At 40.3% G+C, this 288,358-nt stretch overlaps 7 protein-coding genes across 22 annotated transcripts; 2 read left to right on the plus strand and 5 right to left on the minus strand.

The window, feature by feature from the left end:
• Positions 1-7,169: 7,169 nt before the first annotated feature.
• LOC136570444 (gap junction beta-2 protein-like) lies at positions 7,170-8,430 on the minus strand. The gene has a single exon (XM_066570918.1). The coding sequence runs from the start codon at positions 8,428-8,430 to the stop codon at positions 7,753-7,755; it is 678 nt and encodes a 225-aa protein (XP_066427015.1). The 3' UTR covers positions 7,170-7,752.
• A 23,633-nt stretch (positions 8,431-32,063) lies between these two features.
• Positions 32,064-43,856, minus strand: LOC136553346 (gap junction beta-6 protein). Of its 8 annotated transcripts, none has more exons than XM_066544801.1 (3): positions 43,727-43,856; positions 42,854-42,930; positions 32,064-33,876 (listed from the first exon to the last, which is right to left on the minus strand). In XM_066544801.1, exon 3 carries the CDS (start codon positions 33,852-33,854, stop codon positions 33,063-33,065), a length of 792 nt encoding a protein of 263 aa, XP_066400898.1. In that variant the 5' UTR covers positions 33,855-33,876; positions 42,854-42,930; positions 43,727-43,856; the 3' UTR covers positions 32,064-33,062. The 8 variants fall into 8 exon arrangements, with proteins under 8 accessions (XP_066400898.1, XP_066400895.1, XP_066400896.1 ...); XM_066544798.1 differs by having other exon boundaries at positions 42,854-42,933; XM_066544799.1 differs by lacking the exon at positions 43,727-43,856 and adding an exon at positions 43,424-43,508.
• IFT88 (intraflagellar transport 88) lies at positions 43,338-170,924 on the plus strand. 5 transcript variants are annotated; one of them, XM_066544791.1, is made up of 29 exons: positions 43,338-43,578; positions 47,543-47,599; positions 51,026-51,109; positions 72,914-73,030; positions 128,011-128,104; positions 129,076-129,138; positions 129,263-129,319; positions 130,162-130,215; positions 130,566-130,629; positions 130,706-130,775; positions 131,608-131,698; positions 132,789-132,893; positions 133,934-134,036; positions 134,721-134,835; positions 134,934-135,165; positions 137,199-137,269; positions 137,949-138,035; positions 140,568-140,667; positions 145,138-145,224; positions 145,828-146,014; positions 146,641-146,749; positions 148,201-148,351; positions 149,513-149,628; positions 152,461-152,513; positions 153,027-153,092; positions 154,829-154,935; positions 160,592-160,646; positions 169,139-169,213; positions 169,927-170,924. In XM_066544791.1, the coding sequence occupies exons 5-29, from the start codon at positions 128,015-128,017 to the stop codon at positions 170,046-170,048; spliced, it is 2,430 nt and encodes an 809-aa protein (XP_066400888.1). In that variant the 5' UTR covers positions 43,338-43,578; positions 47,543-47,599; positions 51,026-51,109; positions 72,914-73,030; positions 128,011-128,014; the 3' UTR covers positions 170,049-170,924. The 5 variants fall into 5 exon arrangements, with proteins under 5 accessions (XP_066400888.1, XP_066400887.1, XP_066400890.1 ...); XM_066544790.1 differs by lacking the exons at positions 43,338-43,578; positions 47,543-47,599; positions 51,026-51,109; positions 72,914-73,030 and adding an exon at positions 127,190-127,391 and having other exon boundaries at positions 169,139-169,234; XM_066544793.1 differs by lacking the exons at positions 43,338-43,578; positions 47,543-47,599; positions 51,026-51,109; positions 72,914-73,030; positions 130,566-130,629 and having other exon boundaries at positions 129,263-129,323; positions 169,139-169,234.
• On the minus strand, positions 71,587-121,571 carry CRYL1 (crystallin lambda 1). Its single transcript, XM_066544795.1, has 8 exons — positions 121,448-121,571; positions 118,875-118,982; positions 111,833-111,959; positions 100,150-100,311; positions 95,972-96,166; positions 87,558-87,663; positions 75,330-75,436; positions 71,587-73,828 (listed from the first exon to the last, which is right to left on the minus strand). The coding sequence occupies exons 1-8, from the start codon at positions 121,477-121,479 to the stop codon at positions 73,715-73,717; spliced, it is 951 nt and encodes a 316-aa protein (XP_066400892.1). The 5' UTR covers positions 121,480-121,571; the 3' UTR covers positions 71,587-73,714.
• A 2,678-nt stretch (positions 170,925-173,602) lies between the features above and the next one.
• Positions 173,603-188,145, plus strand: IL17D (interleukin 17D). 2 transcript variants are annotated; one of them, XM_066544809.1, is made up of 5 exons: positions 173,603-173,628; positions 174,820-175,147; positions 177,350-177,512; positions 178,205-178,515; positions 186,168-188,145. In XM_066544809.1, exons 3-5 carry the CDS (start codon positions 177,477-177,479, stop codon positions 186,481-186,483), a joined length of 663 nt encoding a protein of 220 aa, XP_066400906.1. In that variant the 5' UTR covers positions 173,603-173,628; positions 174,820-175,147; positions 177,350-177,476; the 3' UTR covers positions 186,484-188,145. The 2 variants fall into 2 exon arrangements, with proteins under 2 accessions (XP_066400906.1, XP_066400907.1); XM_066544810.1 differs by lacking the exons at positions 173,603-173,628; positions 174,820-175,147 and having other exon boundaries at positions 177,320-177,512.
• On the minus strand, positions 185,686-200,104 carry EEF1AKMT1 (EEF1A lysine methyltransferase 1). Of its 4 annotated transcripts, none has more exons than XM_066544808.1 (5): positions 200,042-200,104; positions 195,947-196,096; positions 194,974-195,056; positions 194,003-194,283; positions 185,686-192,796 (listed from the first exon to the last, which is right to left on the minus strand). In XM_066544808.1, exons 2-5 carry the CDS (start codon positions 196,091-196,093, stop codon positions 192,669-192,671), a joined length of 639 nt encoding a protein of 212 aa, XP_066400905.1. In that variant the 5' UTR covers positions 196,094-196,096; positions 200,042-200,104; the 3' UTR covers positions 185,686-192,668. The 4 variants fall into 4 exon arrangements, with proteins under 4 accessions (XP_066400905.1, XP_066400903.1, XP_066400904.1 ...); XM_066544806.1 differs by lacking the exon at positions 200,042-200,104 and adding an exon at positions 199,803-199,938; XM_066544807.1 differs by lacking the exon at positions 200,042-200,104 and adding an exon at positions 196,650-198,009 and having other exon boundaries at positions 194,003-194,109.
• An 11,469-nt stretch (positions 200,105-211,573) lies between these two features.
• XPO4 (exportin 4) lies at positions 211,574-263,666 on the minus strand. The gene is made up of 23 exons (XM_066571768.1): positions 263,661-263,666; positions 262,968-263,073; positions 259,380-259,521; positions 258,991-259,129; positions 247,360-247,476; positions 246,428-246,581; positions 237,122-237,234; positions 234,536-234,693; positions 234,102-234,276; positions 230,458-230,634; positions 228,467-228,609; positions 228,206-228,351; positions 226,722-226,899; positions 225,192-225,351; positions 223,421-223,590; positions 222,315-222,489; positions 220,953-221,246; positions 219,862-220,042; positions 218,300-218,418; positions 217,258-217,388; positions 216,369-216,486; positions 215,039-215,131; positions 211,574-212,084 (listed from the first exon to the last, which is right to left on the minus strand). The coding sequence occupies exons 1-23, from the start codon at positions 263,664-263,666 to the stop codon at positions 211,887-211,889; spliced, it is 3,393 nt and encodes a 1,130-aa protein (XP_066427865.1). The 3' UTR covers positions 211,574-211,886.
• Between the last annotated feature and the right edge of the window lie 24,692 nt (positions 263,667-288,358).

Consider the following 288,358-nt stretch of genomic DNA (forward strand, 5'->3'; position numbering starts at 1 on the left):
GGAAAGAAAAATATGAACCTATTTCTTTTATTTCAGAAAGAAAATAGACTCATATTTAGTTAATGATGTTCAAAAGTGTCTCTTCATGTGGACTTTCTGACAGAAGGATTTCCTTGGAAGAGCCAACCTGCTGGTTTCCTCATTTATCTTTAAAGAAGCACAGCATTGCTAGTTCACATTATTTTTAAAGGTTTCCATCCATTGGCATTAACACTAGACAGCAACACATAACTTAAGATGTTAAGGTGACATTTAAATTTTTACATTAAAATGCACACTTACAAAATTTTCAGCCTTCCTTTAATTAACACAGAATGGTTCAGGTTGGAAGGGACCTCTGGAGGTCATCCAGTCCAACATCCTTGTCAAGACAGAGTCACCCACAGCAGGTTACACAGGAACATATCCAGCTGGGTTTTGAATGTCTCCAGAGAGGGACTAATTATCTTCTTTAGTACCATCTTTTGTCTTCCATCCAAGCCTCTACACAGGTGACAACCCCCATTCCCCATTCCAGGCAGACTTTTAGCAGTACATGATGCGGCTGGCACAGAAACAAGGTGAATTCAGGAAGTGGGGAAACAGAGCAGTCAGGCAGGTATTTTTAAGATTAGATGAGTCAGGTTTTCATGACAAGGTGCACAGAAAGAAAAGAAAAATAGACACAAAGCTTTATGAAATGATAAAAAGATCTCATAAGTTAAGGAGGTATTTCTTGATTGGTCTTAGTCTGAACCTGAGGTGCTTCTCAACAAGACAAATAGACATTTTCAGATCAGTACTGATCTAAAACAATGTTTCACCCTTTGCTATTTCTAAAGGAAGCATCTATTTTGAAGTACAGAAAAGGATCACTCTTATGTAACTGTGCATCCAAGCACGGTCTGGTGGAAAGACCCCTGATCTGTGGTACATGTCTTCAGTCAAAAGCCATGCCAAAGTGACACGTGGCTCAGCAGTGCTGACAGCAGTTTTATCGACACAGTCAGCCGAAAAAAAGAGCTACAAATGCCTTCAGTTCAGCTCATTGTGTTAGTAAAGAGAACTGCACTTGACATGCCACTGCCCTACAGAAGATGGCACTAAAGATATTTAAATTCTGGGAGAGGATACTGCTACCTTCGGGAACACAGCTTGAAGCAAGGAAGATTAAAATCTCTAGTTGTTTTCTACATAGATGAATCGAAGGACTTTAGAATTAATTAAATAAAATGGCAATAAAAAGATGGAAATTGTAGTTTGATCTCATATTATAAACTAATTTTTATTATTGTACCAGTTAGTGATTAGTGTTCTGTTCAACACTACTGCTAAGAACATCAGAGAAGGCAGTGCAAGAATTGGTGTCAGGAAGTATTAGAATGTCTAATTTTGTAGGATGACACTGTAAGTTCTAATGGGTAGGAATGGAGGCACAGGAAGACTAAATACCTTGTCCTAGGTTATATGGTTCTGAGAATAGCAGAGAGACTCTGGGCTGGTGTTTCACCCACCAGAACCAGCATCCTCTGGTCCTTTCTGGTTCTTTCCTTTGGAAACGTGGGAAGTCTCCTAACACTACAACAAGAACAGCAACAACATAAATCTGAGTGTTCTGGGATATGGAACAACAAGATGTTTTCCATTCATCTTCATGGAGTCTAAAGCTCCACGTAAGATGTAGCAGAGGAAGAACTAGAACTGTACAAGCCAGGTGACTGTTAGGAGGAAGAATCAAAAAGAGAGACACAGGACATGCAGACTCCTAAGAGGAATTAGGCTTGCTATCATTCTGTCATGGTGTGATGCTATTTTTTTTTTCTGACACTAGGCAGAAATAGGAAATAAAAATATTGATGTTTGAAACACATCGATTCCTGCCACAACAGGAAATATAGCTGAAATATGAGCCGAAAAACAAATTTAGAATGCAGAGTTCAAATAGTTCACTGCTGAGTTAGTGAGTTAAATCAACTCATACAGAAGTTGAGGAAAGATTGTGTTGGAGCAAGGAAGATGGCCAGTAGCTGAGCAGCAGGGCCAGCAGAGACGAACAGGGAGCACAGAAGGGTACAGCAGCAAAGGGAGAATAGGCAGTTAAGGTTTTTGCCTTTCTAGTAGCAGTCACTCAGGAAAACACAGCCAGAGGCTGTGGTTTGAAATTGCAGCATGTGTAGCCGCAAATGAACTTCATGTTGCCATTCCCTCCACCCCTTCCAATCACTCCCTGAAGCTCTTCTTGCCCAACACCATGACCTACTGCCCCGCAGTCTTGTCAGTGTGGAAGTTCATATGGCCTCCCTGTAATGAAGCTCAAGGAATTAATCCATCTGAAAAACAATCCAGCAAAGCAAAACATTTGTTTCTTCATCAGCTAAAACAGTGAGCCAGTCCAGTACTGAGCACAGCTGTGCAAACAACTGTGCTGGCTCAGTGCAGGTCCTGGAGTTGGAGGCACCGTGTTGAATGGGGTGGGAGAGACAGACAGACAGGATAAGAGTGAGCAGGAAGGAATGACATCAGTATGAGTGCCCTAAACTAGTATTGCCAGTGGGCAGGTCATTGTGCCAAACCACAACCAAGGCTTCTAAACAAGGATGTTCTTTCTCATTGTGTTCAGGGTAAGAGCAAACACAGTGTGTTTTACCAGGAATATACCTGAATGTCATCCATGATGAACTTGTAAAGCCTCAAATAATTACTGCCTTCCACAGCAAGAAACAGCAATAGGCATCTTGCTTTAAAATAGGAAAAACACTATTATGTAAGAGAAAATTCCTCTACAAAATTCAAACTGCTGCATGATGTGCAGGTCTGCCTTTGGAATTAAAGAAATCAGTAGCACAAAATGGCATGCCACTGGTGGGAAATAATCTCCTAGCTGCAGATCAGGCTTCAGTGAACTCCACCAATGTTTGCACATATAGTAAAATGGGCAGCAAAACAGAACAGTGATCTGGGTTTCTGTCTTTCTCCTGTTGGGACAAATGCCTGTTTTGTGAGACACACAACCAAGGCATAAGGAGCTTTTTACTAACTGTGATGAGAAGAAAAAAAAAATAATCCATCACCAATTTCACTTATATTAATTGGAATTTTATTTAGTTACAATACCACCTCATATACCTAGTTAAGTGGAACATACTATAGCACACCAATATCTTATTACAGTTACTAAAAGCACAAAGGAACCAGGTTGACAGAGATGGTCCGGGACAAACGCTGCACTGGCAAACAGACTTTTGGGTGCTAACAAGACTGAAAACTTAATTTCAAACATTCTGGTTTTGACAAATCTTGAATGCATACCAATATGATGTTTTTTTTTCAATGTCAATTACGTTATTGTGTAATGTTCCACGGATGATCTTCCACAAACTCTAGCTCTTCTTTACAAAACTGGTTTTTGCTTCAGAACAGGTCTCCCATCCGAAAGTTTTGCAAGTGCTTCATGTTTCACAGTAGAAGCGCTTACACCTTCCTACCTTCTAAAACTACTATTGTTAAACCATTTATCCCGGTGATAAAGATCTTGTTGAATCCTAAGTATCTTCCCTTGCACCTGCAGCTCCTCCCAGCTGCATGCAGTTTATCCCATTTGGTGGATCCTGATGCTCTGACAATGAGTCATTAATAACTATTTTACTGCAATACACAAAAGCTTCTATCTGTGGCATAGACAGAAATTATGCCTGACAAATCCATGTTGTAATGTCTCATTCAGTCTTCTATCAGATAACAGTGAGGGAATGATGTAGTCAGTTTGCTGCTCTGAGTCTTTGTGCACGTGTGTGTAGAGGAATAACTGGGTTTTTTTATCTGTGCTGGACACATTATGGAAGCTGTTTAAACTGTATATTAAATACTCAGTCCTTGGAAAGGATGCAATACCTAGGGCAGGGACATGACAAACTGTAAGCAGACATTACACTAACGATGCAACATAATAGGTTTGAAATCTTTACCACACAATAATTATATTTTTTCTGGCACCTGTTGCAATCATCTTAACAAACAGTATTTGATTAAACTGTTCTGATCCCTGTGAACATGACGCAGTTGTCACCTTTATCTTTCAATTGGGAAACCTCAGGAACAATGAGAGTCAGGGTTGACTCTGTATACCAGGACTGCCATTACACTTTCAAATCAAGTGAAAGAAGTCTTGTGATGAAGAAAATGTTGATAGTTGGATACTAAACAGATAGCAAGTTTTCCAATCATCACAACAGAAGTGCAGCATTCCTCCTGCTAATGTGTGGATTGCTGAGAGGTGTGGGAGGAGTTTTTATATGGTGTCATAAAGATTGAACCTCCATAGCAAAGTATCTGCAGAACAGTTTTAAACCCTATTTCATTATCTCAACTTACACAGTTTTAAGCCTGCTACTGTCTTTCCCAGATGATGTGTCTAAATTACCACAATTGCCAAGACAACAGAAAATATACATCTTGCATAAGCAAGTAGACCTGCCCAGCACAGCTTGTCCATTGAAAAGTGCCTTGTGCTTCAGACCAGTGTGTGTGCACCACACACTAAAGTATTCCTTTTCCTTGGGACTGTGCCAGGCTATGACTGGAATGCTGGCTCTTAGCAGCACACAGAATATATGCTGCTGTTCAAAACATCCATCTACAACCTGCAGTCATTCATGGCTCAACTCTACAAATTCTGAGTTCACTGGAAACATACTTCCCTAAACTGTACATCATTCTGATACCGTATCACTCCTTTGCCACAGAGACTTATGCAAGCATCTGTCAACCTGGTGGTATTCTTGGAGAAGATGTTTTTAGTAGATGGCTAATTCAAATACAATGGATTTGGCTATTCAAATACATAGATGTGAAATAATCTCTGAGTTAGTGGCAATGATTAAACTCTCAGAAAAGGAAGAAGGTAAGTGCAATGATGTGACCCATTCTCACATTTAAATCTACAGTAGGATGGGAGACCAACCAGAGCAAGAGCAAGGAGTGTTCTCAGAGATGGAAACTCTGAGATGTGACTTGTTTCCTCATCTGGGCCTTCCAAATTAAAGATCAATGCATTTCCAAGCCTAGGTTATAAAGACTTTCATTTGGTGGCTAGGAAACTTTGTATAGAAAATAGCCAAGTCAAAGCTGACCCAGTTTTATAGAAGAGAAATATAATCCATAAGAGAAAATGACAGTGACAAGCTAGGTTGGTCAGATGGGGACAAAAGTGTAGGTACCTTCTGAACTATCTTGAAAGTCATTACCATTAGTCTTAGCTCATTAAGCTTCAAATAGTTACCATTGCTCTTGCCACTGTCTGCAAACGAGTTCAAATGACTGTGTAGATAGTAAGATGGTGAAAAATCAAATGACCCTGTAATACTCTGGGCAATGAGTGTCCTGAATATCAGAATTGGCGAACCAAAATACAGTGCAATTCTTTGAGTCTGATTTTCAGGGTAAACCCCCTCAGCCTAATTTTGAGGTGAGGAAATTAAAATTAGAGAAAAAAAAACAGAATAATTTTCATCAGGTTTAGTTTCTAGCAAAGTGCTCTTAGCTGTTCTTATTCTACAGTACACTTTTTGCAAAATAAAGCAGCTTGTAACAGAGCTTGTACAGGAGTGCATTTCTCTGTATGGACCATATGTCTTTTGTATTTGTCCTATCAGATATAAAATAGCTTAGCACACTGGCTTATAATATCTGTAAACAACCATAGGATATTTTTATTTTTGTCTATGAAAACCTTTATTAAAGGTACTTCTATATCCAGAAGTCATAAATACAGAAGATCTATATTCTGGTTTCCTTTTAAATCATTCTTTCTCCCAAGGTAGTTAGGATTTCTTTTCTGTCTGGGTCCATGAGTAACCAATGAAGTTTTCTTTCCCCCATCTCCTTACTCTGACCAACATGTTTGTAGTTTTGGTTTCAAGGTTTTGGATCAAAGTTTAACCTGATTGAGTCAATGGTGATTTTTTCCTGGTATATGCCAAAGTGTGTTCTTTGAAGTTGAATTAAGGATGCTTTAACAATTCAAGTTTCCAGTCCAGCTCATTATGAATGACCTTTTATCTTTTTTTATGGTCTGAGGATGGTGTTTTTATGGTTGTCTTGCTTTCCTCTTAGATGACAGATTTCCGTCTGCAGTCAAGTTGTAACACTGGATGTAGCTCACAAGCAAGGTAAGCCTATTTGTGCTCCACTTTTAGTGCACAGTGAAGGGTCACAGGTCTTAATTCATACAGCTTTGTTTACTGCAAAAGTGACAAATTTAAATGTACAGTAAAAGATGAATGCAAATAGAGAAGCTGAGCTAGTGCTCATTATTTTGGAGAAAAGCCAGTTATTAAAGCAAAGGAGGAGAAAAAGACAGCTTTCTAGAAGTGGGCTCAATGGGCACTTGGGAGATCAACTGTGTTGCCCTAAGTGCCACATGCTGCCCATTACAGGCATAAAAACACCTTTTGAGACAAGACAAGACCAGGCTGACTCATATAGCAGTTCAAATTACAAATACACAATTTACAGCACAGCAGTGTGAACTTTAAGAAAAATATCAAGTTCCTCCTCATTTGTGATTGGGTCCCTTTGCTATTTTAGCTCTCCAAACTGTCTGTAGTTCCTGCTAGGCCAACTTTAAAAAAAAGGAATGGTGATTTAATCTCACTATGTGGAATGTCAGAGAGACTGGGAGTGGTTTGCTCAACTCATTTGAAGGGCACCTCACATAGGGAGAAGGTTTTATGAAGAAGAGCTGCAGGCTAGATAAAAAACCAGGAGCAATCAAAGAAGCACTGGATATCATGCTATAAATTGAAGGAGTTTTTTTTGGATAACCAGCAGAACAAAAAACCACACTTTTTCTTGGTTTTTATTGAAAAAAAAAAGGTTTAAGAGTATACAGCTGAGTGAGGCACATTCAGGTGGTAAAACATGTCTTTATCAGATGAAGCCTACTGTACTAAGATTCTTCACAACGTATTCTGAGAGAAAAAGAGAAGTTGTTGCACTGCCTCCATCCTTCCAGAGGTGACAACCCCTTTTTTTATCTGATCAAGAGAATGAAAAATGAACTTCATTCCTCCCACTGCTGTAGTCTTTGTGACTGTGGGGAGGCAGCATTGACCTAATGGCATTCACAGGCAGTTGGTACTGGCCACCCCCAACCCTTTAGGAAATGCTTCTCAGTGCAGGCAAGATGAGAAGAAAAAAATATGCTGGTACCAAGCAAAGCTGATAGCATGCACTGCCAGAGTATCTGTCTTCCTACACCATTTTCTTGCCCTCCAGACTACTTAGAGAAAACACCTAGTATAAACACAATCACCTCCCTGTCTTCTTCCTTCTCAAAAGTTGTGATGTGCACCAAAAAAATCCTTTACCCCACTTATCACCAAAAACCTTTGATACTGTTTTGCCTCTAAGCCAACACAGTGTTTGTGATTCCTGGATCTCCTCTGGGCACTAGAGCCTTCTCTGGTTCTTTCCACTCCCAGTGTTTGAAGAGTTAGCTGTCCCAACAAGAGGATCCCAGCAGTAGGCATACTTAGAAAAGCTGGTGCCAGAAGGCCACTCTCTCTAATTGTGGATGCAGGAATACTGAATTAGCTTATGATCTTTAAAACTTGTCTTTGCACCAGCTTCCTAGGGAGGCTATCAGTTCTAAAACACAAAAGAACATTCATTTTTTTATCCTTTTCCTTGAGTATGTAAATATTGTTTATTGTTCTCTTACACCTAAGAAAGTTGAAGGCAAATGGGGAGCCAGTAAATCCTGAAACCAGGAACTTATTTCAAAACTACTGCTTTCCTGGATTCTTTTGTGCAAACTTTTATCACTAGGTAGCACAACTCAGCCAGATTCAACATCATGCAAATCCCAGATACAGCAAGCATGAATATAGTAAATGTGGTTTTCTCAGTGGGCCGAGACACAAAACAATCCACAGTGTTGGGGCAGGGCCAAGCATCGCACTTCACCAGGCGGGGCATCTGGTACCCATCGTACATGTAATAGAACACGTACATGAAGACAGCCTCAAAGACGATCCTGAAGAAGATGCTGCTGGTGTATGTCCACCACAAGGGGCCCCGAATGTGAATCCTTTGATTTTTTATCTCTTCAATATCAATTTTCTCACCGTTTCTTAACCGCCTTTTCTTCTCATGCCTGGTGTAAGCCACATGCATGGCCACCAGCAGCGCAGGTGTGGAGACAAAGATCAGCTGCAGGGCCCAGAGTCTGATGTGAGAGATGGGGAAAAAGTGATCATAGCAAACATTTCTGCAGCCAGGCTGAAGTGTGTTGCAGACAAAATCTTGTTGTTCATCTCCCCAGACTCTCTCTGCAGCCACAACCAGGATCATGATACGGAAGATGAAGAGGACTGTGAGCCATATCTTCCCGATACTGGTGGAGTGCTTATTTACACCTCCCAAAACACCCTGCAGAGTTCCCCAGTCCATCTTCTCTTCTGTGTCCTTTTACCTGCAGGATGACACAATACACAGAATGGTCACTTTTCAAACTGTGAAAAATCAATTCTAAACCTGTAAAAAAGAGAACTTCCTAACAGTCTCTCCAGAGCCACAGGCAAGTGTAAGTCACTTTCATTTATGTCACCGATGTTTATGGATTCAAACAACTTATTAAACTCTTTCTTTCCATCAGTTTATCATGGGACAAGCATACCTCACTGTATTACTTTGGCTTTGGGCAGGAAATAAGGACATCTTAATACAGTTCCTCTGTACATCCTCTATGTTCTCCTGGCCTTTCTGTAGTGGACTCTGGTCAGCATTTTGCCTTTCAGTGTACTTCCCAAAGCAACAGAAATTACTATCACTGCATGAGTTAAGCCACGTCTAGACAAACTAGAGTCTTCTCTAGCATTTTTTACAGGATTTCTTTACCAACACCATAGCCCTAGAAGGCTGAGGTGCTTTCTTTGAGCCAGAGGTAAGTACTACTTGACGTTTTTCAGCAGAAGTCCTTACTCCACGCAGGCACCTGCAGCAGGCCTCCAAGGCTTTCTGTTGCAGCTCAGACAAGGTTCTTAAAAGTACAACGTTTGAATTTGCCAACTGTTATAAACAAAAAATCTGCCATTTTTTTTTTTTTGTGAGAAAAAGGTTACAAAAACTAGACAGACCACTGTTGCTGCTAAAGCACTACCTGTTTGTTATGATAATTACAAGTCGTTGTCGTTAATGGTTCTTTTTTGTATTTTTTGTATCAGTAAAGGCCCTGGCTAGGGCTAAGTTAATGGCTCTTCTCCGAGACAGTGAAGGGAGGGGACATCCCCAGCCAGTGAGGAGAAAAGACAAGACTTGGGAGGGGGGGCATGCAAGATAACCTCAGGGCCAGCATGCCATGAGAACCTACTACTCCAAACTTACTGAAAAGACCCCCAAAACAACGAGCCAATAGAGTTGGTTAATTGGAGTGATGTCTGGACGTGAGGAGCGGAGTGCTGGGCCTGCAGAGATGCTGGGGGCCTTCATTACCCCTCACCCTGAGCACGAAAATCCTCTCGGACCGGGAGCCGGAGAGAGAGAGAGAGAGGGAGCAGCTGCAGACATCAACACCTGGGTAATGCCCAAGGCTCGCACAAGGACGGCACCTCCAGCTCTACTCCTAGTGGACAAAGCTGCGCATATCCTTCTCCTGTGAGTCGCCCTGGGAGAAACGGTGGACACTGCAGACCCGTCAGGCTTCCCAATCTTGAACTGATCACTTTTAACAACAGCATTGAAAGGAGAAAAAGTCTTCTGCCCTGTTTGTGTCACCAACGCTAGTGAGAAGCCTCAAGCCACCTCTGTCAGGGCTGCATGCTTATACAGCACAAACCAGCAGGCAAAGGCAGATAGAGCAGAGCCTGCCCTTCCACATTTATTGCTATGTCATCCAAAAAAGAAGGCAAGCAGAGTCACAGAGTTGAGAAGAAAAAGCCCTCGTCTGAAGAGTTTATGTTGATTTTCTAGATGCTATCACACTCCAGCAGAATACAAAAAGTCAAACATCTGAGAAGTTCCATTTCAGCTTTCCTCATTCTCTTAAAAAACTAAAATCCACTCTGCCATTTTTGAAAGTAAGTTTTGCTGAAGTTCAGACCTCAGTCTCAGGGCTCAACTTTCACTGATTGCAGCCATAAAGAAACTATCACTGAAGTGGACAAAACACTTTGAAACCCGACCTGGGAACCTGCATAGCTGGTCCATCACGTCTCAAGGCTAGACTGGGAGAGCCACAGGGGCCATGGATAAGAGCTCCATCTCCTCTTGCTGCTGGCTTGTGCGCTGTGGGGAGATCACGGTACCTTGCAACGCAACACAGGCCAAAGTTTACAAAAATCTCTCATTCTCACACAGCGGGGCGGGGGGGGAACTTTTTACCCTGGTGCAGTTACATCTCAACCAAAGGACAAAACGTGCCCCAACACATACCCTTGGTACGAGGGCCTAGCTTGTACGGACAAGCCTGGAGGCAAGAGGGAGAGGTCAGATTTACTGTGATGCGGAAAGGTAAAACTGGGTAAGGCAAAAAAGAAAACAACTTTGAGAAGATGACTGGGATTCCTGAGACTTCTCATGCTTTGTCTCTGCTGAAACTGGCACCATTTTATGCAGCATTTTACACTGAGCTAACCTACAGGCTCTGATGAGATAGCTGCATTATTCTGTTAAGAATTCCCTCATATCTGTTGCACAGTCAATAAAATGAAGTCAATTAAACCTTTACAAGAAGCTAATCAGAACTGAAGGAAAGTCTGGGAAGTGCATATCGCTGACCTGAACAGCCCGGGTTCCAAGCACCATTTCACACTGCAGTTCTAAACCAAGGCTTCAAGTTTTGGGGGGAGCAGAAAACTTTTCTCCCTCTCACCTGCCACTACCGAAACACTGCAGTAGGTTGTTAGGAAGCCAATCTACCCGGATCCCCAACTTGCCAACCAAGACATCGTTATTGAAAACTACTCCAAATCCCCACTCTGGGTTAGTAGCTGGATGCCAGCCCCTCCCTCCCACAAGCCGACCTTTATCCCGCCGAGTTCCCGCGCGGCTGCGAGCCTTCAGCGGAGGGAAGCGGCAGGATCGCCGTCCGCTCCTGTCAGCGGGCACTCGGCAAACACCGGCTCTGGCTCGGAGCTCCGACGGCTCCTGCCGGGACGGGCTGCGCGGTCCGAGCGTGCCGGCCAACCGCAGTCACCAGCCCCAGCCCCTACCTCTGCCCCGCCGGTCCCAGGGCTGACAGCCCCCGCCCAAGCACGGCTTGCCCGGGGTCGGGGCTGCGGCGTGGATGCCCCAGAGCCGCCGGGACGGCCCCGACCCGAGCCCCGCTCCAGCACACGGATCGCCACGCGCTCGGAGGGGCGCACAGCCTAATCCCAGCCCCGGTCCCGATCCCACCGCTGCGGCACGCGGGAGCCGCTCCGCACCCTCACCTGGCACGGCTGGCAGGACACAAGGAAACCGCTCCGCACCCTCACCTGGCACGGCTGGCAGGACACACGGGACGCGACAGGCGCGCCGCGCTGCTCCAAGGTCCGCTTGCGCCAGCGGAGCGGGCGGCCCCAGCCTCTTCGGCCCCGAGCTTTAAGGTCCCTCCCCGTTCACCTGCCGCCACTTTTAACCCGCCCGCGCCCGCCCCCGCCCGCGCCCCGCTCCTCCGGCCGCCCGCGGAGGCGGCGGTGGGAAGCCAGGGCGGAGCCGGGCCGGACCGGGCTGAGCCGGGGGCCTGAGCCACGGGGCGGGAGCTGCTGCGGGCGGAGCGGGACTGGGGACGGTGCCCCCCGCGGGAGCGCCCTCGGGTTCGCCCGGCACGTCCGTGAGCACAGGGCGCGCATCGGGCGGAGCGCACCCGGTACCCTGCAAATACGGCCCGGCGTCGGTATTGGTTCCCAAGTGTTGGCAGAAAACACGTCCCGGAGGGGATTCAGTCCCGCGGGACATTCCGAAACTGCCCCTGAACCGTGGCAGCCGGAGGAAATCGTCACCTTGAGAAAGTTGGTACAATGTTCATATAAAACGCAGCTCCCATAGATTTTCTCGGGGGTAAGGCAGGGCTACAGAGAGAAACCTCAGAGACCTCCTTAGAAGGCCTGAGTTTGGAAGACAAGGAGTGGGTAAACTAGCTAATGAATTGATAATTAAACATTCTCGGTAGCCAGATGTAGGGATAACAAGGGCATCAGACAGCTAAAGGCAGGATAGAAGTAAGATCTTGGTCTTTCTTTGAAAAAGAATTCCTCACTAGGGTGCACAGCCCTGATGTTACTGCTACTGCGCAGAGTGAGTGAGGATTAAAGTTGGTTTTGTGAGAGAAAGTAATCTAGAAGGAAGTATAAAGGGTGACTCAAATCAGAGTTGCCATGTGAACATCTGTCACTAGGTGTTATTTGTCTGGTGATTGACCTCTGTTCTTCACAATAAAAAAAAAAAAATTCTTCTTATTATAGTACTCTTTAAGCCTCATCTTTAAGGAAAGGTTTTGTGGACCAAGTCCAAGCCATCCAAGTATGAATTACTTGTATCAGCACTAGAAGCCCTTACCTTGGGCTTTGCTTGTAACATGTAAAGTATACTCAGTGTTGCTGTCCTGCTCAGGTTAGCCTCACACAGTCTGCACTTCACCCAAAGCATCCAACCAAGCATGACTTCTATTAAATGATGCTTCATTATGACTTAGTAAAGAGTGTTGGCTTTTCAAAACACTGATAAAAATTCCTACCAGAAATGAATGCTGTGTTAAAAAGGATGTGTAGGAAAAATAATAAAAATTTGTCTGAGTATAAAAATTGTTGCTGAAAATGCTGTGTTTGTTACTGTGTATTGAAGCAAATCTCTGTATATTACAGAGTAATAGTAATGAGCCTGGTTTTGTGACGTGTCTGGGAGTAGAAATGCTTTCATCAGTAGGGACTTAATATTTAATTTGATCTAGTAATTCATATAGAATTACTAGAAACTCAAATTTGTGTGTGTATCTGCAAAATTACAAATTAATTTGGCTTTGCTGTCAGAGGTGTAGAAAGTTAAGTTGGACTTCATAGGATATTCTGACTTGGAAGGGACCCACAATGATCATTGAGTCCAGCTCCTGGCCCTGCACAGGACACCCCAAGAGTCACACCATGTGCTGGAGAGCATTGTCCAAACACTTGTTGAACTGTATCAGGCTTGATGCTGTAACCACTTCTCTGGGGAACCTGTTCCAGTATCCAACCACCCTCTGGGTGAAAAACCTTTTACTAATATCCAGCCTAAACCTCCCTTGATACAACTTGAGGCCATTCCCTTGGGTCCTGTCACTGGTCATCAAAGGGGGGAGGTCAATGTCTGTCCCTCCTTCGCCCCTCACAAGGAAGCTGCAGACTGCAATGACGTCTCCCCTCAGTCTCCTCCAAGCTGAACACATCCAGTGGCCTCAGCCACTCCTCATATGGTTTCTCCTCAAAGCCTTTCTCCATCCTTGTTGCCCTCCTTTGGACCCTCTCCCATAGTTTAATGTCTTTTTTATGTTGTGGCACCCAGAACTGCCCCCAGCACTGGAGGTGAGGCTGCCCCAGAGCAGAGCAGAGCAGAGCAGAGCAGGACAATCTCCTCCCTTGCCCAGCTGGCCATGCTGTGCCTGATGTCCCCAGGACAGGGTTGGCCCTCCTGGCTGCCAGGGCACTGCTGGTTCACTGCTGGATCAACTTGCCACAGACCAGGAGCCCCAGGTCCCTTTGTGTGGCACTGCTCTCCAGCCTCTCATTCCCCAGTCTGCCCGTACATCCAGGGCTGCCCCATCCCAGGTGCAGAATCCAGAACTTTCCCTTTCTGATCTTCATCTGGTTGGTGATTGCCCAGCCCCCTCATTTGTCCAGGTCTCTCTGCACGGCCTTTCTGCCCTCAGGCAAGTCGATAACTCCTCCCAATTTAGTATCATCAGTGAACTTAGTATATCTTTGAGTCCTGCATCCAAGTCATTTATGAAGATGTTGAAGAGCACAGGGCCTGAGAGGGAGCCCTGTGAAACCCCAGTAGTGACAGGTCACCAGTCTGATGTGACCCCATTCACTGGAACCCTTTGTGCCCAACCCATGAGCCAGTTGCTCACCAGTTTGCATGACATGTTTATCCATCTGTGTGCTGGACATTTTGTTCAGAAAGGCACTGTGAGAGTATTGAAAGCTTCGCTGAAATCTGAGATGTTTAAATAATCTAAATAGAAAGATCTCAAACAGTTAACTATTTTTTTATGAAATGATACTCAGGTTTGATAGATAGTAATTGTAAATGCTTGGAAGAAATTCACAGCTTGTGTTGCTCAGTACTGCCACAGTGTTTGTCATTTACAATCAAACAAATTCTGTATTAAAGCTGAGTGCTCCTTTTAGTTTCCCTGATTTTTGTTTGCTTGTCCATGTATGCAATGCTTTATTTGGGAAGGAGAGGGAAATCCAAGCAAGGAATTCTGACAGAGCATAAATCCAGGGTTACAGGCTTGTTGCATACACTTTTCTTAACACCTGTCTCATTGGCAGGAGGTGCAAGAGACAAGTTTTAACAACTCTGGAATTTTTAAACGTTCATCTGTAAGCAAGGGGTAGCATTGAAGCTGGTGAATGCTATGAAGTGTTCATTTATATACAAAACGTTGTTTCTTGTGGGTCATAAAGTAATGCGGAAATAAAAGCTTCATAAAAATAGGAAAATAAATACTGTTGTCACTTCCTCAACTCAGAAACAGGTTTTAGATTATCTCAGGATGGCAGAAATCTTGGCATCATCTCCCAGTAATGCCCTAAGGCTTTCTAAAGACTGTGTCTTCATCTCTGCTTTCAACAGCCCCCAGGCACCTCCAGAGGCTCTGTCTTGATCTATAATTTTAATATTCTTAATAGCACTTGTTTCACTCTCTGCTTTGCCTAACTATGTTTTGATGTCACCTCTATATGGCTTATATAAATATTTAATATTTATACCATATATATATAAATCCACATGATCCTGGAGTATTTAACTCAGTAGCTTAATTATGTGTGGTGAAAGAGAAAAAGCTTTCATTTCCTAAAAACTTGCTCTTATATAATTTCACAGGACATTCCCAAGTCCTCATCATTGGGAGTAATAGCTAATTATCTTTTCCTGATCATCTCCTTTAAGAGTATAAACTTCTGAGAGCATAAACTTCTGTCATATCCCCTCTCCATCCTTTTTATTCTGTGCTGAAAGGCCTCATTTGTTGAAGCTCCATGCAGGAGCTGTTATATAACCTTATGATTCTCATCACAACTTGTGATGTGTGTCGTTTTTGCAAGAGCAGTCCAAGTACCTGCACAGTTTATAAATTCACAGAGCAATGCTTCCTGTGGCATTCGCCATCATTTTCTGGTAATCCCCGTTTACTCGTTTTCATTTTTCAGACACGTTATAGCAATAAGTTGATTTTTTCATAGATTCTTTCCCAAGCATTGTTAGAAATTAGAACAGTACCTCCTGGGGTACACATGCACCCATACACTTGAATAGGTGTATTTTGAACTAGTTTTCACACTGTGTATTAGTTTGCATCAGCAGATGCCCAGGTTCACTTGAAATTTTATTATCCTGTTACACTGGATAAGATCTGCTGCTCCTCATGGTCAGGTTTAGTTTTGACTACCACAAAGCCCCACTTTTACAATTCACAAAGATTTTGATTTTTGCTGATTCATAAGTGTAGCAACGTCCTTATTCATCCCGTTTGCTTCAAATGGGGCTCTTTCAACACTTAGCAGCTTACTCACTACTTGTCATGCACAACTGTCATTTTATCAACTGGAAATGCAGCTAGAGACTCAGACCACACTTTGGAAGTAGTTTTCATTTCTTTGAGGCTGGATTAAACATGTCAAACCTGGCATTTTTGCACTATCATCAGCAATAAAAGCACCTTCCCAGTTCAACTAAGCATGTGTAACCAGTTTGCTCTGCTGTTCAAACACTCATTTTAGTCATTATATGACCAAAAATACCGTACTTGCTTAGCCCTTGAGCAAATAATTTTGTATCCTTCAGTATCTTTACATGTATATTAGTGTCTGAAATACATACCCAGTCATTTTTATTACATGCACTTTAATTGCCCTCCCAGCCTTTTAAAAAATAAGCCTTTTATTTTATAGAAAAGTGCCTGAAGTGCTGTTGGCAAGGTCTGCCTAATACAACTACACGGTTGTAGGAGCTCAAATCCATAAAGCCATAGCTCCCATGTCTATTACATAACATTAAATTCTTAAAGCGAACAGAGCCACCATGTTGGGTACAACTCTGCCTCCTCTCTCCCCACACAGAAGTAATGGGCTCATGTGTCATTTTCAGGGAACATTTTATTTACAAAGAACAAACTTTCATTGTTTGACGTAAATACTTTGTCACTTTATCATCTTTCAGCTTTTTTAACAGTAAAATGTGATAAAAATACTGCTGTGGTTTATGCTCTAGGAGGAGGATCAGGGATTGAGAGGCTGCTCTGTGTGTGAAAACAGCACTCAGCGTGCTTTGAGAACTCAACTCGATGTAGGGGCTGCACAGATGCTGGTTTGTGTCAGTGTTGCCGCAGGTGACTCTCAGTTCTCTGGCCATGCCATCAACCCTATGATCATCACAGACTCCAAAGGCTTCTCTGCCACACAAAGCTTGAGAAGGCAGCACAAAAGACATCAACCTTCTTTTATGTTTGCTGCCTAGTTCAAATAATTCAGGAGACTTCTGGAGAGGGACACAGCATCTGGTTTGCTTCTCCGAGCAAGAGTTGTCTTCCAGAAGTTCCTCAAAATCATCTTCCAAATTTATTTCATAAAGCAGCGTGGGTTCTGCCTTTTCTCTTAGCTGGGCAGGTTAACAAGGAAGTTGAACAGGTTTCATCATTTAGTCCAGCTGTAAAAAAGACACTTTAACACAACACTTAAGTGACACATTTTAAAGTGTCAATAGCTGCCCGATCCTTTGTTTCAACCCCCTGTGGCAACCCGAATTTTCTTTGTAGTAGCTCTATACCTCCCTAATTAGAATAGATAAGTAAGCTTCCCTCAGCTTCTCAGGTCTTTTGTCCAAGCCCTGCAGCTCCAGAGACGCCCTCACAGGGCCACCGCCTGTCCCCTCAGGGGGGCACCAGGCTGGCCCAGCTCACCTTGCAGCGCTCAGGGTCTCCAGTGCCCTCAGCATCACAGGCTCTGGACACCGCTGCTTGTGCACAAAGGCTCAAACCCCCTCACAGATGAGACAGAGTCGGTGGGTAGGACCCCTATTTCCTACCTGTTGCAAAAAATAAAAAAAAATAGTTTGTGATAGGGTGGGGAGTTTCATGTGAGTGATACCTTTTCACAGAGACGGTCACAAAGATGCACTGTAAGGCCAGGAATGAGCAGAGCAGGGTCTATAAAGAAGCTTTGTGATTTTCTTTGCATTTGGGGAGGTGCTTTCCACTGTCTCTCCAAATTAATCTTCCCCCAAAGAAAAGGGTGTAGGGCACAGCCAGAGCTAGGGGCAGGCCTTACATTTGACCAATTCCCACCCTTTGCCATGCATATTCCATGTCTGTAAATGCACTATTGAAGTTCAGGCAGACTTCTCAGGCTTGCCGGGAACACTTTAATCTTTGATGCTTATCTGAGGAGGTTCTGTCCTTCTCCATCTCTTGGAGAACATGGAGAATAGAAGAAACCCCCATTCATTTATTCACAGATAAGGGTGGGAAGAAGACAGTGAGAGATACCAGTGGCAAATACTCAAGGCTGGGGAGAGAAATTGCTAAAAGCTGGGATGATGGAGCTTCTATGGACAGCCATAAAAGCTGCTAAATACAAAGGGTAGTGCCAGTGAAGACTGAGGAGAGACTGGATGCCAACAACGGGAAAAGATCTGATTCTGCACACCCCACAAAGAGAAGGGCAAGATGTGGGTGGGAAGTGTGATGATTTCTGGTGTGAATCGTTGGACTCAGTGACAGGAACTCAAAGGGGATGGTGGGGAAGCAGGCAGTATGTGAGAACGATGTATGATTCCTCCATGGAAATTGGGCTGGATTCACATCTTTTGCATTGCTTTAATTTAATCGGAATAAAGTACATTCTCTTGGGTTTTTTGTCAATATTCAAATCGTTGACTACGTGACTGATCCAGCAATTTGCCAAGGTCTGAAATTCCTGTCCTGAATCAGATTAAAAACAAGAATAGGATGATTCAGTGGTTGCACCTATGTATGCATCATATTAACCAAGTCATCTCTTGCACGCAAATATATAATGGGAAACATTTCCTCTTGCTAAACTATTTGGAGATAAAGGAGTTGCACTGGGAGTTGAAAGGAGCTGAGAAGGAAGAGTCGTGAGGAACTAAAGGGATACAGTTGAAATCTCATGCTGTTAACAAAACAAAATTAAGGAAAGCAGTGACTATTAAAAACAGCTTTCCAGGGAGAAACTCTGTCAAGCCCTGCACCAACATGTTCCTCCAACAGATCCATGCTGGGCTGTAGCTGTGCCCTGTGCCCATGTGTCTGTGTGGTGCTCTCAGTCAGTGACAATCCCAGGGCCCTTTGGGCGCTATCCCCATGCCCAGTGCTATTTCCTGGAGATGAGAACATGCTTGTGAAGCTGTCTGGGATGTATCCAGGCTGTGCTCCAGGACGTATGGACAAATCAAATTCTCAAATGCCTGCTCTCTGTTTTTCATTCCCTAGGTTTTCTTCATTCCCCACTCTAAAACTTTTTTCCTGGCAGTTCAGCGACTTGTGAAATACCTGCCACACATCCCATCAGATGGCTCCTTCACATGGCATAGCCAAGTGGCTCTTTCCTCGTTTGTGGATATCCAAGAATAAGGGCTCCACTGAGGGCTGAAAAAAATTTAGTACTGGCAAGGGTGTTATGCATATAATTTGGAGAATGCTCAAAATCTGCTGACTTTCAGCAGCCACCTATATTCAGTACAGGAGATTAAAAAAGAACACAGGGTGACAGGGTAAGATTGTTATGCTGATGGGGCAAAATCTGCAGCACCTGAAGAGCTCTTGGGCACTGAAGCACACAAAGCTGTGTGCAAAGCTGGCGCTGGGTGCCCCTGGGCAGAGACAACATTAGGAGAGCTTCTGTCCTAACAGGAACCAAGCAGGCAGCTGCATGCTCAAGCTTGACTGTTTGGTCAATGGGCAACAATTTGGAGCTGTAAAGTTAACAGAAATTATGCAAGACTGTGAGGCTTTGCTTTCTGAAGGAAATAATAAAGGAAGCTGAAGTAGGTTCCAGGAAGACTTGTTTGGCCAAGGGCCACTAAGTGTGTAACAAAAAAGGATATACATCCAGGTTATCCACCACCTTGTACCTAAGAGGGAAATGTTACCAGCAGAGTGGGGAGAGGTCAGCTTGCTGGAATGATTCTGCTGACCTGAAACAACCAGACACAAAACCCAAGAGCAAAGTACACAGAAATGCCGGTGAGCTGAGGGCAGTTGCCTTTGGCAGAGGAAGGCAGATCATGCTTCTCTGGGGTTTGGGGGATGTGGGGCTGGACTACAGCATGGCATTGATGCTTAGAAGGACTCTTCTAGACAAACTCCACACTAGCTCCACAAGTCTCAGACACTGTATTTGGTATGTAAAACCTCAAAAATAAATGCATGAGTTAAGCCAGGGAAAATGTTAGATGTCTTGCTAATGTTAAAAAACAAACAACCACCAAAAAAATCCCAACAACTTTTTTACTAAAATAATTATTCTGCAGCTGAATAAAATGTTCATGGGCCAGTGTGACCCTTTTCTTGCCCATGTGTTTCTGGTTTGTTATGTTCATTTCCTGAATTTTCTACCAGTGATAAACAAATGTTAGGTATAAATAGAAGAACTTTTGATTTTTAAGGGCTTAGTAATGGTCAATGCTTATAATTTATGACCCTTACTGATAAATTGGAATGACAGCTGAAGACAACAACTAGGGACTGAACCAGTATTTCATTAAATGAGTCAATAATTGATGACAGTATAAATTATTATGAATAGTTATGAGAAGGGTGAAGTTGTGGTTTTGTATTCATCCATTTCATAACTCTTGTCTGTAACAGGTTGGAAAGGAGTAAGGATGTTGGCTCTTCCCCTGCATTGTGCAAGAGGACCTTTGAACATGGCAGTATCCTTGGGGTACAAAGGCTGCTGTGAAGAAATCCCTGCAACTCTTGCCCCAGAAGCCTAAATAATCTGTCTGCTATTTTAGGCTCTCCCTGACATCCTTCCAAACTTTACATGCGTTCTTCCCAGTTCTGACTTTTCTAATATCCCTTTTCATTGCCCTTTTCAGCCCTGACACTCTCCCCAGTCTTTTTGCAGCAGCTGCCACAGGCTGGAAAAACTGAGAACTTGTCTCACTTCTGTGTTTTTGTCAGGTACCAAGAAATCTCTGGTGTGCAGAATAGTCCCAGAGAGAAGCAAGGCTTTTCCCTGGGTCTGACTAGGGGGTGGAAGATGACTTTCAAGCTCTTTGAGGAGACTTGTACTGGCAGATCTGAAAAGAAGGTAAGCTGCAAACTGCCAGGATGTTCCCTGAAATATCTCAAGGATTTCTCTGCAGCTGCATTTTAACTACACAGAACCAGGGAAAGGAGGTGGTTATTAAGTCTACACATAGACTGAATCAGCTGGACTTGGAACAAACCAAAGGGACCAGATCATTTAAGACTGGATCAGCAATTATTGCTGCATATGAGGAAGGAGTCCTTGATTTCTGTCTCCAAAGGGCAGTGGAGCCCCAGGGAAGATAATGTTCCAGGTACCAGTGTCTCTCCTCCTGGCTTGTCATCATGCTGCTAACCACAGGATTCCCAGCAGAGACCACTGCAGAAATCTGTGGAAAGGGATCTTGTAGACATGGAAGAAACAGAGATATTATGCCAAGAAATTGCAAAGAGCCACACAACATCTCCTCAGAAAGGTCACTGAGCTTATTCCTAAGAAATATAGGCATTCAGGATTACAAAAACTCCAGATAAATACAAGAAATATCCCTTTCGACCAGCACTCCAAAAGAAGGAAAATCAAATCCCTTTGGGTTAGGAATGTTTCTACCTCTGCTCTTCGTTTTATTCAAGTACACCATAAAGGGATTTGCTTCAGGCAGGGAAAGGTGGACATCCAATAAAACCACTGTCTTTTGCAATGCTTTTATTTTCCAGATACTCTCAGTACTTAAAATCTGGCACAAAGTCAAGGGCTTCAGCTGAACAGGTGCTTGGTGACTTGCTGGCATAATTTAATGGGTCAGTAGATAATTTCTTTTGCTAATAAATAAATTTTTTCCAGGTTGCCGCTCCTTATTTGAGATTCTTTCTCAGCACCATCACATGCCTGCTTCTGGGTAGTTCCTGTTTGAGCTGACATTTTTATGAGTAAATGGTGGGTGGCAGAATAAACTGACCATGGGGGGGAAAAATCTGTTCCTTTGTTATTTGACTACATAAAAGGATAGCATTTTGCAAAAGAGGTTGGAATTGCTTGAGGCATGCTCAAGGGGAAGTGCCCAAACCCGACACATGAAGGGCATGCTGAGTTGTGTTAGCTGGGAATTCCTTACTCTCGGGCCTTAGCTGCTCAGAGTGACCCCGAGATATGTCAGAAAATCTCTTTTCCCAGTCTGGTGGTCGAAGAAGGACTCAGAGCTCTTCATTTCTTGGTCTCAAAGTTGTTTATTGTTTCTTATCTATAAAATTCTTTCTCTTGGCCTGCCGAGGACCACTCAGCAGGTCAGACAGAGGCACTCTGCCTGCCCCCGGGGCGGTGTTATCTTTTCATACTAAAAACTATGTGTACATTATTTACCATAACTTTCCAATACCTATCACCTATGTTAGACAGTGAGCTTCTACTCTAAACCAATCTAAAAGTGCCAACATCACAGCAAAAGATGGAGGCCAAGAAGAAGAAGAAGAAAGGCTGGACATGCCCAGATCCCTCCATCTTGTCCCCTGAGCCCCCATTCCAATAACCCCAAAAATCTATTTTTCACCCTGTGATAAATTCACTATCATTCTACTTAAATTCTCTTGACTTGTAATTCTTCATATAAAGGTTGGTAACTTTTTCCATGGGTCAAGATCAAAGGCACAGGGGTCTTGGGCTCTGTGCCAAGGTCTCTGAGCCCCCTGGGCAGGGGCTTGAATCCTCCAGGGCAGCCAGAGCAATTTCCTGGGTTCCCACACCTTACCAGAGCCCCTTATCTGTGCTAGGATAGCCCTCCAAGAGACCCCCAGTTATAACTCTCTTCTCTCCAACCTGTGTGTGCAGTCCCTTCTCAGTCTGGCCAGTGAAGAAGGACTGGGATGTCTTTCCTGGTCAAGGCAGCACAGAGGAATTTGGTGTTGGGCTGACTTGGTACATAGTTACGAGTGCAATTACAAAAAAAGCAGGAAAAGATTGCTCCCCAAATATGTTGGGGTTTCAGCGAAAATGGAGAAGATGGGAAGAGAGGCAAATTTCAGGTCTTGCTGACCCACAGGCTGTGAGGTTCCAAACCAAAATGAGACCAGGAGGCATTCACAGTGGGGTCAGTGGTGGGAAGAAACAGGGTGCTTCTGCTGGCATTTGCCTGGTATGGGCTGGCTGAATTGTGCAGGGCATGTTGTCTGGACACCAGAAAAATAGAATTAAAACAATCTTATAGCAACTCTGTACATGTCTAGTTTGTGCAAAAAAGTGTAAAATAAATCAGGTCTAAAGCACACCAGGTGTTTTACTGCTAGATACTTTATCATTATGGGTAGAGCATCAGGGAAGGGTGCTCATAAACCACTTGCAGTAGTTTCTATTATTTCAAAAGAGATGGAATCTACTGGAATTTATTTGGATTGACAGCATTTATGTGAAGCCACAAGGAAATTCCATTCAAGATCAGAACATGCAGAGTTTTCAGTTCCTGCCAGGGATTGCAACTGCTGTTGAAACACTTTATTTCCAAACTGCAGCCCACAGCCCCAGGTGAAGTCATTCTTCCTTGTGTCAAGACATGTTGCATTGTTGTACAGACCATTGTATGTCCCAGGAACAGGTATTTTGCCTGTAAGTCAGCAAAATTCCATGCATGTCTATAACTTCAGAGACATGAAATAAAAAACATAAGGGCATAAAAAACAAGATTGTTCATGCCCTTTTAGCTACGCATAGCTCCAGTTGGCCTGGTTAATTGTATTTGCATTTCTTTTTCCTTTTCCGTGGTACTCAGTACACTTTCAGCACTACCCAGTAATGTGATAGCACTGCCTGCTGATGTGAAAGTCACAGCATGATCTCTAAAAATAGCTAAATTAATTATTATTTTTGTTTTTGCTTATTTGACACGTGCTATGACAGAGTGGCCACAGTACAGCTCCAGGAATAAAACAGCTTGTGCTCCCTTTGCAATTCCAGAGAGCAAAGGAAGAGATGGGGAAAGTTGTCTAAATACTCCCCAATTAGGCCCAGAAGTTACTGGCCAGATTTCTGAAATCCACCACATTCTGGAAAGGCTTACATTTCTATACCACAGCCCAGGACAGCTTGTGAGCTGTGCCAGTGGGGGAGGTACTGTCACCTCTTTCTCCTGAGGTCAGATGGACGTGTGGGTTTGAACCTTGCAGTCTAAAGGAATCACTTCAGCAACATGTTTCAGTCCTCAGTGGTCTCTTCTACCCTCTGAAAATTATAGTTAAATTATAGCCCAAAATAACAAAAATTTGGGCTTTTGCTGTCAGTATTGCTGGGCTTGGTAATGCTGAGAATTTACCCAACATTCAAATTGGTTTCGCAGCACTGACAGCTTACCAAAATAAGCTAAAATTATGTAACCAAGGTTAATTGAAATATATCTACCACGGGAATTTTCCAGGATTTTATCAAGATAAATATAAAATTAATTTAGTTAATCAAAGCAGCCTTTCTGATCCAGGAAATGCTCAAGCAAGATCAGGTAGCCCTTATTCTTCAAGCATTCTTCAAGTCAAATACAACTGAAGTATGATCCAGGTGAATTTGATGCTGCTTCAGATTTGCAGATTGTGACATCTTATTTCTAATATTCACCTTTTTTCATTGGTTAGTAAGTGTGTAAAAAAGTAACATTTCTTCCTATCTTTCTAACAGATCCATCAAGAAACAATGCATTTTCTGCTGGCTTTTAATCATGTTTAGTAGCTGGCTATTCTTCAGTGGTCGATTGGATAATACCTTCCAGCTCTTTGGTGAATGACACTGCAAAATACCAGAACTGTTTAAAAAGAAAAAAAAAAAAGGAAAAAAAAAAAAAAGAAGAAGAAGAAAAGTGAGAGCTAGCTCGCAGAGGAGTAAATTAAGCTGGTGAATTGTGTGTGAACCAGGTGATGTCACAAGACCATTCGGGCCAAGGACATACAGCTGCACAGGTCGGTCCTCCAGAGGCTGTGAAGTGTTCCCTTTGGTTGGTGATTAGCTGGTAGGATGTCTTTGACTGCCAGTCAGGGTTTCCTACACAGTGATGAAGGGGTTAGATAGGTTTTGGGATGAGATCCAAGAGACTATTTAGGTACTTATAGGATTTAAACAGATGTCAGACACCTACTCAGTTCAGAGCTGTAATAAAGGAAACCCCTATCCAGCTACCACCCAGCCCTCCAGGCACTTAAATTCACTGGATGGCTTCCACTATCCCCTGTGGATGTTGTTCATCCTCCCTCTGCTGTCGCTGGAGGGACCAGAGGGATGGACAAGGGGTTTCTCCGTGTAACCCCATATAACTTCCATATAAACCCCACTTCGGTGCTGGGAAGAACAGGAGAAATGCCAGAGGGACAAAGCGTGGGTGGCAGTTTGGCAAGTCAGGCTCTCCCTGCAGAGGAAGCTCCAGCACGACTTTAATCTTTACAATAAGCAGTGGATAAACACAAAAATAAGCTCGGAATCAAGGTTATCCCTCTTGGCTGTGAGGAGGTAAAACTGAGTTATGCAGCATTCCCCTTTCAGCTCTAATTCCTGTGAAATAATGCATCGTAAATGAAGTTCCACGTTATCAGTTTCATGCATCTGTGAACAAGTGAAGTTACTTCATTGATGCTGCTCTTTTTCCTTACAATTACCAAGATAAAGGAAGGCGTTTCTGGTCATCACTTCTCACCTCTGCTGGGTGTGGACACATTTTCCAGCTCTGTGCCAGAAATCACGTGTGTCTTTGAGAGCCCCCTTTAGGTTTCTGACCCCCAAGGACAGCTGAACCTGCCTCCCACCCACCAGCACAACTGGGTGATATAATTATCTAGACAGTTCTTGTTCCTGAAGGTGTTCAAGCCACTGGAAACCAGGGAGTTGGATGAGGAGTTAAAATCTTTCCTTGAAATTAATTTTATTTTTCACCTATCATAGTGCTACTGGGAAAAAGATCTTTCCTCAATGTACCTTAGTTCTTTTCTGATCCAAACTTCTCTTTCAGCACCTAATGATTTTATCTTCTGTCAGTCTCTTCTGCTGAAAATATCCCTTTAAACATAAGTAATTATAAGGGATGCCAAAACAAAACTTGAGTCCTTAACTGAGGTTTTAAAACATTTGCTGGGAATCCTACTTTTTGCTATACTTATTCTGTGTCAATACGAACTATTATTTTCATTGTTCCTCCCTTTGGAACTGTGGGATCAGAGCCGGGTTCAGCCCCATTTGGACAGCTGTGGTGTGGGAGACATGAATGTTCTTGCTCTCTGCACAAGCCTTATCTGCTCTGGGAAACTTTGCAGGGACTGGTGAACTAGTTAAATTTTTACCAGATAACCAACCAAAAGCTGAGTAAATAGCTGAGTGTGGCAATTTTTTCTGACAGCCTCTCTTGGATGCTTTCAAATGTTTATTACCCTCAACTGAACATACACTCTGTGCCTACCTGGGCAATATTTTAATTAAACCCAAGCCATCATTCCTAATAACAGGATTAAATTCTCCCTCCTGTGTCACTCACATCTGGCTAAAAGCTGCAAAAGCCATTCCAGGTTCACTGTTGTGAACTTTAGCCCCAGGGACATACTGGGAATTTTACCTGGACCACGGGGTTCACCAGTTGCTTTTCTTTCCAGGGTTTTCACATGTCCTAGGTGGCATCAAAGGACTCTTTCTCGAGGCCATTGTCATGATTTATATGGTGTCATCGTTGTTTAATACTTGCCAGATATTGTTTAATAAATTTCCCAGATGTCCCAAAGGCATCACTGAGATGGGTCACTGGCCTGAGAGGTGCATCATGTAAATTATAACAATGAGATGGTGGTGTAAAATATTGGGAGAAGTTAGATTAGCCAGGACTGCACTGTGGTTTTGCTAATACAGAAAGGCTGCAGCATGCTGCTCTGGATTGTTAGGAGCAGAACCAGCTTTGCCTCGGGGTCTGAAGGAAGTCAAATAGCCTGACTGCCATGGACTAAGTGTTCTGTTGGGTTGGGAGCCAGCAGGGTGTAAAACCTTCCTGCTTTACTGATCTTGCTGTCCCAAACTTCTCTGATTCAGGGGCTCATACACAAATAAATGGCTACCCAACATCCAACACAGCAGGAGAAAAAAAGACTCTTGGATTTGTTAAGCCAGAACATTCTAGGGAGCTCTCCCCCTCCTCCTCTAAGTAATGAAGTCTTTTCTGCAGCCACCAGCAGAAACTGGAAGTGGCTGAAGTGGCTGTGGGAGCATGACCACACATCAGTGTAGGCTCTGCAGCCTGCCCAGCACCAGGGCACCATCACTGCCGGCAGGAATTACGAATCCAACGTGGAGATCTGCCGCCAGCAGGTAATAGCTGCTGTGTGAAATGGGACTGGTGTTGCAAAAGGGGAGTGCAGAAAGCGTCTGGGTGGTATTGCAGTGTTTTTAAGGAGTTACGCCCTTCCTAAGGGCCCGGCCCAAGCCTGCTTGGAATCAACAGGGATTTGCTGAGTGACAGTGAGGAGCTTTGGATCTGAAATATCTGCAAGCTTTCAGAAAGGGCCAAGCTGATGTTCAGAGCGCTGGTGGGTGTGGGGAGGCTGAAATGCAAATTCTGACATTGATGGGTGTCCTAGCAGCTCAGGCAGGAGATGGCCATGGTGACAAGGTGCAGGGAGTGGCACTCCTGTCCATATGCCTCTTGCCAGGGATAAGACAGGGTGCTGACTGGGGCCCTTGCTGGGACTTGATGGCTCAGTCAGGGCTCTGCAAGAACCTCTCCCTGCCTTTTCCTCCCACGGACCCACCTGTCCATTGCTTTGTGTGCCAATCACAGTGTTGGGTGCTGCTTTCTGGAGAAGTTCGCACGAGCCACCTGGCTCTGCGTGCGTGCTGGAGAAGCAGTCATACTCCAGAACAGTGTCAGGGCTGCAGGGGTGAGCAGGTGAGAACCTGCAGAAATGTTATTTGCACCCCACCCCCATCTTTTTTTGTGAAGCTGATTTTCAGCTTCTGTGGAAGTTGAAGGGGAGGCCATTCACCTTTACATGCCTAAGCTGAGAAGTACAAGCCTGACAATGCAGGGCTCTTCAGGGAAAGGGGCATAGACACTGCCTCTGGCAGGGGAAAGGCTGCCACACCAGTCACGCTCTCACTGCAGCCCATGCAATGTCCCTGTGAAGAAGTTTGCTGTGGTGGAGATGGTCTCTGCCCATGGGCCCACCTGTGGGGACAGCAGTGCCCAGTGCGGGGTAGGATCTCATCCTGACAATCCCTCTGGCTTCAGAGGCCATGCTCTCTGAGAACACAGCTGTGCTAAGGCACATGGAGGACAGGGAGGTGATTTGAAACAGCCAGCACAGCTTCACCAAGGGCAAGTCCTGCATGACAGACCCAGAGGCCTTCTGTGATGGGGTGACTAGGGAAGAGCTACACGTGTCATTTACCTGCATTTCTGTAAGGCCTTTGGCACAGTCCACTCACAACATCCTTCTCTCTGAAATGGAGAAGTGGATTTAATGGGTATGCTGTTCAGTAGATGAGGAATAGGTTGGGATGGTCATATTCAAAAAGGAGTGGTCAGTGGTTGAATGTCCCAATAGAAATTGGTAACAAGTAGTGTCCCTCAGGGACCACCTCCATATCAGGACCAGACTGTTTAAAATCCCCTTTCCTCTGCCATGGCAGGTGGTTTGAAACCATATGACCTTTAATTTGAGCCACTGAGATTATCTCAGTAGGTTAGAGCATAGTGCTACAAACACCAAGGTGGTCTGTTTGAATATGGGCCGTTCACTTAAGAGTTGAACTTCATGGTCCTTGTGGGTTTCTTCGAACTCAGAATATTTTGTAATATCTCCATCAGTGATATCCAAAATACACAATGGGATTAAGTATACCCTAAAACAAGTTTTCAAATGACACACCTGAGGGACCTGGACAAGCTCAAGAAGTGGGCCCATAGGAACCTCACAAAGTTCAACAAAGCCAGCCTGGGTCAGGGCAACTCTAGTATCCATAGGATGAAGGGATTGAGAGCAGGCCTGCAGAGGACTTGGTGGTGCTGCTGGGTGAGAGACTGGACACAAGCTGTCAGTGTGCTCCCACAGCCTAGAAGCCCGTGGTGTCCTGGACTGCATCCAAAGCAGAGTGGGCAGCAGGGCCAGGGAGGGGATTCTGCCCCTCTGCTCTGCTCAGAGCCCACCTGCAGTGCTAGATCCAGCTCTGAAGTCTCCAGAGCAGCAAAGGTGTGGACCTGTTGGAGTGGGTCTAGGGGAGGGCCACAAAAATGATCAGAGGAATGGAAGGGTTTTCCTGTGAAGACAGGCTGAAAGAATTAAGACTGTTCAGCCTGGAGAAGGAAGGCTCCAAGGAGACTTTTTTGCAGCCTTTTAGTACTTAAAAGGAGCTTATGAGAAAGATGGTGATGAACTTTTTAGCAGGGCCTGTTACAGTAGGACAAGGGTAATGGTTTTAAACTAAAGGAGGGCAGATTCAGACTAGGAGAGATATAAGGATGACATTTTTTACAATGATGGTGAAACACTTGAACAGGTTGCTCAGAGAGATGGTAGATGCCCCATCACTAGAAAGATTCAGGGTCATGTTGGATGGGACTCTGAGCAACCTGATCTAGATGAAGATCCCTTGCTCATTGCAATGGGGTTGTACTAGATGACCTCTCAAGGTCTTTTCCAACCCAAACTATTCTATAATTCTATGAAAGATTTATTTCAGCAGGATTGTAATACAGCTTTGGCTTGGTAAGGGGAATACAGATAATAGTGGCAATAGAAAAACATAGCAGGCAGTTAGGAGCAGGGGTCTCCCTTATGTTGGCTGTGGCAGTGCTTCCCAGCACATTCTTGCAGGGTAAGGGTAGCTGAGGCACTGGGCTGACACAACACACACCACAAAAAGGGCTGGGGAGCCTAAGTGACTCTAATCTGGCAGCAAAGAGCTCATGGCTGCAGCACCTGGCATAGGGGAGGCAGCCTGAGTGTGCAAAAGGAGGAGAGTGAGTTCAGACCATCCCACAGCTGGTCTCGTTTGCTTTTAGGTCTTTGGCATGCAGGGTTGCTGGGATGGGCCTAGGTCAATGGAAAAACAGAGTCAAAGTTGCAATGGGGCTGGGCTGAGAGGGAGAGTGAAGGATGGAGCAGGGTGCTGGAGTCAAGGGCCACGATGCATAACAGGAATAGAGTCCAGCTGCCAGTGCTGCTGCACTTGCAGGCAGTCAGAGCTCCTGCCTATTGAAAGGACAGCAAGACAAGAAGGTGGGAAGGGATGCAGGGAATTTGCAAGAGAGCTTTTCCAGAGGCTCTGATTAATTGTTTGGCCTCAAAACCAATTTAAGCAATCTCTGCCCCAGGCATAACAAAGGAGAAATCACAGGGTGGGGAACAGCTGCAGGGATGGGCAGAGACAGTTGAGCCAGCTGCCATCAGAGAAAACTAGCTGAACTACTGGTGGTGCCAGTAGAGCATAACCCAGTCACCAGTAGGTGAGAGAGTTAGAGGGCTGGGGAGACCCTCTCCTGGAGGGATGGCTGCAGGGCAGGAGCAAGGGCAAGCACAGAGAATATGTGGGGGCAGGCGTGCTTGGCAGTTCAGAACAGCCCCAGACAGCCTCAGCCAATAGGGAAAGGCACAGGAATTGGAAACCAAGAAAAGCAGCTCGTCTTTTCCCTGCAGACAGGGTTAACTGTGACCCTATTAAACACAGCTGCCTCCTCTACTGAGGTCACAAAATGCAGCAGGCAGGGGAAAGGTGACTTGGAGAAACAAGTCACTAAAGCTGTCATTTCATCATGGTGCCATCTACTAGGAATTATTTAAAGAGAGCACTGAAACTGTCAGAGACTTTACCTTGGCAGTAACAGAAATTAGGGATATTTCAGAGGAGAGTGTTCATAATGAGGATGGTACATAGAACAAGAAGAAATATTTCAGCCAAACACATCAGTCACAACTGGTCTTGCCTGCTGAGATGATCAATAGCTTTCGTGCTAGCGAAGCCTTGGATCAGCTCTGGCTCTTTGATTTACAGCTGCCCTTGGTGCAGATTCGATGGGACTTGCACATTTGTTCCCAACCCATCTGGCTGCCAGGACACCACAGCAACAGGGCAGTGTTGCCAGACTGCACCTTACCAGGTCCTGCTGCCACGCAGGAAATGTCCAGCCAACCCAAATCCATTTACAGCATGGCCACACACAGACTTGTGCTGGCCTACAAAGGACTGCAGACAACCAATTTTTTCATTGAAACTTTGCCCACTTACTCAGGATGAAAAGAAAAACAGGAATGGAACTGACGTTCTAGAAAAAGCTAACTGCTGGAATAGAACTCACTGTTTGAAAACTTGTGAGCAGGAAAAGAAAAACCACAGAGAGAGCTATCATCATATCCCCATTTGGGCTTTTGCAGGCCTGCATTTTATCATAGACCAAGAAAAACGACCCCTCCTCCTTTTGAGGAAAACATATCTACCTCAAGGAGTTTCACAGGTTTATTGGCATGCAGCATAGGGCTAATTCAAATTGATCACTAAGGAGGTAAGACACAGTCAGGCATAATTATTAACTGATCTCCATTCATATTGACAATATGGTACGTGATCCACAGATGTCCCAGATGGAAGTCAAGTCTCAAGTTGTTCTATGAAACATGTTCCTGGAAGAGAAGTAGCTGTATCTTCACACCCTGGAACCATCACTCTGCTTGTGCACCTGGGCAGCCTGGGGAGTGATCCAGCAAGGTACAGCCTGAGCCCCCACCTTCCTGACCCTAAGGGATCAGCTTCCTTAAATCTCCAGAGAGAATAATAAACACTAGTATACTATAGTTGTGTATACTTTTTCCTCAAGCTTGTTGGTAGACACATTCAGAAGACTAGCAGCAATTTCTTTTCACAACAGTGATTAAAAAAGAAAATGTGCTGTGAAGGCAGGAAAGATCAGGAGTTTGCCAGTGGAAGAGAACAGATAAATGGCAGGGCTCAGCTCAGGCCCTCATGCAGGGACAGAGCTGACTCTAGGTATTTTCTCTCTCCTGTTGTTTGTGCCTGCTCCCTGTTAGGGTTTTACTAGTCACAAATAAAACAACCAACCCACTGAAGCTCTCTTACAGCATGGACACCTGGCCCTCCTTCAGAGCTGTGCTGGCACCTGTAAGAAGTGTGATACAACAGCATGAGGAAAAGGGCACTCTGCAATATCTGCTCCTAAGGATACCTGCTCTTTGTTCTCCACCTTGGAAGAGTAGCTCCATTATAGAAAAATAGTGAGGCCAATCCATTTGTAAAATGACAACAAACAAACCAAGTCCCAAAACTTAGCTCTACCAAGGTCAGTGTAGCCATGCTGATGAGAAGTGGCCCAAAACAGGAAGCACACAAGGCAATATAGCTGTTTTGCATTGCACCCACCTCTGACTCTCAGGTTCCCCTGCTTTCACAAGCACACCCCTCCCACAGTCATATACTGCCATGCACTCAGAGTTTCCTGTCTATCCCCATTAGAGTATGGACAATAGAATTAGGGCATCAGTGCCCTGGATGGGAATGAGAGGTGCCTAGGGGTTATGTGCACTTTGGATGTAGAGTCTCTACTTGAAAAAGTTTTTGTAAGTTCCTACTTAAAATATTGCCTAGCATTCACATATAGACTCTCACTTCACTAAGAAAGGTTAAAGTGTTTGCCTTTTATTCAGAAGACTCGCTTCATTTCCAGGAATACTTTTCCATGTCCTTGAAACCAGACAGACTCTAGTCTCATAACAGCACCATCAGTCTACTACAAAAAAGCAAACAAATCAAAACCAAAAAATTCCACGATGTGATACAGTATAAAGAAACAGCTAATACATTAGAGAAAAAACCATCTACATAAACTTATGTAAGTTGCTATAAAACTGACAGTATGCAATTAAGAAATTGGTACGATTACCAGGTCTGCTAGCTGTTTAAACAAGTCTACATAGGCTGTAACTATATTCTAGTGCTGTTTTTAGGCAGGAGTTTGCATTCAGAATCTAGGTACCTCAATTGTCCACACTGGTGGGCTTTCAAACAATTCCCCTACAGCCAGCAGTGTGTATACAAGCATCTCAAGCTACCTGCCCAGACTCAAGCAGCACTTGCAAAGCTGTGAAGGTGTATGTAGCCTATTGTTGTCTCCACCCTATGAATATGGTATTACAGCGTTCATCTGTGTATGCCTGGTTAAGAAATAAAACACAGTCAGTTGTGTACTGTAACACCTTAAGTAACATGGAATCTTAGATTTTAGAAAAATATTTTAATCATCAGTTCACAAGTAAAAACTATCACTATTACAAAACATCTTGTATTACTAGAATACCTAGCTTGGAAAGAGTTTTGTTCTTATTGCCGTTGCATTTAGTTTTCAGGAGCTGTGTCAGCATGAAGGTAGCAGTGGGCTTCCCACTTGTCATAGTCAGCTTGTAAGGGTACTCACAGGAAAGTGTATCTTCCTATTTAATCCTCACACAATTTTCACGTGTTTAGGCTGTCCTGACTTTTCCCAGACGTGTACCTACTCGACATCTGACACTATGCATCAAAACCTCACCCAACTTTGTCTCATACAACAAATTTCATTTGCAGCCTTTAAATAAAACATTCACTCCAAAAAGAGTGAACATCAGCACTGGCACCACCTTAGCTACTTGTAAACCCTATAACTGTGTTCTGGCAGCTATCAGATATTAACTCATTCATTTCATTTTGTTTGGTTTCTTCCTTATTCTCATGGTTGGGTTGCTGTTTCGAATTTCCAGCGTTTTTAGACCTTCTGAGGAAAAACTTTGCCAGTAAGTAACATAATTCAGCCACATTTAAAAGAATGCAAATGCTGGACACAGCAATCATGAAAATAGTGAACACGGTCTTTTCAGTAGGTCGGGAAACAAAGCAGTCTACAGTGTTGGGGCAGGGCCAGGCATTACACTTCATTAAGCGAGGCATTCGGAACCCATCGTACATGAAATAAAACGCGTACATGAAGACGGCTTCAAAGACCAGTCTGAAAAAGATGCTGCTGGTGTACGTCCACCACAAGGAGCCCTCAATACGAAACCTCTGTTTCCTAATTTCTTCGATGTCCTTGAATTCACATTTCTGGTCTCCTTTTCTGAACTGCCTTTTCTTCTCATGCCTCCTGTAAGCCACATGCATGGCCACCAGCAGCGCAGGTGTGGAGACAAAGATCAGCTGCAGGGCCCAGAGTCTGATGTGAGAGATGGGGAAAAAGTGATCATAGCAGACATTTCTGCAGCCAGGCTGAAGTGTGTTGCAGACAAAGTCATCTTGTTCATCTCCCCAGACTCTCTCTGCAGCCACAACCAGGATCATGATACGGAAGATGAAGAGGACTGTGAGCCATATCTTCCCGATACTGGTGGAGTGCTTATTTACACCTCCCAAAATGGTATGCAGAGCTCCCCAATCCATTGTCTTGTTTCAATCCTCTGACCTAAGACAAGACAAATAAATAAAACTAAGATTAATCAAGACAGGAAACAAATACCAGCAAGCATGTGGTTTAAAATAAAGGCAATATCATAACTGCAGCACATTCACCAGCTGTGGTAACGTTTTGTTGACGCAGTGGGCTTACCTACAACTAGTCATACACGATAACCTAATCACATATCAGCAGGTAGTATTTCACACTGGATTACACACATGGCACCACATTCATTTGACTCCTAGGTGTATTTGCCAATGCCACATTAAGTAAGAAAGACAGATGGGAAAATGATGAACGCAGCCTTAAATGAAAAGATACAACTTCTAGTAGCTTGAAAACAGTAACAAAATGATAGAAGATATCAGCCAAAAGTAAGTTAGATGTTATGTTAAAAAAAATAACGTTAGACAGACAGAATTCCTATACAAATCAAAGCCAATTAGTTTATCCTTATCTTTAGAGTGTAAATAATGATTTAAAGTACATTCCCGCAATAAAGACAGACCTTGAGCAACTACTGCTGATGCTCTGCATCTTCCATGAGAAGGTCTAGATAACCTGTATTTACCAGTTTAAAGAGTATGACAGCATTCTTAGCCAAAGCAAACCCCACACCAGCTTGAAGCAATGAAGGTAAAATCCTGGTCATTACCCATCTCGAGCTGGACATTTAAAATCAATGCTTAAGATTCATACCAAAATTGCTTTTCTTTGCACTAACCACAAAAAGGGCCTAGGGTAAGTGGATAAGGACTTCTCCATTGTGAATGCATATCAGGTTGGAGTTTTCTTCCTCTCATAACACAGACTTCACTAGTCCTAGATTAGGGGAGATATTTCAGAGGCAGGGAGTGTGCTATAGTCAACATTTGAAGAGCTCAGACAGGCCAGCAGTAGCTCAGAGACTTTTTCAACTTTTTCAATAGTTTCCAGCAAGTGAGTTTCAAAGTACTATGACTGTAATGAATTAAGGATTTCACCTTTTGGTCTCCTCAGGATCACCACAATTATCTGAGTTTTTGCAGCTTCCACAAACAGCTTTTCACAGAGAGCATTTAGAGGCATTCCAGCCCATCTTCCCACACTCCTCCACTTCAGATGGATTTACAGAAAATTAGTTTGCAAACTACTGTGTATTCAAGAAACTGGCACTTCTTTTGCCTATCAGCCAGGACCCTGTAAGAGTGCTTACAGATCTCTTGATTCTGAAATTGCTTATGAAGGTTTTTATTTCACAACTTTGTTAATTTGTTTCTATCTCAGAGCACATATTTCCTTGGCATTTACAAGGCACCAATAAGCAAAATCATCTTTTCAAAGTTGCTTTAAAGAGCAGCTATTGGCAAAAAGGTCATCATATCAATCACAAGATTTTCCTGACTCTGAGCTGGATCACACTGCATGAGGAAGAAAATGATGACACTATTTTGTAGTTGTCTTCCACGTCACACTCCCATTCTGAGTAATGTCAAAAACCTTCCTGGTTTACAGTGAGACACATATAATCAGTAAGCCACATGCATTGACTGAGTATCAATCAAAGTACACAACAGCTCAGAGAAAATGAGGACACTTAATTGTTACGCAACACAATGGTATCTTTTCCCTGAGTTACTGGGATTTAAATGTAATCTCCCTTCACTAGTTCCATAAACTCAGATCCTGCTGGTTGACTGTGTGGGGTTATACTCCAGGAGGTGAAAACCAAGGGGGAGATCAAAGATCTCCACCAGATTGGAGAGAGCTTTTCCTGAGCCTCCTTTAGGATGCACAGTCTTTATGTGCTATTTCCTCTTTATGTGACTGAAGCCACACAGAAACAGATTTACCTTGCTATGCTACTAGGTTATTTTTTCCAAGAAGATGCTTTTTTCATTAGCATACAGTTACAGAGAGTCTCTAGGGTTAACAACCCTATGAGGACACAGGAAAGACCCTTAATACTACAGATCCTTACTAAACATATCAGCTGGATTTTTAACTGTTTCTACTCCTTTTCTGTCATCTGATTGATGAAAATTCTTTCAGAATTTTCCTCTGTAATTATTGCATTGTTAAACAGAGGGACAATTACAACTTTTTAGTGTTCTCTGCTACTATTACAGATATATGGCAATTACAGTACTTATAAAATGACACTACAACTAAGTACTATGACTAGAAATACTTATGAACATTTGAAAATAAATCCTGTAGAAGACTGGCACCAGGCAAACAGTGTTATTACACACATTATCCACCTATCCTGTAACTCCATCACAGCCCTTACTCTCTTCTCAGTCATTCCATCTTCTTCTCCCTGCCTGTCAACCATCTTTAGAGTGAAAAGGCTGTGAAGTGAAACCTATGTATCTGCTCCTCATAAGCCCTGTTTCTTAGCTTCACATCTTGCTGCACACCAGCAGTGCTGCCATTTTGTTATAACTTCACACGGATTTGTTTCCTCCTCCCTGTGCAGAAGGAGATTCAAAATAAAAGTTCCCCAGTGTGTAGTTAGCTCAAGAAGCCCCCCTGGTTCTGTTTTCTGCTAAGGTCACACGACAGCTCATCTCCTGGGACTTTGTGGAGGTGCATTATAAAGCAGGCAACTTGTCCATAAGTTCTTTGCAGGACTAGTATGTTTTGGTTGGTTTGGTTTTTTTAAACCTAATCCATTTCATCAATCTGCTTAACAGTACAGACCCACAGATCATCTGAAAAGGACAGCTACATTAAAAAAAACACCCAACCAAAACAAACAAACAAACAAAAAGAAAAAAAACCCAAAAAACCAACAACAACAAAAACCCCAGGCTGCAAATTGCAAAGCATGGGTAAGAATGAGCAGTTAGTGGGAAAGAGGCACTGGCAACACTCCTCTTCATCTGACTCGCTCCATATTCTCTGAGATTATATTGTGCTTGTTAAGCCAAAAATCTGTGCTTCAATTCTAGCAAAGACATGTCTGTATCTGGATCAAGAAAGAAGAAAAAAAGGCACCAGACTTTGAAGAGGCAGTCTTTTGTCCAGAGTCCCCTGGTTACATCTCCTCTCCTTTCCAAAAAAGCCTCTGTCTTTCCTATCTGTCCAAACACTCCTCCCTTCACCCTTCCCACACACCTTACCAAATCTTCCAGCTATCTCTTCAGCTCCTCCTGCCACCATCCACTGGTTCTTCCCTCTGCTTGCTGAGCAAGTCACCAACCTTTGCCCCTTCTTGCTCACAGCCTCTCAGGCTTGTTTTGACATTGGTGGAGAGTCATATGACTTGTGGACTACTCCAGAGTGCTACAGGCACTGGTCAGACACCAGTGAAGTCTCACTATCTTCTCCCTGAAAGACTGTAGTGCCATATCCAGGCAGCCCGAATGCCATCCAAATACTTTGGCCACAGTTGTTTCCTACTAGCTGGCTTTAAACAGTTCCCCTCAATACAACTTCAGAGGATCCAGCAAAGGCAATTCAGACACTGCCAAAGTGTCCTCTCCTCTCCAACAAAGAGACACAGTGATCCAAGCAGAATTTAAGTTAGCTAAGTATGGCCCTTCACACTACTAAAACCACCTTTACTGATGTAATGGCTCATTTACTCTTTACTCACTCAAATGCTAGAACCTTGATCATAGGTTTGATTATCTTTCTTTCAAATACTTGCTTTCTTTTTCACTAGCAAGTAAAATATTAACTGTCTTGCAGACCAAAGGAGAAGAAAACAGGAAAATTACATCCCTTTAATGGGTTGGTAAGTCATATTTTAATAGGGCCAGTCCAGATACTATTTCTATGTGAGCAAATCCTGCCAAATACTTACAGAAATAATAGTATGTAGACAGCCAAGGACTTACCTAGTTTGCTGGTACATTAAAGACAAGAAAGCTTAGGTGAACTTTGGGGAAAAAATAAAGTAGGAATGAGGATAGGGATTGGTTATAAAGGAAGAAACTGGGAAGAACAGAAGACAGCTGAAATTAGCAAGGTTGAGTAACAAAGCATTTAGAATAATTTCTAACAGGGGAGCGTATTAAATGTTAAATTCTCCTTCACAAAAATTGCAACTGGGCATGAAAATAAGCTTTTCCAAGTCTCCACATAGATATCTGTTCTACTACCAGCAGTACCTTCTGTTTCATTCAACAATTAGAGGACCACAGCGGGATATGGTTGTTACAGTTAACAGTTAAAAACAATCCTAAAAGATCACCATGCTTGACAGAAAAGTTAAGTTACAAAGGAACCAGTTCTGTATGATCACACAACATAGCCACATAAGCAGGTGTTTCATTTGGGGTTTGGTTTTTTGGTTGTTGATTTGTGGGGGGTTTTTTCCCCCCACCCCCAGTAAGCTAAACAGCAGCAAGAGAAGAACTACAGCTTAATGCCTTCTGTAGTTCTACAGCTCATGGGCAGTATTTTGAGCTCTGTGCTGCCATGGCTATACTGCCTTCTACTTTAAAGCCAGCTCCTGTAAACCTACATTAAACTGCAATCACAGCACGGTGCACACACCCAGTGAAAATCCCTGCAATTCACAACACCAAGGACAATCATCACTGAGCTCCCCTGTTTATGAGTACAGCTGGCTTGTTAACAGACACCATTTTCCTTTGTTAAAGGCTGTTATACTGGAAATTCATTACTCAGTGGCTAAATCCACAGCTGGACTACAGTGAAGGTGTAAAAGCAACAGAAGATGTGTCTCTATCACATACATACATGTGTGCTTGTGCTATAGGATATTATAGAGCAAGAAAAAAAAAGTAGTCACAAGCAAGTATTACAGTATCTGCTTATGCTACAGGAGCATCTAGGAGTCCCATTCAAGAAGAGGTCCACAGACCCCTAATTTATGCACAAATTTAGACAATGATTATATCCTTCTCACCTTCAGTTTGGATACCAATTTATTTACTGTACTGGAATTACGCAGAAATTTAGAGGGTATTCACAATGACTCCACTTCCATCAGAATTTTAGTGTACAGTGTACCAGGAGTTACCAGTTTGGGGTGACTTTCCACCACTTTCAGCAGTGCCTCTGGATACTGATAAAAGATCAGCAGACTGCCAAGAAAAATGTCACTTTATCCCACGTGGGAATGTGTTAACCAAGATAATCTTTAAGCCAAAAAGCACTGGTCTCAAGTGTCCCTGCTTACCCCCCACCTGGGGACAAAGGCAACTCACATACCCAAGAGAAGCAGTTTAATGCAGAACTGTTGCCACAGAAAAGCTTCAAAACATCTAAACTAACAGATGTAAAATCATTACCAAAATTATTTTATGACCCAACTTTGCACAAGAAGTACTGCTGCATGTTGAGGTCCAACATGCATTCAAATGTGCTGCTGAGACAACTCTCCCTTCAGGTGTTGATCTCAACAGCTGCACAGGAGCAGGGGCTCATAGGGAGAGGTGATAACCAGCACCAAGGTGTCCTAGAGCTGCATAATGCTGTGTCATTACTCAGATTTGAAGCACGCACTAGTCTGGGTTTCAGCAGTTTTGCATCAGTATGCCTCCACCCTGCCAACCTGGTATCTAGTTTACAGCAAGCACTTAATTGCCAGTGTGTAAATTTTGTTATTCCTATTGCTGAGCTAGTTTTGGTGCTGTACTACAAGAACAGCAGCACTGTTAAGGCTGAAGCAAGAAAGCTTCTAATAAATAGAGATTAGCATCTTCCAAAAGACAGCATCCTTTCATTTCACCAAGAAAGGTGGGTAGACAGGCTACAGCAATCACTTGCTAACTTGCTCAGACTTCTTACCTAATTTCAGTCTGCCCCATGCCTCAGTTTCCCAGACATTAAACTAGAGATAACAAAAATCTCACCATCTCACAGGGCTGTTCTCCTGAAATGCTCCACTGCAATTACAAGCTTCACAGGCTCAAAGGACCAAGACAGATAAGTAACAGTTCAAAGCTGGAAGCACCAAACTTGAATTCAATCATCCAGGATATTTCTGACACCTGAAAAAGAATGGAGCTCCCTACATATATAGCTTTAATATTTGCTATAGCTTTAATACAGAGTTCAAAATGCAAGAAGACAAAGCTTTAAATTTAGACCTTGGCAACTAAAATCCTTTAATAGGTAGCCTTCCAGCTATTTTAATTTTACAGCAGTATATTAAAAACTTCAAGGAGTATGCAGCTGGAAGACTCTAGAATATCAACAACTCTTTCCTAAAAAGCTGAAAAAGATCAAAGGAGCAGCCTAACAATCACAAAAGCCTGTGCAATTCTCTAGTAGCGCTTAAACTTTGTTCTGAACACCTATCTCCAGATCAGAGTGGAAACTGGAGAGGAGAAGAGCCACAACAGAGGGATTACAGTATATCTGATTTGACACAAGAACAGGCAAAGACTAATCAGGAAGAGGAAACCTCTGACAGTTGCAGGTCTGAACACTGCAAGCATTGTTCTTTCCTTCTACTCAAGTTTAGGAAAACAGGAGGCATTCTTTGCTCTAATTAAACCCAGCAAGAAATTCAGAGAAACCAAACAGATTAGGACCCAATTCACATGCAGTTAAATGTTATTAAAAAATTATGCTACTTAAATATCAAGACCATTTAAGGGTTCAGTTTCTGTCCACAATGACACCCTTATGACTATCCCATATTCATGTCCTCACATAACTTTTAAGTCATTTTCCAAGGATGCTTGGAAACATTCATACCTATTTCACCAGCCTGCAAGTGGAACTGGAGATTGCTATCCTCCAGAACATCTCTGCAAAAAATTCATTCTACTCGTACAAAACAGGAAATCAGAGGTCATACTTGAAGGCATAACAAGACAACACAAGTCCTACTGGAGTTTAGCCTGTCTCAGCCATTTTCCCCTGTAAACCTTTCCTTCACAAAGTGTGCTTAAACCTTCTTACTTTGGAAGAAAGCTGAATTCCTGAGGACCAGGTCTCCACTGATACAAGTGTCCTATTTCCTATATATCTTAAAGAAAGCTTTAGAGATACTGCACCCCACTTCTGGTCATCAAAATAACTTTTTAATGTTACTTTTTCTTTTAAGCCTGTTACCTAATTCCTATTTCCATCCCCCAACACCTAGCCAGATGTCTACATTCCCTCTACAAGTCTCTCCTTTCCTCTAAAATCAACAAGCCTCTGTCTTCTTTCATACACAACTTAAACTTATAAACACTAACATTTTACAGTGCACTGTAGCTTTCCTTGAGCATGCATTTTGTTATTTCATTCATCAAGAGTGAAGTCCAAAGTAACTCTTTCCTTTTTAGGAAAAATGAAATGCCCAGTTATGCCCAAAACTCTAATACAGGAAGAAATGCAGGTGTATGATAAGGAATAGAATTAGTTTCAACATTCTTTTATCAACTAATAGAGGATGTACTTCTCTTTTTCTACATTACTGCTGTTTTGACAGCACATTATCTCACCCCATATATCATCACTTCAAGCTTTTCCTTACACAAACTGGTATTTAGCCAGGTAAGAGTAACAGTTTTCCTCCAGATACCTCATCAGTCATCATTTAGTAACAATTAAAATCAGCAAGGAACAGAACAAGGGAAAACATCAAAAGAAAAAAAACAGCTTCAACATGCTCCTATTTCACACAGTGTGTGGGACCACTGATTTAACTGGAAGTGTTCACAATAATCAACTTGTAAGAGCATCTGCTTTGCTCCCAAGTACCCATAGAGGTTATGCAGTGACCATGACAAACTTGCACATATAACTCAAAGTGCTGTTATTTTTCCAGCTACTAAGATAGCCTGCTAGACATTTTGCAATGTACAATTACTTTTTTTGCACAAAATACATGAGGCTGCCCAAATAATCTACTTGGATTGCACATTAAGAGATGCAAAACAGCAACACTGTCAGAGGCCTAGCTTCAGCACATTGAGAGAACTGGTCCTGTCAGGACAGAATCAATGTCTCCAGAGAAGTATGCTAACTCATGGGGTTTCACAGTCCCATTTTTAAGTTCTGAGATATGTAATCCTTCATATACATACATAATCCTACAATTATGGGACTGACAGTTCTGGGAATTGTCTGAAGTCTCCTACAAACACCAACACATGCAGGACAGATGTAACCTCATGACTCTGGAAATGAACTGAAAAGCCTGCCTGGAAATTTACATTGCAATGCCTAGTTGACACGGAGATACCACCTTCTTCCAGGCTGAGGCTCGTCCCAACATTGCCTTGCTCTCTAAGGCAGATCAAACCCAATCACACACACACCCTCCTGCCTACTGTCTTTTCTCTGGGGCTCCTCAAAGGATGCATCTGGCAAGCAGGGTTTCCAGGCTAAGCAGTGGAGGCCAAGAAATGTTAAAAATTACATAACTCCTTTAAAACAATTAAGGATGAAAATATATTTCATGCTGCTTTTGACTCAGTGTACACACATACACTGTGGTGATCCCAAACCCTCAGTATTTCATACAGGATGCAGCCATTGATCATGAAAGTTATAAAACCTGGATTTAAAAGAGCATTCTTAAAACAAAAGGCCACTTCCTTCCTGCAACCCTCTGTCTGTTGTCTCAAGAGTATTTTCAGGCCACATGGTGAAAACTAATGGGATACAAGACAAGGAAATAATTTCCTCTGTTGAGAACAGGGGAGAGATTCTTCAACATGAGAGACTGTGAAAGTAACACCCAATATAGGAAAGCCCGATGACGGAAAAGCCAGTCATGCCCAAAACATGCCCAGCTCCTAGCTAGTGCCAGGCACTAAGCAAGCACTCCTGCCCTTACTCCAGCACGTTCCTCGGGTTTTATTTAAAGCTGTAAGTACTCATTCTTTGTGCGATCTAATCCAGCCCCGATACTCAGAAATACATTTATTTCTGACTCACACCTCATTTCCTACTCCCCCTGTCATTCTAAGGAATGTTTCCAGCGTGTGATCAGACACTCACAGGACCTGTCAGTTTTACTGATGCAAGCTGTTTACCTTCCCGCAGCTCTCTTAACATCTGTAGGCGTGTCGCAAATTACCTGTAATTGCAGGAACCTTGATTTTGCTTGGTGTCGTAGCTGGTCGGATGTACTTCACATAACGCGCTCACAGAGTGCTGCTGGGAGGTGAATAAAGATTTCGCCCTAAGTTAAACGCGTAACCATCAGAGACAGGAGCATTCCCCACCAAAACTGCTCGCGGGCTTCGAGCACTCCCCGTCACGCTCAAGCCGGGGACGGGAAGCAGAGAGCACCCATGCCGAGCAGGGGAAATCCTGCCGGCGCAGGGTGGGCAGCGCACACGGCGGCTCCGCGCCCGGCCCCGCTCCCGCCCCGGCGGGCAGCGCCACCAGAGCTCCCGGCGGCGCCGCCGCGGCCCCGCAACAAGTGCGGCCTCAGCTGCCCGGTAGGAGCTGCCCCGCCGCGCCCCTTCCCTTCCCTTCTTCCTCTCACCTGCCTCAGCGGCCCCGCTGCTGAGGGACGCTCACCCCGCCGGGAGCTCCCAGCGTCGCGGCCGGGCTGCGCCTATTAACGTGGCTCTGCCAGGGGCTGCGGAGCGAGCGGCCCCGGCCTTGCCGCCCCGGAGCTTTAAGGTCCCTCCCCGCTCACCTGCCGCCGCTTTTAGCCCGCCCTTCGCCCGGCCCCGCCCGCGCCATCTCCTCCGGCTACCCGCGGAAGCGGCGGTGGGAAACCGGGGCGGGGCCCGGGGCCCATCCCCGCCGCCCTGCCCCGCTGAGGGGGCTGCGCCTAGCGGGGCTTCCAAGGTGAGGAGCAGAGCCAAAACAAGGGGTGGGAAGGGCTTGTGTCCGCCCCCGGGCCGCTTTCTGCCGCGGAAGGGCTGGTCTGGGGTGGTAGGGGGATCTTGATCATCCCTCCCCTGAGGGGAAGGGAGATCAAGGTAACAATAGATACCTGAGGGGTTTTCGGGGGAAATGCATATCTATTTAAGATAATAGGGTCGTGTTTCCATCTTGAGGAATCCAGGTAGTCAGAAGGGCCTTGGGACAGAAAAAAGCCGGGTCTTTTCTCCTGGAAATCATTAATAGAGCTACTGGCCAAACGCAGAGGGAAGAGCCAGTAGTTTCTGGCTTTTTGGGGTTTGTTTTCCAAGTGCGATTGAAATGCTAGAGCAGTGCCCTGCAGACTCGCAGGCTTTCACGGAGATGTGCGTGTTTGCCAGTGCAAAGAACTATTTTGGAGAGTTTTCTGTTTCCAAGGAATACAGTTGCTGAGGAAACAATTCACTTCAGGTTCAAAAATCCCTGCCCAAAACTGTGTACCCTGTCTTGCAGACAGGCACATCAAATTAAGTAAATCATTTGTAAACCTCTTAACTAAGTTTCCAAAGAAAATGTACACCACAACTGGACAAACAGGACATTTGCTCAGACTTCAGGTGAAAAACTCTTGTGTTTGTGTGTGTTTGGAGTATAAGGACCCTATGATAAATTACTTCCAACAAAGTTCTACTGCCTTGTCTTTCCACCTTCTAGAATACAAGTAATCCCTGGGGAAATCTTTAGCAAAAATCAGTTACTTAATTTTGATTTCACATTCAGGAAGAAGAGGTAGGAATTTCTATCACAGACAATCCAATACTTGAAAGATAAGAAATCATCATCAGCTGTGCTTTAAACATTAGCCTGTGTCTCTGTGCTGCTCATCTTTCCTCCCACCCTTTCTTACCCTTGCAGTTACATCCACAGAACCTGTACATTAAGACCATAGGAAAATTTGTGTTGGAAGAGATCTGAGGAGGCTTGTAATCCAACCTATTGATCAAAGCTGGATCAGCTCTGGGACCATTCATTAGTTATACCCCATCCAGGGGGAACCCGGGGAAACTGGGTCACTGTAGCAGCTGTAGGACCAGGCCCAAGGTATATGATGTGATGCTGAGCTAGACATGCAATAAATATCTGAGGGCTGAGTTTACCTGTGCTTGCTGACTTCTGTGGGAGTTGTGTGTTCAGATGACGTTCAAGGTCCATGTGTATGGCGTGTGTGAGGAAGGGAGGTGGCTCTGGGCCTGGTCATGAATCTGCACTTTGCAAAAGGGAAAGCCCATCTCCTAATGGAAGAAAAGCTTTAGAAGAGACATCTGGAACTCATGAGTTGTTCTCTCTCCAGTCACCTTCCAGCTTGATTCACTGACCTTGAAAAAGTGAAATGTGTCCTTTTAAGTGCGAAATACTTTAAACATTGGTTATGTTTAGCTCAGCAGAGGATTTTAAGTTTTGTGCTGTCCTTGCTAGGCTGTGTTTGCCACCAAAAAGAAGTTTGGTGATTTTTTTTTTTTTTTCAGTAAGAGAAATATTGTGGAAATAGAAATCAAAAATGAAAGTCTTATGAGGAGTAGCTTGAGGGAGGTGGGGGTGTTTAGCCTGGAGAACAGGAGGCTCCCAGGAGACTGTTTTGCTCTGTACAGCTGCCTGAAGAGAGGTTGTTGTGAGGTAGGGCGTCTTCTCCCAGCCAGCCAAGGACAGGAGAAGAGGACACAGCCTCAAGCTGCACCAGGAGATAGTGAGGTTGGGCATCAGGAAGAATTTATTCACTGAAAAGGTGGCCAGACATTGGAAGAGGCTGCCCAGGTTGGTGGTGGAGTCACCACCCCTCGAAGTGATCAAGAAATGACTGGACATGGCACTTAGTAATATGGTTCAGTTGACATGGTGTTGGCCAAAGGTTGAACTGGATGGTCTTGAAGGTCTTTTCCATGAAAAGCTAGTGGAAACAAGGCCCCATGGGTCTCACAGTTGCCTAAAGGCAGACAAGCAGCCATGGGCAGAGTGTGGAGCTCTTGGAGCTGCCTTCTATCAGGTCTTCACTGCATTGCCTTCAAGAGTGTCACAGTTGGAGGCCAACACCTGGTGTTGCTCCCAAGGCAGAAGCACCCAGTTTTGACAGCAAAGAAGAGTCTAAAATGATATTCTGCATTTCCAAAATTTGATAGTAACAAACTATCTATCTATTCCCTAGACAGTGGGGAGCACCAGGTGAATGAGTGACAGGGAGAAACAGACCAGGTTCTCCTCAGCTGGGTAACTCTTTCATCTCTCATTTGTTGAATGATATTTCTCTTACCCAGTAGCACCAGCATCCTCTTTGATTATGAATGATGACTCAAGGGACACTAGGAAAAAAAAAGGAATGGGACATGTGTAAGTGCTGGAAGTTTAAGAATTGGAAGTCCTACTCTTAATCACAGTGTTTCATCTTTATTTATGAGGGTAAAAGGGCATATATTCAGTAATATATGCCACTTAGTAAACAGAGTTAAATTGTACTTATTCCTTTACTGGTGAGGAATCTTTTATTTAGCTAGGATGTAAAAATATAGTGAATTATTTAGCTAGCATATAAAAACTACTGTTTGATAAAACTGTGAAATAAATACTTGGGAATTGATTACTTTGAACTATGACAGCCCCTTCTCCTGCAGTGCACTATAATATAGATTTTCTTTATTGACATGATTTTAAAGTAAAAAGTGAGAAGAGAATGGATAAACATAAAACCCATCCATTACTGACAAATAAACAAAGAGGAAAATAAAGTTACAGGGTTCAGAAATTTTGTGTCACTAGATGCCTCACAAGATAATGCAGTTTGAAAATAATTTTTTTTTTAAATAGAGTTGTCACAACATCCTGTTAACCAGAAGTAGCTTTAGGTATAAAGCCCAAATTTAGGATAAGGTCAGCCTCTTTGATAGTGCATGTTATTGTCTAGAAGGTCATCATCACAGTAAAGGTCATAATCACAATCATTGACTGCCCTGTAGAGCATTTAAATTATGCTTTTTTAAATATTGGCATGGGTCAAGTTTTTCTTCCGAGCACTAATAAACCAGATTCTGAAACTACTGGAACTGTTGACTGAAATTTTAAGCTGATTTTTATGTACTTCATTAGTGTGAAGATTTGTATAAGAACAAGTCCAACTGCTCAGTCTTAATATTATTCCGAATGGATAAAAGAGGAGGAAAAAACCCAGACCCCCAGGAAGTTTCTTTTCCATTTTTCCATGGCAGACGGCTGCTTAAACACTGTGGTGCAGACTGGAAGCAGGAGGTTTCTGTTTCCTTTCCAAACCTTCACATCTCTAATTAGACTCTTTTTGCCTTCTGACTATTTAGCAGTTCAGAGCAGGGAAAAGAAAATTATGTCCAGTCCTTCAGTGTGAAACTATTGTGCCACTGTGTTTCAAAGTTCACGCTGTCCTGTGGCACATTTATTAGGAGACAACAGGGATACGTATAGTACTGATACTATATACTAAGTCTTGGACCAAGCTCATCTTTGTTGTATGCTGCTCAGAAAGCTGTTCTTCTTCAGCTTTTATTTTCAGTTTAATTTGCTGGTCAGCATTCTACAGGGATTGTGTTAGCCCTTATTTACACACTCTGGGCAAATCCCAGGACCTCATCTAGCCAGGAAAAACACCTGAAGACTCATTTCCTTTTCAATATAATTACTTTAATGACAATGTGTGATATGATAAAGGTTGCCCATGCAATATCCCTGTTCATTAACTATTGCAGCACGTCAAGCATTTGTACTGCCTGGAAAAGTAGTAGGTTTTTTTTTTAACTGCAAAGGCCTTACAGGTACCTGAGAGAATTATTATGATTGCACTTCTCTTAAATAATGGGCAGAGGGCTGTCTCCCTCATCTTTTTGACCTCAGGTTGTCCTTATCAATGAGACCTTCCCTTTTTTGTTTTCAGTTTGCTGATATGCATGGAAAATCCCAAAAGAAACGCACCAGCTACTTTCCTGCTAAGGTAACTTGACTATCTTAGTGATGTCCCCTACTTGTGGAGATAGAAGAAGAAAAATCAAAGCCCCAAAAACCCCTTAATACCAAATTATATAGGGAACCGAAAAAAGGGGATGAAAATGGTTCTTAACATTGCCAGTACATGACCAGCCCAACTCACACCAATCCATATAATTTACACTTTTTAATGTCAAAATGGGCATGGGCAGCTGTTTTAGTACATAGCTGTGTTCTTCCAGGATGGCCTTGGAAAATGTACCTCTCCTGTGTGCCAGTTAGGATAGACTAACCCATTGTCAGGCACCCATCAAAGCCTCTCCATTTCTTAAGCTGACAGCTCTGGATATCCAGCATCAGCCTGATTTGAAAGGCAGAGCTTTCTTCATCCTGAGGCAGCCCAGTAATTTCTGCAACACTATTGCTAATTTGGAAGCTGACAGTTTCAATCTCCCCACCCCTTTGGTTTATTGCAAGCATTTCATCAGACTGGCTGCAGACTGCCGTGTCCTTCTGTGCTCTGGGCGAGGGGGACAAGCAAGGCTGTCAGCAGCAATGCTCAGTTGCTGTGGTGATGTTCCTCCTGGAGCAGGCAGCTGCAGCAAGTCCCCCACCCCAGTGGCACCTAGCCCAGGCTCTGGATGGACCTGTGGAGGCTTCCAGCTGATTTAATTGGTTCATTGTTCCCTGGTTTGATGTAATAAATTCATTGTTCCCCAGTTCAACTTAATTGAGTCATTGTTACCCGATTTAACTGACTGATTGCTGCCTGACTTGATTTAATTAATTACTGCCTGACTTGCTGAATAAGCAAGCTCCTGCTGCCAGCTGCCAGAACGGCTCATGGCTCCTAATCCGTGCTGTCTACCTCAGCCCCTTGTCCTATACCAACCTGCACTTCTCCTGGGAACTGCTCTTGTTCTACTCTAGCCACATCCTCTGTTACCTTCCCTTTTCTGTTCCCATAGCTTGTCCCCTACCCAAGGAGCTCCTGTAACTCACCCTCTAATTCTCCTTTCCATTTTCCTCTGATTTTTCCTGTCTTTAGCCCTGGGACTACCTCCATTTTTCCTCCTGGAGTTCTCACCACTGTGTCTCACAGCAGCCATCCCTGCTTTGATTCCTCTAAAGCTGCTCTTGAGTTCCCCTGAACTCAAGAGCATTTCACTTGTTTCAAGCATGACAGATTGCCCCTCCTATAGTGGGATTTTTTTATATCCTATTCTGCCTGGGAATCCTAGACAGGCATTAGCACTTGTCCAGTGCTCTCTTTCTTTCCTTCATTTCCACTACTTGCCTGTACCCATTTTTTTCTTCCTTTAAGGTACCATCCAGAATCCCTTCCCTCCTCTTGTTGCATGTTATCTGGCAGCCTTTAGGCTCTTGGCTCTTTTTAATCCGTCCCCTGCCCCAGATCTATTCACTTGCTTTGAGATTTCTGTGATCCCTGTAAGGGTATCTTCCCTGATTGCTCATTCTCTTTAGCCTGTTGTTTTCACTTAAGATGTTCTGATGGTGGTTCACGTTTCTTGCTGACTCTCCACTTTCTGGCCCTTACTTCATTCCCCAATCTCCCCAGATCTCTTTAATTTATCTTTCTGTGTTTCACTGTCTCCATTCAGCAGAAACATGAGATATAGCTAAATCTTGTCCTCTTTTCTCAGCTGTTCTGCTGCACATTCTATCTGATGTCAGTCTGGGAGCAGGCATGCACTTGTTCAAGCAGAGAATTACTGTTCTCCAAAGTAATTGTGTCAAGGTGTAAGTCTGAATTTATATTAATGATCAGCATGAGTCCAGACTTCTCTGTGACCACTTCAGTGCATAGAGGTGAGGTCAGCTTTGCCTGTGCTGTCAGTCCAGTATGCACAACATCTTGTGTGAGCAGATATCCCTCCTGGCTTTGCATTGTCCAGGCTTTGTTAGCCATTACATACTTCCTGTTCATCTGCACTGGCTTTATTTATCCATTTTTCATGTATTGGAAGAAGGTTCAGGAATAAGTGCTTGTCTCTCCAGTATAAGCACCATCATTCAGTTGCCTGCTGACATCTGGCTTCTGTATTCTGGGAACAGATACATGGTGTTTCCCCTCCTTCCTCTGGCTCTCTCTTTTTCACTGATTTGTCAATGTTTTCTTGAAGAAAGAATCTCATTGTCGACAAAGACACCTCTTTCCTCCTCAATTCTTTAAGGAACCTTCACTCTTAGGATCACAGAATCATTTAGGCTGGAAAAGACCTCCAAGGTCATTGAGTCCAACCTTTGACTAAGCACCACTTTGTCAACTAAACCATAGCACTATGTGCCATGTCTGGTTATTTCTTGAGTGCTTCCAGGGATGGTGACTCCACCACCTCCTTGGGCAGCCTGTTCCAGTGCCTGACCACCCTTTCAGTGCAGAAACCTACACTGCATGGCTGAGGGTCTTCCATGTCACTTGTAGTGAGTTAATCTCTCTCTGCTTTTTTTCATGTATGTAAAAGTCACTGTATTCCTAGGGCATTTTTTTCAAACCCTTCTAGGTTTCATATGGCAGATTACATTGATTTCAAATACCTAAAGACCTTGGAAGATGTTTTAGGGAAGCTCAGTCTTTGGGTTTTGGGGCTTCTTTTTTGTTGGTGTGTTATGGATTCTTTGGTGGGATTTTTTTTTAATTCAGTCACATTTTAGTTTATTTCTTTTTCTTATAGTCTCCTAAAACTGAATGCAGTTCTCTTAGGTTTCTCCCAGTATGTTCAGCAGAATAATCAGCTTTTTTGCACCCTAGTTAATGCAACTCAGCCATATTTCTGCTGCTCTAACATCTGTTCTCTCCCCTCTATAGGTAATTCCTTTTGAATTCATCTTTGCAGATCCTTTCCTGCTGTTAGCTTCTGCACATTTGTTAATTTACAGAGGCCATCAGACTTTGCAGATGATACAGATACTGGCAATCCCTCTCACATTACTGGGATATGAAGGTATGACACCCAGTCCTGTTCCCATGAAAGCTGGTGCCAAACCTCCCATAAAATGTGATGAGAACAGGACTGGGCTTCAGAATCTTCATTCCATTCTCCATGATGGCAATCAAAATAACATTAAAATTAGAAACAGAATTAGCAGGTGCCAGACTCTTCTTGTTATCTTCCATCTTCTGTGTTTGGTAAGATGTTTTCCTGATAGTGGTTGCATTCACTGAGTTCATATATACAAAATATTAATGCTTCAGGCTTTTCATAGTGTGAAGGACATGTTAAGAAAAATTGAGGACTCTCTTCAATGTACAGCCTGCCTTTCTATTTGTAATTGCAAAGCACTACCATGGCAAAACCAGTGCTGCATAGATGGCTAAACACTATTTGTGTCCTTTTACCTTTATTTGGTGTGAAGCATATCATCTTTTTCTGAAGTGTTAATGACTGACTGAAGTTATTCCCTTTTTCAGCCCCACCCTGCACTTAGATAATTCTGCCCTTTGGGAAAACACTGATATCAAGCACACTTCCTTCAGAAATGAAGTTGGATCTGTGTAAGTAATTTAATCAGAATTTTCAATTGGTATCATTACAGTGATATAATTATCATGTGTCACTGTGTGCTAATAAATACAAGAAATAAACCCCCAAAAGTTTTACAAGATTATTTATGCAAGTAGTTTTATCTCAAACTGAGAAGCAAACACAAAATCAGATGTGGAGTCATTTTGATGTGCTTGCATGCAGGGCAGAATTGTGCATTGTGAGATGCTCATCATGATGCAGTCATGAAAGGCAGAACTGTTTATGCACTGGGAGGTAGCTCAGGTCTCTTTTCTCCACATTTGGAAGTCTGAAGAATTTTCTGTCTTCCTCTGTCTTAATCCGGTAGGTTTCCTTCCTCTGCATTTCAAATTACAGAGCTGTGCTGAAGGACACAGGACAACTTCTAACATGCCAACATATAGTTAACATTAGTACAGGGAGCTGAAAAGTCGGTATCCTACACACATAACCTTAGAGATACGTGTTAACAAAAAGCCCTGTCCCTCCCATGCATGCTAAGAATACCATCAGCAAATGTCACTACAGTATGTTCAGGAGTTGAAAATTCTCCAGATAAATCATGATGGTAATTATGTTCTGTGTCTCTGGGCAGGGATGGTTGAATAGCCCTAATTTGGAAAGTATTTGTTAGACTCTTCTGAAAGAAGGTCAACTTCCAAGAAGCAAGAGGAGCCTCATGAGGGGCATCTTGTAGAGGCCACATTTCAAAGGCTAGGTCAGGGTGTTGTTGGTGTGTTTGGGTTCTATGCTTTCTTGGGTTCTATGTTATGGGTTCTGCACAGGTCATAGAAAATTAATGAATATAGATAACAGCAGAATTTGGACAAAGGAGTTTAACCATTTGTGTCTGCTTCTATTTTACAGCCAGTAAGAGACCTAAATTTGGGAAAGAATATATAAATACAAAGCTGTATAAATGCACAAGTTGTCCATTTGCCTTACTGGCTCAGTCAGGCAGAGTAAATATATATAACCCTCTAGTTCAGCTACTTCACTGTCACAGGATCCAGACTCTCACCACTAAAAAAATGGTCTTCCTCTAAGATTTGCTTTTTATTTTGTATTCCAACTTCTTTTTTCTGAAAAGCATTTACAATGTTTTATGCAGTTGTGCAAAGAACAGTGAAGCATGTTCTGCTGGACAGAGGCTCTGTAAATTAACCCTTAAATGTGAGCTGATAAGGTCTATAGGATTTAGCCTTAGAAACACAGTGAGTGTGGGAACTTAAGAAATGCAGCGCAAGAGTCAAAATTAATTAGTTGCTAAGTTCTCAAATGACTTATCTCCTTCAAATGTTTTGCTCTCTATGATTGTTTAGAACCTGCATAATTCCATAGAGTCACGGCTTTCATATATTCTTTATGCTTTTTTATACACTTCATCTGTGGAAGGCCATAGTTTCTATTGGCAAAAAGGATGATTGTGGTTAAAGTGTATTTATGGGCCTTTGACTGCCCCATCACTGCGTAACTGCAGCTGCATATTCACTTTCAGAGGTATAATTAGTCATGAGAAAATAACTTCAAGTATTATTGGTTACATTGACATTTTCACTTTGTAAATGATCATGTCTGAGAAATGCTGTCATATACCTTCCTATAGGAAGTGTCACAACTAATGTCAATCTTCAGAGCTCCAGGTGTACATTTTCCTTGATGCCTCTGGGGCGCTGAGGGTCTGACATGGATGTTTCCATAAATCCACAAAATCATTCACAGGGACCATTGAATAAGCGGGTTACCTACCTACATGTTTGCAGAAACAAGCCTTAATGAGTAAATGGCATCAATCTCAAGCCCATGTGATAGAAATGCACAAGTATCAATGCTGTCTTCATGTGCTAAATATTCCCTAATATTTGGCCAGAGTGGAAAAATGGCTTCATGCTGGTACAGAATGGAAACTTCAGCAGTTATTCACATTTTTCCTCATGAATTAAAGGAAATATTCTCCATTAATTTGCTGCCCACTCCCAGACTTCCAAGTTGAAAAAGGAGCTGGCTCTCCCAGAACTTCCCATGTCTCTCCTGACAACTGGGCCAAGGATCTTATGTTGTCTCTATCTTAAGGGATGCTGGGCTTCCAAAACATGGCAAGGGCTTTTCCTTTACTGGCTGTTTAAAAGAACTAATTCCCATTACCTTCCTCCTTATCTCCCTTGCACCATAGCAATGAAATGAGAGAGCAGGTAAGAGCTTGCCTTGAAAACATTATGTTTAACTGTGATGAGGTCCATGGAACTCCAGGGGGTCTCATGGTTCATATCCTCCCAAGTCCTCTTTCTCTGCTCCCACACATCCTGCTGCTTCTCACTTGGGGTGTGTCACTGCTCTTTGCACCTTCTAGGCCAAGAGCAAGATTTTTTCCCTGTTCTCACAAGCATTTTGATTATCTAAGCAGTTCAGCAAGCAATGGCAAAATAATAATGAGTTTCCATGAGTTACTCCAAATGGATTGTGACTTTGATTTAATGATTGGCAACAAAGGAATGCAAGATTTTGCTATGTCAGCTACTGGATTAGAGCAGGAGTCATTCCCAGCACATGCCCACAGGAGCATCTCCAATGCAAAATGCTTTAATCACTCCTCATGCAAGCTGAGTACAGGTGACTCTGCAACATGAGCAGAAAGCTAGCAGCATTTTCCTACTCAAGCACCATCTTCCCCAGGCCCAGCACTTGCCTAACTTTTGAAAGAATTAAGTTATGGAGATGGAGTGACTAAAGAAGGTCTTGACAAACCTCCCCTCTTCCTTTCAGGAGAGAATCACTAAGTTAGACTGCCAGTCCCTGCAGAAAGAGAAAGTAGGAAGGGATTTTTCCAGCTTTCATCCCTCCTTTGTTAACTCTCCATTCCCCTCAATTGAAGCCTCTGAGATAATCTTTCCTCTAGTGCTAGAATCCCCAGATGGGTAGGTCAAGGTTGTCAGGCCAGTTTTGTCAGAATAGTCCCAGTTCAATCGCAGGCTTTCTTTAATTTGGTCAGGTACAACTCATACCTCATGGCCTCATGAGATCCTACCTGAAGAAGTAAGAAATATATCCTTTGCCCCACAGGACATAATTACAGTAATCCCATGGGGTGTCCTCTATCCCCTGAAGCATGTGGGCTGCTGTGAGAGACATGGTGCTGAGATCACCCAGTCACTCTTAGCACCCTGCTGAGCCCATTAGTATTATCTAAGAGTTTTCATTCAGCCAACACTATTGACTTTCAGTGGCCAGTGAATGCCTCTCATCTAACTCCTGCTCAGCAGAATGGGATGGTCTCTACTTAGCCAGCATCTCCCATCAGACACTCCAGTTAGGATTACATCTGTGGATAGCCTATCCCATCAGAAACCACCCCAGGCCACAGCTGTTCCTAGCTAACCATGGGCTAACATGCCAACCTTCTCCCCCTGCCCAGATGCCCATCCAGCCCTCTCCTCTCTTCTTCACCAGAGTTGCCAGAGAGACGTCAGCTGAGTGGGCAGAGGTTGGGCAATGCAGGTCAGTCATACCCTCTGCTTTGCCTGGTTTGGCATGATGGCATTATTTTCTGGAGCAGCAGGAAGATCCAGGGAGCACCTGTGGTTCATGAAGGATGCAATCTCCAATTTTTTCTGCTGCTTTGGGTGCGTGTCTGTGTGGTAATCTGCAGTGTGGGGATTACCAAACTGACTCAGGTCATGGGGAAGCCTTGTCCCATGACACTTAAAGGTCCCCACTGAGTCTGTGCTAGACACGTTTAGGTTACAGGAGAACCTCTTTCTTCACCATCCAGCAAACCAGTTTTTCTCCTAAGGAAGGACTCTTCCCATTTATCCCAACCTTCTGCCAAGCGATGAATGGACTCCTGCTTACCTTGTCCTGACAGTCATCCCCTTTGTCATGTGCACTGGCTAACATCTCTGAAATTCTGTCACTCAGGAGTTTGGATGTTTTGGATTGGTTTTAGTGGATGAGATAACACAGCCTAACTATGATCTCCTATGGCTGCAAACCTCCAGCTTCATGGGTGTCCTCCCACTGTGGGAACTTCCTGCCTTGCTGTGTAGAGCGAAGAAGGGAGGTCACCTTTGGAAACTGCCTTCTGTTCTTCCTTCCCTCACTGCATGCAGCAAAATTGTTGTCCTTCCACCATGGTCAAGATGTGCTGTGGCTGCAGGGGAGGAAAGATTTGCCTCTTAGCCATGAAACCAGATTTGCTTTGGTTGTAGATTATTCTCCACCTAGTGAAAACAGTCAGGAAATTTGTTTTGGACTATGGAGTTTGGCTTCTCCGTACAAGATTTTCAGCCACTCATCTTGGCTGGTGTTGGAGAGATAGGAGAGAGGGCAGAGACCATCAACTGAATGGAATCACCAAAGTGCTCCTGACATAAAACATGGGACAAAATCCATATGAAAGCCAAGTGAAAGGCAGACACAAAGAAATGTTATGCAGTGCTTTGGTTATCTATGTGGTCTTCCGCCACAGGATAGGAAGACTAGAAAAAAGGAACGGGCAAGTATGAAATTGGATTGGCAACAATCAACAGCATAACCAAAATGGACATTTAATAATGTGTAGAACAGCTGACTCAGATTTTGATGCTGTCTTTTAATTTAGGATCAATGCCTGTGTAGATTACGTGGCACATTTGCCAGACAAGTTCTCATAGAATATAGATGTTAATAGAGTGGATAATTATTTGTATTTTGTGCCAAGCCAAAAGCCACTTTATGGAAAGGCTTTAAATGCAAGCTTAACAAAATTATTCAAATGCAGCAATGAGAACGGGAAGGTTGATCAGTGCGTAAAGGATGATTCACATCTAACTCAGACTGCTTCCTTTTTTATGTGAGTCGCTTTAAATTTAACAAAGAAAATCCTCTAACAGTAGTTTTCAACCTGGGCAGGCAAAGGCTTCAGCTATTGAAAAAACAGTGGTCTCCTGCACAGAAAGAATATGCAAATAGTCCCCAGTGGGAATTTTGGAGGGCAAGATCTGCTGACACTTAGCCACATCCCTGTTCTGGTGTTTCCTTGTATCCCTGCAGAAGATGGGGCTGCTGAAAGCAAGCTCTTTTCTGGGCTGTTTTCCTGTGCTGCAGGGCTGATGCATTGCTCTGAGGTGCTCAGGGTATGAGGGGGAAGCCGGGTGCCTATGAAGCCTTTTAACTCTTCACAAGCATAAACATTTCTGTTTAACTTCCAGAATCCCTCTTCCCTCAGGGGAAACTGCTACTTGTTTCTCTTTTTCCAGTGGATGTAAGAGCAGGCCTGTTATTACTGGCACTCTCTTCCCATGGATGCATTTTTCTTGGTTTAAGAGATTTTGAATTTTTAAAAGGGAAACATGAGACTTTTTTTTTAAACCTTCTGTATTTTATGTGAGCAGAGGAGTTTTCTGTGTACATTTTATATCATCAGGGCCTTGAACATGAGTGACTTCTTCTTTACCTGGTACTTCATATATAACTCTGTTCTTTCTTTAGCCATGAAATAACCACGCCAATGAGAAAACAAAAGTCATTGCCTACCTATAAAACAAATAGTAAATTTGCAAAACCAGAGTACAAAGCAGAACTAAATAGCTGCTCTTTCCCTCTTTTTATGAGAGATGAGTCTTGGACATAAAATCCACATCCCAACTGTAAGCAGGAAGGAGAGCTGCAATGCACAAACATCCGGAGGATTTGGGGTTGTCAGGTGCTTCTGTGATGTTTCCCAGCATGGACCATACCCTACCAGGACAATCCTTATCCAGCAGCCCAAGACCTGGCTGCTGCAAGCACTTTCAGGAGAGACTCTGCCTTCTTCTGGGGTGCACAGCCATGGCTGACACAGGCAGTTGCTGGGTCAGCAAAAGGACTGAAATTTGTGCCTCCAAAATCTGGGTCATGGACCATACCACAAGCTACACAGGAGTAGAAAATATTTTCTCATCTTGATGGTTTGCTACCTAGAGTCACGCTCTGTCAAATAGTGCCAAGACCTACCTACCTTTCCACTTTTGCTATTACCTCAAGGAGCCTATTTTATTTTCCCTTTCTCTCCTTAAAAAAAAAAAAAGTCCTGGAAACAGCCTTACTAAAGTGGATACAATCCAACTAAAGCCTAAGCTCTGAAACAGATTTTCCCCCATCTTTGAGGGCATTCGAGTCCTCCCTATGCTAAGCACTGGGGCTCTGAGTGCATCTCAACAGCATGTAGTGGAGCTCAGAGAGGGAATTGGACCAGCTTTTGTTTCATGTGCCTCTGTGGTGACACAGATCACCTCCTATGTATTGGCCCCATTAGGAATGCAGGAGTCTTCCAAACCCTTTTGGGAAATCACACATCCACTTGAGCTTCCCTGCTTAGTTTCCCAGCCTAACCCCAGACAACAAGTGTTCCCTGGGACTTTTCCTTGGGGGACCCTGTGGCATGAGGCAGGAAGGAGTTTTGGGAAAGCTTTACATGAGCTACTTATGTGTGACCTTGATCTGTCCTCTTTCCCCTTCCCAAAGTCAGGGTAATACTTTAACCTTGGCATTGGCTGGCTGGGGGCTGGTGGTGCCACTCAGCTTGTACCTAGAGGCTTCCAGACTGCTCTGGAGCACTCAAGTTCTCATCCATAGCTCTTGTCCTGCAAGGTAAAAGGTAAGGTTAAAACCTTGGCACAGAGCACCCTGATCCCTCTGGGCCTGGTGGAAAGTTTGCACTAATTGAAAGAATAATGGCACACATCAGACATACACATAGTGAGGAGGGACCAAAGGAACTTACTGAAGACAACAAATCTTAACAAGTACGGGATACTACTTTTAAGTAGTATTTCATATATTTCCTAGTGCTTAAGGGCAAAATTCATGCCTCCCAAGATACTTTCCTAAGCTTGCAATGCATGACATTTGCAACAGAGTAAATAGGTACATTTTAACACTTTTCATGTCCACAAAGATATCTCTGTAACCTATACCACATCAGACATTCACAAGGCAACAGCATGATATGGGAATACATTTTAGTGTTGTAAAGATTCCAGAGGAGACCCATTCCTGCTCTCCCTCCCAGAGGGGTCCAGGCTGCCATTACAACCACATTGAGCAAGAAGCAGGTGGAGATCTGCATTAACCCCTTAATTAAGTGCTGAGATGGCAGTCACAAGTCAGGGTGTGTCCAGAACAGCCAGATGAATAACTGCAAAGAGCAGGAATCCCATTTGAGCCCCACAGGGCTGTGGACAGTGCCTGTGGTAACAGCACTGAATTTAGATGCAACGTTCCATTTCTGGAACTTAAAGAAGCTGATGGTGATTAGCCAGCTAAATCTGCTATCAGGAGGCAGAAATTTCTGTTTTGGAGCATGGAGGAATCAACCTGAGAGCCCCAACATCAAGCAGCTGTCAGCACAGGACAAGGAGACAGACTTAAGGGCACCTTTGCCAGAAGACTGCTCTGGTGTTATCACATTTCCTTTTCTTTGTTTCCCAGTTACAAGAAAAATGTAACTATAAATTCTGTTGCTGTCTGTCCTGGAGGTGTGTGCTGCAGGAGACCACAGGAAATCAGGTGGGGTTTATCCCACCTGCCAATGCAGAGATGGCAATAGATGGTGATGGTTGACGAAGCTGTTGTTTTTAGCATCTTCTCCATAGCCTCCCCCCAGGACACCAGGGGGACAAATGATGTTGCCAGTTTGGTAGAAGAGTTTGGTTGAGGAACACAAGGTCAACTGAGCTGCTCTGCCCAGTCATGGCCACAGGAGTAGTCAAGGTTGTTCTCTCATACAAGGAATGAAGGGTCCCAAGGCAGGAGTGTTCCTTGGCCCAATGGGTTGCTTTGGCAGGTAAATGGTACTTGGGTTGCAGGTGCTGCAACACCTCAGCTCAGCAATCTGTACCCAGATCTCAGCCATTCCCTGTTGATCATAGCCAAGACAGCATCCCATAAGAAGAAACTCTGGGAAAAAATTAATGGATGTACAGAAGAACAGTAGAAATGTAGAAACATTATCTAGAACTGGACTTTCAATATCCCTGGCTCATCACAATCCAAGTTTTCTTGAGATCCTCATCAACCACCTCTCTCAACATTATCAGGAGCTAAATGTGTGGGAAAGAAAAAAGCAAAGTATCTCAAGAATCAAATTGCCATGCCAACTAGAAGGCAAATATATGTCACGAGATAAATCTCCTTGTATAGAGCAATGTGCAAAAGTGAAACCAATTCATTTTCTAACAAACATCAGTGCAAATTTCAAACAACACTGAGTTTTCATCTTTAGTTCTTTTCTCCTCCCTTTATTCTTTCTTCCCCGTTTTCCCATCTTAATTTCATTTTGGTAAATATTTCTCCCTGTTGCTCAGATAACCATATCTGATTGCTGAGACTTAAAGCGTAACCGATGATGAAAGACGACCTGAGGGATATCGGAGTGCACACACCACAGGGGTGTGGACATAAATCTCTGAAATATGCTAGCAGTATGACCAGAGTCGTTCTACCTGTAGGTTAAGTCAAGATAAGAACTTGCCTGATGGTTGCACACACAGGATTAGACAAAACCAATCCTTCATGCTTGTTAAAAATCCACCAGGACTGTGGGCTTGAGATGGAGCTGAGCCTGCAGGTTGGGGGAGAAGGGGAGCCTCATGTGTCTTTTGACACAAAATTTGATGATGACCCTCTATCCCAATGCTGCACTCCCAGATGAGAGAGTGGGAACAGAGGGTTAGCCTTACCAGCCAGGACCAGGGGTTTTGCCCCAGGTGGGCTTTTCAGTTCAGGGCTGGCACTGTTGCAGCAGGCCCTCCTGCACCGGGTTCACGAGCACCTCTGCCTCTTCATGGCAGGCTTCAGTGTCACCTGCAGCTCAAGGTCACTTCTGGGCACTGGTGGCAGTGGCGGAGGTGGCTGTCCCTGGCAGCAGCCAGCCCTCCAGGGGGTTACGTAAAGGCAGTGGAACACGTCTGCTCTGGGCACAGGCAGTGAGGCATGCGGTGAGTGGATGACTAATACCCCCACACTGGCCTACCTAGAGCCGGAGCGGCTTCGCTACCTGCTGCTCTGGTGGGTCCCCACAGCACCAATGGGCAGGAGAGAAAGATGACCTCTTCCTGTAGTGGATGGCAGGTGGAAAAGCCTCCCCTCACTCAAAGATGCTGAGCAGGGTTTGCCCGTTCATACGTGAGGAGAGCTTAAATTTCACAAGAAAGACATAATCAGAAAATACTGCTGCAGCATACAATCCTGCACTTCTTGCACTTCTGCCTCAACATCTTCATACAGAACCTTCTTAGAAATTATTTACAAATACCAAGCAAAGTTGAAGGCACAGCCATGCAATGCTGGTCATCGGTTTGCAGGATTTTATGAGTGCTGACTGATGATAGATACTCTTTTTGAAAAGTCAGGGCTACTTGTGTCACCTGGTGAGTGTGAAGATCTCTGCAAACAGCACAGGCAAGCAGAAAAGGTCAAATCAAAAAAAGTTCCCACAGTGCATTATTAATCCTGCAGATTGTGGAAATAAAGAGTCATCTTAAAGTAGCCAAATGATCTAATATAAAGAACTAATAAAAAAACCTTCCCAGACTATTTACAACAAATAGAAAGTGCTCTTGACAATGAAAGCTTTCATGGTTTTACCCCAGACCTCTGATTCTCAGATGCTGGCAGTACTGGAGCAGTGGTAGGTGTGTGTACCCGCTTTGCCATTGCATGGCTTCTCAAGCCTAGCCCAGGCAGGGTATGTCCTGCCCCACCACAGCTGGGTGTGGACAGGTCCTGATGGAGAGCATCTCTGCCTGGAAATCTGAATTTGAGAGACTCAGGTGTCAAAGTGACTCTCAGTGGAAAGCTATGGCCATAGACATGCTATTTTTAACAGTTGAAAGCTATTTAATGTTTAACCCCTCAGTTCACCTCTCCCTTCAGATCTGTACCTCTAGCATTAATGCAGTTATTGTTCAAGTGTTTAAACTTTCCTTATTATCAATCAGCACTGAAACCGAAAACACTCACATTGTGGATCCATAATTTCTCGCTCTCCATCAGGTGTTAAGATGTCATGGGACAGCTGCTGGGTTTTTGCAGACTTTTGGACCCATTTTTATGCTGAAATTCTTTATGCTGAGGCCACTGATTGGGCTGTGCAGCAGGACAGCAGCAGGTATCTGCTGCCAGCAGTGACACAGAGGAGTGCAGGGCTCATCCATCAGAGCAAAGGGAAGGAAGCACTGCTCTAAATGAGGATGTTTGTGCCACAGCAGTGGATATGCACAGAGAGGGAAGATTTTTTTCCTTACAAGCATGGGGCTAGGGCCTTGGCCATAGCTTGCAGTTGGCAGAGAACAAGCAGCACCTGGCTTAGGAGGAGAGCAGGGAATGGAGGATGACTCACAGCCCAGCCTTGTCCTCCCTTCCTGCCAGCCACAAGTGCTGGGCAGCAGATTTCAGAGAGGAAGAAAAGGACAAAGCCACTCACCATCCACTCCTGTTTCTCCACTGATTCACTCTTTGCTCATCTAGACAGGGCTGAAAATAACAGCATGCAAAAGGAAGGGCAAAAGGTGCAGGCAGCCCAGGTGGGAGGTCTGAGTGTGCCAGAGTTTGGCTGGGATCACCACTGAGCAGGGTGTGGTCTGCTCAGGCATGGCAGCAAATTAGTCTGAGGATGGGGAAAAGGCACATATTATCTTCACTCCTCTTCAAACAGAAGTGAGCATTGATATGATGTGATTTAATAGAGGCTAAAGATGTTTGCATTAATTAACTGGAGTGCAGGGTCCTGGTCTGGACATGGTACTTGCAGACCTGGACAAAGTGAGAAGTATTCAAGGAGCACAGGAATCAAGAGAATTATACACCAAGGGATTCAAAATGAAAAACATGGCTCATTTAGTCCAAGGAAAAAATATTTCCAGAACAGAGATGGAAACAATCCTCTAACACATACGGCCTTCTTGGGAAAATGATTGTTTTACATTATCTGTAGACAAAGACATGAAGAAATCAATTTTTCTTCTGCAACAAAGAGTCCTTTGACAACCCACTAGGGAACATTTCCAAGATGTACAAGGCATGGAGTGTGGGGAGAGGCTGGAGAATCCCTTTCCAGAGAGATTTTTCAGGAGTCCTTAGACATACCTGGGTGTGATGTTTTGCTGCACTGAGTGCCTGTGGTGGGGGTCCAGTAGGGCTCCCTGGCCTTGGGATGTCTCAGTGCTGAGAGGGAGCCCAGCAATCCTGCCAGGTTCCTCCTGGCTTACATTTCGTCGCCTCAAACCTGGCATTAAGTATTCTTGGCTAGAGTTGTGACTTGGCTTGAACAAGCATTTGATAAGATCCATAAAGCTAAACACAGATTACTGCTCTATAAGAAAGTGTTGAACAGCAAATATGCCCCACTTTCTATGATCTAAACCATGTTAATTCTCTAAGCACAATTCATAATAAGCACAATTCATAATACATCTGGAGCCAACTATTTCCATCTACTTATAGACAGTGTTAAGTGAACTACTGTTTTAATTTTGCTGAGCCAAATAGAGATAATACCCCCAGGAAACAATTTAAGTCTGTAAAAAGTAAAAATGACAGTGTAGGTTGCTAAGTGATTATGATTTGCAAAACACAAATACTTAGACAAAGGAAGTGATTAATTCAGGACATTCTTTATATATCACTACTATAATCTTTTCAGCTGCAGACCATTATGTACCCTTATCTCACAACATATTCACTTTGTTTTACAACCAATCCTTTTAATCTGCCTGTTTTTTTCAAATTCACATCTTTTATTTACCCAGCCTTTTGCCTGCTGTAGCCATCCTCACTCCATGGAATGACACCCATGGACCCATCACACACAGGATCAGAGACATTTGCACTTGAACACCAAAGAGAGGTTCAAACAATGGTTCCAGTACCAGTGTACTGTCCAACACAGGTGGCTGAGCAAATCTCCATTTGTCATCATCCATGGACGAGTTGGTGGTGCAGAGTCCATCTGCAAACATAGCACCTGTTATTTATTAATTCCTGCACAACAACATTCTGCCCTTTGCCTTAGGTGAAGACACTGGAGATGAGAGGCTGTAAATCTAAGGTGAAAGGACTGATGCTTGCAGGAAATGGAGAGTGTTGTCACTAATTTAAATATGTCTGCTGTTTATACTGTCTTACATACAGTGACCAAGGAACAGCATTCAGATCTTCCATGGGAATATTGCTCCCAGCCCCTAAATGCCAAATTGCTGCTCATAGAAATGAGAGATACAGGAGCTCCACAACTCCTTGGCCCCATTAGTACTTACCTCAGACAATGGCCTGAAGGTTTGCTAATTCTTGAAAAACTGCAATCTTATTGAAACCTTTGTTTTGTTTTATGACAGTCTTGTCATTTTAGTTTGCATGACATTGTTTACCCTGTAAAATGCTGCCTCCTGAAGCAGATGCCTTCTACAAGGAATGAGCATGACCAGCCCATGGCATCCCCAGCTTCCTCTCCAGCTCCCTGCCCAGATCACCAAGGCTGCTTCCAATACTCACCCCAATACTCCCATTATATCTCTAAGGAAGCATTGAGGTGATCTTCCATAAAATCAGGGAAGGGCAGTAAAACTGTTAGTCGGTATCTATTTACACTCTCCTAGTTTTGCAGATTTTTTCTGATGTTCCAGCAGCCTTTCCCCACTAGTTTCACATCCACATCCTATTTCTCTCTTCAATTCTCTCATCTGTCATAGCCTCAGTGTTGACACTGATTCGTCCTCCCTGGTTATTTCAACATGCCTCTGTCTTGACTTTATTTCCTATTTCCTTCACATCTTCCTCTTTGTAAAAGTTATGAGTATCTGCTCCTGTGATTTCTTCATTGGTTTGTGCAATGGGGATGTCCCAGCAGCCCTGGCTTGCTCATACCCTTCTGGAAATTATCATATTATGTATTGTTTGTAGAGCTTTACCATGTTTCCAAAATGCCTACCACCACTCTATCTTGGATTGCTTCCTTGAATATTTGTCTTGTTTACAGTAAGTTTGGATTTGGATTTTTTTGTGGTTTTGATTTGGTTTTTTTTTTTTTTGCTTTGTACAATGACATAAAATGCTCTCAAAATATCCCTTTGGAAATCACCTTCTCAGAGCTAGACTTTACTTATTGGGATCAAGTGTCACTCCACTTTTTTCTTCATCTTCCTCTTGGTCTCTTTAGATAAACTAATTTGTGGCTGCATGAGCATGGGGTGTATGCTTATATTAAGCATTAGGCCATGTTGTATATTTTAATTGTTTCTAATTTGCATGTTTATAGGGATCAAGGATCTCTGATTTGTACTAACGATATCTCCGTAATCTCCAAGAGGCGTGTATCAAGCCTTTCCTAAAAGAACTCAAAGACCTCTGCAACTGCTCTAAATAACTTCTTCAGTTGCTCAACTTACACTCAGGAAAACTTTTTAAAAAAATCTAAGCTGTGGATCAGACTTGTATTTGCAGCTTGATACTTGTATTTGCAGCTACAGCAAGCTTCCTACAACCTTGCAAAAGCTTGAAAAATATTATTTAATCTGTTTCATAAGCACTGAGTCCAAGAGTGTAGATAAGTATGTGAAGATGGTCTCCATGCCCACAAAGAGGAACAAAGCTCAAGACCGAGCAAACAGTTAAAATAACTGTCAGCCAAAATCATGGGCATCAGAAGGAGGAGATGTGAGAGGCTGAGCACCAGGTGATAAATCTGCTGGTCTTGGGCTGACAGGGGATCGATCCCAGTCAAGATTTTTTAATTTGCCATGCACAGGGCTGAGAACCATGGCTTAAGTAAGTGATATCTGCTAAGGTGCCACATTCAGATCAGGCTCCTGTGTAGCTCTTGCAACCATTCCCTCTGCCATCTCCAATCCTCTTCCCCTGGGAGGGTGCATGACCCAGAGCACTGCCAACTTCCACCAAGGGAAAAATGGGAATGCAAAGATGTAGTTGAGCATTAAGTAGGCAACTGGAAAATGAGGAAGACTGTAAGGGACAAACAGGCATGGATTAAAAAAATTAGAAATATGGGGTAGAAGGACAGGAACTGTATAAAGGTACAAATGCAAGCTAGGAGAAGGCACAAAGTAAAAAGAAACTGAGTGGGTCAGGACCATTGCCTGTCCTCCTGGGCAGTGAAGGGCAATGCTGACACAGATCTGAGGATCCCCCAGTGCAGCCTCCCTCAGTCTGGGCTATGCTCAGGGTGTTGTTCAGCCCTGTGCTATCTGTTGTGCTGTATATGAGATTATTGCCAAAGATGAAAATATACTGTCATAAAATTCTCCCCTAATAAATTTCCCTTCATTAAGTCAGCTTGCATTTTAATTGTGGAGACTATACTTTCTCCACCCAGTTACTGTGGTTTTCCCAGGTATGTAAACTGGGGATTTTAGCCAAGGGTGGAATTGTGTGAACCATAGCTGGTTCCATTCCAAACCTTCACAAAAGTAGAAGCATGTATTAGGCATTTCATAATTTCCTCACAAAAGAAATAAAAAAAGAGGAAGAACTGTTGCAGATTTGTCATAAGAGTTTTCTCCAGGTAAAATTGTTGGAAATACCACTAAAAAACATGTGAAAATAATAGTTCAAGTAACAAAAATAGAAAGGTCTCCTTGAGAAAACCATGACTGGAAGGACAGTATTTGCCAAACAGGCCTGGAAACAAGCAAAAATGTATCCCATTTCTGGGCGATAGAAAGAAAGAATATGAAGTGAGAGCTGGAGGGAACGAGGGCTCAGAAAAGCTACATCAGTGAGCACTGGTACATCCAACACACATCACCTGTGTGGGGTCTCTGCTTCTCAGGGAGGATGCAAGGAGCTGAAAAGGCAACAGGCAGAAGCCAGGGACTGGGAGAGCTGCCCTGTGAGGCTAAAAAAGAAATATAATGTCCCACATTACAGGGACTGTGCTGACCACAAAAATCCTGCTTCTACTGCCTGTGCCTTCCAGATCCAAACATAAAATCCCTGTGGGCTAAAAATTCTGCCAATAACTTTGCTTTAAGGCTCTCAGAGTAGTTGATCACAAATGATCACAGCAAGCACCAAATTAATAGATAAATACTGAGTCAGACATAGAATAGGGAGCAGCTTCACCTTGGAACCTACCATGAGATTAAATTGGAGAAGTCAAATCTTGCTGTCAACTGGGAGGATTAGGAAAAGGTTGCATTTGCACTCCTGCACCTGCAGCACACAGCACTGTCCTGGAAGGAATGTGAGTCAGAGGAGTTTCTGCCAATGGGCTGCTGGGCTGTGCCTGGGGAATGACCAAAACACACCCTTGGGACACCAGCCATGATGAAACAGGCTCCAGATGGCCAGATTCAGAGTTTAGATCCAATCTACTGAGTGGAAATAATCACTATTCATCACAAAGAGTTTGCTTGTAGAGGCTGGAGTGGGAGGTTGGTACAACATCTGGGTAGCAGTTAATCCCCCTGTGTAGTTTTGAAATTAAAGATGATCCTCTCAGCAGCTGAGAAACATCAGTAGTGAAGGGTCACCACAAGCAACTAATGTGGAAAGAGAGGTGGATGGTGAATGGACAATTCAAAGGAAAGCTTAAAAAAAGGAAAAAGAAGAAATACAACAAAGTATAGAATATACTCATATGGCTACATGAGCTTGGAAATCATGCAAAGGATCATAAATTTTTTTTAAATGGCTGCTAAATACAAGGTTTTGCTTCCCTTAGAGAAACTTCTTGAGGAAATGCACACTAAAAGGATGAGAAGCAACCAGAATAACACTGTTTCAGTGCCACTATTGAAAACAAGCTCACTGAGTGTTGCCAAAAGTAAGGGACAGCTGTGGTGTTAATACTAAACAAACCAGTCTTCCCATGGTAACTGGGTTTTATTCAGTTCTGGTCTTTGTGCTTTCCTGCTATAAACAAGGTGATTGCGTGTTGTTCTAGAAGTGTGTCAACATTGCTTTAATTAGGCAGCTTACAAATCATGTGGCTTTTAAATTACTCATAAATCATGAGCATGGTCATGTTAAAGCCCTCCTTGTAGGCTCTAACATCCAGTGGTGATCACCTCTACCTTTTAACAAAAATTTCAGAACCTTTGACACGACCACAAGAGGAAGGTCCTGCAACCACACACATCCTGGCAAAAGAGCCCCCATGCTGCTGACAAATTGATATTTACATCATGGAAAGTTCTCCAGCTTTCCTCAGACTGAAGTCATGCCATCAGGTAGATGGCAGCTGGCAGTAACCCACATCAGCAAAAATCAGAAAAGCTGCAGCAGGGATCACAGAAAAGAGCTTGGACCAGCACAGCACTAGGGCAGATGGATATCAGCTATCACAGGTAAACTATCTTGGAAGGAAAAAATTGATTTTATAGGTGAATAGTCCAAGTTTGTTAGCCTGGAAAATGGGTAAATGAGGATGAGCTGTTAACATCCATTGCCAGCTCTGCAACAGGCTGTGGCTGGCTTCCCAGGAGCTGGGCAGACTGGCCTATACAGGCAGTACAGCCAAAAGCCCTTTGCTACAGAAACAGGGCAGCAAGCCATGCTGGAGGCCAGCACAGACTGATCTGGCCTAAGAAACAGAACAAACCCCAGGGCTGTGGGCAAGGCTGCCCACATCGCCTGTTTACTGGCCTGCAGCAGCACGGCCAGCAGCAGCGTGCCAGAGCAAAGTCCTTCTGGCAACAGGCAAGAAACTCACCTGCAGCTCACAGCAGAGGTGGCAGCTGGAAGTTACACCTTGATTTGCTCTTCACAGGCATGGGGACAGGACTGCCAACAGGGTGGACATGGCAGTAACTACCCAAGGCTAGTCAGTGGCCACTGTCTGGCCAGTTGTTACAGCACATTTTATGGCAGCACACTCCAGAGGAGTCTGGACAGTAGTTTTTTAAGAAGAGACTTGAAACCAAAACCTATATTCAGATGCAGTAAGCACTGTATACATAGTGCAACATGCACCTACCTCCCTTTTGCTGATGATTAAATATGTTTGCATTAATCTCTACCTACTGGTTTTCCCTTATAATAAACTATTAGGACACTAAGATCAGATTAAATCTGATTTTATTTGTCATAATATAAATAATAACTGCATCTGCCTAAGAAAAATTGTATTCTCTATTTTTCTCTGCAGTCACATCCTTATTTTTAATGATTTTTGTTTTGTAAACAACACACTGGAGTAGTATGAGATGTCTCAGCAACTGAAGCTATATTCAGGCTTCTGTAATCACCCTTTACTATGCACTGATACAGATTCTGATAGAGGGGAGATGATGTTTGTAGTTAACTTTTCTTTCTAAAGAAGGAAAATCAAAAGCAAATGGAAAACATTTCTGGTTTGTAGAAGTACAAAATGTGACTTCATGCTATTCCTATTCCATAAAATTCAGTACCACATGGACAGCAGGCATGCTCATTTAATGAAATCACCTGGCTAAGCAATGTGCTGTCTGCAGTAGCCTGTGTGTTTGAAATGGCACAATTATATCTTTCCATTACTGCATGGCTTTGAGTAATATCAGAAAATCTGGTTTTGTGGTTGCAAGATGCTCTGGAATGTGGAAAACTACACACTTTGGTGACTGCTGTCTTTGTGCCTGGCAATTCCAGAAATATATTTTTAACTGCACAGAAATAATTTCTATACTACTACTAAGGACTTAATATGCAGATTTCACCCCATTAAGTAGGGTTTATTAAAAAAAACCAAACAACAAGCTCTACATCAACCATAGCTTGCAGTAAAGCTGACTCATAAACAACAACCTAATTTTTTCAGTAATATCAGAGTCACAGTGAGGATTTTCCAGCCTCATCACTTTCTCCTTGGGCTGCCAAAAAATGCCTCCATTGTATTTCTTAGGAGCATTACCTGTTTAAGCAGACCAAGAACAAGCAACCGTGGCTTGATTTGGAAAGCAGGTACTGTTTTGGTATTGGAAAAATTAGTGCAAGACCTGATGGTAAAGTTTAAACACATTGTGAATGGAAAGAAGGGTTTTCATAGTCCTTTAAATTACAGAGCCTTTTTAATGTTTTCTATTGGAAAACCTTTCCATCGGGATGACACAAAGGTGTTGGACCCTTGTAGAGGCCTTGAGCAGTCTGTTAAAACTGCAACAGTGTCATCATCTAGGCTTAAGCTAAACAGATCAAACATTCAATTTAGGGCAAATTTACAGCTCTTATTGTATAGAATCTTCTAAAAAAAGTAAGTTCAGCATAAAGCTTTCCTCTATCCACATGAAACTATGGACTCTTAATTAAGTTTTCCATGTTAGACTATATTCTACCCATAGATAAAAGGAAACAAGTTTCTGAATGATTCTGCATCTTAACATCTGTGCTTCTTGTGAAAACAGGTGTGAAATGCAAGTAGCTGGAAAGAGTGTACCAAGACACATGTTAAAATCTCCATTTCACACCCACATTCAAGAAGAAATCTCATACACACTGAGTGCTCTTTTATTCCAAGCACCTCTCCATTTAAATGTCTGGTGAAGAGCAATCCATCCTTGCAAGCCCATGGAGCATTTCTTTGAATATGTTAAGAAAATATGTTGTACTGCTCTGTAGAAAACTAGAACACTGCCAGTTTCTTACGATCTCCCATTGATAACAGAACCAAGAGGTTTGTTTAGCCTTTATAGAGAAGAAGGTTCTACCCAAAAAATTAACTATAACAGATACCAGTCCATAGTAACTTCCTCTAAGTGATGTGCTCTAAGCTGCACCCCTGCAGCTCTGAATAACATGCTGAAGGAAGGAACTCCTTTCTCTTTTTGAAATCACAGACAAGTACAGAAAGAAATCTTCGGCTGTTGGCTTGGTACATTCAAATCCTTACCAAACTGAATGTGAATTTTCCCCTGGGGTCAGTTTTTGTCTTTCTGCTCTACAATAGCACCCACATGTGCATGCACACACATACTCTCACTGAAGCTTGAGGGAACAGAGCAGATGAGCAGGCACATACAGCAAACATATTCATTTACACTTGTTTGCTCTAAGTAGATCCAAATTAATTTGTGGAAGACTCCCTTTGGGCCTAGTAGGCTGCTGAAAGCAGAAGACCATTTGGTTTTCCTCCTGATACTTCAAGTAATTGTAAGGTTCACATCTGCTGGGCTCTTCTTCTCAGGGAGAGCTCCTGTCCTCCGTATCTCCATCCCTGCAACGGCACCACAGTTACAGATTCTCAAACCCCTTTTTGTAATTCCATACTATGGCAATGCAATCCTGACATGGAACTATACAGACACTGGCAGCAGATCTCATCTTTCAAGAAACTGAGACTGACAATGACATCACTTTGTCTCAAAATGATTTTTTTCTGTTTTTATACAAGCACCACAAGCACTTCTCCTGCCTCCCTAATGAAACACAGTTCACTCTTTGCCTAAAAGATGGTATAGATAGGATAATACAGTTTAATACCATTCCAATTAGATAATAGTGCAATCAGAAAAATGCTTCCATTTTAACTTTCAAACTTATCATGACTTAACAGAAGAATAGGGAAACTACTTTAGAATAGGGAAAGTAAATTAATATAGCTGCTTTGCAAGCTGCAAGCTACTCCACTATGCTCAGAGATTTAGGAAACAGAGGTATTGGAGACTTCCCTTAGAGAAGCAATGGAGTATTTCTGTGCAACTGTCCTTTCTTCCTATCTCACACATCTTAGATGATTTCTTTTTAATTAAATCAAAGGCTTTGGTATAATATATTGGACACTGCTTCCAGTATGCAGCAGTAACTTACAGTAAAATACATGCAATATGGAAAACAATAAATATCAAATTGGTGAAACAGAGAAACACACAGTGTAACAAAGACTGCCTTTAAAAATTCTATAGGCGTAACCTGAATAAAAAAATACAGGATTTAAAATATGTAATTGTGTAAAAAAGAAACCACAAGGTAAATGATTCCAAAATATCTCATAGTTTACCATAAAATAGTTACTTGATCATTTAAGTACTGCTCATTCTGTTGACAATCAAACAAAATAAATATTTGACTGGAGCAACATTTCTGATGCAAAATTATCCAGAATCAAATAAAACCTGAAATCAGGAAATGCAAACCAGGAGGAAGCTTAGGAGGTCTCTACTGTAACCTCCTGCACACAGCAAGTCAGCTTTGAGGTCAGACCAGGCTGTTCAGGGCTTCATCCAGTCAGGACTTGAAAACCTCCAGGCTGGAGGACTGTACCACCTCTGTGGACACCCTGTGCCTCTGCTTGACTAATCCTCATGGGGCAAAAATATCTCCTGGAGGCTGGAACTCCTTTGCAAATAGCAGTTAAAATACACTTTCTGTCAAGCACCTTCCCCTTCCCCAGCTTATAGCTGTAAGCCTGTGTGGGAGCTGATGCTCCGAGGCGAGATCTGCTGTAACCCTGTGGAGCAGCTGCTCATTCTACAGAACTGCTCTGTCTCTCAAGCATCAAATCACACTGGAGCACACAAGTTAATACCTTCCTAATTAAAATATTTTATTAATAAGCAAATAATAAAGGCAGCAGCAAATATTTCATGGCATGATCAAGTTTTAAAAAAATCTCAGAGTAAACAGAAGCACTGCAAGCTAATTAGTTATGACAATGTCATATGCCCACAAGAAAAACAGGTCAAATCTTGAAAGTAATCAGAACCTTCTTCAGCCTTGTCTGAAATGCAAAACCATACACAAAATGAGGAAATCAACCTCATAATTAATTTACTATTGCCTAGTAAGGCCTCAGGAGTGAGGACTGACTTCTGAGATATCTAAATGCAGGTTGAGCCAGTCACTGTGGCGATAAAAAACAAGAGAAGAAACATGAACATTTTAAGTCTCTATTGGGATAAAGTAATAATTTGAGCTTACAAATTTTCTGTTCACTCCACTGATTATAAAGAAGCACAAGACAACCTCTGCACTATGCCTCCCGTCCTATGTTTTACATCCAGAGATGTGTTCTTGACCCACTTCTTGTGTCAAGCAATACAAATTGTGTTATGTCTCTTTTACTGTGTCATAAACACAAATAAGTGGGTTTGATATGTTCATGCAGATATTTCTGCTAAGCTCAAAACAATAACTAGTAAAGTTACAGCTTTAATAACAACAGCTTGTTTGTGTACTGCATCCTCTATAAAAAACACATGAGAATTAGCAGAATGACAGCTTAAAACTTCTGCATCTGTACTGTGAAGTTACATGACAAACTAGCACAAATTCAGAACTGCTTAACTTAAGCAGGGTGGGTGCAATGCAATGTTTCAAGTTATTCCTACTATCTGCATTAACAGTAATGCCCCAAGGTTCCAGCTAAGATTGAAGTCCAACTATATTATAGAGTACAGATGTTCATAATAACACTTTGCAGTGGACCAAAACATGCCACTACAGCACCTCAGGTTGATCCTACTTCTGGGTGTATCCTGTGTTTTTCTATGTGGAGATATTTTATCTCCTGAGGGAAGGACAGCAGTAAAGCATAAATGCTACATCTAAGCCACTGGATCTTTCCCTCTGTAGGGGACCAGAAGAGCAGATCATAGAATCATCAAATGTCTTGGGTTGGAAGGGACCTTAAAGATCATCTAGTTCCAACTCAGATATCTGGGTTCCTTCAGCTACAGCTGAATCTTAAAGAAGCAGATCTTGCTTCGACCAGTGTATAAAACAGATGTGGCAGCAGAGAGGTAAACTGGTTTCTGATCATTTAGAAGGTCATGGAGAAAGCCCAGACAGGTGCACTACACCACACTGTCTCCCAAACCAGCTACTAAATCCAGATCTCTTCTTTCTCACAGACAAGTCATAAAATCGGGCACGTACCTATGCAGCAGTGCCAACAGCCAGCATCAAACATCAGTGAGCAAAGCCATGGGCTCTCAAGTGCGTGGTCTTGAAGACCAAGTAGGTCTCTGGTAAGTCTTACAGAACCAGGGGGAGGGGATGAAGGGGGAATTCTGCTGTATTTACTCACATTTAGATCACCATACAGGTACAGAAGTGCCAAGGGGAGGGAAAGAAGGAGCAGTTCTTTCCCCTACATTGTGAAACAGTAACAGACATGAACTGAAGTGACCCTTAACTGCTGCTGAGGACTCAGCTCACCATTCAGTGAATCCACTTTGCTCAATACAACCTTCTCCTATCTGCAGTCACTGCTTTACAAATTAACCTCACTGTCACAGGGACTGGTGGGGGAGGGCTTATTTTCTCCAGTGACAAACAGCTGATGTTTGCCTGTTTCAGATCCCTGCGCTAGCAAATATTGTTCAAGTGCTGAATTCCTAAGCAAGGTGAAAAATGCATTATTTAAAATGTGATTGTGTTCCTGCATTGCACAATATTAATGTTACTAAAGCTACTTAATGCTTACACATCTAATGCATTTATATAGCAATTTGACACATTTTAACTAAACTTTTTAATAATTGTTTCTAGTCATTCATGAATTTGGCAAATTTGGACCAAATGTTTCATTGGTTTCCATGTGCATATATCATTGGTTGCCCATTCAGCCTCCTCTTCTGCATGACTAAAAATTTCAGCTTTTTATGAAGATCTGCTCTTCATTTGGTCTCTCCTGTTAGACAAGGTGCATCTCAGTCAGATTTCATTTGTGTTTTCAGTTTGGCAAGACCAGTGAGACATTCATCTCTCCATTTTCTCCTGGCATCCAGGACTTTTGGAACAACTGGAATTTTTTCAGACAGTGCCTGGAAGAGAAAATTTAAGATAACTAAATTTCACATTCTGAGTGAAAAGTTTTTCACCAGCATTTTCTCCTGCTTTCCCTGTGTCAGACCAAGTCACCATCCACATAAATTATCATTGAGGCTATCACAAGAAATAGGTCACTCTTTCCATGAGTGACTGGAAAGGAACCAACCTGTATGGGAATAAAAATGCTCCCACCTGAATAAGGTCATCCTGAATGTGGCAATGTAGAGGACTACAGAAATAAGAAAGCATCAGCCTCTTCCCTCATTTTGCTCCACACAGTCACTGTCTTGTCTCTTTGATAACAATCTTTTATTAAGTAGAAAGGAGACAACCTGACCATTTATGTTGCTGAAAATGTGTTCTGAACCAGATTCCTGTGTGTGGTTCCCCATAAATGCAGTGAGGGATATCATGTTTATAAAACATTTTGTCTTAAGAATACCAGTTATTATAAAAATGAGAGGGTGAGACAGGGAAAAAAGCATTTCTGAGTGCACAGTCAAAGTTGTCTTAGAAGTGACAAGGAAAAAAAGTTGTTTTGAGAGTGCAGATAGAGACCACAAGGTCATCTTTGCCAAAATAGGACCTGAGGTCTTAGGCTTAAAAGGCAAGTGTTGAGAAACTGGGTAAAACATGGACCTGCTACCAATGACTGGCAAGCTGCAGTCACTCCATAAAAAAATCAGGAAGGGGCATAGGAGTAAGGTAAGAAATGCTTAATGATTTACTCTAACAGAGGATCCCCTGCAAGCTCATCTTTGGCACCAAAGACTGAAGATAATAAAGACACAGAAACAGATTTTGAAGTGGAATCCAGCCTTCTATAAAGAAAGCCAAACTGTTTCATACCAATTATAAGCTTCTGATTGTGAATGATGCCAAAATTAGTATTGATTGTTATTATAAGCAGTTTATGTTATTTAAGCATAAAAGAATGTTTTTCCTCAAAATGTGTTCCTAACATAAATAGGAACACAACATGCTATCTTCCAGACAGGCTGCCTCCATATTTGGAATTAATCTCTGACAGCTGATCAGAAATTATTCAACCCCTACACATATTCTTTAGTGAATCATTAAAAAAGGCACCTTTTGAAAAGGCAGAGTTAGGAAATGACAATACTTCAGTTGATTCCTATGGTCATTCAAAATGACTATGTAGTGACTATAAACATATTGTGGGCTTAGAAATGTTAATACATAAACTAGATCCCAATCCAGAACAGCACTTAAACACATTTTATCTTTAAACATGCAAGTAACCTTACCAGACTGCTCACATGCTTCCCTTAAACATGTATTTGCACACATGACAAACTGGAACTCTGGTTTGTGAAGTATAAAAAGAACACCCAGAAGAAAAAAAACTCCAAGTTTATGCAGGAAGATGGAGTAGGAGAAGACACAGGATGAATATCCATGTAGGAAAGGAGGCTGAGAATAATACGATGAGAGGAAAGAAGTGATAAGGAATAGTGTGGAGGATTTATTTACCTGATTGACTTTCTGCACAGTTTCACCTGAAAATTCTGGAACTGGCCCAAAGGTGTTCAGAACAAGTTTCATTCCTTCAGCATATCTTTCACAATAACTTGAAACACCTGAAAATAAGAGCGAAAAGTTACATTTCAACAGAAATTCCCAGTTAAAGTCAGTAAGGCTGCCTGTGCTTAAGCAGGCAGAGACCCAAAAATCAGAGATCCAAAAAATGGTCTGCTCTTATGATTAAGACACCTAATTGTCATGAAGGAAAAATGGATTCTATCCACCCCATTTCCATTAAGGTTCACGGAAAAATTATTTAGGACACTGCTGCATTGCAAAACCAATGAATGTCACACACCAGCAGAAAATGCTGTGTGAGGGTGTAGCGCACGACCATGGATACATCTGTGCTTTGTTACTTGTGACCAGAAAGCTTCCCTGACCAGGGAGCATGAGGGGAGTGCTCTCACCTCTCCTCCCAGTCAGTGTGTGTCATATCTTGAAGCATTCCTGAAGTCATATCTTGAAGCATTACTTCCATTTATTAACCTGGAGTGTATCAAGGACAACATGGCTCAAGGGGAAAGCATCAAAGGCATGGAGACACAGGTAGCCTCCAGTGAAGGAAAAAGGCTAAAGGAGGAACAGATGGATATTGCAGATCTGTATCTTTCAACCTCTAAGTGGGGTTGGAGACAGGGATTTGGTTTTTTTAACCCTCTCTGATGGTTGAGGACTTCTAGGGGAAGACAGGGTTCACCTGACAAAGTGGAGAAAAGGCATCTTTGCCAAAACCCTGACCCATCTAGTGAGAAAAACTTTATATCAGGGGCAACTGAGGTGTGTGGGGATGCTCACACAACTGGAGAGATACACACTGCAGGAAAGGTAAGGAGGGGGTGTGCTACGTCTGTAATGGGGCAGCTCAGATCTGTGGAGCTATTCCATGGGAAGGGCTACTGGCTGAATGAGAGCCTGTGGACAGGCCAGTAAAGCACAGCATCCTCCAACAGCAGGAACAGTCCATCCTAATATTCAGGAAGACAAGTACATGTATAAAGAGATTTGCTTGCATGAGCTCCCGTGCAAAAAGGTGTCATACAGCAGGTGGAAGCAGGGACAGGCTGTAAAGAAGAAGAAAAACACCCCCTAGGCATCTAGGAATAGTGTCAGGAAAGCCAAAGATCAGCTCCAGCTGTAACTTGCAAGGATGTCAGGGGCAACAAGATGGACTTCTACTGCTAGTAATAGCCCTTATTGTTACTAGCATGCCCTTGCAAGTCTGCTTTCTACCATACTTTAAACATAAGTCAGTCAATGCACCAATGTCATCACGAGATCTTCATATGACTGAAGGCAAATATTGCACCCATCTTCAAAAAAGGCAGAAAAAAAATCACAGGCCAATAAATCTCTCTTCTGTCCCTAAGAAAATTAAGGAGCAAGTCCTCTTGAAAGAAATTCCTGGACACAAGAATGAGAGTGTGATTGTGACAATCAGCATGTAGTCTCCAATGGTGTATATCATGTCTGACTTCATTGCCTTCTGTGGTTAAATAACTGTGAAAAATAGGAAAGTAGTGGATATCATTTACCTCAACTTTAGAAAGGCATTTGACATGGTCTTTTATAATATTCTTGTATCAAAGTTAGGACATTAGGGTCTGTCTGTCTGTCTGGACAACTAGATGGACAAAAGTAGGTTGGACATGTAGGCTCAGAGGTAGTGGTTAATGGATTGTACTCCACCTGCAGGCCAGCACAAATGGAATATTGAAAGAAATTGTCCTGAGACCCATACTGCTTAAAAAAACATGCTCATAAGGTGTGAATAGCATCAAATTGGGTAGGAGTGGGAGCTAGAGAGGTATGGACCAGCTGATACATTGAAGGGCAAGACTGCCTTTAGAAAGGTTGGAGGAATGAGCCAATATAAAACTTTAACAGCACATATGCAAGATCCTGCATCTCAGAAGGAAGGGCTCCTTGCAACAACACAGGCTTGTGAACTCCAAGAACTCCTGGTAGTGGCAGGCAGCAAGCTGCACAGGAACCAATAGTGTGCCCTGGCAGCAAAGAGGGCCAGCAGCCTAGGCTGTGTTAACAGATTGAAGTTAATTAACAGCAGACTGAAGGAAGCAATTAACACCCTTTACTCAGCACTCATTAGACTGCATCTAGAATACTGCATTCAGTTTGGGACTCCCCAGTACAAAAAACACTGACAAAACAGAGCAACTTCAGCAGAAGCCACCAAAATGGTGGGGGCTTGGAGCACTTGTCCTGTGAGGAGAGGCTTGGGGATCTGCGTTTTTTCAGCCTGCAGGAGAGATGGCTGTGGGGGAACCTACCAGCAGCTTGCAGTGCTGCAGCAGAGCCTGTGGGGAAGTCAGTGAGCATACAGAGGCAGGCTCTTTACGTTTGTGGGACAGCAGAAAGACAAGGGACAACAGGCACAATTTGATATGAGGGGTTCAGACTAGACACTCAAGCACTGGCACAGGTTGCCCACAGAGGTTGTGCAGTCTCCACCTCTGGGGTTTTTCAAGACTGTATGAAACCCTGAGAGCTTGGTCTGACCTCAGGACCTTCACACAGGATCTGTGAAGCTCTTAAAACACATGGTCAGAGAACCTGGGAAGCAGCTAACTGGTAATGATGGGTAAAATGGCAGCCAAGTAGACCTTGGCTGAATTACGGAAAGACCCAGGTTCCATCAGCTCCAGTAGGAATCTCTAAACAATTACTGTTGAGGCACTAGAGAGTATGAAATCATACATGCATCAAAAAGAGAAATCAGTCACTTAGCCAGACATACATATCTAGTAGACTTTTAGTGCTATTAACTACCACATAATCAGGAAAGGATAAGGATAAGCCTTTCCCAATCAGGACGTCAGGAACTGCATCACAACAGTAAATGAGCATTGCTTGTCTGGCAGTAAAAAAGCTGACACTGATAACAAACACAGAATCAACTAAGTTGAAAGAGACTTTGAGATCATTGAGTCCAACCTGTCATACCTATGTGGATTATCCTGGTGATCACCCCAGATCTGAGAAGTTCTGGACATCCACTAAAGGCTTCTGAGAATCACAGAGACTGAAGAATTTGCACACTTAATTCTATTTTTATTAGTTAATTATGAAAGCAAAGAGAAGAAACATACAAAAGACAGAGGCAAGCAGTTACAGTTACCAACTCGTCCATGAACACTCAGGACATCGTACAGATTGAGAAGCATGAACAAAAACTGTTCATGGTCTTATCAAACCACAAAATGCAGGAAATATAAGTGAGTAGGCCTGACTATCACACAAAAGAATGCAAATCAGGTCAAGACTCATTAAGTGATCTCTTTCCTCAACAGTTCCCTGGAATGCACTACTGTATGATATCAATACCTTACAAGTCACACCTGTCTAACCCTAAAATGGCTGAGGTTGGAATGAATAATTGGAAACATCTGACTACTGCCAACTGTGTATCATAACCTACACTACAGACTGCTCAACACGCCTGAAATCACTGAGGTAGACGGTTTCTGAAAGGCCTCTGAGGTCAGTAGGAGGATGGAGAGCACTCTGATTTCTGGGCCAAAGAAGAACTTTCAAAGGATAAAGCCTCAAGGAAGTACTAAATGTCCTTCAGCACTCTGAAGTCATGATGACAATCAGCTAAACAACTGAAAGGACAGAACAGCAGAATATGTCCATTGCATAAGAGCAACGTAGAGAGATTTGTATTCCACTCCTTTAAAAATGGACTAGAAACATTCTCCAGTATCTGAAGGAAGGAGGAGGCTCTGAGAAAAGCTGCAGCCTTGTTAAATAGCTTGAATCTATATTTGGTGGCAAATGTGTGACAATCAGCATTCGGTTAGTCTGTTTCCTTGTGTTATCTACCCATGGAGCCAAGAGTGTGACAATCAGCATTCAGTTAGTCTGTTTCCTTGTGTTATCTAGCCATGGAGCATATGCATTCCTAGAATACAATCTGGCACTTTCCAGCTTTCCCCAACACAACAAGGAATGCCAGCTAGTCATACAGATATATTAGTTTTCTAATTAGAGAAAATTTGTATTTTGATCAATTTTCTTGATTGACACACAGCCAGAAACCTCCAGATTGCCTTGTGGGATTCAAAACATCCCTGGCAGGAAGTGAGGTTCAGGAAGCATTACTGTGGGATGTGGAACAGGCTGTGACATCATTCTATCTCTTCACTGGGGGAAGAAGCAGAGACCACCATCCACTTCCATAAGCACTCTGGAAAGGACCACTGGTTATCAGGGTTTTCTGACCATACCCTGCCATTAACATAAGTGTTTGCTTATTACATTTTAAGAGCTGGGTTCACAGACTTCAGCACCTGAAGCCAACCCAGACTGACCTACTAGGGTTTGCTATCCACATGAGCAATCCTGGGAACCCAAGACAATGCTTTACAGGACTCATGCACCAGCCACAAGACAAAAATAGTTACATGCAACTTCCTCATGTGAGCTTTGTCTTCTAACAGTGAGGAGTCTGAGCAAAAATGTTCCCACATGCAGAAGTAGAAATGACTGAGGCAGAAGAGTGCAGGTTTATTCTGCCAGCAGCTGTTGCCAGCTGGACAATGACAAAATAAACAAAGGCTACTCAGTCGAATAGAGCAATCCAAGCAATTCCCCATGACCAACTGGCAACAGAAGGAATGGTAAACTGAGTAGTGTCAGTTACCAGTTATTCTGGTGTTTATCCAGCTCACACAGGTCTATGACACTTAGACCTAATAGTTTAGATTTGGTACTTTTCCAAAAGTCAATGGGAACCTTTCAAACATCTGGTAAGCTTGTGCAATAATACCACAGATCTGAGTAGTTTTGATTGTGGTAGTAATGAGAAGGTAGCCTAGAAGAGTGTGCACGAGAAATCTTTTTCACAAGCCTCAAGTGCATTAGTATCTTGGGAAAGCTGAATGCTTGGACATGGCTGAACCATTTATCTGCTGAGTATGAACTCCTGAGCTGGACATGGCCTTTAAAGATCACTCAACCAGCTAGACCTGGAAATCAAGCTCCTACTGGCAGTTCGTTCACCTACTGCTTGAATGAATCAGAACAATTTCTGGGTGGGTGTAGCTCATCAATGCAGCAGAGACGTGCCAAAAGCAGGCTGGATAGCACAATTCACCCACTGCATGTAATGTAAGAATGAAAAGAAGCCTTATGCAATGTCAGCAAAAGATTTAAAAATGAGAAAAAACTTAGCGGTCTAGAGAAGAGCAGCAACATTAGCACAGCTGATATCAACATTGTGGCTGACATGCTAACGTGCAGGCACATATGCTGCATGCCAAGCAGGGCGTGGGCACCGCAAAATCTTTCAAGTCTCAAGTGAAGTCAGTAGACCAAAAGTTCGAATACACACACAATCTCACTCAAGGATCAAGAAAAATGAGTAGTTCAAATTAATAACTCAAGACAGTTCTTCCAGTGTGAAATGCAATTTTAATTTGATTCCAGAAATCGGTATCAACTTATTGAATTCCTTCTTGAAGCTGGCACTTGAGCAATGGGGAATATTGCTGAAAAAAATCACTTTGCTTTTCAACTGCAAACTCATAGCAAATATTTGACTCCAGGCCTTTAGACTTAGGAGTTCTTTGGTTCAAGGGTCAGGGCTATTGCAAAGGTGGATAAGAGCCCTTGGTTGGATCATAGGGACAAGAAGGCAAACAAATATGATAGAATCTCTTTAATCCTTGTTGATACTACCCAGGGAGCAGCTTAAGCGGGAAGAATCAGCTTTGGCAAACAGTGTGAAACAGGAGCACCTGGGAGGTGGAAAAATAGCAAGATGGTAAATGGGGTTGATAAAAACAACCATCTCTCTGTGCGGGCCACTGCTGTGCCCACGCTGTGCCATGCTATCTCCAACTGGAGAACAAGAATGACACAAGATGCACCTGGGACAGAGGAAAAGGATGATAGCTTCCTCTTGTCTGTGTAGTTTGCTGGCTCCCTGTCTAAACCTTCCCCGTCTTGCACACGCTCACCTAGCCAATGTTGGAGGAAAGAGGCCATGGGAGGAGGCACATGTTGCAGCAGGCAACTGAGAACTATGAATACAAAACAGAAACACTTCCAGGAAAGGTAGGAGTTTCCTGAATTTCCTTCCACCACTTAGTCACAACTATGGCAGGGGTGAAAGAAGAAGAATGAGTTACAAAAAGTTCTAAGGGGGCAGTACATGCAAGATTATAGAGATGAAAAGGGGAATACTCTATCTTCCTTGAAAATCCCAAACTCTCTCAGCATTTCTGACTTCTACAGTCTAGTTACAAGAAGGTGTAGACAAAGGCATTGATTGATTCAAGGCTCTTCAGCTTCCCATATGTATTTAGGACACACAAGGCTCCAATAATGGAATAAGCTGCTGCTTATGCAGTTTCAGTGAGAGTTCAGGCAGTTTCCAAAACAGCTAATGAACTGTCCCACAAGAATTTGTTCTAATAACCACACTTAAAGTTTGCAGCTCCTTACCTGAGAACTTGCACTGGTGTGGTGCAAACATGGTTACTGCTGCAATGCCTCTAGTTGCATCACCAAGATGAACACAGTATTGATGAAGGAAAAGGAACTCAGGACAGATATTTAGCTTAGAAACATGCATTAAGTGCTTCACTGCCCTGAGACAAGCCACAAGTTAAGTTCATAAGGAGGATAATGACTAGCAGTAGGAAAAGAGAAGTGAAAACACAACAGTATAAAATGTAGTATATTCATGCATTATAGTTTGTAAGCACTTTAAAGTATCAGCTTCTCATATGCTGTCTCATCCCTTTCTCTTCACAAGAAAGGCAACAGGCATGAGGGCTGAAGGATACAAGCAAGCAAACTCGGTAAACCAGTCTAGCAAGCACTGGGACAATTGTGACATGGAATGAGAGTCGGGAGCAAGTGTCATTGGCATGGACACGGAACATGCCAAAGAGAGGGTGCTCCACCATACTTGATGACTTTCAACCTGATGAGCAGCATATTAAGATACTGTAATGACTCAAAGAGAGGAGGCATGATGGTCAAGCCACTGATGCAATAGCATCAACAATTTGAAAAGACTGGGGTGGGGTTGACTTTAGCACATAAAATCTAAGAAGAGCCTGCAGTGAAAGATGGATGGTAACAGAAAAAAGGGCCTATTTTAACAGAAAAAAAGGAACATTGTGAAGGAATCTGACATGGTTATATTATGTTCAGAGAAACAAAAGTCCTGAACTTTTTTAATGATAGAGGGATTACATTTCTAGACATCACACCTCTGAGGGCAACTTTCTAAATGTAATCCTATCTTCATCAAGGGTGTGTCTGAACACAGATGCATGCTCTGAGCTAGGGTGTGAATTCACAGGACGTTTTGTACACTACATAAATTGCCATATGAGTTCACTTATGGCTCTAATCACACAAATACTTGGAACTACAATGAAAAACTGGTAGCACCAAAAAAGGTTTTATTCTCATTGTGCCAGTGTTACCATCTCAACAGCAATGCACAAGTATTTCTGCAGGCCTGCTGGATCAAGGAATAAAACCAAGTCATTATGAACTGCTTATTTTCTTAGATCAGTTTCAAACTTGGGATGAATTCCTCAGTCTGATCACTTGGTGATCATTTCACACTCTTTCATGAATGCATCAAGACACTTTCTTTGGTAACCATCTATAAGGACTTGAGGAATAAAGCTCCAAGAATTCCTGTGCAAAGTCATGTGTTCCTTTCAGAAAGCAGAGGGAACTACTTTACACCTATGAGCCCATAGAAGGAAACTGGTGCACAGCAGCCAGTATTCTGAAAAATTCACACCTTGACTTACTGCATATAAACTCTTTCATACAAAAAAGCCCTGCAGCTCCACAAAGGCAAACAGCAGTTCTAGAAGGGCTATAAACTGCTTTTTTTCAGCCTATTGGGAAGGGAACTGAATGCATGTAAACACATATTAAATATATGGTGGATTTATGAACATTAAAAGGGTTTGTATGATTATACACCACTGTGATACTCCATCTCAGTAGCATCCTTTTACAAGTATCCTGAATTGGGTTGAGATATTTTATTATTCTAAAACGTAACACATAGACTGGACAGAAAAGAAGGCAGTCTTCCTTTTCTTAGATGTTACTACCTTAGACATTCTCACAACTGCTGACCAGCTTGCAGTACAAAAGCTCCTGAACTGGGTTAAAGCTTGGTTTGCTCCCTGTACAGCAGCACTGAAGTAGTGGCCATAGAAATGGAAATAATCTCTGCTCTTGAACCAGCCAGCATATCTGTTTAGAATAATTCTTAGAAACCACACTTAGCTATGTCTTGCCCAACAAAAAAAGTAAAATTTCCTCCCTTTCAACTATGACTTAATGATTCTCCACTCTTTCCTCCCCATATTTTGTGCTTTTCACACAGCACAATCATTCTGCCCCTATCATCCAAAACCAATTCACCTGGCAGGTGCTTCTAAAATGAGCAAGTATTCCCATTTTCTGTAAGAGAAACATAATATTGATCATGAAGACTCATTTCCAGCTTACTGGATAGTTGCACTTTCTTTACGGGGACCATACATCAGCCCCAATTTCCGCATAACTCCTATAGACACCTCTATGAATACGTCAGTGAGTGACAAGTAGAATATAATCCTGGAATGGTATTGATATAAATGCAGGAGAGAAAACAGCAACAAAGATCCTTCAACCTCCTACCATCCAACTCTTTTGCTGATATTGGCAGTTTAGATCAAGTTCCATTTATAGCTCACTAAATAACCTACTAACAAAATATCTGATCTAAGCCAATTATGAAATACATATTAAGAACTTTTGCTGCAAACCTATAAAACACAGGATGTTATAGTCTAGCCTCTGCTTCTACAGATGATTGCTTGCAAGGGCTTAAAAAACAAAGAAGAAACCAGATTTTTCAAGAAACAAGAGATTAGGAGATACAATCTCACTGAGGCTGGACCATCTTCACTATATTCAGAGATTGCCCAGTACATGTACAGGTGGGATGTAGTGTCTGCTAACATAATCCTACAACAGTGAACATGCAAACTGACTGTAGTGAAGTCTACTGATCTTCCTTGTAAAAGACTTAACAGCATTTGTTGTGATGCTGGCATGTGAAATCATAAGAGGACAAACTCAAAATCTGAAACAGATATCAACATTAATTTTATTTGATGAAATCAACAATCAAATTTATATTATTATGCAGTTTGGGTAGGCTTTTTTCCTCCCCAAAGCAGTTTCTTTCCTGTCTGTTGCAATTCAGTCCTCAAACTGTTGTTGCTGTTTCTGCTCCTTTTAATGACTTGACGCTGTCATTTTATTCCATATTCAAGGCTGTTGGCTCACAGCCATATAGTCAGCATTCCTAATATTCATGCATTGATTAAATGGTAACCTGAAGTGGCCTAGATAATAGGTTTGATAGGATCCTTTATGAATAGGGAGGAAAGGATATAAGAACTAACAGAGGCAAAAAGTGACAGTAGCCCATAGGAAGTTCAGGGGAGGATCTTGATGTATGCATCCCACAGGGAAAGAAGAAACACTGATCTCAGAAAAAATAATTGGAATAAATTTATCCAAATCCAAACAACGTCACATCATCATAACAAAACAAAACAAAAGAAGAGGGACTCTCCCTCTACAAATAACACTATTTTCTCTCACATGCTTCCTTCATCCTTCCTCACTGATTAACAAATAGTTTAACACTGTGGGCAACTAATATCTTATACTGTAAAAAATGGCAGCTGCTGTGAAGCTGACAGGCTAATGAAAAGGGTAGAGACACTTTCTTGTATCTACCTCCACTTCCTTCTGCTAATAAAAAAAAGACAGTATTAGTACAAAGCATCAGAGAAGGCTTTCATAGAATCATAAAGTCGTTTACTTTGGAAAAGACTTCTAAGATCAAGTCCAACTGTTAACCCAGCATTGCCAAGTTCACCAGCAAACCACATCCCTGACTGCCACATCTACATGTCTCTTCAATACCTCCAGGGATGGCGACACAAGCACTTCCCTGGGCAGCCTGTTCCAATGCTTAACAACCCCTACCATGAAGAATTTTTCCCTGATATCCAATCTAAACCTCCCCTGGTGCAACTTTAAGCCATTTCCTCTTGTCCTATCACTTGTTACCTGGGAGAACAGACTGATCTCCACTTGGCTGCACCCTCCTGTCAGGCAGCTGCAGAGAGTGATGAGGTCCCCCTGAGCCTCCTTTTCTCCAGGCTGAACACCCCCAGCTCCCTCAGCTGCTCCTCACAGCACTTGTGCTCCAGACCCCTCCCCAGCTCCGTTGCCCTTCCCTGGACACGCTCCAGCCCCTCAATGTCTCTCTTGCACTGAGGGGCCCAGAACTGAGCACAGCATTGGAGCTGTGGCCTCAGCAGTGCTGGCTACAGGGGGACGGTCACTGCCCTGCTCCTGCTGGCCACACCTGGCTGATCCAGGCCAGGATGCCATCGGCCTTCTTGCCCACCTGGGCACACTCTGGATCGTGTTCAGCTGCTGTTGACCAGCACCCCCAGGTCCTTTTCCACCAGGCAGCTTCCCAGACACTGCCCCCAGCCCTCAGCACTGCCGGGGGTTGTTGTGACCTCAGTGCAGGACCTGGACTTGGCCTTGTTGAATATCATGCAATTGGTCTTGACATCCAGTATGACTAGATCACTCTGCAGGGCCTTCCTGCCCTCCAGCAAATCAACACTCCCACCCAACTTGGTGTCATCTGCAAATTTACTAAGGGCACACTTGATCTCTTCATCCAGATCATCAATGAAGATATTAAACAGGACTGGGCCCAGCACTGAACCCTCGGAACACCACTTTGTGACCAGCCCCCAGCTGAATGTAATTCCATTCCCCACCACTCTCTAGGCCCAGCCATCCAGACAGTCTTTTAAGCAGTGAGCAGCCAGTTTCTCCAGGAGAATGCTTTGGAAAATGGTGTCAAAGGCTTTCCTAAAATCCAGATAGACAATATCTTTTTCATCATCCACTAAGCAGATCATCTTGCTTTAGAAGGAGATCAGGTTAGTCAAGCAAATCCTTGGCAATGAAGAGGAGGTCCATATTATTCCACATTATGTGAAGCAATACTGGGCAACCAAAGAGAAGTTGGCACTGGCACAGAACTATGAACATAAGCCATCACATGTCCTGATATCAGCAATTTTGATTTAAACCGACTGATGAGAGCAAGAGGCTGAGTCAGTCTGTGAGCACATAAACAGGAGCAGCCCTAGACTCAGAGACAATGTATCTGCAAGCGCAGGAGTGAAGCAATCCTTCTCACAACCCAAGTTACTGAGCCAGCCAACAAGGTGCTGTTGTGGAAATGGTTCAGTGCACAAGTGTACTGCAGCATTGCCTAGAAGATCCAGCTGCAGAGCAGAGCCTACCATGTCAAGGACCATACAATAGCAAAATAAAGACACAGCCCATAATAAAAAATGCTAGTATTTAGGCGATCTTAACTTTTTGAAGTTTTTGTGTTTTGTTGAAGTCTGCTCAAACCTTTGTGACGCTGATCCATAATTTTTATTTCATTTTACACAATTCACTTTTTTGAATAGTATATGTGAATCCCAGGTAAATAAAAACATCTAAAAGTATTAATTATGCAAGACAGATGTCAAACTGTTACTTGACTGTTTTGTCAAGTCAGCTTTGTATGCACAGGATTTTGCTGACAAAAGTACTTTTATTTCATTCAGGATATAAGCTTAAAACATAGCAGCTCCAGGGATATTTACAAATTCAGCTTTGCTACAAATTCAGCAGTAGGGGGGTATTCATCTATGGAAAGTGATTTTCTGTTGACACTGGATTATCAGCTAAACTTTTTCAATAGTTTTTTTTACCTGACACTCAGATGGTTCAGAACTATGGCTACAGCAATGTTATCAAAGTATGATGGGATGAATCTCAGAAAAAATTTATTACACAGCTAGTGTTTTAATAGGTTGTTATCTTTCATTTGATCACTTGAAACAAGATAATCAATATCCATTTCCTTCCACTGACCTCACACTTTAAATAAGTTTTCCTTACCATTACATTTAAAAAAGAGACAAGTCATAGTTGCAGCAATCCTAACCTGGTTTATTGCATAACATTTCCAGTGTCTTGTGCAAAGCAAGCCCTCCCTTCATAACATTTTGCACTACCTACCTTCTGCATTAAGATGCATGGTTTCCAGAGGTCCAATAAATGCGTATCGCATTCCCAATCCATCAGACATCACAAGGTCTAGATCAGTAGGAGATATTACTCCTTCCTAAGCAGCAAAAGTACAACAGGAAGGAAGACTGGTGAATGTTTGCTTTTAACACAAAATTTCCCATTTTTTTGTATATAATTAAAAATTAGGGAAGTAATAAAAACTAAGTCTAGAAATAGCAGTTAGGATTTCAAAGAGAAAAACACAACTGCTTGCCAGAAATGTCCATCTACTATGCAAGCCTTCATACAGTTCAGCATAAGCATTCATTCATATCTCTAGGGCTGTACTTCCTAGTCCCAGAAACTGAGAATTGGACAAGAAAGCAAGCATGACACTCTTAATAGCACATGGCCTAAAGAGTTTATATCAAATCCAAGTGCTATACCAACCCTTTTAAATACAGGAATTTTGCTAAATGTTACACCTCCCTTCATATTCTCTCAGTTCTGGATTTTTGGGCAGAGTCCCAATTAGTAGAATGGTGGTGCACAAGAGGGTACTGCTCCTGAGGCCACCTGCAAAAAAGGCTGGGTCCAAGCATGCAGGCAATGCAGTTGCCACTCCCTTCCACAAAACTCACCCAACATTCAACCTACTCAGCCTCAACCTGCCCAGGGCTCTCGAGTGCACGGACAGCCTCATATCTCAAGAGCTGGCAGGATACAGAGCAAGCAAAATGAAGCCCTTCTCGTGTTAGAAGTTGAGCATTGCTATTCCACCCACATGCAGCACTTACAAAAAAGCCAATGCCTCCATCAGGTTGGGGCAAGCACAGGAAGGCTTGTAAAAAGTGATTTACAGTTCTTTGCCTGAACAGATTTACTTGAGAAGAATACTTTTTATTACATGAGGTTGTTTTCCACCTCTTAGAAAGATACGACTTAATGAAGACTTGTTCTAACCACTTTGATCAGGTTTTGAGAACTTGTCCTCTTTATTCCCAGAGACATGAAAACATTTCCTTCTGGGTAGGAAGGTGGAAGAGATGCTGAACTGCTTGTAATTTATCTTTTTACCCTACTCTGAGGTGCTCAGCCTACTCAGTGCCTCTTCCTTAACAAGCCCCTTTAAGCTTTGCAATACTCATACTCATTTACTCATCTGCTTGGATAAAACCACATCATTTTCTGTTAAGTTTCTCTCTTGCAAGGCCCTGAATGCCCCTTTGTATCATGCAGTGATGGGCTAGAGTTACGGGCACACAGGACAGCTCTTCTGATCTGTAGTAGACATTGACATCTAAGCTAGACATCTAGACTCTCTTTATAATCACCAGGGGAAAAAGGAAATCAGCATCCTAAAGCAGGCATCTATAGTAGGTAAGAGGAGTTGTGTCCTAAAAGGGCCTAATTCTCCTCACCAATTGAAAGATGAGTAAGAAGCTTAGATATCACAGTCTACATTTTCAAGATCCCATCTTAAATGAGCTGAATCTCATCCACAGTGTCTTCCTGTGTCCATGATTTACATAATCTACTGCTACTTTAAAAGAAACTTAAAAGCCACAAATGAACATAACTTCTACAGCTGGCCACAGACATCAAGTTTCATCATCTCAAGCTTATACTCAGACTTCTGTAAGACAGCCTCAAGACTCAACCTATTAGTAGGCCTTGTTCCTATCAACCAAGCCAGTCTGAATCCCTGTTGCAGAACTCTACTTTGAAAAGGAAACACTGGCATAATTATTAAGATCTATGTACCATATAGGAGACACAGTTCTCCTAACAATTAGCCATAAAATGGCAGGGATAAGAAAGCATAATTTTCTTCAAATTAAAGGTAAAGCACAGACATGGTAAGGTAACTCATCTAGAGGCAGACAGAAAGGTCTGCATAAAGACAGGACTAAACAAAAACCTCAGAGAGAATTCGGATTACAGACCAGCATCAGGATAACTAACACAGGCACCATACATTCTGTGAAAGCTTTTTCCCCTGACATGGCAACGCAACTTCTCTGAACAAGATCAGCAAAGTCAACAAAAGTGTTCTTCTGTAGGGAGTGCTTCATCCAAACAATGAGTTGTGCTGCTAAAGCTGTGCTTGATGAGTGGTTTCCCCCTGCCCCCCCTGGCTGACATGGATTTGTGGACAAAAGACTAACCACAAATTCCAGACAAACATTTGAACCACAGCAGCAGTTAAAAACTGTAAACATAGTGTTAAAAGAGTTAACAGGCTCTTGAAGCACTTCAGAATCATTGCAAAATAATTTCCAAATTAATAACTTACTTTCTTTGGATACCATAGTCCATAGTCCTCATATATTTGAAGACCAGGTGCCCTCAGAATCATGAGTGCTTTGCTCTTGGCCTTTTGACTATAATTGCAATTTGATGTTTGCAGCTGCTAAAAGGCAAAAATTGCTGCTACCAGAAGGAAACCATGACAGATCCCTTCAGTTGAGGGATACAGTGTTCTATACAAATGAGCTCAAGCTTCTTCTTGTCAAAAAGACCCTTCTAAAGAAAAATTTTTACTTCTCTTCATAAAGTAGAACATATAAATGATAAACAAGTTAGACCTTCCTACCCTAGGCAATAACCCACTCCCATTTATGGTAAGGAGATCATCAGTTGGTGGAATGATTCACCTGGCTGCAAGGTCAGCAAGGTGTCTTCCACAAAGATTGAGGTTTATGCTAAGAACTAAACAAGAGTTCCTATCTGGTTTCACTAAGTGTAGGTGTGAATTAATCTTCCCAAGGGGATTTTTCATCCTGGATTACCCTTCTGGTAAGCCTCTGCCTCCAGCATTTGTCAGAGGGAAGAGGAAGTATAGTAGGAGTTCACTAGAAGCTCTTATAGCTACACAATCAAGATTTAAAATAAATTCCACCAAAATCCTCAGTGATCCCAATGGCCAGTCAAATTTCAAAATCTAGACTATCTCAGAATCCTCCACACTTCTTATGACAACATTTATATAAGAATTTATATACCATAATCTCATTTTCCTAGAGATTCTAACCTCCAGTGATACTACAGGATTATCCTAATGAACCTTTGGTACTTTATTAGTGCTTCTCCCTATGCAGGGATCCTTTTCCCCTTTCCAAAAAGCTGTGGTGGTTCTGCAGTCTCCAGCATTAGGCTCTGACCCAACCTGCTCGGTTTTAATGAGCAGTCTTTCTTTTCATCTCTGAGTCACACCTACATCACAACTTCTGTCGTGGACTTGGTTTGTAATCGTACCAAACGTAATGGCCCAAAAACATCACAATCTTATTTTTTTCTGATTCTACCAATCCATTATCTACCTACTCACTCCAGTCTGTTGAAGAGTTATTTTGGACTTCACTGCCTCCCGGACCACATACTTTCTGTTTCCAAATCTACCACTTCATCCTCCCTCTTTCCCAAATTCAGTAATCTTTTTTTTTTCTCTGATTGCCACCAATACATGCATTCTGTCTCAGCAGTACTTGTTACACCCTCCTCTTCACTATCACTTCAATCAAGTCCCTTCCATCCACACCCTGATGAGATCTTTTTCCAGTCCTTTTGAGCAGGTGACTTTTCTCCTATATCCCTCTAGATCTTTCCATTTCATAACGTTTAAGAAACTTGTTGTCCTACATACTTCACACCTCCTTGCTTTGCTGGCCTTTATCTTCCTTCTTCCATGGCACCCTCACTCACCTCACCCTGTAAGAAACACTTAGTATCAACACTATTTGTTTTGCTGTCTCTTTAAACTTCCTTTTTATGATATTTCCCCTTTTATGAGGCACTGTAAATAATGTTTAATCCTATACCTTATCTTCAATCTTTTGGAAAAAGTGTCTGAATAATACTGTAGGATAATTAGTAGTAAGGAATTTGGACTTTAAAAGTCTTGCCAGCATTTAAAGTCTGCTAAGCTAGTCACTTGAGAAAAGAGAGGTACATAAATTATTGAAGGTATTGAGGTACATAAATGATTGAAACCAATGCACCTGATTGCGACAAAAACAAACTAAAATGGACACATAGCTAAACCATGACTTTATTTTCCAAAAGATTAACAAAAATTGAAGAGCTTTCCATTCTTTCATGTTTTACAATGACTATAACATAAAAGAAAATCCACTTTAAAGAAAAAAAAAACACATTAAGACAGTATTAAAATATTATGTAGAGATAAGTAGAGTATGTACACAATTCATCCTGTAACAGTTTTAACATGTTCCTAAAACTGAAACAGCTAAAACTCCTAAATTATATCAAGGTTAAAAACTGTCATGCTCCACCTGCTATCTCTGCTGCTTTATTTTATGATCTCCTTGCAAATTCCAGGTGATGCTTAGGGAAATATTTCACAAAGATAAGATTTCACTCAGTGATCCACAGTTAAATGACAATCACAGCTACTCAGAGTAAGGCTTGAGACTCCTGAAGTGTTTGGTTGTTATTTTCTGGATTATATTAACCAAAATTTTACCTTCAGAACAAGATAAAGTCAAGCTATTTAATTAATGCCCCTTGCAACATAATCCTAAACTACTCTAAAATGTACTGGTAAAAGTACAAAAGTAATGATGTCTACAGTGCACAGTGTGCTTCCCAGGCAAATAAAGGCAGTAAGCTTCTGCTCCAAGAGTTATGAACAAAATCAGACACACCAGTGACCACTGTCAATGGAGATGTGAGAAAGCAAATAAATGGCAACAGAGAATAACAGAGAAAGCAGTTTGAGGTATTTTTCCTGTTACTGGCTAAAGATTATTCTAATGGTTCCAAACAGGTAATATAAAAATTTAGGGTTGATAAGAGAGGAATAAGGATCTTCAACCTCAACATCTCACAGAACTTCTTTTACTCTCTTCTTTATCAGCTTTGCAACATTTCTACCAGAGCCCTAACAATTGAATACATAAATAAGAAGCCTACATGAATGCCAGTCTCAGATAGGCTATGAGGTCCTACAAAAAGTTCTCAGACACATGACCTTAAAGAGACAGAAGGGAGTGCTCTCACTTATCTGCTTTAGCATGGAATAAATGTGGAGCATGAGGAGACAGAGATAACTGATACAAAAATTTCCTGCCACAAAAACCTGCACTGCCCAAATGCTTGTGACTTGCAAGTCAAAGCAATCTTTGAAAAGACATCTTGTCACTAAAAGACTAACTCAGACCCAAAATATCTTTTTGTAGCACTCTTGCTTCAAAGAAAAGCACTTGCTTGAATTACATCTTTTAGACCTGTAAAAGAATCCATGGTCTTTGCTTCTAAGTTCTTGTAAAGTCAAACTTCTGCATTCTGTAATCTACATTCCTAATCATCCACATAAACAAAGTTCTCAGCATTCAACAGTACATCTCCAAATGAGTTTTCTTTCTCCTACTTTCCAACAAATTGGATCTCAACTTTCAAGGCTATTATTTTTTTACCACTTTACCACCACACTTCCCACTCCCGCATTCAGACCAGTCCTGCATTCAAAGCATTCATTTTGTGCCCAGCTGTAAAATCCCAGCCTCCCTGTGTGTGTAGCTGGGAACCCCAGCACCTTCAGCAAAGACAAACTGCATCCCAACAATCAGGTTTCTCATTGCTACTTTAATCTCTTTGCCCTGAGTTATGCTCTTCTCTGCGCTCCAGCATCCATGCCACATGCAACTTGAGCACCATGTGGAGTCTTGGGCCAGCACCCAGATTTCTGTGCTGGCAGAGCCTTACCTCAGATTTCTGGTTGTGTTTAAAGTGTGTCCTACTCTTCGACCCACAGGGCAGAAGTCAGTGAGCCCCACACAACATTCAGCAAGCAGATATCTTTACCACATTTCCTTCTACACAGCTGCATCTTTACTGTCATGCTCTGTATCAGAGCCTTTCTCCCATAACATGACTCCTCACCCATGTCTCATCCATCCCAATACAGCACTGCTAACAAAAAGAGAAAGACTGACAGGTTGTCAGGTTCCCAGACAAATTTGGGAACTAAAACATATTCTGCAAGCTAATCAACTTATTTATTACAACGTTTTCAAGATAAATGTTGTAAGTACAGCTGTACTGCATGTCTGTCCTACCACCAATGACTTTAACAGGACATCAGTAGTTCTACTGGAGAAACTTCCACTAGTTTCTTTAATGAAATAAGCTCAACTGACTGAAAAAAACCCAAAAAATACCCCAACCAATCAACCAACCAACAAAAAACCCCAACACAGCAACGCAACAATCCCCCAGTGCTTCTCAGAGTAATGAAAACATTTGTTCGAGATATAACCAACATGAGTGAAATTTGATTTTTAGGAGTCTCTCAAAGACAGAGTTGGGGAGATTGATGTTTTCAACAGTAAGAACAGGAAAGTGACTTCACAATCAGAAGCAAGAATTATGTTTCTCTATTTGGAAAGTGGAATACACCAAAAGAACATGACTTGCAATAAAAATTACTAAGTTGGCAGCACAACAGTAGAAACACACAAACTGGCCCAGGCCTGCAGTTCTCACCTATCTGCAGTGATTCTCCTCCCATGAAAGGCACTGTGCAGCCTGAAGTCACACAGCTGAAACTATACACCTTTGACAGCTGCTATTGTTCAGGCTTCTGGAATGGAAGTACAGCCACCAAAGTTGTTACTGTTTAAATGTGTGTTTGGCTGAAACGCTGTAAAATTATACAGGAACAGAACAACTCGGAAACTTTGATTTACAACAAAAGCAACTTTCTGTATCTGTTAGCCCTTCAAGCACTATTTTATTACTATTCACATAACTACCACTGCCACAAAAGCATCCATACAACAGGTTCATACTAAAGGTTTGCCTCAACTCAGTACTTCCTTTCCAACAGCAGCCCATGAAGTGTTCTTAAATGCCTTCCACAGCAAGACCAAACAAAGAATGATACTTTCAGGGATATGTACTGTACTGCCTCAGCTCCCAGCAGCCCAGTCTTTGAGACTTTGGAGTTTGCTTCTGCACAGTCCAATGTGAATGTGTCTAAATGATCTGTGGATCCATTCAAATTTTTAGCATCCTAGGTTACTATGGCAGTGGCTTCCACCATTGAGTTTATGCTCTCAGAGATGTGAAAGAATCCTGTTAGATTTTTGAGACATTACCCGAATGTCTGTGCTGACCATGGGTGACTGGTCCACAAGGGACAACAGGCACAAACTAAAAACTCAGAAAGTTGCATCTCAATAGGAAAAATCTTTTCTTTGAGGGTGACAGAGCACTGGAGCAGGCTACCCAATGAGAATGAATGTTTTCCTCTAAGTTATTCAAAACCCATCTAGATGTGATCCTGTGCACCCTGCTGTAGTAGGGGGGTGGGATTAGATCTCCAGAGGTCCCTTCCAACCCAAACTATTCTGTAATTTTACGTTCCTGTTTTTTCTATTCTATGTTTTCCAACATGACTACAGCTTTCTGAAGGTGTTTTTCTTATCATAAACTTGAGACTTTGTATTAAAAGTTTAACAACAGAAGCCATTTTTAAAGTTTAAATAAACATCTTCAGTAGTAGATCAGTTCCTTCCTCACAACACTATTTTACTTATTATTATTCACCATCTCCTTTATATTGTTGTATTATGTTACTAGTGAAAGCCAGCTACAGGAAAGCAAAATCAGTTCAGCAACTATGTTTAAACACTTCTTTGGAAAAAGAGTTGCTTTGTTTACAGAAATATTACCTTCGTTTTAAGATCTTTACCTGTATTTGTGTGCATGGTTGTTTTAAACAGCTTGAAAAATCAAAACACTCCACAAGAAGAAAGTAAGTCCTATTAAAGCTCAGTTGAAACTCTTCTCAAGAGAATAGCAACAGACTCTTAACTTAGCTCCTGCTGAAAGATGAGACTTCAGCACAGAGCACTAACTATGGGAAAAGCTGAAGGCACACAAACAAATGATTCTCAACTAGAAGTCTGAGTGGGCAGGAGGAGGAGAAATCTGTCTTTACCTACAAGTATCAAGTAACAGTTAAACCTATGAGTGCAGTTCCTGAAAGGCCAAAGAGAAAACCATTTAAAATATTTTCATGACCACTGTACAGTAAGCCAACAACACTAGAAAAAAACAACAAAATGATGAGAAGCCTACAAAAATAAAATTGGTATTTTGCTTCCTGTGCTTTTAAAATAATTCTTTTGATTGCCCTGAAAATAACAGTATTCTGAAAAAAGAAAGCAGGATAAAGAATAATTTTTACCATTGCATATCACCTCATTTTGGTCAGTCTTTGCTTTTTAGAACTGACATCACTTCTTACTGGGCTTACTTTACATTTAAATATACATTTTATGTTCATAAGGGACAGCTGAACAAAGATGACACAAATTTAAAGGGTTTTTAAATATAAAATCTCACTTATCACATCTACAGAACCGACCCAGTACTGAAAAAGAAGATATACATACACCCACAAGTCTCCAAGCTTCACTTATCACTGCATACTGTAGTCGATTCAGAACAAACCCCTCAATTTCTCTATTCAGTTTGACAGGAGACTGACCAATCTTCTTCATCAGGGCATATGTTCTCTCTGTCGTAGAAGGATCTGTTTCTGGATGAGGAACAATTTCAACCAATGGCACAAAGTAAGGTGGATTTACCTCAAGAAAAAAAACAAAAGAAGAACATCAGCCACCAACAGAACAAGTTAATATAAAGCATCTTTATAGATGGCACTAACTTGGATAATTTCCAGGGAACACAGCAAGCCTGATATTCAGACCTTGAAAGACCTCACTAATCCAATAAAAGCTGGTGCATTAACTCAAATTAAAAGAAATTAAAACTTGCAGTAAATCAAACTCTGTTTAACCCCAGCAAAATTCATGGAGCTACACCAGAGATGACAGCACTCAAACAGTACTGCAAGACTTTATTCTGACTTGAGGAACTGTTTGCTCAATATTCAGGCTATTTGTTGTTCTAAGACATATGGTCACCACCTGTCTTTCCAAACTAAGCAAGGTATTTCCTTTTAGACAGTCAGGAACTTTATAGCAAAAGTATTGCTAAACACCACCTGTAAGATGCAACACTTAACAGATAAGCAGCTACTGGCCCCAAGCCTGTAAATATATGCTAAATACAGTAACAGATATCACATAAAACATACTTTGAAAATGTTGCAGAACAGGTTACCTTCAAACACTGTACTTAGAAAAAAATAAATTACCTCTCCCTGACTCTTCCCAAATGTAATTTCTCATCAAGTCAAGACCTTTGTGTTATGTATTTTTGCAGTAAAAACAAAAAAATCCTAAAGAACATCCTGGAAAGAGCTGAAAGTTCTTCAGGTCATAGTGTTACAGACAGTTAAGCTGCATGCATTCTCTTTCCAAAGTAGCAGTCCTTCAGCTGTACTCTTAAAGGCGCTAAATTCAGCTCTCCATCTAGCTCCAGGCAATAAAAAGGGCTAACATATAATAAAGTTACTACCAGGAATAACACTGACATTTGAAGGATGGCAATTAACTACTGATTCTTTCATCATGCTCCCTTATAGTCAACTACTCTTAACTGTGCTCCTGTAAATGCAAGGACAGGATTTAGTCACAGGAATGTGCAAGTAGCCTTTCCTCCCTGCATGTTCTTTCTTTTCAGTATTTACATGGTTCCCTTTCCTGCAGGGTCTGACATGTGCTCTAACTACTGATGTAACACACTTCATTCCTTTTAGAGGGCCTTGTGTCCCAACACAGCCTCTCTCACATCAGTATTTTTGGCACTGCCAACAGCAATGCTGAGAACGGTGTGGTGGATGGACACCATCCAATGGTGCCAGGCAATTGAGCAAGACCAAAAGCACTGCAAGCATCAAGACATTCTCTAAGGCTTAAGTATATCACAGGTTCCCATCAGAAAGAGGACAGGTTAATTGTTGAGAGAGACTAAGGCTAAAATTAAAAATTTCTGGGAAGATTACTGTTGACAGTGATCTTATTGAAGTATTCCATTTCATGAACTTGGCACTGGGAGCATATGGGTGTGCTCATGAGCACACTGAGGAGACACAGGAAGGCAATTTTTCAGGAGTAAGATAAATAGATACTGGTAAAAACTGAAAGTAGTAGAACATAGATGAAGTAGGGAATGGGGGAAAGTTTCTAAAAATGAGAAGTATTTCAGGGAACAGAAGGTCACCTTAGCATAAGAAAGACACAGCTAAGAAAGGAGATAACAAAAAAAATGCTGAAAAGAATTAAGTTACAGAAAAGCTGTCAACAAACATAAATATTAATTTTAATGGGCCAGTAATAAGATCGGAACAAAAATTAGAAGACACAAACAATTTCTAACAGGAGTAGTGGAGTTAAAAAAATAATCTGAGAGAGTTTTATGAAGTTTTAAGGTTATTTGACTGCAGGGTTTCCTGTACAACAGGGGACTTCACTCAGTGGCACAGTCTCCTCTAGCCCCATATTTCTAGTTGTGTGGTCTAGCAGGCCTATACAGTACATGAGAAGAGAACCACCATGCAGCAGACCTCTATTGATCCATTGCCTGAAACTGCTTTCAGAGAACAGCTGAATCTGTTTTGTACTGTAACATAAGGACTGTGTGCTTTTCTATCATACAGCTGTGCTGTGAGATTTTTTTTTTCTAATTACTGAACCATGTTAAGCAAAGGGATGAACTGCTTCTGCCCTTTGGGCACTTCATTTCATTTTATCTCAACACCCTCACTCATGCCAGAGGCTCTACAACTTTAGCTTTTAATTCTTCTGCTATATCAAATTCCACACTTGTTTTCAGTGTCTTGCAGAGCTGCTTGCTTCCTGCAGCCACCAAATCCTACTATTGTGTTCAAGATCTTAGTAAAAAATAAAACAAAAAAACCCACCCAAAGCCAACAACTACTACAAAGCAAGCATGTTTCCTGATGCAGATGCATAAAGGCCCCTGGAAGAGTACACTGCTTTACAGCTTCTTTGGTACACTCAGTACAGTTGAGTGAAGCTGAGATTACTACAAAAACAGTCTCATTTGGACTGCAAAGCCATTTGGGAACAATTAGACATTTTATGGTGCTCCAGAGCGTTTGTTTTGACAAAATACATATCCTTACAACAGAAATGTAGAAAATGTTTATGCAGAGACCACTTTTCCAGATCTGATAAAACCTGGTTTCAGGAGTCGCTTCTACAAAGACTGCAGTTCAGACTAAACAAAGTCAACTGGTACAGACCAGCTTGGGAAAACAGTAAGAAAGAGTACAGTAAAATCAAAGACTGACAATCATGCAGCCAGGAACCGGTTAAAAAAAAGGAAATTGTATAGTTACTTAACATAGAAATGTTAAAGAGACATTATCTCTTGTCTTGCACTAGAGAAGACTACAACCCTGGAAGCAAGAGATAAGAAACTACTGAACTTTAGACTGGAGAAAGGCTAGATCTAGGCACAGATACATATTTTGAAATTTGACCGTTTTTATAATTAAAAGGGATTGAAAACTTGTTATACAGGAGAAAAACAAACCAAGCCTTTTGTTCCCCTGGCCACACAAGCACCCCAAGGCACAGTGGTGGTGAAGGTGTATCAGAAAGGCACTGACCAAATGCTTTGACACTACAGCAGGAGGCTACAGGTAGCTGTAGAGACACTACAGTAAAGCAGTGCTGTATTTTTGTACTCTTGTGCATGCCCAGGGAATTTACTTTACTTTACGTTTACTTTACACTCTGAGGGATGCCCTGGAGAGATATCATGTAGTTACCAAACTGCAGAGACCAGGGCAGCACCTCTCTTCATGACAACAGTCCTCTTTAACTGATCAGCTGACCACCCAACTAACACTGGGTTAACAAATTCATTACCTTCTTGAATAGTGGAAAACAAAAGCAGTAAGAATCCCAGTGATGATCAAGATAAAATGCTCTTCCATGTGGAGGAGAGATGCTGCCTGGCAGTTCCAAACAGACCTCTACAGAAGCCCACAAGTGCCTTTGACCATTTTGAGGTTCTGCTGCAACCTCCAGTCATTCCATTTTTGCATCACTGCCCTGTCCAGGTTGGTCATGAAGCATGCAAATTCAGCTTCAAGTCCAATTTGTTCCCTTTCACCATTCCTTAATTCCTCTTTTAGAAATTAAGGAATATTGCTTCTGCATCACAAGTCTGAAGAAACTGGAGTCTAGATTTCCCATCTTTTATCAATATAGCCTGACAAGCACATGAAGCTCAGTGTTTGGATTCTTACTGTTACCCAACAGAAGCTAAGAAAGGATACTAGAAAAGACTAACAATGACACAAGAATAAAGTAGCAATGTTATCAGCTTGTACACAAAACAGAGAATTCCTACATTTTGAAAGCCACTAGTTTGAGAAACAGGCAACGATATGAGCACAACTACTCACACAGAACATATCTTGATCCAACAGCTGCAACATGCTACATCCTCTCAATTTTGTACATTAGTGCTGCTGCTCGCAGAATAACCAAACTACAGCTTTTTTGAAAAATTGGCCCTGCACACTAACAATTGCACACAAGAGCCCCAAATAACCTTCTGAGTCTTTCAGACTGCAGGAAGGAGTTTGGGCTGCAGTTTACACAAAAAGGAAACATGCCATCGTACTTACAGGATGTGACACGATGCACTGCTTAACATGTTTGAGGCCAGTGAACAATTTGCTGGGTAAGAGACAAGAGGTCGAGCTGCTCAAGATAACACTGTCACCCACAATAAGATCCAACTGACCAAAAATCTTCTTTTTCAGTTCCAGATTCTCTGGAGTGCATTCCTGGAATAAAACCAAAAACAGTATTAGAAGTTATGTAGTTCAATAGTATCTATCTGTACATCTCAGACTTCACTGATCCCATCCTGGACTGACACTTAGGAATTCAGCACAAACCACCTGTTTTAATCAGCCTAGATATACCGGTGAGCCAGTAACACAAAAATATCTTCCCACAGTTAAAGAAATGGAAAGCCCAAGAGTTTATGTACAGCAGAAGATGGACCACCACACCCTACAGGAGATTTAATGCAAAAGAAAATATTCTGCTTTGTCTAAAATACAGACTTTAACTCACACAGGGAGATAACACAATATAGAGGAATAAGACCTGGTCTCCACTTTTTTTTTTAAGAGTATCTCACATGATAGAAGTCAGTATTCTCTCTAAAACAAGATGGAAATGAACAGGTGTATCTCAAAGGAAGAAAAACTTACAAACTCCAGAACTATGGTAGGAGATTCTGAGGTACATCTTTGCAACCTTTGCTTAAACAACTCCTAGAGTTGAAATTAATGAAGATACTTATGCATTTTATGTATGAGGGTCACTGAGAAAGACTTCTGAAGACCATCTGAAGTAGAATGAATGCTATCAAAACCCCTACCAAAGCTACTGAGCACATTCAGATCTACATACTGTGTGAAATTTTACATGTGAGCCAAGAGCCACAATCTACAATCACAGGATTCCCAAAGTTATCTCCAGGAGATGCCTGAGGGAGAGCATGCAAAGATCCACTAGTCTGGGAGAGAAGGACATGGGATAATAACTACAGTGGATCCCACAAGCAACAGAAAAGTCTTCACCCTATGAGAAGAAAATGGAGGAAGAAGGCCAGCCTGTTTTCAAGGGGTTTTGGAAGAGTTTAAAAAAATCCAAAGAGGATCCCAAAGTTGCAAAACCTCAGCCTTCCCTTTAAAACACACAGAAAATACCTGCTCTTTTCCAACTCTAACCTTCCCCGACCTGCCAGTACTTCATTCTGTCCTTTCTGTTATGTTGAACTACACACAGCAAGGTTAGGGGGAAAGGCTACACATTTGATGTAATCCAAAATTTACATTTAACATCTGCTGCTTCAGACAGACTCTGTGGCAAGAATGCCCAGGGCCAGAGTGTTTAAACCAAAAAATGGGTTAAAAGTAATTTGAAGTCTTAAAAAATAAGTTGCATGGAACAGTACTAAAGGTTCCATGATGCAAAAGAGATAAACAGGGTCATTTAAGAACTCCAGATAGAGCCCAAAGTGTTAGACAGCCTTATCAAAACAAAATGATAGTCTGCTCATAGTTCCAGAATCCCTGCTTGTTGGTTAAGTTTAAATAGTTTCTTTTAGCAAAGCCAAAGATGATGAGAACTCTGCAGATACTGTTCAAGCTAATAAAAGAGGTGCTTTGAATAGGTTTGTGAACTTGAAACTCTAAGCCTGCTCTCACATCAGATGATAATCAAACAGGCAAACTCAAATCTGCTGGTAACTCAAACCTGCCATGGTTACGTAAGGTTTCTGAATGGGCCATTTGCTTGGAATATTTTGTATAGTGTCACAATTGTATTCAGGTTGTTGGACCACTGCAATAAAGCTTCTGTTCTCAAGCATGCAATTATTTTCTAAGAGACATCAATTCCCTGAAGAACAGGGGGAAAATTAAGCTCTAAACAATCCATTAAACAGGAACCTCACTTGCAGTCAGTTTTAAAGCCTGGAGAGGTCTGAAGCTATTCTGTTTACCATGAGAAAGGGAATATCAGAAAGAGAGCAGGTAAGATATGGGTTTAAAGCTACCACAGTTTCTCTCAAAGAATCAGTGCAAAGAGGTTAGCATGCACCACTATGCATTTTAAGTGACACTGTATATTTCTGTGCCCTTTTCTTAGGGAAGATCATACTTCTCACTTGCAGAGAACAGTAAAGCTTTATTCCAAGGCCTGGTCACCTAAGGTTGCTACAAATCTGGCTTCTAATTTAAACTTTATTAGACATCTCTTAAGAGCCTGATCAGAACATGACAGTTGTTAATTTTTAAAACCCATCTCCTGGAAGTGTTGTATTGAATTAAAGGCCTAGATGTAATAGGAATTTCACTATTCAAATACATGTTCAGAGAACACACCACAGCTACTTGAACCAGTAAAGAACTACACAAAGATAAACACGTGCTAGACTTCCTCCCTAGCTAACTGATACACCACATGGTGATTGAGGTCTAGTTGTCCCTAAATAAGAAACTGCACTCAATGACACAACCCCTGTACATGGAAAGCCAGTGAGTTTCATCTGTTTAAATCCAGGGTCTCTGTGTTTTTCTATAGGCCTTTCTCACCATGGCACCCACTATCTGTGCTCCCACATTCATCCATGTGCATCCATAAATGCACAACTTCATTTTCCTATATTTAAATGCTGGCATCTCCCCAGGTTCTTCCCATCCATTCTCAAATAAGCCAAGATAGCAACTCCACTCTAACTTCTAGGAAAACACACCCCAAAACACTATCTTGCAAAATAACATTTCCTTTTACTATCAATGAGAATGGCTACTGAGCAATTTATTACTATTGGGAGGCAAAAGAAAGAAAATATGGCCTGAAGCAAAGCCCTGCAACACAGTGGTATGGTCTAAAATAAGTAGACATCCTACACAAGCAGTAAAAGATGAAAGCCAGACATTTAAACTATGCAAAAGGTCAAAGATTAGCAGCCACTCAGCAACAAGCAAGGCACTTGCTGTAAGATCATCTGGAGCTGCTGTCACAGGGAGCAGCACCAAGCCTTCCCAATAACAAGTATGGAGTGTGATGGTAGTCACCAGCATTAAGAACCACTGAATAAAGAAGTCTGAAAGCTACAGCTGCACAACAATGAATTCCTACCTCCTGACTAGATGCTGTCTGGTGCAAATTCAAAACAAACAAGAAAGTCTTTCTTCCCTGGCAATCTTAATATGAAGGTTTATGATAATATATACACTCCTGCAAGTGAAGACAGATCTGCCTTGAGCTCTCCTAGACTCACCTTCATTGCAGGAGTCTATCCCATACCACGGGACTCTTCCAAGTAGATTTTGGCCCAACAGGCCAAAGCTGTCCCTCCTGAAGTCTAGGGCTGTAATCCCAGTTTTTGTCTTGCTTCTCCTCTCAAGGATCCTCAACTTCACCATTCTCATGGTCACTATAGTCAAGACTTCCCCATGACCTTCACATCTCCAAACAGTTTTCATTGTTTGTGAGGTCCAGCACAACATGTTCTCCCTTCTATTCCTCAACCACCTGTTTTAAAGTTACCATGAATGCATTCCACAATCCTTTTGAATTCTTTGTGCTCTCCTGAGCTGTCTCTCCAGCAGATATTGATGTGGTTGAAGCCCCACCATGAAGACATGGGCCTGTGAATGTGAGGTTTCTGAAGAAGGCCTTTTCTTCCTGATCAAGTGGTCCATAGCAGACATCTACCACAAAGTCTCCCATATTGGTGGTCCTGCTAACATTGACCCACAAGATCTCAACTGGCTCCTCAATCAACCCAAGAGAGAGCAAGAAACACCTTATTCCCCTCCCACAGCTATTCACCTTTGTCTTATATCACCTAACCCCCAAGAGTTCCATTTCACTGCCATGCCACAGCTGCTATAGCAAGAGTACCCTGTGCCCTTGCCAGCTGAGGTAGAAAATTCTTTACTAGAGTTCTGCAACTTCCCCTTTCCCAGTAAATTCAGTAAGGTTTTAAGCAGCAGGTAAGTTGTTTAGGAGCCATGACCACTTTGACTGCAACAAGAATCCTCCTCATCTTCTGCAGTTAAGTGAGGATCTCCAAACATGCCACAAGCCCCTGCCCTGTTTACACACATGTAAAACTTACAGCATTTTAAGAAGCCTCAGCTTGTCAGTGCTGTGATTTAGCTGACATTTTTAAGGGACTCCTGTAGAACAGTTCCCAGAGTCAAGTGACAGCAATCCTTTCCTCTCACAGGGACCATAGCAGCAGCTTTCAAAGCACCAAACTATCCCACAAGCTGGACCCAGACTGTCAGCACTCCTGCAACAGGAACCACATTATATCCAGCTTTTTGTGGGAATATAAAGAACTTCACAGGATTAAGAGACAAAGAGTTCTGCATGTCAGAAAAGGAGCTTTTCTGAAAGCTTGGTGCCTAATACATTTCTACAAATACTTCCATTATCTTCTATAGTTATAATCCACTAGAAAAAGAACTTCACAGAAAAGACAGGCATAACTGTTTTACTTTCAATCTAACAAGTCACTTGAGAATGTTTTATTTCTAAAACAAAGCCTGATTAATACAAACCTACAAAAGGCTTTGGCCTGTGTTTTTTTTTACACATAACCTGAATGCTGTTTAAGACAGACGTTAAAAACACCTGAAAAGGAGACCTCCAAATTTAATGAAATTAAATAGAGATTTCAAATTACCATCTATAGCAACTCTACAGTCAAATACAATTATTCCCTATAATTTTACCGTATCTAAATAATATAATAAAGGATTCTTATAAAAACCTCTGAAAAAAGTATATATGCTAAAATAAGCTCTCTGCAAATTAAACCCTGCCATTTGACAACCAGTTCTGTATCCTCCAATATCACTGGCAAAGTCGAGGTTACTGAAGTTAGCAAAGCAAAATTCCATCTATTTGTTCCATCTTGCATATAGACTGCTGTGTTTCAGTCACCATTTTATTGAACCCACATCAAATTATATTTTAAGCAAAAGCATGTTTAAAACATTCACTACTATCATTAGTATTTCACTCCTAATTATTATAATTTCTGTTTAGGTTTTTGTGTTGATGTGCTGGTTTGTTCTGTTCCTGCAGGGTTTAGGTGTGTATCTCCATTCTGGAAGAGTGAAGATGCACCTTCTATTAAGGAAATTTGAGTGCTTTTTTTATTGTATTCCATGTCAGATACTAAAGTGCACGCCAGTCAGTAAACAAGAGTCACACACACGAACCTGGGGAACTACACCACCTGCAATTAAAAAATGTCACATCTTAACTGCAGAGGCTGGGAGTTAAGCTAGTAAAACAAGCAGAGACATAAAACTGTATTTTTAATATCAGAACAAATTATTAAATAGAAGTATCAATTTTGCTTCTGATATTACTGTTAGCCAATAGAACTTAGCTCAAATATATTTTTAATACATTTAATATATATTTTTAATACATTTTAATAGATTTGGTAATTTCACAAAATTCAAAATCATTACATATGATTTTTTCCTGTGCCCCCTTCCCACAGCAGATACTCATTCCACTAAGTGGGTACACAACTTCCTCCAAGATGGTTTCAAGCTCATGAATAAAAACCAAATCATGAACAAAAGTATCATTTGCAACAAAAGCCCCTTAGGTGTAAACCAACTCTAGTTAGTTCAAACCAAGCCACACAACCTTGGCAACCGAGACTTTTATTTTGAACCTGAACTATCTTACTAACTACTGCTATCCTGTAAACCAAGGGTACAAAGGCATCATAAGGGCAGAAGCTCCTTTAACTGAAAAGCAGACTGGCTGTTTGTTAGGCATGGGAATGCCATATTATCACCATGTGACACAATTATAAAAAATATTAATAAAGTACAGGCATGTGAGTTTCCCATCCCAGACCTTCAGTCATAGACTTTCGATGAGTTATGTATGCACTGGAGCAAAATGCTGAACATGGGAGGAGAAGGAATCATGCCACAAGAGAATTTTAAGAACAGGTTAACACATTTTTGACAGACAGTTGTCCAGGTATGACTGATCCTGCCTGCCTTTGGTCTCATTACTAGCTAAGAAACTTCTTGTAAAAGCAGTCATAAAAAATCAGGTAAAGGCACCAGCACTTTCAGGCTAACCTAATTAAAAAAAAAAAAATTTAGGGCTATAAATCACTTTAGACCTAGAGTGATAACTTCTTATTTGTCTTGAACATATGAGCTCATATGAGTGTGAAATCTGATGCTTCATGAATCACTACCTCTTGAGTGACATGAAATACTGTTGACTGCAAGATACTGTGCAAGTAAACACGGAGGTGAAATCCAGCACTTGGACGGAAACACTTTGTACTTTCCTACATTTCATAAACATACTCTGATAAAGAATCTGACCAATAAAAATATCAAGTTACTGCCATTTTATACTGTTCAGAATAAATGACCGAATTACAAGTGTCCTTTCAACCTTCAGCAGAAAAAAACAGGATTTGTGGAGGTACTAGTTTTCAGAACTACATTTTCTAAAATCACAAAAATTTGGGAGGCTTTGAGGGGTTTCTGTGAGAGGCTTTTTGGCTGTTTTTTTGTTTAAAGCAAATACAGCAAATGAAGACAAGTTTGCTTCTTCTCCTGTTAGTATCATGGCATGAAAAGATCCATCATTTTCCATGATGTTCACATGTCCAACACAACTTTCAAAAGACAGACAAGTCAATCAGGCTGCGACAGTTGAAGATCCTTTTTGTTCCCTCAGGAAAGGGCAATAAGATCTCAAACTAGTTGACTGACCTCCTCCTCCTCCCTACATCTTCTCTCAAAGTACTGGATTTTCTGTTTTCCTCTACCCTGATCTCATCCACCCTGAAAAATAGGGAAAGCGATCTAGGAAAGGCAATGGAAACACAACACCACCCCAGAAAAGGGACTAGGGAGCAATGGAAGAGAACCTGAAGACCAAGATTAGTTGTCAGGCAGGATGACAGTTTTGGTAATGACAACTTCCTGAAACAAGGACCAAAACCATATTCAAGACTGTAATGGTAGATCACACCAGCTGCTATATGCACAGAATAGATGGCAAATAAATGTTAAAAAACTTGGAAGGACATAAGTCCATTCAGCAGCAGCACCACTACAATGACACTGGCAAGCTCAACATCATCTTTCAGTTCAACTCAGACACTGACTTCATAAAATGTTTTACAGCAAGTCTTTAAGATCTGATCATTTAAACCTTTAAAATTAGAAAGAATTTTCTCAAGACTTCTACAAAGACAGCAAGTCAAGTCCCATGCCTAAAACCTGTTCCCTCAAAAGCCGAAACACAACTTCTGGTGCCTCAGGCCAGTGTTTAAGCTCTGTAGGGTAAAACCAGGCCTAAGGTTACATTTGCCCAGCTGAGAGCAAACAGACCCGTGTTTGTCTGTCCAGGGCTCAGTTCAGAAGAAGCCATGTTACTGCAATGCTTGCACACTCTGCTGCCAGCAGTTTTGTTTTCACAGAGATCTGTGACTAACAGAGCCTCCAAAACAGTACGGTCTTCCAGCCTATGAGCTCAGGGCAGCTGAAGATATCCTCACCCCTGTCTGCAGACATTCCCTCATCCCCAGAAGTAAAAGGGTTCTTGAAAGACGTCAGGAAAGCCAAACAAAAGTTACAAGCAGAAACTGGTAAGAGACAGTCAAAAACTAACTTCTATGACCAGAGACACAAGACACCTGTTGACAAAGCTCCAAAGTCAATGCTGATTTTGCACCCTGAAGGCACCACCAGACTTTTTGAAAGCTGTTAACACTGTTTTTTAAAAATATGTCTAACTGGAAAAGATGAAAGAGCGAGCAAGATCTGAAAGATACCAGGCTGAAAATCTATTAGTGTCGTTATCACCAGCTCAACAGCCTGTGCAGGTGTAATGGGGGGAAGAAGAGAGGGGGCAGAACACCCTCTCTTTTTAAAGGGGTGGGCAGGAAATGAAGATACTGTTCTAAGGCTTTTAGGCAGAGTTCTTTCAAAAGTAAAAAGGATAAATACTTCAAGAACACAAGGTGTAAGTTAAAAGCTTACACCAGTCTGTTCTTGCCCAGTCTGTTCTGTTCAATGCCACAGCACAACAGACAGGTTCAGAGATCACCTCTCAGTGACCTTTTGTGTCCATCTTCAACCAGCCCAGCCAGCCCTCACAAGTCACCAAAATATAGAGCAGCTCAGGCGTCAAGAGTACTATCTTAGCAATGGTTATCCATCTAATCTTCCTCTGACAGCTAGCAAACTTTATTTTCTGTTAGTAAATTGTTCAATTTAAAACCTTTGGTTTTGTTCTACTAGTGTTGTGGTAAAAGATCATACAAGTGCTGCACTTCTTTCAATTTATCTTATTTATGAACTAGACACATATCCACTAAAAACTGGTTTTAATACTCAAAGGAGAACTCAGATGTTTAGTACCCAGTAGTCACATAAAGAGAGAAAACAAAAGTAATCATATATTTATGCAGGAAAGCTAAGAGCACAAAAATAAACATTTAACTCACCCATGATAGTCCCACACCAGGAACATTATAGTACAAACATATCCATTAATTTATCTCCATGGAGTTTTCAGCTAATGGAAAAGTTATTTCAGAATTAAAGCTTTTAAGTGATATAAAAACTTGCAGCGTACATTCACCTACATGCTACAGGTTATGGATTTATTCCAAGTAGCACAGGAAAGTTCTGAGAAGTGAACTCATGTGAATACTTAGGTGAGAGCAAAACACGGACTGATTTCCTTCTGAAGTTGATGTAAAGCACACTAAGCAAGACAAGTTACTTCATGAAAATGCTCAGGAGAGAGAATATATAACCTTTTAAAATGTTCAAGACATCACTGTTATAAATTTTCTTCTCAGTCCTTCTAAAGATCTCTTCCATCTTTTTCCCATTTGTATCTTCACTGATATAACTTAGGAAGTTCCATTTTTTACTATTTTATCCCTTCTGTTTTAAGTTATGTCCTATGAAAACTACTTAGATGGCAATTGTCTGAAGAATTTACCCATGGAGGGCAAACATCAAGAAGTTTTTTAAAGCTTTAAGTGGACTTATTCTACAAAGGCCAGATTTGAAAAGAAGTTAAGATTTAACCAACTGAAATCCAGGGTAAATAAATGGAGTTCTCATGAAAATTTTGAAATAAGCTAATCAGTAGGTTATATCATAAGCATGAAAACTGAGTCCTCTATATTCAACTAAGATTAATGCAACCAATATTTAATTTTTTAAGTAACTAAAAGTCAGAACATTTCCACTTATAATTTACAATTAGTACATTTTGTCCTTCCACATTCAAAGCTGCACTAAGCAGCATTTCTTAAATTTAATGTGGTTCAGTCATAAAGTCATCTGCTCACTGCTGAAATAAGGCTGTGAGTCAAGATTGTTTCACTCTATTCCACTACCTTCCTTCAAGAGAAAATTAAAGGAAATTTCAAATAAGTTGCCTGTCCACTTCCATTGTGCATTTGTTAAGACTTTGAATAAAGCTAAACTTTAATGCTATAGTTTGAAGAGCTGATACAAATAGTGCCAACCATGTTTCACACATATGACTTGTTATCCATGGGCATATTGCAGCTATTTTGTATATTTTTATTGATAAACTAAATAACTACATGTTTAGAGAAATCAAGAGGACTAAGGGAACATAAAATAGTGCCAGAAAGCTGCCCCAGGTACACTGCTGCTGTTTGGAGACTACCAACCACTGTCTTCAGCTACCTGAAAGGAACACCCAGGTTCTCTGAGGTGCAGGCTGGTAGGACAGCAGGCAAGAGACTGAAGTTGCAAGAAGAGACTTCCAATTAGATATTAGGGAAAAGTTGCAATGATAGCAATCAAACATTGTAACACGTTACCCAGAGAGACCAGAAGTGCTTACCCAAAACTCAACTGCACAAATTCTGCGCAAGTTGATGCAAGTTGGTACCGCAATGGGTTGGGCCAAATGAGTTCCACAGGTTCCTTCTAACAGAAAATTACTTTGATTTTGCAACATTTGCCCAATGCCCATTTTATAAATGAACTGACAGTGGTGGGACCTTGATTTACTCTGACGTTGCATGCAAGACCTTGTTCAAAAATCTTAAGATTTTGTCAAAGACCCTCTCTCATGTGACGAATAGCATACCAAAACTCAACATCCCTGCCAGAGCAACAAGACCCAAGAACTCCATCACAGCTAGGTTCAGCTTCAAAGGAAGATAGTAAAACAGAAGTCAGAATGCTAAAGAGATACAAAGTTGGCACTAGGAAAGATCAGATCCTTACAGGTAGCATACAGGAGAAAGTAAGGACACAATATGGATATAGCAGGTAGTAAGAAATGCTTGAAACAGCAAAAAAAACCAAGAAGAACTATGAGAGTACTGGAAACAAGAAGACAGCCTTCACAAGCAGAAGGTAGGAAGAACAGTCAGTTCTTACTCACTGGAATAGGCTGGCCAGTGCTGTTTCACAGACAGCTGTGCCCTTTGTTAGATCCATTCATAAATGACATGAAAGTTGGCTCATGAAATTTAAGTTTGCCATCATTATTATAAGCACAAGCATTTGCAGAAGGAGTTTACAAGACTGAGTGATTAGACTATAAATTTGCTAATTAAACTCAGTACAAGTAGGCAATACATGTATGAACACAGTACTGCAAACTAACAAGTTCCGAGCTCACTAGTGATGAAAGAGCAAGATACTCTTAAGAGTAAGGGGTGAATATATAGTTTCATCCTGTGAAGAAAAGGAGTGAACACAAAGCGGTGTACCACTGTAAAAAGCTAGAGTACATTCACACCTTAACTTCTGCATGAGGCTTTGCCCTGCCTCCCATTCTCTCCTCCTCACTTCACCAAATTGGGAGGAATAAAGGTCTGGAAGTCTGTGGTTTTTTCAGTTCAGTTTGTTATTAGGGTTGTGTTCCAGCTGGTTGTGTTCAGACTGGAAATTTACAGCCTGAAACAGTGTAAGTTGTAAACGAGAGTGCAGCACAAATCCATGTAGAGACAGCTAAGGGTACAACACTGGAATAATACTGGGGAGCCATTTAGGGTAGAAGATGCCAATCCTAATGAAAACACATTCACACTTTATCCCAGAAATGATCCCAGATTAGCCTATTCTCTGCACTATGTCAAATCCAGTGAGCATATTAATAATTAAGCAGCCACAAACTATCAGTCCTAGCAGTTCAGCTTGTTCTCCATTCCACTTTTACTAAGCAGGACAGATTTCAAACTTATGTATCAACCCTGGTTTTAATACTCTAGCATTCTGGGATAGCTGTGTTTGGCTACAGCACTCCCTCACAGTCAGAAGAGTCATCCCATATGTCATACTCCCTGCCTTCACTAGGTACCTGGAGAGGAAAATATACATTTTAGACCCAGCTCTAGAATGTGTGGCGTTCCTTAAGTGACAATCTGTCCCCCAAATATCTCCTGCCAATCTTCACCTTACATTCATCTTTCTAACAGGTACAGTCATTATTATACATGGAGGTCATCAATTCCCTCCCTGCTTAGCTGCCAGCCTCTCCCCCCATAACTCAGAATAAACTTGCAAAGACACTAGTGCTAGAAATTCTGCAAAGAGGCATCATCTCCCACACCAGAATACCATCAGGCTAGAAAGAACTTTAACAAGCATGACTATATTCTTATGGGGTCATGATGTTGAACTCTCCAGTGCCCACCTACTGCGTGGCACAGCTTTTAATCACCTTTCTGAACCATTTGCTATGAGCTGGCAAATCTTTGCTTACCTGAATGAAAGTAGCACCCTCTACTGCTGCCTTCAGGTCTGTACAAACGCTAATGAGAGCCAACTGCTGCTCCGCACTCAAAGCTCCTTTCAGGACTCCCGACTTCTCCATCTCTTTCATTTGTTTGCTGACAGAAACAACATAGACACATTTAAACACGTTATCATTGTTCAGCCACCATCAATTTTTTAAAAAACCTTCTTAACAAACCACGTTCTACACTATTTGTTATGCCACTGCACACATCTCAAAAATATAAAGGTTCATTGCAGTCATTTCTCCTTCCTCCCCCATCTTATCAAAGGTTTTTCTTCTCTTCAAGCACAGACAGCTCCAAGATCTACACCTAGATGTCAGATGGTCACCACTTCAAATTTATTTTAACTGGTGCACAATCAGCAAGAGGTTTTTTTTGGCTCATATTTAATGGGAAGCAAGGTCCCTTTAATAAACTTCATCTAGTTTTACAAACAACTCTTTTGCTACAAAGCCTCACTGTAGGAACACCTCTTTACTAGTACAGAAATAAATAAATATATTCGATACAGGCAAGAGTCCTTCATAAAAACCAAACCTACATTTTGAGGTTTTTTTAATGACTACAGAACAAGTGTTGAAAAATTTAAATAGTTACTAAACTTGAAATGAATGCTCAAGTACACACCCTGGCTGGGATTGGACATGCCACTTCTTCAGAAAAGGTCTCTATAGTTTGAAGCCCTCAAACATCCAGAACAAGTAAGCCATTTTTCAAAACCATTATAAACTGCTTAGAGGAACAATGGCCACAGAAATGAGGTGGGATTAATCTGTCTGATCACAATCAACCTAAAGCTCCTTGATGTAGTCTCTATCATGGTTAAATCAGTTCAGTTTTCATCAGTTTCAAGACAGAACTCCTCTGAGCTGTTGGTTATTTTTCAGCAAAAACTGCTCATCCTCATGAATACATGGGGAAATTGACCTAATGAATAGCAGCAGGAAAAAGAAAAAACCCTTTATTCTTCCTACCAACTTAATTAAGGACATGGCAAATAGATGGCTGAAAAGCACAGACTTCTACTTCTTAAGCAATTTATGGCAAAGAATAGGAAACAGGGATCTTCAGCTCCCTTTCTCTAGGTCACAGGGAATATACAGCATGCTGGACAGAAACTTCATCCAACACTTAAGGCTTCTAGCACTAAAGGTGCCAGTGCTTCATCTGGAAAGAAACAGGTGCCCTAAGCTACAGAATCCAAACTTCTGGCTCCCTCATACCTTGTGAGGCAAGATGAATAATTCAAAAGGTCCTTACTATCCATTCATTAGAACTTCATTTCCCAGGTGCTTGTGCCCAAGTAAAACACACACAAAACAAAAGTTACATTTTAAGAGATCTTATCAGAATTACTTCCTTCTTTGAAGAAGAGGGTGAAGTTCTTGTTCACTCTCATTGCAATACTACATTTGTCTTATCCTCCCAGGTTCTCCAAAAATTACAGTACATGACTGGTGACTGAGGGATTCAAAAAAGCTGGAGTCATAGACTAAGTGATCCAGCTTCTGTCTTTCTTCCCCAAGCTTGCAGCACCCATCTCCTGTTTCATATCTTCCCTTCTGTGCCAGTGATAGCCATTCTGCATTTCTGCTTTTCTGTTATAAATCACTAACAATACACTGTGCACTCAGAATACCATTTCTTAGTTAACCTTCAAAACTACCATCTTCATTTTTGGAATTTGAGGCTGGACTGTTTTTTTTTTTTTATTCCTAAACAAAAAGCATTCTTTTTATCATAACCAATCTTCATGTTAGCTATGCATTTAAGTCAGTTAAAACATGGAGTAGGAGATATGTGCATTACTTCAGTTTTGGCTTTCCCTCGTGGGAAATTTTTTCCACCCTTTGTCAATCTACTTATAGCCATTCTGGTTGTTTTGTTCCACAAACAAATTTTAGTCTTTCAAACACTAAACCATCTTTATATTCCAATGGGGTATTAGATTGCTGCAGTACTGTGGGAAACCAGTGTTCCCTGATACTTACCATACATTAAGACACAAAGGTTTGTACATAGAGCAGTGCACCACTGACCTCTACTGGATGACTTTTTAATGAAGACAGCCTAAATTTTTAAGAGATCATCCCTAGGATGACCCTGGACTGCAATCATTGCAGCCATTTCCACAGCTTCACTCTGCAGCTGTATTGTATGTGCAGCTCAGAGAGTTTCCCTCAATACCTGTAAGGTCTTTGAAGAATGAAGAATTCACATCAATAACAAAATACTACTTCCTTTTTGAGCTTATGCTTCATCTACGTCCAGAGTTTTACTGTTGTACCTGTCTGCCCATGTCAGCGCTATTCTGGGTACTGGGCTAGTATTTGCTTCAGGATAAGGTATCCAATCTACAGGAACACTCCCAATCACATAAAATGCTTCTGGTTACAAATCCTACTCTAAAAGTCTTTACAGAAGGACCCTGAAAACAATGCTAACACTTGACTCATCTTGTTCACATCCCACTTGCTTCACCTTTATCCACAGCCACTACTGGGCACTTGTATTCAGCACACACGGTTGCAACCAGCAAATACTTACTAGAATTAATCACAACCACACTGCCCACACTAACAAGAAGGAAAGGAAGAGAAGAAAACACCAGCCCTGTTCTTCAAAAGTTCAGCCAGCTGCTGTAAACTAGAACTATTCAGCAGTCAAAGCACTACCATGTAGTGCTGTATGACAAATGAGAGGGTAGTTGGCATGGTGAGAACAAACCAAAACATCACTCATCTTTAGCCCAAGACAGGATAGACCAAGTTGATTTTGTGTAGCCAAGCTTGAAAGCTTTCAGGACAGGAGATTTCACTGACTTCTTGGACAACCTGTTACTCTGCATACCAGGCAAATGTGAGCACCATAATTGTTCTCAAAACACAACTTTAGTCATTACACAAATCACCCTTACTGAAAATATTTGTTCCAGCTGCCATGAGCACTGGCTACCACACGGGAATGAGGTGAAAAAACATTTTCTTTTGAAGGTATTTTCAACTCAGTCAGACAGAACCTTTGTAAAGGAATCTATCCCCTTCCAAAGCCTATCAATACGTTCTCTAGTTAGTTCTGCAAGTGAAGCAGTTTTGCCTACCTAGTTAATTGCACTTTTGGGCACGGTGGGTAGGCAGAGATAAAATCAAAAGGTAGAATCAAGGCTACGATTTAGCACAAGCTTGATGTGCCAGCATCAGGCACTCAATATCAAACTGTGCTCTGAAAAGAATCATCTATTTAGAAGTTCTCCCCTCAAAGGAGATAGATAAAACTATCAAAGAAGACCTAAGACAAGCTGCATTTTGCTCTTGATATATACAGTACAACAAAGCAACACATAAGACAGACTGGAAGACTAAGCCAGTAAGCCTGGTAATTAATCAGTCTTTATTAGCAGAATAATTGTGTTTAAAACAATAGAACAGTAACTACTTAGAATAGTTTACATATTACAAGAATCGTAAATTTATTTTTGGCAGAGGGGCATGCACTAAAGCATTTCTGCATCCTATGTTTTAGGACTACTTTCAGGAATAGGATACTACTTGTTTTTCTAATTCTCATTATTTCAAAATTTAGCAACCTTGCATTCAAACCAGAATCACACTAATGCAGAAAAAAAAGCACGCTGGATATGAAAAATTACATTTCCCAAGGCAGGCTACTAGAGCATGCATTCAGTAGGTCCAGTGTGGTATAAGGGTGTTCATTAGTTTGTTTCTTCATTAGAACAAAAGGTTGTTCCATTAAAGCAGACCCTGAGATGTTCTGAATTTCTGGGTCAGACTAAAAGGCAACAACATAAAATAATTATCACTTCTGCCATCAAAGAAGTATCATCTCCTTTTAGAAGTAAAGTGAGTGTTGCTTACTACTCAAATCCTGTTTTATTTGAAAAGGGAAACTACAAATAGTCATCTGCACACTCCAGTTTCTCCCCAGTAAGTCATACCTCCATACACTAGAAGTTTGTGGACTGCAGACTAGACTGGAATAAATATGTTCCAATACTAAAACAAAATAAACCACAAAACCCCTAAGCCTAAAATCTTCCCTAAAAGTATTTGCTATTTAGAGGGGAAAAGGAAAGCAAATTATATCAGGTTCAGAGAACCAGTCACCAGCTGGGTCTATGAGAAAGACATTCCCTTGCTGCTCTCCTGTTAGCACATATTACCTGCTCAAGCTTCAGCTCTTACAGAAGTACCACACCAGTAAATCACTGTGATTTACTGCAGGTTGTGTGCTATGAAATGAGTGCAAAGAAGTTTGACCATATCTTGATAGATACAATCATTAAAACAGTGGTTGAAGAAACTGTGTAGCTTTGTATTCTTGTCACAAGAACTATGTTTTTCTGAAACTAGGCTTTTTAACTGGTGTTACAATAGCCAAAATACACAAGTTAATTATAAGTTAAGATCATCTTATGTAAAAGGCAAAACCTGCCTTGAACTCAACTGAACTTGCCTTGAACCTATCAATGACTTGGATGAAGGGGCAGGTGCCTCCTCAGCAAGTTGACCAATGACACTGAACCGGGAGGAGTGGCCAATACCCCAGAGGTCTGTGCAGTCCTTCAGAAGGACTTTGACAGGTAGGAGAGATGGGCAGAGAGGAACTGTCTGGAATTCAACAAAGGCAAATGCAGAGTTCTGCACTTGGGGAGGAATAACCCCAGGCACCAGCACAGGCTGGGGGTGACCTGCTGGAAAGCAGCTCTGTGGAGAAGGACCTGGGGGTCCTGGTGGACAACAAGCTGTCCATGAGCCAGCAGTGTCCTCGTGGCCAAGAAGGCCAGTGGGATCCTGGGATGAAGAGCAGTGCCAGCAGGTCAAGGGAGGAGATCCTGCTCCTCTACTCTGCCCTGGTGAGGCACATCTGGAGTGCTGTGTCCAGGCCTGGGCTCCCCAGTACAAGAAAGACACAGAGCTCCCAGAGGGGGCCCAGCATAGGGTTATGAGGATGATTTTGGTGCCGGAGCATCTCTTCTACCAGGAAAGGCTGATGGAGTTGGGCCTGTTAAACCTTGAGAAGAGACAACACAGGGGACCCCAACAATGTCTATAAGCATCTTAAAGGAGGATGTCAAGAAATGGATTCAGGCTCTTCTCAGTGGTGCCAAGCAATAGGACAACAGGCAGAAATTGGAATACAGCAAGTTCCACCTGAACAAGAGGAAGAGCTTCTTTACTGTTAGGTTAACTAAACACCGGAACAGCTTGCCCAGAAAGATTGTAGGGTCTCTTTCCTGGAGCCATTCAAAAGCTGTCTGGATACAAGGAGCTTTAAAAAACCCTGCTTGAGCAGGGAGGTAGGACTAGATGACCTTCAGTACTCCCTTCTAACACTACCCATTTTGTGAACTCCTGCAGGAGAACACACACAGGCACACAACAGTACAGACCCACTTAAATAGCACTCTATCCTATTACACATATATGCCTCGTGTTTCCAAGCTGAAAACCTTGGAAGGCTAACATCCTCATGCTGCTATAAGAAAAAATATGGGGCTTTAGTAATGAACACCACAAAGCTGCCACCTAATAACCCAGAGTCTCATTGTGGCTACAACTATGACAGCAACTCTGAAAAAACCCAAAAGTTTATGTCATCTATGTGATGCAACAGAGATGTTTGGTCTAACATCTACCTGGAAAGAAAAAAAGAGGAGATAGATTTTCCCACTTTTCTGTTATCGAGCCTTTTTTAGCAGATCTCAATAGACATCACATACTGTTTAACTTCTGAACTCTAACAACTGAACCGATCTACAAGGGGTTCCTGAAGTCACTCCTGTTTCCTTTAAGGCTTGTTACAGAAAGCAATTAGGATGCAACACACCACAACTTTTTTTCAGGTGCACCTTACACCCCATATAGCCGACACACAAGCTGACATCATGTCAGTCCAAGGCATCATGAAGGGAGAGCTGATGCATTTAGGTTGGTACTAATTGTGAAGTCATCTGAAGTCAAGCATTAAATGCCAATACAGCAACATAAGGTTGTGCACAGAACCACTTTATAAATATACTTTCACCCTCACTCACAGGCAGATAAATGCTGTATTTTCAGGCCCAGCAAGAAGAGGGTGCATAGGACCAAGCAGACATGTTCCTTCTAACACAAGAACTAGGGGTCAATTAACGTAATTTAGGAGCCAGGTTCAAAAAAAACACAAGGGAACAGCTCTTCACACAATGAGCAGTAAATGTGCAGAACACAAAGTCCTTTGGTAAGGAGGCCACAGAAGGATTTATATCAGTTCAAGGGAAGGTTAGAGAAATACTTGGAAGAAATCCAGTTAAGAGTGACTGAACAGATAATTAACTTGCTGGCATTGAAGGCTGGGGGAGGGGCCAGACAGGCAAGACTTGAACTTGTAGCTCTTGTAGTACCAAAAGCACGAGGCTTTAGCCACAGTGCCATGGACAACAGAATAGGGCTGGAGGCTTCCTGGACTCAACTGGTGTGAGTGACATCATGTTCACACCCTCACACTGGCACTCCTTCTAAAGATGCTTCCTGATTCAACTATAACTGACCAATGACACTAGCAACTTGTTCTTCTAGGACTCAAAACCACCAGTTTAAGAGTTTAAAAACTAGGTATAAAATGCTAATAATTGTAGCAGGGCTTCTCAACAATCCAACTTAACCTACCTCCACTTTGACTAGGTCTTTGTTGCCTTTCTGTGGAAAAACTCTTATATTCATATATTTTAAACCTAGCCTATACATAACCTAATGGGCATTATTTTAAAAAATTGAATTTAAACGTAAGATCTTGAATAACCTGAAAATTAAATTTCTCTTCAGAAATGTCAGTTACACTTGGAAGTACAGATCTTCTGATCTTAACCTGTACCTCTAAGTTAAAGCTTTCTTCAAAGCCTAAAATCTATGCTCTCTGAAATAACAAGATATGGCTATTCATTCATAATTACAAAAATCCCACAGTTTCATTCTAACCCCAGTTATTTCAAGTCAGGTTACCTACCGAATATTTTCCAGTGCAGTTGTTAGCTGCTCTTGTGCAATATCATAAAGTTTCACTCTGAAGCCTCCAGCAGCAAACACCATGGCCCAGCTGCGACCAATGAGTCCACTGAAAAAAAATATATCAGCCAATTAATAAACCAACATTTAATAGGGGGAAGGAGATCTTGAAAGCATTGCAAAAACCAAACCAGAGCTTGGACTCTGATATTTGATAAAAAGATCAGTTACATACTGATGAGACATAATCGCTCTAACAGAGAAATGCTCTTTGCTGGCTGTGTATAACAGGTTCTCTGAAAGCTGGCATGAAAATAACAGGGAAGAAAAAACCCAAAACAAAACAGAAAAAGGAGAGCAGAATTCAAATAGGAGGAACCACTACTTTAGGACAGTGGACTCAACCACCAACAGTTTTGTCAGCCACAATCTTAACCTGGACTTGGTTAATGCATTTACATTTAAGAGATTTTAAATAAATTAATTAATTAAAAGATGTGTTCAGCTCATAGACTGAAGACAGGCAGCAGTCCACTGATCCCACAGTGCAGGACCCTGCTTCAGAGGTGATCAGAAAACCCAAGGCCCAGCTACTGAAGTCACAGGTCCTCAGCAATTCACAAAGTATCCCAAGCACATGAAAAGGGAAAAAAAAAAGAAATCTTAACTGAGCATGGGTTTGATACTATTTTTCCACCTAGCCACTTCTAGCGCTACCTTTATTTTTAGATTAAGCACTTTATCACGCTGGATACACATAGGAACAGTCTGCCTACATCTTTTGGTGAATCATATTACTGAGCAACACATGGAGGAAATCTGTAGTAACTGACAGTTTTATTATCTCTCTTAAAGACATGCAGATTCTAACTTCATTAGATGTGTAGCAGTCAGCAGTCTTTTCAAATGGAAGCACCAAGACACAATGTCACAAGCTTAAGTAAGCTGAAATCACAAAAAATTAGGAAAAAAAAATCCATAACAGAGACAAGATCAGAACTCAAGATCCATGATTGTTACAGTGGGGGTTTTGATAATTACATGCATTTCCTCTCACTTCCAAGATCACTGTATTTGCAGCATTAAGCTTTAGTGATGTCTAGGAACTGAAAAATTCAAGGCCATTAGGCCAATAAAACATTAAAAGGGGAGCAAAAGTCAGAGATAAAGTAATAGGGCAGATGAGAAAAGAAGGAAGAAAAAACAGGAACATGCTCAGCCTTTGGTTTAACTATATCTTTTTAAAAGGGATCAAAACAGGAAGTTTCAGGAAATAGCAGGAATCAGTAGAAATAACTTGGACAAAAAAAGTGAAGTTTTGCATTTACTGCTGTTCAGCAGACAGCGAGGTCTCTCTCAAAACCTACCATTTAAAGGTAAAAATAAACAACTTCTCTGCAGTAAGCCCAGAGATCATCAATTCTGAGGCAAGCAACAGAACAAACTTACAGAATAGGCATGGTCAAGGTTTGTTAGCTACTGCAGCCTCCTGGCTAATGAGTATTTATAAAATAAAAGCATTTGAATAACTTCAACTTGACATAAGCATATCTGAGCTACCAGTATCTTTACAAAGTAGCATAACCTGTCATTTTGGGCTCAGTGATAAAGTATTAACAACCAGATCTGCTACACAACTTCCACAGCTGCTACCAAAACCTGCAGTAGTGCCACAGGAGCCACAGCAGGCAAGAGCCCAACTCTCCTGACCCTTCAGGCACATCTACAGTGAACAAAATTTCCCTGAGTACCAGCAGTAGGAGCCAGTTTGGTCAGCATCACACAGCAGCACTCAAACTCCCATCCTGAGGCTTCGAGTGGTTTTGTGGATAAAGCTGGCTCCAGCCCACACTTGTAGCACTAAGGTACAGTGGTGCACAGGGGATCGTTACTATCCCGCACCTATTCTCTCTCCCCTCCTGACTCTTGTTCAAGTAAAGAACTCTAGGTTCAGCTCAATGAGAGGATGAAACAATGCCTTCCCACACAAGCCAGAAATACTGCTGACTTTTGTGGCAAGTCAATATTGCTTCAGGAGTGTTTAAGACCAACTTAAGAGTTTCCCGACATAGCTGACTAACAGGACGTTAAGCTGTGCTTGGATTTCTCCACTCCTCTTGCACTTAGACACACACAAGGCATTGCAATGAAAAGGGACAGCAGTCTTTCGGACGTAAAGGGTAACTTACTTCGGTAAAGATGTTTGTTTGCTGTTTGTCTTACAGTAGCACAGAGCTGTCAGGGGCTTAAACAAAGGCACTCTAAGTAGAGGCAAGCAGGTGCATCCCCCCACTTCCCGAGATCCAGCAGCAGCGCGCCCCCGCGGCTGGGGAGAACCCACCGCCTGCCCCGAGCCAGCCCCGCGCTGTCATATCCGGCAGCCGCAGCAGTGGGGACAGCTGCGGCAGGGCCGTACCCAGCACTGAGTCCCCGAACCCCCTCCCCGCAGGCCGGACCGAGGCGGGAGACGGCGCCCAAGCCCCTTCGCACGCCCCGGGCATCCGTCCTACAGGCGCCGCGCCGGAACCTCCTCCCCGGGGCTCTGCGCCCGCCCGCGGGCGACGAGAGCTTTACCTGCCGATAATGGTAACCTGCGAGGGCTCCATGCCTGCGGCCGCCGCCACCGGGAGATGCGGGATGGGCAGCGGGATGAGACACCTCTGCCCCGTGCGGGCCCGCCCCGCCCGCGGCTCCCGCCATGTCACGGCCGCCCATTGGCTCCGCGGCCGCCCCCGCCCCGGGGCCGAGCCTGACCGGGGCCGGGGCGGGCACGGGGCGGGGACCGGGCCGGGGACCGGGCCGGGGACCGGGCCGGGGCCGGGGCCGGGGCCGAGCCTGAGCCTGAGCCTGCCCTGGGCCGGGGCCGGGGCCGGGGCCGGGGCCGGGGCCGGGGCCGGGGCCGGGCCGGGCCGGGCCGGGGCGGGGGCGGCTCCCCCGGCCGCAGCCCCCAGGTCCCGCCCCCCCGCTCCCCGGGCACGGAGAGAAAACGTGACATTTTAAATGGTTGATTAATATAAAAAATTATATTAATGTACTCTTAATATATCCAGGAAATACTTTTAAGTTTTCTTGTCTTTCTCAAAAAACCTAACAGTGGAAAAATAATACATTCGATCCCAGAATAAAGGTTTGATAGTTACTGATGAAGTTCAGTGAACCTTTGGCTATCATTTGAAAGTTTGTTCAGCTTCTTCTGAACAAACTTCTACTTTCCAAGAAAAATAAATAAGGCTAACATAATAATTTGGTACATCTGCCCGCTCACTGGCACTTTGCTAATTCCAATCACATTCAACAATGAGATGGAGAAGTGAAAACGATATGTTCCTAAAGGCTTCATGAAGACTGCTCAATGGGTAGCAGATGGAAAACCAAACTATTATCTCCTTGGCTTCCTGACCTTAACACTACCCATGTAACCTGAGATATGCCAGTAGCTGGGAAGTGTTAGTGGAGCCAAGTGGCAGTAAATAGGGCCATGGGAAAATTTAAGGCAGTGGGACAGAAGAGTGTAGCTTGCTGTGCCAGTTCTGCTGCTCAGGGCTTATGTAGGCTGGTGTAGAAAGCAGCATTTTAAGGTTTTAGCATGTACCAATTTTGTTCCTTTGAAGACTAATTCAAAATGGCATGACTTGGCTCATGTTCTAAACACGAAGACCTTTGTATAGACAGAGCATAACTGAAGCAAACAATGCATACTTTCTTTGTGAACTCAGGTTTTTACCTCAAAGAAAAAACGGTAGTTCCTAGAACATAAAAGTAATGTCACCTGGGCTTGAGGAAAAAATGGTCTTCAGAACAACTTTACCACCACTTCCATTTAGAAGTACTTATCAGTTATTTTTATACTCTTTGACCTCCTGAGACGCGTATTTATTTGACCACCTGAGACTTGTCATCAGCAATAGACTAAGAGACAAAAGCCATTACAGATCTACAAGTGGATTCAGAGAATTAAAAGTTCCGAGTGTTACTGCAAGGGTTTTAGAGCTAATCACAGCTGTGATAAAAATGATTACAGGGCCTTTTAGTTCTGGGGGTGAACAAAACAAGTCTATGGCAATGAAATGTGAACTATATTATTGTTCTTGTTGTTGTTATTATTATTATTATCCATATATTAGTGACAAAGCCCCATAGCTCTACATTACTTAATCAAAACTAGGGTATGACCGCAGCCATATTTCCCAGCATGTGCAGTGATCAGACACACTGGTAAGTCCAAAGAAGATCAAAAGAGGAGAGAGAAGTTTGCCAGAAAGAAAGAAAATATAGATAATTAAATTCTCAGAAGAGTAAGTCAAGGGAAGAAAATATGACTTAAAAACAAAGTACAAGTTTAATTTTTGTGTAATAGCAGAAGAGTTTTAGGCCCAGTTCTTGCAGCCACCACAAGTTAGGGACAGTGATTCTCCTCCCTCTTCTGTAATTCACATGGAAAGGACAGAAGGTGCTGTAAGCCCAGAAACATCAAAAAGCATAACCAACCAACCAATAATACGGTGAAAGGACTTGGGCTCCATTAGGAATGAAAAGGAGGGCTTGTACTGGCACCAGGCTTGCACTCACCAGCGTATGTATTCTTTCTTCAAAGTCAAATAGGTGTAGAGGCAGATTTTACTTGTGCTGGGGGCTGCACAGTTGATCCCTCTATGTTTTTAGTCTTTTTCTATGGAGTGTGCTCCTCTGCTGCCCCACAGGCAGAGCTGAAATCTGCTACTGGCCACAGAGGGGTGGATTTACTGCAAGGGAGAAGCAGGATGGTATAAAAGGGTCATGTAATAAGCAAGGGGAAATAACTCTCACTAACTCTGAGCCTTGGTGATGTGTAATATGAAGGAGATGTGAATTCCCCTTGGAGAAAATAAAGGAATGGTATGCTTTTAAAATACAGAGAGTGCTACCTTAAGCTTTTAGTGTGGAATAAAAACAGAGGCATAGTTCACATTTGTTAAGTATTAGATCTGTTTAATATATCACTTGTTCACTAGAGCAACCAGCAAGTACATTTATTTGGTAATAGACTATGATCTGTTACTGCTACGTTCCTAATGGTTCATGAAGTATAATGCCTTAAAAAGATAGCTTTAATTTATCACTTTATTAGTTCTAACTAATGGTTTGCATACTGTGTTACAACTAGTGGTTGTATTGAAATTATGTTAAAATTAAAACTATCATTTTAATTATTTTTAGTAGTTCGTGCTGTTAATTTGAGTGGTCTTTCAAAGTGCAGATAGCCTGATGCAAATACTATCAATATTGTCAAAATTCTGATTCCTAAAGAAGCAATCTGAAGGAATAAGAAAGTAATAGTAGTAAAGTAGATACTACTAAAGCACAATTCAGCAAAACTAGATAGAATTATATAGTTCAATAGTAAAAATACCTGTTAAGAAAATGATTTTCCTGTTGCAAATGCATTTCAAACCCAAACTACAACATATGGTACAACAAAGAAGGGCACATGGTGTGATCCTTGGGGTGTCCTGTGTAGGGCCAGGAGCTGCACTTTCATGATTCTTGTGGATCCCTTCCAATTCACGCATTCTACAGTTTCATATACATTATTTGTAACAGTTGTATCATTCATAATGAGGTTCTTTGTTTCTAAATTGTATGCTGACTACATGCTTTAGTTCCGTGAGGAGCAGTTAAATGCAGCTTCACTGTTTCTGACAGTCGAGCTGGTTGAATGGTTTCTGCATGACAGCAGGTAATCCCAAACCCTGGTCAGTTCAGAATTCAGTACTAGAAAATTACTTTTTTAAAGATTACAGTGGGAGAATTACATTTTCAAATCAGAAAAACAGCAATCAGTGTTTGATCAGATGAACAGCTCAACTGGCAGAGCAAGGGTAAGGTACACACTAACAGCGATTACAAAAGGTACATACTAACAGCAATTATAACAGGCAGACTGTGGCCAGTAACCCCTGAACCCAAATTAGTAGGTCCTGGAATAGTTTGTCTGAGTCCTTATTTGCAAAGTTACTACTGAAAAAAGACAGATTCACCATGTATTGAAAGGCAAAGAAATTCCTATTTCAGAATATAGCTTCATGGTTTCTTTAATCTGTACTAAATTTTCACTGAATTCTCAGGATTGGGTCCTTGATGTCTTGAATAGGTATTTGATGTCTTGATGTGACTGAAGGAAAACCTCATCAGATTAGCAGTTTGCTTCAGCTGCACAAGTGTGTAACTTGATGCCAGTCAGAGGAGTGATCCGAGGAATTTAATGATAGTCGTGGTTTAATCCAACTTAAAATGATCAGGAATTTAAAGCATACAATGCTACTTGGACTAGAGTAGATACTAAATTTACTCTTTTGGGTTAGGTTTTTTTTTTTCACTTTCTAGGTTGCCCTCTGGATTTAGCCAATAAAGACAATTACATCATCTTACACCATTACAGGCTTTCTTACTGTAGCATCATCTTGTTAGATGAAGTCTTATGATCACAACCCATGAGTAAGGCCCAGTGTTGCCACAAAGGATCCTGAGATTTTGGGGCTTTGTGTGAAATCTTCATGTATTAAGATGTATTTATACTTCATAGCATGAGAAAAAAAAAAAAAAAAAACCAAAAACCAAAAAACAAAACAAAACAAACAAACAAAAAAAACCCAAAAAACAAAAAACCAAAAAAACCAAAAACAAACAAAAAACAACCAACCAAACAAAAAAAAACAACAAAAAAAACCCCCAAACTAAACCCTGTCGATTGACACAGCTTTTCAAAACATGAACAAAGTCATTGAGACTCTCATAATCTTGTGAGTATGTCAAAAGTAGCAGCTGGAATGCAAGGTCTCAGGACCTGGACCAGGGCATGTTCCCAGTATGGTCAGAGTCCATACAGGCCAGGAGCCACTTAACTCTGAATGTGTACACCCAATTTTGGAGGGTAAGGAAGTCTGACAGTAGGAACATGGTCAGATTCCAGGGCTGCCTTGGCACCACCTCATTTACAAATCATATGCACTGCCTCCTTGACACAGTGCCTTCTTTTCACTGCCCTAGAAATTTGGGTTGAGAACAGTGCTGGGCACCAGTATGCCCAGGTCCCCAGCATGGACAAGCTGGATAGCAGAGCTAGGTCTATTACCACACATTCTACCTATTACTCAGGTACATATTAATGCAGTTGGGGACCATGAGAAAAATCTAAAAATCACAGGTTCAATGTATATGAGGAGTCACAAGCAGAAAAAGAGGGGCTATAAATGTACATATTTTTCTTATGCTTAAGTTTATGATTTGTGGGAAGTAATGCAACTGAAAACTTTTCCCACCCTAAATCTGTCATTCTGCAAACTACTTGTACTCCAGAAAATTCAGGTATAAAGAGTCTCATGTCCAAAGGTCGCAAGTCTCAAGTTTCTGTGTGAAAGTGGTTCATGCATGGAATGTGAACAGGTTAATGCAGGAAGTGATAATGTCTTAATAATTCTTTATGTTATCTTTATTTCTCTTGTTGGGAGCCAGAGTAGAAAGACCTTTCACTTGTCCCCTGCACTTATCTCTTCAGAAAGGACTTTGGGGCTGAAAGGTGAGCAGCAGAAGACTCTGACGTTGCATAATGCACACAATCTCTGACCATAAAAAGGGTGTTCTGACTGTACTGTATATTGTCTTTTCAGCTTTCTTATGCTATTGGCATAAGGCAGTAGGGGTTACAATTGGTTTCATAAAATGTTTTCTCTCTCAAAAATACTGTAGGTGTGTTCAGAGATCCCTTCTCTATTCTGCTTTCCATTTAGGCATTGGAAACTTTCTCCAGAGTATAATGATTTGCCGTGGGCAAATCAACTGACACTTGTCAGGGATTCAAAATACCAAGAGAAAGTAGTAAAGATGGCAGGGAGAATCATCTTTTTATAAGACATTAGGGATTTTTATTTTTCAAATTTCGTTTCAGAGGCTATGGCATACAGGAAGTTTCAACAACTTGTTTATTTATTTTTTTTTAATTGATCCTTTTCGTTTTAAGAACACATTTCTCAGCTCATTGGAAGAAAATTTGACGTTTTGGATTGCGACTGGATTGGAAACGTGTTCAGGCGTTTTACGGACTTTTCCTGCCGTTTATTTGGCAGGAGGGGCCGCTCTCCGTTTCCCCGAGCGCCAAGGCCCAGCCCCCAGCCCGCCCCTCACGGCAGCACCGCCCGCCCGCCCGCCCGGGGCAGCGGCTCCGGCAGCGCCAGGCCCCGCCCGCGGCTCGCCCCGCCCGGCCGCGGTGCATGCGGGGAGCGCCGCCGTGTCCCGGGCAACGCCGCCCGGCCCTGAGCGCCGAGCGGGCCGCGGGCGAGCGGAGGGCGAGTCCCGCCCGTGCCCTGAGCTGCCCCCGCTCCGGGGCTCATCATCGCCGGGTGCTCGCTGGAGGAACCCGCGCTGGGAGCGGCTCGGCCGCGGGGCACCGCGCACGGCGGGGAAGCGACGGGAACATCCTCTTCATCCTGCCGCTGCCGAGGAACCGTGCGCTGCGACCTGGCTGAGGCTTGCTTGCTGAAGGGCATGTACTTCATGTTATCGATGAAAGCAAACGTTGCCTTCTTGAGGTTTTTATGAAAACAGGTAGCCAGGCAAAGTGAGATACCTCAGTGTGTGCCCTCCAAGAGTGAAAAGCCAGCAGGTGAAGGCACCGTGTTAGACAGGAAAATATTGGTGGAGAAAGACTTTGGAACCCGGGCTTCCTTAATGCTAGCTTTTAAAACCCGTTTTAATTGAAATGGCTTCATAACTGTAGCTATGTTGATCTTAGAATGCAGGAGGGAAGCTTCAAAGCAAGATTAAATACCTTTCATTAGACTAACTACTATGGTTTGGCCTATAAAGACTAACTTTATGAGTTGTCTCAAACATGAGTTAGCTGACAGTGGAAAGATACTATTCTAGAAGTAGTTTTTATTATTATTATAATTTAGTTTTAATGATAAATACCTTTAAAACAATTTTCATAACTGATACAAGTATAAACAAAATATAAATCCATGAAAGGGTGCCATTTCATATTGTTTATAGGTGAGTCCTAGTTTTTATGACTAATCAAACTACTGCTGTTTATATTTTGCATTTTAAAATATTTATATAAAACCACCAAGATAACATTTGGCATGATACATGTTTCACAGAAAAATGATGCAAAATGTGCATCCAGCTCCTGAGAATAATGAAGATGATCTCTATTCTGGCTACAATGATTATAATCCCATGTTTGACACAGAGGTAAAATATTTGCTGTTTCCCACCTTTCCTATACATAGGATTTTAACTTAGAATTATAAGACAAGAGTTTATGAGTACAATAATGTACAAGTTTACAACTTCTTTGAAGTGAAATTTACTTTATTTAGCAAGAAACATCAGGTTCTCAGGATCTTCTTGAATAGTTAATTCTTTGGTAGCTTTCTATTCCAACTAAGCACTTGTGAAGATCTCAACAAATCTAAGATGCTGTAATGGTTAGCATTTTTGAAGTATAAAATCATAATTATTTGTAGGCACATTCAGCCTGGTGTTTCCCAGGCTGTGTGCAGCAGCAAGTTTTCTGACAAAAGAGGCTCCTGAGTGGTCAGTAGGTCATTGGTTTCCTACTGTGCTGCTGCTGGAGGGGCTTGCAGTAAAAAATGGAATCCTGCAGGTCTCTCTGCAACTGGGTAGAGCATCTGGGATGTCTTAAAGTAGCCCTGCAGACCACTTTTGGGTAACTGCTGGTTTGGTGGATATTGGGACACTCCAGTGATGTGATTTGGTCCAAACCCACTAGCAAGACTTGGCATCTTGTGTGAAATCCCAGTACCCAGTTAATGGGAGTTGCTGCAGAACCTGAGGGACATGAGATGTTTTAATGTCTTGCCTTGCAGTTGTTAATGTCCAAATTCAGAAAGAGTCTAAGTATTTGATAAGAGCATTTGGATGCAAAAAGAAATTCATGTTATATTTCATGACTTTAGCTCTCTTTCCTCTGTGTTTTTGGAAAATAACAAATTTTTACATTTCCTAATCTAAATACCAAGAAAGATAGACAAATAATATAACTGTAATTTATTGTCAGTAAGCCCTGTTTTCAGTTATCTTCAAGTATTTTGTGAAGAACTTTTGATTTTTTACCAATCTGCTTTCAGTAGTCTGAAGGTTGTGGAATTATGAGTTGGGTGTTGTGGTTTTAAAAGGGTTAATGTTTTTATCTTTTCTAGGATTTAGAAAATGATGTAGCTTTTCAACAGGCAGCAAGAACAAGTCATGGAAGAAGACCCCCTGTAAGTACCTTTTAAAACACTGAGCATTAATGTAGATCTTAGTATGTAGAAACACTAATAATTGACACATACAGGTTTTAATTGGTGGGGTTTTTTTGTTTGGTTCTTTTTTTTTCCCACCCAGGTGACAGCCAAAATTCCTGCTACATCAAGTCCAAGACCTCTAGCTACTGGATTTGGGGCAGGTTTTTGTTCTGTTATATCCTTAATGAAAATGTCGTTTACAAAATATAAATGTACCATTTAATTCCATGCACAAAGTGAGCCCTTCTAAATTAAGAATTTCATTCCAGTGAACTGCATCTGTTCATTGGTTATAATTCACAATTTCTGCACTTGGTCAAGGTTACTGGTTGTTTTTATTTTCTCCTGAACCATGCTGCAAATCTTCTGTGCTATATAAGACATTAGAGTGCAGGGTATTAATTGGGTTCACTTGCAGGGGAAATTGAATAGGTTGTTATTTGAGCTCGGGAAAGTTTTCTGGAAGTTAAGGTGAAATCAAGTTCTTGAAGAATACAGGCTCTGAAGCATCTCTAGTTGAATCAGAAAAAGTTGGTTGTGTTCTTTGGTATACTTAGATGTATTGATAAAATAAATCTGCATGAAAACATAATTTAACAGATTAATACAGTGACAGATTATATCAGCTCTACAGAGAATTTTACTGAATTATTTTGTGTAAATTACTTGTTCAATTTCAAGCAAGCAATTTCAATAATTTAATAATGGAAAGTATGCTGCCTCAGATAATTTTCTGTGTACTTCTTTTTAAAAGAGCTGACAGCAGTATCCAAATACATAGAAAACCTTTGTTGTGAATTTGTGCTAACTGAAATATTCAACATCATTAAGTCTGCCAGGAACTGGCAGTATATTGCATGTGAGTAACATAAATGGGAACTTTGCTATAAACTTATGTGAGAGTTTGCTCAACTTTTAAAATTTAGTGTTTAGAAGACAGTATGTAGGCTTCTTGTGCTTTGTGAATGACAATTTCAAACAACTTACTTATTTTTGTAGTCAAAGGCAACTTTAACTTCATCTATGGGGAGACCTATGACAGGAACTATACAGGTAAAAGTTCCAATATTTGCATTTTATATTCATTTGGAACAATGAATTTTTTTGATAAGTGTTAGATACAAGTATTTAGAAGTTCATTGAATTAATACAAATTATTACACTTTTAATTTGTCCTTTTTTGAACATAGTACTGTCAGAAAGCATGAGGGTAGTGATGTGTGTTTTATTTGAGCACAGATTTGGAAGCAATAACTGTGTAGTAGTTTCTGATGCTGACTGACATGCAATGAACAATTTGTCATTAAAATAATATGTTTATATGGAATATATAAAAATTATGTCTGTATTGTCTACAACATAACTTTTAGTGAGAATATTTTAATATATCTTCTTTATTTGAGGATGGGATTTCTCGACCAATGACAGCAGTGCAAGCTGCAGGTTACACTAAAGCAGCTGTGAGAGGTATGGTTTGTAGAAATCACCAGCTGCCACAGAGAGATGTTATTTTACAGTTTTCAGTACTCTGTTAATTTTTCAGGTTCTTCATTTGATCCTCTTGGCCAAGCAAGAGGTCCTGCTTCGCCTCTGGAAAAGAAAACTTCTGATAGGTTTGTTCAGTTCTGCATTACATTCTTTCAAAGCATTAACAGCCACAAAAAACCAGCCATGCATAGAGTTTAAAAACATCCAGGCAGTTACAAAAACCTTGAGGGGCCAAACTCTGAACCTGGTGGAATAATGCCACAAACATTTGTGCATGTGTTTGGCTGACTTTCAGGAGCATCTGATTTCAGTAATTTCTAGTTCTGACTCGCTTAGAAATTTGGGTGTAGCTGTTGCCATACAAATGAGCTGAAACTTGCAGGCTGGTGCCAACTTGGGGAGTTCGCTCAGAAAATCCTTGAGTTTTCCAATACCAAAGTTCTGTTCCCCAAATAGCTAAACAGGAATAGGGAATCCTACTGAAATGTTTGGTTATTTAGCAGTGGAAAGAGTCTAGAAGAACCACAAGTTTTTGTTATAATCTGCATTTGCAGATAACAAGCAGTGCTTTAGAATTATGTATGCAAATAAAGGTTCAATTAATTGCTTTTAATATGATATTTCATTTCATTAGTGTTTGATATAAAAGCTCATCTGTTGTTTTCTAGTTACTTCTGAACAAATTTGATTTGTGAAATTTGCCTATCTGTACTGTTCTTGTAAGAGGATTTATGTTTTCTTAGGTCTCTGTTCTCAAATTAAGGTGTGAATGTGATATCTTTGGACTATCTTCTCTAGGCGTAGTTTCACACAATACTTTCTTTGATGAGAAAACCAGTTAGTTGTGACATGTGATATGTCATTGTGTTGTTTTATTGAGAATATAATGTGTAAAAGCTTAGTGTTTGCAGTTGCATTACTTTAGTGTTAATCCTTTTATTGTTATTTTTATTTTAGTTTAGAAGAGAAGATGAGACAGTTGGAAAAAAAAGTGAATGAACTGGTTGAAGAAAGCTGTGTTGCCAATAGCTGTGGAGACTTGAAATTGGTAGTTTTTCTGACTTTCACTTCATTTCTGCTGTAATTTGTATAGATAGATGTTTTGAAATGGCTTGCAGTCAAATGTTTAAAATTATTAAAATAATTTTAGTTCTAAATTTATTATGCTCTTCTAGTCTAGTGATACCTTGCTTTGCTGAAAAAAAAAGTAGGAGCTGTATTTCTGACATATATATTTAAGATTTGAGTGTTACAAAAATTCCCTTCTGCCTGTGTCCATTGACCTCTTCAGATGGGTCTGATGGATTAGTTGTACTGGCACAGTTCTGGCCAAGGCTATCTAGCATTTGATGGTTCCTATGTATGATCAAAGGTTACCATGGATAAGGAACTATTTCCAATGGAGAGTTTGAATGTATTTGTTCTGTTATAGAGGATGTTAGAGCATTGTTGTGCTGCTGAGTAGTGGCTAATTAACCAATCTATTTTGTTAGTTTTTCCGGAGCCTCTTGCGTATATGCTCAAGAATGTATGCTCTTGATGTCAAAGGGATTGTTTCTTATGTAAATTGTATCAGACAACTCCAAGGATATTGGATGTCCCATAGGATGTTTGTTTCTGCCAAGTCCAGCAGAATATCCATTTTCCTGCAAAAGTCATCAAAGTTGTGAACTCATTATCTGAAAAATAGCCAAGTTGGACCTCCTATCATAAGGACTAGGAATCAAGCTATATCTTGAAGTGCTTCTTCCACCACTGCCTCCAAATAGCCACCTTGAGTAGTAACTGTTACTTTCTTAATAATTGTATCCTTGTGGAGGCACACGGGACTGCTAATGGCACTTGCTACACCCAAAGGTGTTACTTGTACAAAGGATATTGACACCAGTCTGCAGAGAATCATAATTGGGTACATAATTACACAGCTAAGCAGACTTAGATAACTGTATGTGTGCTTAGTGCTAATTAAAACCTCTCAGCGAGCTATAGTGCTTTTTTCAGGCAGTTGGTGCAGTCTGTAAGCCAAAGAAAATAAAATAGACATGAGTGTATTCTCTTCATACTTGTTTTGAATGTATTTTCATCACCATGAGTCTGTAAGATTCAAGGCACTGTTAAATTCTAGTATTTTGTTTAAGGCTCTGGAGAAAGCAAAAGAGGCTGGAAGACAGGAAAGAGAATTGTTGAGACAACGTGAACAAATCGCTCCTCCAGAAAGTATCAACTTAGACCTCACTTACACAGTAAGTGCTTAGAAATCTTCAGTGACTGGAATGTTGCTAAAAAACCACCTGAGGAGAAATGTCAGTGTTTCCTGAAGTGTGTGTGTCTGTGTTGTAATGCTCCTGGCAGTGTACAGAGGGGATCCATTCATGTCATCGAGTCCGTTTCCATGCAATCTCAAATGCCAGAGAAACCACATAGTCTACGTTAAGTGGAACAGAATTTCCATGAATATGTATTTCATTTATTTATTCACATGTAAAACCTGCATATCAAAATACAGCAGATGCAGACCCTGTATTTCAGAAATAAATAGCCTAGAGAGTGTAATATGCCAAGAGGAGAAAACAAAACAAGAAAGATAAGATGCTGCCTTTAAATTGAACTATTAAGTGACCGAGAATGTGTTACATTAAATAGGATATAGTAATATTTCTGAATCTAAAGGTAGGTATCCAGATTTACACTATGGTTTTCAAATAGTAAACTTTTTTTTTTAAAAGCGTACAATATGCATAAAAAAGCTTGAGAGATATTTAAATTCCTACTCCAAGTAGTGCTGTAGAGACAATTATTAACAATTAATATATTGAATTAGGCAGACCTGGTAATTTATTTTACCATGAAGGTCAGAGTAAAGCTGTGGAAAAAATGCAGAGCTATTTTATCTGACACCAACAGAACTTCTGTTGTGAAACAGCAGTTTGGAAAAATTCTCCCCTTCTAAACTGTGTGACCACAGGCAATAAGACCATTTTCCACATGTTGGGAGTCATAAATTACACAGTTTCTGAGAATTATCTTGTATAAATATCTTTTAATAACCTTGCATTATAGCACTGTGTTTACTTAGGTCTAAGGCCCATGTAGCATAACTTTGAATGCTAGTAATTTATGTACAAAAATAAAAGAATTGTCTAGAATAAGTAGCTTTTAAACTTGTTTCCTCTATATCGATTTGCAAGAACAAAGGAACATTAAAGATGGGAAGCTTACAAGTGGTAAAGACAATAGTTCCAAGGTAAAATTAACTTGAAATCTGTAATTCCAATTTTTATAGGTTCTCCTCAATCTGGCCAGTCAGTATGTTGCTAATGAAATGTATGCTGAAGCACTGACTACTTACCAAGTTATAGTGAAGAATAAGATGTTCAGCAATGGAGGTAGGTTGTATCCCAAAGTGAATTAAAACTGGTAGTCAGGCATTCAAAGTGAGGACTGCATCTGCATGGTGCTGAAACTCAGAGAACTCACCTCTCATGTCTGCCACTCAGAGCAGATGACAGATATTCATAATCTTTGACTTGGAGAGCCAAACCATATTAAATTATACTGACTCATGAAGTCTGTTCTTTCCACAGACTTAGCTAAACATAAAAACAAATACATAATTTTTCTCATGTCACACATGCTATGTGGTCTTCTCTTTTACAATTTTTTTTCTCTTTTGACTTGGCCTTTCCCTCCTGAAAGGCCAAGTCAAAAGAGACTTGGCCTTTTAGTATTTTGCATATCTCTGAGACTCCTACAGTGGGTTTCTTTTTTTTTTTTTTCAGAGATGCTTATTTGCAGTTTCTTCCTGGAGAGCACTATAAATAATTTCCACTTCATCCCTCTATTCAAAATCAGACTACATCTTACATGATAGTTCTATTCTAGGTTTCATCACTACTTCATCTTCTCTCTCATCTTCTCTTGAGTTAAATTCACAGAAGACAGTTCTGTGCAGTGCAGCTTTAAAGGGACATTGCTATCCTATAATGAAGACAAATTTATTAAGGTGATGTTCTACTCTGTCACTTTGAAACACTTTTAAAATGTTGTAACTCATTGACTCCTTTTGATAGGTATACTGAAGGTAAATATGGGAAATATTTATTTAAAACAACGGAACTATTCCAAAGCTATCAAATTCTACCGTATGGCTCTAGACCAGATTACTAGTTCCCACAAACAGATGAGGTGAGTTTCTTCTAGGAGGCATGCTTATGAAATACAAGTTTTCAATACAGTATGATTTAGTAGTTAAAAATATAACCTAAACATGATTTCTTACTTAGGATAAAAATAATGGAAAATATTGGAGTTGCATTTATTAAAACTGGCCAATACGTTGATGCCATTTCTTCATTTGAAGAAATAATGAGCATATCCCCAAACCTGAAGGCAGGCTTCAACCTGATCCTATGTTACTTTGCTATTGGAAATGGTGAGCAAATGAAGAAAGCCTTCAAAAACCTCATCGAAGTTCCCTTGGAAGTGGATTATGAAGACAAATACATTTCATTAAATGTAAGTTTGAAAACTTAAACTGTGTCTTTATATAGTAAATCTGGAGAAAGAAGGAGAGATACTGATTGCTTGGACTGTACTGAATATGGAAATTGATTAGTATCTGAAAGAACTTTTTTACCAGCATGCATTTAGTGTGGCAGTACTGCTCAGATGTGTAAAATAATGAGAGAACATTTAAATCTCTATTTCCTCAAAAGAGATGATGTACATAAAACCCACACCACAAGATTGTCTTCGTAATGATTTTGTTGAAATTCACTTGGGCTTCCTTACATAGCTCACTTACTGCTTTACTAATAAAGCCTCTTATCTGGCCCTATTCTCAAGCAGTGCAAGATAGCTCAGGAGCCCAGCCCTCAGGGGGACAGGGTGCCCGGAACCAAGCTAGCTTGAGGCCGATGGCCGCGGGCCAGCCGCCTTAGCAAGCTCAGTAGTGATCAGCTCTATAGTGGTATTAGCTCTCTTAGGATTTCAGCTCTTGCTTGCTAGGTAGATTGCCCTTGGCTGAAGCTGCAGCAGACGGCGAGAGAGAGAGAAGGAGAGGCGCTGGCTGGTTCCACAGAGATGGCTTTATTGGGGAAGTCTGCGAAGGGTGCCAGCGACAGCTCTTCTTCTGTCAAATGGGATAAAGGGTGCCCCTTTTATAGGGTTTGGGGGGATCCAGATTTGACCAATAGTAAGGGTTTAGGTATAGTGACCTATAGGGTTACAGAGACAGACAGGAGCTCCTGTTGCTGTCTCAGCATTCCTATTGTTCAATTCTCCATGGAGCTTTACCTAAGTCTGTGGGGTTTACTACACTTTACCATCTTCATTTATATAAAATTTTAATAAAATATTTATAAGGTAAATAAAGGGAGCTAAATAATAAGTGGATTAATGCAAGTTTCCTCAAGTGAGTGTTAATAAAACTTGTAATATTGTAATGTTATTTTACAGAAGAAAACTATAGTGACATTTACAGATGTTTATTTTAGTTTATTAGACTTTGCTGGAAACTGGACTTCCTTTGACTTTCCATGATGCTGAAGAGAGGAAAAAATAGTTAATAGGTTTAGGGTCACTCTTAGAAAAATCCACTGTAGAAAGATCAAAGCTTTTATCTTCTAGCAGTCTTTTTTTCAGTGATGCAAATCTTTCAGTCCTAAATATCAAATACATAACTAATCTTCAAACTGTTTGCAGCCTAAGAGTAGCTGTTGTTTCTTATTGTCATAGCATAAGGAAATAAAATTTAACATACAAAGAATACAGATATATTTATTGATATATATGTATAGATTTTAATACATTTTATATAATTTCCTTTATTAGAAATTATATAAGAGTAAGGATCATTAAGCCTTTGAATTAATTGAGGACTATGTAAGATCATTCATTGGAAGAAAGCCTTGAGACGGCAAAAGTTATTTCTAAGGGTAGGCAAGCTATGGTTTTAACAGACATTACAAGTTCTCTATTTTTTTTATTAAGAGGTCAGAGAAAAGATCACAATTTCCTTCTGGTCTTTGTTTTGCATAAATCTATGATCTGTCCCTAATAAACAAGGAAGGTGTGGCTACCTAACATACCCTGCATAACTTCTTTTAGAGCTAACAGAGATGTGTGATAGAAGCCAAAAGATGATCATACAAGTTATTGTAACAAGGAGGTAGTACAAGTCCTTATCTGCTGAATACCACAGCAGTTCAGGAAATGCTTATTTTTAAGCATGAGAATATTGTCAGTGTGATCTGCAGCCTTTCTGGTCTGATATACATGACAGGAACTACATCTGTTAAGAACCTTAATGTGAACTGTGACAGCACACATGAGCAGAAAAACAGTATTGAAGCAGTTGTAATGCCAAATTTCAGAGTACATGGTTAGAAAACTACTTTGAACTGAAGCTAGCTTTTGCAAATGTGGAAAGTAAGTGACATTATAGACTATTTATTTTACATCAATTTGTGTTTGCCGTCATATTGTCTATAACATAAATAAAATGTTTGTATACTGATATAATTTACAGTTGTTTTGTCCCCCTCCAGGATGATCTACATACAAATCTACTGATTGAAGCCATTAAAAATGACAGTTTAAGGCAAATAGAACGTGAGAGGTAATGGTGGACTCTGTTCTTTCTTGACTGTGGTGCCTTGAATTTAGCTCCTGGAAGGATTATCAGTCTTGTCACCTGTCCACAGCTCTTGTTACAAAAGTGTTCTCCCAATTCTTAGGAAAGAACATGCTCAGAAGAGCCAGTTGGATCACTCAGTTCAGTGTACTGCCGTAGAGTATCTATCCCACATGTTACAGGGTACAGCACTTAAAACTTGCAGCTTTTGAGATTTTTAAAAAATACATCTAGTGTGCAGTGAAAGGCAAACAGAAAAAACTAAGAGCTTAATCACGATACAGGGGAGCAGTGCTAACAGAGAACTGGTAGCATTGACTTCTGAGATTTGTACTGATTGCAGGAAGAAGCCAAAAGACATTTTGGTTTGTTTTTTTTTTTTTTTTTCCCTATACATGTTTTTGAAATTATGATATAGAATTGTATGCACATTTGGGTTGGAAGGGACTTCAGAGATGATTTGGTTCCAGCCCCCCTGCCATGGGCAGGGACACTTCCCACTAGATGAGGTTGCTCAGAGCCCCATCCAACCTGGCCTTGAACACTTCCAAGAATGGGACATCCACAGCTTCTCTGGGCAGCCTGTTCCAGTGCCTCACCACCCTGACAGTGAAGAACTTATTTCATATTTTGTGTTGTGTTTTTGTGGTTTTTTTTCCTTTAGGAAGTCCTTGGCAGAGGAATACATCATGACAGCTGCTAAACTCATTGCACCAGCAATCGAGACATCTTTTGCAGTAGGCTATGACTGGTAAGAGTCAAGTGGGGCTTCTTTTTGTCTAAACTGTGTCAACTCTTGTGCTGGTTATGAACCAATTCAGAGATGGAAGCAGCCTGGGAAAAACAATTCTCTGTGCATCTCAAACAGCAACCAGGCTATTTTCAGTTTGCCTCCTAACACAACAAAGCATTAGAGCGTGTTCGGTCTTTAAAAGTAATTTATCATCAAATGCCATCTCTTAATTACACATTTGGTGGTGTTCTGAACTCACACAAAAAGTTCCAATTCAAAATTGACAAGCTTTTAAAAGTCTCAGCAGACAAATGCTATATGGAAGGCAGTGATTCCTAGTCTTAAAGGTTGGGGATGGCATAATGAAGACTTGGAGTGCTTAAGAATTTTGATCACTCCATAGAGTCGTTATATAAACTACTGGAATCTAAATTTTAAGAAAGATTTGTTTGAATTTCATTTATGAACTTAATGTTTTTAAATATAAACTTAATCTACCATTTCTTAAAACACTTACGTAAATGTACACAGTGATAGGCTGCTGACACAGTTCCTCATTTGGACTTTATTTTTCAATGTACAGCTTAGCTTTTGCTTTCTGTGATATTTTCTACAGCAGAATACTCTTTTCTTTAAAACAAATTCAATTAGACACACTTCCTATAATGACAGTATAAAAATTGCTAGCATAAGTTTTTCAAAATTTATTTTTAGTTTTTTATTATAAGGGCTTCCTTTAATATTTTTTGTATTTTAATAGCATTGGAGAATAATAGTATGCATGCAAATTAATGTTGTGTATTGCAGGCACAATATTACTAACATATATGTTAGTGTTTGGGCAGTGAATAATGTTTGATGGGAAAAGAGGACTGTCCTTGACCTGAGGTTTATGGCCTGTTAGGATTATTCTGAAATTTTGCAGGTCCTATAATTATAATTCACTAGGAAAGCTGTTTACACTAGCAGGAAACAATCTTCTCACACAGACATGTATTGTCTGCTAGAGACCACAAGGTGGTGTTTGATGTTTTAATAATAATATTTATAATCTTAAGATTTCTCTACTTCTGCCATTCTGAATTATCAGGATTTAAATAATACGTCTTGTGAAAAAAATAGGTTGTTGTTTTCTAATTTGTTAGCATGAGCAAGTCAGATTTGTTTGCTCTGTATCTTGTTTTTTGTTCAGAAAAGCTGGAAAAGGTTGTCAGATACTCAGTTTTCTTAGTGCTATCCACAGAATACTTGTCATGGACTAACACATTCTCAAATGTGTTCTGGCTAATTGAACAGCTTTTGCTGAAATCTGTGGGATTGTTTTTTGGGTATCAGGACAGATTTACTCTTTGTTATTTTAAGCTGAGGTATTCAAGCCCAATGAAGAAGTTTAACTGGCAGCTTAAGTTTAGTTTTTCTGATTATTATCTTTATTATGGGTCCTCTGAGTATTAAATGTACTTTCAATCAAATTCATTTTATTTAGAGAAGTAAAGTAGGGACAAGTACTCTTCAGAGTTCATAACTTCTTACTTAAAATGTGACATATTATTGGGACTATTCTGTCATATTTCATAAAGAACAGTTGGATGGTTAGACCTCATTGCATTTTAAATGCTTTTTTGATGTTGCAAAGACATCTGTTTTGCAAGAAGAAATTACCAATTTTTATTACAACTTTTTCTCTAACATAAAAGGCATTTGTCTAAAGACTGTCCATGTGCCAAACCAATTATAACACCAGGCAGTTTGTTGTATTAAACTTCTGCTGGCAAAATAGCCAATTACTAAAAGGAAAGAAGGTGGCTTTCCACCAGTTAAAAAAATAGTGGAAGGTGTTAAGGAAGCATCCCAGAAGTTGTTCATTTACTGTGCCTATTTTCCAAATGTTTGAGATAACAGGGTATACATACAATAAATAAAGGTCTTACTTAAATGATCAGGCAGCTGAAAGCAGATCACACCAAACCATGGAAGGTGGTGGCTGTGAGTGAACATCCAAACTGTCTGCTGCCTTCTGTTCTGCACTCTTTTTGCAGAAAACCCTAAGCCACAACTTACTGGGGAATGGCCAGAGAGAGACTTATTATTATGACTTGATTAGTGTTATGATGTAGCTCAGGGACACAGTCTGTAGTCTCTGGCTTTGTTCACTAGTATTTTTTATAGGTTAGGTAATATATGCATCAGGAGATGAAATTTGAAAAAAACACATTATAACTACATTATGGAATGTAGCCAAAGAAAATGGCTTGAAAAATAATTTTTGTCAGTTTTTGACATCAAGTATTGCTCAGTGATAGAAAATAAAGTGATATTTAGGCAGCTGACTCAAAAGAAACAAGAGTTAGCAGAGATACTGTAATTAGGGTAGGTTATAGGACTGAAATATTCTTACAGGTATTTTTAATCAGAGTGCTCTTTGCCACTGTGAAGAAAGATTACCTAAGAAAATTCAGTTTGGAAAGCAAATTAGCTGAAAAAAATGTAACTTGGAGGTATTTGCATAGATGCATTTTATTTATCTTCATGGCTTGCTTTCTGTTGCAGGTGTGTTGATGCAGTGAAAGCTTCCCACTATGTGGAATTAGCCAATGACCTGGAAATAAATAAAGCCACTACTTACTTGAGGCAACAGAATTTTAACCAGGTATAGTAACTTCTCACATTAGTACTTTTCAATACTGTATTTGCCCTTTAGTACTTTTCAATACTGTATATACCTTTGTTAGCCACAGCATATTTTTTGGCAAGAGAAAGTGTGATTTATGTAAATAATTATTATTTTGATGCTGATCAGTAAAATAACTTTATAAAAACACTGGCAAGAGACAAATTTTATCTAAATGAAATTTCTGCCATGGAAGTTAGAGTGAATAAAGTGCATTTCAAAATCAAAACACCCAAGTGTAGTTTTCTTCACTGGGTGTCCCAGCTGTCATTGCAGTTAATGGAACTCAGGTCAGTACAGTCAATAGAGACTAGAAGGTCTTTGCTAATCAGCCTGGGGGTGTTTTCATTAATATCAGCTAATCTCTCTCAATTAGGTTGGCTATAGTACCAGAATACATGCAGCTGCACCTGCTTTGTACAGTTACTGTTTATGCTCTGGTATTCTTGCAGCTCCCCATGTGCTACAGCATTCTCTAATATACTATAAATTGTCCTTATACTTTAATTGGCTCTTCTGTCATTCCATTACATACAAGGCTTGGTTTGGAATTTGAGTAGTTAGAAAAAAAGCTTCATCTGAAGAAAAACAAACTTGGATATGTGGCAGGATTTGACATGTTTTCTTTTAAAATGCACTGACTGGTACATTCAGTGATGGGAATGCTTCATAAATAAGAAGGAATAGAGCAATCCCCAGCTGTGCATGAGTGGCAAGAATTACAGTAGATCATATACAGCAAAATTAGAGCTGAAGCTGTAGATACCTGTTATCTTCTAAGGTCATTCATATTCCCACATCTTGGAGGGATGCACACAGGGCCACATGCTTAACTTCAGCCTGCTTTTACTTCTCATATTTAAGCTTTTCTGGTTTCCTGAGCAGCTCTTGCTCTCCCTGTCTGCCTTGTCCTCTTCTCCTTCCCTGTTGATACAGCAAGAGAGTTATCCTGTATTATCCTGCATGTCTGACTATTGTGGTTTAACCCCAGCTGGCAACTAAACCTCACTCACTCACTCACTCACTCACTCACTCACTCACTCACTCACTCACTCACTCACTCACTCACGCCCTGTCCTGCCCTGCCCTGCCCTGCCCTGCCCTGCTGGGATGGGGGATAGAATCAGAAGAGTCAAGGGGAGAAAACTCGTGGGCTAAGATAAAGACAGTGTGATAGGTAAAGCAAAAGCTGTGCACACAAGCAAAACCAAGGAATTCATTCAGCACTTCCCATGGGCAGGCAGATGTATTCAGCCATCCCAGGAGAGCAGTGCTCCACCATGCATAATGGTGACCTAGGGAGACAAGCAGCATTGCTCCAAACATCCCCTCTTCCTCCTTCTTCCCCCACCTTTATATGACACCTCCACCTGGGAGGTCTGGGACCTCCCTTTGATCAGCTGGGGCCAACTGTCATGGCTGTGTCCTGTCCCAATTCCTTGTGCACCCCCAGTCCACTCACTGGTGGCGTGAGGTGAGGGGCAGAAAAGGCCTTGGCTTTGTGTGAACCCTGCTTAGCTATACCTGTGTTATCAACAGTTTCCAGCATAAACCCAAAACAGAGCCCCATACAAGTTTTTATGAAAAGAATTAACTATCCCAGCCAAAACCAGCACATTGAAACCTTTTCTGAGATCAGGAAGCAGTTTGAGAGTTTGCAAAGATTTGGTAAAATCTGGTAGCTTTACTGATGATACCTTTTGAAAGGTGAGAATGTTACAGGTGGGTAAAAAGTCCAATGATCTTGAGAATTTATTGTTTCAATGGTAATTTTTTGTGATTTGCAGTTAGTGTTCAGTATAGGTTAAAAAAACTAAAATCAGTTCTCAGAGATAAATGAGGTACAGAGATTGTTGGTGTTTTGTGGAGTACTTCAATGGAGGGAGAGGGAAATCTGTTGGAAGTTAGGAGTAAGGGGAGAAGAACCTTTTTACTTGGATTATGTGACAGAAGACCTTTAACCTGCACTGGAACCACTAAACAGTAGAGTGGGGCTGCAAAATGGAGATTGCAGAGCATCTTTATATTTGTTTTGTTCTAATAAAACTGCAGCTGACATTTACATTCATCTTGCCTGTCTGTTTTTCATATATTTCCTAACTCACCAACTGCTCAACACACCTTTGGCTGAATAACAAGAATGGAAACTTTTTAAAATACTCAGTTCCAAGGCTGAAGTTTTATTGCATCTTTAAAAAAAAAAAACCAAAACAAACTGGAATAGATTTCTCCTGCTACAACAATGGGCTGTATGGGTTCATCGTAATGAATATATTATTTTAAAGCAGTCCTTGCAATTAAAATATAAAATAAAATTCAAAGGAAAATTGCCACATTATGTTTAGTTGTGTGTATAAAATACTTCGATTTTTTTAATATCAAAGAAAAACTTTGAAAATTAATTTAAAAACAAAATTCTGCACGTTAACCATGCATCATTTTAACATCTCTGGCACACCCTGCCAGAGTCAGACAAACTGCTTTGAAGTTTAACTTCTATAACCAAATAATTTAGAGACGCTGGAAGCAACTCAAAAGAATAGTTTGGATAGTCTGTGTTTTGATTGTTGAACCTAAGTAATTGTTATTGTTGGGATTTAAAAGTTAGAATTTCTTTAGAAATCTTTAAATGTAACTGATGATGCAGTGCTACCTTACAAGGACATAAGGAATATTGCCTATGGATTTTCATCCTCATAACTGGGGGCTCATCCTAGGACTCATAATTGCTGAAATGGTTCAAGAGACCCACAAAATAATTTACCAGTAAATAAATTGAGTTCAGAATTGTGTGAACTTTTTGTTATACATGAAAAGGGCATTTCTGTCAGGTCTTTATCATCCAAGGTGCCATTTAGCAGTACAAGCAAAGGTAATTAATCAGATACAATGAGAAATGGATTTTCAGAAAGTAACTTTGAACTGTAAAGCTCTAAATGATCCAAAAGTTAATTCCATGAAGAAGCAAATCTTTGCTTAAGAGTAGAGTACCTCAGATATAATAGTGTTACATCTGGAAATATTTGGGATTATTCCCTTCTTAGAGAAAATCATAAATATATATATATATATATATATAAAGTTTAAAAGTATAGTTACAAGTCTTACATTTCTGAGACCACAAAATCTAGAGCCTAACTTTTGTAATGCTCTTCTTGATTGAAATTGGTGTGTTTTTAAAGAATTTTCTATTAGAAGAATATTGAGATCATTAATAGTTCATAGTTCTTGGGTAGGATGTAGTTGACTGAATCTATGAACTACATTCAGCTGTAGATATTTTGTCATTTTGCACATCATTAATGCAGTTATGGTTTTTGTGTAGAGTAACTGTGAAAACTATGTATGACAGACAATTAAAACTTCTCTTTATGTTTGTTTTGGCATTTGACATACAGTATCATGCCTTTGCTTTGATATGTAAACAGCGGCTTAAAGATTTCATGCAAAGGAGGAAAGAAACTTTTGACTTGCTAATGTTGATGGTTAAATTGTGGTTGCCACATCTGTGTTGTAATAGATGATGGAACTGGGCTCACTGTGATATTCTAACAGTTTGTGTTGTTAATATAAATATTTAGCATAAGGAAGACAGGTTTGTTTAATAATTTAGTCTGCAGTTACAAATGTATTCCATAGTCAATGAGAAGAAAAAGCTGCCTTTTATATCAGAGGGATTTTTGTAGTTTATTTGCTATAAATATGCTCCTTTTTTTTGGTCTATAAACATGTTTATTTTGGAGTTTATGAAATTTAGTTTTCATATTCAAGTTTTAAAAAAAATCTTCTAGCCTCAAGTTTCACATTTGAGTACTTCCTAAATTTAGACAGTTGTCATCTTCTTATTACACAAAACAAAGGCACATTGAAATCCAGTCCTACCCTATGGTGTGTATTTTTTTATATAGTGTGTTCTTTTTTGGATTTTTGATAAAGGTTTTATGTCAATTCTTTGGTTTTCACTTAAAGAACTAGAAAACTAGGCATGAGAATTTTCATTAGTTGACTAGATTAAAAGCAAATCATCTAACAACGCATTTTGTACATACAGAATTGTCAGATACCTGTAGTTCACAGTAGCCTTATCTAATCTAAATTTTGGATAGGTAATAAATAGCCAATATTATTGAAATATTGTGATGAAAATTAATATTATATATATAAATATTATATGTATAAATATATGTATAAATATATGTATATTTATGTATATTATATGTATTTATATATATATTTATATTTATTATATTTATGTACATTATATGTATAAATATAGATACAATTTTGTGTGTACATGCTCAGAAGTGTGTGTTACAAGCTCTAGTAATTATCATGTATGTGAGCATATGAGTTGATAATTTCAGCTGTTTGTTACTGTTTGTCAATGCTTTCTGAAAGGATTTTGGAATAAGTTCACTGTGAAGTAAGTTGTTTCCAAATTATTTCTAGGCACTGGAGACTTTGAAAATGTTTGAAAAAAAGGATAGCAGAGTAAAGAGTGCAGCTGCAACAAACCTTTCATTCCTTTATTATTTGGTAAGTGTTTGCCTCAACAAAACCAGTTAAGAACTGTGGTTTATGTAGCAACCTCTGTGTTTTTGTAGCCATTTCTGTGTCTGCCTAAATAATCTCTGTAAACAAGAAGAAACTGCACCTTAGAGTAGTTATTCTGGAACACCAGTTGGAATTTGGATCAGATCCCTTTGTATACTGTTGATAGGAAGCAGAGTGAGATTGAGCCCCAGGCCACAGGAACATGCTTGCAGTTGGATTTGTGCAGAAGCTCAGTGGCTGGATTTAAAACATTAAACTGAGAAGCCCAGCTGAACTTCAGAAACATGTGAAATAGGTAGCTTAGGCAGATGTGTTTGTGTATGAAGTTTGTAGGGTATGGATTTTTTTAATTTTTTTTTTTAGTAAATGCTACTTTATTGCAACAGAGAAAGCTTTCAGACTGCATGGGACAGAGTGGCAACTTGAAAGAAGTGATCTACCTTATGCAAATATATAAGAAGTATTTTAGGACTTAGTAATGGGGTTGGTTTTCATCCTCAATCCCCTGAAATTCCTGGAAGAAGCCGCAGCTGCAAGAAAGTTACTTGACAAATTACTAATACAATGTTTGTTTTGTTCATGTAGGGGAATGAATTGGAACAAGCAACTAACTATGCAGATTTAGCAGTAAATTCTGATAGGTACAATCCAGCAGCTCTAACTAACAAAGGAAATACTGTTTTTGCAAATGGAGACTCTGAAAAAGCAGCTGAATTTTATAAGGAAGCTCTCAGGAATGATTCCTTATGCACTGAAGCACTTTATAATCTTGGTAAGTCACAGGTGCTATTGTGATTTAGATTTGACTGAAGGTAACACTAGTGTTTCTGAGAATCTGTCTTTGAAAGTTTTCTTATAGAAATATGTGTGAATTTTTATTACTTTATTGAGTGATTTATGTTATGGCAAGGTATTAAATTGTACTACCTATCTGTTCTGAAAAAAAAAAAATCCCAGTGTTTACATAATTAGTAATTGCAGATGAATAAGTTACTTTGAAGATTAAGAAATTCATATACCTATTAAAGGGATACCAGTTTCAGCATTATTAAGCCATCAGTCATTCTCCTCTAAAAGCCTTGCCTTTCCCTCATTAGGCTTGTTCAAAAAATTACATTACATAAGTTCTTGGTCTTTGATTGGGTTCATGTTCCTTGTGTTTACTTCTTGGTCTTTGATTGGGTTCATGTTCCTTGTGTTTACCAGTTTGGTAGGTCATGCTGGCTGATAACAGTTCTGTGCATGGCTCTCACAAATGGAGAGTCCTTTAAAGTCAAGGCAGGTACACTGCCTCCAAGTACTGAGTTCCTCTTTTGCTTTTCATGGTTATCCTTTTCAGTTAATATACTGAAGTAATCTGCGTCTCATTATATTAATACTGTAACCTTTATTTTTTAGGTTTAGCTTACAAGAAGTTAAACAGGATAGATGAAGCTTTGGATTGTTTTCTGAAACTCCATGCAATCCTTCCAAATAGTGCCCAAGTCCTTTACCAGCTAGCAAGCATGTATCTTTTTCTGGCTTATTATAAGGAATGGTGGTTTTAGTAAACTCGTTTAATCCAAAATACGTGTTTCAGTCATGTCAAGGTGATTTAGAAATTTACTATGCTGTCCATTATAGTAAGAATGATTTATTATCTGATGTTTGTAAGAAAAATGAGAGCAGAACTTAACCCTTATTGAATATTTCCAGTGAAGCAAGTGAACAACATTAAGACTGCTCACAGTGCAGGGATTAGATTTACACTCAGTATTAAATTGTGTCATGGAATATTTAAAATGCTGCTGGTATTGCTATGAAAATACTGTGGCAGATGTAAGCACAATTAAGTAAAATATTTAAGAAAAAAATATGTATAGTTAATAAATGTGAAGTTCTGTTCTGAAAGCTGTTTTCAGATTAGTTAGTGTATGTGTAAGAAAATAATTGTCTCCCAGCACTGCAGAAGCTCAACAGATTGAAAAGCTGAGGGAAGAGATTGGCTTTGCACATCACCAGTGATACCCTAAACTATGAGCTTCTTTAACAATGCTTCTGAGGACGTCCAAACTGTAAAAAAATCCTCCCCAAGGCAGAACAGATTGCAGCTGATGTACTACACTTTTAAGAATAGTGTGGGTAATAAAAATATATTCTAGTCAGTAAAATAAGTAACCTCCAAACATATGAAAGGGCTCCGATCTCTTTTCCATGTAAAGCCCCTTTATAGCAGCACAAATGGCCCAACAGCTCTGTATCCATCTGGGGATACAGAGAGAGCTTCTCTGCTCCACTGCTATGTAAAACTGCTTTCCACCAATTCTCAGAAGCTTCTTCAGTGTCGGGTAGGATGGAGTAGAAACTGAAAAAACAGGTTGGGCAGTAGCTCCAGCTGACACTGCCAGAGCTCTGAGCCATTGTGCCATTCAGGAGGGAAGAGCACACTGCAGGCTGAGTTACTGCTAAAATTGCTGTTCTCTGGACCAGAATAGTCTGGACTGTGCTCCTTAGACATACAGCAGAAAACACCCCTGCTGGCAAAAGGCTGTTCTTGGAATAGCAGTTTTACCTAATCACTTTCAAACAAAATGCTGCTAGTACAGGAACTAGCCAGGTTGTAAAGGCTGCAAATAAATGGCCTGGCTCTCACACTTTGTTCATATAAATGAGGAAGTCAAAGTCAGATTAGTGTCAGAGAGAGAGAGAGGACAAGTGAGCCCAGAGTTCTGTTGAGTCCAACATGGTTCTAAGGTGAAAGAGCAGACAAAGTCTCTTAATACTTTTCTTCTTCTAGCATAAAAAAAATATTTCTGATACAAATTAAATTATGAAAACAGTGTGGAAAAAAAGAGTCATTGTATCTTCCCACTACAGTGACTGGTGTAGTGTTCAGCATATGGATTGCATTAGGTAAAGTATTAGGGATTTCTAAATCAAACTACCATTGGCATCAGTCCTTAACTGAGGAAAACTCAGATACCAGATCATGGAAGATCCCAATCAAGCCATAGAGTGGCTGCTGCAGTTGATCAGTGTAGTACCAACTGATCCACATGTACTTTCAAAGCTAGGGAATTTATATGATACTGAAGGTGATAAATCCCAGGCTTTTCATTATTACTGTGAGGTAATTTTGCTTTTTCAATGCACTTTCTCCTAAGTAAAGAAAATTTTGCCATAGGTTCCTATATCAAATTAATAAGTGATTAATTTAAACATTATAAAATGTCATCCAAAAAGAGGATAAAAAAGAGATAGTGGGGGAGAGTTAACAAAATCTGATTTTTGTAGTCAGATCTAAGGAAACATAGGTTATGTTTTCATGTGGATATTGGCCTCAGACTTTCCTTTTTCTTTTATGTAGTCATTGTTTACATTGGGACAAAATAAAATTGGGATATAATAGAAGTAATTTTAGAGGTGTGTAATGTGGCTGAGTTGATTGGAATATGTATAGTATGTAGCTACATATTATACATATACATGGAATATGTATAATATGGAGATACATATAGATTGTGTTTTGTTTATGCCTGGAAGTTTTTATATATATTTTAACAGTATAGCTATACATTATGTATACACAGTTACCTGAAGATAGGCAGCTGCTTTCATTTCAAACCAGCTGTACTACTGTCTACAGTTTCTAGAGGTTCTTCTGTGTTAGAAATGAGAATAAGACAGAAGTGTCTGGTGCAATCTGAGAGTTCTCTTTCTTTATCTGTGCAAAGTGAGGATGACCAAATCTGTGTTGCAATCTGAATTACCAGTTGAGTTGTTCTTGATGATAATTTTGTTGCCTATTTCAAAGGGAATTTTTAAAAAGCTGAAAATGCTATTCATGTAGTTATGTACAGAAAGGAATGGTTTGGGGTGAGTTTTCCAGCAGACTGAAGTGAATGTGGAATTGCACACTTATTAGTTAGCATTGTTTAATGTTTTAGGTAAGTTATTCATACATAGATGTGATTTCAGTAAATGATTTTGCTGTTACAAGCTATTTAAAATAGTATTTCAAATAAGGCTAGATGGAAAATGTGACAAGCTCATCTTGGATAACTTCTAAAAAGCATTCTGCAATTAGAATTCTGCAATTAGAAAACTTAGCATGCTTTTTTTCTGCCCCCCTACCAGGATCACTTAGTGTAGCACACTACTTCCATTCATTTATATTACATGTTTTGGGCATCTGGAGAATTAAATACTTGAGTAAGATATTCCAGAAGCAACATAAAGATGTTGTTTATCACTAAAGTTGTGTGGTTTTTCACCTTTCCTATTTTGTCAGTCATACCGGTATTTCCCTTCCAACATTGAGGTCATTGAGTGGCTTGGAGCATATTACATTGACACCCAGTTCTGTGAAAAAGCCATTGAATACTTTGAAAGGGCAGCACTTATCCTGTAAGTAGTTATTATTCTATGCCTACTCAGATTTCTCATTAGACATCTATCAGAATACCTAGAGATAAATCAGCTGGATAACTTTAATACTATAAACAAACAGCAGGATTAAGAATATTTGTGATATTTTTTAATTTTCTCAACTTTCTGCTCATTTACAGCGTGTTTTTGCTCTTACTGTGCATTTCAGTGTTAAATAAAATCCTCCATTGGGCCTAAGAGAGGGTTAGCTATTAAAACCTATTTTTCTCTATTATCTGCAATTAAACACAACTATGAAGTGGAGAACAGTTCTCCAAAGCCACCAAGACCTCTTTCTCTGTGTCTTCATGTGAAATATTTCCTTTCTCTTGTTTTATTATGCGGTGAGGATTTGGTGGTTCAGATTAGTGCATGTTTTGGCTGATCTTACTGCATTTCCTCTTTTCCACATGACTTCTATTTCCATCAAATAAGGTAAATAAGTAAGCAAAAATGTGCAGTGCTGTACTACCAGTAATCAGGGAAAATAAATTGACAGGCTAAACTGATCCTGATAAAGATATTTGAATTATACTGAGTTTAGTTCAACAACTTAATTGCTGAAATTGTTCTTTAGCAGAATATGATGCACTTGAGTAAGTATATAGGTCATATACTTTATTTTAGTTCAGAAAGGGACCTCACTAGAGATTGGTTTATAAATAAAATTTGGTCAAATTTAGATTTGTAATCCAGAGTTCAAAGAGAATTCTAAGAATACACATACACAGTCTTTTTATCTGGAAACAAATATAAGTCTATAGGTTCATGAAGAATTTTGTGTTAATAGATGAACTAAAATTCACTCCCAATAAGTGTGAATTTCTTTATTTTGTGTTTTAGGAAAACTATGAAAAGTTATGCAAAACTCTGTTATGGCTTCTCTTGTGATGATCTAAAATTTGACATTCTTTTTGTTCTTGAATCTCAATGACATGTATGTACAAAACACCATGTGAACAAAAAATTCATACAGTATAATTCAAGGAAAAATGATTCTGCATGTAGGTTGTAAGAAGTTCAGTAAAAAACTTTCAGTAAAAAATCCTAACTTTGGCTTTGAGATGCTTGGGTTAGAGTAGACCTTTAATTACAGATGAGAAAATCTAAGGTTTAATTGAGGATTAAAAATGAGAAAAAAAAATAGACTTCACTCAAATGGTGGTATATTTATAAAGAAATAGAGAAGTACTTTAGACAAAAATACACAGGAGAGCTGACAGAAATCACAGTTCACACGTTTGCCAGTATTCTTTTCCCTACAAATACCGGCCACCTTAAAAAATCATTTTAGTCAAGCTATGAGATTTCATATGCTGGCATCCACGGCCTTCTTAGAAAATTTGGAAAGAAACAGCTGAGAATAAGAGGAATTATTTCACAATCTTGTTTTGGCAAAGATTTAAATATTTTGTGCTTCATGTTGCAGTCGCTCCATGCATTAAGTATGTGGATTGTAAAGTACTTATGAAGAATTGGCATATTAAATTCTTCAGTATAACTTGTAATTTATCTGTAATACAGAAAAATGTTTTCTCTGTGGGAGGAGATTTTTTTTTTGCTGTTTATTTGGTATTAAAAATAGAGACTAGATATGCTAATTGGTAAATATAAATGTAAATATAAATTGCGACTAACTTTATTTAAAGTTGCATTTTAAAATTATATCCTTATTTTAACTGTCAACAGCATTTTTAAATTTTATTCTTTAATGTATTCAGTGTTTTAATCACAATAACTACTTTTTAAATTGCATTCTAAGATAACTTGTTAGACAATGAGTTGGGAAGCAGTTTTTCACTATTTTATTTTTCCTAGCACACTGAAGTCTATCCTTAATAAAAGGACTTAGTGTAGTTAGTACTTGATGCTGACAATTTATTCTCTCTAGAGTTTTCATACTGAACTGAGTAATAACTTCAATTATGGTGTGTTTTGCTGCCTTTGTTTGCAGGGGACACATTCAGCTGAAGCTAAAAAGGTGCAACATTTGTATTTCATGAACTTACTTGGCAACTAGCAGGCAAACAGATTGCTTAGAGTTAAAAATGGCCTGTGCTATTATTAGAGAGGAAAACTGAAGAGGATAAGTACAAAATTATTCTGAAAATGTTAACTGACGGTCCCTTTTGGATATGCTACTATTCAATTGTAAGCCACATGTGCAACATTCTTTGGCTTATAGAGGATGCTTACACTATTAACATGAAAATTTCCTAATTTTCATATTGTCTTGGTAAAAAATGATGAAAGAGTCCAACAGTTTTATTGCACATGCTCAAGCATCTCAAATATTTTCTCTGACCATACTGTCACCATTATGTGCTAAAAAGAGAAGGACAGGCAGCAGCTAGGACATCAAGGTGATAGCACAGAGGAGTAGCCACAGTTCAAAGCTGTGAGTAGGGACTGTGTTTCCTGGCAGGAATCCATGGCCAGTGTGGGATCCTAGTGATGGAACCTCCTCAGAATACAATTTAGCATTTTGTTCCTCCCCCATTGCATGGTTCTTTATCTCTGACAAAGATTAGTGGTTCACATGTCAGGTCTACTAATTGTGTCTGGGCACAGAATCATGAACCTGAGAAAAACTCTTAATATGGGACTGAAAATGAGTGACATGGAGTCCTGGAAACAGGTGTGTGACGCAGCAGTGTGTGAGCTGAGCAGGATACATTCTTTCTAGGAAGGCAACATGCTCAGTGAAACGTTGATTAGTAGATAAATAGGAGGTCTTTACCAGTGCTATGCAGATTATTTTGCTCATTCATTGTTTGGCAGTGTACATGATTTTGTTTTATTTATATGCAGGCCAACACAAGTGAAGTGGCAGCTGATGGTGGCCAGTTGCTACAGAAGAAGTGGTAAGTTCTGTAATTTTTTGTTATTGCTTTCAGGTTTGTAACATTCTTTTGTAATTCATTGAGGTTGTTCAGCTGGGAGAATAATGAGGATTTCATGGGAAGGATGGAAACAGACTGGGGTCTGCAGTTCCAGGTCATGGAGCAACAGTTTTAAACTGAATAAGAGTAGACTTACACTGGGCATAAGGGAGGAATTTTTCTTTGTGAGCATGGTGAGACACTGGAACAATGGTGTCATAGAGGAAGGTCAAAAAAAAAAAACAACCAAAAATCAGTAACCTCCTCCTCATTAATTCTGTTATTTACAGAATAATTTGGACTGTTTTCAGATGCTTTTAATTTTTACTATCCATTAATAAAGAATGTTAAGTTTGGTCTTATCAAATTTGGTCCTACAATATTAAATTTACTCTAACTATAAAGATTAATTGATGTTAAGGTGTTCCAATTTCTCGTCAAATATTCTTTTTTATGTTTGACTATGTGGATAGGAGATGTTTGTTTTGTTTGCAGGCAACTACCAGAAAGCTCTGGAGAAATACAAAGTCATTCACAGAAAATTCCCAGAGAATGTTGAATGTAAGTTATCTCATTCTGTGGTGCAACTATCAAAGGAAACTTTGTTACATTGAATAGGTGTGTTAGTAATCATATGATGTATTTTTCATATAAATATACTTCCATTAACTAGTATTTTTATTCATGCTAATGCTGCATGGTTTTTGTGACAACACTGACGTGTGATTTAAGAAATATGAGGGTAATGCTGAAGAAGAGCAATGAAAATAAACTTTAACTGAGTTGCATTGGATGAGTTCTTTCTCATACATATGTCCTAGATGTTATAACTATGCTACTCATTTAATCTTTCTTATGAAAAATATATGTACTTGTACTTTTAGTTCCTGCTAGTTGAAATTCCTGCTGTGAATTTCTAGATACAAGAAAATCTTATTGCTAAGTTTTATCAAAGTCATGGTTTCCAAAAAAAAACATTGAGGGTGAGATTTTGTTGCTGGGTTTTTAACTATAGCTGGTCTCCCAGTCTCTGGAAAATCCATAGAGGATTTCAAACTAAACTGCAGGAAACACAACTTTGAAGTGTAAGACACTTTGCAAAATCAGTCACACCTGTACTGTAAATAAAAAAGCCCTTTAGAAAATAAGGGTTGTCAGTGGTTGTGTAAACATTCTCTTCCATCCCACACTGTGCCTCACAAATTCCAAAATACAAGGTTGTCGCCAACGAGTCTGTGCTTTTAGATGCAATGTGGGACGAACAGTCATTGTATTTTATTTTAAAATCATATCATTCTGCTTTTATTGCTTTTTTAAAGAGGATTTATTTATTATTAATTTATTGCTTTTTTAAAGAGGAATCACAGCTTTCTTGTACAAGTGAAATTCAGTACTGTAACTCCTCCAAGTTATAAGCAAAATATCATGTTCATGTTGGTCATACAATATTTCAGAGGGGCATTTAGTAAACCTTTTAGAATGCAAATATGTTTCTGAATGCAGTTTCTACAAATTTCACAAATGGAGGCAGGAGTTAGGCAAGACAATTTTACTGATTTAAGTTTTCTACTGCTGAAACAATGGTTCTTCCCTCATCCATCCCTAAGCATGGGCTTCCTAAACCAGCAGAAAACTAATTTAGCACAAAATGAAATAACATGTTTGTGAAAGCAGTCTGGAGAGAATGGATCATGTCCTGCTTGTTTCTGCTTCAGTTCTTTGAAAGGAATGTTAACAAACACATAGGAATACCAACAATGTTTTCAGAGTTTGGTAGAATGTCTCAGGACAATGTTTTTCAGGGATTCTTTTAGTTCAATCATACAGTTACATTTGATTTTTATGTCAGCTTTGTTGGGGTTTCTTAATTCTATAAATATTACTCTTTGAAAATCAACCACAGACAGAGGAAAAAAACCATTTTGATTCACTTGGCATTTGCAAAATTGTTTTCAACAAAATTCTCTTGATAGCATCTCCTTAGTAATATTGTAGTATCATTTCTATGCTTTGCAAAATATTTTGCAAATGTCAAGAGTTCTGAGCCAAAATACTTAGTATGCCTTTTGCCTTCCACATATACCAATGGTATTTGTACTGTTCATGGATACAGACAAAGAGAAAATAGTGAATTACTTGCAAAATATCACAACTTGTATAGTGATACTGGACTGGAGTCACCTTGTTTGCAGTTATTTGCACTCTTTGCCATTCTGCATGTCCAGGTCTGTGAGGGTGCACTTGTAGTTTGACCTGCTTGTAAATACTTTTCTAACAATGCTTTGCTTTCCAATTAGGCCTCAGATTTTTAGTTCGTCTCTGCACAGACATGGGGCTGAAAGAAGTCCAGGAATATATAACAAAGCTCAAGAAAGCAGAAAAATTAAAAGAAATCAGAGAGCAGGTAAGTTTGTTTCTGTGTGTATTACACAGTATTGCTGCAAAGGTAGGTGAAGCTAAAGTAATGTTTATGATACTTCAAGACAAAGTGTGTTGTTAACTTCCTGGTTTACACAAGCTTATATTTTGGGGGTTTGGGAGACTTAGTTTTAAATTACTGATCAGTCTTACATCTGTCTGAATAGTTTCTGAGCACCAGATTTTCTGTGATTTTTAAATACTAGTGAAAGATGGACTGTGTGGACATGAGGGAATGCCAGAGCCACTCACATAATTCAATGTCTGTGGAATGTCGTCTTTCCTACTCGCCAGATTTTATTTAATACTTCAGTGTATTTATGAGCCAAGTAATAATGCAACTATAGGGAGAGATGGGAAGCCTAAGAATTTGTCCATGTAAAAGAACTCCTTTTTCATTATATACAAAACTGCAGCACTGACATAGTATATAGGTAGAAGTAAACTATTCATGTGAGTGCCAATTTAAAAAAAAAAAAAAGAATTCCATGGAAAAGTAACAGGCTGTGAGGCTGTGAAAGGTATGAGATCATAACTTGTGTTCTGTTCAGAAGAGTGAGCTCACGTTTGTGTGTGTGTGTGCACTCGTGCATTGTTTTCTTGCTATTCTGGTGATAAAATAAGATTTTAAAATTAAAAACAGCTGCTTGTTTGAAAAGCATTATCCATGCTGTTGAGCTGCAAAGTATTCAGGCTTGGTTTGCCTATCCAGAGAATTGCCTCAGAGCTACATAGTCACATTAGGATACTTTAAGTATTAACTAATTTACTCTGCTCTTACTAACACTTTTTGGTCCCTTTTGATGACAGATCATGTGCACATGCATTCTTGGCTACTTCTGCTTAAGTTCCAGGGAGCCTGAGTATGCATGTGAGCAAGGGGACACTTTAAAAATGAAACTCACCAGGGGAAACACTGACTGAAGGATTGCAGCTTTATGCTACAACCACACTTTGAGGGGCTAGCTGAAGTGTACTGACCGGGTTTTCAGTAACTGTAAAATTCAAAGCACTTGGGAAAATGGACAAAAGAAAACGGTTAACAGCTGTAGTGGGATTGATATTCCTCCACATCTCCCCATAATTGTATCAGTAAGCAAAACAGATGACCAGGTATAATGTACCTATTCTGCAGAGCTCACAATTAAGAGATTCGCTGAAGTGTGTTAAACAGCCTTTGCTTGGTTTCTGATCACTTCAGTGTCAGTAATATACATAGTTTGTTGCAGTAACTTTCAATACCTCAGTGCTTTACTTGAGAAAGCTCATGAACAACACCAGTTAAAACTGGTTTATTTTATAGTTGACTAGAGAGAGAGAGGTGCCTGGAGAAGGAAAGGCCATTTCTTTGTATGTAATTCTGGGCTTTTTTCTACACTGAAGGCATTAATTGTAGATGGGCAATGTCAAGGACTTTAAAGAAAACACCTTTTTTTCTTTACAAAAGTTAATATTTGAATACAATTTTTAAAAACCTAAAAATTGTCACATCTCTTTCTGTTTTTTTCATATGGGAAGCAAGAGCTTTCCCAAACACATTACTTTCTGGTGAGGAAAAAGCTACTGATAGACTATTTAAAAGTTTAAATCCTCTAAGTAACTTAAGATTTTAGTAACATAAAAATTATGTTTAAATTATGGGGGTTTTTAATTCTGACTTCTTTGTGTTAAGGAAATTTATCAAGTCATACCTGAATGACAGAAGTATCAGTTGGCTCCAACACAGACTTGAACAAGTTATTGCACACTTGGTTTAGAATGTTCAGGCTTTAACAATGACCATAATTCAGCCATGATGTGGGAAGCTCCCTCTGTGTCTTGCATTTCAGTATTCCTGTTTAAGAGTGTGTTGACTCTATCCTGTCACAGCACTAACCTTGCAAAGCAGGATCACAGAATGGTTTAGGTTGAAAGAAACATTTAAAGATTATCTAGTTTCAAGCCCCTGCTGTGGGCAGGGACACCTTCCATTATCAGGTTGCTCAGAGCCCCATCAAATCTGACTTTTAACATTTCCAGGGATGGTCATCCACAGCTTCTCTGGGCAACCTGTTCCAGTATCCCAACATCCTCAACATTTTTTTTCTCCTTCTCTACCCTTTCTCAGTTTAAAGCCATTATTCCTTGTCCTGCCACCACAGGCCTTAGTAAAAAGTCTGTCCCCATATTTCTTTTAAGACCCCTTTAAATATTGAAAGGCCACAACATTTCCCCAGAGTCTTCTCTTCTCCAGGCTGAACTACTTCAACCCTCTCAGCCTGTCTTCGCTGGAGAAGTGCTTCAGCTCTCTTTTCATCTTCATGGTCCTCCTCTGGGCCCTCTCCAACAGGGCCAAGTCCTTACACTGGATGCTCCAGAACTGGACACACAACTCTGGAGTATCAGGAGGGCAGAGTAGAGCAGATCAGATAGGGTTTCTATGATGGCACTTTTAATTAGTCAAAGCTTTAAGATAGATCTGCTTAAATATTTCCTCTAGTGTGTCTAGAAAAGAAAAAAAATTAATTCAGCCTTTTGAATAAGCCTGATAGTACTGTAATTTAAACTAAACCGATTTTCATTTAAGCAGATCAAATGAAATGCAGTAAGTTTAAAAAACCCAAACAAACCCCAGACAAACATGCCTCTTTCCTTTGTGCCCCCTAAAAACCACAGCTAATAATAAAAATACAACAGGTTTCTTGTCAGTTCTGTCAACTTCATTCCTGCAGACAGGCCAGTGTTTCCAGCCTGAGTAAGCTCTGAATGGGAGCAAAATTCTGCCCCTGTGGTTCCAAGTACACTCTCTCTCTTCAGAACCTCTGAAGTCTGATCAGTTGCTTTCTGCTCCTTCTTGCTGCTCCTTGTCTTGGCAGGACATGCTCCCATCTCCTTCTTCTGCCTTTCTCCTCTGCCGCACTCTCAAAACTTTCCAAGTTCCTCCCAAAGGAAAGGAACAACTCCTTCTGCTCCCAAGGAACCCACTGACACAGTTTTCTTAATAATGAACACTGTTGTAGTTGGTAAAAGAGCAAAGACTCTAAGGAAAGATGTTTCAGGGCACACTGTGATTCAGTATGCAGCTGTCCTGCATTAGTACTGGAGTATCTTTCTGTGACAATCTCTACATCAGTGCTGTCTTGCAAACAATAGCCCTGCAGTTCTTTCTTTTGCTATTGATGTTACATCTGGGTTCCCATCCTCTGATTTTGGATTTGGGAAGGGTTTTTTTGTTTGTTTCTTTGTTGGGGGTGGGTGTGTGATTTTTAGTCTTCTCTCTGCCATCTGGCTTTGGAAATTACTAGGGTTTTTTTCCCAAGTTCCTTCTGTCATCCATGACCATACAGTCATAAACTATACTTTCTAGTTCTAAAATTACCAAATTTTAATATTTCACCATCTAAGTTTCCAATAGGAATACTGGTTTCAGTTAGCAGTACCAGATACAGTTCAATTCCTGCTCTCAATTTTAGACTAGCCCTTGACTTCTTAATTGCATCCAGTAGAGACAAAATAGGTAAAATGCTAGGATAGTATACCTGCACTTCACAGTCTGCACACAGGCTTTGTCTTCCTGTAGAAATTTATCAAAATTTTCTATTTCGGCATTGTTTTTCCAGAATAAGTATATCCACATGGAGTTTATACCAAAATAAATATTCTGGAGTGCTTATTTCCCTCAGTTCTCAAATATGGACAAGTTGTTAAATACTTCCAGCCAAGAATCTGGGAACATCTGTGGAGTTCATTCCCTGTACAAATTTTTCTCCCTGCTTCTCACAGCATTTAGTTTTTACTGCAACCTTCATATGTTGGAATGTTTGAGGGGTGGTGGGGGTGGTGGGGAAGCTGGGGTCTTTTGTTTTTGTTTGTTTGATTGGGGTTTTTTACTGCATTAGCCTTCCCTTTTCATGTTTCACTCTAAAAAAGACAGGTAATAGTGTAAAAGTTCACAGAGCCTCCTTGGCACTGCTGTGTACACACATTACTGTTTATTTCCGTTCAGTGAGCTTAATGACTGAGAACGGGGCTGATGGGCTGTGCTGAGAAGCAGCGATGAGAGGTGCAAATGCTGCAGGGGCCTTACTGCCTTTGACTTCAGGCATCCACATCTGGGCTAACCATCCTAAATGTCTTTTGCAGTCATGGGAGAAATAGGCATCTTTAGGGTGGAAACCTATTTTGAATGTCTGCTTTTAGTGTGGGATTACTTACAAACTACTCACTTGGAATTTTACAGGAGTTAATCATATGTTTAAATTGTAGTTATTATGTTATATTTTGGGAGGAAGGTCCTAGGGTGTAAATGCCAAGAAGGCACTATCACACAGGAACTGCTTCCCTTGGGTGGACAGAAGCTGAGCTGCTGTCAGACTTGTTGTCAGTCATTCAACAGTTGGGAGAGTCTGGACAGGCTTCCTGAAGGGTCGGTATATGCTACTTCACTGGGCTGTGAAAAGGATATTTAATCCAAAATTCAGAGAACATATTTTAGGCTTGAGGATTTCCCAAAGCAAATAAAAAACTGTGAGAAATTCTGGTCCCAGACTGAATTGCTCCAAGACCAGTCCTAGTTTCACACTAGGCTCAATGCTTTCCTGTCTGACTCCTGTGGGTTTTGATTTAAGAGTTCTTCCTTTTTCTGTTGGCACAAATCTTGAAAGTTCTTTCACTTCTTTGGTATCATTCCAACTTTGCCAGACTTCATGATATTTTTCTGGTGAAAAATGAGCAAAGAATTTATAGTAATTGACCTGAAGACATGATGTGTGTTTTAATCAGATCCTGAATTCATATTTTGAAGTAAGATGCAGAGATACTTTATTAATAGCTGAGTGCTTTAAACATCAAGTTCTTGTACCTACCTATCAAAAAGTTCCTCACTGAGGTGTCCTGTCTTATAATTGATAAGATGTATGCATAAGAAATCTGGTGTTTTGCCAGAAGATCTAATCTGCCATGTCATACAAAGGTATTGCTTTGATAAACTGTTAAAATTTTCAAATAACACTCAAAAAAACACAGCTGGGAGATGTTTATGGTACCTTCCCCTATGCAAGAGAGCTGACTTTTAAACACAGCTTTTAAAATATTTACCTTCACCTTTATCTTGCATTTAACACTCAACAGCAAATTAAATTTTGCTGTGAAATACAGTTCTGTGCCAAAAATTCAAAATCCAAGATCCATAGGGTGAATAGTTCTTTTTATAGATTCCCCCACTTCTCCCTTTTGAGTCTTTACAATAATAAAATGCTTGTGGGATTTACAAGATGTTAATAGGCAGAGGCTACTTTGAACTCATGCAAGGAGGGCTGTGTTGCCTGTTTTTTCAGCTGTACTTTACAAAGGAACATCTGAACTATTTTTAGGCACATTCCTTGTATAAATTTTATCTGAAGAAAAATAATTTACTGAGATATTCTATTTGAATTTCACAGAACTCTTGTTTTATATAAACATTGGATTTAACCCTGATTTTAAGGACAATTTTTTGTGTTGAAAAACAACCTTTAGTAGTTAAACTAGACTTACTACACTGTAACATTCTTCTACTGTTTTAGTAACAAGCTGAGTTTAATTTTCAATCATTTTCTCTAATATATATTACTAAATTAGTTTTTTTGTTCTGTTCTTTCCAAACCTTTTCCACTGTCGTGCAGCGCATTAAATCTGGCAGAGAGGGCAGTGCACGGAGCCGCAAAGAGGGAAGTGGTGGTAAGTAGTCAAGGCCTCTGCTTAAATATCAGTTTTGACAGGACCCTGAAGGAAACAGATTTTCTGAAAGTGTTTCTAAAGCCTCCTTTCATCCTGAAACACACAAAAATATGCACTGAGTAATATGTAAGGGCTTCAGCAACTTTGTTTCATACTTTTTGATTTTCTCAGTGCAACTGGTACAGTAGCATGGATTTGGTTCCACATTTATGTTTTATATACAGGCCTTATTGTATTCCTAAAGCTAAATTTCTGATTGTTTTCAGTACTGTGGACATGAATGTTTTTATCCCATTAACTTGGTATTTGAACATTTTTAACTTAGGAATATTTACTAAAAGGAATCATTTGTTATAACAAAACAGAACACATAAGCCATGGAAAATAGGAATTCATTGTTTCTTTATTTAACATGAAGGAAAACGAATTTTGTGGCCACCGTGTAATCTGCTATGATAGGCGTTTGTTACAAGTCCAGCAGATTGTTCTGTGCAGCCAACCCTGTATTAAGGATAACATACCCTTTACTATCTTTGAGCTCATCCTTCCCCTTATCTCTGGGTAGCAGAACTGAAGTTCTAGAGTCTTTCCTAGAAGAAATCTTCCTCTCTGAACACTCAGTCTCCTTGCTTCTATAAATTTGCAGTCCCGATTTCCATAAATGTAAAACTCCTGCAATGGAAGTCAGGAAACTGCCCTGTATTGTCTTTTCTGCACTAGGTAGCCTGCATGTTGCAGGGCGAATGATTTTTCCCTCCCATTATTAAATCCATGAAATTAGTAATGTAAACCTAACAGTCCCCCACTGCTGCTCTAAGGAAACTAGGAGACTTCAGGCTACTTCAACCACCTGCAAAAAAAAACAAAAAAAAAACCAAAAAGCCAAAAAAACAAACCAAAACAAACAATTAAAAAAAACCAAAACAAAAACAAAACAAACCAAAAACAAAAAAAACCCCAACCAACCAAACCCCCATATTTTAACCCAAAAAGGAAATGGTTTATTTGTATCCTGCTTTTGGTTTATCTTGATATCAATGGGTTTCATTAGAAGATATCCTCAGTAAATTCTTGCCTCTCTTCCCTTCCTTTTACAGAGAAATATTTTATGATGGTTTTTTTTTTCTTATTTGGTAATTTTATTTCTCCACCTACATAGCAGATATTTTACTACACTTACCAAATTCTGTAGGGTCAGGAAAAGTCATGGCACTTACTAATGTAATCTGAAGAGGACTTTAGAATGCTGTTACATTTATGAAGACTGCTTCCCTGGATTTTCTGAGGCCTAAGAGTGAGTGTTAGGTGCTTGAGAGAGATCTTTTCTAGCTCAGTAATTTCACTAGAGAAGCTTTTAAGTAATTTCTTGATGTGTGGAAGAAACAACCATTCACCTAGGATTGAATTTTACCTGTTCTGGGCCTCAGGCCAAAGTAATTCTTTATTTAAGTAGCAGAGCAGGGTGGAAGAGGATGGAGAGTTTCTGGGCCCTCCTTTGTTACATAAACCCTGTGATCTGGCAGCCAGCTGGAGGTGCCAACAAAACAGCACTGTGAGACAGGATTGGTCCCTGTTCTCTGGGATTAAGAGGAATCCACTTCAGCATCCAGCAAGAAGAAATGAAGAGCAGCATTGGTAACTGGCAAGGGTATTTACAGCTGTGCAAAACTTTGCACCAGGTGTGTAGGGAAATGACACAAAGGGTCTCTTCCAGCTCTGTTTTGTAATTATCCCCACCCTCATTCATGAAAAAGGGGCATGTTTCAGGAGGGAGAGAGTAATTTAGCAAAAGAAGGTATACCTAATGCTTATGCTGAAAGGATGCTAAGACAACACAAATCCCACAAACTACCAGTTTGTCAGTATTTCTTTTAAAGACACAAGTATCTATGGAAAGTTGTCTTCCTTTTTTAATTTTTTCCTTTTTTTTTAATTTTAAAACAATAAGAAAGGGGATGAGAGGTTAAGAAGGATAAGTGTTGACCTAGAATTTGCCCTATCAGTAATTCTTAGATTGTTGAGTTTAAGATATTATATCAAATATATGAAAGAGTTGAAAAAAACACAGTTTGGGAACAAGTCCGTGTAAGAGTATGTTTGAGAAGTCTTCATTATACAAATTCAGTGCCAGAGATCCAGCCTTTCTGGAAATGACTTGGCAAACAAGCAAAGGTACAAAGAAGGTCCTGTACTGAGCCTAGAGTTAACTTCCTGCTGGGATTCTTAATTAAAAGTTGTGGTGAGCTGCACTACTTACATGTATTTTTAGAATGAGTCAAAGGCACTGGGCACATTTTAACTGGTAATGTTGGCTCTAGGGAGCCTTATCAGTGAAGAACCTGGACACTCACAGCATCAGATGTTAAGGACTGGGCTGTATTTTGTCCACATTGTACTGAGGATGACTAATAGACACCTGAACACCCAAACATTTTATTTTGTCCAAAGCTTGGCTTTGTTCACCTGGGTTATGAGCTGTAATTTGCAGTTTTATAAATTCCTGTGCATGGCCTGTGTGAAGATACATATGAAATATAAACATGGGTTATTTTATTTCATAATATTAGTATGCTTTTGATAATTGACTTCAAAAGGAGAGAAAAAAATATAAATGTATACATTTTAAGGTTAGTCTTTTCCAGTGGTGTTGCCAAGACCAAAAAGGTTCATTTTCCTATACTGTATGAGGGATTTGCCATCATTACTGAACCCAGTGAAGCATGGAATCCTCCTTAGTTTAGTACTTACTAGCTAAATCAAAGTACTTACTAGCTAACTGAAGTCTTATGCATTCCAAATATTTTAAGTATGATGCCTGTTTTCTTTCTTTCCTCTTAGCAGCTCACTGTCCTCATACTTGTCAGCATTCCTATGAGATTTTTCCCCCTCCAAATATTTTGTCCCCATACAGTTATTTGTATTAAGAGTATTAATAATTCAGGTTTCCTTGTTTTAGGAAATATGATCTAAAATTGCTTTTAAAGAGGAAGCTAAGAAGAAAGAGAACTAAGCCAGCAAGGTTTGTACTTCATAGGGCATCCAGTACTTTGCCAATATAAATTAAAACAGAAAGGTGAGATGCACCACAGCACAATTTCAGCAATATAATTGATGTGTGCATGAATGGTAGACAGAATGGAACAGAGAGATCAAGAAAACTGACGTCTATATATCAATGTCAGTTAAAGTCTGCTCTTGTCCTGAGAGAGAGATAAGCATTAAATCTAAAATCCCTACCCAAAATTGAACACATTTGTCACTCACTATAAAAAGGGAAATTTTCTTCTCCCCACAATTATCAGATTTATGGTTTTCAATCTTACTTGGGTTATGTTGGAAGCAAATGACATTGATACAGTCCTGTTAATTTTTTTTTTTTTTTAATTTTAAAAAGGAGAAAAAACCCCAAAACCACAATACCATGAAACCTTGAAGGGAGCTAACAGTAACATCTGAGTTTAGGCAGTTCTCAAAGATTTTCTTTCCAATAATCTTTTCTTGTTTTCATACTCACTTTTTTGTGTTTTGCAGATACATGATTGTAATATCCAGAACTTAGCAGTTGGTGCACTGTGGTTTTTACCAGCATAAGGAATTTTTCCTGATTGATAGCATAATGCCTTTATAAGTGTAGATAATGCAAAGTATGACATTAAGGAGTCCATTCCCGTGGCAGTGTTTACTTGGTCTCTGCATTTGCCCAGCTCACTGAATGGGGAGTTCTGTGCTGGATGAGAGGAGCCGTGCAGTCTCGGACAGGAGCCCACAGAAGCAGTGTTGAATTCAGAAGAGGAAAGGCTGAGTACTTTGCATTCTCCTTGTTACCTAGGCCTGTCAGGATGGATTTGTAAAATAAACCACATGGGAATAATTTAGGTGTCTTTTCCCTTTTTCATTTCACTGGTGACTTTGTCAGTTTGTCCATCCCCAAAGATTTCCCATATTCAAACACCCTTTGCCATCCCAGAGGGATCTCCTTATATATTATGGAAGTATGTTTTAGATGTTTGAGCTGTAGGCATCCCAGATAATCCTGACTGTGATAAAGATGATATTTTCTTGTTACTCTTCAGCCAGGACATGGCAATCATTTATATTTGCTAGGCTTTGTGTGCCTGTTGATGCCTCATTAATTACAAGTCTTTTTGGGAGGGTTCCATTGGCTGTGTGTGAAGAATAGTAAAAAGTTTTCTTAATTAATAGGGAAGGGAAAATCTGTTGAAATGAAGAGAACATCTTAATCTGTTTTCTGCTCTGAACTCACCTAAGGAGTGAGCTGAACTGACACACCACAAACAATTTTCATTCAACAGAATTTCAAATCAAAATGAACAGCAGCCAAGTTATAAATTGCATCTACTTCCCATGCTGTTTCACAGTTTTAATATATTCTTCTGCCTTCTGCACTGAACTTACTCTTCTCTTTGGTCAAACCAATGCCAATTCTTCTCCAAAGATGGTGTTTCCATCCCAAATATGAGAGATACACCGAGCTGCACTTTAAACACATTCTGGATTTATTGGAGAGTTAGCCCACTGTGCTCTTTGTTTCATAAAGATTTTACAGAGGAGGTAGATTACCAAACAATCTTACCCTTTGATGTCTTTTCTTGATGAGTACTAAAAATTCTAATTTACGTCCTTTGTGGTACTGGAGGAATTTCCAATGCAATAGTGTCATCACTGTAATTGCAACTAGTTAGATTCCTCTAAAAAAATAAATACAAGTACAATGGATTTTTTGGTTTGAAGTACACACAGGTATCGTGTGACACAGGAAGTACAGAAACATAAAAAGATGGAGAATCTTTTTTGCTAGGTATCACTACTTAAATTACAAAAAGGGATTATTTTTGCAGTATGTTGCATTATTCATTGTTCTGCCATATAAAATTGATCATTTTTTAAAATTAGGTTTTATATTTTGATTCTTTTTAAATCCCATCCAAATTCTATGTGAAGGAATTAGTTCAAATCAGTTTTTGTAAAACATTGAACAACTCTAAATGAATGAAACAATTCTAATAGAATAATTTAAACATCCTAAATATAGTAATATGGCCATGAGTTATGAACAGATGAGAGGAAGGAATGCACTGTAAAAGATATCAGCATGCAGTGTATTATTTATGTCTTTGTATGCATAGTCCTCAGTTAAGGCTATTTAACAGAAACTATGAGGGGAAGGTAATGTCAGCATGGTAATCCAAATCTCAAGTATCATGATTTTACAGAGTAAATGTATTTATAAATCAAATTTTATATTGACCAGCTCTGCTTAATTGGTTCCTGTTGCTTTTTCAACTGAAATCTGGAGCTGTGTTCCTGTGGTCACTTCATGTGTAGGTGTCCACATTGTCACCCCAAAATGAGTACAGGGGGGATGGCCTCTGCATGAGCTACAGTAATAACTTACTTAATAAAAGCGAAATAAATTAATAAATAAGGACTGGGTATTCATTGCAGGTTTCCTTAGATACAGAGAGCGATTTAGTTCAGCAGTGGTCTTCCATTATTCAAAAGCTACTTTGAATTAGGTGCTGGTGTTTGTAGAGTTAATACAGTAACAGAGAGAAAATTAATTTGCAGTTTCAGAAATATCTACCTGTAGTCCTCTGATTGTAGGTACAATCAGAGAGATGTTAACACTCAAAGCAGTACTCTTAGTAGATAACAGTGAGAATGAAAAGCTTTATTTGTAGTTTTTATCTTTGTTTTCTTCTGTGTATTACTTTAGTAAAAGTTAACTTCATTCCCATAATTCAAAAGGTATATAAAATCTTTTTCCTAGATGGGGTGAGAGCAGCAGGGAATCATGAGTAGAAATTGTAAAACTTGCCTCCAAAAAGTATGTGTGTCTGTGGAAAAAATGCTTTAAAAACAACTCCTTCCCTGAAGTTTTCTTTACTGTAGGATACCAAAATCCTGAAGTCTATATTGCAAGCTTATATTCCTTAATATTGCCAAATTATGTGTGAATGTATGCTAAATAAAAACATGTAGATGATTCTCCAAACAGAACTACAAAAAATAATTTCAAGATGATATTTAGACTTCTGGCAGATCATGTAATATGGTCAACAGAATTTTTAATAGCTGCCATATTGGCAGCCAAATCCTGTATCCCATGGCAAGAGTGTCAAGAAAAGCTTACCCCAAATGGCCTAACAGCCATTTCATTCCTTGTGAAAGCTGGAGCTGTGGGTTTGAACTCCCTCAGGTGAAAGAAAGCATTGAGCCAGACATCTCACTTCCTGAGCTGCTGTCTGACATCTCCATGTAATGCAGATGGTGTCAAGCACCTCTTACTTTCTTCTGGGTGCACTTTAAAATGAAAGGTGCTCCTCTTCCTCATCTTCAGGTATGCTCAGAGCATACTGCAGTCCACAAAGACTTAATGTGGTTTTGCATATTAGTCTAATCTAAACTAAATGTGAAGAATTAACCAGAAGGGTTGTTTCCCTTCACTCTTGCTGGATATAATGCTCATACAGAAGTAAGGTGAGCAGTGTTACTTTGTTGATCCACCTGAGAAAAGATTTCCATTAGGTTACTGTTAAATGTACCTAGTAAAACTTAAGGATCCTAGAACATCTAAAGAAGCCTCTGTTTTCAATTGTATTTTTTTAGGGCAGTAAGATGTGCAGGTAACTAGTGGGCATTCTGTTAATCCCACTCAGTTTGGTTTGTCTACCATCCTTTTCTTCCTTCTTTCACTTTATATAAAGTCTTTCCCCTTCCTCTGGCAGCATTGCTAGCACCTATGTGTTTTCCTCCTTCACAGCTGAAAACATTCGGTATGCCATTTTCCTCCTCTTTTATTTTCATTACATGCAGTTCTTCCTTTCTGGGACCAACCAATTAAACCTATGGAGTTTCTTCAACCAGTTCAGTCTTCCCCTAGTGTAGTCTGCTGTATTGTTCCTGTCTTTGCATCTCTTTACGGCTCCTTACAACTTTATTTATCATGTTAAAAATTAATTGTTTTCCATTATGCAAGACTGTGCCTATTTCTATCCTACTCTTTTTCTCATTGATTATTTGTATTTTCCTCAAAACATTTTCATCCACGGCATCTCTGAGGGCCAGCTCTCACCTTTTTGTTGCACAGGCCTGTCCAGAGCCCACTCAAATCAAGGGGACGCCCTTTTGTAATTTCATAGCCCTTTAGTTGAGTTTCTCTCCAGGAAAACTCATTGTTTTCTCCCTGTTTCTTCAAATTCTTCAAATATTACTTCTTTCATGAAACCTGTCAGTGAGAATTGGTCCAAGGGAAGTGGATGTACATTAAGATATGTGTTCCTTGCTTTGAAATTTCAACTGCAATATGTGTCTTGTGAACTTATTAACTGTTTGACATGACTGTATGTATTAGATCTTTCTTGGAGCAGAGGCGTCTTCCAGTTTAGGGTTGAGCAAACAGAAGTCTGTGGTAGTATTTATAGAAAGATAAATGTTTGTCATCTTTGTAGACATCTGGGGGGGAGCTGTTTTTTTTTTCTTTTAATTATAACAATATCTATTAAAATAACATTTGTAGTAAATAAGATAATGGAAATATGTTGCCAAGTCCAGACTTAATGTTTGCTGAATGAAATCCATTTTTCCTCCTTACGATGGAAGATTTTTAATACCCACATTGTTTGGTGTTGTAAATGAACATGTCTCTATTTGGCTACACATCCTGCCTTGTAAATATACCAAGTCAAACTCAAAATGTTTTCTCCAGGTGAAAAAATATTGCATAAAAATTTTTTGTAGCAGATGAGATTGAAAGCTTGCCATGAATCTGAAAAAGAGAATCAGAGGTGAAGAGAATATTTCAAGTGTCTGGAATACTGCTGTGGCAGGAGAATGTTAATCTGATGTTGTCCGGGCAGGAGGCAGCCCTTGGAGCCGACACATTCCTTGGGGCCCTGCTGCAAAGGGAGCTGCCAGCAGAGTGTTTACAGCGAGCTGCAGGGCCAGCATGGTCTGTACACATGGACTGAGCCTGCTGCCACGCAGACAGCACATGGCAAATATGCTCTTCTAATTAAAAACAAACTTAAGTGTTGCATTTAACCTTGACAGTACTGAGCAGGTGGATCACACTGATGTGTAAGTAAGCACACAAAAATAGGAAATGTCCAGTGTACATTGTGACAGTGTTTATATATTTATCATGCTTATTTAAATCCAAAATGTGCCTGTAATTTATAAGCAACTGAAATGTCAGCATTTGAAGCAGAAATATTTTAATGTGTTTACTCCAAAGTCATAAGGCTGTATATATTTTTTAAAAAACGTTAACACACACACGTGTGGACACAGTGTCCACTGTGTTTTAAAGACCACTATTACAAATGAGTACTGTGTCTGTCATGAAAAGATGGTTTCATCCAAGTCCAGTTTGACAGATAGTAGTAGCTGAATTGGTGTTATTCTTGTATCGTGGTTTCACAGAACATAACAGCATGTTGTCTTTTTTTTTTTTTTTTCCTGTTCCCCAGATAGTGGTGCTACCAAAGGGGAAAGACTGAGTGCCAAACTGAAAGTTCTGCCTGGAACAAGTGAACCCTATGAAGGTAGCAGCAGTAAAGAAATAGGCAAGCGGACATCTTATACCTTTTTTAATTTCATGGTCCTCAGGGAGAGGAGAAATAAGGAGAGAGGAAAAAATATAAGTTGTTGGAAGAGTATGTAAAATTAGATAATTGGGGAAACATTTTCCCATGAAAATGAGGCTTTCACTTCATTGTTCAGAGCTCACTATAAAGTAATTGTAAATATTAAGAAATGTGGCCCTTGTTAATATTACTTTCAATATCTGTCTGCTGCGTCCTTTAAGTCAGTTCTTGCCATTCTGCAGTCATAGGTTCTTCAATAAGACTGGATTTTCAAAGGGGTTTAAAAACTCAAATTCATGTGGAATGTGGTACTTCCTAAAAAGCCATTCCTCAAACAAGTCATCAGTCTTGCTGTTCCTTGCACATTTCCGAAGTCTTTTTCTCACTGTAGTATAATAAGAGAAATTTATTAGAAAAAACACCAAGAGGCTTCCATCAGTAGAACTCTGGAACTTTGCTCTTGTGCCCTGCCTCAGTTCCTGAATGCAGTGTTTTGTTCTCCTTCAGCATTCACATGCTCATTCTGGTCTGCATTTCAAAGACACAGATGTGTAGTGCTAAATCCTAATCTTGTATTTTTACATACATCCTAATTTTGTATGTTTAAAACCAGCTAAAGTTAAAGCTAAAATAGTTTGTAACTGTTTCACATGTATTTATTTAAACCCTAGATGCCTCCTACGTAGATCCACTTGGCCCACAACCAGAAAGACCAAAAACAGCAGCAAGAAAAAGAACGGAGGAAGATGATTTTGCTGATGAAGAACTAGGAGAGGATCTGCTTCCAGAATAGCATATGGGCCGCTCATCTTTTTTTTTAATCCTTGTAAAAGTTTTAGCTGAAACACTTTTCATTCATAATGATTTTGTAGTGGATTTTTATAAACTATCCATTAAATACTTTGAACATGCGGTACCTTATGTTAAAAACTTGGATTTGTAATTGCAGTGTCTTCTGTGATTGATTAAAAAAATAATGGTGAGGTTATTTTACTCATGCATAAGATCTACACAAGTACTCAAACACATTGCAAGCTGTATCTGAAAGCTTTTGCTTTCAGAGATACATACAATGATAATATTAGAGAGAAAAGCCTCTAAAATTTCATCTTTCAATGCAGAATACCTCAAAGCAATGCTTGTAAGGTCAAAAATCCTGTATCTTTCATCCAAAGCCAGAATTTTTTAAGTCCTGTGAACTGACCTGAAAATGCTGGGTATGACCTTGGTCTTCCTTAAGGTCCCAATTCAGCGAATCACTTTGCACTGATACCAAAGAAAGCATCTTAATTTTAGCGTACTCTTAGATTAACTAGGACCATTTTTGCAGTCTCTCAGCAAAATGTCCTTATTTTTGTTGGGTTTTTTTTTTTTTGAGTGATCAGAGTTCTCAGGATTTCAGCCTAGTTTGTTCAGAATCGCTAATTAGACAGCAGCTTTTGAGTCTTATGTTGGAGACTGTGGCACTGACCACACAGTGATAGTTTTCTACAGCCTAACCTGAGTATGGGCAAAGTTAGTTACAGAAATCACCATTTTGCTTATGAACTGAACAAGCTGGATCTGAAGTTACTGAGACCTGTTAAATTCCTGTAGTAGGGATCACTTTGGGGAGATGAAAAATATTAGTCAGGTATTCATAATTTCCTAATAAATACTTGCAAAACTAGTCCACTGAGATGGCTTGTTTTTGGAACCCTGGCATGAGTTTGGTTTAATAGTTAGGCTTTGGTTATTGCACTTTGAATTGCAAGAATTCAATCTTCTGAAATTTTCAGTGTTCCTTCTCAGTGTTGCTCAGTGCTGCTCAGACTGTTTGCCAGTGACAGTGGAGAAGTCTCTTCGTATCTTCATGAAATGTTTTTTCAGGTTTTAGAAATGCTGCCCAGTTTCATAGGATGTCTGCAGTGGTCAGAAGTGTCCTGTGGGGTGTATGAGCTGCTTTGTGTGTAGCATGCTTCCCATGGGACCAGAGCAGTGTTTCATCTGGGATTGCACCACTTCCACCTGACGGTACAAGCAGAATGTGTTCAGTGCTGTTTATGGAACACCCCAAGGGGCTCACCAAAGAAGAAAGACAAGGTAAGCTCTGGGGCCTGATCCTTCTAAAGGGTGGAAAAGAGCATGAGAAGGAAGTGGATGGCAGCTGCCTTATTTCTGCAAGTCTCTCTTGCCTGTTCCTCAGTCCTGCTGTATCTACTGCTCTGGTTGTACAATGACAGATTCCTGGATGTCGTGGTAGTTCTTTCTGTCAGGCTTAGTCTTGGAAGACACCAGGATGCAAAGTACCACACAGGAGGGAGTATTTTCAGCTCCAGACTGCAGTGGCATGAGGTATCAGAGTTAATCACAGTAAGAGACAATAAATGGGACTCTGACAGGGAGCGTAGACAAAGCTGTGAAACAGTGCAGAAGAGAAGGCAGGAGAGATATTGCCATGGTCTTCTAACACAAAGACATTTGAGTAGACTCCAGTGGGTTGACCCTGGCTGTATGCCTGGCACCCACTGAAGCCTCTCACTCCCCTCTGCAACTGAGCAGGAGAGAGAAAATATAACAGAGGGTTCATGGGTTGAGATAAGGACCGAGAGAGATCACTCACCAAAGACCATCAGAGGTGAAATAGATATAAATTAGAGATACTAATTGAATTTATTGTTAACAAAATCAGAGCAGGATAATGAGTAGTAAAATAAACCTTCAAAACACCTTCCGCCCACCCCTCTCTTCTTCTCAGCTCTACTTCCTCCCACAGTGAGGCTCAGGGAGACAGGGAATGGGGGTCATGATGTCTTCCGTGGCCTCTCCTGCTGCTCAGGGAGAGGAGTTGTTCCCCTGCCGCACCACGGGGTCCCTCCCATGGGAGACAGTTCTCCTTGAACTTGTCCAATGTGAGTCCATCTCACAAGCAACAGTTCCCCTCAAACTGCTGCAGCGTGGGTCACTCTTCCCCAGGGTGCAGCCCTTCCAGGACAGGCTGCTCCAGCATGGGCTCCTCTCCCCAGGGGCCTCCCACGGGCCACAGTCTCCTCTCAGGCATCACCTGCTCCAGCATGGGCTCCTCCATGGGCTCCAGGTGGATCTCTGCATCCCTGTGGATCTCCATGGGCTGCAGGGGCAGCTGCCTCACCACACTCTGCACCAAGGGCTGCAGGGGAATCTCAGCTCCAGTGCCTGGAGCCCCTCCTGCCCTTCCTTCTGCACTGACCTTGATGTCTGCAGGGCTGTCCCTCTCATGTGTTCTCACCCTGCTCTTCTCTGACCACAATTACATCTGTGCAGTAACTTTTTACAGAGTTCTTCTTAAATATGTTATCTGAGAGGCATTACCACCATTTCTAATAGGTCCAGCCTTAATCAGCAGCACGTCCATTTTGGAGCCAGCTGGCACTGGCTCCACTGGACATTGGGGAAGCTTCTGGCAGTTTCTCATAAAAGCCACCCCTGTAGCCCCCCACTACCAAAGTTTGGCCACGCAAACTCAATACAGCATCTAATCAAAAATTGCAATCACATAGGCATGTCCAAGATAAAGTGGCATGAAGTACCAATACCTTGGAATACAGTTCACAGCTTAAGTCTATAGAAACACTCCTGCCTATATCAGAGAGATTTTGATCAGCAGCAGTTTCTTGATTCAGTTTGCCCAGATGCATAACTGTACATTAGGTAAAATTCTGTGGATTACAAACAATTGCACTTTTGTTCCAGCCCTGCACAAACTCACAGGCAGTTCTGGAACATGTTGTTTCCTGTGTACAGACTCCCAGGGACTTCTGGAACATGCTGTTTCCTATAGCATGAGGATCTGATTATATAATGCTTTGGGTTATGATGAATTTGCATGTTATTTTGCAAGCACAGTTGAGCTTGTTCTGAACTGACAGAAAGCCATGTGATCCAGCTCCAACACTGGAATAATGAGTCCTGCTGACAGTCAAAATGATATAGCCCAGGTTCATCCACTTCAAAGCCGTGTTCACTATGGCTGCATCTCTACTAGAACATTGCCAGGCAAGCCCAGAGCAGAGGAGGGGATGTGTACCCAGCTGTTCTGTAAGACCAGTAGCACAGCAGTGCACAGTAGCACAGTTTTGGACCATGACAATTCATCTCCCAGACAATTGGCTTGCATGATCCAAAGGTAAGCCTGGGCCAGGAGCCATTCTTTGGAAGCAGCTTCAGTGCATCATCCTTCTTCTTTGGTGTAAGATGTTCTGTATGAGAGAACACAAGACTCAAGGACTGGACTGAAGGCCAAAGAGTGATCCCTGATGGAGATGAATACGACTGGGATCTGTTGAGAAAGAAGCTGCATGCACATCTCCAAAGTGCTGGGTCACCACGTTGGAATGCCTCAGTCTGTCCCAGAGGTGAGCACACCTGTGTGATTCAGGCAGCTCAGCTCTCCAAGGAAATGTGGAGTGCTCTCTTCAAATAATTACCTGGTTATATAGGATTATGTACTGTGTTGATATGATGTCCCTGACCCTGTCCTTGGTTGGTATTTAGCTCGGATGCAGTGAGTTGGTGTTCCCTGCTGCTGTGTAGGATGCCCTTAGTCCTGAGATAGGTCTTAGAAACCACAGGAGTTGAAACCTGAATGAGCTAAATCACTTTCATCCATGAAATTCAAGTAGAAATTTTTCTTCAGGCTTGGTTGCACAAAACAGACTACATCTCCAGAAGCCACACACTGCAGGTATGTGCTTCCAGCAGCATTTAAACCCCATCTTGTGTTTATCATTGTGGAATTAGTCAATTAATAATTTAAGATTCCTGCTATTATATTAATTTATTATTTTATGTTAGAGGAGCAGCAACATTAAACCTAGGAAAATTCTGACCCCCTCGAGAAACTGATGCATGAGGTATCTTAGCTTCTATCATCATGAAAAGATCTCTTTTACAATATTGAACAATCCTCAGCTGAGCTCTTAGACTTGAGGTCTTCCTCAGGGTAGGAACTTTACATACCAAGTTACCTTTCTCTTTGCATGTATGAAAAACATTTCTTTGTACAGGAGCCAAATAGAAATGACTACTTGAGTAGTATTTTATTTATTTCTGAACAAGCCTAGCTCTATAGCATCAAAACATTCTTAATCACATATTTCATGTTTTTCTCTGAACATCCTTTGTCAGATTACATGACTTATTACTTCTAAAACAAAGCTATTGCGGAGTAAAATAGGAATTGAAAATTGTACAAAGGTATAGTTCATAGAATCATAGAATGGCTGGGGTTGGAAGAGACCTTAAAGATCATCCAGTTCCAACCCACCTGCTGTGGGCAGGGACACCTTCCACTAGACCAGGTTTCTTCAAGCTTCATCCAAACTGGCCTCGAACACTTCCAGGGATGGGGCATCCAAAATTGCCAAGAAATAGTTTTATGATAAAATTTTATGATAAAGGGCTGTTTCTCTTGGTTCCTTTGCGAGAGCAGTATGAGATCTTAAGAAATTATTCTCATTTGCTAAGTTTTTATTATTCTTGATGTCAAGGACACAGATGATCAACTTTATGGTAAAAAGGCTATTTTTAACCTGTTTGCTCCTCAGTTTCCCCTTTGGCAAAATGAAGTCTTTGGAAGATTCTGCACTTCTCAAGAATTCACTTTTGCATAGTTAAATTGCCTAACAACTGTAAAATGTGCTGAGATGCTGCTGCAGAAGATGCCATGCCAAGGACGCTGCAAAGTGGTATTACAACTGCAGGGAAGATGAATGGGAACAGAAGAGTTTGGGTGACAGATTAGCTGCAAACAGAATGTGAGGCAGAAGGACATCTTTGGGGAGTAATTAAATTCTTTCTCTGAAAATTTATATCTGCTGGGGATGTCAGCTGAATGCTTGTTCCACCCAACAACTTGAGTTGTTCAACTTGAAGGTCTGTATGATGATTTTTAAACCTTTTTCACATCATTGTTTCAGATAGAGACAGGATCTCATTAATGCTGTAGCAGGATGGGAATAAGCAGTTGGAATATGCCAGTGTAGAGCAATTCTGCCATTTTTGTAATGTTTGTCACAATAATGTGATTTATTTATGTGTGAACCATAGTATCTGAAACTGGCTGTTGCGTGTGCCACAGCAGCTATGGAAGACAACAACCCCAACCAGAAAACATCCTGACAACGCTGCTCCTTGGGGATTAATGTGTCTGGAAAGAGCTGCATTCTTACATTTACTGTCAGGTTTTCACCATCATTCCAATGGTTCTGAAACAATTTTCCAAATTATCATAATAGTCTGATGATAACATATTTGAAAAGGATATTTTTCTCCTGCTATGACACATTTTTCTCCAGCTGTTAGTAACAATGTAAAGTTGAAGACAAACCTGGTGTGTCCTTCGTTAAACACGTTTCAGTGTTTAACATGGCATGAAATGATCTCTGGTGGAATCAGCTGCAGAAAAAGTTTCTTCTTATTTATATGAACTCACTAAAAATGTCTTTAGTGACATTTCACTTGCTGAGCTTAGTTTTCTTTGGAACATCCTAACTTTCTCATAGCAGTAATTTGTGGAACTGAACTTATTATCTGACACTGATCACTGTGGTGATAAACTCAGGAGAGAGGTAGATACCAGTCCCAAATACAAATATTGAATGACAATCTCCAGAAAGAACATTTAGAATATTAGGTAAAAGTGAAAGACATAGTTCTGAATCCATTGATTGAAATAACCAGTATTATATCAAATTCAGGATGGATTTCATATTACTAAATATTTTTTCAATATTTCATTTGCATAGATATTTTAAATCCCTCTCAAATTCTAAGAAAATTCAAAATTAACACCAATGACAAAGATACTGGCTAGTAATTTCTTAAGGTCATGGAGGAACCTAAGTTGCCAAAGTGTATTAGGGAATATTTTATGACTCACATGTCTCTAGGGTAGACTATGCCACAAGAACTGGCACAGCTCTCTGAGTTCCTCTGTAATGGAATCTCACTTGCTGACCTTCTGTGGTTCTTATTATTTGAATCAATGTGATTTTTCAAAAGACAATACAATGCAACTATCATACAGAATTAGAATATTGCCTAGATAAGACACAAAGCCTTAAATTCAATGGCAATTTAATGCCTGTGCCATTGTTTTGTTTTCATCTGCTCTGATTTTTTGAGGCAGGCCTCTCCCAGAAATGTTGATGCATATAAAGGAAGTAAATAAAACTCACATTTTGCAAAGCCAAGTGTGACATCCTCATGCTACTCAGATATCTGAAATTTCTGAAGATGCTGATTGGTGTCAGGAAGAGCAATATAAAAAGACCTATGGTGATAAATATTTGCCATGTTGCCACACACACCACTCAAAGGTGGTGAAGTAACAAAAGGCCGGGTGCATGGTCAGGGGTTAGACTGGACCAGGCTAAATGGACACACACCTTGTCCCAGTCTTTAGCCTGAGGATAGGAGTGCAGAGGAGAGTTTGGAATTCAATTTAAAACTGTCCTTTCTCAGAGCTGAAATCTGACTCAAATCCCACACGGTTAAAGGTCAAGATACTGCTAATAAGTGATACTGATCTGTGATGCATATGGCACAAAAATCACTAAAAATCATGGTTAGATTTAACTGCATGACTTTTCAGAAACCACAAAATCAAGACACTTCATTACATTTATGAATGCCAGACCATTCTGTTTCAACTCCAGCCTGTTGGGTGAAGTTGATATCTTGTATTTCTGTGGTACCAAGTTGGGGCTTCTCAGTCTTTGTATAATTTATGATCCCTTTTTCCATTATTCCTAACCTGTATTTCCATATTTAACTATCCTTATCCTAATCCCTCAATAGATGTGCAGGACTTAATCACTTGATTCAAGTGATGAATTCTAAAGTCTGTTTATAATGCACACCATTTCAGTGGACCACATCTTTTATGAGCCAGAGTACTATTTATATCCTTATTTTTGTGGGTTGTGAGACCCACAGAGACCATGATTATATTGTATAATATGTTTTTAAGAGTACAGAATAGGTGGAGAAGCCATTGGAGGTGAGACTCACCTCAACCTCCTTTAGGTAGGTACAATGCCAATTTCTCTTCTTCTGAAGGGGCTTCTCTTGCAGCCAGCAGAGTGACCCTGCCCTGGGTGTCTGCCCCAGGCCACCTGGGCAGGAGGAAAGGAGGATCAGGCCCAGCCTTCATGCTGGACATCAACACCTCGGTGCCTGCTGGAGAAACGGCACAGCTGGGATGGAGAAAGGTGCCAAAGGTGCTACCTGGAGTCGGGTAAGTCAGAAATCATGAACTCCTATGAGGGACAGTGCCAACTGCCCTAAAGTGACTGGGAGAGTCCGGGCTAGAGCAATCCCTTCTCCAGCTATAAATCCCCACATTTTTTCACATCAGCCTCGACACTTTGGCTCCGACTGGGCCAAATCGCCCTGGCTCTGCTTCAGACTCGAGCCCTGGCCCAGAGAGTGCCACTGGATGCCGTGTCCCGGCGGGGTTGGGGACAGCCCGGCTCCCGCCCGTGCCGCCGGTGCGGTGGGAGGGAGAGCGGGGCTCCCGACGGCAGCCCCGGGCTTGCGGGGCGCGCAGGGTCGGTAGCTCGGCGGGGTGGCGGCGGCGGGGCCGGGGCCCGGATCCGGGGCCGCGCTGGGATGCGGGACCGGCCCGCGCCCGGCGCCGAGCGCTCGCCGCCGCCGTGAGCGCCGCCGAACATGTTCCTGGCAGGCGAGGCCAGGGGAGATGCAGTGAGGCGCGGGGCACTTTTCCAACAGCTCCTCCGCCGGGAGAGCCAGTGGCACGGCGCGGCGCCGCAGCCCGCCGCTCTCCCCGGCTCCCTGGAGGAGAAGCAGCCCGGGCGCCATGCAGCGAGGCAGGGTAAGGGGCTGCGAGCGGGGGCTGCGGGCGCGGGCGGGCGGGCGGGCGCGGTGTCCCCGCTGTCCCCATCCCCGCTGACGGCGGCGTCCTTGCAGGTGCGGGCGGCGCCGGCGGCGCTGCTGGCGCTGCTCTGCGCGGCGCTGCTCCCGCTCCGCCCGGAGGCCGCCAGGGCGCCCAAGCAGCGGCCGGCGCGGACGCGGAGCTGCGGCGAGCGGCCCGAGGAGCTGCTGGAGCAGCTGTACGGGCGGCTGGCGGCGGGCATGCTCAGCGCCTTCCACCACACCCTGCAGCCCGAGCCGCCCGGCCGCCAGCACAACGCCAGCTGCCCCGCCGGGGCACGGCCGCCCGCCGACAAGAGGGTCCGGCTCCCCGTCAACCTGCGCAGCGCATCGCCCTGGGCATACAGGTGACTCTGGGCACCGGGGAAGGGAGGTGCGGCCGCCTCGGGGGCCCGGAGGGCTGAAGGGAGCCGGGGCGGGGTCCCCGTGCGGGACCGGGAGCGCCAGGCTCCGCCGGCTTTGCCGGGGCGGCGAGGGAGGCGAGGGGTGGCCGCGGCACCGGGCAGCAGCCAGGAAAGGTGCTAAAGCACACGTCGAAGTAGGCTATAGCAGGTAATTATGTAAAAACAGCTTGTGTGAGGGCACAAGCTGTGTCTAATGGACAAAAAGGTAAATGAATGAGGTGGAGCAAGCTGTGAGATGGAGATCACACCCACATCCACACCCACCCGGGAGCACAGACAACCCTCAAAAAGTCACTTGGGCAAATTGCCGTATGTGACAATCAGAGGAGCCTCAGCAAAGGACCACCACCACCAAAGAAGCACCTCTTGACCCTGCAGCAGCCACAGAGGGGCTCAGATGCTTTCCCAAAAATGTGACTGCAGACACTCGGCTGTTTCTAAAAGACTTCAGGGTACAGTCTGTGTTCCAGTCACCCACCAACAGAGCCACATCCTCACCTACCAAACAGTCCCAAGGGCTCCATGTCCCCTTTGCTGTAGGACCATAGGCAAGGAATGAGTACAGCAGTATTCTACACCTGTGTTTTCAACCTGTGCTTTGCAAACCTCCTTCCTCTGAGGTGGAGACAGGGACTGGCATATTTTTAGGGGGCATAAAAACAACAAAGTAAAGTAAATTTGTTGTGAGGCTGGTTAATACACAAAACAAGGGCCTGCACTTCTATTGGAAGCTCTGGAAAAGCTTGGAAACCACTGATCTAGTACACTAAACCCAGTGTGTGATCACATTCTCAGAAGACTATGAAGCCTTCTGGTGGTTTGAATAAGACTGAGTTCTGTTTACAGCTTTCTGTAAAGGACTGCAGACAACAGGAAGCTAAAACGTGCAAACTTAAAAGGAACTGACTTTCTTGTTACTTTTTATACATTATCCCTGGTATATACTTTGCTGCAGCTCCTGTGTATTCAGCAAACAGTTATCTCCTTGTTAGGCTCTCCAATAAATATTTATTTTATGGCATGGGTTTTGCTCGCTTTTAGTGTAAGAAGTAATCCTGCTGAGAGAAAGATGGTTTATTTGCTCAGTAAGCCTTTCATAAGCAAAGTATTTTTAGCAATACATTTTCTCTAAGAAAACTGAGGATTTTAAAGCTACCTAAGAGTGCACAAAGCAAATGCCATGAGCAAAACACCTACAGTTGGGCTCAGGTATTTTTAACAGTGGTTTTGCAAAATACTAGTGCTATCAGAAAATTGTTCCTCTGGTTAGAAAACAGTGCCTTTGTCCTTACATCTCATTGGGCAGGTATTTATTTTCAGCTGCAGCTCTGTATAGGCTTACTTTTTAACAGAGAACCAGCTGCTTTTTGGGGCTTGGCTTACAAAAGTAAATCCACTGTACTTTTTCATCCAAGTGTTTTCAGACAGACCACTAACCATTCACATACAAGTAACTTGATGACATCTCCAAGCTAGGAATTTTTAAAGATAGTGGGGAAGAAGTATTACACCATTAAAAGCAAAATCTAAAATTATATTCAGAGGGGAAAATGTTTCTCTAGGGTAAAGAGGCCTGAGCACTCTGTCTAGTTAACAGATCTCATTTACAGCTTCATTTTTGTGACTGCATTTTTACTGTATCATTAGCATGCAATGAGACAGCAACAGATACCTCAAGATGTGTAATTAAAGTGTAAAATATAAGACTGCTAAAGTGCATTAGCTATTACCACCTGCTATCTCATAGATTTTGAAGCTAGATATGAATATTTGTTTTGTTCTATGGTCTTCAGCTGGGTACCCTGGAAGCTCCTTAATCCTATTAGAGTTACTCCATGTCTTTGAGAGAGACACACAGCTCTCCATTAAAGACTGCAAGTAATGTCCCATTTGGCTTTGTCGATGGTTGACCAATTTCACTTATACAATCCCATCAATTTCTTCTCCATGGCTGGAGTGTTAATCTGAAAAGCTGCACACAGCCATGTGCCATACAGCACTTTCTCAACAAGCTTACTTGTTTTTAATTCTTTTCCCTCATAAATTGCTCCCCTTCACAGATTCATTGCTGTCTCCTGCACTGCCTTCTGAATCACCAAAGTTGTTCTAGTGATGAACGCTCATAAATAAACTCACTGTGGGCAGAACCCTCTTGTATGCCCTGATAGGAAACTGCTCAAAGGCTGAATTTGGCTACTTGAAATTTGCATCAAGGTGCCTGTCCCATTCCAGCGTCTCACACACATCCTGCTCTTTTGTGCACCTAAAGACTTACAGTGCAGTTCATTCCTTCTCTGTGCATAAAGGCTCTTTTTTCTTTTTGACATGCATTTTAATGCCTGAAATACCTCATGCTGTTTCTCTGTCTTCATTGGCGTTGCAGCATTTCCCATTGTTACCATCTGCAGATTTCATTAACATACTGTTTATACTGCCTATTCCAGGTCATTAATAATAAAGATATTAAGTCTGGCTCTACTTACCTTCCCCTGAATATCTCCCCAGGCACCTGCTCCCAGCTGTTTAACGCTGCTGCTTGTAATTCTTCTGTTCACATGACTGTTCAGTCCAAGTCAACTGGAATTTTTTCATATCAGCATTTATGAGAAAGAATCAAATATATTTCTTAGAGAACTGTGTATAATGTTGACTCTACTGCATCATCTGTATCCCAAACCTGTCATTCTGTTTAAGTGTGGAAGAATTAGGTTTGACTGGCTCAAAGCTCACATAATCCTTGTGTGGCTTCTTTGCTTATCTTTGCTCTGTGCTTACTGTTTATTTTCCATTACTTGGTCTTTTAATTTGGTTATACAAAAATCAAGACTTACATCACTTTTGGCTTGCTGCAAACCAGAGATACAGGAGTTGTACATGGATTGCACCTCAGATCCATCTGGTCCCTGACCCTGATGCTAGCAGCAACCAACAGGTGGTATTTAAGGCAAAAGTTATGGAGAAAATACTTGTTCATGTGTCTGATACTGAAATTCCATCCTGGTGGCCACAGGAGATCAGTATATAACTCAGGGCACAGAGCTGAATCACGTGAATCACTCTTTGCTCTGCAGAGCTATAAAGAGACAGCAGAGTTCCCTGAAGTCAGTGAGCACGCTGGATTTGCTCAGCAGTTCAGGAAGTTGGGCTACAAATTACCCAGCTTCTTTAAAAAAATAGAGCCAGCAGCAGGAGTTCTGCCCTGAAATCATCCTTCCATGAAATCATCAGGCTGACTGTGTGCCAGCTTGTGACATCTATCCAGGAGTTGCTTGTGCTTGTCCATTCTAGCAGTATTACATGGACAGTCAATGAAATCCAGGGAGCTGGATGGGTCAGAGCTGCTTGACAAGAATTAATGGTATGGCTGGGCCTGTAGACCCTGCTGACAGCACAGGATCGTGCCCTTGTTAACATTTACAGAAGCCACAATCATGGTGAATCATTAGCAGGGCAAGCACAGCTCCACAGATGCACAGAAAAGTTGCTCATGGACAAGAGCCATTATAAAAAGGATTAATTTTAAATGTCTGCCTAAACTTTTGTGCGGGTCTGATCATAAAGCTCAGAGCAAACCTTGAAAAATCTGATCCTGATGAAGTCAGCAGCACTTTTACAGGTAGTGCTACTTTGTGATTCCATTCATGGTGCTGCAGAGCACAGATGATATTCATTAACCAGCTGTATATATCAGCTCTATTTTTATTTTCTGATGTCTTAAGGCTACAATAACAATCCTAACTAATTTGCAAACACAGTTCTACATGAGTTTAGCAAATTTCTTTATGTGTATTCAAGAAGTTATCCATGTTTCTGAATTTCCAAATTCTGTGGCTTTTGTTTCTGCCTCTGGGGCCTAATCCTGCATCTACTAATGGTTAATTTACAAAGATTTAACTTTTATTGTCAGTGCTGCTCTGATGATGTTAGCCAAGTTAGCCAGACCCTCTCCAAAACATTGCCCAGCTTGTTTTTTTCTGTTTTGCAAAAATCAGCTTCAGTTTATAAGCATCCTTGGCTTAGTGCTCATTTACATAAATTCTTAATACAAGTAATACAGGCAAGTCATTTTTCACTGGTAAAAGCCAAGCTTGTCTGCAGTGTGTTTGAACAAAGTCATACAGGAGGGCTTCCCTTCAAATAATACTCCAGTCATTCTCTAGAAGCTTACCCAAGGCATTTTCCAGGATTTAACGTTACCATGTGGCACGGTGTGCCTGTCCCAAAGATCCAGCCAAGGGAAAGAATACAAGGGGATGCAGAGCTGCCATTCTTTTTGAGTACATTTGTACAACTCTTCAGAAAATCAGTTAGCATTGGGCTATTTCTACAGTAGTAATACCTATGTTGCTGCCGGTATATAAAATAAAGCATTACATGAACAAAAGAACACCTGCTATAGGGAAATAAATGTCTTGGCAAGGGGGAAAAAAAGCTGTTAGCTCTTAATCCTCTAAGTATTTCAGAGTGTGAAGGAAGGGGATGATGATCTGCTTATTAGACTTTTGATAACATCCAGCTGTTAGCGCAGTGCTAACAGTGATTTTCTGAAGAGTCGGCTCCCTGCTCCAGCACAGCATCTGACCCTGTGGAATCAGAAGCTTGGAAATTACGAAGTGACAATATTATTAAAAATACTACATATAAAAGTAGCAGTACAGGAGAAGGCAGATTAAATCTCTGCAAGAGTTTTACTTCTGACAGGAAGTTTTCTCTTGAGTTTCCAGGCTTAGTACATAAATGGCAGGAAGTTTGTTTTTCACTGGGAGCTCTCAAAGCGCTCGTAGGGTCAGAAGGAAAAGCAGCCGAGTCACACTTCATTAGCAGCTCCAGTTCAGCACAAACCTGCTGCTTGTTCCAGCAGATGGAACAGAGCAGCCCGGCACAGCTCACTGCTCCTGTCACTTGGGAACCAGCAGTGCTGGCGGGGCAGACTCAGCTTTCCACAGTGGTGACCTGAGTTCGCAGGACACGGGCAATCCTCATCAAAGCGTCTGGGCTGGCTGGTTTGCAGCAGTGCCACAGCAAGTGACACAAGCTGCAGGGGACACTTCAGTACCAGAACAAAAGTTGCACTTCTCTGGTTCACCACCACTCTTCCCAGCTCCATCCATCTCTTGGGTGTAAATAGCAGGAACTTGGAGCATGCAGTTTTACCTGGTTAATTAATCCAATAGAAAATATTTACCCTCTTCCAGGTGATGTTAAAACATGACTTGAGGTGGTTGGTGTTTCTTAGTCGCTCTGACCCAAGCAGGTTGGGGTTGCCTAGAAAGACACAAATGTGGTTTTATTTATTCGGCTTTTCTGAGTAAGTTTAAGCTGAAGATGCAGAACCTTGTATAGGGCTCCAAATTTTAGTGACATTTGAGTTCAGGTATTAATTTCAGGAGGCTTTACTTACAGGCTTCAGCCTTGAAGTTCTGGTCTGGATGCAAAACCACATCTATATTTTGAATTCACCACTAAGTCTGGATTCTCTCTGATTTGTTCCAGTCCTCACACGATGTATTAACATTGAACTTAGTAATATAAGAGATATTTTCCCTTGGAAAGTAGAAAACCATGCCACAACCACACCATCTTTCAAAAAACCCACCCCATTAATACCTGACTTTTTCCACGTGGGAATCTGGAGGAGAAAGGTGGTTGCAGACCGTGATTCCAGTGACAGTGCTCTCCTGTTATCAGTGAAACCTTTCATGTTTGCATGCAGAAGCATGTTCATGCTTTCCAGAAACATCATAAACCAGGTGCTAGAGATAATGCAATAGAGGAAATACCAATAACTTGACACATGGTGTGTTTAACAATCCACCACTGATATTACTCACACATGAGTTTGAAATGGGAATGTATCACAGTAGAAAGGCCTGTGTTCCCCTTTCTTCCCTTCTGCTGGCTACCACATATTTTATTTCATACTGGTGTGAGATCCTGTAACATGAAGGTATTTCCTGGGGAAAGTAAGTGAGTATAAATGGGACAGAGAAGCATTGCAAAAAATATCTGCAACATCACAGGTGTCTGGCTATTAGAGAACTGGTCAGATTTTTTGGTGAGGAAAACAAATTCTTTAAATTTTATTTATATATATTAATTTAAAAGTCTATTTTCCTTGACAACATGATAATCAAGTTTGTGTTTGGCAAGAGCTGTGATTTCAGATTTCCTTTAACCAGATAAACTGGTAATACTTCTGAAAAGGGCAGCTCCCTTATGTTGCTGCCTAAGCTGCTTGTTCACTCTGGCCTGCTGTTGCAGAGTGTATATGTGTGTCTGTGTGGCAAGACAGCTGACAGACCAAACCCCAGCTTCTGATGGAGTTGCTCCTCAGCTGAACGAGTTCCTTGATCCATCCTGTGACCAGAAAAACACCAGTGTCAACCCAGGGGTGGGTGTGAGAGGGAGAGCCAGGCTGCCTGCTCTTACAAGGACAGATTTTGTTGACTAGCAGTGGCTGCAGTCACAGCTTGAGGCAGACTTAGGGTTCTGCCTCTTCCAAACCTGAAACCTCTTCTCATCTCAGAGACAGCCTGGAAAGATAAAAGGTGAACACTTTGATACCTGAGGAAGTGCTGCCAACCCTGGGAAACACAATTTAGAAATTGCTTTAAATCTATTAAGATTTAAGATCACTTTAAGATCTATTAAGAGATACCACCTGGAGGACTGCATCCAGCTCTGGGATCACAACACAAGAAGAATGTGGACCTGTTAGAATGAGTCCAGAGAAGGCCATGAAAACACTCAAAGGGATGGAGAACCTCTCCTATAAAGACAGGCTGAATTTTCCAGTATCTAAAAGGGCCCTACAAGAGAGCTGGAGGACTCTTCACAAGGGCATGGAGTGATAGGACAAGGCATAATGGCGTTAAATTGGAAGACAGCAGGTTTAGATCAGATACTGGGAAGAATTAAGATGTGAGGGTGGTGAGACACTGCCCAGAGAAGCTGTGGATGCCTCATCCCAGGAAGTTGCAGTGGGCATGAAAATGTTGCTCTTCTGTGGTTATAGGAAGATACAGTAGGCATGAATTAGAAAAGCAATACAGAGTTCTGCTTTCAAGGGAAATGCACATTTATGACCCCAAATATACTAGGGAGAAAAATCTATTGCAGAAATAATAGTACAATTCAATTTTATTTAAATTACTGAATTTTAAAACATCATGTCATGGCTTTAACAATAATAATGTTAACGAGGATTTGTACCAGTTTTTGAAGAGCTCAAGGCAGATAAAAAGTTTAGAAATGCCCAAGTGTCCTTTTTAATGCTCTGTTTACCCATTTGGTCCAAACTGCAAAACTCGTTCTGATTAAACCCTTGAATCTTACAATTCAGAAAGCTAGACACTCCCATGTGCACTGTAGGACCTAATCAGTTCTGTAACCTGTTCATGATTTTTTTCTTTACACCTTACACACTAGAAGCCAGACAGCAACAGCTACAGCTATTTTTCCTGGTGAAGACAACAAAAACATGATATAATCATTATAATGCTATAATAATGATAATAATATGTAAGATGATATATTTCCAGATGAATATACCTGGTTTTAGAGGTACTAATGAATCTTTATCTGCTTCCCTCTAGGATCTCCTATGATCCCACGAGATACCCTAAGTACATTCCCGAAGCCTACTGCCTGTGCAAAGGCTGCCTGATGGGGCTCTTTGGCGAGGAGAGCCTGCAGTTCCGCAGCACGCCGGTGTTCATGCCCACCGTCATCCTGCGCCGCACGCCCGCCTGCGCCGGGGGCCGCTACGTCTACACCGAGGATTACATCACCATCCCCGTGGGCTGCACCTGCGTCCCCGAGCAGGAAAAGGAGGCAGAGAGCCTCAATTCCAGCATAGATAAGCAAGAAGTGAAGTTGCTGGTGGGCCAGAACAAGCCCTCGTCCGAATGAAGAATGGATTAAAAGTCATGTTTCAGTACTGGCCTCATATCGTCACCTCACCACCTCAGGAAACTGCACCGCAGCAGCAAACACATTCACTCACCCTCTTTTTCTACTTAGTTATTTCAGATATAAGATGGAAAGCCCAGTCACTCAGATCATTAGAGATGGCAATTAATTCTATTTCTTTAGCTCATGTAAACTTGTTTAGTTCATTATTGCAAACTCCAAAGTAGCTTTTCTTTTTCCTTAGAGCAGAAAATTTTATCTTTGCTTATTCACAGTAAATTTTAGAAGATGATGCAACTGTAAGACATGGTAGCTATTACTATAACAGGCTACTGGTTGTAGATATTTTTGAGGAATCTCTTATATTCTACTTTAAAATACACTTGTATAAATATCACACAGCTGCCCTACACATGACAAATCAGCAGTTAAAAGGATAATTTCCCAGGCTGGGAGAGCCTCCCTTTATACTGCATAAACTCCAAGCTTTGCCTCTGAGCTGTTACCTCTTTTGCTAATTTATACACCACAGCAAGGAAACCTTTGCTGAGTTGGAGTCATTAATGAAGCAATATTCTATGTGCTTGCTATTTTTAAACTTGCCAAATTGCTAAGGGTACAAAGGTGTTGAGAAAAAATATCCTAGAATATTGTAAAAATGCAGCAGACTTTCTTGATGTGGATTATGTCAAATTACACAGAAAATATCAATTAGGAAAAATACAGTTTGGGTCCCAAGAATTCTGTATTTGATTTCATCCATCACTGACTGCTTAACTTCCTTGTGATAAAACTGTATTCCATGCAACCTTTCTCATTTTAGAAAAGGAGATTCCCCATTAAAAAGTAAGTACCAAGGATGGCCTTCACCTCAGGTGTGCTGCAGGTGAGTAAGCAGGCTAGGTCTTAACTTCCAGATCCTACAAGAGGTCATTGAGTTGAGTCCCAGTCAATCCAAACTTGTTAGATCCAACTGATTTTTACAATTACTGTTACTCATTTCTCCTTATGCTACATGTAACAGATGATCACCACCTGCAAAAGCTGACTAGGCAGCCTTCCATCTGAGCAGCCTACTGCTGATGGAATTTGGTGGCAGGCCCTCACCAGAAACCCTGCATACACAAAAACTTGCATTTCCAGAACAAGAGACTGAAGTTGACTCAGCCTAGTGAATGAGAATCAGGAATGACCAGGCATGCCTTGCACAAACGTAATTCCTCAGAGGGCGACATTCACCAAAATGGATAAACCTCTGAATGCACAGCAGAGAATCTCTTTTACAGATGAAGGATCATGACTGCAATACCTTTAGAGAATGAACATCATATGCAACGTGTCTGCTACATCATGAATCTTGAAATTTGCCTTAATTCATAGCAGAGAAAGCCCCTACACTACATAAACACACTCTTCTTTGGAGTGTTGTTGGATGAAGAATGGAAAGACTATGAGCTAATCACAATTAACAAGTTGAAGACAGAATGAAAGTCTGTGGAGTCTATGACAACTCCATGTCTTGGTGCATCATTATTGATTGTGCTCTCTCTGACTCAGTCTAGCATAACAGTATTTTTATAGTGCAATCTGTGAAACCTCTTACAAAGCCTAAAATAACTTTAAGAACTCCAGAAACAAATAAATATTCCCATCACAATGCCAGATTGAAGGTTGTAGCTGTGTTTTTGGTGCAGATGCTTTTCCTCAATTTTCCTTGTCTTTAGATCTGTGTTTCCTCCAATTGTGATGCTTCTATCTCAAGGGGATTCTCAAAGGTGAGTTCAGAGATGGTCATAAAATGCTTTTACTACTCAGAGAACAGCTAATTGCCTGGCTGCTGCCAGCAATTATAGGTAGTTACCTTTTCCCCAGAGAATGAAAATACTTGCAGCAGTTACAACTTCTTTTCCTTCCTTCTAATGTGGAGGAACTTCTCATCCTCTGAGCAGAGGGAAATGGTAATCAGAGGGGCTCAAAAGGGAGGCTGACCCACAAAACTGGAGAAACACTGGTGATGTTTCAGTACCCTGATCCCTTCCAGCTTCACCATTAGATTGTGAGGTTTTCTCCACATGTACACTTATGGCAGCATGAAGTTGAACCTTCAGACTCCATTGTATAGAAAGCAAAGTCTTCACCCTAAGAGGCAATAAAATGACCCCAAACAACAGCAAAATGTCCAACCATGCAGCACTTAACATTTAGTAGATACCCAGAGGGGCTACCAGCTAAGTCTGGCCAAACACTGCCCCTCCAGCAGAACTCATTGTCTTCACTTTTGTTACGCAAATTTGTCTGCAACAAATTAGTTATTAGAACACATGGGTACATATTTGTATGATGTGGAGAAAAAAAAAATCTCTTTTTTTTATTGCAATTCTCTTGTCCTCCAGACATAAATTATGGAGTCATTTTGAGGTTTTCAAATAACTATAGCATGTTCAGGGAATTCCTGGGAGGTGCAAGCTAAAATCAGGTAAATAGAACAGAATCAGTTTCTCCTCTCCAGAAAAGTAGATGCTTTAGCTTATAGAGAGCTTCAGAAAGTGGATGATTGAAAGTACCTGAGAACTGCAAAACCTCCATGGATCAATAGAGCGCTTGTGTTGGTGACCTCATCACACTGCAACAAGTGCAGCAAGCTTCCCATGGTTTAGGCATCTTTATGCTGTTTCATTCAGAAGCCCATTTTTCCATCTTAATCCTCATTTTCCTCTGTGACAGACTTTTTAGCTGAGCCAATTTGCTTCCTGATTCAGCTTTCCAGTTAGGTGTCTCTTAAAAGCTGTTTAAGTTTTAGCATGAGCAACTGTTTGATATTTTGTTAGTGAGCAACTGTTTGTTAATACTTAACATCAAGAGCTATTAGCTACACAAACACTTGCTGGCCATCATAATATCCTTCCATATATCCTTTCTCTCCACATTACTCATGTGGGAAAGGTTGAGTGTTAAATGTAGTTTGTGTTTGTTTGGAATTGGTTTTTTTTAATGAGGTCATCACATCATGGATTTATATCAGTTTCACTTCAAATGTGGTGTGACATTTTCCAGCTTCCAGCCCTCTGGTTACAGCTGCCACAGCCTTGCCTTTAATTTGCATGGGGGAGGGAGTGTTCATTGGAGTTGCTTCAAGGCTTCACAAACTGTTGACAGAAGGAAGACATGAAGTGCCTCACTGAACCAACTCCAGGCCCAATAAATGCAAACAATTCAAAGCTAGAACTATCTGGCAGCTGCAGCTGATTTGAGAAAATTTTTTGTTGTGCCAGGAAAATCTTTTCCTTCAACAAGGTTGTCCCTGGAATACATTAGGAGCCACAAAACACAGAACAATATCCTTGGTAATGAGATTATTTTTTCTGTAGTATCATTTAAGGTCGTTTGGAAAATTCCTATCATTCAGGAAGGCTGAGGAAAGCCCGAGATGCTAGTTTGGGTTTACTTGCCAGTCATCACCTGAAGGTGTCTGTCTGAATGGGTGAAGATCTACAGCTACATATAAACATGGAATTGCATGGGGGAACATGAACATGAAAGCAGCAGGAGGAAAAGGGAAAAAGGCTGTGATGTGCTCAGAAAGTATGAACACCCATTAATCCTGCTGCCATGAGGGAACAGCCATAACTACCTGGGCTAGGGTAGTTAAGGAGGCTGTAGCACATAGGACTGTGCAGTCATAAATGCCACTGGAAAAGGAGCACAGTGCTGACACTTCACCACAGTCTGTTCCAACAGGAAGTCCATCCATGAGACACCCCCAGTAGTCAGTCACTGCTTGACACTGACATTTTTATTCACAATCCTGTTACAGAAGAAAAGAGGGTTTTGCTGTCATGTACTATTTCTTAAAGTTACCATGCTGGCACAAAACACAAATTCACTATGGAATTTTGTGACTTGTACCCTTCTCAGAAACAGCTACTTCCTTGGAATCAAGTTAGACAAAAATAGTTTACCACCCATCACTGATGAAGGCTGTAAATGCCACTAGTCAAGCTCTACTTGGGCAGCTGCCTGCAGTCCCCAGGCTTTTAAGAGGGAGGCTGGTGGACAACAGGCTGCTCTGTTGAGTGCATCTGCACAGATTTCCATGCACCCTCAGTTCCATAACTATGCATCTTCACAGTGCCCCTTTTCAAAGCTGTCTGACCTACATGTTAGAAGCAGCAGTGATTTTCTTGGAAGTGAACTTCTTGGTACAACTGAATGGTGCACTTTTATCTTTTTAAGAAGTATCTCTGATGAAGTTAGTGAAGTTGACTTTTAACTCTGCCATGGAGAGCCCAATTATACACATTTACCAAAATGAAGCAAATAAAACAGCAAAATAGGTGAGGCTTTGATTTGAACAGCACATTCTAATTTAGGTGGGTGGGAGAGGGACAGTATCATCCCTTCTGGCAATCATGCCTGTCCCACTTGAAGCCTCTATGCAGTTAAAAACAAAGTTTCATGAGTTTCTTCATTATCTCCATCTGCTTGGTGTGCAAGACACTGAGGTAATGAACCAGTTTAAAGTACAGGTTAGTGCCAAGAGCTACGCAGTTACCATTCTGGTTTGCTTTCTTTTCAAACTGGCCACATGAAAGTGATGATGTAGCCTCCCAGAAAACAACTAAACCCAGGTGTATTTCACCTGTGGACAGTCATTTTCAGGGGAATTCTGGCTCAGCAGCAAGGATGGCATCTGCTTTGAAAGGCAAGACTGTATGGGCCCTGGCTCACACAGCAGAAAGGAGAGGACAGTGCCTGTTCTCCCTGTGAGCATTTCCTCACTGCACTTCCCTTGTTTTAACAACACCTGTGACCAGCCTGACAGAAACCAAGGCATGTGCAAGAGGAAGAAAAATGTTACCATGGAGCCCAGGAACACTGCATGCAGGGAGAAAGCAGCAGGTATAAAATGTGAGGAGAGAAAAGCCTTAGGAAGCAAACAGATCTCTTGGAAAATGGGGAGGAGAGCTAGAGTGGATTGGGTGGGTGTTTATGAACCACTTTTGTTTTCAGCTCAGACACCACCATTCTCTGAGCACTGAGAGAGGATTAGAATCCATCTATATTATTCCTGCTCAGCTGTTTACTCCACCAGATGGGAAAATTTGCATCCAAACAGCAGAAACATGAGTATTATCACTGCTTTATAAAAAGTCTCATCTCACAAGCTTAATTAGGCTTATTCCCACTACAAATAAATTTAGTACTTGGTTTTATGTGATTTGTCTTGTAGATGCAGCATTTCTGTTAACTTTTACATAGTATGACATACAAAGACAAGTGCTTGTGTTTTGTAATATTTTTAGAGATTATAAAAGTGTTGAGTGCCTTGAAATTTATGAACTAATCTCCACCCAAAAATACTTCAGTAGTGTAGTCAAAAGGCTAGTCAAAAGTGGCTTTAAAATTCCCAGTTATCAAAAATCTCTACTTATGCAAAGCAAACCCTTTCCAATGCATTATCTATTTTGACTGAAATATATGAATATAAAATATAACATTTTTCCATTTGAAACAGTGGGAGTTTATCAATATATTATTCTTCAGTGGCCTTGTAAGATTCAATGATTTTTAAGATGCTTCTATTCTACTGCTCTGCTGCTGTCAGTGGAACAGGAGAAAAAGATAAAATCAGGCAACTGGGAAAAAAAATCGTAACCATTCGTGTAACTTGACATACCTGTAGATCCTCTTTAGTTTGATATTGAAATTATTAAAAAGCAGGCATTATATTTAATCAGAGCCATTAGGATTCAAGATTTAAGGGACACGTGTGGGTCACATTACTACAGAAATATCACGCTCTTTGGCAATGACGATTCTGATGCCTGCAAGGCAAACACCTATGTGCTGTTATAAGCTAAATTCACTTCAAAGAGGTCACTGATGTGTCCTCATATAGTAAAAGCTACCAGTTAAAATTAAAGTCTAACAAAGAAGTTCCCATTATCCAGCACCTGCATTGCTTGGTCTGCATTTACCTAATACAAAACACAGTAACTGCAAATGCTTACTCATTTAAAAGAGAGAGGCTATCACACTGTGTTGATTCCAGCTATGACAGAAAACGGTATTCAGAGCTGACCATATCAGCCCTCAGAAATGTGGCATAACTGACAGTAAACAGAAAGAAGCTTGACTGAAAAAGCTTCAAAAGAAAAGTAGATTTGTAGATGATCTTAGGAGAATTAGTCCAGTCCAGAAGCATAGTTCACATAGCATCGAAATTCATTGGCTAAATTTCGTGAGTGTTTTGGAATAAACTTGCACATCTTCACACCAAGATGCTTTGCTGCCTGTTCCTCCATGACTGCACCTGCAGCAAAAATAATTGGTATGCAATAAGAAAAAACAGTAACAGAATGTTTGAACTTTTTTAATAGCTCCTCCCAAATGCATATTTAGAGAGCCTGGTGTTTTTTAAGGAAGGCAGGCTTAAAGCAACTACACTCTCAGTCTTCCTTGACAACAGAATCTTTTGGGAAACGTAAAGTAAATCTAGAAGAATGGAAGACATCCCAAAGAAATGAATGTCCAAGAAATTTCATAAAAATAAGTAGAGGGTATCAGTGCCATTTTTACAGAAACCAAACTTGAACTCAGTCTTCTTGCTACATTCCAAGGAAGTTAAATGGTAGGGAGCTGTGGGAAATGCAAACAGATTACATCTACTCTTTCACTTATATAAACCATGAAGTGATATTTGCAGCTACACACTGAGCAATCACTGCTTTGAGCAGTAAACTGAAGGACCACCTATCCACTCTAGGGAAAAACGTCTGAGAACCACCCTTGTGTGTGACTGCCACGTGCACTTAAACCAAGGAGCAGGCTTTCTATAGCCACATTATTTTAATTTTTCTTTCTTTTGCCTGCTTGGTTGCCTTCCCTGAAATTGTACATACAGAGGGGTTTTGACCTTCGCTTTTTGGAAAGGTTTCCTGGATGTCCTCAGATAACAACACAGTAATAACAAAACAGTTTAAGAAAAGCCATGACTTGGGCAGACACACATCACTTCTCAAACAGCAAGTGCACCTTCCTAAAGAAGGACCCACAAGTACAGATATCTAGTTATCTGGTTTCTGCTTTTATCCCTGCTGTTTAATTCCTCCTGCTGCATTTCAGTGCATAAGACATAAACAATAACTTGCACCTATGTTTGCCATTCCCAGATTTCAATCACTGCAATTATATAGAGTGGCCCTTCTACAAGAAAAATTATATTTCTGGAATTTTGCTGGATGATCTTATAATTCTTCCAAAATTTAGTAAAATTCATAATGCCATAGGAAAAAAGTACTGACTTGAACTATTGAAACCCACTTCTGTTTAAAATAAAGGTTGAAGTACCTTTATTTAAGTACCTCAAGTACTCAAATAAAAGGCTTAGGACATATATTCCTCCTTAAATTAATGATAATTCAGCATTATTGAGTTAGCATTTGTCTCATGTAAGTTTGTCATTACAAAGAGAGAAAAAAGCTACTTAAGGGGACCTAAATATTTTTATTAGTTATACCTGTGCAAAGCAGAATCTTTCCTTTTGTTAGGTATTTGATGGTCTCTGCAGTCTTTTGAAGACATTCCTCAGACAGATAGGGTGGATCTGCTATTACGACGTCAAAACTGTGTGGCAGGAGATTTTCAGGTAAGTCCAAAGGGTGGTTGTAATCATAGAAGATAAACTCTTGTCCATACACAGAAAACCTTCTGTCATACTCCAGTATACACACAGAAAAATCCTCACCATCCTGTTCTTTCAGTTTCTGGTACACACTTGGTGCACTAACACATGCTATCCTGAAAAAACACACAATAACTTAAAATTGTAATTTTAAAAGGCAAACAACAGCAACAAAACTCTACAGTCTTCTCAGCAGTCTTCAGAGAGGCTTTGGGAAAACATTTTAAACATTAGTCCCAAAAATATAAAGTATTGTTCCTCCATTCTAACAATTAATTATCATAGTAACAAAGTTTTAAGTATGAAAGTTATTACCTGTTCAACCCCATGCTACATAAAGATCTTAAGCTTAACTACAGAGAAAGTCTTGTTTCAGAAAAGCAAGGAAATGCTTGCTTTTCTGAAACACTCAAAAATGAGTGTTTCAAAAACACTCAAAAATGAAAAATTACTGTTTATAGAAGTAGGAAGAAAACCAAGTTTTTTCCATCTGTTCTACAGAAACAATATAAAAACTAATTATAAGTCAATAATGTGCTCTGAAGCACTCTGTATTTCTCAAAAAATTACAAAGATTTATAGTAAACTTTTACAAGGCACAGCCTACAACGTTCAATGAAATGACAAAGAGGAAGATCAGTATAAACTATTAACTAAATAACATCAAAGCAGCTCTGCAGTGTCTCAGCTGAACAAAACTGAAGCACAATGAGTAATGAATTAAACTGCATGCTCTTGCCAACATAGCAGAACCAAAATATTTGCAGATCTTAATGTTAAATCTACAACACAATTATTAAACCTACCTACCACCTTTTCCAGCTGCCAGAACTGCTTCCTTAGCCAGGCATGATGCAGTTTCATCACTGTACCAAAACTGGCTCAGTTGCTGAGAAAGATAATGCACAATTACAAACAACATCAAATCTTCTGGCTGTGCTATGCAGTTATGTGTGGTGAGTCATAACTCAAGAAAACCACAATCCACAGCAACTTCTCAGTTCACAACCTGTAAAGCTAGAAAGGTGGCTGTTTTCCTGACAGTCTTCCTACTTCTGTGATCTAGTGATATGCAGCAGGTACCTTACACTCTCTGTTTCCAAAACATGAACTGCAGTAGGAAAACCAAGAAATTCAAACCACTGACAGGGTATTTCAAAGCCAATGGGCAGATGCACATTATTTATGTGCCTTTCAATTGAGTTCCTTCAGCAGATGAGGAAAAAGGCCCTTGAATAGTGACAGTGTGGGGAGAAAGAAAAGGATAACTAAATCAGAACAATCAGAAAAAGGAAGACCAAAAAAGCCCAACCCAGAGACAAATCAGAAATCAGTCTGTCACAAATAAAAAGAAGCAGCAAAACAGCCATCCACAAAAATAAAGAAATAAAACACACACACACACACAAAAAAAAAATAGTGAAAGGAAAGATCACTTGGTCTTGTTACACTACGTTTGCCTCAGACTCAGGGAAGAGTCTTTACTACTATCACATGCCAGGCTGGAGTTAAAATTTCCAGAAGGGACAGATGCTTCTATTAGCAGCTTTATTCCCTCTCCATGTACTTTCAGTTTGTACCCCCCATGCACATGTGGAGCAAACAACTACATCCAGATTTAATACTAAAGCAAATCTCCCTACAGTGTTGCCATCCATTAATAGCAATATCTTGAGTGTTCCGCTCTTTAATTTCATTTCATTTTCCAGCCACAAAAGAAACTTGGTCAGGGCTACTCCTCTCTCTGTGCTTCACTCACTGAAATTTATAGTTTCTTACCCAGTCTTCTTCTATTGAGCCAATGGAATATTGATTAAACCCTTGGGAGGTCTTCATGCCCTCTCTCTGCTGCTGTTCCAAATAGAACTCCTGGAGGGCAGCCAATGTATGGGATGAAAGCTGGGGAATGTCATCATCATCGTCCATTTTCTTAGATGTCAACAAGAAAAAAGAAATTAATTAAATTAACCCATTTCAATGGTGAATGCTTTTAAAAACAGCATAATCTTGTGAGGTTAAACAACTTCCAACAAGAATGCAGCTAACTAGGAAAACCTCCTAACAAAAGAAAAATTATTCCCTCTACTTAAGCGCTCTTAAATCAGTGAGAGGCCAATTGGAAATAACAAGTCTCCACAGAGAATTCAGGAAGAGCAGCAACACTGTTCCCTTTCTATGCAACATGGATTTGGCTTATGCTCTTACAGGGAAGTTGACATTACAGCTTTTGGTTTCCTGTGGATCTGGAAGATCCTATAGAAATTATTCCCTTCCTTCCGAGAAATAATGATAGCTATTGGTCATTCCTTCCCATCTTCAAAAGCCACACCATTTTGACTCCAAATGAAGTAAACTAGCATTCTAGCTCAGCATCACCTGGTTTTAACTTCCATGCCATAAAAAGATTCCTCTAAATGCCACAAACCTACAAAAGAAGAAAAAAAAAAAAAAAAGGCAAGCTCCAAGAAGACACGGTAGGTACCAATGGAGAAGTAGAGCCATTTGCAGAAAGCTCCTGAAGTGGGTTCTGCCAGGCAGCATCCCTGAGCCCTCTGCCCCAGGCAGCACAGCAGCCTCTCCTCGGGAACGGCGCCACCTCGTGGAACGGAGGTGCTGGAATGGACTCAGCACGTGAAAAGAGCTGGAGAAAATTGAGAGAGATTCTTCTCCCAAGAAACCACTTTGCCTGCATCCAGCCTAAAGATCAGCACATGAGCAATGCCTTTAACAGAGCCTGGAGATGCAGACAGGGATACACCTGCATTATGCACAAGTCACCAAGAACTTACCGGAACAGTGACTGAACATTTTGAGTCATTTCAAGTGGAGCTGCTCATGGTTCTTCTCCTCATTCCCTGCATTACAAGGAGAGCTCCAGAACTGGCAGTCTCCTCCTTCCACCCCTTCCTTCTGCTCTAAAAGAGCTTTCAAGATGAAGTTTCCTTAAAACAGCTTCCTCCTGCTTGCTGGAAAAATGGTACCTTACCCTGGCACTGGGAGATAACTCTGCCATTTCTCTGACACAGTAAGTTTCCTTAGCTTTCCTAAGGAAAGGTCTTATCTGCAAAACCTGCCTTTTCCAGAGTATCATTTACTGACTTGATGGATTCTCAGGCCAGGCTGGCCAAACAGGGAATTGCTCACAGCCCAAAGATCCACCTATGGCATCAGTCTCATGCAAGAGAATTCCGGAGTCAAGCTACTTACTAAAGCCAAAATCATTATTTTCCCCCCAGTTTTTCATTGAACAAAACACAAATGCTTTAAGACTATTTACATTATTAAATTACATATTATTTAAAGTATTTATTATAGGAATGACTGTATGTCCAGACAGATAACAGTTTCCAGCCACAATGCTCTAACAATACACAACACTATGACCCATTTAGGTCCTATTAAACAATTTATTTTTGTTAGGACATGGTAGAAATTTACAATCACTCCTTAACTCACAACAATTTTTTAAATAACTGAATAATACATACAGTAATCTGGTCTGCTATTACCCCCCAAGCAAGAACACAACCATGATTTGACTCTAAGAAACTGAAACAGGTGGAAAGTTTCAGTTTTTAAGTCAAAAGTTGAAATTTTTTGATTTTCTGTTCAGTGAGCCCATACTAGCATTTGCAAAGACTAAATCTATGCCCATGAATCGAAACCCTCACAGATAAAGTTGCTGATGAAGAATTTGCCATTGTTTCAGAACATAAAAAGGCATACTGCCATAGACATCTTTTATCTATTAATAATTTTTAGTTGATTTTTTTAAACTCTTCCTTTTGGTTTGTAAATTAAAAGCCTTAGGAACCAAGAAGTAATTAACTGTGAGGTTTTGCAAGGAGAGGTAACTCAGAACATATGGTAGAAATATTACTACAGCTATTATAAATGCCTCCAAAATTTAATATATTTTTCTGAATGTATATACTGACTCAAGTTATTAGGATGAAGACATTCTCATGGTTAAGAACTGCATCAGAAAACACTTAAAGTGACTTTATGTCCACAAGACTTGTAAATTCCTTCAAGGGAGACAGTTCTACTGTTTGAAATCCCTTCATTATCTCTTCCATTAAGTTCACTGCTCTCAAGTCCAGAAGCAACCCTGAAAGTTCTACGGGGGGGTGGGAAGAAGCACAGAAGCCCACAGTGCCTCTGGCACAAAGGGAATCTTTATACTATTAATTCCCAAGGCCCCTGAGGCTCCAGCTGACCAATCCCAGCTTGCCCCAGGCCCTGGGTCCCTCCACATGCAGACCATGCTCTGTCCTCACACAGATGCTCTCTGGAAGCCACATAGGGGGAAATCAGATATGCAAGAACAGTTCAAGAACACTGCATAAGGTTTAGAAAATGAGTCTCATGGTGAAGTCAAAGGTCACCTGAAGGAAAACACCAGAGAAGGAGGTAAGCTCCCTCAGATAGAGTGAAACAGGAACAGGCAGGGTAAAATGGGAAATTTGTGTTCATAGGGTAAAATGGCAAATTTGAATGCTACTGGTCCCTAAAGGGCCAGATCTACCCATAAAACAGGAAAAATGAGGTGACAAATGTGGCTTGCAGTGCAGCAGGTAGGATGAAGGGGTGGAGGTCCCTGCAGACTCTTTAGTCCCTTCCCCTGTGCACAGCTCAATCTCTCTCTTACTAGCTGATGCACTGTTCAGGCAAATGTCATCACTACAGAGTGAAAGCTCTCCAAAGAAAACAAAAAATAAATTAAGAGAGATAAGAGCAGCACAGGAGACTCCAAGGCTTTGTCCACACAATGTTGTATGTATTTAACAATAGCTTCTGGCGGTCATGTATGAGAAGTCTATTTTTATATAGCCAAATTTTAAACAGAGGAAAAAAATACTCAAACACTATGGAAAAATTAACAGTTTTTGGTCCTCAGTACATTCATTTCACCTGTAGTTATGACCACATGGAGAACAGGTGATAAGAAAACATTAGGAAAGACTGCTAAAAGGTCATGGAGTAGAAATACATCTGGAAAGCCATGCTGTTCATCGCTGGGAAGAAGGAAGAAGAGGACAGTGTTAGTCCTTTAGATCTTTTACCAACAATATAAAAAGCACATGTGCAACTTCGGAAAAGATCTTATTCTAAGAGTAACCCTGCTCAAAAGACCGAGAGCATGAAATGGAGTTAAATCTAGTTGTCTGTGTTTTTTCCAAGCCGCCCAAGTCAGTCTTTGAGACAAGCAGCTCATCATCCACGGTGTTTGCAGCACACACCGAGAAATGCTGGCCAGTGGTGTGCAACCCTAATGAAAATCACCTGGCAGGGGCTGCAACCACCTGCCTGGAGGTAGAGAAGTCCTGATCTGATAGACCGGAAAGCTACTAAATGTCTGGACTTGCGCCCTGATACCTCAAAAACCGGAATTTCACAATGTGTCAAAGTCACACAGAAAGTTCATACAAGAGAAGCTCTCAGAGGATTACCAAATACACAGAAACTGCAACGGATTAACAAAGCAAAGTCAGGAGCTCTGGTGGCTACTTCAAGCAAAAGGAAATTATGATGTGTCCTACGGAGGACAGGCTCGGGATCACCGGTCCCTCCTACGCGTGGCGGAGGGGACACGGACGGTTCCCGGAGAAGGCCGTTTCCTGCTGTCCCCTACCCCGTGGATCGCTTCGAGGGCACTCTGCGGCCACACAGAATCCCCGTGGGGGGGCAGGGGGTGACCCCAGCCAGCCGTCCGCGCCTCGGCCGCCATCGCCCGCCGGCGCAGCAGGGTCAGGCGGTGATGGGTGGGTGAGGGGGCGGTGATGGGTGGGTGAGGGGGCTCCGTCCCGGGCGGGCACGCGCGGGAGCCCCGGGCCGCACTCCCGCCCCGCGCGCGGCCCTCGCGCCACTCACCGCCCGCCGGCTCCCTCCGCGCGCGCGCAGCTCGCCCTAGGCCCCGCCCCCCGCGCCGCGCGCGTGCCGCGCCGGCCAGGGACCGCGCGCCCCCTGCTGGACGCGCCGGGCCTGGCGGAGCTCCCGGGCCCGCCCCCTCCGGCCCCGGTCCCGGCCCCGGTCCCGGCCCCGAGCGCGCCGGGGAATGGCGTGTGTGCCGGGATGTGGGACAGGGTAGGCACGGGAGAGAGCTGGGGACCCAGACAGCCTCCGGCACCCGGCCTGGCAGACCCGGAGAGCACAGGCATCCCTCGAGTCAGACAGAAAGTGTTCAGGAGCCGCCAGTTCTGCCCTGCACCGCAGCCCAGCGCCCCAAACTGGTTTTCTACAGCTGAGTCTCCTGTCCGGGCTTTCCATTTCTATTCAGCATTAGCAGGCTGGAACCAGCTCCCTTTCTTGCATACAAACGGAAGTCGACCCGATTCATAGATGCTTTCAAAACATAGCGAGTTTTAAAATACCTTCCTTGTTTAACTTCATAAAATCATAGAATGGTTTGTGTTGCAAGGGACCTTAAAGACCATCTAGTTTCAACCCCACTACCATGGGCAGGAACACCTTCCACTATCCCAGGTTGCTTCAAGCCCCACCCAAAGTGTTCAAACCTGGCTTTGAACACTTCCAGGGATGATCCACAGCTTCTCTGGGCAACCTGTTCCAGTGCCTCACCACTGTCACAGTAAAGAATTTCTTTCTAATATCGCATCTAAACATACTTGCTATCAGTTTGAAGTCATTCCCCCTTGTCCTGTCACTATATACCCATGTAAAAAGTTTCTGTCAATCGTTTTTTGTAGGCTCCCTAGAGGTACTGAAAGACCACAGTTAGGTCACCCCAAATCCTTTTCTTTTCCAGGCTGAACAATTCCAATTCTCTTAATCTTCCCTCCTGTAAGAGGTAGTCCCTGCCTCTAATCCCTGTTGTCCCTCCCTGGGACTTGCTCCGACGGGACAATGTCCTTGTGCTGGGGACGCCAGAGCTGGAAGCATATTCCAGGTGGGGTCTCACTAAAGCAGAGGGGGAAAATTTAATCCACTATATCTTTCCCTTTGGTCATAAAAACTTCCCATTTTCTTGTTTCTCATGTGTAGGCACAACATGCTTATCTGGCACGTCTCATGATCTCACTGCCCCAAGACAAAAAGCTTTCTTTCTTTATAAAGCTCAATGTCTGTAAAAGTCATGTGCATAGTGTTGTCTCTGTCACCCTCCTAGAATCCAGCCCATAGGAGGTTGCCCATCAGATTATTTAACCCAACAGCAGACTCTCCTCATGTTCTCCAGAGCCAGAATATCAGCAGTGAGCTGAGTAAGAAACTGCTGTTTTACCTACAACCTGCTCAGTCTTCATCTGCCACAACATTTCACTGTTGCTGAGCAGAAAGTCACGGGCTCAGCACTGGGCATTAAATGAACAGAGCAGAACTACTGCTTTGGAAGACAGAAATACTAAATTAATAATAAAATATTTTGCAGCACAGCTTACATAAGCAGCAGAAAATCAAATTTTCTTTCCACCACAGGATGTGGGAATTGGCCAATTTTTCCTTCAGATCCCCATATTTTTAACATCCCTCATGTGGAAACAAGGTTTTTCATGACAGTAGAGAACTGTGGGCATTTTCATTTGGTTTAAAAGACTCCTTTGCAGTCTGGATCATTGGGCATTCAGTGCATTACCCACTTTGTCTTTGAAAGTTCTTGCCAAAAAAAGTCTTCATCCCAGCACAGGAGACTGTCACGTATGGTGGGTATCCATATCTGTTCATGCTACCAGCACTGCTGTAATTTAAAACAAACAAACCAACCCCTTTTCCCTGCATTTTGGAAAGTGACAAGTCTTGATATTGATAGCTGTGTAGCATTACTGAGTGCAGCAAGAAATGTGAAGTGACACTTCAGTAATTGTCCTATTTCATGCATGTTTGTAAGGTATTTTACATGAAAAACATTCTGCACAGGGCTGATAATGAAAGTGGAAATGAGACAGGGATGACACACACTCTCAGTCCAGATTTCCCAGAGCAGCAGACTGCCCCTTGGCAAGCAATCCCTCCTCACCAGAAAGGTTAGACAGATCACATAAGGGCACATGGCTGTCTGGGGGCTTGGGGGTGGGCTGCCAGGGTGACATTATTTAGGTTGTGATATCAGATACTACTTGGCAGCAAGCACAGCCCTTGCTTGAATCCTGTTACAAGACAGTTCTAGAAGCAAAGCTCTAAAGGAGCTCAAGTGATCCTGTAGGAAGGAATAAAACCAGGTTATCTCTGGCTGCAATTTCTTTGGGATGCGAGGACAAATGAAACACAAACACAGGAATACCTGTAAAGTGCATCTTGAAAGAAATTTCTTATTAATAATTGGGTTTTATTATTCCCTAATATTTTTTGCAGATAGGTATTTCCAGTTAGGCTATCTCCCCTGTCCTTTCACTGACAGACCCATGTCACACAGCAGTGATACTGGTGTCCTTGAGACAAACCTGATGACGTAGACCACTGCCTCTTCACTAATGCATTTGCTAGATCAGAAACAGTGTTTAAAAACACAGTTCTAGCCTGGAAAGCAATAGCAGCTTGTTACTCATGAGGCATTTCTGTTTTGGGGTTTGAGTTTTTATTTTTACTCTGTTGCATTTTTTCTCTACTAATGAAATTCTAGTTTTGTTCTCACTGTAGCACAACCTGCAGCCATATGAAAAAGTATAATCAGGTTTAATTAATATGAAAATAGATTATTAAATTCTACTTGTAGAATCTTTCCTGTTGCCATTAAGCCTAAAAAAACTTCTATTAACTTTTTCACAAAAAAGCCCAAAAACCCACACAAAACCCCCCCCTCAACATGTTTAGGGCTGGCAAACCAACTGCACATTGATTTGGAAGGCAGCAAATGCTTTACAACCATACAAGGATAATTTCTAGTTATTAATGATGATGGAAAACAACAAAGTGAAAATATTCTTATTAGAAAACAACCCGCAACACCTCCTCTTTCTAAGCAAAGCTTGCTGCACGTTTACTTTCACTCCCAAGCTGTTCCCCCTACAGATGGAGAATCAAATGTGTGTTGGGGCCCCATGGGGTACCTGTGTGGGCCAGCTGCACCAAAGCTTCTCAAGAACCTGTGGTACAATGGCAGGGCAGACTGCCAGTCAGCCTCTTCAAAGCTTGTAGTCACTCTATGAATTCAAGTACAGAAGTAAGCTTTAAGTAGTTCATGGAGTCCCAAGTCTTTTTCTATGGAGACAGAAATCTTAACAACATGACAGTGATACAGGATCCCTGTGACTTCTTTCTATTTTGCCAGGCTTTGTGCATTCCTTGGAAGTAATTCAGGATCCATAGAGGGCCACAGCTTTCAGACAGAAAAATGCTCTACATAAGTGACCACTAGTCACTTAATACCACCTAGTGGTATTGGCATTTCAAACAGACTTTACAAGTATTTGAAAAAAAAAAACCAAACACCCAACCCTTCAACAGAATTACCAGTATCTATACTTCTGTACATTTTCACATCCCCACAGATTTTACCAAGGCTTCTGATTTACACAGTTCTCTCTAAAAATGTCCTGAGATGCATGATAACATCCAACCATCATGGCATTGTCTGGCCCCAAAGCCTTGTCATGGTTGTTTTTGCTTTCCCCCCGCCCCAAAGATGTAATCACTCTGCCATCACAAGAAGCAGGAAGGAAAATATATAAAATATATTTAGCAAAACCAGTAAAATTAAAGTGGAACAGAAAATGCAGTCAAGTAGCAAACATGTACAGCAGCAGCTTTTACAGTTTTTCCTACACATACCTCTGCACTTATTTCACACACGCTCTTTAAGGAGAAGGAAGAAAATAGAAATCAGATAGTGTTACGAAAGAAAACATTTCTTTTCCTGAACAGTAAATGGGGTTTATTACTGCTTTCTGCTTTTGAAACTCCAATTCAGACTATATATATACCTCTAAGAAAAATAAGAGAAGGACACCCTTTTCTCTGTCCCTAAAGCAAAATTACACTGTCCTCCTTTTACAGACTATACTGGTATCTTAAATAGTTACACTCGCAGGATCTAGACATTATCTGGCCATCTTAAGAGATGCAGGTAACAAACATTTTAACCAAGATACAAAACAGGTATCCAATTTTTCCAGCTTTCCTGAGGCTGAGTGAATTGTTTAAATACATGTGCGCTTATCAAAATCCATGTTTACAGTACATTTTAACAGTAGTTTGTTAAGAAATCATGAAAGTGCATAACAGCCTAAAAGCAGGCAAAAAGTACTTCAGAAGAACAGTCTTTCCTTAAAGTGGCAGAAGAATATAAGCCTTCCCCAAAGTAGTGTTGATCTTGTGAGGACATCAGTGATCTTCCTAGAGATTCCACAGTGTGGTGGTGGGCTTTTGGCTTTGGGGTTTTTCTTTTTTTTTTTGTGAGTTACAACAATCACTTCAATGAACAAAAGACCACTAGTAGTACTGGTGCAGTTCAAAAACTAAAGCAAATGTCCTGACAGCTTATTAAGCCAGTGAAGCTTTCAAATCAATACTTGTGTTGGAGTCTAGCAATGACTTTCATTCAGGGAACACCAAACACAGAGATGGCAAGCAGTTTGAATATGCCACAAACCTAAACTGCAGCATCCAAAACAGTAACTTAAAGCAAATCAAACATATTTGTCTTTACAACCATTAACAGTAGGCCAGACAGAGAGAGGAAGAAAAAGGGAAGTACATCACACCCACATCTTCACTTTACTCTAACTTGTAAAGGCAACAGCATGTCAGGAAAATCAAATCCGATACCATCTAATAGATGTTAAAGTGAAAACAGCTCTTCCACAAGATTCAAATACAGGCAGCAGAAAAACTAGTAATGAATTATGTATCCATCACAGTGGGTAGCTTCTTTGTTCTCTTTGGATATATAGATTTGTCTGGAATGTTTTCCAAAATAAAGAGGAATTTATTATTTAATTAACAAAATTACAAGGATAGTATCACATTTCATTTCAGAATTCCAAAACAGTACTCTTTCCCCCAACAAACTTGCTGATAAAATGGTAGGCTTTTACTAATCCCTTTCAAGATGTCATGTTAAACATGATGTAATTACACTTTCAGATTGATCTGTTTTTCTTTCTCTGGATAAGATTGCAAAGTTATCACTTTCTTCTCGTTCTCCTTCCCTCTTCTAGTTCATGTACAACCTGCTCCTTGGTTGGCTGTCCAGACAAATTCCACTTGGAGGGTTGCGCTTTTGTACCTCTCTGCTTGTAAGACATGGCAAATCACTGAATGAAAAAATCCACCACCAATTCCATCACTCACAACTAAAGCCAATGTTTCAAAAAGGCAAAATTGATGGGGTTTGTGTATACTTAGACAAATAAGTGTGAATAAAGGCTTTGTACCCAAATCATTCAAGTTTATTCCAGAACTCATATTTAAGGTAAAGCAGAATAGTTCAATTTTCTACATGAAAGACTCTTGGATATGCTGCTGTTAGTCTTAGCAATTGCATTCAGGAATTTCCTCAAAATTACCTTAAATGTTTCTGTCCCTCTCCAAAATATTCACTGAACGAAACCATGCTAATATAAATATGTAACTGCATAATCTTACTTTTGAAACCAGTAAAATTCTAGTGATACATACAACCAAGATATATAGCAAGCTGTCACTACCACAGTTGTTGCGTAGTTTTACTTTCAGGATTTGTGAAGCTTTTTTTTTTCCTTATCTAAATGATGTGAGTGCATGAAGTAGGAGGGGAACACTAGAAAATAGCTGTAGTTTATTTAAATGTAATTGCACATTAGGAACTGCTGCCTGTAACTGAACTTTTCTGATATCCATGAAGTAACATGCTGTTGTTAGAAGCTCCTTACATAGGAACAGATTATGAGCTTGGAGAACATTTCTGTGCCAGATACCATCATAAAAACTGTTTATATTAAATACACACACACACAAATTAAAGACCCAGAAATCAGTATTCCTTTTGAGTAGACAAATGCCACCAGTAATAGTGACCAGAAAAGTCACTCTTAAAACTTCTTTTGGAAGATGGGGGAAAAGATTAATCTGATTATGTATTATTTCTGGTAATTGCAGTCCAGTGTGAGATACTGCTGTGGCACCCCTAATCACACTTTCTGTTGATGGACAAACTCATGCCGTAAGTGCTGATGTAAATTAAAGTTACTCCACCAGCTTTTAACCTAATTACTGTGCATTCACTGTAGCCAAAGAGCAAAAGGTGTGGCCTAAGGTTTCATAATGTTGCTATTTATGTTTCCACTGTAAGGAAGGATAACAAATGCTTTTTGAGGGATTCAACACAGGTGAGATTTTAGAAAAATATTAAACAAGAATACACACAAATCACACGTGGCCAAAACAAAATAAAAAAGTCTTTAGTGGAAAACAATTTTATCCTCTTCCTGCTTATGGATCTTAAAAATACACAAAGTGATCATTTCAAAATTGAAAATTCAGTCATGATAAGGCTTGATTACACAGCCATTTCCCAAGTCTTATTGCAATAAAACGTGAAATATTTCTATGCAACTTCATATCTTCAACTGTACAGATAAAACAATACTTGAAATCAACTAGCACTTCAATCCCTGTGTTTTTAATATATAAACTCAACACAGTATTGAATGACACATTTAAAATATTTACACACTTGACCAACAGCAGTACTAGCATTTATTGCCTTAAAACTGCATGTTCACTGCATGGAGGTTTCTTATTTTGCATAAAGAAAACAAATAATATAGGTATTTTTTTTCCTAATTGAAAATTCCAGAATGGTTTAATGGGGATTGAAATGTGTGGTGAATACTATTAGAGAGGTTTTTATCAATTTCAAGTATCAAGCTGTAACAGATTGGAAAATTACATGGGTAGTAGTATCTTCCTCTGAGGTTGGAAGGGCCTTCCAAATCTGCTTAACAGCAGCTTAAAAGGACAGGAAAAGCAGGGTAGGGAATGGGAAGAAATGAAAAATCAGAATCAATTTTAATTCACTGAAGAGAAGGGAAAGCCAGAGGTATCTTAGTTTCTAGGGCCCCAAGAAATCTCATACTGAAAAAAGGGCTCTATAAGATAGCTGAGAATTTGAGGCTGTAGAGCAAAACACACTTCATGATTTGTTTCATCATCAGTACTAGAAAACATTAATCTAATTTACTGAAAACAGAGCACAAGCTACCCAAATGCAAATTTATGAGGGGCAGGGGAACAGGACTGGCTCTTTAAATTTTAATTGTTATCATTAGGCTTTGGTTATACTTAGTGACTGGAACAGACATGGGGGAAACGTGTGGTATTTGTTCCTTGCAGAAAAATGTAAAGAAAACCAAAAGTAAACCAAACAAAACCCTACCACCACAAGCAGCACTTGTCACAAGCAGAGGCACCAAAGCCTGAATAACCAGTAACTGTCCTCTCTCTTTGAAGATCAGAACTGAGGCACACTGGTGGGGAATCTCACCTTATATAAGAAGAAGCCGCCATTTCAATTGGCTGTAATTGAAATAATGACAATTTCACAGCAAGCATTACTGTACTGCAGTAGATCAGTCCTGGGAATACTGCACCACTGCTGCCTCTACGGGGCTTTACCATTATGAAAATCTTCTGTTTTCATTACAGTAAATCTTACACCTCACAAAACTAAAATTAAAGTATATAATATTTACATAGCATCTCAGATCCTCAAAGCATTTTATAGGCATAAGCTAATCCTCACAACATCCCTGTGAGGTAGGTAGGTGTTAATGCTATTTTAACAATAACACAGTTTGAGTGACTTGCCAATGGACACAGAGGATCCTGTGGATAAACATTACAAAATTAGAGGAGCCTGGCTCCTACTCCTGCGCTTATATTCATCAAGCTACTTTCATTAAAAAAACCCACCCCTTCTTATGTAATCACTTAACCAAACCTGAAATTACTTGAAATGTTTTACAAGCAAAATGCTGCAAATTTGTATTTTTTAATAGTTTCACAGACCACAAATTAGAATTTGCTTTCCCTTTTAAAGAACTAGATTTTAAATGGACAACTGACTGCTCTGAACAAGCTTATTTTCTAGAACTACATGGCTTAGATATAAAGGGATTTGCCCAGGTAAACACTGGGGCTTTAGTGAGCTCTTCTCACTATGAAAGCGATGACTCCAATTCAAACCCCTCTCTTTCAACTAGTAGGATTTGGACATGCTGAGAAAACAAGTTTCTCATTCCTGAGAAAAAAGGTGAGCCCTTTACCATTAAATGGTGAAACACAAACCTCTGGGCAAAAAGTAGCAGATTCTGGTGGTAATTCAGTGAAGCTAATTAAGGCATAAATGCACATGGAAAGTGGAAGTTTCTTGCATCCAGTCCCCTTCTCCTGTTGCTGTGTATCTGTGCTTTTAACAAGGTCTTCAATTTTATGATTGAACTTGATGCTTGTCAGTGTTCAAAACTATAGGTTGAACAAAATTATTATGCCAGCATTAGAACTAACTATTACAGTGGGGAAGGAGCTGGCAAAACGGAAAAGAAGCTAGTCTCAGAATGAAAACACTGGTCCAATAATCTGTTTCAGCAAGGAAAGTCTAGACAAATATATTTGTTACAATTGTATCATGCAGCATTTATAACTTGGTTTGAATTGCCTTTTTTCTTCCTTCAAAAAACAGGTGCATTTTTAGAACCATTATTCACTCTCCACAGTGAATGGAAAATTAATGCAATGATGCTATGGAACTTTCAGGACACTTATGTTGAGTCATCTCTCAGTGTTCACTACAAACAGTCTGAGTCATTCCTGTGGACCTTAATGTGCTTTCACACCCTGATTTATAGCAACTGAATGTGTAGATGATCACAGAAAATTCTTTTTTTTCTATTTTTTTTGGTACAGAAAGGATACAGAAGTCAAATAGCTCGGATAGAAGCAGTCACCGGGAAGAGTATGAATGAACAGGACTTACTTCCAGAAACCTTTGCAACCATTTCATGGATGTCACTAAGCAGAGACATCTTAGCATTAAAAAGAAACATAAAATGGCATGGAAAGATCTCTGTTAAATATATGAGAATGAAAGGAAAATTAAAAAACAGGCAAGTGTAACATAAAGCAGGAAATTACAAAAAAACCCCCAAACGCTTACTAGGACAGTTTTCCTTTAACATATAATATTATTTTTAAACAAAGGGCAAAGGAAAATTTTAAACCACCTTTAAAACTAGTCTTTGAAAGTGGGTGTTCATACTTTAGCTAAAGTCTTGATACTCAGAAATGCTGTGTGTTTCTGCTTGTTACAACACAATGGGCCTGAAAAGAAAAATAATGGGTATGCACATTACTTTGCCCAGAATACAAACTCAATTTGTGCTCCCGTTCATCACAATATGCAAGAGATTTCAACCCTTTAAAGTTAATAAATACTTTTAAATAGTGAGCCAGTTTTAGGATTAATAAAACAATAGTGACAGAGCTAGTTATAAAAGAAAGGATGACCGAGTGTATCAGTTACTCAGTCAGACCCAAAACATGGAATATTTGCTATGATCTCTTTGAAGACTTCAGTCTAGATACCTGACATCAGGCACATCATAACAAACCAGCAGCTCCTACTGCTGCTGATGTTCCCAGGTTTCAGTGCCCTTCATCTGAAAAAAATGAGGTTTCAGAACTTCTGCCCCATCCAAAGTATAAACTCAAAAAAACCCCAAAAGCAGTTTCAAAAACAGCAAACCCCAATTTAAAAATAAAAACTCAGCCATCACAACAGTTTGAAACAGAGTGATCTGCCAGGATCATTGTATTTTGTGCAAGTGCACAGTCAATAAATCCTTTAAAGAAAAGCACTAGAATTTAAAGAAAAAATTGAGAGCAATTCTCCTGTTCTAAAATGCTATGCAAGTTATCTTAGAAATAAAATACTATCTGGGAAGGTACACTATTATCTAAGAAGTTTTATGGTCACTTTGTAATGTGTAAATCTGTCCTAGCCCAGTTTTCACATAAATTAAAAGAGAAAAGTGTAATAAAGAGATGGTATTTTTGGCCTTGTGGATCCATGCTTGAAACACTTATGGATTTAACTTACCAAAAAAACCCCCACCGCCCCCCAAAAAAACCCCCACAGAAAACGAAAAAACAAAACACTGCCAAAAAACAAACAAACAAAAATCAATCAAACAAACAAAAAACCCAACAAACCTCAGATCACTTATAGCACAGTATTAGAGATTTGTGTCTGTTGTGAGATTCTGGCTATTGTGACTAATTTTGAGATGAATAGCTGAAGAATGGCACAGAATTGCAAACACTATATGAAGCTATATGTAGCCATATAAAAGTGTATACCAGACTTTTTATATAAACTGTAAAAACACATGGGAAATATTTAACAGCATAATCTAGCAGAGATCTTAAACAGAAGGGCCCACTTCTGCCTCTGTGTTATTCCACAAAAATAATTTTACTAGACATGTAGCATTTGTGTTTGCTTCAGTTTCCTCTGGCTCATGACAGGAGACAAAGCAGGCCTTGCTTTCATATTCATGTGCTGCTCTCCCTTGTTGGTTCTATATAATCAGGGCACTATATGCTGCTATGATAAAAGCTAAAGTGCTGATATGAAAAACCAAGCAAGAGCAGAGCAGCTGAGAGAGCTCTGCAGAAGTGGGACTAGATTCAGCAAAAAACAAAAATCTCCTACAGCAGAGACCTCCCAATTACCCTTCCCCACTGGAGTCAAACAGACATGCTTGAGTAAAAGGGTTTGATGCCCCTGTGCTAGCATAATTGTTTTAGCTAATGCCCAACTTTACAAAGTTTGCCAGTAATTCACACCTTTTGGGTTGTTATTGCTTCAGCAAACAGTTCAGTGTAGAAACACATTGCAGTTGCATGCAACCCAGGTGAGAATCAAGACAGATACTGAAAGTAAAACTACACATGAACCTTGCATTAGACACTCATTCCAAAACAACACGTCAACATGAAGGGCTGCAACAGGTACACAGCAGCTCAGTGCCAACATCCTAAACCAACTCTCAAGAGTCAAATTTTGCCTTAAAGTTCTTACCTAAAGTATATGAGCTTCTTTTTTTTTTCTTTTAAATTAAGGCAATGAAATGGCTACAGTTCCTAAAGTTCATTTTCGGGGAACAAAAATATACATCTTTTTTTTTTTTCTCTGAACTTTAGGCAGCAGAACATAATGTAAAAACCTGCATTGCATTAAACCTGCAATGTCAGGTTGATGTAGAAAAACAGAACTAAACACAAGTTAAAATACCATTTGGTTTTTCTTCCCCGTTGGAACACAAACTCAAACTTTAAGAGAGGAAAAATAAAGCTTAAAATCAGCTAAACTGTTTAGAGCTTTATATGTATCTGCTTCACACTCTAACATGATTTTGGGTAGAAAAGAAATCTGTATGTTTACATGACCACTCATATTTTAAACCAGCGCAGGGGGAAAGGCACTGCATTTATTTCATTGTGCCCATATCTGTTTGCACATAAATGGAAAAAAACTCAATTCAGATTTTCTGTTCATTCTCTTCCACACCCAAGTATGACAGATTGCAGCTAACACATAATAGCAGAAGCTGATTCAAAGTTGACCTCTCCTATTCCGTGGTGTTATGTTCAAACTTCCAGGCTCTCTAGAATCTGAGATGGCTGCAAAGAACCCAGAGACAGGTACAAGATTTAGTCAGCATTCAGCATTTCTCAGTGCATTTTGCAGAAAGGGTCTAAATTAGGCATAGAGTTTTGTTGTTTATTTTACACAGAGAAGTCCACCAACATTTGCCATAAATTCTTCTAAACTCTTTAAGAAGGCCATCTTCTGCTTACGGTCCAGTGTAGGAGGAGTGCTGCTTGCAGTAAGCTTGTTGAAGGCATCTGCTAACCGCTGGTAAATTACTGGATCTTGTTGAGTTGATAGCAATGTTTCAACTAACTCTGAATATTCAGCCTGTTAAACAAACATTAAAAAAAAAAAGAGAGAGATACAATATATACAACTTCTCTCATCAGAACACGATTCAGAATAAAGGCTGTGACAGAAAACCATCAGTGCCTCTTCACCTGTCCTCACAGCCTTTCACCTACCTCTAAACCAGATAAAATCCTTCAACCAGGGTGAGTATTTTCTAAGGCTAAAGAAGTCTTCAAAGCAAGGCACAATGCTTTGCAGTGCAGAGTAAGTTGAGAATTTTAAGGCAAAGAGCCTTCTGGCTCTTCCTTAGCATAGGCTTATTCCTGCAGACTGGACTGTTTTTTCTTGATGCCTGTCCCATATTCCATGCCAATCATCTCCTCCCACAGGTTCTCCATTTTCTAGGGTTCCTTCCCTGGGACAGAGAGCTTAGATTCCTTTCTAAGAGTATCCTACTTATTCTCATGCTTATTTAGACAGAAAAAAAAAGACAAAAACACCTGAAGCAAGTCCAAAGGGACTGAGCTCTGGGAGCGCATGTGAAGGACACTGGAGTCAGAACGGCAGTTCCCTCCATTCTACCCATGAAGGGTTGGGTCAGGGTAGACACAGTAAGAATTTGTCACCTGTGGGTGGTATCACAGGGTCCTTTTCTTTTACACGTTCATGAGTCCCTCTTTGAGGGATAAGGGCTGCTAACAAGAGCAAGGATCCATAGGACAAAGTGGCTTAGCAATGTCTTTGCCAAAGGCTTGCCAAGCCGGCAGGAAGGGCTTTCAGGGGCTTGCTGAGGGATGGTGGTAACAACTTGCAGATGAGTAAAGAAACAGAGACTGAGAGCATTAAGAACACAAATGTGATGGGTTTAAAAGTGCACCTCAAAGGATGAAACAGGCTGAAAGGAGACCAATCTGAAATGTCTGTGTAGAAGTGTGTTCAGCTTTGGAAACAGAAGGAGCTAGAGCTTCACGTGCAGGTTCAGAGCTGCAACATTACTGCAGGCACTGATATGTGGTGGGACAGGTGGCATGACTGGAGTGTTCCAAGGGACAGGCGGAAGCTGGTTAGAGCTCTCCAGGGCAGAAGATGACAGAAGATTGACACTTCTGTGAAAAGGCAGCTCAAATGAAAAATGCTTTTCTACAGACTGGGCAGCAATCTAGTTGAGTGCTTAGGAATCATGATCAGAGGAGAAGCAGTAAAGAGGACATCTTTTGGAGTGAGATCTCGTTACAAATCCCCAGAACAGGGCTTTTAGTCATCTTAAAGCAACTTGAGGAAGTTTCCAGATCAGACTTACAAGAGATTATCTCCCTGACATTTGCTCACATACCAGATGGGCTACCCAGGGGTGTGACTTTGCATCTGCTATTCACAGCTAGTATGAGCTGGTCATGGATGTGGTAATTAATGCCAGCCTTTCAGTTATCATTAAATAGTGGAGTTAAAGATTCCCAGGAAAGCCAGGAAAGAGGGCAGCCAAGTACAGGACCTGGACCTCATGAGACCAGATGTCACCTTCTTCAAGACTGGTAGGTGGGATCCTGTGGGAGTGAGCTCTGAAGACAAAAAGAGCTCAAGAGAGGTGACAGGTCCTAAGGATAACCTCTTCCAAGCACAAGAACAGATACAGAGGAAAACAATAAGGCCACTGATTCAGCTAAGCAGGGACTTAATGACTGAACTCCAGCACAAGGGCAACACATGCAGGAAATAGAAGCAGGATGAGCTAGAAAGGAGGACAGCAGAAACACTGTCCAGACAAGAACAAAGACAGAAAACTAAAGTTCAGCTAAAGCTGAATTTAGCAAAGGACAGCAAAGACAACAAAAGCAGCTTCTATCAGTACTTTAGGAGTAAAAGAAGGAACAGGGAAAATATGCATTCTATTGCTGAATGGAATAGATGATTTAAGGATAGTAGACAAGAGGTAAGGCTGAAATAATCAATGCTTTCTTTTGCCTTGGTCTTCACTGACAGGTTTTACCAGACCTTTGTGACTAGAGACAGAGTCCAAGGAGGAGACGAACTATGCATAGCAAAGAGGATCAACCCAGGGATCTCTTGAGAAATCTTGATGCAGGCAAGCTCATAAGACCTGACAATCTACCCAAGGGATCAGAAAGCTGGCTCATGTCATTCATTACTGGCTGCTGTCTATCATCTTCAAATGACTAAGAAAATCATGAAGCAAGTACTCCTGGAAGTTATTTCTGGGCATGTGAAAGTCAAAAGATCCAAGGGAGTGGCCTGAAGTTGCGTCAGGGGAAGTTTATGTTGGGTATTAGGAAAAGGTTCTTCACCCAGAGGGTGGTTGGGCACTGGACCAGGCTCCCCAGGGAATGGTCACAGCACCAGCCTGACAGAGTTCAAGAAGTGTTTGGACAATGCTCTTAGGCACATGGTGTGATTCCTTGAGATGGTCCTGTGCAGGGTGAGGAGTTGGACTCGATGATCCTCATGGGTCCCCTTCCAACTCAGTATATTCTGTGGTTCTGAGAACATCTAGTGTGGATTTACCCAGGTAAATCATGCTTTACCAACCTGTCTTCTTAGACAAAATAACTTACATCTATGGCTAAGACAAGTGCAGTGGATACCTAAGGTAAGCAGGTCTTCAGCAGCTGTGTACTGCACCCTTGCAACCAAGGTAGGATTTTATTGTCTTAATGGGTGAGAGCTCTCATCTGGACCTTGTCCTGTTAAATATTTTAGTCAGTGACCTGGAGAAGGAGGGGAAATACACTCTTCTCCAGTCTGGGGATGAAACCAAACTGGCAAGTGCAGTCAGTGCATTCAAGGGCAGGACTGACATTTAAAGACACTCAGGCTCAGCAAGGACAAATGCAAAGACCTGCAGCTAAAATAGGCAGACCTCCTGAGGATGCCCCCTTTCAAGCCAAATGATTCCATGATTTATGAGGTGCACAAGTAATAACCACTCTCCTTTAACAAATGACTTCTTTTCAGGGTGTATCTGAATACCATACCTGATGCAAACACACTAATGTGTAGAATGCTTCACCTGCTGCAGTTGTCATTTCTGTGTTGTGCTTCTGAAGTACCAGCATATCAAAAACCATCTGAAATCAAGAAACAGAAGCAGTTGTGTAAGTGTAAACTTAACTTTCCACTTTATCAACATTTGCTGCTGAAGCTCATCTTCACTTCTGATACTAACAATGAACATTTATTACAAACATCCAAGGTTGTTGTTTGCTTTGTTGCCCCCATTTTTTATTTTTGGATTTAGGTACCATAACTTTAGAAGCCCAGTCTCAGCTTAACAGCATAAATTCACATCTCAAAGCACTGGAACCTGTTGTTGATTTATATCAACTGTTCTTCAGAGAAACATGACATCACTTGTATTTTTCTCTAAAAGCTTTAGATATACCAGAGAAATAATGAAAAAAGCCTTTGCTCTTCCAGAATAAAATACAGAACTTTTCCTCAAGTTTTGGAGACTCCTATAGCTCACAGAAAGTCAAACAGGGAAGAGATTAGTAAAGAGGATTATTATAATTTTAAGTGGAAAGTCAGAAATAAGGAATGAAACTATGTTAAGTTAGAAGATACATAAAGACAAGATTATGCAAGTTTTTCATTCTCTCATCTTGTCTGATGAAAGCATTTAATGAGCAATCCTCAGAAATCCCAGTCAGTTTGGTAAGAAAAGATGTCTTAAGTAAAACTGAAACCTATACAAAATCAGAAGACAAGCACACAGATTTCACAATTACTTTGTTGCCACTTAGTAGGAACCTAGTTGCTACCAGGTCACCCCAAAATTCATTAAAATGGATGGTCCTAAAAGTAAAGTACTGAACGTGACACTGAATTAAGAAAATGCATAATTCATTAGATACACTGAATAAATGACAGCATTTCCTTTCTAGTTCCCAGCTATGCTCTTTTTCATGCCTCTTCTTTTAATACTCTATCCAGCCTCCAGTTCACAGAAGTCTGGAAGCCTTCTGTTCACAGCTTCACCAGAACTGCTAAAACTGTCAATCTCAAGTGCAGAGCATGGATATAAAAATTCCATTCTGAGAGGCTCAGGTCTTTTGTTTACTGGCAATAATAGATTCGTTCCCTCTACACCTCCATCCTCTTTTGTCTAGATTCTAGTCTGGTACCTTCAGTTCTTCATGCCTTCTTTCTTCTTAAACTGACACTTTTTTTTTTTTTTTTTTTTAGGTAACAGGCTGTTTCTTACTATATGTATTATCCTGATTAATCTGGATAGGATCACTGTTTGGCCTCTGGATGCTACTTTTATGCAAAAAATCAAAGTAACAAGAAACATAGATGCCTTACCTTAAGAAAGTGCCTTGTTGCTAGAAAAAGAGTTGAATCTGTTTCTTGTGCTTTTGCACACTGTTCTGCTAATGGTGTTACAGCCTCCAGACAGAGCTGGCAAACCTCTGAGCTCATTCTGATAATGGATGTTAAAGAATTGAAGTCAAATTTCAATTAAATGGTGGTCAAACTACCCAGTTGTGACACTAGAAAATACCTGAAATGCTTGTATGTTTCAAGGCTTCTTTTCACTACAAAGCTGCTAATTAAAAAATCAAATTTAAAAAATGCTAGGAAAAAGGGGGGGGGAAGGATTCCAACTTCATTACTTTTTTTATTAGCTACATGCCCTAAGGTAACATAACCCTCTCTGACATAACATTTTCAGAAAGAGTCCCTTATGGTCAAGATCATCTGTTTCTGACACGTGCCACAGATTAGTGAAAATGGTACTCCCATTATGAGAGGGAGAGCCCATTGGCACCCTGACAGGAAATGCTCTGGAGCCAGCCCAGTAGAACAGCAGCAATGTTTTATATTACCAGCTGAGAGACTAATTCAGGAATAGCTTTGGGATACCAGCTGAAGGCTTATGAAGTTACACACTCTGAAATGAAGTAATGGAGGAGGCAGGAATGGCTGCCAGAAAAAACTTACATGCTAAGCTACTTAAAGGCTGCGCCCAAGCACCTCAAGTCGGAGGCAATTCAGCTAATGTTGGAATCTCAGTGGACACTACAGTGAAACTCTCAATCCCCAGAGAGCAGAGTAAGAGTCAATTACTGATATATAATTATACACGCAGATATTGATAGGAAAAGGAAAAAAAAGATATATTTAACAGGTCCTTATAAAAGCAACTTAGATTTTTTTTTAAAAAAACATTCCCAAGAGCTATAAAGGATACGATGACATCCCTAACTCCAGTGAGTACATTAGGCTCTTAAAGAGGTCCTCTGGAAGTTGTGGAATCTTCTCAGGGAATATCTCACATATGAAAGTGATTAATTTATAATATTGATTACACAGAGATGGAAACTGTCAAAAGAAAAGCATGGTATTTTTAGATTCAATCACGTAACTATTTTGGCACAATTTTCAACTGTACAAAGAGACAAGACTGATGATGTGCAATGAAGAAAAGAATTTTAGCAGGAAACTTGAGTCATTAGAATGGCTACAACTTTATATAAATACAAACACTGTGGTACAATAAAAGACAATTCCTAAAGATAAACAGTAGATGGTGGCAGTCTGGTATCTGCTCTACACAAATTTAAGGAGTTTTATTTCAGACACAGACAAATCTAGTCCTGTGGGGTAAAAGCCTCGTGAGCATTTGAAGCACAATTAAGGGGCTCCCAGGGTAGATCCCTCGCTTTGGTCTGATCTAAAATGGATGTGGATCTTGTGCTCAGCAGGAGCTACTGGATGAGAAAGTATGTGGAGAGGGGACAGTTGAGACACCCTCCTGAAGTGTTGCCCTGCTTCCAAGTAAAACATGAACACAGCGCAACAATGAAATGCTGCTGTGCAGTTGTTTCATATTTTACTGTTCTACTGACAAGCTGCTCATGCCTATGATTGACAGCCATCTGTATTGTGGAAATAAATAGTTACTTTTAACCCCCAGCACTATTTATGCTTCTTGTCATATTTCTGACACTATCAAAGAAAGAACTCTATGAGCCACATTTCAAGTTTGGCTGTTGATCTGCACAGACTTGCTTTTAGAAGTAAAGTTTTGTTTAGGACCTTCAGATATACATTTTCTCAGCTTGCAGTATTTGTTTTCAAAGAGTATTTAGAACTATGGAAGAGTTATGTACATTTATGAAGTCTAGAAAATTCAGCTTATGGAGGTGGAATGCATAGAGGAACAAATTCTGGGGAATTCATTACTATAAAGCTTTCATATTCTAGCAGCTCTGTGTAAAAAATATACTTACCTTCAGCAGATCTTGTGACATTAGAGGCAGAACGAGATTAACCCCATATAAGACAACATCTGCTGCTGATACAGATCTATTTGTAACTTGCCCAGGCTCATGTCCTCTAAATACTTCATCTACAGAAAAGAAAAAATATTTTGTATAAAAGGAAGATTAAACATATTGAAGAAACAGTCCCATTTCTTTATAATACAGACATTTTAAAAAATAGGACTAGTCCCCTCTCTCCAAACAAAATCGTGAGGCACTGTATTAAAATAGAAACTTAGTGAGTGGAGGCTGTCACATCACTCTATATTTATATTCATTAGGACTAAGCATTTCATAATCACTTGTACCAGATGGCATGCTAAACCAGAACACTTCAGATACTGAGGGCTCCCTTCCATTACAGAATATTGCATTTGTTTCTAGTGGTAGCTGCTTCATGCCTGCACACATAAACACATAGTGAGTAAAATATTACTGCATTTTTATACTTTATATATATATATTTACATATGCTTTAATATATTTTATGAACAGAAGGAGAAAAAAATGGGAGAGCTAACAGAGAAAGTTCAGCAGTTAGGATTTTGTCAACTTTTCTCCAGTTACAGGTTAAGGCCTACATTTCCCATCAACTGGCAATGACCTTACTTTTATAATTCCTGCATTGAGTCAGAAGCAGTATGTAGAAAATTCTCAATAGATTTGATCTCTAGGCATTGCATCTAGGTTTTATTCACATTACTTTGTTTCATGGTAAGTGTTTTCCACACAACTAACATCCAGATCTCAAAGCTAATACTTTACAAAGCACTGGGTTATCCATTTAATGGACAAAGTCTAAATTTGCTTCCATACTCGTGTTGTGCATGCATGATGAAAAAAAATGATGTACTGCATTTTGGAGTACAAGATTCTCTCTTTCGATATATACCTCAGAAAAGCAATGAATATCAAAACATGCTTGGTTTCAAATTGAATCTGCCTGGCTTCTTATCTGTGCAAAGTATATAGAACATGGTGAGATATGAACCATGCAAATGTCATTTGCAACAACTGCAATTCTAAATGGCAAATACACAAAAGAAAGTAACAGGTTGGAATACAAGAAGGAGCCCTTAAGGACACCCACAAACCATAAGGCATGATCTGTGAAAGAGGAATACAGAAGACCCTCAATGATGGAATTTTAATGACTCAACATTTCACAAAAGTTGAATCCTGTACTAAGAAGACCACCCATCTGCTCTCTTGAGCTACTTTACTACTCCAACTTCTCTATGTGCTTTTTGTTTTGTGCTGCTGGTACAACATATTCAGACTTGCAATTACATTCAGATTTCAAGCTGTTTCATACATCCACAATTTATTTTATGACAGCAATAATAATTTCAGATGTTAGAATATAGTGAAAAGTCCTTCTTTGCTACTTAAAATAGCAATTTCCATATCCTAACCTAGTCAAGCCTAAACTTCAGCTTTTACTTTACATGGACTGAACACAAGCCCCAGAATGGTTCCTACAGTTTAAAAAACAACATGTGGTTCATCAATTACCAATTCCTTAATACCTGTATCACTGAAATCTATGAATTCCTTTGATAGAAGATTAGTGAGAAGCTCCATAATAAGAAGGAGATCCTGATACTGGTCTTCTTCTGCTGTAACATCTATCCGTTGTCGACCTAGATTATTCTTGGAATATACCTGGAGCAGAGTTAGGCAGGCCTCATACAAGTTCATGGCTTTGGCCTATAAAACAATGTTATATAATAAGAAAACTTCCACATGCTAAAAGCTAAACATCTTGTTTTAAGATGGCATTACTTGGTAGACAATAGACAAAAATTTCATTTCAGTGTATGATCACTTTTGTACCAATTGTACACAAAATCATCAGGAACACAGCCACCTTAGACAATAAGAACACTTATAGCCATATATTGATGTGATACTGATTGAAAAAGCAAAAGATTAATTTTCTGAATTCCTCAGTCTTAACAAAAATCCAGACAAGACTGGTTTGGGACAGACTGGCATATCTCACTAATCTCACAAACTAGATTACCAACAAAATCCCCTGGGACACACTTTAAATTACAGAAGTTTAGAGCCACAAACAGTGTTCGGTTTGCGTATACCCAGTTTGGAATGGGCAGGAACTCTTCCAAATTTGAAAACAAAACTAGCCAACAGTGCTAAGTGCAAGATGCAAGTGCAATGCACAAACTCAGAATTTTAAGTGTTAACTTCTTGGGATCTATTAATGCCTTGCCTAGGACTAAACCAGTGTCTCTATGGTAAGTATTTGCCACATAGAATACTGCTGCAATTCTCCTGGACTAGACTTCAGAGAAGTTTGATATCGTTATAAAAAAGTACACAACATAGTCTGTCTTCTTCTGCCACCCATGCATAGTGTTTGACCAGTGATGAACTGTGGTTAAATTCATAGGTAAAAAACCCAGTCTAAATGTCCTGCTTTTAATCTTTGCAAGTGTATGTTTTAAAACAAGGGAATCCTTTAACAGATGTGTCTATATAGTCTTTCTCTCTATAAAAATCACTACATTTTATTTTGTTTAAGGAATAGCACTGTATACACATTTACAAGCATGCACACACACTCTGCCCCCCTCCTTCCCCTCCTGGCTGAATTTACCTCTCCAAGATAGCAAATTTGTTTATGTGCAACTTCAACAAAGACTTCTATTATGAGATTAACAGTCTCTGGTGTGTTTTTGTATACTTCCATTAATCCAATGCAATTATTAAGGAAGTCCATTAGGAAATTGAAGAGAATTGCTACGTTATCAATCTGGGTAGCCTCAGCAATGCCACAGAGCGCTTCTAATGTAGCAGTGATTTCCTGCTTCACTTCCTCCTCCTGGCAGATCTGCTGAAAGTTTTCTTGGTTTATCACATTCAAGAATCGCTGCTGAAGTGGCTGAAGAACCTTGAAATTTTCCAAAAAAGTCACATTAGGATAAGCATACTATTACATGAGATATGAGGTTTAAATCACTTAGCAAACTGATTCGTGTACTGCCATGCCAAAAGCAATCACTTCCAGTTTCCAATGGCTCAGTTATGTCATTATCTGTCACATTAATGCAAGCAGAAGTGGTAGTGAGCAGTGCCTCTCACTGTCCATCATGACCTGCAGGCAGGTGTCAAATGAATATTTTAGCTAATTTTGTAGTGTTTAAACAAATGACAATTACTTTCTCTGGCTCAAAGCATTTTATTCCCTTCAAATTCAGCATTAGGGGGAAAATTGTTACAGCTTATTAATGGAACCATTAAGATTAATGCTCACAGTTATCTTTGCCACATTAAGATTCTCAATAGCAAAATCACTTTTGTCATCATCTGTATTTTGAATTTAGAAACTTCCACAAAAATAGTTGATTTTTTTTCCCAATTACTTCCACTGCATTGCAGTTTTACCTTAACTCTCTAATTTTGTAGCTCTGCCAATAAAAGCATGTTTTTATCAGAAGGTCAATGCTTCACAAACTCAAATGGTGCTTCTTGATGCCATTTCAGCTACTTTCTAGCATCAGCCTTTCTGGTATTAAATATCTGAGCTTTAGTGGTGCCAGGGCACAAAGAGCTGGTCAAGACTCTTCATTATGTTCCACATCAGCTTTTTACTTACTGTCATTACCATTAAGTGATAACAGAATAAATCATAATACCATAAAATTAAAATGAAAGGAAGAAATGTCCCAGTGCAAGGGAAATTTTTAATCTTCCATAATAGTCTTTTTCAAACATATTGCTCTACTGTCTGTCTCACAAACACTTCAATTAATTATTAGTGGCTTCTTTTTGGGTTGAGAAATTTTAGATACAATTTAGATACAAGAGATACAAGTATTGACCATCAAACAGAGAATAATTTAAAAAATCATCAGTATTAAATATCAAAATATGTTATACAAATTGATTTTGTGTCACTATAAAATTCCCTAAACTAACTGGCTTATATAGAGGCAATAGAAGTATCAAAATAGCTTACCTCTGTCCAGTATTGTTGCTTTGTTTCTGTATCCATATGAGCAAAACCTCCTAGAACTAAAGCTTTCATTAGTGTTCTCTGCACAGAACTAGACAAATAGTGAAGAGGAGGGCTTCGCCTTGCAAACTGTTTAGCTAAATTCCACCAGTTTTCACACTGAATAACTAAGTTTGCCCTAAAAGAGGGGAAAAAAAATTCATTAAAGACTTCACAAAATTGTATGAACAGAGCACATCAGGTTTCTAGCAGTTGCCAGAATTTTTTGTTGCTATATTTTTAAAATTCCTTTATTCTGAGGCTAAATTGCCTTTTGATTTTCATCTTACTAATGCCTCAGCTCTCAGATTTCTAAAGTATATACTCGGAAAATAAATCAATTCATACAGGAGAAAAGCAAGGAAGTGCTTTAGTTTTACACACATACACACACAAGAGTTAATGGACATATTGCATGGATTAAAGCTTAGTCTCATTACTTCATAATAAAATAAGCAATTTATTCCAAAACTAGCTCCTCTGGGGTTTAATTTTTTTAAAAAGAAAAATCCTCAAGCATTTTAAATCCTCATACTTCAGAACAGTCTTTCGATTGCATGTATAATTGCATGTCAATTGACATAAATAAAGCATTCAACAACTTCCTGCTTCACAGTTTGCAATATCAAAGAAAACTTATTGAAATTTGACTGAATCCACAAAATCCTGTATTTAAAAACATAATTTAGATTTAAAAACATATTTCATACTGGCTTAGCCAGTATCTGAACTCCTAATCAACAAAAATTAACAGCAACATAAAAATCCTTGCAATAAGAGTGGAGACCAGGAGAGTTTTCCTTTCTCACTGTTTAAAAGTGAGACACAAAAGTAGGGAAGGAGAGTGCACTTCTAAACAGTAATAAAAATTAGGTGATATTTTGTCAAATACAGGTCTCACTCCTCAGCTTGTCAGACAAGTTTGTGATGTTTTTTTGCAGTTATAGTATGTTACTAAAGTAATTTACAGAGGCATGAATATGAAGTGTCCTATATCTGGATTACTGTGGCCAAAAAACTTTAAAGGAAGCAAAAGAAACTTTTTGACTTCCAGAGGTATAGCAACTTACCGCTCTCTCCTTTCCACTAATGTTACTAGCAGCTGTACAGTATCATTTGCAAGGTCCTGCTCTGAACTCCACACTGCCAGGTTACTGATCACTTTTTCTAAAAGGTAACCCACAATCCACTGGGAACCCTCTGTATCAGCACCAAATGCTGTACTAAATGGCAGACTTATCTATAAGAAAAGCATTAAAATGAGTGAGTTTTACAGAAGCCAGAACTCAAAAGTGTATGGCAATCATTGTAAGCAAATTCTTTTCAGGCTGTCACTTCTTTCCTACTTAAATTACACAAATGTTACATAGACAAAGGCAAAGAATACCTGTAATAGAAAAATCTTTGCCAAATTTATCTTGTGATTTTAAGCACAACAGCTAAAACAAAGAAAAGTTTCAACGTCCTTACAAAAAAGGCTTGAGTATGTCTAGCTTTTAAGGCCAGTGAAAGTTCAAAAGCTTTATTAATTAAAAGATCCCAAAATCACCTCCCAAAAGTGTTTCCATGAATTTAAGACATAATTCCTCAAAATTCAGTGGTAAAAATTATTACTAATTCTTGATCTATATAGAAACTTGTAAAAATTAATTTTCACCTCAATTTATCTGCATCTGCTTTCTGCAGATGGTTCCTTCAATCTATACATCTTTTAGGAAACATGTCACACTCTGGTCCTGGCACATTAAAATATGCTTCCTTGAAATTGCCTGTTCTCCTACCTTCAAAGAAGGTTTCTCAAGAGTGAAATCCAAAGACTTTGTAGTAATTGTGCAGGAGCTTCCTGTTAGCACACCACTAACACTTCTACCTTTAAGAACTTATATACATGGCTGAGCATAAGCTTTAAATAGAAGTTTCAATCATTTTCACATGTCAACACAAACTAAATGTGTGCATTTCCTAGACACTCTGTTTTGTTTCTTCACATTGTTTTTTACATGGATCTTGCCCAACTGGTACCTTTATGAATTCTTAGCTGTGCTATATGTATGAGCTGAATAATACGACTCCAAATATTTACAAGTCTGTGTGATACCTATTATTGTTAAGGAGAGGCCCCCTGAAGTGTTAGTATTCTTAGTTGCTTCAATAGTGGAAATAAAGGGGAGGAGGAGAAAACTTCTCAAAAATTAGAGCCAACAGGACCTCCTCAGGATGGGGGGCCTCTGTGAGCTAGCTGGATTACAGTTAGTTTGATAAGCAAAATCAGGATCAAGTTCTAATCATGATTAGTGCTGTCCAAGCACAGTAAGAAGTTGCCCTTTACAAAGAACACACTGTTGAAATCATGATATATACAATGAGAATGAGGAGAGAAAGTAGCATGACATTAGCTAATGTATACTGCTACCTTGTCATGGTGTTAAATACCTAACTCAGAATCATGATCAAGAGCAATCACTGTATTAGAGATGAAATGTAAAATCTGATGGACAGTCACAATTTATAACATCACTGCAGTGAGTTTCACTCGAGTACTATGTTATTCTGATATGACAATGGCTACCCAAAAAAAATCACATTTACAGCAAAATGTGCAAGAGTCCCACAAAAACTTAAATTTCTAATTAGCAAATGAAAGAAAACATCAAATTTCAAACAATTTCCAAAATAAATCACAACCCATATAACATTAAAAATAATTTAAAATTGCACTTTTAAATAGGTACACTGACATCTATATTCACAGGATGATATTATTGCTAATACTCATAAAAGTAATAAATGAATAAATTTATAAATTTATGAATAATAAATTCATAAAAGTTATATCCTTACCTGATCATACAACTTTTCATCTACTAGGAGGTAAGTTTTTGCCCAACGCTTGAGGAACCATACAATATCTTTGCCCATCTGGGGGCTCAGGAGGTGTGTGAGATTTGCCCTTATTGCTCTAGATTCTACTTCTGACACTCTTAAAATAGCAGATAACAACCTGCAGATTTAAAATAGAATGCACAGAGTGGTTTTTGGAGAAGCAATGCAACTACCAAAACCACTTTCATTTTTCACAAAATGTGACAGAAGGATCAGGATAATACAAAGCACTTCAACTCTCATCAAGTAAAAAGCACACGAATTTATTGGTTTTGAAATGCACGGTGAGAGAGAGAGAGAGAGAGTGAAAGATAGAGAGAGAGAGACTAGAGCAAATATCCTCCAAAAAGTTCCTTGCACGATGAGGTTTAATAAAGGGTTCTCATTGTGCAGTGTTTGCAGGGTGACACATACCAAAAAACAAATACAGAAATGACCAGTTATTTTTCTCTTGTTCATTACTGCTGGGGAATAGTCTGAAGTAGTAAATCATTAGGTGATTGCATTAATACAATCAGTCCATAAAACTACATTAAATACTAGCTCTTGTAGTACAGTACATCAATTGAATTTTGTAAGAATGTGATTGTGCATAAGAAACTTAGGAGCTGACAGTGGTCTATTTCTTGAAGACATTTCAGAGTTATTGCTAAAGGGCTTCAAATTTCTCATTATTTTGATCTGGTTTATTCCCACCACTGAGACACTGCATCAAGAAATCGTGTTTGGTGGTCACTTCTTGAAGTGGCCAATACTATAAGTGAGCAGTGTTCAACCTTCTAAACACTAGGCACATACATCATTGCTAATGAAGGTCCACTTTTTCTACCTTCTTCCCAGAAGAAAACATTTAATGAAGGCAACAACTAATCTTAGGTGAAGACTCCTCCATGTCAATTTAAGAGTGGAATGCAATCTTCTGAAGTGTGAGGATCCAAATTGAGGAGTCCTTTGTGAGCATCAGCCTTCTTGCAAAAAGAGAAGGGAAATCTCTCCTGCTTCTTTTATAGGCTGACAGTGATGTCTGACAACAATTCCTCATGCTCTGAGGATCAATTTTGCTGCTACTGCCAAGCTTGGGCAGTAACCCATATTCAAAGTAGAGAAGCTCACTGATGTTCTGGAAAGCATTTGCTTAAGCTGTATATGTGCTGAAGAATTTTAGAATATATATTATCTAAAGATTTTGATCTGATTTTTTTACTGAAGTAAAAAAAAAACTTTTTTTACTTCAATAATTTTAAGGATTTTCTGTAAAAAATAGATCAAAGATGGGTATTCAGTAGAAATACAAAAAACATTTCTGTAAATTCCCAAGACTTTGGCTTATGATGCTTGTAAAGACTATTAGGTCAATCTTTCCTTTTTCAATATTCAGTGTTTACATATTGCTTACTTTTCACATTCATAGAAGTCTACTCACATTCTAGGAGTTTTTTTCTCTGAAAAAGCATTTAATACAATTAATAGTACAAGATGCATCCTTACCTAATTACAGAATCAGTTCTGTTGTACCCTGGGATGGAAGAGGCCTTTTCTCCTGGAGATCCCAGAATCTGAAGTGTTGTATTGATGTCAACCTCAGCTGAATGTTTAATGGAATATTCCATCACTTCTGGAGGTATTAGCGGAGTCTCTCCCTGAGTATCATTAGCCAAGAGGTAGCCTTACATTAAAAAAGAAAGAGTGATCACAACTTTCTACCCTAGGTTAACTTACAGCTTTCTGATTAAAGAATCCATAGGCTTAACTGCAGACATCACACCAGAATCAAATGTTTGTACATTTGCATTGACCCTGACTAACACTGCTTAAATGCATACAAGTTAATTAGAATCCTTAAAGCCATTCAGTAGGAAAAAACCTAAAGTGACAAGAAACCAAGACTGGAAAAAGAAACCACCAATTTAAAAACCAATAAAAAAGAGACTAGTTTTGCTTCATGTAAAAGCACTACAGTCAATTCATCTACTTGGGGGAGGGACAAAACAACATTTTGTTGTCATTTTTTTTCTTCTTCTGCTATGTGGTAAAAAATCTTGCTTTACAGCTTCTGTGCTGAGTCCATATCATTTGGGACTTCTGTTTTGCTAACATCTCAAATCTGTGAGAGTCTTTCAGACTTCAAGTACCTGTGCTGTAACACAGTTTTCCTTGCCTAGCAACTTCAGATCAGTTGAAGCATGGGTTTTCATACAATACTCTGGTATCTAGATAATATTAATTCCTGCTTTAATTGCAGTTTTCAATATCTGATCTCATAACCATCTGTGAGCTACAAACTCCATCTCAGTGTTACAAAAATATTATAAACACATTCATGTCAGAGCAACTGAAACGCCAGATCTTAAAAAATGTCCCACAAATATTTCATACATTATACACTTCTCCAAGCAAAGTACAGACTTAGTTGTTACTACATTTGCAAACTTAAGTAAAATACCATCATCTAAAAATCAAACCCAAAAAGGCTCTAAATTCAAGAGGCTCTAAATTTAGAGTAAAAAGGCTCTAAATTCCCTGAAACTTAACAAAATAGCAGGTCACGGATCATCAACACTGAGGAAGTCTAGAACTTTCATGATTCTCTGTCACCATTACCCTGATCTTATGTTGCCTTATATAGTCATGTGCACCCAGCCACTGATACCATGAACAGACTAATTTCTTGAATAAGTTGACAGATAACACAACTCAAACATCTATAGCAAAATTAGTTGCAGAAATTTCCAACAGACATTGATGGAACCTTTACATGAGGTAATCATTAGAGATAATATTCCTGTTACTCAAGGCAGATGATAGTAAGACAAAGACTTTGCAAGTCCTGTATACAAGATGAAATCATTGTAAGGGATAAAATGTATAGTCAATGGAGAGTAGTTGATATACAGGGATTTTTTTTTCCCCCTGAGGTGTTCCAGCTGCAATAAAACTACCAGAATAAGTACTATTTAAAGCTGTTCACTAACCTGTGACTAAAATAAGCCAATGAATATCCTCATACAGGTCGTCAAGCACTTTATTGTCAATTGAACCTGATGCTGGTGAGGCAAGTAACTGCTGCTGATGTCTTTGCAACTGTCCATGGAGCCTTGTCACTCGGTCTTCTAACAAACTGTGGACAAATAACAAAGTAGCTTTACTGCTTTTAAACTGTTTTGGCAAAGCTAGGCTTTTCCTATGTGACTGCTTTATTGATTTGCATTCATGACTATCTTTTTTGTACCTACCTTGTGAGAAGAGGTATGCAGTGCTCTGCAGCAATCCTCCCCAGCATGCCTACGCTAGCCAACTGGTCACAGAACTGGTCTCTGTCATCTTCCTGCAGCTCACTTATTTCTTCTTCTTCCCGAGAGGCCACACCGTTGGCAGTCTTTGGTTATTTCAACAAAATTAGAAGCAACCAGTTAAAGTCATATTTGTTAAATTCATTATCACCACAATTTTTTGCATTATTTTGGCTCTTTCTTGCAAGACAATTTGCACTTTTGAACAACAGACTTATACTAAATTAGATGCAGGAGAGTTACAAAGAGTCAACATGGGTTCAATTGTTTTCAAATTAGCATTTCACAAACTCATTACCAAAATGCCATATTCAGTTAATTTGCTAACATTTAAATAGTTCTCAGTTGTCTGAGATCTTACATAATAGGCAGTATTTTTCATGATTAAATGAATGTTAGTCCTTTCATTAAAGTTTTTCCCTAACCTACTGTTTGAGAGGAAATAGTAGTTTATAAAGTACCACTAAATTTTTAAAAAGTACATTAAAAGTAAATGCTATAAACTCAGAAAACAGCAGACTAATAATCTTGATGATCTCAGTTTTATTTCTTGCTGATGCAGGAGCTGCACTGTTCAATTTCTCAAAGCATATCTTGGTTGCATTATAAAACTATTTAAATTATAATCAGATCTTATTCCTTGAAGAGACGAACCATGATATGCAGAAACCAATTATAAATATTAAAAGAGTTTCTTTCTTATCTATTAATCATAAAATTTATGCAAGTAACTAAGTAAAATACAGGGGGCGGAGAAAGCCATCAATCGGCTTTGTTTCTATAGAGGCCCTGGAAAACTGAATCCACTCCTTATGCAAAGTGCTTTTAATTCATCTTTTCTTTATGTAACCCAGCAAATCATTCTCTTTTGGCAACTTCAAAGCTGCAGCTGTTTATTGAAGGGTGAGCCTCTGCTCTCAAAGCAGACACTGAAAGTTCCTGTTGCCGCTTTGATATAGAACAAGAAGCATTCTAAAATGCCAGCTGTGGCTTTCAAAGGTTACCCATGGGATAAATGACTTATCTCACAGAATGACATGAATCAACCTGTGTACACAAGTTATGTCAAGACCGCCTGATATGAATTCAAAGCTCTCTTGTGAAATATTTCTCTCCGTTTTGGCACTGTTATTACCATCTGTTACATATTGAGATAGCAGAATTATGTTTTACATAGTGCTTTTCAGAATGAGGTACCTCTGAGATCTTTGCATAGCATCAAATTAAAGAGAGATTTTATACAGTTATTGAATTGAATCTGTGCAATAACTAATTCATCCAACATTCACATCCAACTGTCGGTATAGGAATCTATTTACTAAGATCCAGATTCCTGGCAAATGGACAAATCATCTTTCTTTTTCAATGGTTCAAGAGATACTTGTTATACTTTCTCTAATTTTCTCTAGACAGTCAACTGTTCAAAAACTCAACTGGGAATTTATTTTATCCAAAAAGAACACATATTCCACGTTTCTTCCACTTTGAGTGCAGTCAGTCTACCTTTTTTTCAGGTATTTATGCATGTCAGTTATATTTTGAAGATAGTGCATGGGAGGCAACAATCACAAAAAAGGCCCCCAATTTCACTGAGAATTTTAACTAAAATTCTAATCCAGAAGGAAGGTCAAAAATTTAGTCACTGTATCCGTGGAAAGAACAAGATACACATTGATTTGAGTTACAGCTTTTCTTCTTTTTTTTTTTTTTTTGAAGTGATTTCCAACTTTACATTCCTCTAGCTTCCCTCCGGAATGAGAGAAATGGACTGGGAAGTCACAAATGAGTAACAAGTTCAGCACTTTTTTTCATTTCTCATAATCATAAATGGCAATTCTATACTAGCTGCCTTGAGCTACATAATATACAGACACAAAAAGACACGGGCCAATTACTGTATGTTATCATCCAAAAGTACTACAGTGAAGGCTTACCAAATTCCTTGTGCCATCAGGAGCAGCTAGATGGCACTGAATGTAGGAATTAAAGACTTGAACAGCATGTTGGGTAAAGAAACCTTTATGGAAATGTTTGTCATCTTGGACCAAAGTAAGCCAAGATTCCAGTAACTTATCATATGCCTCCATATACACCATGTCATCTTTGTCAAGCTGCAAGAGATGAAAAATAAACAAATAAAAAATCTTATTACTAAATAGCTAAACCAGAGGAACATACTTATGTTTATCATTATTTTACAGATGTTCTTCTACTGTTGAAACAAACAAAAAAAAATTAGTATCTAAGGATAGTTAAGAAAATATCAAAATGAACTGAATCAAAGTATCAAAAAGGTCACTGCAGCTTTCATGCCTGCTAGGCTTTAAAAAACCTGTCAATGTGTTTAGCTATTTCTCTTCATCTGCTGTTGCATATAAATTTATAGGTATTCCACTATCTCTGAAATAAAGAGAGAAGAAAAACAATGATTCCAGGGGAAATCACTGCAAGATTATAAGTGTTCAAGAAACCTTATTAGAGGTAGCCAGTTTTGATGATGAATCCCAACTTCTCATTCTATGAACAAACCAAAACCCAATGAATTAGAACAGAATAAGCCTGCAGCTTTAATTACTCAGTGCATTTCAACAGATGTTTCTTCTTTTTAATTATTCATGTGCTTCTACATAGCACATAAGTTGCCAAAAGAAATAACTTCTCTCAAAAACAAAGTCCAGAGTTGCAGGCAAATGAAAGAACCCAAAAATCATTGGCCAAAGTGGCCATTTCTTTTAAAAAGTATTTTTAATGTAACTCTCAAATTTTTGTTTTGATACAAAATTGAATGTTTGTAAATACATCCAACTTCAAAAAACTTCAGCGCTGACTGTACAGATAAACATCCTACTAAGATGTTGTCTGCTCAAGTTTTAACCAACAGGATGGCTCACAGAAGTTACCCTGAGATAGCAATGGTTAGTAAAATGGTTCAATTATGAAATAAAGAGATATTAAGGTCTTTTAATTATGCTCCAGACACAAGAATTCCTGACTTCCAGTGAAGATACAAACACGGCTGGATGAACAGGCAAGGAAAAGAAAATACTGGCTGGATGACTGATTAAGAGGAAAAACTGATATCACATTGGAAGTATTCCAAGATAGCTTCACAGCATCCTTTTGTAACTGCAAAGTTGTCATATTTGCAGAAGTTAAAATATGGGACATACTGACGCAATTGTGAAAACAAAACCTGAAGGTGACAAGGAGAGAGGCAAAATTCAATGCTAATTTAAGTCATAAATTTAGGAAAGACACCCCAACATACCTTTTTAAAACTTAGCTAAAGACACAAAAATTTATTGATAGTCATTCAGTCCTGAAGTACTGTGACATGCATGTAATATTTTACATCTATAACTTACATATATGACTTTTAATATTTTTTAATAATTGAGAGTATTAACAATTAAACAGACATGTTTTTATGAAGAACAAAATACCATCAAATATAGCCAATTCATTTATTTGAGAAGGTAATAAAGAACTTATTGTCATGAAGAAAAATTATTTCTACACTTAGAGATATTCTCATAAGAAATCTAGGACTAATAAGTGCATCCATAAAATAAATGCCCAAACAGTAGAAAGATTTTATCCACATTGAACCAATCTGGTCCTGAAGAAAACTTACTAAAACATGCCAATTCTTATTTCAGATTAGCTACTGCAGTGCTACCAAAGATGTTATACAGGCAAAGTGCCATGCTGTAGACTGGGAGCTGAATCATTCTGATGGATCAAAACTCAGATTTTCAAGAGAAGCAAGACAAACCCAGTAAATGTAAAGCAAAGATGCTTAATTCCTCTTAGTTTCCTCTCCGTGAAACAAAAAGAAATTTGGTCCTTCTTCCTTCCTAGTTTGCTGACCCTTTGAAGTAGAAACACTTTGAAAGTTTGTTCAGCAACAACAAGTTGCAAAGAGCTGGAAGTACAGCAGAGGGGACCAAATTCAGAATGATCTCTGCTATCACATGATATTTGAAAAAGTATCATGAAACAGGAACAGTATATTAATACTGTTTTTGAGAAAAACAAGCCTTTGATGACATTTTTATTGGACTTTTTATGCAACATCCTGTTCATACTCTTTACTAACAGCACATGAGCTCACAGAAAGCATCACTGCATGCATTCTAAAAGAAATTTGGGAAAACACATTAGCCATGGCCAGGACATTCCTAAGCCAAAAGATTGTTTTTAGGGATGCAAAATAGTACTTCTATAGGCACAGCACATAGTGTTATTGCACCAGACAGTGGTACAAGCTAGTGTAAGCTCTTGCTGAGAGATTGTTTTAAATGGCATCATGTTGACCACTATTTTCATTAAACATGATTGCATATTCCAGTTCTCAAGTAACAAGGTGCTAACTGAAGGACCAACATCCCTTTAGTTCCTTTGAATTTAAAGGATAGCTGTCTGTGGTTTTGATGGATCTTATAAAGGCTTCAGGAGCATTTCTAAATGTACTGGTGAACACTGGAATAAGTACTCGATATTCTACTAGAAAATCTCAAAAGCACACAAATTTTGACCAATGAAGTTTGCAAAGAAGCTTTATTTAAACACTGATTTTCTGATTAAGAAATGAAAAAATGAAAAGTTTAAGTGAGCACTGGCCCAAATATAATACATTTTAACTTCGCAGCAAAGACATGATCTAATGCTCTGCAATGAATGCTAATTAATACACCTGCACTCTCTGGTAAAGAAACACATCCATCAACTTTCTAACCAAATACTTCTATAATTATTTTCAAACTCATTCTGTCACTACACCAAACTGTCAAAACAAAGAAAATCATCCTTTCTCATGATAGTGGGGAAATCTTGTTTAGTATCTTGATAGTCTCATTTTAAATCTATAGCCACTGCACATAAATAGTTGAAGTGCAAGATTATTTACTTTAATTCTTACATTATTTTCCTTAAACTATGTGGCCTAGGTAGTTTTTATTTTTAATGCAACTTTTAGGAGCAGAACACTTGGGTAATTCCAACTGCTCTTTAATATTGCAACTAAAGTTTCAAAGAAAAAAATCCTTTTAATTCCTGTGCTAGATCTGTATGCACAAATACCATTTGAACTGTGTCAGCAATGAAGGTATGACCTCAACAGCTTAGATGTTTGATGTTAACAACAGATCTTAACGGCTACACTCACTTAAATCAGAAACTCCTTACTCAGAACTCTAGGCAGCACTTAAATTTCAGTCTGTCCATATGTTCATGTAGTCATTTTAAACTTTCAGAAGTGCAGCTTGTTCATTATCTACAACAGCAAGTCAGCAATACTTTCAGACTTTAATATTTTAAATTAATCCATTCACTTAAAAAATTAAGATGCACTTTAAATCAAAATAACGTTGGAAAGATGCACACAGTGTGTATTTACGTTCATTACACTGTGTTAAATAAAAAGAAAATCCTCTTGTATGTGATTGCAGAAATATCTAGGACAAAACCACTGAATTGACAACAGTTATTAACAAAATAGCCAAATTCTCATGTCACTTATGCTTATCACAAATCGAAGTGAAAAAGGCTACCCACTTTTTTAAGAGCAGCTACTTACCACTTCTTCCAAGGCAGCACTTCTTCCAAAAGAACAGGTGAGGTGTGCAAGGCAGTTAACAAATGAAGAGAAAAGTTCATTTGGAATGGCCGTTAAAATATTGCGAGGAAATACAGTTATCAGATTGCTGATAATACTGGAAATTCCCACTGCTTCAGAGTCTTCTATTTCAATTCTATAGATAGAAATAGCAGTTTTTTGCCATTAAGAAAATTATAAAAGGGAATTGGTTTTGTTGATACATTTTCAATAAATCTATTTCATAATAAGCACCACCTACTTTAATCTGTCCTTTCTCAATTTAAGCAATCCAACAGTATGCACAAATTACATCCAGAAATAAGCAAGCCATACCACTTCTCCACACAGATATATTACAGTCCAAACTAAAGATTAAAAGATGCCATCTAAATTTAGAGAGCAGGCATACATACCCATTGATAGTATTCAGTAATCCCTCAATGAAGTGTGCCAGGTAATCAACTTGGGAACCTTCATCAGGAAAGACTGGCCCGTGCAAAGACGCCAGCTGTGCCAGGCACTGTAATGAATCTTGGGCCATATCTGTATCTTCTCTGATTTTTCGATGTACCTTTCAGGAAGTGAGGTAGTTAATAATACATGAAAACAGGGTGTTCTTACAACAGTCACATGGCTCTCAATCCAAAAGAGCACACACCAAAAAAAGCCTACTATAACTTCCACTCAGTCTGAAATACAAGAGTTTCTGCAACTCTCTAAAGCATGGCAAACGTCAAGATCGTGACTCAGCTCACACAATCTCAAGCCTTGAATTAACTCACTGAAACTAACATTTAGTTAAGGCTCACCTACATGTTGAAAATTGAACTGTCTATTGAATGTTATGTCTTAAAGAGCGAAACAGATGCCAGCCAGTCAGACATGCTGCTCCTTCTAAAAACAGCAATAATGACAGTCATCTCTATTATGCTAACTATGCCTAGGCTATAGAGTCTAGCTAAAGTTAGTCAACAAGTTCAATCAAGATTATATAGATGCTTCTTTAGCAGAAGTAAACACTGAAGACATGTACAAAAATGAATGCATCACTTCCTTGGCAACACCCTTATATTATACAATGCCAACAGTAATCTTCCTGCATTTGTGCAAACTGTTATGTCATTATTTCTGTTGTTGAGACTTTCTAGATTTGAATCTTACCTACTTCAGTAAACATATTCTCACATACTTATTTTAATCAGTCAAGTAGAGATTTAAAGAATTTTTTAAGGCTCATGCCTATTTTTTCACAGAAGACTTACTGAATAAATAAACAAAAGAATATGAAGTAGCTTTTTCACACAAAAGTGAAATTTAGCTAAATTATTTCAGCAATATTATACCAAAAAGTACAGTTAAAACACTAAGCACTTTTCTGTGGTGTTATAGTTGCAAGTTCACCCAACTCATAACTAGTTGGATTAGCTGCACAGTTAATCCCTGAAAGATCAAACTAGCAGGAGAAATAAACCCTGCAACAGAAATACCCCTCCTAATATATGTCCCACACGAGGCTGAGATTAGAAATGAAGGCTTTAGCTCTAACAGAGCAATCCTGCCAACTTTTGCAAGGTTATTAAAATTTCTCAGATAGGATAAATGAATAAAAATTACTACAATTTACTTACATTACCTCAAACACCAAACTACTATTGCAAGCCTCAACCACTGCAAATCAGGAATCTAAAACCAGAACTGACAGCATACTGCCCTGGCTAGCATTCACTGAAAAATAATAAAATACAGGCAAGCCTTGCTTACTATTAAGAAAAATGCAAATGTATTAAAGCAAATCTGCATATTATCTTTTTTTTTTTAATCACAAATAAGTAATTGTAAACCAATCAAGCAAACAGATATGCAACTCTGACAACTTCATACTATTAAACATAGAAGAAGGGTTAACATGTAAGCCAAAAAGTTATTTGCATGTGGAGGTTCACAGCTGACAGTAGCAACTGTCTGGATAGTCTAGACAGCTGTTCAGATTCTGTGTAGCTGCTGAGAGTTCTGCCAGTGATTTTTTTCACCTTTTCAAAACTGCTGGATAAACTTGCAGTAACAAAAAAATAAAATAAATATTTAGGTTTATCGAAAATTCTGTCAAGTAAGGACGTGTATCCAAACACATACTGTCAAGCAGCACTGGAGAGTTACATTTACATTGTCTTACAACAACTTTGTCCAAGTTTTGAGCACATTTCTCTGCTTTGCAAAAATGAAAAAAAGCCTGAGAATGTTGAATTCTCAGATCCCAAGGGATGTAACCTAAGTCAAATTGCATAGCAAATGAATTTATAAGTCAATATATATTGCTGCTGCAGTAAGTCTTAGTTGAACGATGATTACAAACTTCTCCCAACAGTTGTAAAAACAAAACAACACAATTCTATCCATTTTTAACATTGTGGGGCTTTTACATTACAGAAATTGAGTACTACATTCCCCTTTCCCAACACCACCTCTTCCTTATTCCTTCTAACTTCCTCTAATTTAACCTTTGTGGATTTCCTTCGTGCTGAGGAAAGAGATGCAGAATTCTGTATGCTTAAAGTAGCTAGAAAACTGCAATTACATTATGTATTTTCAGCTGTTCTGTTGGGCAAATGCTTTAATATCAGCAACCACACACTGTCCGTTTGATATTTTCTGAGAGCCGTTACACCTTATCTGAAACATTCACTACTCTATTAGTGCTCATCGCGCTTGCTTGTGTATAATGAGTACATGTCCAGAAGTATTAAAGGTATAAAAGTTGAGATGACTATAAACTTTTTTCTACTGGTAGTGGTCACCAATTTAAAGCAATTAATAGGCAAAATACAAATTCAGTACCCTAGGAAAAAGACAATACTTCTGTCTGCTTAGATAAGCAAGCTAAAGTGAACAGAATCAATCCTACCTGATGGAAAAGGAAGAGTCCGACAACACAGTTTTAGAACAGGAAGGAGCCGCTTTCCCTGTGGTCTGGACTATGAAAGTTGAAGAAAGAAACTTACTGTAAAGAAAAGCTCCATAACTCTGCTGTCCAGGAGGGTCTCGCGCCAGGATTCTGTTGGCTTTAGCATCACATTTTGTGAGGATTCAAACATAGCTATATAATGTCTGCCCAGTTATCTGGTGTCAAGGTCAACAATAACATTCCTACTTGGCTTTAAAAAAATCCTAGATACAACAGGATCCATTCAGAAAGAATGTAATGGAAACAAACTTTAAGCCTCTTCACATACACAGCATAATTCATGCATGAGGCCAAGGAATAAAAGGTATTAAGTATTGAAAAAAAGAATGCTCCAGGAATGTTAGATAACAGTTTGATCATAATTATGAGACATACCATAGCGATACGATCACTTTGATAACCAGGGTGTCTAATGTGACACTGTGAGAAGGGAAAAAAGCAACCGCAATTAACAGGTGTTAAAATTTATGCAAAATAGGAAATCATTTTCTAAAAAATTTTCCTGGCAGCTTTTAAAAAGGTCTTACCATAGCTAAAGATAGCTCATTGAAATCTATATCCTATTTTTCTAAATAGCCAGATATGTGTCACACAATGCAGATATGTTAGCCCTGCATGAATCTACATTTTCTAATCACACTGAGAAGAACAAAAGAACAAGTCAGCACAAGGCATTGTCGTATTCAAAACGTTTTTAAAGACGCTCATGAAAAATGTGCACGCTGTGAAGACACAATTTTGCTGCACCCATTTCAGCTCTCACCATGTATTTTGGCATAACTTAATTTACAAAATTCTGCCAATATTCTAGTACAGAAAAAACAGAGACATGAGAAAAAACATTTAAACAAACAGGTTCAATTATTTGTCAGTCTGATCACACAACAGTTTTAATCAGAAATTTTTGGAAGTACTTCTCTTTGTGACACCATCCATTTCAAGTAGTAAAACTGCTTTAACCTAGCAACTACTAATGTTTTATTTGTCTTTCTTAAACCCTACATTATCCTCTTTGATCCCTTTCTAACCCAACCATCAGAGTAAGTAACAGCATGTTCAGCTGTACATAATTTACTTACTGGTGATGAACAGCATTACCTTTTGTAGTGTAAGTAATCCAGTACTACAAAATGTGTATAAGAAACTATTTCTATGTCTAGAATGAAATAAAATCTACAATGGTATCATTAAAAACAGAAAACCCTTTAAGTTTTGATGTGTTTTGTTTACGGGAAAGAATATTTAAAGCAAGTAAGTAGTTTAATATGAAAAATTGTGTCACAAAGCAGGATGCACAATTTCAGTTTATTTATACTTGTCTTCTGAGTTCTGCCACAAAACAAAATTCCTAACAACACTGTCCAAAACTAAATTCCAAATAAAGGGACTTTTCCCACGGTACAGTACCAACCAGACCTTCACCAGTGTTATGTGTCCAGGACTGCTGTCAGCACATTATACTGCATAAGAACAATCACAGGTTTTCACATTAGTGCAAAATAAAAGCAGATTCACAATTTTCAAGATTATCAATGTATGTTGAATTAACCAGATCTGCATTACTTCAGATGGGGAAAAACTAAGTGCCACAGAATTTTCTACTTTACTTCCATCTGAAACACTCATGTAGTTTAATTAATCAAATATGCTTTGGTTCTACCCACTTAAAAAAATAATTATATGTGCATGAAATTATCACATGCAAGCATTCTTTATCAGGAGTAATATTCTAAATTAAAACTAATTTTATCTGGCAAATAAGGCTGTGCCTTTTTTCCTTTCCATTTAGAATGTCTTAGTCAAAATGGTATTTTGAAATTGCTTACTGACAAGAATGTCCTTTGCTGTGACTCTCCAATAAGCTATTGGCTTGGATGTTTTATCAGAAGACAATTATAAACACATTATCAGTCTGTGAAAAATTTACTCTTTGCTAGGTTGAGTCTGCAGAGGGGACCAGCTACGAAATGCTTTTCACATGGAATGAAAGAAGCACTAGTTTGCTGTCACAATTTTAACAACTCACTATTTAGAGGCCTTATCCTGTTATTTTTAGTCTTGTTTCTCATGCTAACCGACTGATGACACATCTGACAATAGGAGATTTGGGGGTAAAATATCTGTCCACTGAACATTACAAATTATGACTCCACCTATCATGGAGATCTTGCATCCATTTTCCAGCATGTATTACATGTATGCAAGTATTAGCAGAAACTGGCTGTGGAGATGCTTACTGCCACAAAAGTACTCCAGCTTAAGTTGTGCTACAGTTTGGTCTTTGTAACAGCAGTCTAGTTATGCCAAACCTGAAAAAATGGCACTGAATTACCTCCTACATGGGTGTACACAGGACAAATGCACTCTTCATTATCCAAAATTAATTTACTTGTCAAGACTTACAAAGAAACAAAAAGTACAGAATGAGCAAAACACTTTTTTTTTCTAAGCACTCAAGCTTATGATTTAGACTTACAACATAGATAAATGATAAGCATAGATTAGTCTACTATGACATCCTGCAGAGTTTGGGGATTTTTTTGTTTCCAGAATGAAAAACAATTGTAAACCACTTCTGGTAATAATACAAATGTTTGTAACATTCCCAGGTGTACTGAGAAATGATAAACTTTTAATAAAATTCACTTTGAATTATATGGAAATCCGGACTAACAAACAGCTACCAGAAGCATGTCAATGTTTCAACCATTTTGCAAGGCTTAGGACACTGATTCCTTCAGAGACTTGAATCTTCTGCATGAATCAATTATTCAGTGATGTGAACTGAACTCTATTAAAAATCATAAAAACATAATTAGACACCTTAATGTATGATAAGGTTAGTATGTTGGCTATTGCTGTCTAGAGAGGAAGACAAGAAGACCATAATGTTAAAAGAGATTTTCTTTTATCTTTGACTCAATTTATGCATGTAGACATCAGCTCTATGCTTAATTTTGTTTCATGAGATGGAAAAATAACAGTAGTTTTTTCAAAGTAATAATTTTTTAATTTAAAAACTGATTTAGAAAAAAAAAGTTTAAGGTTTTATGTGCTTCTTGGAGGAACATGAAAACCATAAAAAAAAACCCCAACAAATGTGTAGTTTTCCTCTCACTCACTAGTCTCTGTCTCATGAAGGGACTGATAGGTGAAGATGAATATTAAAATATTTCATATCCTAAGGTAGTCATGAGGGATTACAATATTTTACTTCAGTACTTCAACAAATTCCAGTATCTGATAATGAATCCCACAATCTTTTTCCCAAGAGAGGAAAGGCTTGTTCTTCCACAAAATAGTATGTTGGAACTCAAAAAACAAAGCTGAGATTTCTTCTACTAGAGCCCCATTTGTAAGTTTGTGCACAGAAGTGAAACATCTCAGAAATGGAGGGAAAACTCCTAGAGTGCTAAGGTCTGAATATCTTTCTTAAAAGTCATTTTAATCACTTTAATTTTGTTGTTTGAAATATTTCTGGACTTTGTGCCAGTCATAGACTTGTATTTTAAAAATAAAAAACTGCATTAGAGAGGTACCTGCCCTCCAATGTTATGTTAAATACTGATTTTATCTGAATTTATCTGAATTTTTAAGACCTTCTCTGGCTTTCTAGCTAGTGAGCCAAGCACATGGGATGAGTCTAAGGAGCAACTGCCTAAAACTGCTGCAGAGGCTTGCTGCCCCCTATGGAGAAATCCTTCACAGACCTTTCCATACCTTACACTCTCCACAAATACATCCAGCAACCAGGACAAGGAGCATATGCTTAAATATTAAACAGAAGTAGTCTTAACAGTCACGAGAATCAAACAATACTTTGTGTTGGAGACACTGGACTCAGATTGCAGGAACAGGAGTAGGAAGTGCAGGAACACCCAAGCTAATTTTAAACCTGGCTGATTCCAGAGCCATGCCAGTTCCAAGGCTCATGACCACCCATGTGGATTCTGCAGTTCTTGGTACATTCTGCTGCAGCTTATGATATGCAAACTTATCACTTCCAGCCTACCTGGCACATAAAGCACCCATGCACATGTGGCTGCCACACAGATGTGGCTTAGGAGTCACACCTTTCCACCACACACCAGCTGCCATCCAGGGTGCCATAACCACCACTGCAAAACCGGAAACTTATAAACCACTGGGGCAAGAAAACAGAAAACCAACTCCCCTTCCCAAAAAGGGTCATTCCTGGTCTCTTCCCCTCTTCTGATATTAATGCTGTTAAGATGTTCCTATATTGCGAACTGATTACAGAATTCATTGGGAAAACGGAAATGATGAAAGACTGTTAAAAAGCTCAACATCAATATAAATATGTTTAGTGCAATTATGACAGAATTCAGGGGATCTTCCAATCTTCTTGGGTTTGCACAATGATGTCTTAAAAAGTTGCTAGAAAGGATTGACAAGAAAACAGTGTCCTAGAAATAATTTCTAACCATCAGGGATTTCAAAGCCAGGTCAGTTTGCACCTAGAAGCGGTACGTGATAAAAATAAAATGCAGCTCTCTTAAATACAACTGATTCAGTTACATTGAATTTTGCTCTATATCCCAATACATAGACAGGATAGTGCCCCTATTCTTCATTTTTCAGATAAGAACAGACTGCTGCAGTAAATTCAGGATAGTTCCAGGCTGCTAACAAACACAAGGCCTATGGAAAGCAGCCATGGTGCTGAAGAAATCAATGTTGTCACTCCTTGGTACAGGTAGAATAATTTCTGCAGCTGTGCAACAAATCAAACCTGGGACCAAAACTTGCTAACAAAACCCCACCACATTTATAGCCAGGTGGTTCCCTGCTCAGCATGGGAGGTAATGAGGCAGGATGCTTTTTCAGCAGCAATGCCAACTTGAACCATTCCTCAAAATCAACCTTGAGTTTTCTGTGTCCTTTTCATGCGCTTCCATAATGCACAACAGATGCTACCAATCTGGGTTGGATTGAGTTCAAATCTTGGAAGTCTGCAGAACTATATGGTTCACAGAACTTCCCAGACAGGTGTCTCATTCTGGCTTGAAGTTTAAAAGACGTTTTCAAAACAGAGATATTAACTGTGTGGCCAATGAACACAAAAATGTTCAGATCAGACAAAAGCTTCAGTCAGTTCATACAACTGCCATGGCACCAACAATTCCAATGAACGGCAATGATGTGTATTAGTAGAGTGCAAACCACCAGGTCTACATAACCTGCATTTTAAATCCCCTATACTACAATCACTTGAACATTTGCCAGCTTGCCTCCAAGCATGTACAGGCACTAAATCCAAAACAAGAACTAAAGCTCAAGTATCTCTTTATTCATGTACGGTAATCCATACATTGAAGAATAAGGGATAAGTACTTTTATGACAGCTCCTAATGACAGACAATAGATACCTTTCTGTAGATGGGAGACAGCTGCACACAATTCTTATGTTCTGTTCAAGAACTTTTACATTTGAGGACATTCAGCCAAAGTCCATTAGAATATGGCTGCCAGGAACAGAAAAATCCCAAAGTCAACAAGAGAAATATCTCTGGAAATAAAATGATAGAAATTATAATTACATCCTGACTTCACAGGATGTGTATGTCCATGCCAAGGTTCATAAAAGCCCAACAAGACTCAGCTTCTTAAATAGAGACTTTGGGTACTCACAATGTACCAGAAGTCACATTCTTGAAGGCACTTTTGTAAAGGAGAGGGTGGTACTTTTTAGTACTGATCATCTGTCCTTCCTTAATTAGTTGAAACATTCATTTAAGAAAAAATGCTGTTAAAACTAGTTCCATACAAGTAAATAATATTTAACAATACTGTAACAGTACTGAAAAAAGAAACTGTGCAGAAGCCAACATGCCACAAGATACTATCTCTGAAGCCTCCACAAACACCGGGTAAACTAATATCTCAAGGTGGCAGATAAAAATAACAATAGATGATTGCTGGAAAATGAAATAGGAGAAACTGGACATGACTGAAGGGAGGCCTTCTAGGTCACTGTGCCTTGTCCTTCCTACTGCAGGCACTACATCCCAAGATAATTTAAAAATACTGAGTTCCAACTTGAAATTAGGTAGAGTTTCTTCCTTTGTTGCTCTAATGATGGGGGTATTCCAGAATGCATCTTTCATGGTAGCAACAGACAATGCAGACTCACCACAACTTTTCTTACAATTGGTGGCAACACTGCCCAAAACTGCATTTAACAATGCAACATTTATAAAGTTGCCCTATAACAGGACAGAATTCTTGAGAAGTGGTATGTTTTGATTCAATTCTAACAACCTGGGGATTTGAATAACGAGCCACTTTGCAAGAGCCACCTTACAGTTGATGCACATTTATGCTATTTCCCTTCTTTGGAGATACAAGAATCTTGCTAAATATTACATGAATGTACTGCAGATTTCTGTGATGCTGCAGGAAATACTGAGAATCAATACTATCTTGCCAGGGGAAATACCAACTAAAGGAAAAAAGATATACCTGAGAATACAATGGATCATTTTACTCCATGCTTCAGGTATTAAATTTATGCCCATTGCTTCAGCATATGTACTGTCAAGATGTGGAAAGAGGACACCAAAAGGACTTTAACCAATCAATCAACACAGCAATTCTTACATTCTTATGTAATGTGCTATCTATTTAGAAACTACAGCCAAGCTAAGTTTCACTGCCCATGAGCTAACAATCAACAGTTAAAGAGGTCATCTTAAGGAAAACAGATTTATGCCACAATACAATCAACATGGCACTGCAAACCCCAAGAGTTACTGAATCTTTGGCAGCTAATACCAATTTTTCTAAGAGATGACTGAGGATGTTCCAACTTCTGTGAACAGAGGTTGATATATATATAAATAAAGAAGACCCAAGCTGGTGCTGTAATTCTTTCAGCAAAATGAAGCACCCAATAGTAGAAAACAAAAAGATGGTATCAATGGATCAGAAACTAGAAAAATATTTGAAATTGATCCATTACGAGCATTTGGGTCAATCCGATATCCAGAAACGGCCAGAACTTGTTTAAGAGCTGTAGTATCTAAAGTAGGCCAAATAGCAGAAAATACGATTAATCTTAGCAGTAGTATGGCTTGCTTTGGTATTTCTTGTAACATTTATTTACTAGCACTTAAATCACTTGGTATTATATAGATGTATAAAGGAAAGCTGGAATTCCAAGGCTCCACAGGTTGCATGTGTCTATCTCTATCTGGTTCCACCAGTGCAAACCTTAGCCAAGGACAAAGGAGCTCATGAAGAACTACAGCCTTCACTTTGGAACTATACCAAGATCACAGACACACCAAGGGGTTAGAAGTGATTAAGAGCAGCACTGCAGAGAAGGAGCCAGGGGTGATGGTTGATGAAAAACTCAACATGGGCCAACAGTGTGCTCAGACAACTGCATCCTGCGCTGCATCAAAAGGTTGAAGGAGGAGATTTCTCCCTCTACTCTTTTCCTGTGAGACCCTACCTGGAGTACTGACTACAGTTCTGGTGTCCCCAGCATAAGAAGGACTCCATGGAATTGATGGAGTAAGTCCAGAGGAGGCCATGCAGTTGACAGGAGACTGGAGCACCTGCCCTGTGAAGACAGGCTGAGAAAGTTGGGGCTGTTGAGCCTGCAGAAGAGAAGGTTATGTGGAGATCTTGTAGCAACCTTCCAGTGTCTGAAGGGAGCCTACAGGGAAGCTGGAGAGGGATTCCCTCTCAGGAACTGCAGTGACAGGACAAGGAGTAATGGGCATAGACTGAGAGGAAATTCAGGTTAGTTATTAGGAAGAAATTCCTTCCTGTGAGGATGATGAGGCACTGGAACAGGTTGCCCATAGAAGCTGTGGATACCCCAGCCCTGGAAATGTTCAAGGCCAAGTTGGATGGGGCTCTGAGCAGCCTGGTCTAGTGGAAGGTGTCCCTGCAAGATCCCTTCCAACCCCTTATCGTTCTATGATTCTGTATTTAGGACTGCATCAGAAGTTTGTGCAGAGCCAGACTAAAATACAGAGGGAACCACCACTGCACAATACAAGAGCATTTCCTTTCTATTTAAAATCCCAAATACACTTCTAAAGACTTTTATAAGGTGCAATAATTTGACCACAGTCTCCATTTTACAGGCACATGGGCTAAATTCCTCTCTGAACCCCTGCCAAATCACTTCAGGGATGAATAGAAGTGGGATATTTACTTTTAATCCATGGAACCTTTCTTAAAGCCAATATAACTGGCATTCTGCTTTACAGATGTGAACCAAGGAATATCCAGTTTCCAATAAATTTACTTTTGCTGCCTGCTGCATAATGAACAGACTAAAAGAAAACAAAAGCACACAGGTATCACCTTCTGACTGCCACACCGGGAAAGCAAATAAAATCCTTCACAGTGGATTTGAGGGCAACATCAAGATTCCTGCAGCATGTATAACTTGGTAGCAATTTCAGAAGTTTTAAGGAAAAAGTTTATAAACCAGCTTAAAAGTTTGCTGAGCTTCTTAAAGGTAGTCTGGCTGTTAAAACAGGTGCTATAATGATTTACTACATGTACTGTCTAAAACCTCTATTGAATAAAGAGTGTGATTGAGTATTTCTACAATATTTGTCTTGCTCTTGTGTTCTTGTGCTCATTTTTTGGACTGAGCATTTTTATATCTTTTTTTTCTCCTCTCCTTCACTAAGAGCCTTTCTTTTTCTTATTCCCATTCCCTCCTCTACTTTCCAACTCCACTTTTCTCTAGACTAATGAACAGCAGATACCCCAAAAGTATCAAAACAGAAGCAATGGCACCTGTGTAAAATGAAGTTGACATTTCTCAGCTACCAAAGACTTTTTTTCAGGCTGAAGATATTCCATGTTCTTTTATGGGGAGTTAGTTCACCTGCATGAACATGCATATTCCTGCATGATCCGGCATTTGCCTGTCCCTACCTCTTCTCTAAGGGGGAAAAGTAGGACAGATCAGATCTCTGCACAAAAATTGAACTGGGCTTAGACTCTTCACCACATGGTTCTACACTGAAGCAGCATATTGCACTTTCCTGTTCCCTGCACCAACCAGGCAGACCATAAACCTGTAAAAGGTGGGTGCTCTGTGCATTTTCTCTTCTATGTAAAATACTATTAAACTTTAATGAAGGCCAACAGCAGCTTCTGTAGGTAAGCATCTCTTAGCAAGTACGGTGGAGACAAAAGGCAGAAGAAAACTAACAGAAGAAAACATAAATCAATGACTAAACACAAAGCTTCTAAGTTCTATGTTTTCCTCTCCTTGCAAAGACTTTACTCCTCACCCAAGAAGAGACCCAAGTCAAGGGAAACAAAGGGCCTGACATGAAAAGGATATAATTTGGAGGAAGGAAGTTCCAGCTTAAGACCTGATTGGCTAGTGCAAGATAACGCTGAAACACTGAAGACATCTGAGCATTGAGGTTTTCACGTCTGCTGAATTCCTGAAGTACCTCTACTGTGAGCATGAAGATCTGCCGCAGATCATCCTCCTACAGTCAGGACGAACACAATACATTCAGTATCTCAGTCATTAATGAAATGTTGATCAACAAGAAATAGTCTTCCAGAGAGAATAAAAATTTCCAGTTTCACCCTGTTTTCATTAAAATATAGGAAATACTCTGAAATTACCAGTGAGAATCCCCCCTTTCATCAAAATTGATTATATTTGCAAAAACTATGAAAAAAATCCTCACATAAATACTGGTCGTTAAAAGATAAAAAACCAATATGTTTTTAATAAGTGGTGGAGAAAAGAGTTGGTCTTTGGCATGAAAAAAAGTTGGTAAGTTGTTCCACAACAGTCAGTTTAAAGCAATGCCTTCACATAAACATTTCTGACTGGCCAAACAATACATCTGAGACAACCAGACTACACCATCTGCAATAATATTTTTAAATACATACATAGCTCTCCTTGGCTTTAAACCAAAGCTATATTTAAGACTATCATTGTTCCACAGAGTATTCATTTTGTTTGCAATTGGTAGCCAAGGAATTAAAGAGTCCAACGGCATAAAGATCTGTAGCTCTACATTCATAAAATGGGCACAAAGGGGTTGCACCTTTTTGATACAAGTTTTTTAAAAATACATTACCAATTTTCCTGAAGCAGCCAGTATCTGGATTGTTTGCAGTATTTTCCCTATTTAATGCTTTTAGGGACACAGTGTACCTGACTGCACTTGGCACAACAAAGTGTTTTTGCTTCCACATGTTTAAATTTTAGAAAGAGAGGTAGCATATATCAATACAGAACTAGTTTACCTGAAATATACGTTTACAGTTACCATGGAACTCCATGCTTAGTCCAATGTTGCTGGTTTTACTTGAACTTGAGAACTCGCTCAACAACGCCGTTAGAATGGAACAGGCCAAAGTTTGCTATAAAAAACATAAGGGGGAATAACATAACTAAAAGGTGTCCAGTAATGCAATAGCACCTATAGTGTCCTTCATTTTTCTATTAGCATTTTAATACAACTACTACTTCAGTTCCTTCTGACACAAACTAGAACAAGTCAAACTTTCAGGAAAATAGATCCTTGGATGAACCATTTCTGGAATCATCAGGGCTCCATCCTTAAAAAAGAAATTTGAGTATTTGAGCAAAATAAAAGCTGGCATCTGTGTGATCGTCATTACAAATGAAATCAACTTATTGCAAACCATTTCCCAGCCTTGCCAATTACTTTGTCTTCCTGTGCACAGACCTTTACAGGTATTAGTTCCAGGGAAGATTCACTGTCCACTTATTTCTATTGATGTAAGAGTTCAGGTCCCTCGGAAGTTTGTGTCAGCCCTTCTTTGCATTTGCTACACTTACCATGTTGGTATTTGATCATGATTAACTTTATAGTACCAAAAGTGATACAAGTTTGTCAAAAACAACTGCAATAACAATGTCTACTACATCTTTTCCCTCTCTCCCCATAAAAAAAATAGGAGAGGAATTCACAGAAAGCACTGATACTTGAAAGGTCTTGGATACCTCCCTCCAAAGCACCACATTGACATGCCTCAGAAAAAACCCTTAAAACTACTCTATTAAAATTATGTCTCCGAAGTGATATAAAATTGGTGAGAAAAAGGCATGCTAATTTTAGAGAGACAGATTCATGAAGACTAAAGGTTTTAAGTGTCTTTTTCATTCTCAAAATTTAATATAAGGTAAATGAAATGTTTATCTAAAACATTCACTTAAAAGCCAACTTTCTGTATGAAACACATGGCTCCAGCTTTTGTTACTGTTTCCTGAAATATATAAAAAAAGCTTTTTTTCCTGATGCCAAAGTCCAGAAACCATCATCACCAGTTTTAATATCTTTTAACTGATCCTTGCACACAAAGGGGAGCACAGTGGAGATGCAAGTAGTACTTCAGACTTGTGCCCTACACTGTTGTAACAAGCACAATAGAAAGTGTATACTGCTGAAATGAAAAGACTTTTTGTTAAGGAGATGTTCTTTACAAAAAGCTCCAAAATTACTGGCTATCCTCCCAGACTGTTTGGAGCCAAGGTGCCAGGGATGGACAGAGAGATAGGAATTGTTAAAGGGTCATGCATGCCAGCAAGTGTCCAGGGGTTAAACAGAAATATGCACACTACCTCTGAACACCCGAAAGATTAAAGTGGAGATGATACTATTTATGCAAGCTCATACAACAGCTGAGACCAGTGCCATCCACCCACCAACTGCAACATCTTTGTTCAGAAATGCCTCTGAAGTCAGTACCTTGACCCCCCCAGACAACTAGTTATCTTAGTCAGTAAACACTAAATTAACATTCTTACTTGCTAAATAAGTTCCAGACAGATCAAACATAGTGGCTTTGTGATAATACACAGGTTTTCTCTTCCACTATGCAATAAAGCTGCATAAACACAGCAGACCAGCATATTGCTGATCATTTGCTAAATAAAAGCATTCCCATTTTAAAGAAATTATTTATTTCAAGTGGACTATTTCTCATTTACAGTCAGCTCTGTCGAACGACATATATCACAAAAAGCATTTAGCCAATGAAAACCAGCACCACGATTTAAAGTACTCCAGTGAAAGTGCAACTTTCTCACTTATATACTAGAAGTATTTCTAATTATCTCAAATATTTCACAATTCAAATTTCAAATTTCTATGCAAGGTATTCACACAAATAATTTTTTTAGTTAAAGAAAATACAGATTTGATCTAATATTAAAAAACAAAACAGTATAGACTAGTATTGAGTATTAAATCCAACATTAAAAGTTCCATATGAAAAGAATTAAGCTGTTAAAAAAAAAAAAAACTACTAAGAAAAACCCCCCAAGTCTGACTTTAGAAGAATGCTTCAGATCAGAATACATATTTTTAAAGAAATAATGCAAAGTTTTCTCACATGACTCTCTAAATAGCTTAAAATACAAGTTTTTATTTGATGCTTAATAATTACTGACTCACATTTTTCAGCTCAAAGCAGCCATGACATAAGGACATCACTAGCTGCAATTACAAATCTGTACACTTGGATGCTCTGCAACATACCCTGATTACCTGGTACAACAACCAGGCAAAAATTAAACTGCTTCTGCTTTAGCATGCTAAGACCCTGACACCAAGCCACCAACCAGATCACCACAGGACAAGCAGGGCAGCGATGCAGACTACCCATCATTTGCAGTTGGTTGCCAATTACTGGAAAATCAATCACCAAGTTCAAACAGGCAGGAACAATAGGAAAAAAAGTTTATATGTATACAATAATTTATCCTTTCTCTTTGCAGAGTAATGCGCTAGTGCATGGTAAAATTGTGTTAGAGATTTTTATTTTGGTGTGCTTTTCTCCTGATTTCAAAGAAAAAATTAAAAGGAAGGTTAAATTTCATCACTGATGGTAAAGACATCTTTTTGAAAGTGTAAGGAGCAATGGGTACAGGTAGGCTGGCTGAATCTGCTAAGCAGCTTGAGCAGTGGCCTATCCCCTGATTTCAATGAGAGCAAGTTCAGATAGTTCTGGGACATCAGTACCTGCTTTGAGCATGACAGAAGAAAAATGATGTCACTAGATTCACACACCTTATTCAATCCAGCTGGCTAGCTCACAGCAAATACCAGGGCACACTGCACCCATCTGCTCTACTCTCTCCTACTGAATTCCCAGCATCCCCTCAATGTCCTTAACTTGGTATTTCAATACCTGGAGTGCAAATCCTGCCCCATTCTCACTATCCCTAGGGCCTCATGTGCAATATTTGCACATCCATCCGCTTCTGTTGCCATCTGCACGTGTGCTTACCCCTTGTCAAGTATTTGCACAAAGCTTTGCAAAACCACCATTGCTTCCCAAACTGCCATAAGACTACAGGAATTTATACAAACTATTGTCCACAGCAGTAAGATGGCTATTTTCATAAGTATTAACAAATTATTAGCTTAAAAGAATATTTGCCCGGCTAGCTATTAAACTTTCCTGAATACACAATAATATTTCAGAAACTCTGGAATAAGGCTCAAGTAAATTTTACTAGAAATAAAATTTTATTTTCATAAAGTAATTTTACTGAAGGTTAACTACTAATATTTTGAATTACATTTTTTTAATATACAGATACATTTGGTGTGAAGACACTAAGTACCTCAACATAAATATTATCAGAAGAAAGATTTCAATAATCTGAAAACCAATGCTGGTGTCCTATGTGAACTAAAATTTCTTCCTCTTACACATAAGAAAATTGAATTCACCTAACACAAAATTCTAGAGTGGAGGGTTCTGGGGGTTTTTGTATTTTGTTTTTGTTTGGGTTTTTTTTTTGGGGGGGGGGGGTTTGTTGTTTTTTTTTTTCTTTTGTTGATGGTTTTGGTGTGGTTTTGACTGGTTGGTTTGTTCATTTGTTTTCTGGTGGGGATTTATTGGTTCTTTTTTAAAGGTTTTTTTTCAGGTTTTTGCCACACCACAGAAGAGATTAACAATGCAAGTTAGTAATACCACACTGTAATAAGTAGAAAATGCACGTGACTCTGGGCATCATATTAAAAGCCAGATCTGAATGTCTATTGTGCAGCAATGCCATTAACTTCATACCAGTAAGAGTACACCTCTGAACCTAGTTTGACTCACTCCCTAGCAATTTCACTAGTTCTGCCACAAGTACATACCCAAACAATAAGCCCATCTAACAAAATAAAATCCTTCTCTTGTTGAGAGAGAGCATTGCCTCTGAGAATAGCTTGGCACTCACCCCAGTTAGCTTTATTACCAGGAATAAACTTTATGAAAGATCGCTATACATAAAATAGACTCTCAGCTGCTCAAACAGAAGATCAATGGGACTTGTGATAAGAGATTAACTTGGCAATCAGACACCCAGTAGTAACATCGTTTTAGTGGTTTTCTTTTCAAATGACTTTAATAAAACACAGACACTACAGAAAGACCATATGTCATTTTAACAATAAACTGCATTTATATATCATTCGTAAAACTCAGATGCAAAAGGTAAATTACAACTTATTCCTCCAAACGGAATGTCCCCTATAAAAGAAGCTAAAGCCATAATGTTTAAAGGGATTTCACACTTGTGCCTGGGCTGCCCATGGAATAAATGAAGTGCTTAATTTGAGGGTAGTTAGGTTACAGAGCATCTGAAAGGAAGAAGAGTTCAAATACAGCCTAGGAAAAAATGGACATGTGGTACATCAGCTCTGCAGCAATAAAGCCAACAGACAAAGCAGAATGAACTCCAATACCAAAACGGTTTCCTTGTTTTGAATTCAGAGCAGAGATACAGTTAGGTTGTCAGAGATTTGATTACAGAATTCATTTTACTACAAAATCTAAACTATCATGCAGTGCCTTCTGCAAGTATCATTTACACTTGGAGAAAAAGCAGTAAGCATATTTAAAAGAAAGAAGATTTTGCCTGAATAGAGCAAATCATAACATCTACCCTTTACATTAGATCACTGCCAGCCTGAATATGCATTTGGAGGACTTTTTGTCTCCACATCTATAATGTAAACTCTGTTACTGAAACCAAAGGGAAGCCATGTGAAGATTTAATAGTATTCCTAAACTATTTAAATTTAACTTGCACAAGAGCAGGAAGAATCAAAGAATAAATGTATCAGAAGCAGAATTTGCTGTGTTGCTCCTAGGTGATAGAATTCTAATATGAGAATGTAATGAGAATGTAACAAAAGCAATTTTACTAAGTTGTTTAAAACAAGGCTTGGCTTTCTTTATAAAGGCAATAGTAGTCTTCTTCCCTACTTTCCTTGAATAAGCACAGCTGTTTTTGCTAACATTTTAAGAGTATCTAAATCTCCAGAACATAAGGTGCAACTCCAAATTGGAAGGTTAAAATTATGGCCAGAGGACCAAAACAAAATATCTTTAAGTACACAGAATAACTGGGGCCACTCCAACTTTTCAACTTGGGAGTATTTCAAGATGGGTGGGGGACCCAAGAGCTGAAGTACTGGTTCCCAACCAAAGAAAACAAGAACCTATTTTGAAGAAATATAAGCAAGCACCAGGACCCACTGATTTTCATCTGTTCCTTCCCAAATGAGCCAACTGGTGGAAAAAAGCTATAGAGCAGGGATATGATGATAGGAATAGGACCCACAGCTGCAGTTCTGTGCTGTCAGCAGTAAGGGACTGGCTGGGCAGTGCACTCCTTTCCTCTCATTCCTTTTCTGCAATTGTGCAAAGACAGATGAGCAGCACCAGGTTAGCACATCAGAGCTACAGCAGAATAGTAAGCGAGACCTTGCTTCCCCTTCCTTGGGGGGAACCAGCCAAACCAAGGGAAACCCCCAGGGTGAGCTGAGAAAGAAAAAGTCAATTCCCCTGTGAATCACCATGGGCCAGAGGAAGATGATCTTGTGGCATGTGAAGCATGCAGGCTTTGGACAAAGAAAGAAGAGAAGCAGCAGCCTCTACTAATAATGGAAGAGGTCCAGGCAGAGTTTGCTGGAGCACAGTGTGCAAAACATGCTTTTCTTTGGAGACAGGCAAAGTTGCAAAGCAGAAATCAGGAGGAGGAAAAAAATAAAAAGTAATCTCATAAAAGAAGTTGAAGGCCTGAAAACCATTTATAAAGGTAACATATCCTTCTCCAGGTCCTTGTCTGAAGCCACCAGTTGGATCTTCACTCCTACCACAGCTGCGTGAACAAATACAGGACTTTCAATTAAACTCAAAATAATGAATTGATAGACTAGCCATGCAGCTCACCATCAGCAGCACCCAGCTTGATATACACCATCCCATCAAGTGCTCTTTGGTGGGTGGGTGTCCTCCCTCCCCCCACTCTTCCCAGTACTCATTCCTGATCTTTCTTGCCTGGCTCTGCCTGCCATACTGCCAGCTATGTCAAATGAGCTGCATTACACGGCTGTGTTCCACGGCAGATCTGCCCAGAAAAAAATAAAAAGAGAGGCTGTGAGGGAGAAGGGGCTGTTTCTAAGCAGACTAACACAAAGATCCAGTATGTTACTGAACGCATTTATTCTGAAGGGTACCTTTCAGAGGAAGAATGACTAAACACCAGGCAGCTAAGGTCAACAAATGTCTTAAAGAGGCTTTTCCCTTCAAGCCTGTTTACCTGTATGACACCACTTTAATAAAAAATACATGGTATAACACATGGAAAAGCTTAGTTTCTTCCTTCCCAGTGAGTGTGTGAGGTCACCGGGTGAGGGAGTCCACAAGTGCAAAGCTCATGAGATGGCAAAATTGAGGAAAGAAAGGGTTTGGGATGCCATACATAGAACAGGGGATGCACATCTCACCACTTGGAACACATCTCCTCACTTCCCAGCCCTGTCGTTGGAACTGTGGCTCTAGTGTAAATGTAACCAGGAAGTTATCAATTTCTAGTAGTTATTAGGCACCTAAACTGGAGACTTGCATCTCTGGTAAAGCCAGCTCCCTTTCAACAGAAAAATCTGAAAACTGCAAAAGTACCCTGATTAATTCAACTCCTAAAAAGCCACTTACGTTTTAAAGTTCTCTTACATTTCTATCACTGAGTTTTAGCCTCACATGTGGAGTAGTTTCTGGATCCTTAAAATTCCCAAACCAATCTTTAACACACTAACTTAGGCCTTTATAGAGAACTTATCAGCTTAAATATGCTGGTTCACCCTCTACTTTTTTAGACTCAACATGTCTCAAGGGCAATGAGGTATACAGAACAAGGTAACAATTTTATTAGACCAGAAGACACAACTTGGGGTGGATAATACATATGTTTTTGTCAAAATGTGAAAGTTAGGAGAGCCTCTCCAACTCCTTCACTACCACATGAAGCAGCAACAGCTAGACAGGCTTCCAGAACTAAAATTCCCTTTAAAGAATAGAAACAAGAACTGTAAATGCTAAATATATATAACTAGTTATCCAGGCAGCCATTATAATGGATAGATTAACCTCAATGAAGATGAATGCCTAGAGTTTTGCTTATTAGTATTTCCCACTGCTCACATGAAATCCATTCACAGCACATCCCTCAGAAGTTTAGGTAATCTGAAGCAGCTGGATCTTCTCTCTAGCCCAACTAGGAACATTGAGAAACAGAACAACAGATTTACAAATGTTGCAAGAAAAGGAACTGTTTGGATTCCAGAGCTTTTCCACTGAGTCTTGACAAGTCTTCTTCCATATACAAAAAAAAATATGTAGACTTCAGATATGGAACTTTATATTAAAATACATTCAAAAAAACACAGCTTCTGTTGCTTCCCAGTCCCATGTCAAGTCTATAGCAGCTGGATCCCTCTGCATCTGCCTACAGATGTACTGGAAGAAATCGAGGTGTGATCCATATCTTGGTCTGGTTTTAAACAAAATCTGATTGTGTTCACATGCATACCAGATCCTCCTCCTGGGAGTCAGTCACTTAGCTGCCAGGATTCTTGTCCTTCTGGCAGGGATGAAGGACAAATGAAATCCTTCAGCTATGCAAAAGCAGAATATTTTAACACAAGAAAAGGCTAAGAAATTGAAGGCATTTATAGTTGAGAAGAACTTGGCCTACGCAGTTCTCCAAAATCTTGAAATCAGTGATAGAAAACATGTATTTAGAATTGTAAGACTGGCTCATGATACTGTGTCTGCTGCCAGAAACTCTGTCCCCCAGAGAAATGAAGATTTTGAAAAGAGATCCTGAAATTGCTGTCGGAGGGAGATTACTGATTCTCCTTCGTTCTCCATCTCCAGAGGGATGGCTTGTATTGATAATACAGGAGGAACCAGAAAACACAAAACCAAGAACTCTAAAGCTAATCTTTGTGCTCCTAGAGGATTACTACCTAAACTTAGTTACAAATAAATAGGCAGCCAGACTAAAAGTTTGCTTTCCCTTCTCAAACAAAGGTTTCTTCAGTGAGATTCATAAAGCACCAAATGGCAGAGAAGCAGCAGCAGGAGCCAACACTCCAGTTCTAAACCTGGCTCTAACCACGCATCCTTCCCATCCCCGAAGTATTAGCTCTCCTTAGTGTCTTGTTATTTCCTTAACACGTACACTGTGTTCTACTATTAAAAGATTACTCAATACTAAAGCAATTTTATTACTCTCATCACAATTCCTCTCCTTATCTTCCTTCCAATCTCCTTATTTTTTCATTCTCAACAGTCTTGCTTATATGTCAGTTTGCCACTACATACCTTCATGTCCTAGCCTCAAAACACATCCATCTCTGAAGATTTTTTTTACTAGTACTCAAGAAGTTGAGGTACTAAGCACATCAAATCCTGCAAAAGGACACAAACAACAGACACTACCATCTACATTCACTGCCCTCCTTATTACCCCAACTATCAAGACTTGACCCTGAAAAGATATTACTCAAAAGTCCCAAAGATTTCATGGAGCAGGACTGGCTGATGATCATGAAGTTAGTACAGATGTCTGACAGGAATTGGGTGGAGGGCTGCAGGGAATGGAAAAGATTCAGCATCTACATTATTCTTATATGGTAAAGATGGATCAAGAAGCTTCACAGCCAACAGGGAAGAAAAGGTAAGCAAGAAGCAGACAAGAGAATGCTTTGCTTTTTAGAAATAGACTTTCTCTCAATTACAAACTGCTGTAGAAAGCCATCACCTCAAAACACTCTGAGCTCTTTATGCAAGAGACCCACAAGGATCAAGTCCAACTCTTAAGTGAATGGCCCATATGGGGATCCAACCCACAACCTTGGTGTAATTAGTACCATGCTCTAACCAATTATCAGCAGCTAAGAGCTGCTGATAGCTCTTGTTTGAGAGCTTTAAACATTTTTAAATACGAAGTGACCTGCTGCTGACTTCATGTGTAGTGAACCTCAGGCAGGATGATGTAAATGGGTAAGCAGAAGGTCAGAACAGACGGCTGAGAAGGATACAGAAAGGACAAAAAGACTGGAAAAAGAATTAGGAGTCACAAAGGTATGATAGAGTTCTGCAACTTGAGTGTACAAGGAGGCAAGAGTGCCTATCACACCATGGGAAAGATGTCAAAAAAACTGAATGATTCCTTCCACAGAGAAGCAGAGAGGACTGGAAAACATCAGCTGACCTCTTTCAATGCCTACATCCTAGCCTCTTCCATGATTTGAATGGAGGCCTGTATTTAAAAGTAACTAATATAAATGAATCTCCAGAAGCACCTGTGACAGTGCATGGCACGGTCCTGACAGCAAATCTCAGATCTTGAAAGCACCGCTCCTTTCAGGATGTGGCTTCACACCATACCCTGAGCACCCTTAGCTGAGACTCCCCACAGCAGCAAGGCAACTGCACCACTGGGGTCCCACACAGCCCCTCAGGCATGGCTGAATGCTACAGGGACACTAGTAAAGAAACAAAACGACCCAACCATATTTGAAAAGATAACTCATACAATGAATTTTTTATTATTTTAGTTATTTCATACAACCTTTCAAAGTTATTATATATTTATACAAGAGGCATGCCTTGACTCCCTTCAGAAAGCAGTTTTGGCAGGTAGCATGCTGAAACACCATTTTATTACTGCTTATTATTGCACATGCCAGTCCTGGGTGCCAGTACCAGAGTCTCTCCTGCAGCTAAGTCTCAGAAGATTAGAAGAACATTTTTGTGAATGAGAACTGGCTTATAATATAAACTGTCACATATACATGGGAGCATGTGCTTATAATCAGTTTGCCAAAGACTACCAACCATACACTATGCCATACAGAAAAGACCTTTCAGCAGCATCACGTGTCTTTTATTTTTTGCTAGTAAGTCTCATTAGCACACCAGAATAGAAAACATTATATATCCTAGACATTTTCAATACCATTCTTAAAACTTGAGCACAAACATTTTGGAAAAACCGTGGAGAAATTCATACTCATGAAGAGGGGGAAATAAAAGGAAAATTAAATAAAGGGAAATGAAAAACTGAGTTCAATTTGGCAGTGAACTGAACTTGGAGAAGAGTGCCCCAGCCAGAGCTCCTCTGCAATGTGCTCTGCTCTGCAGCATGTGCAGGACGATACGCTTGGAGCAGGCAGTCTTAGCCTGCTGTATGCTGTGGTCAGTGCAGTGTGTCTGTGGACAGTGCATGCACAAAATACAACTGCACAAGTTGGACTGTGCATTCCTTAGTTCAAAGTCCACGTTTCTATTTATGTCACTTTTGTAGCTTTATGCAAAGATTCTACAAACTACATAAGCACACAAAGTGTTGTGCATAAAACTTGAAAACCTCAGCTGTAACTACATTGTAATAACCAGGCTATGTTTCCTGGAAAAAAGCATTAACTCAGTTCTTCTTAACAAATACTCATTTCCATCTGAATTATGCAGAATCAAAAGGCTAAAATGGTTTCTTTAAGGTAAATAACTGTGAAATTAAGTTTTACAAGACTAAATGAAATTTCCATACCCCGGAGTGATATTACTTGTTGCTCAGAGGTGACACACTATTTTTAGGACCATGACATGAGCTGGATTACTTCTAGTACACTTTGATTGAATTTTCAGAGTTAAACATTTGCCACTCCCATCTATCTAGTACAACTGCTACTCTAAATGCTCAGCAGTGTTATGAGCCAGTTCTCTCAAGGTTTTTTTAGGAGAAAAGCTTCAGTTAAAGTTTCAGCATGGAATCTATATACTCTTTGATTTTCATCTGGTAGGAGAAAAAATCACCTCTCTTTAAGCTCTAGTTACATGCCTCTATTATGACCTATTCTAAACTTATCCCCTGGCATAGCAAACGGAATTTCACTAAATGCATAGATAGATATTGGACACCTTGTTTCCACTTTGAGCTCAGTATCGAAGGTAACACTTACCCCTAGTAGTATGACATTAAATCAAGAATAAGTTTTGTATTTCCATTCCATGTTTTACTTCCTCACACCCCTTTCTCTCCACCTACTGTCTCCCAAAGAACAGCAGAGGCCTATGCCTCCTGCTCGCAGTCCATTTCGACAGCTGAGCTGCAGCAAAGTGCAGCACTGCACAGATGGAAGGGGAACAGAGTGTGCAAAGAACCTCCCAGCTAATGGGAGAATCTGTTTTAGATCTTGCTATGAAATTAAAGAAAACCAGAGGAAAAAAGAAAACAAACAAATAATAATTTTTAAAAAACACACAAAAAAAAATCAAAACAAACCACCAACCCACAACTATGGCATTTAAAGCAGCTATTCAGAAAAACATTCCCTAAAAATATGGTCTCCTTGTATACCAAAGTATGTATACACATACTATCCCTTGTCCCAAAACAGTAAAAAAATCTCCAATTTGGTAAATGATTGGATAGTTACCAACTTAATGACTAATTGTATAAGGGAAGTATAAAATATTTTATAGCCACTAAGTGTATAATGTAAGCTGCTGATAGAGACTGCTTAACTTCTGAAGAAAAAAAAACTAAGTACTTACCACAGTGGGGTTACCACTGCTGATCAGCTGGCTGACTTCATGAAAAATGCTTTTGCAGTCGATTGATTTGTCTAATGATCCCCGTTTCACTATCACCGCTACCGCTAATAAAATCTGCTCCCGCACATACTTTTGGAGGCTGTGAACAACATTGCACAAATATAATTGCAAGTAATTCTGGACATCGATGCTCAATAAAATTTTAAACACATTTCTTTTTCAAATATCTTGTGTGAATTCCTACGGGAAAGCTGACAGAAGTTAACTGCCAAGACCAGAAGACAAATTATTCTTAAAATGATCTTGCACTGCTACCCAGGGAAACAAAAATGATACCCCAGATTTTATGCAGAGTCCTATATGTTCAGAGGTGTGTTTTATATACTTACTTAGGCCTTTGTAAGACATAGGTTAGAAGGAATGTTCGCAGTGACTCAATGCTAGCCTTCTCCAAGAGAATCCATTCTCTTACAACTGCTTCCATTATCGCTGTGGCAGCTTGAAAAAGGACATAGTCCACTTTACTAGTTTCTGTGGGAAAACACAAACACAACTTGAGTATCAGAAGACATGTATTCAGCTTGACTGTCTTTCCAACAAAAAAAGTAATGGAACTTACTATCATTTATTATTAAATAGAATATTGTTGCTATGAAAACAGAGAAGGAATTTACAACTCAAAAGGGGGAGAAATAATCAATAACCCAATTATCAAATTGTCTGGTATTATTCAAGTCAATGACACAGGAGAAAAGTTGTCTGTGCTAGGAGGCTGGTTCAAAGAACAGGAATAAGGATGCTAACACAATGGGAGAATAAAATAAACCGGATAACAGATTTAGTTCCAATAGACCAATTAATAGAAGTGATTAATCTTACAGGCATGTCAAAGTGGGAAATTTCTGTGTCTGCCTTTGAAACAAATACGACATAAAAGTACATGTATTTCATGGGTAATAAAAAGAAGCAAATCCACTTACACTTAAAAGTAACATTTCCAAGCAAAACTTTGACACCATCCATGGTGTATTTAAAATGTTCTACATCATGTTCAAGTTTCACGATTTATTTTGAGTTAACCAAAATGTAATTTCTGACCACAGTGCAGGAATCATTTGCCATTATTATCTAAATATGGGATTACTATGTATATAGATGCACTAAGGAAAGTATAGAAGTATATTACAGAGAAAGGTTAACAGTTTGGGTGATTACAAAATGCAATTTAAAGAGAAATGTCAGAATATTAATAAAATTTCTATGATGCTAGAAAGCTATAGAGACATTTTTGTTGCTGTTCCTTAGCTTTTAAAAATTTTAACTTGGAAATAGCAGGTAATATCTCAGAAGCCAGTTTCAAAACATTCTGAGCTCTGCAGAAAGAATTTTTAGAAAGGGTGCAGCTACTGGGTGGCAAAAGCATAAAATATGAAATAAAATTCCCAAACAAGAAGCAGAGTTTGAGCTATAGTGGTTGACCTGCCAGGACTAAAAAAACTGTGTTTGAAAAAACCTCAATCATGAGATGAAGGGCTTTAAAATACTACAAAACAAACTTTCCTGCCCCAATTATATGCACACAAGTTTATAATATAAATTTCCTTTATATGTAAGTTCTATATCAAAGATAGCAGCTAATACGCTAAAATAGTTTAAAGTAATTTAATCAGGTTCCAAATCTAAACCCACAGAGGTAAACATGCTTAAATAAAAATAAACCACGTTTAAATCTACTTAGCCTAATTTGGAAAACTAAGTAATCACTTAAGTAAAGATTAATGTGTATGTCTAACACATATAAAAACAAATTGAATTATTCCTGCATGGGAATTTTAATTCTGGCACTTGTTACTTTGCGCCTTTTCTAGCTGTACAAAGCTCATACACACACACAAAGAAAGAGAATGTAATTAAAAAAGGACAGTGTTTCCCCTTTGCCCAAGTCCTGCAGCCACACAACTGCGATTGCTGCCGCACAGAGCTGCAGCCCCTGGTGTGAGCCTGTCATCAGCCAGAGCAGCACCATCCTCCATGGAACTTACTGAAGAAAGGAAGCACAAGCAGTGCCTTGTGCTTCCTGGCTTCAACCCCAAGTTTCTAAAGAACAACATAGTAATGGCTGTTCCCCTTTCCCATATGCTCACCTTCTCCATTATTCTTCCTGTGTCATTCCCACACTCTTTCCATAAATGACATCATCCTTGTTATCTCTCTCTACCCCCATTCCTGCTCCTGTCTTAATCATTTTTCTCCTGTTTCTTTTAAAAGCCATCTACTTGGTCTTCTGGTTCCAGCCCATCCTTCCTGCACACATCCCTTCAGTACACTTCAAGTCTTTTATTTTTCATCATAAACAGTTTGTTTCCCTTCCTGGTTTCACAATCCCTGCTTCTTCTTGCTCAACTCCCAAATCTTAACTACTTGTTCTTTCTGTCCATACTGTACAGATACTTACTGAGGAAGCAGAAAGTTTTAAAAAGTCTCTAAGTTCCAGGTCTCAGCATCATAACTGCCTACATTCCCACAAAAAACTGCTCCATGTGGAAACATGCTGGATTTTCAATGGTGGTAGCATATGAACAGTTTAAGGATGTAATATATCTAGACATCTAAAAAGTATTGAAATCAGCATCATATTCCATTCAACCAGCCACATTTAAGATTTCTTGAGATTTCATTATTTATTTCTGATTGATGATGAATGCATCCTTAGATCCAAATGGTCTGCAAACAAAGTTACTTAAGGATGTTTTCACCCACCTTATTTTCTCTAAAAATCAATGTGAAAACCAGAAGCATCAATTTTGCTGACTCATCAAGCAAAAAGTGTGATTGCAGTTTTCCAAACCAGATGGAGTACTTCTATAATATACTAAACCAGAAGAACCTCATTTGTAGAGAAATGTTTTGGTGTGGAGTGGGTGTAGGAAAGGAAGCACACCCTGATCTATATATCAGAGTGTAACATAGCAGTAGGTTTGCAATACTGACATAATTATATTCATGAATTCTAAGTCTCTAATCCAGTAAATTTATAAATAACTGTTAAAAAATACTGCAGAATGAATTAAGTATGAAAAGAATATTTTCAACATAATTATAATATTTCTCTGCTCATTCTGGCAAATTCTTTAAAAGCAAAGTTGCTTTTTGTGGTTTTGGCATGTGTTCTTTTGTGCAAACTTCGAGGTTTCCCCTGTCAGGTCTCAGTCAGTTTTCATTGAAATTCCCCTCACCTGTCCCCAGCACTCACATCAATACTACAGTGCTGAGCAGCAATCTTACATCTTTACTGCCCTTGTAATTTTCAGATCTAGCTGCAAAACGGTAGTAAGTCTCTGTAGCACCTGTAAAAAATTTATATTTTATAAATAGCTGCCCAATTACCTTTAGAGCATTTTAGAGCACTAAAATCAAAGAAATTTCTGATGAAGAGTGGTATCTGCCTCTTTCCTTTCTCCACAGGTATAATCACACAAAATTTCAAATCAATACTGTCTTGCTTGTACCAGGTGAACAGATACTTTTCTAGCTTTTTCCTCTTTTCCTCCAGCTGGGCTGTCAACAGCAACTAAGCTGTTCAGCTTGAAATAAATTCTCATTTCAGCACTAATGCAAAATCTGGTAGAAGTGCATAAAATTGCATCGTTGGCTGATTTAATGGTAAGCAAGCACAAAGTCAAGCAACCACACTACTGGCAGCTGCACAAACTGCACAGATTAGACAGTATTACAATAATCATGTTGCAGAGGAAATCTATTAAATCAGTTTAGGAACTTAGCTACATTAAGTTACACCTTACAGCTTTAAAACTCACAGAAATAAAACAAAAAACAATAGTAAGAGGCTTCACCCTCCATCAAAAAGTCCCAGTCATTAAAATCAAAACTGATGTTCAGAGCCCCAGCTGCAAAAGAACAGCACAGTTCCAGTTATAAAAGAATGTACACACCTAAATTCATTTATTGAAACTTACCCAAAATATGTTTGCAAACAGCAAATGGTGATTTTGATTTTCTAAATGACAGGAATATGTGCTCAGCATGTTGGCGTTGCTCATTGTTGACCATGGAAGGTGGTGCCTGAAAGAAAAAAAAAGTTATTCAAGCACTGATCAAAAATATACTAAAAGCAATGTCATGTCAATGTCTTGAGTGTCCAACACATAAATGTTTGCCTTGTTAAATACCAAAACCCAGTATCTCTTGGCAAAACTGCTTGCTCTCAGGCATTACCTCTTCTTATCAAGCACTCCGCATTTACATTGCATGCACATAGGTGTGAATATCGAGGTATCAGGCAGAGAGTGAATAATTTAAGTATAGTTTCCTAACAGTGTTTCTGAAGAAAGTTAGAAGTCAGCCCTAAATTCAAACCAATTCTTTTTCTACTCAGACCAAAAATACCACTGCACATCACTAAATGCTGCCAAGCACACTCACAGTCCTGGAAGCAAAGCACTATTTTTTCTTTAGCTCTACAATTGTTTTAAAATATGTGGTTGTATAATAAATTCTGGGGATTTAAAAATTACTACTGATATGTTCTAAAATAAAGTATATGCCAGGTACATACTACCCTCTAGTGTTTAATATTAAAATTGACATCCTGAAGACTGGTGTGATTGATGAGACAAGTTGGGAATGGCTATGGTGGTTCCTCAGCTTACATCCATCCCTATATACACCCATCCCATTACATCCTGGGAACCTTGGCTGCCCACGTAACACCTGCTGCTCTTCTGTTAAAAGCCAGCTCCAGGGAGGTTTCTACCCAAAAATCAGCTTGAGGTAAAGCATGAAACCATGCAATAACCTGGACTCCCGTGAGGTGCCTACGTAGCCCAGAGGAGCTGCCTGCACTGCAGCCTCACCTCACTGCACAACCCCAACACCCCATACTGCCCTACAGGGTAAAAACAGCCAGGCAGAAAGTATCAGCAGCTCACAGCACCACACTGCTCTCCACTTCTGCCACTAATATTCTCTGACTTCTGCTTTTTGGGATTTATCTGAACTGCACAGGCTGCAAATACTAGATATAGCAAGCTTAGCATGAGATACTCTAATGCAAGGCATTGATACCACAAACAGGGTAAGCAAAACTGATGCCAACCTTTAAGAAAGGAACATGCACACATGTAGGAAGATCACATCCAAACTGCACAGCAGGATCAAGGTGACAGCATAGGTTATTGAACTTCAGTTGAACTTCCAAACTCCACATTCCAGCCCTGTCCCTAGCAGTTTGAGAAGACCATGTGTGCCACCTATCTTTCAGTCATGGTTTATATCCACTGCTTTGGGAATAAAAGCATCAAGACCAATGCTTTTAACATAAGTGAAATATTTTCCAGTAAATAAACCACAAGAAATCTGATTTAACAGGTATTTCTGTGAGGTAACCTCAACTCTCCTCCATGCAGCATGAGCTGTTCCTAATGGGAGCAGCTGTTTGTGTTTTCTGCAGTGTGAAGGACCATCCTCCTCTGCATGGATTCCAGCTGCATTCACTGCAATAGAACCAGCTGTACAGAATGCCAGAAGAATATTTGTAGCAGGTCATCAAACATGCAGGACTGACCTACACAGCAACAGCTTGATACACACTTCAGTCAGAGCTATGGCAAATAAATCAAGCCAACTGAAAAAAGGCAGTTCCCACTTTTTCCCCCCACTGTATGGGCAAGCATTTGTGCAAATGCACAGAGAACCAGACTGGGGAAGCGATCACCAAAAATCATCCCAGGTTTTTTCATCTGGATCAGTTCCCCAGTCTGGTTCACCATAATCCAGCACAAAAGCCTACACCAGCACAGTATGGGATATAATGGGTGGTGATAGCCTGCTTTTTTCCAGCACTAGTTATCATTTTAAGTGCGTTTAATCTACAGCCTCTGTTGCTGTGCAGTGCCTGGAAGTAGTTTTAAGTCCCAAGGAACACACAACTCTGCCCAATGTATTTCATGAGAACTAAGAATCAAATTTCTTGAGAGACGTGACTTATTTTAAAAACTTTCTGCTACCAAAAGGAGAGATCCTCCTAGTCCTTTCTTGGTCCCATCTGCATGGTCTTGTTACCTCTTTGCATGATACTGCATGATACTTTCTATCAACTAGTGCACAAAAGAAAGAGGCTAGAGGGGAAATCCAGGGGCAAGGGGAATTAACATTTGTTAATCTAATAAGCATCCAAAAGCCAGACAAGTGCCAAAGCCCCAGCAATGATGGGGAGAAAAGGAGTGGAGTGACATTTCCCTTTCAACATTTCTGACCTTGCAGCTCACAGCTCTGTAGTCTCATGAAGCCTCACTAATTATAGCCATGTTACAAAGAATCCTTTGGGTGTGACAAAGCATAACATTTTGCAAGCCCGGGGTCATTTAGAGTCACATCCTTAGAGCAAGGAGACCAAATCAGGGCTACCTGATCCAAACTGATTTTGCGTTAACACATTATATTAAAGTTTGCCATACAGAAATCCTATCTATTTTCACCGTCCTGTAATACTTAAGGGCACTTTCAGGGATATCAGCTGCAAATTATGGCACCACTAAAAAAAAATGACCAGAGAAGTTTTATGGGAAATACTTCCTTTATGCTTATAATAACTAGAAAGTAGATCTCTTGTTTTATATTATTTTAGCTCTTCTACTTCTCTGAAGTCCAGTTACAGAAGACATTTGACACCTCAGAAAGGTATATAGCACATCATATTCCTATATTAATTTTTAAAATGACAATAACTTAATAATACATTACAAACTTTAACTCTCAAAACCGTCCAGAGCAGACAAGTGCAACAGTAAAGGTTTGAACTGTATTGCAAAGCCACCAGAGGGAGCTTAAAGATCACAGTCAACTGCCTTCACTGCATTCAGACAATATTTATCTGTACAATGAAAGTAAAGTCCAGTTAGTTTTTGCTTTAAAGAAAAGGCCAGCATATACATATTCTGTGCAAATTTCATATTATAAGAACACTGGCTCACTGAGCCCAAGAGCCCTCTACCCGGGTGCCCAGCACCTCCTTGGCACAATAGGGTTAGAAACATGCCCTCATATTCATCATGTTTGCAAAGTCCCCTAGAGCACGCCCATTCACTGTGTTCTTTCTAATTGTCTCCTTCAAACTCTTCTCTACTATCCAACTTACAAGGAATTAAAACACAGTGAGGTAATGAGCAGGTTCTTTTGGCATGCTGAAACCATTTGCAGCTACATCACTTTCCTTTCTGTACTGTCTGACATTACTTCTAACCATCTGTGCTCTCTTTTGTCCTGCAAGTTACCTATAAAAGCTTCTCCTGGACAATGATCATCCTTCTGATTTTAGCATAACAAGCTACTGCCCCATAAGAACAAAGTTCCTATGTGACACAGCATTACGAATAAAATTACAACCTTTCAACTACCAAAGCTGTCTGGATACAGAAAAGGCCCAGAAGCAGCGGTGCCCACAAAAAGGATCCAGCAGGACTACTGTTTCAAACGGCAGCTATCCACTCAAAGGAAAGGGAAACTGAAAAAAGGGAAGATTAGAGACACTGTAGCAGACTAGCACTAACATTTGCAAGACCGCTAAACTTAGCTGAAAGCCTGGACAACTCCTAAGAAAGAAATGTAACTGCAGAAGATGGGAGACCAACTGCCAGGGAAAGTACACACACCGCTAGGAAACATCTGTTGATGTACATGAAGGAAGAATAAGGGCTTTGGGATTTTCTTTTATTTTCAATAGGAGTAGTTAGATGTATACAGAGGAACTGAACCTATACATGTGTATTTAGAAACACCTGCTTTATACAAGCATTTCCTACCTCAGTAACACATGTTTTGAAAATATAGTGTAATTATGACTTACTTGCCAGGATGGAAAGTGCCAAGAAGTTAAAGTAATAGATACAAAGAATAGATACAAATAGATAGAAAGAAAGCAAACAGGTTGCAAATACAAGATATTCATTAAGACTAAAGCTGAAGTCACTCTGTATTTGCCACTAACTGGCTGAAGCAGTAACACCACATCCACATGAGAAGTCTGCTTTTTTAGCTCCTTCCTCTTATCTGAAAACACCTTTTGCTTAAAAAAAAATAAATGCATCAAATTCCACCCTCCCAAGTGATTCTGTTCAGGCAGTTTCATGTAAATCATCACAGATATACAAAATACAACTTTTTTGGTCATATATTAGAAGTTACATTATTTTCTTAGTGGTTTTAGATCACAGAATAGAATTGCAGAATCACATAATGGTTGGAAGGGACCTTTAAAGGCCATCTAGTCCAACCCCCTACCATGGGCAGAGACACTTTCACCTTCCACCCAATCAGGGTACTCAGAGCCCCATCCAATTTGGCCTTCAACATTTCCAGGGATGGGGCATCCACAACTTCTCTGGGCAACAATTGCCACTGCTTCACCACCCTCACTGTAAAAAATTTCTGTCTTCTTACAAGGCCAATAAAAAAAGACTGAATTGGCTTCTGACTATGAATCTCAACCTCTTCAATACCTTCAACACCTTGTTCAAGTTGATTGTTTAGTAGTTTCTTCTAGTATCAGTCCAGAGAATTTTTTACTTATTGCTTACTTAAGACACTGATAGTATCTTAGAAGTAACAACTTCTACCAGTCAAGTGACAACATTATTCTGAAAATCAATAACGGAGTAGTTTTTTATTCAAATATTAGTTAGCCAGCTTGCATTGGCACTTCTGCATCAAAATTTTGCTAAGAAAAATCCTGGCCACAATCTAATATAAACATAACTAAGGATGGAAAGAGCATCGTTCATTCCTTGCAGGAAAAAAAAACTTGCCAAGTCAAAATTTGATTTTCCGCTTTTGCTGTGGCAAAACAGCACTGAATACAACCAAGGTCAGCATCTTCCTACAATTACACTGGGGGAAATCTGCAAATTAGCATGTCACAAAGAACACTCACGCACTCCTCCAGACTTCAATCCTTGGGAGAACACAGAGAGAGTACACTGGAGTGTTTTAAGCTGACACCCACAGTATTCCCACCTTCCAAAAAGGTCCCCTATGAACAGCACAGCCTAAACACTAGGAGGATTATGGAAAGGCAAATACGCCTACTAAGAGAATTTTCTTGGTTAAAAAAAAAAAAAAAATCAAATTGCTTGTACCTGCTAGCACTAAAGCCAAGTAGGAGCCCTTCTTGCCAAAGGCAATGTTTATGTCTGCAAGTGAAGTACATTACAAACTTGACAAGAGCAGAAACAAAAATCTGATACTTCTACTGAAGTGTGACTTCATAAAATTCACCACAAACTCTCCAAACTGAGCTTCCAAATATGTAGGGCAATTATGCCTTTTTTGCAGTCAAAAGGTACAATAAAGCTGTTCCCAAACTCTGGTCTGTGGGCCACTCTTGGCTTATGAAAACCCAGTTCAATACTTTCTTGTTCTTCAGAATGGTGTCTAGACTCTGTGCTGCAGAGAGCCTGGGAAACCCAGGGGGAAGAGCTTAGGAACCAGATCTCTGTCAATATACAAGGATAAGCAAAAGCCACCACAGATGGCAATGGCACTGCTGGGTCTGGACTTTGCTGACAGCCACCATCAGGCAAGTCATGCTCAGAAAAGCAGGGAATAAAGGAAGCCCAGATGGTTTGCCAACATGTCCCAGCAGGCAGGGAAGCCAAGTTATAGTGAGGCATATGCAAAGGAGAAAGATCATGAGTGAACTTGAGAACCATGTGCAGGGGAACACCATGTGATGGTGATAACATAGCTGAGGAGTACAGGCCAAAAAAAGAAGGAAAAAAAGAAAAAAAGGGAGAAAACAACATGAAGGCAAGCAATAATTTTTAACTAGTACACATCCTGCATTTAGGACAGCTAAATATATTACTCCACCCATGTAAGCAATTGTTACAGCTGCAACATAACTAAATAATCAAAAGTCATTCAATTTTAAATTAATGTACTCCTCTACCAAGATGAGCAAAACCCACTAACCAGATTTCTATATCTTAAATAACAAAAATACCTTGAAATAATTACTCCCCAAAATAGTTCTGCTGTATAAGCAATTTATACAAAAGAATCAGACTCAGAATAAGGAGATTTCCAAGTTTAACTCTACCAAAGTCATATCAAGCAACATGCCCCAAGACTGAATTACTCTGACTTCTGTGAAGTCAAGCCATTACAAGTTTCCATTCCAGTTTTAGCAGTAACACTTTTCAAGTGTTTCAAATAAGCTTTTTTCCCTACAATATATCACAGCACACTCAAAAACTGTCACTTGTCTTATGAAAGTAGCTAATTGAAGAGATTAAATGTAGAGGTCAGGCACAGAGAACTGGACAATTAGCCACACTTTTGTTCTTAGATATTCACTCTTACTTCTCTAGCAGACACTGATACCTAATGATGCAAGGATGTCTTGTTCTCTCATGAAGCAGATGCCACAAGCTAACAATTCAGGCTAAATGAAGATGCTCAGCTCTGCAACTGCTTTACAAGTAGATCAGACGTTCCAGCTTTGGGCACAAGGCCAGAAGGAATTTAAGACAACTGATAACAACAACAGCTTCTGCTGTCCCAGTCGGATCAGTCACAACATGACTGCCTAGCTTTGAGTAACAGTTACTACAGAAAACTCAGCTGGCACAAAACACATCTCCAACTACGTTCCAATGACTTCCTTTACACTTACTATTTTGAATAATCATTTAAATTACAGCAGTGACTCAGTCTCCAATTCAAAAGATACTGAAGATTATTTGTGAAGATTGGTAAGAAAGATGCAATAAATAACTTCCAACCAGAACTGCACTAGAGACAACATGGTGAAGATTTAAGACTTTCTGAACAAAAACTTCCTTTGATAAAAAAAGTCTTCTCCAAAAGTAATTATGACTTGAATTATTTAAACCCCAGAGTGCCCGGTATTTTTCAGTATATATTTGGAACAAATGTGTGACTGCTGGAAGAATTGCCTCCTACACACCTACTCACTCACATCTTGCTTTCATGCAGAAATTTAACAATAGGGAAAAAAGACTTATTTTTTCCTCATCGACTTTTGCTTTATATTCTGAAGCTGAAATATGTTATTAAGTCTTTTGCAAGTAAATCAGGAGACAAATTGTAGTTTGTAATAAGAGCTATTCTCAGTTTAGTAATGTTCTTGTATAAGATACTATATATATATATATACACATTAATGGATTAAAGAGCCCAAGTAAATCATTACCATCAATAAAAAAATATTTTCTGAGATAAGACTTCTCTCCAAGGCAAGCAACAAACACTACTGAGATTTTACTTTTCTACTAACAATTTGATCCACAAATATAGACTATTACAGGCTCTCCACTGAAATTACCCTTCATTTATGTGCACAACACAGCTAAATCTGAGAAATATCCCATAATAGATATTTAGCCTACAGTAGTCTGGCTGTTGACAGTGAGAAGATGAATACTGACATGAGGCTACAATTCAGACCCTTAAATTAAATGTTATTTATTTTCTAATCTCTACATTCACTGTTCTAACATTTCAAAGCACAAATGAGGTCTGACCTGCAGTTCTGTTTGGCAAAATAACTTTTCTAAAACATCTGACTGACTGATGGCAATGGGAAAATCCACATGGTCCCTCGCAGCCAGTAAGATCCAACAAAGCAACAAGAAGTCAATCCATGTATGCCAGAGAAAGCTCAAGCAAGACAGAAAATGTGACTCACTGTGTAAGAGGACAAAAATAAGAAAAACACCCCAACTACACGGAAATGTTACAGAAAACCTCAATGTTCCAAACCCAAACCTTTTAAAAGCATTTAATGTTAACAAATGAAATCAACCCACTTTGACTTCTGTAAAAATGGCACATCACAACTGTAGTAGGACAGGAACCCTAAAAATATGTTACTAAAGGATACAAAAAGTCAAAGTGCCCTTACAACAACTGTATTCAAACCTCAAGTCCTGCTCTCCTGTTTCTTCTCATTTCCTTTCATTCATTCATTTCAAAATCTTCCTAATAAGAGATGGGAGATTCAGCAGAAAATAACCCCCCATGCATTCTAGCTACTCCTCAGGTATCACAGGGCTGGTGGTGGCTGGCCTTAAATTCTGAATGATAGCAAATTTGGCAACCTGACCATCTCCTGGAGCTGGCGTGACCATGGCCTCCTTATCCTGAAGCAAGAAAGAGAAGAGTTGGTGGAAATGAACCAAATTTCTCCCTCAGCTCCCACCAACTCCAGCTGCTTATCTCTTTCCCCACAAGGAGGCATGGAAGACACACGGGTAATAGGTGGAAAGGAGTCCCAGCACCAACACACACCACAATCCTCACTCCAGGGTGGACTATCCCCTGGCAGGACCTGGTTCTCCAGCAAGAGATAGGATCCTAGCCTATCCACAGCCTCTAAAATCCTAATTGCAACTCAATCATATGATTCAAGTGGCTCACCTCTGTATGGCTCATTTCTGTGCCTATAAGACAGCACAGACACCACTTTAAAAATGTGCCAGGATAGTACACAGTGAATTTCAATAGAAAGATTGAAGCAAAGAAAGAATCATTGTGATCACTCTTCTACTAGACAGGAGATCATAATAACGCTGGTAATGGCAATACTCGGTTTCTAAAGTTCATAACTTGAGATGTACACAATATACCCATTTATCAGGCTCACTATACATCAAATACAGTCAGCATCTGCTCTCCTTCTGCAAAAGAAACTTTCATACTGTGTGTGAAGAAGTGTCTTATACTATCCTTTTTTTTCCTATCATCCAATTTCAAATTATACTTTCTGAAAGAACAGCTATAACCTGCCATTGCTTTAAGGGTGGCATTACTTTTACTTACATGTAGCCTTCTACAGTGAGCACGTGCAGTGGAGTCAGACATCACAGGGGTAACCCCCATGCATCTCAGATCCCAAAACACAAGGCAAAAGCCATCACTACATAAAATATTTAAACTGAGATAGTCATAAATTTTGATTTCTGAGCGTTTTAGGCTTTGACTCCTATCAAAAGGGCATTTCCTCCCACCAAGCTAATGAAGAAAGGCAGGCACACAGGGCAGCCAGTTTCCCTGCCAAAATTCAGTTTAGCACTTCCTCCACCATCAATCTTGTTAAAATGTCAAAACCATTTTGTCCTATCATAGTTATTTAGTAAGAGTTGATTAAAAGCAAGGTAAGGAAGTTTTTTAATTGTATTTATATTTGATGTGGAAAACTCCTTTGGTTCACTGTACTTTCAAAATGGCATGGCCTAAACCCCCCCCCTGCCTTCATTAATGGCTTTTAACTGTTAGGGCACTAATGAAAACTTACATACACAAGTCAAAACACACACAAAGTACAATATTTGAATTACGTAAGAAAACAGAATAAGATACAGAAAGATACAAGGTACAGACAAGAAATCAAGGTTTAGCAAAAAAGAGGAGCAGAATAGAGGCCAGAGGAAGAAGTTCATAACCTGCATTAGGTGGAAGATAAGAAAGTCAAGAGAATTTGTGAAATTGAAATTAATTTTGTGAAGAGAATAACATCTTTTGCTCAAACACAGGAAAAATTACGAACTTTCACTGAACACACCTTGAAAAAGGTTCTTCCCAAGTTTGCCCATACTGGGAAACAGCGAAAATCCATCTAGATTTGTACATACTTGAGACAGTAAGATGTCTTCTACTTTTACCTTGTTTTCCCACTTTGTTCCACTCTTGCAAATACAGCCTGAACCATGATACTGAAGAAGTTACACATGTCTGTATTCATCCTTTGATATACAGGAGCAGACACATGACACATATTTTGAGAAAACCTCTTCTAAACATGAGTTTTCTATGATAAAGTTGGGGTTTTTTTAATCCCTACAGAAATGTTTTGGGATTTCATTTAGAAGATGCAATTTTTAGGACTCCCTTAAAGTGAGTGCCTGAGCTCACACTAAGAAACCTGCACAAATGAGCCAAGTCTCAAGTTCTGAACAGTCAAAGGGCTCCACACATTCAGGCTCCACTGAAAAAATGATCATGAAGAAATGTGGTCATAATCATACATTTTATTCTCAGCCCTCTTAGAGGGAATATTACTGTAAAATGAACAGAAGACTAGCTCCAGAAACAATATTGTTATTTCTTTTGATATTAGAATTTAATTTTTACATATTCCCACTAAACAATTCATTATTCTGAAGCTACCCAACATCTGTTCCTAATCCCACTTAAAACAACCTCACAAAATAAAGGGTTTGCAGCTTACCCTCCCTAATTCTCTCAGGAAGAAGCACATTTGTTTTTGTGCTTGGGCTTTGGTGCTTGCTGTTGACAGGTGAGGAAAGCACTATTCATACTCTTTTCACCAGAAAGGAGTGCACCTGTTTTGTAAACTTATTTGCACATTTCCTCAATAACAATGCAAGATGTAGCCATCTCAGAAGCTACCAAGACCATGGCTGAAAGAGAAGTCAAACAGCAGCAACATTATTAGCAACATAAACAGTAGATGCCAGTGGCCCAAGAGATGAAAAAGCTAAACTAAATGTGAACAGTTAAGATCTTGATGAAAAACAAAACAAAAACTAAAACAAAATTATGACGTAGAAAAAACGCAAAGCCCTCTTTGCACCTAAGATGAGTGAAGGTTAACATAACACTTTTCAGCCACGGCTTCAACGACACACAATTCACCTTTAAGGCACCTAGAATCAAACCAGCAGCTAGCTGCACAGGGGGAACATATTCCTTCCCTCCCACAGGGCTGCAGTGCTGTGCAACAAAGACACAGGCTGCCACTTGGGGATCTCCAGTTCCTGCATACACATACACATAGAGATGCTGTGGAGATGTCCTCATGAAATCTACCAGTGACAAATGTGTAAAATGTGACTTTTAGATGAGGGGTGCAACATAAGAGGAAACCAACTGAGCTGCAAAGTGAAACCCAGAGCAAGCAGGCGGGGTCTGCCAGCACCAACAGAAACTGTGTGAAGTTATGGTAAGATGAGTGAGTGGCTGACTTAAGGGACCATGTGAATGCCAGGACCACCAATACAAGACCAAGGTGTGGCAGATCAGTTTTGGGGAAGTTCGCAACAAAACCTTGAAGACCACCTATTTGCAGAACCAAACAAAATAATCAAAAGGAGAAGAACCTTTGCTGGTTGCCCAAGGCAGAGAAGTGACACATGTAGATGATGACACTAGTGAGAGGATGACACTTAACCTCACATCACCAGCTTGAACACCTTCCACCCATCCCCAGACAGGCAGTGCACAAGAGATTTGACTCCTCTTGTGCTGCCACAAGACACAGGTGGCAGTTCTGCTGTAACTCATCAATGAGCCAGCACGGTTTGTGCTTGTATAATTGTTTCTGCTGCTTATTAGCCCTGGTACTGCTTGCACACCATCACTAGTGCCACAATTAATGCTAGTTGGAACATTGTTTCACAGTAATAAAGGATGGTATAACTGAGCATTGGTTGTCATCCAACTGCACCACTGTTCTGCATGCAGACCAATGCTTTAGTCCCAGAGCCACAGATGTTCTGTGGCACAAGTCAACGCACCAGCCTCTGGAGTACACACAGCCACTGCACTTGCACACTCTGTGTTAATGATGCTGCAACACATTTTTTGAATTCTGCAAACTGCCTCTGCCCTCCTTCACACGCTGTTGGAGCAAAAACGTATGCAGCCAGGATATTTAGTTGTGATCTCAAAGGGTAAAATTCAAGGTCCTTCCAAAGCAGCCTGAAGAAGGGATAGAACATGGCTCAATCACTTCCTTGTGCCTTAAAAACTATCAAATTATGCATTTCCAAAAAACCTGAAATACAAAAAGTTGAGGAACATACCACTCACTCCAATGCAATACCACGTGGCTTTTCTGCAGCTCTTCAAATGAGCAGATTTCAAATTACACTTGTGAAGGATGCTGGTTTTATTATTTTCCATCATTACAACAGGATTCTAGTCTAAGTTGACAGTAACGAAGAGGGGCTGCCTCTCCAGAACTCCAAGGCTGTGGTGCTTGGAGATCTTCCATTCCTTGCAGCCATGTTAATTCCTCTCCACTCCTAGACACACATTATTATCCTGTGCTAGCTTTGGCAACTGGCAAGTCCTTCTGACAGCCAGTCCAGCTCACTAACCTAGCAGATAATCAATCCAGCAAAAAGACAAGTAATGTTTTTTCTCTGCCACTCAGTGTTAGGCTGGTTTAAGCTCCTGTGAAAATATAGCCTATGTCACGCTTAGAAGCCTGGGACTGCAGATGTTCTTCACCTTAGCCAAGCTTTTGAAATCCCAGAGCCCACCATCATAAACTGTAAAATTCCATGGCAAGACACCTTTCTGCACTTCGCTGATTTCACAGCCACAGATTAATTATACAAAGCCTTCAAGAGACCCTGGCATAAGGCATATTTCCAACACTACCACAGCTGTGCCTCTAGCATTTTGCACAGCTGCACATAAAACAGCTGGCCTGAATGACAACAGAGTAAAATTCATAATTTCAGCACAAATCATGATATACCTTTAGCCTTTCTTCATATTCACTTTTGTAGTTCTGTAAATTTTGAATTTGGTAGGCACCACTAAACCAACTCATCTGACTTACAAAGTAACAAAAGCAAAACCCATTATTCACTTGCTCCTACATTAACTTAAATAACTTTTTAATGTATTTTCTATAAAAAATAAAATCAGTTTTGATTTGAAAAGAAAGAGAATTCTATATGCTATTTCCTAAGTAGTTTAACAACATAATTTGACCAAATTTCTTCAAGGAGCATAGGCAAGCTCTCTCATCTCAGTCAAGATAGTACAATTGTCTCTAATGCAACACAGTGAAAATTACTTTAATTAAAAGACACCTTTCTCTCTGAATTCACTACCCAATCTAGCTCACTACGCAACCACTCAGGTGGGTGTGCTATTATCCTACGTTTTGGCAGAGCCAAACACAGCACTGTACAGCAGCCACTCATCATGTCTCTGAAGTAGGAAAGTTTGGGGTTTTCCTTTTTTGGAAAATGGTAAAGGGAAAGAAGAGGGACTATTTAAAGGATATGCTCTTGTCAGTTTTCCTTCATTCCCTAAAATCCCTATCTAAACAACTACTCCCTGTTCAACAAGATGTTTTGGACTTCAAAGTCCAAAGGACCAACATCTCCTACAGCTCAGATCTGACATTTCCCCTTGTATGCCACATCTCCCAGCACATATGTGGGTTTATGCCACTCATACACCCCACTACACATCAAAATTGCAGAGATCTTATGTACACCTAATTCAGACTTTTTAGAATCAAAACACTGTCAGAAACTGACAAAAAGGAGTATTTTACTTATCTGCTTGTGACAGGATCAGCTCAACTTAATAATCAGGAGGATTTCTGCCACCTCTCCATAGGGAAAACTGTTAATTAACTAATGAACACAGATTAGCATAACAACGATAAGACTCTTAGGAAGCAGGTTAAAGGGAAAACAGCAGTAGGTAGTGCCTGAAGAAGAATAATCCAGATGGAGTTATGGACTAATGAAGCTCCCCAGCAGATGAATGTAGAAGCAAGCACACAGTATTTACATTGATTACGCAGAACAAAACATAGAAATATGCCAATGCAATGGTGACATGTCAAATGGGTGTGAAACATATTGATTCAAAAAGACTGTGAAACAGTCAGGGGAAATAAACTCTAAGCATGCATAATCCCATTTCACTAGATTTTAATTTCATCAAACACAATGTTTACTTTTCAAAGATATCAGAATTTCTATCAGTTCTCACTTCTCTAATCTCAACTCTTCACTTTAGTACAGATAAGCTCCATGCACATTTGGTCTTGGCTCCCAGTTAAGAGTTTCACTAGCATGGTGCACACGGCATGCACATTTATCTCCCAGGCTGTAATCTGAACTATGTGCCTGTAAAATGCACCAACCATACCAGCTCTTAAGCAAAAGAAGAAAAAGATATGCATATATATGATGGACTCTTAAGTTATTTAGTACTGTTCCGAAAAATTATCTGAACAACTTGGGTATGGTTCTCTGAAAACATCACCTTGCTGCTCTGAAGCAATTAAGAAAAGTACAATGTTTAGTACTATTAGGAAAGGAATACAGAAGAATATCAAAAATTTACAACCATCTAAAATCCTCATGTACCTACATCACAGAATTCTGGTCAGTTCATTCAAAAACAGTATCATAAATCTAAAAAAATACAGAGGGATGATCTGATGTATGGGGGAACATCCCATACAAAAATGACAAAACCCTTCAGTTTAGCTAAGAGATGACTGGAGGATGAAATAAGATAGAGAATTATACAAAATCACAATGGATACCATGGAAGAAAAATCAGAACATGTTATAGTTATTTCCCATAATTTCAGAATGAATAAAATTATGAACCAGCAGGCTTCACTCAAAGAACTATATTGGTTTTTTCTAAAAATATTTGTAAACCTCATTACACTCAGAAAAGCATATAATATATATGTATAAAGACTAAATATATATAAAAACTAGAAGAAAAAAAAAAGGCATTCCAAAAGCAACTGGATCCATTTGTGGGCAAAAAACAATGACAACACCTCAAACTTTTGAAATTGCTAATTCAAATAATGTAAAGTGTCCACTAGTAAAAGAATCGTCTTTACCTTTCAGACCTCTCTAAATCAGCAGCTACAGGCACCCACCAGAAAAAACCCATCTGAGCAGAAATTTTCTCAATTCTAGCCATAATATAGCACACATCCTGCTTGTTTCATGGGTGACAGCTTGGAGGACTTTCCAAATCTTCTCAGCATTGGAATGATTCATTTGTCTGACTTCTTCCTACAGGCAACCGGCCATAACAAAAGCAGAGCTACTCCATCTCTCCCTTTCACCCTTACTATGAGCCATGCTACAGAGTCTGAAAAGTTGCCTCACAATGAAGACATATTGCAACAAGAAACTGAACTTCCTTGTGGAATAAGGATTGTCATGGCCTCTGTGGAGAACAGGCTGGCTGGTTATGTAAAGATGTGAGATAATGGAGAATTGATGAGGCTGATTGAGCAAAACCACAAGCTGGGCCACTTGCTCATCTTGTGCCTGGGCTTGAGCAAGGCTTAACAACTGAATGTTGCCTGGGCTGAAGCAGAGGCCCCAGAGCCCAGTGTTATCTCAGTAAAGTGCTGAAGCATCCAGGTCTCTGTGCCAGCCCTCAGCCTCACGGCCCCTTCACTGTGCACAACAAGCCTTGGTTTAGATCTGTTCCTCTGAGGAGACAATGATGGGAATAAAGACCTGGTGAAGGTCAGAGGGCCACCACTGCTGCCTCAGCCCTGTGGAGGAACACACTGAGGTACCACACTTCTGTGCTGTCTTTTCCAGCCACAAGATAGGTAGCTCAGTTTTATGAAGGTAATCAAAGACCCTCATTCAGCCCTTGTTTATCTATTAAAAGCCACACCTACCAATATGAAAATAAGAAAACAGATATTCCCCCACCCTACATCTATGATGGCAGCAACAGGCAGCCAATGATTTTTAACTGCAGTCATTCATCCATTTGTCCAAGAAGTATAAAACCAGTATTTGAAATCCTTCACTATGGATGGACAAGAATACAACCCCATTCTACAGACAAGTCATTGGGTTTGCTCCTCTCCCCAAGGCAGGCACAACTCTGTGGTAAGATTTGTTTCTCTAACTGCCTTAGAGCTTACCTGGGAACACTTGTGCACAGAGCTATGCACTTATATTTTGTAGGTCTAGTGCAGTTATCAGCAATCTAACAAGAACCTATAATCTGCTGCTTCAATAAAACAGACTATTCATGATTCCACAACTATGAAAGTTCTTATTCAAAGTGACTGGACTTTAGTGCCTAAGTGGTTATAAATGAGAAATTAAGCCTGTCTGCACCCAGCCCCTCTGATCTCTGAGGACTAGCTAGAAGGCAAGGGGGTTTATTTCCTGACAATTTCATACACTTACCACAACAGGCCTGATCTCCACAAAAGGTAGGTCAAAAAGAGCCAACCATAAAAACTGTCAAGTTTGATGGTATAAACAATCTGATCCTACTAACATGCTCCCTTATGCTCTTACTCTGTAAGCTTATTTGAACATCTGAAAGTGAAGTTTCTAGGACCACGGTCAGACCACCCAACTTTAGCCTGAAATCTGCCTTAGAATAGCAGGATAAATCACAAACTAAGTGGTATCCTGAGAAGGTGGTGATGTGAGAATCCACATCACCCCACATACACACCCAACACCCATCGTTTGAAACAGACCACAGTCAAAACAGAACATTTACAAATTTGGAAAGAATGGAATTCTTCTGCAAAATCACAAAATCACAAGGTTGGAAGAGACCTTCAAGATCATTGAGTCCAATCCATGCCCTAGCACCTCAACTAAACCATGGCACTGAGTGCTACATCCAGTCTTTTTATAAAACACATCCAGGGATGGTGACTCCACCACCTTCCCAGGCAGACAATTCCAGTACTTGATCACTTTTTCTGTAAAAATATTTTTCCTAATATCCAACCTATATTTCCCTTGCTGCAGCTTAAGACTGTGTCCTCTCATTCTGTCAGTTGCTGCCTTTACCCAAATGTTCTTTGAGCTTTCCAAGAGCCACACCACACAGAATAGCCTAACAAAGACCTCTGAACCTACTTCGCTCACCCCCCTGCCCAAAAAAGAACTAATTTCAAAGTTAGATCAGGTTGTTCAGGGACTTGTTCAGTCAAGTATTAAATATCTCCAAAGATAGGAGATCCTACAGCCTCCCTACACAGCCTGCTCCACTGCCTTCACCAATCACATTTAATGTGATTTTTTTGTCTTCTCTCCAGCTGGAATGTTCCCTTCTGAAACTTGTAACCTCTTCTCTTTTCAGTATGCAGCTCTAAGTGAAGTCTGGCATTTCTAATATCAGGAGAGTCAGAGTTAGCAAGTAAATTGCACAGTGGAGGTATATTACACACTTGAGCCAACCTGACAACTCACCACTAGCAGGGGCAGACCAGCTCTGTACGTGTCCAACAATCTAATTTCAGTGCCCCTGTGCTAGCCCTGCAACCTAAATGGCTGCACAGATAGCCAATACATCTTGCTAACCTGACAAAAATCCATTCCCTTGTTTAATTCCTATGTCATCTCATCAACATCAATATATTCTGCACAGGGTCACAAGGGAGAAAGCAGAGCTGCAGGTAAGAACAGAGTACCTCTTTTTGGAGGGAGGTGGGGTGAACAAATAATAACCTGTGAATTTACATTTAGGCGTCTGAGAATATCATATGCTAGAAAATTTCAACCTGCTTTAATAAACTTTCAGCAATAACTAAGTGGTGTTAGCCATATTTCCTACTTCATCCTCTCACGTCTGGGATGAAATTTACATTTCTTTCCTTAATAATACAACCTATGCCTTCTCTAATCCATGAAGACAGCTATTAAAACAGTGCTTAACTAGTACTAATTATATTTGTCATTAATTACCACCTGAGCTAAACAGAACATAATAGATAGGAGATACATGGTCAGGGGACACCATGCCAGTGGGAAATAGAGGAGGAGTAAATTAAGTCATACAGATGTTGGTGTATGGTCTTTACCAAGCCAAAGTCATACAGGCCAAACATGGATACTAGCCTGTGGCACTGAGAAACTTCACATCAAAGGATTAATGGGGATCTTACTTCAGGTGAACACCATGCACCTTTACTAGAAAAGAATTACACACTTAATTTTTGTACCTTAAATACTTTTACGCACATTAAAGAAAATAGTCACAGCACCAGCCTTCAAAATCATACTTGGCAGCTAATGACAAGATAAGTTTCATCTTTTATTACAATTTATCAATTTAAATTGACAAATTCCAATCCTTTCTCAAATTAAGCCTTTTGAATATGAGCTACCTAGAACCTGTTGAAAGGCATTACTGGTAACAAGGGAAAAGCATTTCCATACAGCTGTAGAAGAGCTTGGTGAGAGAAAAGATTGAACATTTCCAGTTTTTAAACATGGCATGCCACGGTTTGTAAAGTCCATAAAGATCAGCAATTTAGGAGATCAGGACTTGGGCGTTTTTTATCTGATATCTAAAAAGCAATTTTTCATAGGAAAACTCAACTAACCCAGAGCAATGAAAAAAAAATTATGAAAATACTTCTCAAAGACTTAGAGAGCTCACAGTAATCCATGCTTATCCTCAAGGAAAGTTAATTAAACACATTCAGGCCTTTTTATTAGCATGCCACAATTTTTCTCAAGGCTTAGAATTTCTATTTGAAATCAATGCAAGTATCAAGTAAACCACCACCACTCCCTGCTCTGTATTTTGAAATGCTTAAAAACCTTTGATGCATCCATATTTTGCGAGGCTAAAAACCTAGCCATGCATATTTTGCAAGGATTGCCACTGTCTCAGCTGTGACAGACTGTCACAAGAAAACCTTGCTGAATCCCCCCACAGCTCCCTGCCCAGTTAAAACCTTCTGCCATCTATTGTCAGACCATTCACAGCTCTGCCCTTTCCACTGCTTCAGGTAAGGCTCCACTGCAAGGTGGCGGACTCATGACCTCCAACAGTAGCAGCAGGTTCATCACCCTTCACAAGTCCTCAGATTTTTACATAAACACCTTTCTAAGTGATCCCAGCAAGCTGCATGATCAGTTCACCCCTCCTATCTGCCACACAGAGATAACTTCCTGTCCTCATCCCTAAGAGGACCTTTAACCAAACAGTGCAGCCCCCTGGCTAAATGAAATTCAGATCATCACTGTTCAGGTGCAGTCCTGAAACACAATCAGGCCCCTCTTTTTCACAGTTGCTAACAAGACAGAACAGGAGCAGAGCTCATAACTCTTTCAGTCCCTGGGGTCTTATGTCCACCTTTGTGAAGCACCTGCTGAGCTGCATTCCTCTCCTGCATCCCTCCTAAGACTCAATGATTTCTGAGAAGGAACAGAACACAGGGCAATAACTCTAAACAGTTCTCACAGCTCTTCCACAGCCAGCCCTGCTTAAAGCCTGGTTCTGAGTCCTCACCCTCACGGATAGCACTAGTGAATATCTCTGTTTCATGCAGCTTCCTCGGTAAGAGCCATCTAACTAGTTCTTCTCAGGTTAGTGTTGTCTATGAAACTTCCAAAATCAGCTGTGGAAAAGAAATAAAAGAAGAAAAAGCCAAATATCACAACAAGTCAGGTTTCATACAGTCAGAGGCTGTAGGGAGAAAGGATCCTTGTTGAATTTCTACCTAACATCCATGTGCTTGCAGACCCAAGATGTATATTTACCAGCAAGTTCAGCAACTATTCTTCAAGAGAATCACAAACATTTCCATAAGAGACCTGCACCTTTTCACTGTACTAAAGTTTTTATTTAATTCAACTCCACAGTAAGTTGCTTTTCCCTCTCTGTGCTAGCAGGCTATGCTAGAGAAACAATGCCCACAACAAGTTACCTTTAGTCTTCAAGCACAGATGCAAGACTTGGGAGATGCCACTGCACATGCTAGTGGTTTGATACTGAAAACTACTTAACCACCAGCTTTGTTCCACACCCCTGTTCTGTTACACAGTAATACTTTCTACCGATTTTCCTTACCAAGTCAAACTCTCCTAGTAATTACTGCATTTGTGTTATTTGTAAAACAGAGATACACAGACCTTACCAGAACATCTAACAATCCACACAGACATCTTTTGTAGAGCATGCACGAATCAAAATCAGCTCAAAGCTTGAAGCACATCACTAGTGGCATACTTTGTAAAGTATTTTTCTAAAAAGACTAGTGCTTGCTGCCAAGCTACTTATCTTTACTGCCCTGCTTGGAAACATAGTCAGTGTTTTTCAGACTTTTACTTGCAAGGAGTAACACACATATTTTGATGAGACACCCACGACTAAAGATGATCACCTCTCACTTTACATTCGGGCTACTTCAGCGAGACATTAAAACACAATCATTCAGGCTCTGGCCATTGGTTAATTATTGATACCAGAAAAACTTCACTAGCATTTCTTTGGTTCTTTTGAAATCCCATTAATAGTTTATCTCTGTCAGAACCACTTTTTGGTAAGACAAATTCTGTGGGGAAGGCTTCAGCTAGACATGTACAGAAGATCTATAATAAAGACCTGTAACCTATAACAGCCAATACAGAGCTTTTCATTCAAACAAGTCTTTTACAAGGATGCAAACCTAGGATGCTTTAACACCAGTGGTCACTATCGGTATCCAGCTCCATCACATTTATGATCTTTGCCACATGGGCTTTCTTTTCCACGAAGTTATGAAAACAAGATAACACACAGACATCAGGGACAGTTAATTGATAATTAAACAGATCAAGTGCGAAGCACCACTAATGGCTTTGCTTCAACGCGGCTGCACCGTGAGCCTCTGGCTCCTCGGTGCCCCTCCACTTAAAGGAAAACTCTGGAACCGGATCGCGCCACTTCCGAGGCCGCTTCCACGCTGCCCAGGGTGCCTCGCTGTCTCCGCTGGGCTGGGGACGGGCGCGACCTCCCGCCGCTCCTCCGCCGCCGCGGGAGGTGCCCCGGGCCCCGGCCCCGGGAGAGGGGAGGGAGAGTTGCTCGCTGGCAACTTGGGCGAGGGTCAGGGCGGCGGCCGGTGGCGGTGCGGGGGCTCGGGGACGGGCAGCCCGCCGGCGGGGCGGGCAGCGCGGGGCGCGGGCAGCCGGCACAGCCTGCCTGGGGCGACGGGGAGCGGGCGGCACATGGAGGAGCGGCGCGGCGTGCGCGGCGGGGCCGGCCCCGGCTGCGGAGCCACAGGGACGAGCCGGCGCGGCGGCGGCGGGGCAGGAAGGGAGGGAGGGAGCCCGCTCGAGAGGGGAGCGGGACGGGACGGCGGAGGCGGCGCGCCCCGGCGGGCTGCGCCCCGAGCTCCGCGCCTGAGGGGCGAGGGCAGCGGGAACGGAGGCGGGGAGGGGAGAGGGGTCCGGGGCGCGGGCGCCCCTTCGGGGGCGAGGCGGCGCTCCGGGCGCGGCGGTGCCGCCGCCCGCCTCACCATGAGCACTTTGGCCGCGTTCTCCAGCTGGGCGATCACCTCGGGGGCGCCCCCCGCCGCCGCGGCCGCCGCCGCCATCATGGTCTCTCTTCAATGACGCGCCATGCGCTGCATTCTGGGGCGAGGCGGCCGCGCGGCCAATCCCGGCCCGGCCCGGCCCCGCCGCGGAAGCGAAGCGGCGGCGCCGCCGCAGCGCTGCGAGCACCGGGCGGGGACAGCGCCCGCCCCGCGCGCCTCCCTCCGCCCGCCCGGCCTGGCCCCGCCCCGCGCCCCAGGCCCCGCCCGACCCGGCCCGGCCCGGCCCGGCCCGGCCCGGCCCGGCCCGCAGAACGCGGCGGGGCGTCCCGAGCCGCGGGGTGGGGCCGTCGCCGCTCCCCGCCGGGCCCAGGTCGCCGCACTTGTCCGGCCCGCAGTTTGTTAGGGGTGGAAGGGGCCGCTGGAGATCAACCGGTTACACCCCCTGCCAAGGCAGGGTCATCTGGAGCAGGTTGCGCAGGAACGCGTCCAGGTGGATTTGGAATGTCTCCAGAGAGGGAGGCTCCACAACCACCCTGGGCAGCCGGTTCCAGTGTTCTGCCACTCTCCACGGAAAGAAGTCCTTCCTCGTGTTGAGGTGGAACTCGTTGTGGTCAAGTGCAGCCATTGCTCCTCGTCCTGTCGCTGGGCACCACTGAAGAGAGCCTGGCACCATCCCCTTGGCACTCTCCCTGGAGACTTCCATGCACTTCTTGCGCTTCCCAATGAGCTCAGGTGCCAGCGCGGCCGCAGGCGCTGGTTGCTGGCAGTCTCTTGTGCATTGCAGTGCTTGCAGATCTGTGGTGGGATGAGAAGCTGAGTTTGTAAAATATAGCTTACTAAGTGGTGGGGAGGGGAGAGAGCGGTCAGCATCTTTACAAATGAACTGGTTTACAGCAGACAAACCAAAACAAAACCAAAAAACCCCCAAATTAAAACAACAACAACAACAAAAAAAACCCCAACAATGTTTAAAACTGTTCTAAAATGCACTTTTTTCCACATAAATCTACCTTCACGTTATTGGTTGTGAGTCACAAGACAGTGACAACTCTAAAAGATGTGTTGAAGAGAACACTGTTGCACAGCCACAGGAGCAAAAGGACTCTCAGATTATGCCTTCAGTGGCATTTCATTTTGGTTAAAGAGTTGGCCTTTTAAACAAATCTGATGGTTTCCCCTTCAGTTTGCACACTGGAGCAGACTTGGAGCTTTGATACCTTCAGATGAAGCCAAAATGGAAGATCTGCAATTGCCAGGGAGTGTTCAGTGCGTAGGTCCGGGCCAGAGCGCGTCCCTCACAGTGCAGAGCACTGAGCACCATCAGTTGTTGTGTTCCCTGAACCTGCTGCACCGCTCTGCTCTTAGCAGAACCAGGTGCTCCCAGCCATAGTTCTCTCAGCCTTGGGGAGACATTAGCTGACCTCAAGTGCTTAATTTATGCAAGGTTTGGAATTTATCAGCTAACTGAGACGGCTGATAGCAGTGTAGAGTGCTTGTGGACTCAACACTGCTGAGTGCCAATGGACAATGTTTCCATGCAGATGATACAATGTAATAGCCAAAGTGGAAGAAAGAATTGAGGAAACGAATGACAACAAGAAATCCATCTTTCCTGTTCCAAAGAAAAATGCAAGGATTTTTCTCCTAAGAAATGACAGCTTTCAATGCTGAAGAGGGCATGGCAGTGCTTATTACTAAACAAGTTTAAAAGTAGCAATAGAACCATGTAAATTATTGATTTTGGGGTTTACCTAGGAGGTAGAAGTAGATCATGCATTTCAGGATAACGTTAATCTTCAAAGCTGAAGAATGTGGGGAGATCAGCAGGGCTGCACCGAAAGGAGGGCTCAACAAACAGAAAACTGAACAAGAGTCAGACATGGAGCAGTTCAAAGGTAGTGAGAGTGTGACAAGACACTTAAGTCCTGGAGTGTGTTTATTGGACAAACATTGCAATGTACAATGAGTCTTACTCTAAAGAAGAGAAACCAGAGCTAAAGACTTAGAAGTTTGTGTACAAAGAGGAAAATGTCAAAAAAATCCCTGAAAGGTATGAAAAAAACCCCTATTTTAAAGAATTCTCTGTTCAGTAAAGGACTACTTCAGTAGAGTACTTCTGCACTTGTAACTTGTAATCAAAATGAGATTCTTCAACAACTGTTTCAGCATGCTCAAAGGTCCTTCATTTTCCTGTGGCCTTGTGTGTTTAGCAGCACACTTGAATAGCCATGAAAGCAACAGAAATAGAATAGTATTCTTCAGGTTGGGAGGACTCAAGAGGTCTCTACACACACCTTCTGTTTCTTCAGCCTTCTGATCAAGTCACTTAGGACTTTGTTCAGCAGGGTCTTGAAAACCTCAGAGAATGGAGAGTGCATAACTCTCAGGGCAACCTTGTCAATGCTTGATTGGTGTCACAGTGACCTCTTTTCCCCCTTAATTCAGAATGTCCTCATATGTCTGTTACTTCTCGTCTTGCTGCTGTGCACTGCAGTAGAGACTGTTGATGCATTTTCTTGACAATCTCAGGTACTAGAAGAAAATTCTTGGGTTCCCTTTCAAGCTTTTTCTGACTGAATGCAATTCCCTCAGCCTTTCCTCACAGTTGCTCCCACCCCCACGCCAACTTGACTGCCCTCAGCTGTACTCACTGCAATTTGTCAACTTCTTTCTCATAGTGTGGGCCCCAGAGTGCAATGTGGTTTTCCAGACGTGATGTAACAAGTGCTGAGGAAAAAGGACTGGTAGTTCTTTTGATCTATTGGCTGCATGCCAGTAAAAACAACCTAATGTGTCTCTATAGAGGTAGCCTTACTCACCACTGTGGTGTTCTGCTCACTTACATTTAGCTTGGTTCCTGTCAGGCCAAGGAAAGTGCATGGCTGGGCCTTAACTGCCTTGACACCCTCACCTGGGATGTCAGCATGTGCAGGGCTGTAGGTTTGCCTGTGCCAAGCCCAGTCTGCTCTCATCATGGCTCATCAATTGTCCTTCTTCAATGTGTAACATATAGCCTTGTCTCCAACCCTTTCTCCTGCATGGATCTTTACTCTTACTCTGTCTTCTACTCTTTCTGGCTTCACTTTCTATCTGTGCTCTGGACATGACTCATTATCTTGCCTTGTCTTGGACTCGCAAGAAGACCTGTCACTACTCCAGTCCTATCCAAATCCTTTGGACCTGCACCCTGATAGATGAGAGCACAGCCCTGCTGTCCTGTGGTCAACCTCAGCTTATTCATCCTCATGGAGAGGCCCTGCTCATGCTGTCCTTGTCACAGTCCACCAGGACCTCCAGATTCCTGCTTTGGTCAGAATTCAATCTATACTGCTGTGGTTGTTATTCCATTTTAGGTAAGGTGTGACACCACAGGATCCATCTGCCAGTCTGTGAATAGGCATAGTGGTTTGATCAATCTGTACCTATCCCTTCTGCCCTGAAGTTTGCCTATTTGGGCACACTTTAGCATGTTCATTAAATCCACTCTTCTTTCACAAGTGGTATAATTTGTGCAGACAAAATCATGCATTTTACCATATGATCATCAGGTATATCTCATCCTCATTTTGAGTGGGAGGACTGAGCGGAGTAATCTTCAGTAAAAATTACATGTTCAAGTAGTCACATTTTCTTTCAGCTATATTACAATCTTAATGTTCTCTTGGCTAGTCTTAGAAAAGCTGATTGTTCATTTATCTTGTCAGAGTGAATGCCTAAGCTATTTCTGCTGTTGGCTAAAAAAGATGCATCACATTGTTCCTCCATGCTTTCCTCTTTTGTGGTGCTAATCCTCTTAAAATAGTTCAAAGTTTTGAAGTCATTGCCAGAAAGAGTGTTGTTGGTAGTGGAGCCTGGGCTTCCTGCTCTAGCAGTCCTTTTCTACCTTGTTTTCTCCCACAGCTGAAATCAGCCACAAAGTGCCAATTTGGGCTAAAGATTAAAACATTAAGGAAAACGAAACAACAGTTGGTTGTTCAAACCAGTCATGAATTTGGGTTTGTTTTGAATGTGTTAATCAGTCCTACGCACACATACAATAAAACTAGCAAAGATCTGCTGTAGTCAGGAGCATCTGACAAAGTCTAGTGCAAGGGAATAGAAGTGGCTGAGCAGTGAGTTACATGAGGTAAGGAAATCACCGTCAGTAGGGAAATGGATGACTAGTACAAAAGCACAATGACAATTGCAAGCATGCAAGTGGCAAGCTTGGCATGGAATTAATCTTTCATCGTTGGTTAAGTAGAAGCTTTAGAAACCATCCTCTCTTTCTTGTCTATC

The sequence above is a fragment of the Molothrus aeneus genome, chromosome 2, assembly GCF_037042795.1.
Source record: "Molothrus aeneus isolate 106 chromosome 2, BPBGC_Maene_1.0, whole genome shotgun sequence".
Lineage (NCBI taxonomy): Eukaryota > Metazoa > Chordata > Aves > Passeriformes > Icteridae > Molothrus > Molothrus aeneus.

Coding starts and splice junctions, on each gene's coding strand:
- LOC136553346 (XM_066544801.1), bottom strand. CDS start 33,854: ATGGATTGGGGAGCTCTGCATACCATTTTGGGAGGTGTAAATAAGCAC.
- LOC136570444 (XM_066570918.1), bottom strand. CDS start 8,430: ATGGACTGGGGAACTCTGCAGGGTGTTTTGGGAGGTGTAAATAAGCAC.
- IL17D (XM_066544809.1), top strand. CDS start 177,477: ATGGAGAAAGGTGCCAAAGGTGCTACCTGGAGTCGG. Junction 177,513..178,204: donor AAGGTGCTACCTGGAGTCGG/GTAAGTCAGAAA, acceptor GCGTCCTTGCAG/GTGCGGGCGGCGCCGGCGGC. Junction 178,516..186,167: donor GCATCGCCCTGGGCATACAG/GTGACTCTGGGC, acceptor GCTTCCCTCTAG/GATCTCCTATGATCCCACGA.
- XPO4 (XM_066571768.1), bottom strand. Junction 234,277..234,535: donor TTACTGAATACTATCAATGG/GTATGTATGCCT, acceptor TTCTATCTATAG/AATTGAAATAGAAGACTCTG. Junction 212,085..215,038: donor CATTAGTGTGTTTGCATCAG/GTATGGTATTCA, acceptor TTTGTTTAACAG/GCTGAATATTCAGAGTTAGT.
- EEF1AKMT1 (XM_066544805.1), bottom strand. CDS start 196,859: ATGCAGGCAAAGTGGTTTCTTGGGAGAAGAATCTCTCTCAATTTTCTC. Junction 196,097..196,649: donor ATGGCTCTACTTCTCCATTG/GTACCTACCGTG, acceptor TTGACATCTAAG/AAAATGGACGATGATGATGA. Junction 194,284..194,973: donor GCAGCTGGAAAAGGTGGTAG/GTAGGTTTAATA, acceptor GTGTTTTTTCAG/GATAGCATGTGTTAGTGCAC.
- IFT88 (XM_066544790.1), top strand. CDS start 128,015: ATGATGCAAAATGTGCATCCAGCTCCTGAGAATAATGAAGATGATCTC. Junction 149,629..152,460: donor GAAAGGGCAGCACTTATCCT/GTAAGTAGTTAT, acceptor ATTTATATGCAG/GCCAACACAAGTGAAGTGGC. Junction 169,235..169,926: donor TAGCAGCAGTAAAGAAATAG/GCAAGCGGACAT, acceptor TTTAAACCCTAG/ATGCCTCCTACGTAGATCCA.
- CRYL1 (XM_066544795.1), bottom strand. CDS start 121,479: ATGGAGCCCTCGCAGGTTACCATTATCGGCAG. Junction 96,167..100,149: donor AGTGCATCGTGTCACATCCT/GTAAGTACGATG, acceptor TTTTTTCTTGAG/GTAAATCCACCTTACTTTGT. Junction 75,437..87,557: donor CATGCATCTTAATGCAGAAG/GTAGGTAGTGCA, acceptor TCTTATTTTCAG/GTGTTTCAAGTTATTGTGAA.